This window comes from Accipiter gentilis, chromosome 4 (assembly GCF_929443795.1).
Source record: "Accipiter gentilis chromosome 4, bAccGen1.1, whole genome shotgun sequence".
Lineage (NCBI taxonomy): Eukaryota > Metazoa > Chordata > Aves > Accipitriformes > Accipitridae > Astur > Astur gentilis.
Window position 1 is genome coordinate 47,807,584 of NC_064883.1, and position 242,092 is coordinate 48,049,675.

The 242,092-nt window shown below is 53.2% G+C and overlaps 6 protein-coding genes across 12 annotated transcripts; 2 read left to right on the top strand and 4 right to left on the bottom strand.

The window, feature by feature from the left end:
* The first annotated feature begins 6,732 nt into the window (after window positions 1-6,732).
* On the top strand, window positions 6,733-158,811 carry AGAP3 (ArfGAP with GTPase domain, ankyrin repeat and PH domain 3). 3 transcript variants are annotated; one of them, XM_049798296.1, is made up of 18 exons: window positions 6,733-7,124; window positions 63,488-63,546; window positions 70,743-70,830; window positions 70,980-71,065; window positions 71,414-71,555; window positions 73,576-73,710; window positions 80,740-80,867; window positions 90,374-90,529; window positions 94,621-94,713; window positions 103,918-104,022; window positions 109,312-109,480; window positions 136,217-136,390; window positions 141,054-141,215; window positions 154,351-154,505; window positions 155,044-155,134; window positions 155,492-155,714; window positions 156,790-157,045; window positions 157,331-158,806. In XM_049798296.1, the coding sequence occupies exons 1-18, from the start codon at window positions 6,848-6,850 to the stop codon at window positions 157,556-157,558; spliced, it is 2,727 nt and encodes a 908-aa protein (XP_049654253.1). In that variant the 5' UTR covers window positions 6,733-6,847; the 3' UTR covers window positions 157,559-158,806. The 3 variants fall into 3 exon arrangements, with proteins under 3 accessions (XP_049654253.1, XP_049654254.1, XP_049654252.1); XM_049798295.1 differs by lacking the exon at window positions 6,733-7,124 and adding an exon at window positions 50,641-51,487 and having other exon boundaries at window positions 157,331-158,811; XM_049798297.1 differs by lacking the exons at window positions 94,621-94,713; window positions 103,918-104,022; window positions 109,312-109,480; ... (5 more) ...; window positions 156,790-157,045; window positions 157,331-158,806 and adding an exon at window positions 93,180-93,300.
* An 8,182-nt stretch (window positions 158,812-166,993) lies between these two features.
* GBX1 (gastrulation brain homeobox 1) lies at window positions 166,994-174,369 on the bottom strand. The gene is made up of 2 exons (XM_049798319.1): window positions 173,589-174,369; window positions 166,994-167,514 (listed from the first exon to the last, which is right to left on the bottom strand). The coding sequence occupies exons 1-2, from the start codon at window positions 174,367-174,369 to the stop codon at window positions 166,994-166,996; spliced, it is 1,302 nt and encodes a 433-aa protein (XP_049654276.1).
* A 4,047-nt stretch (window positions 174,370-178,416) lies between these two features.
* Window positions 178,417-208,383, bottom strand: ASB10 (ankyrin repeat and SOCS box containing 10). 4 transcript variants are annotated; one of them, XM_049798317.1, is made up of 5 exons: window positions 198,552-199,006; window positions 193,526-193,793; window positions 192,465-192,969; window positions 191,000-191,113; window positions 178,417-179,647 (listed from the first exon to the last, which is right to left on the bottom strand). In XM_049798317.1, exons 1-5 carry the CDS (start codon window positions 198,862-198,864, stop codon window positions 179,510-179,512), a joined length of 1,338 nt encoding a protein of 445 aa, XP_049654274.1. In that variant the 5' UTR covers window positions 198,865-199,006; the 3' UTR covers window positions 178,417-179,509. The 4 variants fall into 4 exon arrangements, with proteins under 4 accessions (XP_049654274.1, XP_049654273.1, XP_049654275.1 ...); XM_049798316.1 differs by lacking the exon at window positions 178,417-179,647 and adding an exon at window positions 183,894-184,318; XM_049798318.1 differs by lacking the exons at window positions 178,417-179,647; window positions 198,552-199,006 and adding exons at window positions 190,323-190,740; window positions 208,297-208,383.
* A 6,439-nt stretch (window positions 208,384-214,822) lies between these two features.
* Window positions 214,823-215,914, bottom strand: LOC126037701 (late histone H2B.L4). Its single transcript, XM_049798324.1, has 2 exons — window positions 215,789-215,914; window positions 214,823-215,095 (listed from the first exon to the last, which is right to left on the bottom strand). Exons 1-2 carry the CDS (start codon window positions 215,906-215,908, stop codon window positions 214,859-214,861), a joined length of 357 nt encoding a protein of 118 aa, XP_049654281.1. The 5' UTR covers window positions 215,909-215,914; the 3' UTR covers window positions 214,823-214,858.
* A 4,008-nt stretch (window positions 215,915-219,922) lies between these two features.
* ABCF2 (ATP binding cassette subfamily F member 2) lies at window positions 219,923-230,963 on the bottom strand. Of its 2 annotated transcripts, XM_049798304.1 has the most exons (15): window positions 230,856-230,963; window positions 230,397-230,565; window positions 227,780-227,992; window positions 226,664-226,846; window positions 226,160-226,331; window positions 225,910-226,005; window positions 224,675-224,777; window positions 224,488-224,583; window positions 224,261-224,380; window positions 223,615-223,704; window positions 223,269-223,379; window positions 222,946-223,008; window positions 222,347-222,475; window positions 221,301-221,504; window positions 219,923-220,534 (listed from the first exon to the last, which is right to left on the bottom strand). In XM_049798304.1, the coding sequence occupies exons 2-15, from the start codon at window positions 230,548-230,550 to the stop codon at window positions 220,397-220,399; spliced, it is 1,872 nt and encodes a 623-aa protein (XP_049654261.1). In that variant the 5' UTR covers window positions 230,551-230,565; window positions 230,856-230,963; the 3' UTR covers window positions 219,923-220,396. The 2 variants fall into 2 exon arrangements, with proteins under 2 accessions (XP_049654261.1, XP_049654262.1); XM_049798305.1 differs by lacking the exons at window positions 219,923-220,534; window positions 221,301-221,504 and adding an exon at window positions 221,524-221,601.
* Window positions 230,964-231,514: 551 nt separating this feature from the next.
* CHPF2 (chondroitin polymerizing factor 2) lies at window positions 231,515-235,523 on the top strand. Its single transcript, XM_049798301.1, has 4 exons — window positions 231,515-231,941; window positions 232,576-233,140; window positions 233,586-233,768; window positions 234,041-235,523. The coding sequence occupies exons 1-4, from the start codon at window positions 231,667-231,669 to the stop codon at window positions 235,301-235,303; spliced, it is 2,286 nt and encodes a 761-aa protein (XP_049654258.1). The 5' UTR covers window positions 231,515-231,666; the 3' UTR covers window positions 235,304-235,523.
* Window positions 235,524-242,092: the final 6,569 nt, after the last annotated feature.

The following is a 242,092-nucleotide window of genomic DNA, read 5'->3' on the forward strand; positions in this document are numbered from 1 at the left end:
TGTTCTTCGGTGGAGCCTAAATTTGGCATGAACAGATCCAACGGAGCCATCTTTGAGGCACTGCCTTCCCCACTGCCACAGGAAGCAGCCTTTGGGGTGCAGCCAGCACTGTGGGGAGAGCAGGAGGATTCGGGCCCCCACGGAGGAGCTGCAGAGGTGAAGTCTCTGTGTGAACTCCCCCAAATGCGCGTTGGACGCTCATTAGAGCTTCATTAGAGGCAGACGCTTGGATAATCCCCACTGCAGTATCTGTAACTTGTTTCCTTAGGAACTCAGGACACAAGGCAATGTATAATGAATGGAGCTAATAGGAAACAGAAATCGTGGTAAATGAGAATTTCTGGTAAGTGGAAAAAGATAAGGGAAGTGAGAGGCATCAAGAAGAAACCAAGGTCAGGTCCCGCCAAGGACAGCGGGGAGATGTAATAACGCGTTAGGAACAGGAGAGCTGTCAATAGTAGTGTGCCTGCCCGGCTCCGCACCGATGCTGTAAATGGGCTGTGAAACGGGAGAAGAGTTTTATGTTTCTCCTCTGCGCTGGAAGGCAGCAGAGTGATGGACTCATTTTCCACACAGCGGATGACGTGCCTGCTGACGCTGCAGTTCCTCAGGGAAGCGGCAACGGCCACGCAGGAGCTGCCCGGGAGCCGTGGGATAACGGCGCCGATCCACGCCGTTTCTGCCAGAGTGGCTGCCGTGCTGGCAGATGGGTGCTGCGGGGCACGTTAGCACCTGAGGGGCTGGCTGCTTCCCCCCAGCCCAGGACAGACCCCCAGCCCACTTGTGGGGCTGACAACAGTGACAAGGTGTCAGGAATGGCCGAAGCTGTCGAGCGGCAGAGAAGAGGGGCAGCCAGATGAAGCACTGTAAATGCTGGGGCCGTTTTCTGTGTTATTCATCATATGCAGTTTCCAAGAAGAGCTGGGGCCGGTTCAAGTGACAGAGCTGTGCCATCGGCATCATTGCTGATTTACAGAATATTGCAGCAGGCTGGAAAACAGGGTTGTTAGTGGGAAAGTGGCCTAAGCTGGAGGGAGAGTGTGGGTCCAGTAGCCACCAGCAGCCTGTGTTGGGAGCCCTGAGGCTGGCAGGGGAAGGGGCAGGGGCAGGGGCAGGGGAAGGGGCTGGGGAAGGGGCTGGGGAAGAGGCTGGGGAAGAGGCTGGGGCAGGGGCAGGGTCCCGCTTGTTCCTCTGCATTGAGCACCTGTGTGAACTCAAGGACAAAGGCAAAGCTGGGGGGACACGTCCTGCTCCAGCAGGATGAGGGTCCCATTAAGTCACAAGCAGCCCCAGCAGCATGGGGCCGGGACCCCCAGCTGGGCTTTCCCTTGCACTTACCGTGGGGCACGTGGCAGCAGCCTTGGCCATGGCCGGGTCGCTTCCCATGGCACAACAGTGCCCCCAGTACCGAGCACTGGGACAGGGAGAGGGCTTTGGTGCCCAGGACCCACGATGACTGCACTGGGGTGACTCATTTCCTCTTTCAGTAATTCTATCTCCAGTTTGTAATCAAGAACGCACGATTTTGCTTTGCAGGAACAACCCTCTCTGCTTTCTTCTGAGAGCTCACCTTCTGGGAATGGTCCTCTCAAACAACCCCATCTTCAGTTTTTGAAGACTGTGATGAAAAGGTAAGTGCAGATGTAACACGCTCTGCTTTGGTAAGAAAATTGACTTAGTGCCATGGGACATTTTGGTTTAAAAGCTTAGCAGTGTACAGTGCTAATAAAGAACTATTAAATGACTCTAAAAGCCTCACTAGTGAATTTAAAATCTGTTTGTCAACAGGAATTTCTTTTTTGGCTCTGTGTGTTTCTAGAAAAGTCCCTAAAAGGCTTCTGCTGGTGCTGGTGGCATTCAGCATCTTACTCAGTGGTCTAAAAGCAGCAAGAAAACACGGTTGTTGAAAATATGTGGATGACCTACAGCCATATCACAGATGGGGGATCACAGATAGGCAAGGAACCCACCCAGATGCGTGTGCAAGGCAGTGGTGTAGGTGACCCCCCCCAGACGCACGTGCAAGGTGGAGGCGAAGGCGTCGCGGGGGCAGCACTGAGACTGCATTGCGGCATTCGGCAGAGGTGAGAACAGTGCTGGAAAAGGGCATCCAAAGTTTTGTATTTTGAAAAGTTATCAAGACATCTGAGATGATTCAGAAAATAATCATGAAAATTAACTGAGATTTGGAGAAAACACCTTACTTTGATCTTTCTAACCCTTACAATTGTGTCGGAGCAGAGGTTGAGTGGTGACTTGATTACAGTGCCCAAACACCTTTCTAGGGAGAGAAGGTGGCTTGGGTGTCAGCACTGGGAAGGAGGTGCAAAGCTGCTGGTAAGCTGGTCTCAGAGATACCTTATTGATGATATCTCACCAGCAAAGAGCAGTGAGGTTCTCCCTCACCTGACATCTCAGAAGAGTTGGGAAATTAGTTCTACCTGGTATTTTGACTGGTGACAAGTGCAATATCCACAGGCAAGAAATTCCCAAATAGAAGAGAAGGAAGAGCAATGGGGGATTATGGATAACATCACTACAGCAAAGGATCCGGGTGGGCAGCAGCAGGACAGGGACACATGCTAATTAAGTCACTTGCAAAAAGAACAAACCTCAATTCTGGGATATATTCACAGGGACTGAAGAATTCAAAATCAGTTCAAAATGTTTATTAGAATTAGCTTACATTCACTTGATCACCTGAGCTCCCCAGCAGATGTACCAAGGTCAGTTTCTAATGCCAAACCGTACGATTCTGTGACAAGAGCCGGTGCGGTATCAGCGCTGCAGGGGTTTGGGCAGAGCGTGGGGCAGGCAGGGTCTGGGGAGGGAGCGTTGCCCTTCCTGGGCCGGCTGCTATGGCTGCGAGAAGGCTGACAAGACTTCAGCCCCCCCCCCCCCCCCCTTTCCTGTGCTTTACTAAAGACACGTCTGAGAGCATCACACATACCAGCGCGGCACGCTTCTGTGGTGGGGTGCTGGTCCGTTCTCTGCCTCCTGATGCCTGCAGGTCTTGGTCAGACACCTCCAGGGAATTCCTGCTTTAGCCAAACATTGTCTATGCTTCAATCAAAAAAAGTTACCAGTCTCACCACAGAGGTCACTGGTGAGATTTCGCAGCCGGTGAAGTGCAGAGCGGGATCCCACAGTGCCCTCGAGTCGGTGTGTCCCATAACTCCGTGGAGAAGGGGACGCAGTGCCAGGTACGGGGCAGCTGTTTTTCGGGAAGAGTGGCACTGGACTGATGCTGTACTCAGAAAAAGAGCCTGTGGGTGTTATCCTTGACATTTAAATTTAGTTGGGGAAATGATGGAGCAAAGCTGGAAGAAAATAAATTTGATGTGACACCGTGTCTTGGGCAGGAGACGTTCTGCTGACCTCAGCGATCTGGCTATCACAGAACAGCCCCCATCTCCATCTCTGTGATGAGCAGAGGGAAACACTGCCTGAAACAAGCCCATCACACAGACATCCCAAAATTAGACTTCTGACGCCAGTCCTTTCAAGATGGATTTTCAAATCTGTCCCTTTTTCTTGGTCATCCAAGAAATTCTGCTTGGGATTTGCATTTAAATTCATATTTTTTAGTCTAATCTTTCCTTTTCAGTGATTTTACTTGACTTCCCTCTGTTCAAGGAAATTAAGCTTTTTGAAGCACTGCATAAACATGTTATTGGCTGGGATTATCACCTATTTGTCTGGATGGATTGCAATCCCATTATGATCACTAACTGTAGGACGACCGGTCACGGATTACACCAGCACCCGTCCAGTTCAGACCATCAATCACAGGTTTCACTCAGGATCCTGACCTCAAAGGCAAACGCAAACTGAGGGGTAGCGTGAGATCTACAGCCGCGATATTGATTGGTGCTTTGACCCCGCTCTGAAGGCAGCTGTTTCAGGCTGAGCAGCTCCCCGTAGGTTTGAGGAGGCGCCTGCTTCTTAAACAGACCCACTGGTGTCTGTGGGTTGCAGAATGAATGTGGCTGCTTAGGTTCATCTTTTCAGGTTTCATTTTTCATCCAGCTTGGGATAGCGTTCACTTTCACTGCTCCGCTGGTGCACAAAGATAAGGAGAAAAGCAGAAAGCATGGAGTTTTTTCTTTTTTTCCTCTTGTTCCTTTCCCAAGAAAGGGAAAATACTGGAACATATACACGTGTATGTATGTATGTACGTATATTTATTAAATAAAGACTAATCCTGTTGCCTGGGCTCCACAGACCTTTCAGAAATATAGGAATCTCCCCATGGACCTCTGGAAATTCCTGAGGCTGCAATAGCTCATGCTTTCCAGGTGCTAACTTAATGAAAATGCGGCCGTTTGCCCAGGAGCCTTCATGGGGTGGTGGTGCAGGACCTCACAGGCGTTTCAGAAACATCCAGGACCTGCAGCCTTTCACTGGCTCTCCCCTCTGAGGAAACAGGAGACCGAGGAAAAGGCCCCAAGACAGTTGTTTTGGACAGACAAACCATCAAAGTGGTTGTCTCATTCAGAGATGATGAAATAAATGTTCTTAATGCTAGAGGAACTGGGAGATACCTGCGAGGCAACCTCGCCAGATTGCTCTGTCTCCTCATGCCATTTTATATGGTCAATACACCCAAGGAAACGTCTCAGACCGAAGCGTCCGTGGGAGAGGACACAGAAAACAGTCATTGCTCTGGGACAGGCTAGCGGGGGCAGAGGCCCCCACCCAGCACCTCCGGAGGGATTTGGACTGGGGACCCTCGAACTGCTGGGTGGCGTCTGCAGCCAGCCATTCCAGTTAGCTGCCGTGAACAAGAAGAGAAAGACAAAAATAAAAAAAACAGTCCTCAAAAAACGGGTCCGGGCACGGCCGAGGCACTGCGGACCAGGGTGCGCAGCTTGCGTGCCCGCTGCATCGGCAGAGCCTGCAGTACCCAGCAGACAGAGACCCGGTTCCATCTGACATACGAGGGAAGAGCCAGCCTGGCTTCTGTAGCACGAACCTATGACTCACAAATCCATTAAGAGGTCTTTGAAAGCGTCAGTGAGCATACAGGGGAAGTTGATGCAGGCACTGGAACAGACGTGGATTTTCTAAAAGCTCTCAACCCTCACAGAAGTTTTTTTTCTAACAAACCTCTTCTCATGTTCCGGGCTGCAGGGAGACGTGCTCCTGAGGAATCCTGGCAGGCCAAGGGAGGGACACAGGGAGGGCAGGGGTGTGCTTCTTCCCACCCCCCCACCCCCAGCATCCGGCTGCCTGCATCCTGGAGGATTCCTGAGCCCGGGGAGGCCTTTCTGGTTAGAAACCCCGCAGAGCCCTCTCCTCCTCCTCCTCCTTCTCCTCCTCCTCCTCCAGCCCTTCCTGCCATCACCTCTAAGAAGGGTGGTGGGTGGGAGCCAGCCCCCAGCTGCCCACAGCAGGGCCCTGGCCTGGCTGTGCACCCCCCCCCCCCAAGACCCCCTGGGCTTTGGTCCCAGTGGGACCAAGGGAGAAATTCATCAGGATCTTGATCCTCTCAGCTGGCCGTTTGTCAGTTCTTTCTTCATCTCCCTAATTAGACTTTCTCATTTAATCTGCCAGGGCTTACGATCCCGTTTTCTTCGTTTCCCAGCTTCTTGGAAGATGCTCTCTCGTTTCCTTCAACCTCCCCGGCAGCCCAGCTGCCTGCAGGCCGGGATGCACGTGCCCAGGGTGCTGCCAGCGCGGTGCCCTGCCAGAGACTCTCCGTTCTCCCGGTCACCCCTCGCAGGCTGTTTTTAGGGTGAGCGCAGCCAAGGTGGGCTTCATCGGGCCCTGCCCAACAGGAGCCGACGGAGCTGGCAGCCTGACGGTCGCCGCTGCGGAGAGCCTGACCAGCGCGACCGCCTACAGCTTCGTTAGAGGGACCCCCCAACCCCTCTCGTGTCCTGCCCGCGGCAGCCCCACAGTCTCTGACCCTTGTCCCAGGCGGTGCCGTCACCGTGCCGGCCTTCGCCCGAGCAGCCTGTACCGGGCGTGTGAGTGAGGCGATGGCAGCGGGGCCCTGTGGGTAGGGGGTGACCGGAGAGGGGACCCTCACCACGGCGGGGCAGGGGTCGGTGATCAGCCAGGGATCTCTTGGGACCAGCTGTGTTTCACAGCTTCATTAACGACCTCGGCGTGGCATGTGTAAGGACAAAATTACCTCCGACATATTGGGGGGGGGGGGTGCGCTGGCAACGGGGCCGGCGAACGGAGGGGTCCCCAGGCCGGGCTGGGGGGCACCGGCCCGGCGCCCCGTGGGCTGCCGAGGGGTCTGCCCGGGGGGCACGGGGGCAGGGGAGGCAGCTCCACGCCGGCGCGGCCGTGGGGGCAGCCCTGCCGGGGCGGGGGGGGGGGGGCCGGCGGGACGGCCAGGGGTGCCGGGGTGTGTGTGGGTGTGGGGAGCCGCGTCCCCCCGCCCCGTGGGGCGGCGGGTGTCCGCCGGCGCCTGTGGGGGGGGGGGGGGGGGGCCGGGGAACGGCTGGGGGCCGAGCCGCGCTGCCCGGCGGGCAGAGCCGTAGGCGGGGGCTACGTGGGGCCGCGGGCACGGGGCCACGCGTGGGGCCGGGCGGGCAGGGGCCGTGCCGGGGCGCAGCGGGGTCGTGCCCCCCCCCCCCCCCCCCGCCGGCGGCGCGGCCCCCCCCTCCGCCCCGCCCCGGGGCCGGTCCCGCGCCCGCCGGCGTGACGCGGGCGCGGGCGGGGCGGGGGCGGTGCGTGACGCGGGGCGCGCTGCCGGCGGCGCGGCGCGGAGCGGAGCGGGCGGCGGGGCGGGGGCGGCAGAGCCCGCAGAGCGGCGGAGCCCGCAGAGCGCGGCCATGCAGCGGCTGCCGGCGGCTCCGCGCCGCTGACCGCCGGCCCCGCCGCCGCCGCCATGAACTTCCAGGGCGGGCCCGGGCAGAGCCCGCAGCAGCAGAGCCTGGCGGCGCCGGGCGGGCCGGTGCCGGTGCCGGTGCCCGGCCCCTCGGGCCCGCAGCCCGGCGGGCCGCCGCCGCCCCAGTTCGGGCTCTCCAACTCGGCGGCGATCCGGGCCGAGATCGGGCGCTTCGAGTCGGTGCACCCCAACATCTACGCCATCTACGACCTCATCGAGCGCGTGGAGGACCTGGCGCTGCAGAGCCAGATCCGCGAGCACGTCATCTCCATCGAGGGTGAGGCGGACGGGCCGAACCGGGGCGAACCGAACCGGGACGGGGCGAACCGAACCGAACCGGGACGGGCCGCGCCGGCCCCGACCGCGCCGCGCCGAACCCGGCCGGGCCGGGCCGGGCCGTCGCCGCTGCCCATTGTCCCCCGCCGGCCGCTGCACCTGCTCCCGGTGCCCGCCGGGGGCGGCGGCCTCGCCCGCTGCCTGCCCGCGGGGCCCGGCTGGAGCCCTGCCCGCCCCGCCGCTCGCCGGGCCGGGCCCGGCCGCGCTGCCCGGCGGGCCCCCAGCAGCAGCGGCGGGAAGCGGCAGCGCCGGCCCGCGGGGGTGGCCGGAGCCGGCGGGGCCGGGCCGCGGCCTGCGCCGAGGCGGGCCGGGGCCTGCGGGGCGCGGCGTGTCCCCCCGCCCCCGCTGCCGGGAGCCGTTCGGGGCCTGGCTGGGCTCGGGCCCGGGGGGGCTGCAGGCGCCGGGCGGGAGGTGGTTGTGGTGGTTGGGGGGGGGGGTGTGCACTCCGCAGCCGCCCCTCTCTGCCCCCGGCCCCGGGGGTCCCGGCCCGACGCCGCGGCCTGCAGCGGCGGTGGTCGCGGCCCGGCAGCCCGCACAGGGCGGGAGGACGGTCGCCTTTGCTCTTCGCACAGGGGAGCTGCGGGCTGGGGAGCCGAGCTTTGCGTGCGAGGGGACCTGCCCTTGGCATCGGCGGGCAATGAAATCCGGCGGGGTGCGTGACACGCCGAAGCCTTCTGAAATTCAAAAGGCAGAAAATTGCAGTCCTGGCCCAAGGAACTCGGAGCTGAAAGGCTGAGCTGGAGCCGAGCAAGGGGGGATGGAGGAGGGAAGGGGGAAGGAGTCACGGCTCTGCCCTGAGGCCGGTGCTAGGCGGCCCACGGGCTGGCCAAACTGTCCCTCTGGCTGGCTTTGGTGATCCTAAACCTTCAGGCTTTTGCAGCCGGGCTTTGCCCCTTAGCAGAGAAAGCCTTGGGGCCACAGGTGCCATTTGGTCTGTGCGAGGTATCCCGATTTGGCTCGGTGGCTTGTTGAGTGTTGCCGTTTCCCCGCCGTGGTTTTTGTTGTCTCGTCTCGATTTTGGCAGTGTGCTCGGGTCCGCTCCCGCTAACTCATGCCAGGAACGTCGCTGCGGGTGGCACGCGGGACTGGTTTTGGAGAGCGGGCGCAGGCAGGGAGCACGCGGTACCGGCCTCAGCGGCAGGTGACGCTGCACGGGGGTGGCAGTCTGGGCCGGACGGCTTCCCTGGAGCTCTTCTTGAAGCACCTGTGTCCCACTTCAGTCTTTGGGGGTGGTTTCTTTGGAAAGAAGTAAGAGGGACTGTGACAAAAGTCTAAAAGATTGCATGGTCAGGGAATGTAAGTTCCAGAATTTGGTTCATTGGTCTTGCGGTGCAAGGACAAAGGGTGCTCGGTGGGATCGTGAACCGGGCAAATGTAAAACCAATAAAAGGAGGAGGCTTTTTTCCACTTCTCTGACTGCTCTGTGAGGTCTCCTGCCACAGAATGCCATTGAATTAATGGAATTTAATGAAGTGAAGAGGGAAGGGATTTGTCGTGGAGATCAGTGGGAGTGCCCAGGGCTGGCACAGGCCACGGCAGTGCCTCAGCCCTGCGCACCGGGGCTCCAGCCAGCCTCTGGCTGGGGAGGTCGGGGTGGTCCTGGTGGGGGAAGACCATCGCGCATCTGTTCCCATGGGGCTCCTGCAGCTCTTCCTTGTTCGTGCCTCTGATGCCGGCTGCAGTGGAAGACCCGAGGGACTGGTAATTGTGATGACGTGGTCTGATCCTGCTTGTGATTCCCGTGTTGTGGGACAGAGAAGCTACCAACTGAAATACTGCTGTAGGAAACCTGGCTGTTACTCCTGAGTCGCTCATAGGGCCACCTCCGCAGGCAGAGCATGGCTGGCCAACCCTCCCAGGCTCCCCGCGTCCCTGCCCCTCATCTCCCTCCCTCTACGGCGGGGACGTAGAGCCGCTCCCCTGGGTGTCGGGTGTGTGTGTCCCTCCCCAGCCACTGTCTGTCCTTGCCTGCCGCTGCCCACCCGCGTCCCGTCCTGCACCACTTGAGCATGGGTAAGCTGATGGGGAGCACGTTGGCGTTTAGGTGCGTCTCTTAGCAACGTCACTCGTGGTGCGTGTTTTCTCCTGCTGCTCAAAGGCAGGCGTGAAAACAAAATTCTTTCACACGCAGCTGCAAGCGGTCAGGGCTTCCCAAAGCTGGATGGCAGCTGTCTCATTTAACCTGAAGATGAGGCGTGAAGAGTGACCAGCACGCTAGTGGGTGGCCATGGCGGACCTTGCTTGGCATCATGCAGGGCTGTGTGACGGGGCTGGAGGGGACGTCTCCTTGGGGGCTTTGCCTGCTCCAGTCACAGACCCGTCCTCTCTCTTCTAGCCCTTCCCTGCCTCCTCCCTCCTTTCTTTCCAGCTGTGGATTTGGCGGAGCAGGAATCCCACAGATTTCCTTATCTTGGCTGCATTCCCCGCTTACTTGCTAGGCACAGGGTTAAATCGTGATCCTGGTGAAAAGTGCACTGTGATTGTGCAGTTACAGGCAATATGTTACCAGGTGTGTGTGAGAGACTGGATTAATGGTGGGGGTAATTAACCACTGGAAGAGTTTTGCTGGAGATGTTATTGTTTCTTGAAGCACCTGAGTCTGGAAGGGAATATCCTTCTAAACTGTGTGTTTTGGGCTTGATACAGAAATTGCTGGAAGAGGGTTTTAATTTGTTGATTTGTTTATGTTCTGGATCCAAAGATCAGACTGTGTGACTGTAACGACTGCTTCTGGTCCTAAAATCTGTTATGGAAGTTGTCAGTGAAATCCCAAATTCAACTTCCTAACACTGAGTGCAGGATATTGCAAGACTTGCTCACGTCCTCTTACCAGATTCTTTTTCTGCAGGCAATTCCTTTATTTTTAAAAGGGAAAAAGGCAGGGGCCAGTTGCTTTCCGCAGCGGTAGTGGTGTGCCCGAGCCATCCACCCTCCAGCCAGAGCTGGGGTTGCCATTGCTTCCGTGCAGGTTTTCACCTTTGGAGCAGTGTTGGCGGGTAGGAGAGGGAGGCGTTAGCAGAAGGTGTGTTGTACAGAAACCTTGTGGTTTTGTGGCTCGTGCTGCAGACAGCATTGCCAAGGAGGGAGATAGAGCGGGTGTTGGGTAGGCTGCTGCAGCTGAGAGCCCTGGTAGCCCTGCTGGGTTGAGGAGAAGGAGCCTTTTCCCAAGGAGGAACGAAAAGAGCTTGGAGTCAAACACCGGGCAAAAGGGGTGTGCGGACGGAGCCTGCGGCTGCTCGCCAGTCAGCCTCTCCCGGGCCCGGACAGAGGTGTTGTTGAGTGTCGCTGTGGGAGGAAAGGGAAATCTGCTTTATTTTGGTCTCCTCCTTGTAGCTGGAGCTTTGCTTAGAGGCTGTGGCAGAAGAGAAGGCTGTTGGGCACCCAGGGCTGGGGAAGGCGGTGGGTTTGGCTGGTGGCCAGTGTCAGCTGAATCATAGGCAGGACCCGGTGGTTTTCAGTAGTTTCTAACCGCCAAATTTGGACAGATTTTCAGGGGGCTAGCAAAAAGCGTTTCCCTCATCCCAGGCTTGTTTCTCTGCCAAATTTCAGAGACTGCTGCAAGCTGCTGAGCTCTGTAAAAGATTTTATATGTGCATAAAGCAAAATGATATGCAACTTTAGTTCTGAGGTTGGTACAACCCCTGCTTGTAATAAATGTGACCTCTAACTATGTTAGTCTGGAACAGACTATATACAGAATTATATTAATAGAATTTGTAATTAGAACAGTAATTGCACAGCACTTAATTTCTTTCATAGAAGTGACCAAAACACGGGTTCTAGGCAGGGAGAATGATGCCGATGGTGTAGAGAATTACCTGAGGGATGCGCAGGAGGGGGACTGCGAGTTACATGGGACAGCAGGAGCCAGCGTGGATCCATGGACACACAGGAGAGAGTGAGCCGGGAAGGTGGAGATGCGGGAGGATGATCACAGTGCGGGGCTGAGAAGATGGTTACACTGAGGTCTTCTGTGTGCGTAAAGTAACAAAGGCCAGGAGAGAGGAGGTGGAAGATAGGTGAGATCCCTCAACAGAGCTTTTGTCAGATCATAGGAATTTTTTCTTGACTTTAGCTGTCGTGCACGTCTTGCAGCCCACCTAAAGGCTCAGTGTTCAGGAAAAGCTTGGAGAAAGTTGTCAGCCATGGCGAGAGGAGTTGGTGGCCAGATAGCAGGAGCAAGAATCTCTCTGTTTGAATGAGGGTAGTCAGAGATTTACCCGGAGTGTGTGTTTTTTCCATTTATTGTCCTTTCACACCCCTCCAACACACTTCTAAACTCGATTTGGTTCCTTTCTGCATTTTAAGAACTGAGATTAGTTTGGAAAAGCTTTCCTCTACATTTTTCAGCTGTTGCTTCTCTGGCAGAAGCACAGGATGAAAAAAGCCCCGGAGAATGATCTGCTGATAGCAGACTGGCAGTTAACTGTGGCTCTGCATCTGGCTTTTGCTGGGCAGGAGTTGCCTTTGAATGTTGGCTTTGCTCCAGGTCCCAGCTGTTTTGGTGGGTTTAAGACCAGAATGGACTGTTGGGTCACTTGGTAGGAACACTTTCACCCCAGAATTTTAGCCTTTTCCCAATCAGCTAGATCTAAGGCATCTGGTTAAGGCAGATATTTGAGATACAGTTACAGTCTAGGGCCTTGCAACCTTAGGAGTTTTTCTCCGTTATTAGCCATCTTGCTGTTAATAATTAGCGTAATTTTTTTCAACATGCATCTCCAATGTTCTGGATTTTTTTTTTGCATTTCTTTCTAAGAGTAAGTAGTCCTTTGATACTGGGCATTTTTGTTTTTAAAGCTGCTTGTACCAATTAATGAGGTTACTTTGATTCACAAAGCAAAATCGGAGGCAGGAGTTGCTATTGATGCACTACCTTCTTGAGGAAGACAAGAATGAAGCTCACTGGAGTCCTCCCAGTGTCCTGCCTTGGTTCTGGGGAGCCCAGTGCTGCCAGGCCCCGCATAGGGTTTGCCAGCATGTCCTTGCTCAGCTGAATCAGCCTCAAGTAAATTACACCCTTTGGGAAGGAGACTGTTCTGCTTAGCTAGCTTTTTCCTGCTAATTCCATGACCTCTGCAGAATTGCCCTGTTTATGTGTGCCTGTAAGTTCCCGAAGGCTTGGAAACCACAGGGAACAGTGGCGGGGTGTGGTGTGAGGAGCTGTGCTCCGTCTCCTCCAAGAGCAGAAAACCTCAGAGCCATCAGTGCTTCTCTACTCCCGGAGCTGGAGCCGGGCATCCCGGAGGGCTGCGTGTCTTCTGCCGTGCTGCCCCTTCTGCGTGCCGGATCGGGGCAGGACTCCTCTGCCACTGTAGCCTCGAGCTTTGCTGGAAATTAAGTGCAAAGGTGGTTAAAAGAACACAAAAATGAGAGATTGGGCAAATGTTCTGATCACAGGCTTTGTTTTGTTTGGATGAGGGGTGCTGGGGTCTCAGGGCAAAGACTCCTAGGAGAGACTCCTGAGGGTACTTGGAAGCGCTTTTTGAGCTGCCTGCCTTACGTGCTGGCAAGGAAAAGCCTTGGGTCCCCTAACACAGCGTGAGTCCTTGCCTGGCGAGGGCTTGGTAGGGCTGATGCTGCTCAGCATCTCCCAGAGCTGATGCCTGGTGTGAGTGGCACAAGCAGAAATATGTGCATGGGGAGAGTCCCGGAGCAGGTCCTGGTGTGAGGGGAGACCTTGGCCCTGAGAGAGCGATGGGCAGAGCAGAAACACGGCTGGAGGAGGCCCATAGCATGCTTGGACAAATACATCCACTGTTTTTTACAAAGTTTTATATTGTGGCCCCAATCATCTGGAGCCACCTTTGTCAGATGAGAGCTTACAACTCAAGAACAAAGTCTTGTGGAAGAGTCGGAAAATCAAAAAAAGAAGCTGCTTGATGCTGTGATTGACAGGAGTTAGTTGGGGGAGATGATGAAGCTGGAGCAGGAAGACTGGCGGATGGTCTTGACAGCTGAAGACCGAGAAGGATGAAGTTGCAGGTGCCATGGTGAGGGAAGGGAAGGTTTCTGGTGCTGCAGGGGCAAGAACTCTGACATTGTGGCTAAAGAGGAAGAGTTGAGGACATGGAGGTACGCCGCAGGGCAAGAATGGGATTTGGATGTGGTCTCAGTGAGAGCATTGGAGAATTCTGTGGCTGCAGTTTCACAATTACCTCAATCTGACACAAGGGCGGTTGCTGCTAGAAGGGGCAATGCAACTCTTCCCACCTGGCAGCTCCTTGCCTGCCCTCCCTTTTGCCAGCATGGGTTGCTCATGGTGAGCTGGATCAGGGAACTGCTCTGGTAGAAACTGAGGTTTGCACTGGGGTTTGGTTGGACCAGTTTTCAGTTGTTCACCAGGCGCATGGTGCGACTGTATGAATGCGAGTGTGGGCACAGGCGAGGAGGCAGTAATGCATAGTCAGGGCTGGGGGGGGAAGGCAAAATGGACCTATATTTTGCTGATTCTGAGCTTGTGTGAGACAGCTTACAGCAAAGGTCTGTTTGCTAAATATCCTGACCATGACAGCAGCACAAGTCAAACGCCTGGGGAGGAGTGTGGGAACCAGTGCCTGTTTAAGGGATGCTTTCTCCAAGTGTTTTGCCAGACGTTGGCAGGTCTTCCTGAGCTCGGTGTGGTTTCTGTGTGTTGTTTAGTCCTTGGTGGCTCTCTTCCCTTGGCTTGTTCAGTCTTCCTTGACCCAACATAAACTCATAGCTCTCATGAGTTCTCCCAGCAGGCAGTTTTGCAGTTTGCTTGCACAGAGTCTTTTGCTTGTTCAGGGACAGTCCTGCAACCGACCGGCGCTCCAAGCAGCGACGTCCTGCTGATGGGCAGCTGCCCGGTCCTCTGTCAGAATAGGGATGGCTGCGGGGACCCTGTCCCCGGGAGCTGCCTCTGCATTTGGTGCAGGGCAAGACCTCCGTTTGTGGCCAGGATTGTTGCTTGCTCTTTCCTTCTGTGCTTGGGCTGGAGTGGCCGTGGCTTGCTTTGGTGAGGACCCAGTAGGAGAAACTTGAGTGTGGTTAGTTTTTGGCAATTGCTCTGTGAATACCTAACTGATGGAGCGCGTCTGCTTTCTGCTCAGAGACCTTCAAGTCTTGGGCAGCGCTGGGCTCTTGCCTCCTCTGGAGTTTCAACAAGATGAGGATTAAAGGCGTTTGTGCATCCAGGCTGGCTGTTCAAAGCTGGTGACAGGACTTTTGGTTAATTTGGATGGCCAAACTAGGTTTAGATTATGTCTGATCTGGACCTTAAGCTGTGTTTCCAGATGGGCTGGCTGATGTGAAATGGGTCCCACCTTTTCTCCTCATCAGAAGACGTCCCTGGGGAAGACTGGGTGTTTCTGGTGCCCCTGGGCGATGGGGTGGCAGCCCTTGAGCTGAAATCCCAGTCACTCTCTTAGCTGGCGGTGAATGGGAGAGGGGTGTGGGCAATAGCTGTGAGTTCAAAGAAGCAGCAATGGGCTGAAACAAAAGCCTAACTGCTAGAAATTGAGGGATACAAGAGCTGCCCCAGCAATGTGCCTATGATCAGAGCTTTTAATCTTGATGAGCACCTCAGTAATACCATCATGCTTCTATTGCATCCCTCCCTGGGCAGAAGGAGTCCTTTTCTCTTCATGATCCCACCTTCCTACTTTTGTGTCTGATTTTTTTAAACCCTCCTCCAGGACCTTCTGCAAGCCAGAGTCTCCTGTATAGCAGCTGCATGGAGTGAACAAATCACATCAGTTTTATTTCTGCCTACAGTGTCCTGCATGAAAAAGGCAACTGTGGTCTTAATTTCCTTCTACCTCCTCCTGCAATGCTCGGAGCATCACTACTAGCAGCACTGAAGCTGGGGTGTGCCTATTCAGATGGATTTTCTGGAGTGTTGTAGTGAGAGCAAGGAGTCTTCTGAGGCAGGAAGGCTAAAAATCAAGATAATTTTAGCCTGCTTCCCTACTGAAAGGAGGTTTGTATGATTAAGGCGTGTCCTTCTGAGTCTGCTTGCCTCTTCTGCCCCAGTAACTTTCAGACCTGCTGTCCAGTTTCAACCAAACCTGGTAAACCCTTCTGCTTCGGAATTCCTACAAATCCCAAGGAAATAGATATCTAGACAGAGCAGAGCGACTCAGCTTGTGCCACATGGATGGAAAAGGACATTTACATCTGTCCTCAGTGGCTCGCTGCCGTGGGGCTGCATCTCAGCACTGGAACCTCTGGCTTGCGTGAGTCACTCTGGAAGTTCTTGCCCGGGGTTATGTGTGAGATCTTGTTCCTTCCATGTGATCTGTGTGGTGATGAAATCCACTCAGTCATCAAGGGCACTGTGCCTCAGTTACAGCTAACTGGTTGCTGGCTGCTGCGTCCGAAATCCCGGTCCTGTTGTGCTGATGCTGTAGTCCTGGAGGGTTGGGAGCCACCGGCTTTGGATTCATCATCTCGTGTCTCAACTTGCTGCAATGGATAACAGGGGCTGTCAGCCCCTGACACTTGCTCACTATAGCATGTTTGTCGCTCACTTGCCTCCTGCTGTTGTTTTTTCGACAGCTTTTGATATTTAGCCCAGCAGTGACTCCTGTGCTTAATGGAAAGGGTTTTGACCTTCAGATCAGCCTCTAGCAAGTGCATGTCCCTTCCCCAGTCTCCAGATGAGTGAATGGGGGCAAATGGAGTGCAAATCCATGAACGAAGCAGCGCTGCTGGCTGGCGGGCGGGTGGCCAGGGCTGGTGCTGTCTCCGGCGGGTGATGGGTGCTGCAGGGTTGAAAGCACTATGGCTCTTCTGTGTGGGAACGGTTAGGTGTGAGTCTGCTGCTTCTGTTACTGTTTTTTTCATTACAGTCACACCCTGGAGCCTTATCTGATCAGGTTCCTCCTGCAGAAGATGCTGTGAGAACACAGGACAAAGAGAACCCTGCCGCAGAGGTCTTGTAGTTTATTTAAAAATGAGGGGCAGATGCGGATGACCAAGTAGGGAGCGCACAGAGACAGTGGGACAGCATGGCCTGTATTGTGGGCATGGTCTTAATATGGCAGTCATCTAACCTGTGTTGGTTTTGATGTTTCTGGTGAGTACAGAGGCACAGGAGAGCTTTAAGGAGCAATTTGAAAGAGGGTAATAAAGTGGATTTCAGGTTGTTTACAGAGAGCTCTTTTTCAAACATGAAGTACAAATGGGAGAAAATAGAGAGGTGTTTGCTTGAAATTTAGCAGCTGGGAAGTGGAGATTGCTGTCATAGTTTGGGAGGGAGAACAGTCAGCTCTTCAGCAGCAAAGGAAGGATAGTTGTTAACGTATGAGTAGTTTGGGAGGGTGAAGACAAGCATCTTGCAGTTGACATGACAGAAGAGGAGGACCCAGAGGGGGGATTCAAAGGGAGGGTTGGCCTGCTTAAGAAAGAGAGGTTAAGAAAATAATTTTAGCAGCAGCATTCTGACTGAATATGGATGAGGCACGATTTTACATGTTGTAGACAATTTTTGGGGGAAGGGTGCAATAGTGATTGATGCAGAGTGGAAGCCTGGGGTCTTTGACTGTGCGGCCAGGTGATAAAGGCTGTATTTCAGGGACTATAATTTGTGTAGCTCTGTAGGGCTTTAGGGGCAAGAAGGATATGGAGAGAAGAGGAGAGTTAGGTCCATGAACTCTGTTCCCTGTCTGAATTGTGTCCTCAACTCTCAGACAGGATCTAAGTGATGTCCCCAGGCATCGAGCAGCAAGGGCTTGGGGTAAGGGGGGACAAAGCTGGGATTAGTAACAGCTCTCTTTAATCATGTTGAGCTTGGGCTTGTGGGTACACACTTGAAATGCTGGAGGGGAAAATAAGCTGAGACTTCATTTTGGACAGTAGACAGTCCAGGAATAGAAAGGCAGAACTATGAATCATCAACATAGAGCTGAGAGATGGTATTAAATTAAAACATAAGGCTAGCTAGAAGAAGCATGAAGAGAGAAAAGAAAGTGCTATGGGCAGAGCCATGTGAGACACATGAAAAACGTAGGACAACTGAAGGTGAGGGGTAAGGACGATCTTTTTGAGGCTGGTGAAAGAACCAGTAGAGAACTACCAGGAGAACCAAGAGAGTAAAAGAATTGCTGGGACCAACAGGGACAAGGTGTCGTGGCCAGTTAGGTTCCTGAAGAGTAGCTGGCAGTATCCAGAAGAGCCCAGAATCTGCATGTGAGGCAGGAACAACCTTGTGCAATCGCCCGGTGAGATGGGAAAGGGCAATGGGACATCATTTACCGACCTTCCTGCCTAGGGTCAAGATGTCTGTCCTTCCTGAGAAATGTTTGTCTAACCAGCTTTTAAAAGACTGTCAGTGACAGTACATCTGAAGCCTTCCCAGAAGACTGGAGAGAGATGGATTTGACGAATGGACTATTAGGTAGGTAAGCAATTGGCTGGATGGCTGCGTCCAAAGAGTTACAGTCAACGGCTCAATGTCCAAATAGGAACCAGTAACGAGTGGTGTCCCACTGGGACCAATACTATTTAATATCTTTATTAATGACACACATAGTGGGATTGAGTGCACCCTCAACAAGTTTGCAGATGACATCAAGCTGAGTGGTGCAGCTGATGGGCTAGAGGGAAGGGATGCCATCCAGATGGACCCTGACAGGCTTGAGAGGTGGGCCCCCTGTGAACCTCATGGAGTTCAACAAGGCCAAGTGCAAGGTCCTGCACATGGGTCAAGGCAATCACCAGTACCAGTGCAGAGTGGGGGATGAATGGATTGAGAGCAGCTCTGCGGAGGACTTGGGGATACTGGTAGATGAAAAATGAGACATGAGCTGGTAATGGGTGCTTGCAGCCCAGAAAGCCGATTGTATCCTGGGCTGCATCCAAAGCAGTGTGGCCAGCAGGTCGAAGGAGGGGATTGTGCCCTTCTACTCTGCTCTCCTGAGACCCCACCTGGAGCACTGTGTCCAGCTGTGGGGTCCACAGTGCAAGACAGACATGGACCTGTTGGAGTGGGTCCAGAGGAGGCCACAAAGATGAACAGAGGACTGGAACGACTTTCCTATGAAGAAAATATGAGAGAGTTGGGGTTGTTCAGCCTGGAGAAGAGAAGGCTCCAGGGAGACCTTATTGTGGCCTTTCAGTACTTAAAGGGGGCCTACAGGAAAGATGGGGAGAAACTTTTTTACCAGGGCCTGTAGTGACAGGACAAGGGACAACAGTTTTAAACGGAAAGACAGTAGGTTTAGATTGGACATAAGGAAGAAATGTTGTACAATGAGGGTGGTGAGGCACTGGAACAGGTTGTCCAGAGAGGCTGTGGATGTCCCATCCCTGTAAGTGTTGAAGGCCAGGCTGGATGGGGCTTTGAGCAGCCTGTTATAGTGAAAGATGTCCCTGCCTACGGCTGGAGGGTTGGACTGGATGATCTTTGAAGGTCCCTTCCAACCCAAACTATTCTAGGATTCTGTGAAATCTCTTCCAGTGTTTAACCATCTTTTTCCTTAGAAAGTTTAACCTGAATCTTTTTTGCTCCCAATTTCAGCCACTTATTGAGGACAAAGGGAACAGATCGTTCCCTTCCTTTTTGCAGCAGCCTCTTTCCATACTTGAAAACTGTGGCAGAATCCTCTTCTTCAGGCTTAATAACTTCAGCTCTTTGTCCATGACATTTTCTGGTCCTCTGTTCATCTTCATGCTCCTCTGGACTCTCTCCCCTTGATCACGTCCCCCTTGAAAAGTGGTGCCCAAGGCTGGATGCAGCACTGAGCCAGTGCTGGAAGAAAAGCACAAAGCAGGACTTCTGCAGGCTTGTTTCTGTTCATATGATTCAACACAGTGGTTGCCTTTTCTTAGAAATACAGTATTGCTGACTGCTGTTGGTTTTGTGATCTGCTTTGACTCCCAGATCCTTTTCTGAAGAGTTGCTAACTATTCTACAGCTCTCTGCCATGTTCTTGGGCAAAGAATTAATGCTGCGTAAGTGCAGACCCTCACAACTGCCCCTCTGGAATTTAATCCCTTTTAGACAAATTTGACAAAGCCATTTAGGATTCTAATCCTTGCAGTTACTCTTAGTTTCATGCCACCTGCAATTTTAATAAGCATACTTTCTTCCATCATCTGGTTGGTTAATAAGCATATTGAACAGAGCTGAACCTAGGAGAAACCTTGCCCAATCCAAGTTGATATTCATTTCAATTTGTATGGTTATCTTTGATAAATATTCTCAGAACAGTTATCAAATCAGTATTGTTCTGAGCCTGTACTAGGTTTATCCTTCCTTAAATTAATTTTGAAAATACTGTGTGAAACAGAGTCAGGAACATTACTTAATGTATGATGCTTAACATCTGCTTCTCTGCTGTGCTGAAGGTCTGTTACCCTATTGCAGAAGGAACTGACGTTGGTTAGACACCATTTGTTCCTTATAAGTCCATATGTACCAATGCTTGCCTTGTCTTGCAGGGACTTACAGGTTGTTGCTGCTGTTGCTTTTTTTTAATGTTTTGAATCAGAGTGATCTGTGAGTTCTTAGCTTCTCTGTTTGTTTTTAGAGGTGGGCACTACTCTTCCCTTTTTCAGTGCAGTTGCCTTCCATCAGCTGAGAGCTCTCAGGGCTTGAGCTCTTTCATGGTTGCTCCAGACAATTAAATATTCCAGAGCCAGTTTAATCAAAATCTGACATTGCATTTTTTATTGAAAGCTTAGGTATACTCTTTGGCCACTACTTTTTGTGCTAGACACCTCTTTGCTGTTTATAGTGAAGACTTATGCAAAAAGGCATAAAACACTTTGTCCTCAGTATAATTTCCTCAATTGCCTTTTCTGTCCCCTGAGTAACAGACCAATATGTTGTTACATTGATTACTAATGTACATGAGAATTGCTTCTTGTCTTTGCTGTTTTTTGCTAGTTGCCTCTTACTCTTTGTGTAGCTGTTTGGAGTTCAGTCTGTTGTGCTGATGCCACTCTTTTGTATTTATCCTTATTAATCTGACCTAATTTCCACTTTCCACATGCGTGCCTTCCTGTGCCTGAGACCAATGAGGAGCTCATGTGAGTTAGCCAAGTTGGTGTCCTACCATCCTACCACACTTGTTACTGCTTTGCACTGGTATAATTTCTGTTTGTGCCATTAGTACCATTGCTTTGAGGACTTGCCAGCTTTCTGTAATTTTTTTTTTTTTTTTTTTTTTTCCCCCCTTGTGGATTTGCCTCCAGTAAGATCTTGCCTATGGACTTTAGTAATGTCTGCCTTGGTGGAGTCTTTTGTTTATAGTTTGCTGTCCTTCCTCCGATACCTCATGAGAACTTGTGGACAGTCTTTTTTCTGCTCTGCCTCCTCCTGACAGATTTCTTTGGTGAAGGATACTTTGGTAGACTGTAAGACATGGAAATTAAGTTGGAGAGAGTCTAAGATAAAATTGGAGGACAAGATGGCATGTGGCCTGGTGCAAGTAAGAAATGGGTGTGGGACAATCTGTCCAACCCCTTCTGCTCAGGAGCCCAGGCTTGAAAGTGGGTTGTTGGAGAGAGGATTGTGCAACGTGGCTGCGGTGAGATGTTCAGTGAGCTTGCGATGGAAGAGCATGAGGAAATTGTGATGGTGAGAGGTGAGGGCTGAGAGCATGAGAGGGGTGAGACTAAAGTATATTCCTCTTGCGAGGAGAAAATGCCTAAAAGTATGTTGAGCTCAGTCAACTGGGTTTTGTGGGTTTTCTTTTTTAAACACAGAATTCAATACTGGAGTGTCTGTTCAATTATTTTGCCGTGTATTGTGAGCTAATAAAACTCGCATTATTACCCCGCTATTTAGCTTAATAAATTGTTTGGCTGAAGCGTTTCCTGGACAAACATGTAGGTTGGAATGAAAAACATCAAGAGGTGGAGAATGTCAGACCTGTCCCTGTTGGAAGGGGCCTTGGGAGGTCACTAGTGCAACAAGCAGTCCTGCTCAACATGAGGTCGGCATTGCCAGCCAAGCAGGTTGCAAAGGGCTTTGTCCAGCTGAGAAGGTGTTGAAAACCTCCAGGGATGGGGGTTTCACACCCTCCCTGGGCAACATGTTGCAATGGTGCCCAATCCACTGTTTCCTTCAGTTGGTTGTTTCAGTTGTTAATTCCTCTAGCTACTAGTAGTTAGCATTTAATTTCTAATTTGCATTCATCTGGTTTAAAGTTCCATTTTTTTTACTCTAGATCGGACTAAATAAAACTTTGTTACCTGAATGTTATTCCCTGAAAAGTTTACTTTTACTTTATAATCAATTATCTCTTGATGTTCTTTTTGGAAAGTTAATTGCATAATGCTCGTTAAATGTCTCTTTGTGAGTTCATTTATTGTGGCCTTCAAAGAATTTTTATGGCTCTTCATTACCCAATGTTCTTAAAATAAGAAAAGTCAGACTATAGGCAACATGCTGTTATTTGACTCAGCCACAGCTACATTTACTGTAAATCCATCTCCTTTCTGTATTGATTGTTCTTTTTAAGTATCTGAGGATCATTTAGCTCTTGTGTTTCAGCAATGCATTGAGGACTAATGATGAACTGCTCATCTTCTCAAACCTTTCAACCTTTCCCAGGATTTGAGCCCCCATCCTATGGGGATGGCTGGTAACCCTTGGTCAAAACACCTTGCGCTGGGCAGTACATAAAGATGCTTTAGCTGAATGGGCTCAGCTTGCAAAGTGATTTGGATCACTCGATCACATCCTATTCCAATTCTCCAAGTTACAGCATCAACCAGATGTTTTTCAACCATGATCTTACTTTTACTTGAATTATTGCGTCACATAGAGAAGGCATTGAATAGCATCAGGTCTGGTACCGATTCATTCATACCATCTGAGAAGTGTTGTTTGGATCTCTGGAAATCTCTGGTCCAGCCTGCTCAAAGTCAGACTCTCACCAACACTAGATCGGTCAGCTGTGACTTTCTCTGGCTGAGTCTAGAAGGCTCTTCAGAATGGAAATCATACCATGTCTCTGCAGGTGCTGCTCCCTTAGTGGAGAAGTTTTTCTAATATTTAGCCTTTGTGGTCCAAAGCCATGACATGTGGCTTGTATCCCTTGTTGCACTGTCTGCTGTTGCTGTTCTAGAAAGGTTCAGCTATATCTTTCGTGTAGCTGAAGGCCACTATTACATTGCGCCTTTGACTCCCCTTTGCTAGGTTGAGGAAGCCCATCTCCTCAGTGTCACCGTGTCTACCAAGCAGTGAGGGGCTTGATTTACGTCTGTTGGACCCTCACCATTTTTTCAACATCCCTCTTGAACTGGGGAGCCCCAAACTGTTGTAGCTTCACCAGTGTTGAGTAGAGAGACAAGATGGACTCCCTCAGTCTGCTGACCGTGCTTTTCCTGATGTGACCGGGATGTAGTCTGCCTTCCTCGCTGTGGGCACGTGCTGTTGGCTCGTACTCAACCTGGCATGCGCCTTGACCCCAGGCTCTTCTCTGGCAGCAGCTTCCCAGCCGGCACTGCTGCACGGCAGTCCTTCTGCCCCAAACACAGACATCTGCATGTCTGCATGCTGAGCTTCATGAGGTTTCCCATCACCCAGTCCAAGTTTATCATGGAACTTGTGCATTAAAGCTCTTGTTCAGCATATCCACCTGCCCCCTCCTGGGTTAGCGTTATTTGCAGATTGCTGGGGGTGCACTCTGCCATTACATGGGTGTTCGATGAAGGTATGGCCTGGTATCAGCCCAGTATTGACCCGTGGCCTGCTCTGCCCATTACTGGCTGACAGCTGGTTATTGAGCCGTTGATTGCTGCCCTCAGTGCAGGCAGCTTCTGCCCATCCTTACTCTGGTTGTCCAGCATGCGTTTCCTCAGCCCACCCGTTTCGTGAGGCAGTCGGATTGATCGTAAATGATCTGCCGTGGTAAATCCATACCGATGGTTTCTGGTTACCTGCTTGTTCCTCATGTGTTTGGAAATGGCCTTCAAGAGGATGTGCTCCGTGGTCCTTGGTGGGGGGGTGCTGGGGTGGAGCTGGCTGTCCAGACGTTTCTGGCATTTGCCACCTTGGGTATCCTAGAGATGGGCATAGCAAGAGCATTTTCCCAGTTGTCTGGAGCTTCCCCTCATCACTAGGATGGCTCCAGAGTGTCACTAGATATCCTCTTATCCATTAACATGAAGTCTTCCTGGCTGTTTTTTGAGACTAGTCATTCAGCCAGTTCTTACTGCATTTATCATTAATGACTTTGCAAAGGGTTAATTTATAATGGGAATATTGTATGGTAATAAGTCACATTTTCAAGAAAATATAGACAGAATTATCTTTATCAGCAACGCTTTAAACACCTGGAAGATGAAATCGGATCTGTAAGTTGAATTTCTGTTTTAAAAAAAATCAGATCCATTTAATCCTTCTCCTTACTTTGTGGGGGATTGATGTCAAGCCAGATAGCTGATGGTTACTTGGGGGAGTCTGTGTGCTCTTTTCTGGATACTGAGGTAACTTCATTCTGTTTCAGTTGCTCTTGAATATCGCCATTATTTCAATATTTATTGAAAATTATCATAAGCAGGAAGGTGACCCTTTCTGTGAACTTGCTTTTTCTAACACCATTACATTCAAGTTGTTTGGCCCTTTTAATTTAAAATTATATTGTTTTAATGGCTTTTTTGTTGTTGTTTTTGCTAATGGTTTTGAAATTATGCATTTGTCTTTATATTTTGCGTTTACTCTTTACAAGTATTTCAGTCTGCTCCTTTAATGGCATTGGTGTGAGGACTGACAGACCACTTCTGCTCTCTGGTATCTGCTGCAGAGATTTTCTGCTGTGTCTGTCCCGCAGGAGCTGCGTGGAGGTACCGTATTTTGCAAAGCTGCTTCCTGTTGTACTTAGCATTGTTGAAAAACTTTTTTTCCTGAAGTCTTCAACTTCCTATACCAATTTTTGATACTTCCTGTGTTCAAGATCTTATTGACATCTGCTTCCTCTTCTTTCTTCCCACTTCTTACCCTTTTTTGGGTATTTTGGTTGTTACTAGCCTCTAAGCTAGTTCAGGTCTTTTAGCTGAATTGTCGTCTTTTTTTTTTTTTTTATAGAGTATTGGCTTTTTGGCTCTCCGATAAATTGTCATGAAAATGTAAAAAACCTGAACAACAACAAAAAACCCAAACAAATGAAAAACCAAATAAAGCCATGCACCCCTTCAGACAAAGCATGCCAAACCCCATTTTCTCTGTAAAATTTTCCCACGAGTGCTTTCATTATCCAAGATGACGGGAAAAGAGCAGCCGGTTGCTTGCTGCAGGAGGTGCGCACGCTGCTGCCGAGCTGTTGCCGGTGGAGGTTGCTGGAGGTTGCTGCCGGGTGGGCAGGGACCCCTGAGCACCCATGGGCTCCCTGTCTGGTGAAGGTGTCTCTCCGTGAAGAGAGCTCACTGGAAGGCAGCCTTGGTTGGAGTCCCACTGTCGGGCACGTTGCCCAGACAGAGGTGCCTGCAGAGCTGAGGACCAGCTCCTGCCTGTCCTGGTCGGTGGGGTGGTCTGGAAGAGACCCTGGCCGGGCTCTGGCTTTGGCAGCCCCTGTGAAGGTCCAGCAGGCTCAGAGTTTGCAGCCATGAGCTGCGCTGCAACTGAAACTGCAAGCTGTGTGGGCTCTGCTTCCGACAGCCCCTCAGTCCTGGGCAGTGCCTGGCAGCCTTCAGAAAGCTGGCTGCATCCGCTGCTGCCGTCTGTTCTCTGGGAAGAAGCTGTTCTTGCGCCCGCAGCCTCGGTCCCACCACTGGTGCTGGGGTGTAGGAAGGGGTCGTCGCTATCCCCCTTCCTCCTTCATGCTGTTTGACTGGGGCCGTGTCGGTGAGTGAAGCCCCTGCCGCTGCACCCTGGTGCCCACTTCTCTTTTTGAGAGGTGCATTGTGCCGCCGCTCTCCCTGTTGTCTCAGGCTATCTGTGTGCCTGGGGCTGTCCCGTTGCCAGCAGCGCCGGGTCCGCCGGGCTCCTCGGCAGCGCTGACCCCAGCCCCATGTCCCCTCCTCTCCTTGAGCTAATTGTGTCGGTCCCAAACCGCAGCGGCAGGTGCTGGATTTAGGTGGCACACTAAAATAAATGCACAGTTAATGAGATTTTGGGTTCCTGTATTGCTGAAGAGGTTGGTGGACAGTTTCCTCTAGCCAAAGAGAGTGCGGCGGTGGTCAGAGGGACCAGGCAGGTGAGGTCCCCCCAGTCACCCCGCCTCAAGGGGCACATTCCCATGCCCTGGCACTGCCAGCCGCCCGGGCCGGGGAAGATGCCGTGGACAGGCCGCGCTGCTGGCACAGCCTGGCCATCAGGATGCCCCATGGAGGCCGAGGAGCGGGTGGGTGGCGGGGAGGCGCATGGGGCACAGGGTAGGCGGCATGCCCTGGACTGTGGGGATGCTGGCGCGTGTCTGGGAACAGGCAGGGCCCCCTGGTCAGCGGTCCCTGGAGCACCGCTGGTGGCCCAGGAGACCTCCTGCCCACGCCGCTGCCGGTTCGACGTTCTGCCCGGTGCCGCGGCCCTCGGGGAACCTCTGGCAGCAGAAGGACACAGCTTGGCGAGGAGGAAACCTGCACCTGGAGCTGCAGTGACAGCATCTGCCGGCCGGCCGGCCGGCCAGCATCCATCCGTCCCGCAGCGCTGTGTCTGAGGGTGAGTCAGCCCGTCTCTGCGCTGGGTGACTCAGCCAGCAGACTCCCACGTGCAGTGCTGCCTGCGCCTGACTCACTGCCGCTGCCAGGCAGAGGCACCCGCCGCAGCACCCGCCGCCTGCTCCCCTCTGCCAACCGAGGGGGTGTCAGCCCTGGCCGTCCAGACGAGGGGGAGAGAGGAGGACGGGCAGGCTGCAGGCGGGAGAGCAAAGCGGCACAAAGGGAGCGAGGAACCGTACACCGAGGCAGCCCGGCAGCTTGGCTGCTGAAGCCTCGGGGTGGGGAGGAGAGGGCGTACGCGCAGGGGGACCCCTGGGGGTAGATGCGATCTTGCCGAGTGTCCTGACAGCATGTCTCCTCTGCATCAGCACCCCAGTCCCATGTGTGATGGCTTTGCGGAGAAGCAGGCTGGGCCTCCCGTACGACACAAGGAGCTCGGGTGACTGCAGGGTGCAGGATGCTCAAGGGCTGCATGTGGGGAGCAGCAGGCATGGACTGGAGGTCAGAGAGGCTCTTCCCATTGCCGTATTTTTCCTTACAGGTAGTCTTAGGCTGGCAGGCATCTGTAACTGTACCCCAGGGAGTTGTCTCCGGAGGCTGAAGGAGAGCCCGGTCTAAAGCACACCCAGCTTTCGTGGTAGATCAGCTGTAGACATATTTTTCAGCCATGCTTGTGTGTCTTGATATGGAGCTTTCCCAGCACGAGGGTGGAGATGGCTCCATGTGAGGTCTCACTGGAACAGGTTGGGCTTGCCATGTCCCACAGACTCTGCCGTAGAAGATGACTTCCCTCCGTCTTCTCCAATTCTGAGCTCTCTGTCTTGGAGCAGGGTTAGGATTTCTGTGGGTGAGAAGTTGCTTTCCTAGAGGTTGGGACATTGCTGTCCTGACCCAGTAGGAAGGGCTTAAGGAGCATGGTTATAATCATGGCAGGAATTTGGCTCATGGCCAGGTTTCCAGTGCCTTCCAGGCATTGGCAAGGCAGCAGATAGCATGTGCTATGGAAAGTTACTCTCCATTAGCATCTGTTACCCACTGTTTGCCTGTTTGTGTGTGGCGGCACGTGGTCAGGGCTGAACTGAGCAATTTTGATCCTTGGACTTGGATGTAATGGCCAGGAGGAGAGAGGCTCGTGCAAGACTCCCTGGACCTGTTTGCTAATGGTCATGCTGACCAGAGCGATGCCAAGGCATCAGAGCACTAAGAGGGGATTTTGCAGCAGTGACCCCTTGAAGTGGACCCCTGGCTGGGCAGAAGACAGAGGGGCAGCTCTGCTCTTCTCATGGGAGATGCCTTCATGTTACCTGAGTGCTTCCTGGGTGCAGGTAGCTCTCCTGATCTAGCTCAACAGCCTTAATAATGCTACCAGTATCGTAGCTTGCATTGTTGTGTTTTGCAAACCCGAGATACTTGTTTCAGAAGGCTTGTGATGCTGTCTGGGTCCTTCTCAGCTTTGGTTTCAAGAAAGGCTTGTGGCTGCAAGGTGGAGTGACGACAGTAGGGTTGAACAGGGTAACCCTCTGCTAGCGATAGTAATTAGCACCTTGGCTCCACACCGCTCTTTCTTCAGGTTGACCATAACAATTGTAGTGCTTTGCTGTGTCAGGCGAAAGAGGAGGCATTAGCCTCTTCTTGTGCTGGCTGATACTCATGTCAGTGCCTGAAGCCATCCAGTAACTCGCTGAATGACTCACAAGTACAGAAAGCTGAAGCATCGGGGAAGCCTTGGTCAGCAGGGTTGCTGTATGTTGTCCAAGATCAGTTGCCGACGTACAAGCAAGCACTGGATTCAACCACCATCAGTCAGGAACTTCCATCTCCTAATGTACTGTAAGCTCTCTGGAAGCCTAATTGACTGGTAAGTGAAGCAAGAGTAAATACTGATGGGACGGTCCTGCTCTTGCTGGAGCTGCCTGAGCATGGCCAGACACGGTGATGGGGCCGGAGAGTGGCTTGGCCACGTTGCCACCGCACAGCCTTTGGCAGGGCTGCAGCGGGGCGGTGGTGCGGAGAAGCAGTGTCTCCTTTCCTGGTGTTGGAGATGGGAGAGCTGACAGGTTTAATAGTTAAATACCTGATGTTGGTAATTGTCTTTAAACTGAAGTCTCTAATTCTGCTGTTTCCATGGAAATAGAACGATCTTGTGATTAAGACGTAAGGCTGAGGTGGTGAGCGCTCTGGTCCTTTGGAGCTGCAGGCCCTTGCTTCGTTCCCATGATTGCTGCTCCGAAGTACGGTGTGCGTGTTTGTCTGCCTGGACTGCAAGGGGAGACGCAAACCTGCCCTTACGCAGAAATATGGATACCTGCTTTCAGAAAGGTGGTCCAGAAAACCCTGCCTACTCCCTGAGGATCCTGACAGAAACATCTTCAGGTGCCTCAAGGGATGGCGTTGCTCATGCCATGTTGGCTAAGCAGGCTGGAATCGAAGGGAGGTGTGGGATCCAGAAGCTGGGGGAGTCGTCTAACTCAGCGATAGGTGGCTGTGATGGAGGTGACACCAACTGAGTCAGTTCCCCCAGGCTCCTCTGTAGTCAGTCTCGGGCTGAAGTAGGAGTGCGAAGTAGGTTGGATGACTTGTGCACTAAAAGTGCTTATTTTTCTCCATTGGCTGTAGGAGAGCTGAGGGTGACTAGATCAGATGTAGATATCTAAAACACAGATGGCTCTGAGTTCAACTTGAAAAGAAGAGGAGGAAAAGATGTGATGGGACCCACTTTTTTTTATGATGGCTTCCTGAGCGGGGTGTTAGTGCCGAAGGGGCACTCAGGCTGGTGGGCTTCAGCAGAGCATCTCCCTGCAGAGCTGCCCCATGGAAACCAGCGTCTCCAGAGCAGATCCATTCTCAGGTGGCTTGGAGAGCTGCTACCTTCAGCCCATCTCTCCCTGGTCCCCTGGCTGCCTTGCCTTGCCAAGTGCCCTGGCCTTGGCGTTTCTCCTGTTTCCGTGTCTAAGGTAATGCTGTGGGCTGACATGGAGTGAAATCTCACAGCCACCATGGTCTCCTGTGGGTGGAGGGGGATTCAGTCCCATGAAACATGAATCACAGAGTCTACTGGTCTGTTTGCTGTCTTGAGAGACCTTTACTGCTCAGCTTGCAGATTAAGCCATAGCATCTTGCTGACTTTGGAAGACCATGTTGTGGTGGAAGGTCAGAAGGGAAGAGGAGTCCATTCCTTCCTGGGACTTGCTCCATTGTCTTTTGGGCACCGAGACATCACACAAATGTAAGAAGTGTAACTCTTCCCTGTAAACTCTCAGTTCCTTAATTAGTTTGTCTGTATTTCTACCTTTCCTGGCTTTCCTGTAAGGCACAGCAGTTTTAAAGCTGGCACAATGTTTTATGCATCATACAATGTAAGGAAGTTATTAAACACATACCTCGTTATCTTCCAACTCATCCCACGTGTTACATAAAATGATAGATCATTTATAGTCCAGTAGAAGATGCAATTGAGTTTGGCCGTGTTTCGATTGTACAACATCCCAATCGTGTTAGTTTGGGAGAAGCCCTCTGTGGGATGCTGCTACGCAGGCTTTTGACATGAGTTGGAACTTGTCTCACAGACATGGAAGGGAGGGCTAACGTTTATGTGGTTTTGACAAGACCATCACTAGGTACTATATGTAGTTTTGATACCTATAATTTTTTTATTGTTTAAAAAATGTGAATAGTTACAAAAAGAGCCATAAAATCATTTAAAGCCTGGGGAAAATGGCTAATAGTATATGCAGTAAGGGGCTTAAAAACAATCAGGTCAATTTAGAAGCTGAAGACAGAACGTGACCCACTGGGCAGAGCCCAAAGCTACACAGATTCAGTTTTAAAGTACTCATTTTTGTCAGAGAGTGTCTAACCATTGCAGTAACTTTGGTAGAAATGCAGTAAATACTTGCAAGGCCTCAAATCAAAGCCTGGTGTTTCTTTGCAGGTAAAAGTCTGTGCTAGCTCAGGTATAAGAGATGGTTTTGATGCTGAATTTATTGAGGGTTTTTTTTTTTAACCTGTGCTGTGCAGCAAGTGCAACTGAATGGCACAGGGATGATCTCTGCTGTCTTTGTAATCTGTTATCAGTGACAAAATACACAGGATTCAGTAGGAGTTGTCCTCGACCTCAGCTGAAAAGCCTGACTGTGTATGTAATACAACTGATTGCATTCAAATAAACTTAAGCAATGGCGATAAAATTATAAATCAAGCACTCAAAAATTGAGGTGCTGAAAATCAAAAGTGCCTTTGTATTTCTTTGTATTTTTAATTTTTTTTTTTTTTAGGCTGTCAGCAAGAAGGCCATCTAGCAGATTGAGATAGAAACTGTTCTTCTGCAGCCTGTGTCTTGGTGTAGCCCAACCTAACGTTTAGGCTGTTGTGCATCTTCCGCTTGAGTCGTTGACGTGTGGAAGCCAAAGGCTGAGTTGCCTCCCTGGTGTGCCGGTTCCTTCTGTATTAGTTTGAATTAAGAGCAAGGGGTCTCTTTTGCATCCAGCAACATAAACTGAGAAGTGTGAACAGCAACTCTCAGAGGGGTTGTTTCCCCCCCAGGTTCGGATGTGCATTTACAGACAGCAAAAATCATCTCCGTGAACGAAGGATGACCCCAAGCCAGCCCCTTGGTTCCAGCTGTGAACTGTGGAGGTTGATTAGCTCTTCAAGTAACTCAAAGCTGGAAAAATGTACAACTTTGGCAAAGCTACCTTATTTTTCCCTAACCTCATTTTTGGAAATGTCTGAGTTGCTTTTGCTGAAACTTCTAAAAATACCAGCCTAACGCAGAGAGCAAGCATGGAAAAATTTCAGCTTGAATAGTTAGTTTGGCAAAGTTTGAAGGCCCTGATTCTCAGCTGCTGCAGTGACTATTTGACAACCTAAACCACAGATACTGCCAGCAGCTTTGCCTGCACACGCAGAGGCCCTCAGGGGAGAGGAGAGGCGAGTCCGCCCTCCATGCCATCGCAAAAGGGGCTCCGTGGGCTCTTCAGCCCATCGCCCTGGCCTCCGCTGTCACCCAGCCTGTGCCTGGGGGCTGGGACACGAGCCGGACTGTGGGCTGTTTGTTCTCCCAGCATGGAGCCATTAGTCGGTCACTGATTTCCTGAGCCCAAAGCAGCATCTCTGTGTTTCCATAGTTCTACATGGAGCATTCCTCCTTGAATTTGCTTAATCATCATCTGAGTGTGTGTGTTAGCTTGGCATCCACCACGTCTCTTGACAAGGCATTGTACAGCTTAGCCATGTTTTATATGAAGAGATCTCTTTCTGTTTTGAACCTGCCTCCTGATTAATTGGATTTGATGTCCCCTCATTTGTGTTTTGGAAGAAACAGTGAACAAATTGTTCCCTGGTGGCCTTCTCCTTTCTTCTCCTGACATGGAAGACTTCATTTCCCCTCTGTCATCTTCATTTTCAGGTTTCTTGTATAGAAGCTGTTCTGTCCTTTTGATCATTGCCTGCCCTTTTCACTACCTTTTCTAGTTCCCTTCTATCTGTTTTTGAGATCTGGGTCAGAAGCACTGGGGAGGGTGAGGAACGGCACTCGAGCGGTGCACAGCCTTCAAACCATGGATCGGTGCGACAGCATCGTGATGTTCCCAGTTTTGTGCTTCATCCTTTTCCTAGTAATTGCTAGTACTGTGTTTCCTCTTTGATTGCTGCTGAGCAGTGAACTGATGTTTTCATAGAGTTGTTTAGAATAACCTCAAGATTTCATTTGAGTGGCAAGAAGTTGGAACTCATTATTGTTTATGTGAAATAATTTTTTTCTGAGCATGCTACTTTACATCGATCAACTACTGTTCTGTCACCTGGTTACTCAGGATTTTAAGGTCCTTTCATAAAGCTTTGTCTTTGTTTCTGCTATCCTGACTAATGCTTTGGAGCTGATCTGATTTTTTTTTTTACTGGTTCTTTTTGTGCTTGCCTGCAAACACTGCGCTTGTTCTAGCACCTTCCTCCTCCTGAAGCTCTGGGGCTGCCACAGCTTGAGCTGCAGCAGAATGAGGACGTGCTGCCTGCCGAGAGACTCGCTCTGTCCATCCGGCTGGGCAAAGGTTTCTCTGTGAACCAGAGTCTTTTGTCTGAGCCTGATTTAATTTGTTCTTTCTCTGAAGTTCCTTTCAACCAGCTGGCCGTTCCTCTGTGTGTCCGAGGCCTGGGCAGGTTTCCTGTTTGCTGGCCTTCCGGTGGCGCGGCGTGCCGTGCCATGGGACCTGCAGCTGGCTCCTGCTGCGGGCTGGATCCCGGTCCTGGGAGATGCCGCTGCCACTGCGGTTCCTTTCCAGCGGCTTTTATGTTCCCTCTCCAAGAGCTGTGCAGCCGCCTCCTTTCAGTGCAGATTTCTCCCAAGGACGGAAGCCTTGGTCCTGGGGAGCACGCCGTGGTCTCTGCTGCTGCTGTTCCCTGGCGCAAGTGGCACAGTCAGGTTTCGGTGGCAGAGGCGTGCTGGCATACGGCTCCATGTGGAAAATCTCTCCTGCTTTAAGGACTTCCCAGCCTGCATCAGAGCCTGCGGTGCCTCTCACCGGCTCAGGGAGGATTTGTGGTTTGGCCAGAGATGCCTTGGATGTCAAAGATGTTTAAAGATGGAGTGAATGTTGTACTTGTGTGTGTGTTTGCTCTGACGACTTCAGTGTAGGGATCCAGACCTGCCTTCCTAAGTGCTTCAGTACCTGGAGCCTCCTGAGTTTTGCGGTAAGCTCTCCAGGCAGCAGAGAGCTGGTGTGCTTGCTCACTCGTCACCCGTAGCACTGGAAAGATGGAAGGTAGCTGTGGGCAGGTGGAGATGGTGGAGGGCACTCAGCTCTTGAAGCACAGCTCACTGTGGCCTTTGAGCAGCCCAGCAGTATTTAATGCGATGCCAGCTCTTCCTCGATGCCTCCGTTAGTCTGACTGCCTGTGCAAATCAGGGCTCAGTCCACCTCGAGGACCCCAGTAGGTGATGGCGAGCTGAAAGCAGCTCTCCTCTGGGCTGAGCAAGCCCCATTCCCTCAGCCTTTCCTCCAGGGCGAGCACTCCAGCCCTGGGTATCCTCATTCCCCCCACAAAACCTCCCCATGTGCTGTCCAGAAGCGTTTTGTTCGTGGGGCGGTAGTTGCACTCGCTCCCCGGTAGCGGTCTCCCCCCAGCCCTGATGGCTCAGTGCTGTTCATTCCCACCTTGTCCCCAGCACAGCACAGATCCAGCCACATCAAAAGAGATAAAGAGGTCAGGTGGAGGTGTGAACCGCCACTGCATGTGCTTGGTGCTTGTGCAAGACTATATTCTGGTGCTCTGGTCATACGCTGATTTTAGAAGTGAGCAGCATCGCACAGTGAATGCTGGAGTTATTGGGTCTGGTCTTGTGGCGTTACCCGTGGTACCACTATGGTGCCAGCCTTGGGCATCCCTGGGGGAGGTTCCCAGTAGTGTTTCTGGCTATACCTCCACTAAAAGGATCTCTTGGGAGCCATCCCAGCCCCTTCCTCAGTACCAGATCATCTGTGGATGGGGAAAGGAGGGCAGGATGTTCCCCTTCACCTTACAGCCCTCCGTAACTCCGCGACTCTTTGTCCCTGAAAGGCTGAGTAGTGATGCAGTGCTCTTTTTGGTGATGGTGTTTGTGCGACACTTGCCTGTTACTATTTATTTTAGAAGGGTTGATGTCACAAAGCCGAAAAAAAAATAATTATGAGTCGAAGCACTTAACAGAAAGAAGATAAATAGATAATGCAAGCAATAATTACACATTTCTAAAGAATGTCTTGTTTGTGCCCAAAACACCCAAATCCCACAATTAATGAAGAAGGCTGCACTATTTCAAAATTCAGCCTGGCATACAAAAGAGGTGGCACATCTATTAATTGTTAACAGAGAAAAGGTTGGTATTACAGAACATAAACCAAGACTGAAAGTGAGCAAACTGAACGAGTAAGACTCAAGTAGCAGTCTGTATCCGGCTTGGGTGGTGGCAATCAGGAATTGCAAGGTTTATTAGGAACAGGGATGTTTCTTAACTACAGTGTTGATCCATGGCTGACTAAAATGCACAGGTTCTCGGTAACCATGCAGAATAAGCATTTCCATCCCGTGCTTGGGGAGATGAAATACTTGCCCTCGAATGGTTGTTCAGTGTTGAACAGCAGCTACCAAAATCAGGTATTTTAAGATTCCCAGCTTTGGGTAGCTTGCAACCCAGCAGCCCATGGGGAGCTGGCGGTGGAGCTCTCTGATCACTGGCCTCTTGGTGGCTCCCGAATGAGAGGATGACTGAGACTGGAGCAGGCTAACGCTGTGCCAGCCTTTAATAGGATAAATGGGATGACTCAGGTATTTATGATACAGTTAGCCTGATATCGATCCCTGGGAAAGCAGTGGAGTGGCTGACGTAATCTGAATTACTGAAGAATTAAAGGAGGGGAAATTAGTGCCAAGTAACATGGTTTGATGGGATCTGTTTTCCATAATGCTGATCACAACTCCTGAGCAGAGTGCTTAGGTACAGGTGTTAATGATTAAATAACAAGTTTAGACTTCTTTATGATATTTGGTTTAGGACAGAGTGGCCTTCTGATGAAGGAACTAGGAAGAGTCTATGGCCAACGTGAAACGTCAAATGGAGTAAGAATTAGGACCTCAGTATGTAGTTGTAAATAAAAATTGTATTTGAGCAGCTAGGTTTGCGGTGGGTTTTGTGGGATCTGTTCTTCACCTTGTAGCATTTAGCATTTGTATCGATTGCTGGGAAAAAAGTAATCAAGAATGGTGATTGAATTAATAAAGATTATGTGAAGTGACAGAAGTGGGAGGAGTCCAGGCAGTGAGGTGGGAGAGTAGGGGGCAGTGTCTGGAGAGCCAGCGACTGGGAAGACTTGAGGAACTATGCTCTTTTATCAGTGGAAAATGAGTTTCCAGTGCAGTGCTGAGGACAGAAGGGGTAGTGTGGATTCTCTCTGTGTGGTTATCTGCAGGGAACATGGCGGGAGAGAAGGAGGTGTGGCACCGGGATGATCCCTGCTGGGACAGTGCCCAGTTCTGCTGTGTCTATAGCAGAAGAAAAGCACTGGGAAACTAGGGAGGATTCAGAAAGACTGGTGAATTAATGGCCAGACTGCAGGATGTACCCATAGAAGGGGAATTGAGTAGCCCTGTTGTATCATAGAGACGGTTGAGAAGTTATTTGATCAGACTTACAAATATCTTTAAGGAAGCAGGATTTTGATAGCTGTCCCTTTGTTTGGCAGACAGAAGGGTGATTAAAGGCTGAAGCTGAAAGATGCCGTCTGTAAATAAGGCCGGTGTCTTGAAGAGGTGAGGGCAGTAATTCAGGGGAGAGGGGGGCATATGAAGGTCACCTCTTTCCTCCAGTCCCTGGAGCGGGATGGTGGGAGGTGAGCAGGCAGAAGATGTCCCGTGTGCCACTTGTGGCAGGGGTGCCAGGGGTGTTTTGGGTGGCCGGCGTGGGACTCATCAGGCACCAGCAGCATGGGGTGCATGGACAAAGAGGGATCTCAAATGGGTTTTTCTAAAGATAAGTCAGCTGGATTTGGCTGGGATGGCTGGGAGGCCCTGTGGTCTTGGGGCAGGCGCTGGTCGAGAGAAGGGTATTTGGGCACAGGGGTCTCTCAGAAGATGTGTGTATTAGTGGGAGCTTGAGAGACTGGCTCTGGGGAGAGCATAAATGAATGCTCCTTCCAGTGTGGTTCACAGGATGGCGGTCCATGATGGAGCCACCATTCCCGCTCCTTCGCCAAGCCATGAGGCGACGCTGCCCTGCACTCAGCCCAGCCGAGGGAGCGGGAGCTGTTTGCAGCCAGAGCTGCTCGCCTGGCATGGCTGGAGGGAGATGCCAGGGAGTATCTGGTGCTGCCGGGCTGCATGAGGGGCTGTGCGGGGTGGCAGAGCTGGCCAGGGCAGATGCTCATGGGGGTTCAATCTTTCCTGAATGGCCTTGTGCCACTCTGGGAGCAGCACCTGTCTGCTGCCTGCCCCAGCTCCAGGTCACAAGGGCGCTCGGAAGGAGATAATGCCGATCCCCCTCTGCCGCTGCCCCTTGGCTGGGCTGCAGGCGGGATCTTCGCTGTGCCCAGGCAGCAATTATATTGCATTTACAGCTCTGGGTTTGCCCAGCCCGTCGCTGCTGGGAAGTGAGGAGGGGATATGTCCTCCTCCTCCCTTGTAGGTGGGCACCCTCTCTGCCTGCCCGTGCTGGTGGAGCACCACAGTTCTGGGCCGAGGAGAAGCAGCCCTTGAACTTTGGTGTAAAGGAGGGATGGATGGATGCCTTTCTGTCCTGCACCAGCACACAGCCTGTCAGTCACCAGCCGCTCTGCAGCAAACAGGAAACCTCCTCAAGCGCATCTGTGTGCTGGGGGACAGCTGGTGACAGCTCTTCTGACAAAGGTCTTCTTCTGGCCCGAAGAATGGTTCGGTGCGGCTGGTGATCCCGGCACCCCCCTGGCTCCCTCTGGCAGCTCAGCTCTGAAGACGTCTGCCTTGTCCTTCCTGCTAAAGAGCAGCCGGTTTCAGGGTGGTGAGCGGTGACTGAAGCTGTCACCTCCTGCCCTGACCGCACGGGAAGTTCATATCAGTGCCGGTGTGGTTGAAATCTTCCTCTGCACGTCTCTGTGGTCAGGCAGCGGGGACTCGTCAGGCTCCGCTGGGACTTTGCGTTGGCGGGGAGACACTGAGAGCGGCGAGGGTCAGCACGGCAGAGCGGTGTGGGACGGGGCAGAGCAGCACAGAGGCTGGTCCCTCCCGGGACCATCGGGTGGGATGCGGCGCACGTTTCCTTAGGGGAGGATGAGCCATCCACAGGCTGAGGCATCTGTGGTTGCTGCAGGAGCCTCTGGGGGACTGTGAGAACATGAGAATGCAGGTGGGAGGCCAGTACCTTCTGCTGTGTGTGGCTTGGTTTTTTTTCGTTTTCTTTTTCTATTTTTTTTTTTTTCCCATCTGGTTGATGGTTTGGTCTTTGTGCAGAGGCCTCGGGGAGAAACCCAAAATGCCTGTGTTTGACAGAGCTCTTCTTGCCCAGGTGCTGGTGTGTGTGATGGTGTACATGGATGGAGACAAGCCGCATGGTGAGGCTGCTCGAGGGGTCTGCCTTCCCTCATCTTCCCTTTCCCTCCTGCCGAGCACCCTGCCTGGTCCCCCATGCTGCAGAGCCTCTCCTGCCCTGGGAGCCCATGCTGGACACCCTGTGTCGTGCAGGACCACTGCTGCTGCAGAGCAGGGATGCAGGCAGTGGAGTAAAGGTGCTTGGGTGGAATTCCTCCAGGAGAGCCTTGCGCACTGGGGCTGATGGGGCTGGTGTGTGTAGGGGGGAATTAAGGAAGAGCGCACTAGCCTGGGGGCTCTGGCAGTATGGCCATTTTTCCTGGGTCGCAATCCCCATCTGATGACAGCATCCAAATCTGCAGCTCAGCTGGCAGCAGCTGTACCACAGTAGCACAGTTTTGTAGTTCAAGCTCTCTGGTTTATGAGAAATGGGTTGGCAGAGTTAGATAAAACTTTTTGAGGTTTTACATAAAGAGAGAAGTCATAAGAAGAAAACTGCACTAAAACGAAACAAACATTATTTTGGTTCCAAAAGCTAACCTTGTGAAAATTTACATTTGCCTTTACGTCCTCATTTGGGCTCTTTTGCATATGAGTTTTGATGCAGCCTTTAATTAAGTGCTTGTATATTTTCCACAAAGCATTGCCTTACTTGGGATGAAATCGGATGCACGCAGGCCTGAGGTAATGTCATACGGGCAACGGGAGGGCTGGCACTGCTGGCTCGCGAGTGCTTCCCATTGAATCTGAATTATCTTCCAACGCACCTGCCTTAGCTGTACCAGAAATGAGCTGGTGTGAAGGGAGCTGACCTTTGAGAAGTGGAGGGCCTTTGGTAACCCCTTTTGGTCTTTGAGGAAGGAATTTTTTCAGGGTGTTTCTCTTCACTGCTTTTTGACTCCTGGGAACTGGGGCTTGACCACCCAAATAAGCCCCTTCTTCCCTCTCCAGAGGGCTGCCTGTGGTAGCCCCTTGCTCGTCTGCTGGCAATGGTGTCTGGCTCCCGAGCGCCCCGTCAGCATAAAGGATACAGAGCTCCTCTCTTGCTGCTGTGTTACAGCCTGCGGGTGATTAAGGATTATCATAAGCTCAGAATAAAACTGTGGACGGCCCCACTCAGCCCATCTGCAGCAACATCTGCAGGGTCCCCTCCGGCCAGCCCTGCAGCGGTTATCGGCAGGTCAGTGCGGTGCCGTGCCGGGGTGGGAAGGGGCTCTGGAGCTGGCAGGGAGGGCTGGCCCCCTTCCCTCGCCTCCCAGCTGTCTGCTTTCGGGTGGTTAGGTCATCTGCTGTAGTGCTGGATGCATTTTGTTTGGGTGACACAGCAGTCCCTTAGGACAAGGGTGGGTTTGCAGATCGGCTGGTGAGCAGGCAGGTGAGGGTTGAATGACATTCCTGGTGTCCCAGCTCCCTTCTCAGTCTCTGGTGATTTCTATCCTCACCAGCCCTGTCGGCGGGTGGGGGTCCCAGCAGCTGGTGGCACCGTTCTGCGTGGGTAGGTCAGGTTTCTCGTGGGGCTGGCCTTGGCTGGGGCAGCTCTGCCTGGACCTGGCGAGCCCACCTCTCTCCCTGCCCCTCGTGGTGCGTGCTGCCAGGGTCCCCGCAGGAGATCCTTCCCACCGAGGCGTGGGGCAGCTTCTTGCTCCCTCTCTCTGACAGCAGGGCCAGTTTTCGGGGCTCTGCAGGAGGTTGGCAGCCAGGGCAGGGTTAAGGGAAAGCTGTCTGTTACGTGAGGCTTGCCCCGTCTTGCCTCGGCTCCTGATGGTTGCTGGCGGTCAGCCGGGTCTCACACCCCTTGGTCTGCAGTGCTGCAGGGTGTCAAGGGGTGAGCACATCTGCTCAAAGCTGGTTTCGAGGCATTCGTGTTCGCAGCTCTCCCAGCCGTCATGGGAGCTTTTTGGCTGCCAGGCCAGAGCAGAGCAGAGAGCCTGGGAGGCTGCTCATCCTCCTGAGCTGCTTGCTGTTTGTTACAGAGCTGTGCCATGCCGCTCCTCAGCAGCCTCTGCCCCATCTGCACGTCCCCTCCGTCCCCGCTGATGTCCCACGGAAATAAAGGCATGAAGGCCCTTGGCAGTGTCCTGGCACTCGATGGGTCTCTGAAGCATGGCTTGTGGCTTTGGGGTGAGACTCACGCTGGATGCTTTCTTGCTTTGGGCACACTGGTGGTGTTTTTGCTGTATTTGTTTAGTTGGCTGGGAAGAGAGCTGCTTCGGGGCTGGAAACCGTCAAGCAGTGAGGAAAGTGTGTGAAAGGCTGGGCTAGTTGCCCCTGCAGAAGAAGGCTTAATTAACAAGCTAGAATTTGGCCAGAAAGCAGGGTTATTCTTCCTATTCTTGGAGCAACGGCGCAGGGTCTGGAACAGTTTGAGTTGTTACTGGTCATTCCTGAGACCCCAGGAGTTGATCTGCAAAACAATTGTTAGCTCTTGAGTGCTGTCAGTGTCCGCTCACAAGCTGACATCATAAACATTTTAATTAAAAACTCTGATCGTGATTACAGTAAAAGCAGGATTAAAAAATAAAGCATAGCTAAATAAGTGTTTAGTCCCATGTTTTATCGCCTCCTCTCACTGCCGGCCACAAACAGCAGCAGGGTGCCGGGTGCCCTCTGATGTCCTTCAAAAAGCTGCCGTGGTCTCGCTGTTACAAGGCTCGCAGGGTGCTGCCGTTGGGGTCTGAGTCTCGCTGGGCTCTGCTGGCACAGGGTGCCCGACGCGCGTCCGTGGGAAAGCCCAGCTGCCGCGGAGCCGGGGCTTCCCCAGCCCTTCCCTGGGGGTCGCAGGATTGCGGCAGCCCAGCCTCACTCAGGCGCAGGGGAGGGCCCTGCACAGAAACCACCGCTCGGCTTCTGGATTTCGGGTCTCCCCACCTTCCCCATCCTGGGTGACAGCTGGGAGTGACGCTGGGAGATGCTTGTGGATGGGGTGATCTGAGGGTGGCTGGGGACCCCATCTGCCGGAGGGGGCCCTGGCTGAGCAGCAGCAGATGGGGAGCTGCTCGGCTGGCTGGGCTGTGGGGACAGGTCTGTGCTGGTGTGGTGCTGGAGCACATCGTCCTTGTCCAATGGACACCACTCTCCCGCAGCCTCTGGTTCTGCAGCCCTGCTCGGGTGAGGATCGATGGGCTTTCTGGCCTTCTCCTCTCCTCTGCTCTGGACAGTCCATGGCCCTGGTCAGCCGGTGGTCTCCATTTTCCTGGGCACATTCCTGCTGGGCCCCTCTCTGGTCTGTCTCTCCTGGAAAGCCCAGATCCGACTTATGCTGCTGTGAGGGCAGGGTGATCCCCAGGGCCGAAGGGATCTGAGGAACTCATTACCTGGTAGCTGCTGGGTCTGAGACTCCCAGGACTGCGGAGAAGTTCACTTAGAGCTCCAGGCTAATAAACTGCAATGGGAGTTTGGCTTACTTGGTATTATTTTCCGTTGAAGTCATGCTGCACTCTTCACTCTGAAGTCATAGCCTGGGTTGGTTTAGGCTGTGGCATTTCTTAGAGCAAGAGACTGGGTGGCGTATCCATCAAAATGGCAAGTGCAGCCCTGCGCTACATAGGGAGAATATGTGAGATGAAAACAGCAGTGTCCTTGTATAAGGCATGACTGAGATTTCTTCCAGGAGGCTTTGGATGATGCCTGCTGTGGGGAAGAGGACTTTGACGGAAACAGGAGCAGAAATGGGTTATGAGGGTGGTCAGAGGGTCCGTTTGAGGAAGGTTGTGCTGATTCAGACCAAAGTTTGGTTTAGCCCAGTATCTTCTTAGAAGATGTCTGAAAGCAAATGCCTCAGGAGTCGGATGAAACCAAGAGGAGCTTATAGTAATATTTCCCTGGTTGACCCAGCATCTAGTGGTGTATGGCTGAGGGACTCCTGTGCCAGTGGTAGTGTCTGCAGATTTAATAATGCTGGTTAGATTTTCTTCTGTGATTTCATTTAGTTGCTTGGGAACTGGGTCAGCTTTGGGTATCCACAACCTCCTGTGGCAGGGCGTCTGCAGCCTGATGGCACGGCATGTCAAGAAGTGCCTCACTTTGTTTTGAAACTCACCAGTTTTATCTGACTTTCCCCAGCTCTTCTCTTGGAAGACACTGTTTCTTACTCACGTGTGCAGTGCTCTGGAGATCCAGCTGTAGACTGGGAGTCTCACCCCCCTCGGCTGCCTCCTTAGGCTGACAGATCCGTCTCTTTTTGTTTCATTGAAGCTCTTCATGTCTGTACTGAGTTGGGGACCAGAACACGGCATTCAGGGTGGGTGTAAAGCATGGATTTTATACAGTGCTGTAATGGTGCTCTCTGTCTCATTCCCTTTTCTTCCTCCTCTGTGCCATTGCACGTCTGACTGTGGCCGAGCTGCCCGTCGCAGCTGAGGGCTCCATGCCTGGGCAGTAATAGCTGGCTCAGCACCCACATTTTGCTTGTGAAGTCAAGGTCCTCGTCTCAATGGGCATGGCCGTCCTTGAATCCCAGCGCTCCTCCTTGGCCCAGCTGCTTTTCCCAGGAGGCTGGGCAGCTCTGCCCCGCAGGTGTGTAGTGATCCCTGCCGAAGCCATCGCCCCACCGCTTGCCCCTGGCCCAGACCAGGCATGGGTGTCCGGGGGAGCACAGCTCCTATCACCAGTTTCTTGGCACTGCCTTGGTCACATCCTTCACTGAGACAGTGGCCTTCTGGCGGTCCTCTTCCCCTTTTGACCAGCTGTTTATCCACCTGAGGGCTCCCCTTCTCCTTCCAGAGAAACTTGAGAGCATTTTGTAGAGGGACCTGGCCAGGCTGTCGCTGGATGTCCATAGTGCAGCTGGACCAGCTGCATCTCCTGAGTTCAGATGGTTTTGTTCACTTTCAAAAGGAGGTGCTATCTTTCTGCAAAGTGCGACTGCCGCTGGCAAAATCCATACTGATTCTTTTCCAGGACGCTACATCTATTTACTTTTCTGCTTGCTCTGTTCTTCATCGTTGTTTTCACCGATTTTCCCATTATGGATGTTAGCTGGCTGGTCCAGGGTTCCTGGGATTCCCCCTGACCTGCTCCGCAACACTGGTGTTGCGTTTGCCACCTCCCTTGTCCTGGACATGGAGGCAGTTTTGGGTCACAGCCTGCACACTGCAGTGAAGAGTTCAGCTATTTTCTCAAATACAAGCAACCAGAGGTACTGGAAGTTCAGTGGTGGTGGGCCCATGTCCTGAAAGCGCTTGGTCTATTTAACCTGTAGATGAAAACTTCACAGTTGTTACACTAATATCCACCTTTCTCACGTTAACTTTTTTTTTCCCTTTTCACTGTATGAAATGTTTTGTTGAAGTTCACATTCTGCAAATGCCTTATAGTTTTCTGTCAGCTGAGGATGACGACCACATGGCTTGGTGGGTGTTTGGAAGGCCACCTAAAGTTAAGTTAGGTAATGGGCAATCAGGTAATGAAAATAAAACTGAACTCAACTGTAAGCGTGGATGGATTGTCAAAGGGAGCTGCCCTGTGCCCCTGTGAATGAGCTGTGTGTCCGTGGGAAGGGCAGTGGGAGGAGATGCCGACCTGCCTGCCAAAACCTGTGCAGGAATTCCCTCTCTGGGCTCCCCGTGTCAAAGCCTGGGACCCTTGTACCTAGGTGGTAGCAGGAGCCAGGAGGAGACATCTAACCCTTGTCCAGCCTGCAGCGGGGATTCTGGCTCGGCACCTGCTGCAGGATGCTGCTGCGTTGTGGGCTCAAGGCTGGCTCTGGCTTGCTCTGAGGTCCTTGTTGCACCACCTGAAGATGTGAGTAGGTTTAGTGAAATGCATATTCTCACCAATACCATTTTGTTGTAAGTGTTAGCTTCATATGTCAGATGACATCTACGTTTTTTAACATTGTAAGAGTTATATTTCCTTTTCTAAAACAATTGCTAATGAGAGTTTAAGCTAAAATATAGGGTCTGTGGCCTGTTTTGCAAGGAGGAAGCTGGTTTGGCTTTTCTAGAGAACTTTGTTGCTGGCTAGAGTGCTGTAATTACCCTGCACCAGGTGTGATGCAGAAGAGTTTAGTAATGCTGCTCTCACCACTGACTCTCTTGTTGTTTGTGGCAAAACAATCTCTGCCTTTGTGTGCTGATGTTATTAGTCACTGAGCAGTTCCTTGGGAGGCTGATGAGGTAGAAGCACTAGGTAAAATGGTATTTGAAGGCATTTGTTGGGGTGCTTAGTTCCATGTGAGCATCTCGTTACCAGTCTCTGTGGCTTTTTAGCTTGTTTTTTGAAAATACTTCCTCTACCTCCTCTCTTGTTCTTGAGCAGGTGCCTGGAGGGAACAGGGAAGAAGGGCAGCACCTTTTCATGGCTTCTTACAGTGTATTTGTTTTGTATGTTTTCCAGGGAGGACGGGTCTCAGATAGCTTTGGGAAGCTCTGTTGGGAACATCCCGTTTGGGGTTCTGGGCTTCTCTCCTTTTTGTAGAACTGAATGCCTTTCCAGTCTTACCTTCTGCTGGCGTCCGCTATTCCTGTAATTCCTGTGCACTTTGTTGGTGGTGTCTGAGCGATGCTGCGTGCAACAGAATGAGAAGGGCCTGAGGACGGGTGGTCTGTCCGGTCAGTGCAGATCTGGCTTGGGGGATCCAGGCTCCATCCTCTGCCAGGGTGGGAGCTTTTCATACGGGTGTGGGAATGTCCCTTATCCGCTGAGCGTGTGAACGTGACAATGCTGCGGTCACATGTAAAAGACAGCTCAGGTAGAATGAGAAGTGGGGCAGAGAGGCCGTACTTGTGCATTGCTGCACAGTGCTGCGCTGCATCGTGGCCGTGTGGCCTTTGAGCCTCAGCCCCTAATCTGTCCTGGTGGGACAAGCGCTGCCTGGCCTCACAGGTGCAGGGCAAGGGTGGCAGGGTGTTTCAAGCGCAGTGGCAGGGTCCGCACACGTTGCACAGACTTTCTTCAGCATCAGTGTTCAGCACAGCTGGTTTCCCCCAGTTGTGGGGCAGGACTGTTTCATTTTTGAGGTTTTCTGTACCCGGGAAGGGTTTAGTTTCCTTCCTGCTGCAGGCAGCGCTTTGCATGGGTGTCCTGATGCCCCAGCGAGGCCAGGGAGCGCTGCCCCAAACCAGCTCCTTGATGGGGAAGCGGCAAGAGGGGCTTCTCCCCTGTGCAGCTCCCTCCTTGGGAGACTTCTTGGCTTTAATCCTCGCAGCAAACTCTCTAGCCTTTCTGTGAGGGCTGGCCTTCAGCTGGTAAGGTCTGGAGGTCTCTTCTGCCCTTCTGATCCACCGAGTAGCTGGCTCTGCAGCTGTCCTTTGTAGGCTGCTGCAGGATCTCTGCCATTCTGTCAAGGCAGGGGGGGATTTTTCAGCCTCTTCCATCTCCTGGCCAGGAGGCTGCGTTCTCCTCCTGACCTCCAGATTTATTTACCTGTCCTCTGAGTCTTATTTCTGCACTGTCCATCTCTTAATTTCACCCCTTTGGTGTTGTTCTTTTCACTTATTTCCTGTGCTGCTTTTGGAATAAGCTAGAGGATTTTCAGTGTCGTAAATGATGGTTATGGGAGGGATTTTAAAGCCAGGGCAAGGGCTGGGCTTGAGGACCTGAAGAGGTCTCCTTTAGTTCTCTTCCCAGATTTTTACATGGGCTTCTGTCTTCTGATTTCAAAATACCAAGGAGATTTCACAATGTCTAGCCTAATCACCTTGAGTCTGCTCGTACCTGCAGCCATTGCTCCAGCGTCTCCTGCAAGGCCGGTGAGGAGCACGGAAGGACTGCGTAAATACAGCCTGGGAACAGCCTGGTGCCTGTGCTGGCATTACGGCGAGTCTGCCCCGTGGCTTGGAGCGGAGGTACCAGACTAACTGCAGCTAAGCAGAGGCTGAGATTTAGTCAGAACACTGGTATTAACTTCCCTGCTTGCAGAAGTGCCCAGGGGGGTGGTTTAATGAGCAGAAGTGATCGCTGCCTTGATCTTCTGTTACGCCCGGGAGATAACATCTCAAAGCCTTATCTTCCAGGGCTTCCCTGTGGCATCGGGGTCTGGACCGGCTTAGGAAGCTCCGTCTCTGCATCTGTCTTGCAGCGTGCGGGTGCGGGCTCTGCAGCACGGCCGCCCTTACGGGGTCCGCAGCACAGCCGCCCTCGCCAGTGGGCTGGCGACCGTTTGGTGCTCAACTTCTTCGTGGGCGAGAGGGTGCCTGTGCCCTGCGTGTGTGGTCCTGCGGGGATGGGGTGGTGCGGGGTGGTTTGGGTGACATGGGCATGACCTCACGGCGGGTAGGAAGGAGGTGGTTTGCTTCAGCGCTGTGGATCCCAGCGGGGAGAAAGTGGTAATTTCCTCGTCATCAATGGCGAGGTTTGCAGGCAGGACCCGAGCTGGGGGTGTGCGGAGTGTGTGGGAGGAGGGAGAGAGCTGATGCTGAAGTCAGGCTCTTGTGTGCCTTTTCTGTTTACTTCCTGGCTTTTGTTAACTGTTTGCTGGCTGGGCCCGTTCCTCCTCTCTCCATGGAAACTGTAGGTAACAGCCTGCTCTGAGGGATCTCTCGCTTCAAAAGGCCATCGAAAGTCAGGCCTGCAGGTGTCAAACCCTTGGCTCCAGGGCTGCGAAGGGGGCAAGGGCAGAGGGAGGGGGCACGGGCGGGCGCAGGGGCTCCAGCTGGCAGGCAGGGTAGCGAGGGGCTCTGATGGAGCTTGGACCTGAAGCAACGCCTCATTTCTCCAGTCTGAGACCCTGGGGATTTGCAGGGGGCTGCTGGGCTGGCAGACATTTTGTTGGTGCAGAGAGTGAGGATATCGTCTCTTGCAAACGGATCGGTTGGGGTGACCAGAAAGGGTTATCACGGTGGAGCTGGTGTGATTTGCAGTCTCCAGAGCCCCACCACTGTACCCTGGCTGTGGCTGAACTCAGCTGCGAACAGCAGCGTCCCTCCACTCAGGGTCCAGAGAAATGCCTCCGTCTCCTTTGCTTTCCTCCTGTCAGGGCAGAGGACGGTTCTGTCCCTGCCCTGTGGGGCCAGCAGGCAGGGCTTTGCCCCCACCACCGCCTCCCCGAGTGACGGCTGCGACACGCTGCCTGCTGCTGACGCGCTGGCAGCTGGGCTGGGCGCTGCGTACAGCAGCGCGGGCTGTGACGTGGGGCTGCGGGCGCTGCAGGGGCTGTGGCGCTGCACACCCCATGGCTGGGCAGCGGAGCCTGCGCCCCCCCGGACGCTCCCTGTTTGGGCAGAGCCTCATCAGTATTCCTGGTGTGTGGTCCAGCCGGCTGGAGCTGGTCTGCAGAGCCTGGCAGCTCCAGCATGGTCCTGGCATGGCTCTCGGGGGTCCTCCTGCAGCTGTGGATGGGCTCGGCCGCCGGCCGGTGGCCCTGCATGGAGCCCTCCTTCTCTGCTGCTCCAGCCTCTCACTGGTTTCATGGGTCAGGCTGGAGAGCGTGTGCTGAGGGTCCTGGGCATCCCCCAGCCTGGCCCAAGTGCGGTGTTGTCACTGCGCCCTGTCCGTTCTTTGTCTCCTGGCAGTGCTGCCTGGGCAGCGGCACTAAACCTGGTCTCCTGCCCGCGGTCCCACCGCCGGCACGGTCTGCATGGGGCTGCTGGCCTCAGGTACTCTGCAGCCCTGCTAGCACATAGGTCCCAGGGCTGGCTAATGTCTGTCCTGTCCTCCTGGTCTGCTGCTGGCATCTGCCTGCTGCCAGGGTGCTGAAAACTTACAGCTCGCTCTGTGCCGGGAACCTCATTCCTCCATTCCCAGCTGCCGAGGCGCTCTTAGATGCTGCAGTGCCGGTCCCTCATCCATGCTGGACGTGTGGGTTGCTGCAGTGGGTCTCCCAGGCTTGGGCACCTCTGCAGAGTGACAGCATCTTCAAACCCAGGTGGGATGGTGCATGCGGCTGTCCCATTCTCCAGGCTGAACGTCCCTTTGCAACAAAACCTTTGCCTCGGCAGACAGCTGGAGCAGAAATACCAGTGCCAGTTGGGTCTGGAGGAACGCAGCGGAGCATTTGACCAGTCACAGTTCAGACTTCTTTTCCGTTTCAGGGCTCCACCCTGAACTTCGCACTGGGGACCAGCCAGCAGTGGAAAGTTCCCTGACTTTCGGACTGTCTTCCAGTGCAGCTGTTGTTTAGCTTCTCATGGCTTTTTGTTAATTTAAGCCAGATGTTCATTGCCATAATGTTTGTAACACGAGTGTGACTCATAAAAAGTACTGGTAAGAGACTGACTTGCTTCTGTCCCCAGGCACCTGCCCCAGGTCAGGATTGCAAAAGCACGATGTCCCTGTTACATCCCAGCTCTTGGGGCTCGTCTGCTTCCGGAGACGCGTGTGGCACAGGGGACTCCAGCAACAGCCACCTTCCCACCGGGCAGGTGAATTGTAATCTTTCATTTGCGTTAGATATGCACACAGCACCAGTCAAAGCTGGTATAATCATGGAGTAGACTGCCTAAGAAGAGACACTTAGAGGTGTGTGGGGCATATTTCAGTGATGGCTGTCTTGAAACACCAGTGGCTTCTGGTTTCCTGGTCTCATTCTCAGAACAGTTCCTCCCTCGGTCGGTGTTTCAGCTGTGGTGGCTGAAGAGCCAGCCGGCACGCACGTGCTGTTGAGGTCTGGCAGGGTTTGAGCCCTTCCTTGGGTGCAAGCGCCCTGCCTGCAGCCCTCTGCGACTAGAAGTTGTATCTGAGGCTCTGTTTTGTTCTATTTTATTTTAAATGTCTCTTGTTCTTTCTGTAGGAATAATGCCAAGGGGATCATATCAATGTATATAGCATATGGAAACCTTTGCCTCTTAACAGGCTAATTAGGTAAAAATATCGTTATGTTGTTACATAAGCAAAGACCAATATCTTCCTGGGATGTAGCAATATGGATGTTGTATGTATATTTCTTCTCAGTGCTGATGGAGGCCCCAGCTGAGTATTGTGCCCAGGTTCTGGCACTGCATTTAGAAAAAGGTAGCAGACAAACAGTAGAGAATTGAAGGGAATGCATTAAAAACAATAATAGCTTCAAAAATACGATCCTCGGTGGGACAGTGAAGATGATGCCAGCTGAGGGGAACGCTCTGTGTTTCTCAGTACGTTTAAGGTTGTAGGGAAGAATGCAGCCTGTTACTCTTCACGGCCAATAAGGGTATGGCAGAAGTAATTGGCTTTATCTGCAGGCAAGGGGATTTGGATAAGATCGTGGGAGGAGGAAGGATGGGAGCAGCGAGGACAGTGCAGTACTGCAGTGGGCTTAGGGAGGTCGTTAAGGATGGGTCAGACAGATGCCTGTCGGGGTGATCCACGCGCGTCTGGTCCCACCTCGGCAGGGGAGTGTGTGGTACCTCATCTCTTCCAGCAGATATTTCTGTGATTCACTGATACCTTAAAGCCCAGAACTTGCCAGAATATTTTAAAAAGATGAGATCTGTATAGAAGGTGTACCATCTGGCATTGTTACAGTAGAAGTTAAAACCAGGATTCTGGGAAGGGATGAATATAGATGGTCCCGCTTCATTACAGGAACAACTTCCAGTCCCTTGGAGCAAAGAGCTGTGCGAAGCGCAGTTGGGAAGGAGCTTGCGAGGTTACTGGTCTGGTTCCCTGCCCAAAGGCTGGTTACCTGTGCCTGAATTACTCCTGACAGACGTCTGTGTGATCGGTTCTGACATCTCCAGTGATGGAGATGCCACGGTCTCTGCAGCCAGCCTTGTCTGGTGTTCCGCACTCTTTGGAAGATGTGCCCTCGTAATTGCTTTCTGCAGAATTCCTCGCTCCTCGCTGCAGTGCGGCTGCTCCTGGGAGACAGGACACCAGATGATGAGGATGAGGGTCGGATCCAGTCTGGCAGCTCGTGTGTTCCTGTGACCTTGGCACAGATGGCAGAGCTGTAGCTTTGGCGGGTTGTCAGGCGCCTTCTGCTCGGTTTCAGACGTCGGTGCCCATTGGCTTGGGAGGGAGGGGAGCTGGATGCGTCCCGTCCTGTGCCCAAGAAGCACTGACATGGTGTGGGGAGGAGCATCTTTGAGCTGATCCCTGGTCTGGCTAGCTGCTCCACGTGTTCAGCACCACGTAGCTGGGAGGTGTACTGCTGAACTAGAGATTTTACTGTCTGAAAGGTGCAAAAAGTCAAGGGAAGAGAAGGATCTCCAGCTAAGGGAGGAGGCTGCAGGTTGATAGCTCTGCTTATGGAGTGTGGTGGTGGTGGTGGTCTATGTTATTAAAAGGGGTGGTAGTGGAAGGGGAGGCAGATGGTGGAACCTGTGGGCTTAGGAGAGGGTGGAGAAGGGAGAGGAAGGGTCTTGGCTGAGATGTTGGCTGTGCCGTGGGGAGGGGAAAGGCTGAGCCTGGTGGTGCCTCAGGGCAAGGTGGGATTGTGCTGTGTCCCGAGGCTGTGGGCAATGACCGGGGCTGGGTGCATCCACAGAGAACTGGAGAGGTGGTGGGGTGTTGCTCAAGAAAATCGTGAGGGCATCCTGTGAAGGAGGATGAGGGATCGAAAAGAGGGCAAAGTCCAAAAGGGTGGTGGGATTTCAGGAGAGTCGAGGCAGTGGAGTCAAAGACTCCTGGATAAGGAGGGGCAGAAGGAGGTGCTGATATTAAGATGTTCCCTGGATATTAAGATGTTCCCTGTTCTCCTGGCAGGAGACCTCAGCTGGTTTAGCAAACAGAGCTTTCAGAAAGGTAAAAATAATCTAAGGGGGAGTCGAGCACTTTTTTTTTTTTTTTTTTTTTTTTTTCTCCCCAGAGGGAGTGGAGATCACTCTTGCACTGAGGAGGAGGAAAGCGAGGGAGAGGGAAAAGGCATTAGGAAAGGAGGAGGAGTGTCCTGGGGCAATGCTGGAGACAGGGACTGCGCTGCAGGCAGCAAAGGTGGGGAGGGCTGGGGAAGAGCTGGAGGAGGTACTGCAGTGGGGGACTCTGGAAGAAACGGCCCGGAAGGAGGGCCAGAGCTTAACGACGGTGTGTCTGATCAAGGGAGACCGCTTCGCTCTGGAGGAAGATGGGAGCGAAGCTCTGGCTGGGAGGGGTTCACTCCTCCCGCTGCCCTGGGCCCCTCGCCGCTCTCCGCAGCCAGCTGCGGGGCGGGAGGGCTCCGGGAGCGGGCGCTGAGGCTTTGCAAGGGATGCCGAGCGTAGTGCTGCTCCTGACGGGGGAGGGGATCTCCCGGTACCGGCCCGGCCGGGCCTCGCGGGGCGGGTGGGGGGGTCTGCCGGGACCGGGACCCGGAGCCACGCGACGGCGGCAGCGGCGAGCGGGACCGCCGCGCCTCCTGGCGGACACTGCCGGCACCACGCCGCGACCAGGGGGCACCGGCCCCGGCCCCGGCCCCGGCCCCGACCCCGACCCCTGCGGGCGGCCCTGCCCGGCGCCCGGTGCTGCCCTGGCCGAAGCCCGGCCCCGGGCCGGGCGGTGAAGCGAAGCACCGGCGTGGCGTCCGCGGGTCGGCCGGGCAGCGCCGGAGCTGCCCGGGTGCAGGCTGCCGCTGCGGGCACCGAGGGCGGCCGGGCGGAGACGGGGCCCTGCCCCGACCCGGCGCTGCCCCCGGGGGCAGCCGAGCGCCGCCCCGGGCCGGCTCCGCCGCCTCTGCCCGCGGCGGCTGCGCGGGGCCGGGCGAAGGGCAGCGCCTGCCCGCCCGGTGCCCGGGGCGGCGGCGGGGGCGGCCGGCGGCCCGGGGAGGGCGCGGCCGCGCGGGGCCGCCCCTGCCCCGGCCCCGTCCTCGGCCCCGGCCCCGGCCCCGTTCCGGGGCGGGCCCAGCCCCGCGCTGGCGGCGCGCCGGAGCGCGGCCCGGGCATGCCGGCGCGGCGTGGGAGCCGGCAGGCAGCGGGCGGCGTGCGGGGTCCCGCTGCGCCGCCTCCCCGGGACCGGCCGCCCGCGCCGGCAGCGGCCCAGAGCGGCGGGCGGCCCGGGGCCATGGGGCAGCCCCGCAGCTGACGATGGCGGAGGGCTGGCGCTGGATCGAGGCGGGCCGGGGCCCCCCGCGGCCGAGCCCCCGCCGCGCCGTCAGCGTCTGCGAGTCCCTGGACCTGCAGGGCGTCCCCGCCGTCCAGGCCGCCCTCAAGGCCGCCCAGCAGCAGCGGCGGCGGCCCAAGAGCTTCTGCGCGGCGGGGAACGGGCTGGCGGCCGCGGGCCTGCTGCCCCCGCCGCCCCCCGCCAGGGCCCGCGGCAGCCTGCTGGACTTCTTCAGGCTGCGCTCGCCCCGCAAGCAGGGGCCGGCGGGCGAGGGCCAGGGCGAAGGCGAGGGCGCGGGGTCCCCGCTCGCCGGGGCCGACGGGGCACAGCGTCCGCGCCCCAGCAGCATGACTTTCCTGCCCTCGGCCCGGCAGCCGCACCCCGCCGAGGGCCCCGGCTTCCTCCGGGGGGGCTCGCTGTGGGGCAGCCGCCGCTGGAACCTCTTCGGGGGCAGCGGCCGGAGCAGCCCCGGCCCCAGGAAGAACTTCAGCTCCCTGCGCAAAAGCTTCAGCTTCCGCCTGCGCCGGGGCCACGAGCTGCGGCGCTCGGAGTCGGGGGGGCTCCTGCGCCCCGCGCGTCTCCGCACCAAGAGCGAGGGGGACGCCAGCTCCCTGCACACCTGCCCCAGCAAGCGGGACCTGCTCTACCCGGAACTGGCCAGGGTTGGGGGCAGGCTGCATGCCGACCCCGGGCAGGCGGGGGGACTCTGGAGACTTCTCACGAGCCGCTTCCGAAGGCGAGAGCGCGGCAGCGCCAGCAGCGCCTGCTCCAAGGACCCCCACAGCGGTGCGGAGCCCGTCTTCCTGGGCAGCGGTCCGCTGCGAGCGCTGGGTAAGTGAGTGCAGGAGCAGTGCTGGCCCGGCGAGAGCTCCCTTGTGCGTATGGGGTCTGCAGGGACGGGTGGCCGCTGCTTGTCCCGGTCGAGGACCTGGGCTGGGCACCAGTACCCGATTGCGGCCCGGTCGGTGCTCCGTGGGGTTTGCGTTCAGGAAAGCTCGGCCGTAGCGAGGAAGCGTGAGCGTTCGTGGGGCCATTTCGCATTCCAGCACCCGGTGGCTGTGGGCACTGCCATCGTCGTCGGTGCTGAAGGAGCTGCAGTGTGGCTAGCTGGGAGGTACTGCTGTGGGGATCCAGGTTTCCTTGCTGGCTAGACCTCTGGGAGCTGAGTGCGTGTGCCCTATGTCCTTCTTGCCCTGGTGGTGTCCTGGCAAGGGCGGGGAGAGCTGAGCCTCGTGCGGCAGCATCAGGGGAGCGGAGGGAACCGAAACTCTGTGGGAGGGGAAGAAGGGTCCTGTTAGTGGGCTCCTGAGCAAGTGCTGAACTGTTTGGGAGATTGCCAGAGCAGAGGTGCAGACCAGCACAAGGGGGTTGGGGAGCACTGAAACATGCCTGCGCCTCCCTCCCATAAGCAGCTTTCTGGTGCCGGGCTCTGTCTGGGTGATGCTTTGCTGGGGTCTTCCCCGTGTGTTTGGGAGCATGGCAGTGCTCACTGGGTGTGGGACAGCTTGCAGAGAGCGGTGGTGGCATCCTGAGTGACGTGACAGAGGACGGGACCGGCTGGGGAGGGCAGACAGGACCCCTGCGAGGATTGAGCATGTGATGAGGGAACTGGCAGCTGAAGCAGCCATCGCATGCTCCCACTGTCTGGTGTTTGGCCTCACTGCCGTGGGCTGTTCTCCCGTGTTGGGGCTGCCCAGGTGTGCGGGGGCTGCGCCGCCTGTGCCCCTGTGCTCCGTCCCGCTCCCTGGCTGTGCAGCATGCCCGGCCCTGCAGAAGTGAACGTGCGAGTGAGCCCTGCTGCCTGGCAGGGGCTGGGGGGTGAGAACAGCGTCCCCAGGCTTTTTAAGGCATTGAACGCTGGCCTGCACACACGGAGCTGGGGGTTGGGCTGGGCCAGGACCTGCTGCTCTCGGGGAGGCAGGGCAGCCGCTTTCTGGCGCCTGCGAGCCTCTCTGCGTTTCCATCGCTTTGCTCTGGAGTCCGGGGCATCGTGGAGGCAGTTCCCCAGCTTGGCTCATGTGCCAGAGGGATGGATTGGGCCTGGCAGGCTGGCGGGCTCCCGGAGGAATCTGCATGCTCCCAAGGCAGCAGCTGCCCAGAGCTTTGTGCCCAGGATGCTTTCCAGGAGTGCTGGGCTCCAGAGACCAGCACAAGAGCAGCGCTGCTGGCAGCCTGAGCTCTGCTGCCGCCCGGGTGCTGTGCGGGGAGCTCAGGGGGCTCGTTCCTGCCAGTTCTCCTTGTCTCTGGGGCTCGCTGCGCCTTCCCGGGAACGGTCCTGGAGGCTCTGAAGGCACCGGGCAGTGGCCGAGGCTGTTTTGTGTGCCACGGGGTGAAGGGATGGGATACTGCTGCTGCGTTCCCCTGCAGTGTGTTCCTCCCGGGGGGCCCTGCTGCTGGCAAGGGTGCCCGGGGCTGGGTGCTGGCTGGGTGGCAGGAGGTTCCCAGGCGAGGGGAGGCTGTGCTCATGGCTGGGGAATGTGGGTGTATCCAGGCAGGGAGGGCCGGGCCCTGCCCATGCAGCGGGGGGCCTGTTCCTGCTTGCCGGCGGCTTCCAGTGGGAGCTGCGCCAGCAGCAAGCCAGCCCTGGCGGCCGCATTCCCAGGGGAGCAGCTGAGGTTGAGCGCTTGTGTTGGTGTCCTCGCCCCTCACCTGGCTCCTCTGCTGGGACAGGTGGGTGGTCCCTTTGGGTCCATCTGCTGGAGAACCTTCTGAGGCTTCGCTGGGGCTTGGAGCCCTCTCTAGCAGTGACCAGCCAGCTAATGTGAGACCACTGCCTGTCGGGGTGGTTAGCATTTGCTGCCATGGCTTGTACTGAAGGCACAAGCTCAGGGATGACCTTTCCAGACTGCCTCTTGGGACTGTGGCTCATTGCAGCAGAGCGAGCCCTGTTTGCTGGAGCTGCAAAGGTCACACTTTGGCTTGGTTTTTGCTTGGAACACCATTTTTGCCATTATTTACCTGGTACCCAGTACAAGCGGTACAGGCCTCTGTACCCAGTCGAGCTATGTCCTCCTGGGGTCAACAAGATGTGAAGAAGCAGCGGTGAAGTATGCTGACCAAAGTCGCTGTTGCTTGTCCTGTCTCCCTGTTGTCTCTCCACTCAGCGTTTTTGGTCTGTGGGCTCTGGCTCGCTCCCATGGGAGCTGTGAGCCTCTAAGCCAGGACACCATAGGCTGGAGGTGCACAACCTTAGTACTGCTCCAACATGGACTTGCTGGATGCGGCAGCTCAGGAGGTCCCTGCCCCGTTCCTATTTCAGACTTGCAGGCCAATAGTGTTTCTAATACCCTCTCAAAATTTCAAAAACTTCAATGCTTTATGCTAGTGCTGCCCACCTTAGCCCTAGGAAAGCTGCTGAACAGTCCCAACACGCCCTCCCGAGGGGGTGCAGCTGCAGTTGCGGTTATCAGCTCTTTGGAAAAGCTGGATATATGAGTCCAGGCAGAGATCCAAGCCAACACTGCTACCTGGTTTCCAGTACTTGGAGTATTTTGTTTATAGCAAGCTGAGATATCCCTCCAGCGCTGCACTCTGCCGTGTAGACATAACCAAGGGCCGAAAAGCCTGGCCCACTGGAGAGTCAGGAGGATGGTCTCAGTGCTGCTCCCACAGCCCTGCTGAGACCTCCTTTGGACTACATGGGTAATGTTTGCTCCCTGCTGATGGAGGGGTTCAGCTGGGACCAAGCATAGGAAGGGGTGATCAGGGCAATGCAGAGTTTGTTACCCAAAAAAGACTTAAAGAGCTGGTCTTTGTGTAGCAGGATGAAGGCTGATGGGGGGTGTGATTTTTTTGTTAATGCACCAAGGGAGGGCAAGAGCCCTTGAAGCTAGAGAGCAAAGTCAACACAGTCTGGCCAGCTTGGACTGATCACAAATAATTGCGGACAGCGGTTCAGAGGAATGGTTCTAGGTGTCGAGGTATTGACTGGTGCAGTTCTGAAGAAGCCTTGTGATAGGCACAGGCTTGGAAAAACTGGACTAGTTTGGGGTTGGAGTTTTCCCTGAGCATGGAGGGATCATGTGATGGGTAGAGCATCTCCAACAGCTCAGGAAATGTTTCTCTCAACCATATTCCCCTCTCCCAGAAAGATGCCCTGCTTTTGAAAGTGCTTTAAGGTTTAAGGTAACTCCTTTTGCTCTCCTGTTTGGTGTTTGGCCATGCAGAGGACTAATGCGTAGGGCATGTGTGAGAGAAGGCTGCTGGGAGAAGAGGGGATGCTTTTACGTTAATAAGGTGAAGTTTGCATAGTGAATTGAGTAGGTAATGATATGTATCATCTCTTGTTGGTACCTGCCTCAACTTAGCAGAGAGCGTTGGTGAGAAGCAGAGAAGTCACAATGGGTTTAAAGACCATGCCTTGGATGCTGAATCCAGTCTGGTGTCCACGCTTCAGAAAAACTTAAGAAGTCTGGAAGATATGAAGGAAGGAGTTGTTGGGACACCGATCTGAGGCCTAATTCTCAGGACGAGATCGGAGGAGGTGTGTGAAGTAGGTGTGGAGGTGTTCTGATTACAGTCTACAGGCATCCATAGGAAGAGGGAACTTCAAGAAACAGTGCCTTTTTTAATCTTAACTTGCCTTTGCTTGTGGGGTTAAACATCTAGAGCTGAGGTCAGACAAAGTTGGAACAGGTTTTTACTGGTGAGGTAGGTCCCCACAGAGCACTTGTGTTGGGGAAGCAGTGAGTTATCTGTCTCTCCACGTCACTAGCTCTGCTAGGTTGTCCCTTTCAGCAGACTCTTTCCAGCTGTCAGAGCAGAGAGAATTTGGTACAGTTCTTTGGTCTGTGTATATTCAGATGCAGACTGGAGAGTAGTAGGTGCCAAGAGGCTTAAAATGTATGGTTCTTCTGAAGTCTGTGCACTGCACAGCATACATGGTGTGATGGCACCAGCTGCTGCTGTGTGCGCTATAGCTGAGGAGCAAGAGTAGCAGTTCGTAATCACGCCCTTTTCTCCCAGAGATATGCAAGATCCTCTCCTTTCACTGCTGCTGAGTATTTAAAGCTCTGGTGAGATAATCCTCCCTAAGATCATGTCCTGCACAGGGCATCTGCGTTGGCTAAGCTCTCTGACGGGAACACTGGCCTTGCCTGTGTTGGTCCTTGACCTGGAGAAATCTCTGTTCCTGCCAGTGTTGCCAGGGTTGAGTCTTTATCAAGCCTGGCCTGGAAAAGGTGGTTCTGCCCAGGCACGTTGCACACTGCTGCCCTTTTATCTGCGTGTGCGGGCAGATGGGTACTTCGAAATGTGGTTTGTGTGGGCACTGCTGTGTTTGCTCAGCCTCTGACCTGGTTTCAAGGCTGGGTTTAGTGTCCAGGGTTTCAGTGACCAAGTTAGTTCCACAGTGGCTTGGATAATGAGTCAGTTAATTATTAGTTGCTGTGTGTGGAGACCAAATGTGTCTGGCACTAGTGCTTCTGAAGCACAAGGTAGATGAACCTGCTACGCTTCATCTTGTGAAGGGAGCAGCCTGGATGAGGAGTCAGTTTTGCCAGCCAGCCCCTTCCTCCTCCCAGCTTTGCAGCAGCGAGTGGATGCAGGCAGCAGCAGGTCTGTACTGCTGTGGCTGAATTCCGACTGAGCTGTCTGTAAAGGCAGAGGGGGCTGTTGCATCCAGCCTCCGAGATGGAGCCTTCTGGTCTTGCCTCCTTAGTATGTGACACTGCCCGTCCCACAGCTGTGGTCTGGTCTGTAGGTCACTGAAGGCGTCCAGGATGACTGACTGACCGAGGGACATCAACTACGTAGAGTGCTTTATGTCTGTATCTGCTCTTCTTCACGCTAGGGACTGTCTGTCCACCGTAACTTCCAAACTTCCATATGGGTTTCCACCTTCTGCAGTAGAGCTGCCTCCACCTGGAAATCTCCATGAGCAGAAGCTTCTGGGCAGTAACAGAATTGGCCTGAATCTTCTTTTTCCAGGACAGGTCAGACTGATTGCCTCTCTTGTATGGTTGTGTCTTGCGTCTTGGATCCAAGGCCACCGTGTGGCTGTGCTAAGGCTCTTGGTGTGCAAGTGGTGCTATGAGTCCACTGCTTCTGCTTTTGAGGTCAGATGTGCCTGGGGAGGTTATTCAACTGCAGCACTGACGGTTTCATTAAATAACAAAGAGAAGAGGGAGGAAGAGTGATGGGGTGTGTTTTAATGCGAAATACCAAAGGATACAGCTAGTCCAGCAGTGAAGCTAATCAAGTAAATCGCTACTCCCTGATGCCTGCATGAACCCTAGTGATGAGGGAGATGACAGTTCATTAAGGTGTTACCCCAGCTGGAGGCAATCTCTGCTAAACAAGCTTGTACCAAGGCTCTGGCACTGCGTGGAAGGTGCTAATGCTGACCTGCTTGCCTGGATTTTGGTTAGTGCATTAGATCAGATCAGGTCAGGTCAGGTCACTGGTGGCTTGCTGTGTCCTTCCACATGGTCACTGTTTCTCCCTGGGACAAGATGGGGATCTCCTGCCTCTCTCAGTGGGGAACGGTGCCTGAGCAGCTGGAATCACCCCCTGCACCTCCAGAGGGTCTGGCAGCCCTGGAGGGGAACGGTGTCATCAGAGGGGGGACTCCCACAGGCAAATCAACCTCCTGCAGCTATGGACTTGGACCTTCCTCCTTATGCTGATTTGGGTGTGTAACAGCAGCACAGATACACAGAGTGTATAATATTGTACTAACAGAATTTATACCGATGAAGTGCAGGAAATTGCTGTATGCTGCATGTCGGTAGCAAACGATCAACGCTTGGGATGGACGAAGCTGACATCAGCAAGTTGTGTCAGCACATTTTGACAGTCAGGTACTTGGCCTATGGCTGTTCTGGGTGGTTGAGAAACTGCTCTTGACGTGCCTTTCTGACAGCTCCGTGGGTGTCATCTGTGCCGCCTGCACACGGCTGCTGCGCTTGCTTCTGTGAGAAGCTGCTGGTAGGGGAAGAAAGCAAGTACAAGAACATGGCAGGGGGAGGGAGGGCGGGCTCCATGCTGGGGGAATTATCTGAAAATGAAGTGATGGAGTCGTCCCTGCAGGTGCAGGCGGCTGCGGGACACAGGACCTTCAGGTGACGCGAGAGCTGACTGACGAGGCGTCTTTGGGCCTGCGAATGGGCGGAGCAGGACTGTGCGTGGGTCACCCAGATGTCAGCATGGCGTGCACAGGTTGTGTGCGTCCCCTTGCATGGTGAGAGAATGGCGATCGGTGTGCCCAGGGAGCAGAGCAGTGGGGGTGTAAAATGACCGACAGCCAGTTGCAGTGACAGATTTGAAAGACTTGATTGTGGCATGGACCACGGCCTGACACATGGAAGTGGGTTGTGCTCCAGATACTGAGGCCTTCCTGGACTAGCTGGTGGCCTTCATGGTCTTGAGTACCTTGTCTAGGCAGTGGGTGGGAGGAATGGTGTAAGTCAAGGCTTCGCGTTCAGTAGCGGCAACTCTTGGTGCTGCAGGAACTGCCACATCTTCTGGAGGCTGCTCTTCGGGATGCTTGGGGCAGGAGGAGATGCATGCTATGGGCTGCTCGTTGATGCAGCTGAAGGCATTCATTTTTCCTCCTTTTGACAACCAGAGCCAAGCTTCTCCCCATGGTCTGCAGGGAGTGCTAGAAGCGTACGTGTGGAAATGCTGCTTTATTAACCGAGTAACTCGGGGAAGCTGACAGTAACGCCTCTTTGTTTTGAGGAGTTTCAGCTTTCAGGCACGGTTAAAGAAAGCCCCCAAACTCTCTGCAGGAAGCTTGTCGGAAGCCAGAACTGAAGCCTGGCCGGTTGGTGCCAGCAGTCAGGCAGCCAGGGGAGCTTGGTCCAAGTGCTCTTCCTCAGTATCCGCCGTTCTTCTGCGCAAGACTGACTCATGGAGCAAGCTGGGTGTTTTGGGAATTGGCATTGGAGGGCGTGCTGCAGGACACTGTGAAGCTTCTTCTATGCTCTTGCAGAAGTTGGGAAGCTTCCCAGGTGTGCTGCACGGTGCAGGCAGAGGACACGTGCCCGCCCCGTTGTGCGGACACGTGCAGCCTCCTCACCTCACTTCTCTGCTTTGCCCAGGCACTGCCTTGCTTCATCCCTGATCTGGGCAGTAGAAAACACCTCCGGCAGCCCTACCCACTCAGCTAATGGGGAAGGACAAAAGGTGAGTGGGTCGGTGTGAGAGTGGTACTCCATACGGGCAGATCAAAGTTGGGGTGGGATGTCCTCCTGAACAAGAGGTACTTCTGTTCATGTAGGAGTTTGTTAGTGGAAGGGTTTCTGTGTATGGGTACAGCCTGGGATGGAAGGTGGACATGAGGGTCTTCTGATCCCGACACCTGTGACTTTGGCTCTGGAGGGGGCCACAGAGGGAACTGGCCCTTCCAACATCTGGGTCTCGGTAACTTTTCCAGGCGAATGTGAAGGAATCCCATGGCTGTCTTTGGTTCAAGGCCACTTCCACCTTAGTCTCTGTTCCTTTGGTCACATAGTCTGCAAGCTCTTGCTTTTACCCTCCTGGGTACTGGAATAAGAGTGGGTTCATCCATACTTCTATGAGCGCTTACACTGGGGGTATCTCGACCCTGAAACGCTGCAGGGAGGGTGCCTTGTTGTTACAGCTGGCTCTCCCACAGTGAAGCGGCTGGGCGGTCTGGGCACGGTCAGTCGCTGGAGCCCCATGGGACCTTCCACTACAGCCATCTGCCTTCCTCCTGTTGCGAGTGAGATGCTTTACACAGTGATGTGTGCAATGAGTGTGTCCTCTTGTGCTAAACAGGAGGTACTGGAGGAGGACAGCAGAGAGGGTGGAAGGTGCACAACAGCTTCTGCACGAGGAGTGATCCAACAGCCGGGACTCCACAGTGTGGAAAAGAGAGGTCGCAGTGAAAGATGGGGTGGGTGCTGATCAGGCTGGCTAGGGAAGTTAGCTCACTGCCTCTGGTGCAGGAGCTGGGGGCATCCAATGAAGTCAAGCCTAAACAAGAAGAAAGCGGGTTTTCAAGGAATGGGTATTTATACTGCTGAAACTCGTTGCTAAAGAGTGATGTGGAACTGAAGTTTTACATGGTTTTAAAAGGAGACAGAACTCAATTACTCAAAGGAGAGTTTTTGGGGGTTTACTAAATAGACAAACCACAGGAGATCCCTGAGCTGAAGAAGTCAGCAGCTGCAAACACGTGTGGGGTCTGTATCATGTACTCTCACTATGTTCCTACCCTTCCTGGGTTCCCACGTGCCCAGCTGATGGTGAAGGTGGTGTGCCAGGCTGGGCAGACCCTCAGTCCAAATCCAGATGGCTGTTCTCGGGTAATGATGTTGGGTGGCCTCCTACCTCTCCCTCCTGCTCTCAGCAGAAGCTGCTTCTGGGGCAAAGCAGCCCCCACTGCCCCCAGGGAGGGGAAGCAGCCCCTCAGCAGGGGCTGGAGGACGCCCTGCTCCTGGCGGTGGCAGAACAGAGATCTGGTGCCGAGCAGCCTCTCCGTCCAGCTGCAGTCGCGAATGGATTTCCCAGCAGCAGTGGTGCGAGCTGCAGGTGACTGCCTACCTGCCGGCGCCAGGCAGTGCCCACTGCGAGCCCTGTCTTGCACTCGGGCGAACCCTGCTCCCTGCCTCACAGGAGGGACAGCCCCGTCCCCTCCCTGCAACCGAAGAGCAGTCGCTGTCTGGGGACGGTGAGCTGCGCCGGACAGGAACGGCCTCACCCTGGTTAGCCCGGTGTTGAAGCCAGACTGCAGCGTGCGAGCTCCTGGGTGGTGATGGCTGCTGCAAGCTGGGGCGCAGCACAGCTTAGAGAGGTCCGCTGCGGGTGAGTCGATGGGTGCCGGGCACAGGACAGGCGTGAGCGGGGACAGTGAGAGCGTCGCTGCCGGTGTTGCCGTCCCTCTCCTTTGCGCCAGCGGGGCCGTCGCTTGGGCACGGGGATTTGTGGCAGCAGGAGCTCCGGCTGCAGCGGGCAGAGAGGTGCCAGTGCCCTGGCATGCACTGCTGAGCGGAGATGGCACACATGCAGCCGGTGTGCTGGGCTGCTCCAGGACCCGCGGGCCGACAATGCCGTTGCGCAGGCTGGGACGTGCTGTGCTGATCACCAGGGCTGGCTGGTGGCCTGGACTAAAATTCAGACTCGGCACGTGTTGAGAGCTGATTGACAAGCAGAAGTGCGCAGGTTGTTTGTTGGTGTTTTGGGTTAGCATGCTAATGATAGTTAATAATTTAATGTGTTGTATGGCTGAGTGTAGTTAAATTGGCATTGTGTTGCAGTTATTTGTGTTAAGATTTACTCAGAGGCCTTTGCAGCAAGTCAAAAATCAAACTGTTACTAATGAACTCCTGAACCTTGGTTAAAAAACAAAGATCTGCTAGAATAATTAGCAGAGGAGGCAACTAGCAAAAATATGGACAGTTTCTCTATCCAGAGCATCTGAGAACAGAAAAAAAGAAGAGTATAGTCTGCCCTCTCCAGGCCTCTCTCTGCCTCTCTTTCTTAAGGCCAAGTCAGTGAGTGCATTTGATTTGTGCTCCACTCAGAACCCCTCAAAAAACCTGCTCGCTCATTGCCAGTTTTTTGTAGTTTAAGAACAAGGTGTATATAGTGAAACAGTGCAAGTGTGCTGCCTCACCTAATCTGGAGGGAGGGAATGCCAGTAATGGAGAAAGTACCAACGATGGTGCTTTAACCATCACAGTTAGCTGACAAAGGGACTAAGCAGAGCAGGAGTTATAGGTGGAGGTGACAGCTTTTTTTAGACCAAGTAATGCAGTTGGAGGTACAGGTATCCTGTTACCTTTTTGAAAAGGCTCAAGAAATTACCGTTTTCCTCCTAACTTACTAGTTGTTTTAATAAAGATTTTACCTCTACCTAAAAAAAGAAAGGATAGGTGAAAGACAGAGACCAAGAAGAAACAATTCCTCTTAAGACCCTTCATGATGGTTATAAATAACCTTGTGTTACTGCATCAGGCTTGTGTTTTATTTGTCTGTAGGTTCTTAAAAGGAAGTGTTAATAAATTAGTATATGAATGGTAAACTCTAGGTATAAGCACCATATTCTTACCTTTTCTTGACACGATGGAAAAATGCGCTGTGGCCTGCAGGTGCTGGTGCGCGGTGGCTGCACAAGTGCCATGGTAAAGGCACAGCGGCGGATCATCTTTTTTTCCCTTGTGCACTCTGAGCAGCAGTGGACCAGCATGCGGACATGCAGGCACAGAGGGCAGGGCCCCCGCGAGCCCTCCAGCCGCGAGCAGCCGGTGCAGACTCTTGCCCACGCAGCTTTGGGCTGCGCATCTCCCACCAGTTGCCCAGGTGAGGTGGGGAGAGATGAGACAAGGCACTGGCCTGGGGTAGAGAGAGGGTTGCAGCCGTTGTGTGTCCAGCCTTCCCTTGGGAGTCACAAGGGCAGGGGCATAAACGGGATTGAAGGTAGTCATTGTCTGCCTTCTGGCAGGGCTGAAGAGGCTGGCGTTGCCCTCTGATCCTGCCTGGGTCTGGTGGCGTCTCCTGCACTGCCCTGGTTTCAGCCTGCGGTGCTTGGCACAGCCCCGGATGAAACACCTACTCGGCAGAGACCTGCAGCCGCCGGCTCGCCCGGCCGGTTTGGGCAGTGCCGGTGCAGACGCCGAGAGCTGGGACTCGGACCGCCAGCGCGGTGGTGGGGTCGGGGCTGCTGGGAGCAGGGGCGGGCAAGGAGCAGCCACTGGGACAGGTCTAGAGCCATCCTCCCCTTTGGCCTGGTGTCCTGCTGCGGCCTTGGGTGACGTCTGAGCAGCGGTAGCGCCCGGGGTGTCGTGTTTAATTGCTGCCCACGGTTGGGTCTCGCGGATTCGCCTCTTCCCTTTTTGAACCCATCTGAGATTTCCATTTCTGTAGTAGTCTGTGGCAGCGAGTTTGGCAAGTTTATTACAGGTTCTTGAAGAAGCAGTGCTCCCACAGGTTTCCGGTCTCAAAAAATCCTTTATTATTTTTACACTATTAACATACAGCAAATGCTGCTCTTTTGTTTCGGCCCCCTACCCTGTAGCCATCTGGCTTTGGGTGGAGGATGTACTTCCTTGTCCAAGGCAAATGAAGGACTCTGTTTTTTTTAGGAGTGGCTGCTAGCTACTTCAGATCTTCAAGGTGTTCTCCAGGCTCTTGCTCCTCCTCTGGCGAGTCTGGCTTTATTTGGGAAGTCTGTTGTTTGACCCAGCTCCTGGAGATTGTTTGGATGTAAATGAAGTGTTTGTGATTTCTGTGGCAGGAGAGAGGGTGTTTCCTGCGCCACTCAAAGCTGTGCCTGATTGTGACAACCTTCTTAAGCCTATTACAATGTTCTGCAAATTACATAACATACACATAATTAATTGTGTTCACTTCCTATCATGAGCATAGATTATAGCGTGCCTTCAGCTCTTTATCTGCACTGCCTACGACACGCTGGTGTTGTAGCCTGACTGCAGTGCTCAGGGCACTGCTTTCGCTGGTATGTTACCTCGGTTATGGGGTCCTTTACAGCATGTGCCTCCCAAAAAGAGTTTTAGTCTCTGGTGCTTCCCTCGTCCCACATGCCTCAAGGAAGGGGATGCTGTAGGGCTTTTTGTGCTCCCGCAGGGCAGGAGGGAGGGTCCCCAGCCCACAGTGTGTAGGCTTTGCACTGCCTGGCTGCCCTCGCCTCGGCTGCTCCTTCCCATCCGCAGCTCCAGTTGCAGAGCCTCCTGGGCATGGGCAGTGTCACGACCTCGTGCAGCTTTGTGTCTCTGGATGGGGCGGAAAGGAGGGAAGAGCCATAAATCTCCTGCCTGGAGGGAGCAGGGAGAGTGTGGCAGGATCCTTGTTGGGATCTCGAGGGAGGCCACGGTGACCTGATGATTTCTTCTCTCTGTTCTGCAGATTCATTTGTGAACAGCCAGGAATGGACCCTGAGTCGCTCGGTGCCTGAGCTGAAGGTGGTGAGTACTTGCGACTTGTGCCTCGGATACCCCTGGTCCTCTGATGCTTCTCCAAATCCCCAAGAAAAACCTGTGTTTTAATGTGGCCGAGTGGAAATGCATAGAGGCTTCAGCCTCGTGGAGGGGAGAGAGGAGCTGCGGTTGCTGCTGTGCTGTGGGAAGGCAAGAACTTCTTGGTGGCTCACACTTGTAAGGGAGATGGTGTTGGTCTGGGAGAGCACTTGGCTCTGAAGGTCAAAAGGTGATATTTGAGCACCTCGGCCTTCCTGCTGGCCATAGCAGAGCTCCAGTTCCCAACCGGGTACAGCTGCACAGGCTAGACCTTCTGATGTAGCAGAAGCAGGGGTAGATCCTGATCTGTGCATCCATGGTCATCACCCTCAGAGCAGCTGTCCAAGCGTGGAAGTTACCCACGTGGGAGCTGTCATCTCCCCGTTTGAGCCTTGCTGACTTCAGCTCTGCGCTGGTGTTTCCCTGGCCTCTACTGGCCACCTCCCAGGCACGACTGCCCCGTGGTGTCCCTGCCGTGGAGGGATGCTGGTGGGATGAAACCATCACCTCTGGTGCCTTGTTCTGCCATACAGAGGGGATGAAGCTCCTCCGGTTTGTCACCACGGGGCGGGTTCCCCAGGGCATGCCGTTACCAGGCTTCATCACCTACTTGTGGGATATGGTCTCTGGTCGGGGGGCTGCCTCTGCCCCTCTCTCGCCCCTGCCACAGCCCATTCATGTGGGACAAGGTCACGAGGGAGGGGGCCCGATCTCGGCGTGCGGCACCTCTGAGACGGGAGATGTTTCCCATGGCCATCAGCCATCGCTGATGGCTGCGTGCCGGCTTGCTGGGGCCATCTGCGAGCCGGCACAGGTCAGTGGTGCCGGAGGACACAGAGGGTGTTCTGCTCGAGCCGAGCTGGCTGGTGAGCACGAGGGGCAGAAGCCATGGCTATGGCGAGGGAGGAAGCGTGGCCTTGCTGGTGGCAGTGAGCTCGTGGGCTGATTCGGGCGTTCACAGAAAGGCACCCTCGGCAACCGTGCTGCAAGCACTGGAGCAGCTCTAGAAGGGACGTTGGGGCGGGCAGGGTGCCACAGGCACTTCTGAGTGTCTGTCTGGCAGTTCTCAGGGACCTCAGCAATCTGTTCCACACTCCGCTCTTCTCATGCTCTCCGTGGCAGCCCTTAACTCCCTTTGAAGACTGTTGGCATGTCTCCCTTCAGCCCTTTCAAGATTAATTTTTTTCCATCTTAATCCAAGAAACAAGAAGCCTTTTTGCCAAACATACCAGCACCATGCTGCCACAATTTTTCTTATCTGCAGCTAAGTAAAAATTAAAACAAACTTTGAATATTCATTTGTTAGTTTGGCTTGCAAAATGTGTGTCTGTTCACAAATATTCTTGTAGCTATTCTGTGTATTGCCTTCTGACATTTTAACATTGTGCAGGCTACCAAAGAGTGCTGCAAGCTAAACAAACCTAGAGCTTTTAGTTCTTCAATTAGCACAATCCTTGTCCCATGTTTTCCATCACCTCTGGGGTTTCATTCGGCCGATGCAGCTCTTCCTAAAAGCCTGGAGGCCTTTCAGAGTCCTTGTTCAGTCCCGTCCTTACTGGGCTGAAGCCGTTTCCATCGTGTCTCTGGGGTTAGGCTGCAGCAGCCAACTTTGGCGGGGAACCCTGTGCTTGAGTGGGCAGACCTCTGGGCGGTGGGCTGGTCATCCAGGATTTCTTCTTTCTGCGGCTGCGAAGGGAAGGACTTTGTGTAGTGGCAGAGCTGCTCCTGCCTGGGTCCGGGATGGTGGTCAGCCAGCGGGGACGAGGAAAGCCAGGCAGGTCCTGAACTTTCGGGTGGGTGCCTAAGGGGTCCGTTTCGCACCATGCTGCTCCAGCCCTGGCTGCACTGTGGGTGCACCAGTGCTATGATGCCTCTCTTCCTCAGCTCCCGTCTCACCCACCCCAGCAGTGTGGCCATCCCTGTCCATCACAGGGCCCAGTGTTTCTCCCCAGATCTCTGCAGACAGGTTGGTCTTTGAGCAAGCGTCCCGAGTTATCACCAGGTTACGGTGGTATGGAAGGGGTCCCTACACACCACCCATCCCAGAATCAGCATGGGAATCACTAAATAAATGGCTGAGACTTGGCAAGAAATGTTCCCAGGCTTTGCTCCCTTCCAGTTTTCAAGCAACTCTCCCATCAGCTCCTGCCTTGCCTCCCCAGCCCCATCCTCAGAGGCATGCTGGATGCAGGGAGGTGCTCTGGGTGGAGCAAGGTCCTGCCTGCACAGCTGGCACGAGGCTCAGCAGCGGTCTCAGCAGTGCTGCCGAAGTGGCTGCCGCCGCAAAGCCACCCAGTCCTCAGTCCTGCCTGAGTGAGGCTTCACTGAGAGCACCACATGGCCCCGTGAAAAATGGGTCTGAAACCAAAAGACATCCTAGTGCAGGGCAAACACAGGGTCTTTTGATAAATGGCAGAACACACTGTTTATGATGGGAGAGGCTTGCACAAAGCACCCACTCTGTCTCTGATCTGCCAGTCCCTGTCCCCAAGGGAGACCTACACTGAGCCTGTGAACCAAGATTCATAATTCTGTGAGTATGGAAAACCACGGACCCGTTGGGGTCTTCTGTTTCATGGCACAAAGTGTTGAACGCAGCCCACATCCCTCCTTCTGTGGGAATGAACTGTTTCCCTTACCTCTCCTGCAGCAGGTAAGGATTGTACCGCTTTCTTCCCATTTGCACCACAAGTGGTCAGTGGACTTTCTCTTAAGTTTTTTTTTAATAGCTTGATGTATTTAAGTTATGGTCAGCAGTTTTTCCCACCTCAATTTTATCCTGAAGCTTCCTCCATCTCTGCTGCAGCCTGAGAGGAGTCTGTGTCTGAGAGAAGGCAGCAGTTTCTGCAAACCTTGCCTTCCCTGTGGGAAGGGCACAAATGATGCCTGTTGGCAGGGACTCGTTCCCCAGACCCAGTACTGGGCAGTATCAGCCCCTCACTGGCCAGCACAGAGGCAGGCTGCATTCCCTTGTTCTACCAACATGTCTTGATACAGAGTTTTCCATGGTGCCTACAGGCCACATTTTACTTTGGTTTGCTGCCTCTAAGGGGTTATGTTCCTGAAGGCTGTCAGTTCTGTTTGAGCTTGTTTATGACACCAGATAAGGATAAGATAAAGCAGAAGTGTATTTCGGCAAGACGCAGGTCAGGATTTTGATTATAAGCAAACAAAGTGTAAATGCAGCCTTCGTCCAAGTTTGAGAGAGCAAAAAATGTTGCTGGGAGTGTTTAATCTCTGATGTTGCATGGAGTCCCAGCTGCCAGGCGGCCTCGGGGAGCCACTTTGTTTTGCAAAGGTTTCCCCAGGGACCGGAGCTGTGGCTAGCCTCCCCACAGAGCTGAGCCCCGAGCTTCCCGCTCCGTGCCGTGGTCCCTACTCTCTACATCCCAGACTGCTCACGCTGCCATCGGAGTGTGGCAGCAGCAGGGTGTGCTCAGCCGGAGGAAGGGGTGTTGCCTTCGTTAATAACTCGGGCTACAGCGTTCGTGTAGCCCTTACATCTCCGCACATCACTTGGCTCCAGAAGCACATGTGTGTTACCTGTGAGGTTTGCAGTCTGGTACGTGTTCTCATCTGTCTAAACGTGCTGCTTATGATCTGTAATTACTGTTGCGGGTGACAGACCTAGCAGCGATGCGTTCAGCCCGGGCATGCCCATGGGAGTGCGTCAATCCACACTTCCTAGTCCCAGGCTCCTGGTGCTCCGGTCCCGCTGCTCGCTGGCTCCGTGCGGCGTGGGTGCGAGAGGCGCCAGCAGACCGGACGGGTTTCCTGCGCTCCTGTAGCGTGGTCTGCCGCCGGCTGAGCACCCGCCACGGCGGGGCTGGTGTGTCTTCGTCTCTCGCCAGGAGCCTGTGGGTAGCCTGGGGCAGGACCCGGTGCAGCAGGAGCTTCTGAGCATCTGGGTGAAAGCTGGAGAACCTGCTTGGTGGTGACTCACTCACGGAGCTCATCCCTTTGCCTGGAAATGGTTGGCCATAAATTTCTGTTTGGTGGCAGAGGCAGCTTTAATGTTCCCAGCCACTCCTCTCTCCTCACCCCCTGCTTCTTTCGGTGCTGGTGGGGCTGTGCGCGGCTGTACTGCAGACCTGCTCCGGCAACCAAGCAGCTTCCAAAATAACACTGCCAACGATTGCCGGGCCGGACCACTGGTTCTTGATTCCTTTTGCTCCACAGTCGTGCAGACCGTGTTGGTGGCACAGCCAGGGGTGTAAAGCAAGGTGGGTGCAGGGGCAGGTGTGGCGTGCGACGGGACGGTCCCTGCAGGCAGCATGGAGCAGAGTGCTCTGCTACTGCAGTTAGTCCGCTTCTGGCAGCGCCGTCTGTCCGCCCTGTGCTGCAGCCTGCCGCCTGGCTGTCACCACAGGTTGTGTCTGCAAGACCTGCCGATGGTCCCCCAGGATGGAGATGGGGAGTGGGTGTTGGCAAGCGGGGAAGAGCCAGTGGCTGGAGCTGAAATCGTCGTGGCCCAGGCTTGGACATCATGAGGAAGTGTTACCCGAGCGTGTTGTCGGGCTCTGGAGGCCCTGCTCCGACAGCGCAGCTCGGTCCTGTCCACTGGTGCTGGCGGGCTGTGCTGGGGACGCCTTCCCCAGCCCTGGGAGCGCAGGATTGGGCACAGCCAAAGGCAGCGGGCCAGGTGGGGAGAGCAGCCCCCAGCCCCAGAGGACGGGACTCGGGTCTCTTGGGGCGACGTGTCCCTTGCCAGGCTGGGTCTGGGCTGAGCGCGCAGCAGGTTTCGTTCCTGGTGCTCGGAGGGGCTGGGTGGAGGCGGGCTGTGGACGGGGTGAGGGTACGGCACGTGGCACCTGCTCGGGAAGGAGCTGGTCCTTGCTTAGCTGTGCGGGCTCTTCCCTGAGTCGGCCGGCAGTGCCACATCCACGATTCCAGGAGTTGGACTCGCTGGAGGGTTCTCCTGTGACAGCAGACAGATGGAGAGCTCTGACACTGCCGTGCCTTGTGCCGGTTTCTGATACCGAGGCGATGCTTAGCGACAAGTGACTAGACTTGGGATTTTGATTTTGTCTCTCGTATTGGTAAGTGTATGTGCTATTTTCATGAATGCTATTACCTTTTCAGTGCTGTATGCCTGCTTGGAATTTTCATCATAAAGATACTGTACTCTGCTTGGGACTTCCTGCGCAGAAAGGCACCCACCGTGTCTGGTCAGCACCTCTGTGGAGACTCTGATATTTCTAGCAAATGCGGGCACTCCACACGTGCTGTGAATCTTGTGGTCTGGTCTTGTGGTGTGCTCAGGAAGGGTGCGTGGTCAGCGGTGTGCTGCCAGACACTTTGGTGTCACTGCGCATTTGCTGTGAAGCAGCTGTGGACACGCAGGGGATATTGGATTTTCCAGAAACACAGCAGCCCCATTGGGAGGTCTGCATGGGGGTGTCTCTGGTGGCTTCTGTCTGGTAGATGTACCAGACCTCTTAAACCCCAGTGAAACAGCAAGTCCCCACAACCCATGCTATCTAATCTTGGGGACAGAGAAGGACGATGCGTACAAAGGCCGATATGCTGGGCAACAACAACAAGTCTGTTTCAGCCATGTATTCAGTGGGGCAGAGTGAACCTTCAGTAGTGGAGAAACCCTCAGGCTCCGGATCGCGTGGGGCAGTATGGGCAGGTGCTCCGAATGGCCGTGTTGGTGTGTTGGACACCCACCCCCAGGATGTCTTCATGGGAGCGCTGGGAGTGTGGTTTAGGCACAGGAGGAGGTGTTGGGTGCTCTAAAACAGGAGTAGGTTGCATACCAGAAGCTTCATGGTAAGGTCAGACTATCCAAAGCCAAAGGTAGGTTAGATGTTTTTTGGGAAGCCGTGTGGAAAAGGAGCAGGAGCTTGCTTTGCCCAGATACAGTGAGCTGTGGTCCCAGCTCAGCCAGGACGGCTTCCTGGGCTCTGCATGTTGATCAGCTGGTAGCAGCTTGCTTGCCTTCTTCACTAGCCAGGGTTTTGAGGTGCCCAGGCCTGCGTAAAAAGTGAGTTGGGAACGGCTCTTCTGGCTCCTGGCTGAGAGCACCTCTCCACAGGCCTGGGGCATCGGTAGGAGGTAGAAGAGCACGCTGTGGGCGAAGGGTACCACCGCATCACCCTGGCGTTTCTATTCCAGCTCCATCAGAGGGATGCTGCAACTGAGGCTAGAGGAGCACAAGGTGGGCTGCTCAGTAACGCAAGAACCTGCTCCAGAAGCTGCATTGTCCTTGTGGATGTGGGAAATAGCTGTGGGATATAAGCTGACCAGTCAGAACTAGAGTTTTTGCAAGGATGGCAGAAGAAGCCCCTCTACCCCAGTACTGCTCTCCCATCAGCAGGCAAGGCCACTTGCAAGCCCTTAGGCACCAGAGGTGTTTTAAACCATGGGGAAAATGCTGACATTAGGGCTGACCCATCCTGGGATAGCTGTGTTCGTTTTGTAGCAAATTTGTAGGGTGATCCAGACTGACAGACCCTTAGCCTTGCGAGTTTCAACCCAGTTAAAAATTAGTGCTAGGTATCTTTATTTTTCAACTTGGTTAAAAATGGGTGCTAGGTGTCTTTCTGTGTAGGCAGCACAGCCAGCTCCACTGGGAAGCATGCACTCTGCTACAGCAGCGTCACTGCTGCAGTGAGGAGCAAGCGCTGTGCCTTGCTGCTGCTATCGGAAGCAGGAGCTGTACCAAATGCGTGGCCTGTCTCCACTCTCGTTCTCCATGTGGCAGGTGCTGCCAAGAGCTGCAACGCCCCAAAATTTGGGATGTGTGGGCTGGGCTGAAGAAAAGGTTTTTTTCTTCTGAGTTGGCTGTGGCTTGGGATGGCACGTGTCCCCCTGAGGAGCAGGAGCACTGTGGGAAGAGCTAACGTGGTGCTGATGGGGCTGTGCCTGTTTGGGGGAGGACAAGGGTCCTCACCACCCTCCATCTGGGCGGCTGCACCCCGGTACCTGCTGCTCTCTGCCTGACTGAGACCAGTTAATGCGTCCAGGCTTCTCACTGAGTACCAGCTGGGTTGTGCCATCCCCTGTGCCCTCTCATGACTGTCTCTGCCCATCACCGGCATGCGCCTGGTTAGTGGTGGTCTTGCCTTGCAGGGGTAGCCTCGTGTCGAGGGAGGTGTGCTGGGCACGCAGGCGGTGGGTGACGCGTGCCTCTGTTTTAGGGCATCGTGGGGAACCTGTCCAGCGGCAAGTCGGCCCTCGTGCACCGCTATCTGACTGGCACCTATGTGCAGGAGGAGTCTCCGGAGGGTAAGGTCTGGTTCCCAGGGTGCCTGGGGGGTGGTCTGGGTCCTCGCTCCTCTCCCTGGCTCTAAAGGTGACCCCCCTCAACCTTTACTAGGGGTTTCCCCTACTTGCTCCCCCCCACACTTGACCCGCTGCTTTGCTCATTTCCCCAGGTGGCCGATTTAAGAAGGAGATCGTAGTGGACGGTCAGAGTTACTTGCTGCTGATTCGAGATGAAGGGGGTCCCCCCGAACTCCAGGTAGGAGACGCATACCTCCTGCGGCCCCTTCTCACCCTGTCCTCCTGGAGGGATTGGAGGGCTCCTGGCAAGGGACCTGCCTGGCTGCCTTTTGGGAGCCCGGTTGTGGGATGTGGGAGAACATGAGGACTGCGAGGCCTGAGGAGGGGCTGCCCCTATGGTGACTGTTGACCCCAGGGCCTCTCTGCGGTGCCAGGGAGCTTGTGCCACAGGGCCTGGGGCATGTGCCCGGGTGAGCCTGGCCTCAGCACCCCACGTGCCTGCCGTGTGGCTGCCCTTGCTGGCGGCTCCGGGCACAGGGCTCCAGGACGCTTGTCTGGGCTGTAATGACTGGTGTGTCTCCCTCAGTTTGCTGCCTGGGTCGATGCTGTGGTGTTTGTCTTCAGCCTGGAGGACGAGATCAGCTTCCAGACAGTCTACAACTACTACCTGCGGCTCTGCAGCTACCGGAACACAGCGGAGGTGCCGATGGTGCTGGTGGGCACACAGGGTGAGAGCAGGGCGGCCGGGCTTCCTCCCCGTATCCTCCCTGCCTCGGTCAGGAGTACTGGTGACGCGTCCACACTGGCAAGAGAGTGCGGGGTGCTGGCCCTGTGACTGTGTCGAGGGATCCCAGTTTGTAAGCTGTACGTGGGACTGGGTGCTGCTGAGGGCACTAGTCTAGGGCCCTGGAGGAACTGAGTAATTCCTTCTCATACCATCTCAGCTTTCCTGCAGAGAGCTGCCTTACTTCATGGAGCCACTTTTCTCTTTGAAATGCCCAAACCTGCTGGCATGGCCTGCCTTCCTCGGTTCTGCCTGTAGCAGCTGGGTGCAGGCAGGGGCCTGGGTATGGGAGGGTTTTCTGCTGGCGCATTGCCCTGCCTCCTTTGGGGCTGAGCTGCAGCAGGCAGGGTTTTGGGGGGATGGCAACTGGCTCTCAGCACCCTGAGAAGAGGCCGGAGCTGTGGAGCACCGTCTCCCCTGAGGTGCTGCCAGCACACATGGATGTGGGGAAGAGCAGCAGCAACTCAGAACTGCCCTCCCCCTCCTCTCCCCTGCAGCGCTGGGGCCTGGAGCCAGCTGGGACTGGGACGGAGGCTGTAAGGGAATTGTGATGAAACTGCAGCTGAGGCTGCCAGGGGGTGTGAGCAGCAGAGGAGAAAGGAGACACAGTGCCTGGAGGCCCTGCTGGGCACCCCAGGTGTGCCTGGGCAAGGAGCTGCCGATGGAGAGGGGCTGCCCAGAGAGAGGGCAGTCCTTGAGTGGGATTCCTGCCTGGCACAGCATGCGTCAGAGGCAGCCTGGCCTCCAAAAGCTTTGCTGCGGGTTCCCAGGAGGCAAGGAGGGGCAGCAGTGAGGGCATTGCTTCAGGTGTCTGAGCTCTGCTCTTCCAACAAGAGTGTCCTTCCTGCCTGTAGATGGTAAAGCGCAGGCAGGAGGGAGCCTGGAGCTGCAAAAGTTGTCTGGATGTAAGGGTGACAGCAGAGAGTGGGAGCAGGGGATGGAGGATGCAGGGAAAAAATGTCTTGGCAGGACCCAGTTCCCGAGCAGTGCGACCTGTTCCTGGCGAAGAAGAGACTCTGAGGCTGGGAAGACAGGCAGGGACAGCAGGAGGGGAGTCGTAGGGGTGTCTGGTCTGGACCCCAGATTGTAGAACAAAGTTGTTAAACTTTGGATTTTTAAAGATTGTGGAATTAATTTTAGGACTGAGTGATCTTGGTTCAGGACTGGGCTGGGGTTGCAGGCACGTGCTGTGGAGGCTCAGGAGTGGGGAAGAGTGATATGGCGGAGGGGTCAGTGAGCGTCGTTGTGCCATACTTAGAGCCAGGTGAGGTCACAGCCTTGGTATGGTCACACTAAGCAACCCACTGGAGAGTTCGAGGAGAACTTCTTTACAGTGCAAGTTCCAGTACTCCTTCAACTCCTGAGAGGGTTCATTTACAGCCCCTGCCTGTCCCTGGCATGTCTTGAAGGAATCAGATTCCTCTTGGGAAAGTAGTTTTTCCAAAACATGGAAGCACTTAGCAGCCATCTGGGATACAAATTAAGCCTATTTTTCAGTGTTGTCCACCAAGGCCTCAACTGTGAGTACACCTTAGCAGAGCCATCTTTCCAAATTAAACTGAGGATGATTTCTCCCTTTTGATTCTTTAATATGTAGGGTATGGCCGTGAGACCTAAAATGGTTGAGACTGGCAAATCTATTTTACTGTGCAACTGAGGCTGCTTTGCCTTGCCAGCCACACCTCCTACTGGTTTCTGCCCTCTCTCTTCAGAAACATCCCTGACTGGATGGTTAGGAGAGTTGAATAAGATTCATTTTAAAAGGTTCATTTAACAAATCCATTTTTCTACAAACATGGGACTTTGTTATCCAAGGCATTTACAGGAGAGGGGGTGTACTGTGAAGGTGGGGATCTCAGTGTGTGAAGGGAGGGAGCGAGGGAGGCCAGGAGTGTGCCCTGGGACCTGTGGATAGATGAGACGTGGGTGCTTGCTTTTTAACCTCCTCTCCCTTTGGTTTCCAGATGCCATCAGTGCCACGAACCCCCGGGTCATTGATGATTCTCGGGCACGGAAACTTTCCAATGATTTGAAGCGCTGCACGTACTACGAGACCTGTGCCACCTACGGACTGAACGTGGAGAGAGTCTTCCAGGATGGTAACTGCAGCTGGTGGAGGGTGTCTGGGCGAGTCAGGGCAGCAGTGCTGTCCCACAGAGGGGGCTTACACTAGACCGCTGGCTCTCAGAACGGCGTGCTGTGGTGTCATGAGGCCAAGGGAGTTAGGCACACATTCATCTGCAGTGCCGTTGCTTTACACACGTAGACCTGGTCCAAGGAGTAGGATATGCTGTGTGTGTGGAAGGATTCCTGTGTGTATGGCACGTAGGTGAACTGCACGTGGATGTGCATGAGGGACTGCAGAGCTGGGCCAGGCAGCACCTTTCTCCTGCCTTTCTTGCAGGGGCTGGTCTCTGGGTAGCCACTTGTTCCAGAGAGCAGAAGGCTGCAGGGGACAGTTGCTTCCCCATAGTGGGCTTGTGCAGCACAGCAGTCTCTATTAGCCTGCAGAGGACTTGTGAGGCTGCAGAGAGTTTTTTGATTGCCTTTCATGGAGGAGAGGATGAAGCACAGCAGAATCTTTGAGTGTTGGAGGTAGGGGAGCAGCAGCTGAACAGCCAGATGAGGCAGCTGTTCCTCATGGGAACAGTGTGTGGGAGAGCATTTCTGCTCAGACTTGGAGAGGGGTCTGTGTGACAGGGATGCTGTAGGTGGAAGAGGAAACCTAAGCCATGTCCTAGGAGTTTGCAGTCTGCTTAAATAAACCGGGACCCTGCCCTGTAATGGGACTCTATATTCCCCTGTTCCCTTTCTCTACCTTGTCTTCTGGAGTGCAGCTGGAGATCTGTATTCAATGCGTGAGGAAGGGTCTGTGCGGAGCTGAGCGTCGGACAGGACAGAGCTGCTTTTGGAAAGGAGGAGAGTTGTGCTGTTAGTGTTTGCAAGTGGAACAGGCTCATGGAAGAAAGCTTGGAAATCATAGTGTAGCAGGACTACCTGAAGGCAAAAATCCAGCTCGGTTCATTGCAGGACAGCAAGATAGGCTGAGGGCAAGACACAGGTCTGAGCCTGCCATCGGCTTCAAGTGCCTCCATCCTCTGAGCTGGAGCTGGTGGTCCTCCTTCCCCTGCATAAGTCTGTGACCTTCCAGTAATCTCCTGTTTTGGCACGGAGGATCATAGTCACAGTGCTGCTTTTCTTAACACAGAAGCATGTAGAGATGTTCCCCTCCCGTGCTGCTGGTCCATCTCTGAGACAGTCTGAGAAGTCAGCCCAGAGAGCGACCTTGCAAACTGTCCCACCTGGCCCCTGGCAGGGAACCCCTTGGCACCCAGCAGCCTCTGCAGTGGTTTAGTATTCCTGGGGAAACTGGGGCGATTCTGTTGGGCAGGTTGCTTGTGAGTCTCCCCTTCTTCCCTCTCCTTGTGAGGAACGGTGGGAAGGAACAGCTAGGAGTAGTTGAGGATAGTGAATACCGCAGCAGACCTGGAAGGAGAGAATCTGCTGAATCAACTCAGTAGTTTGCAGAGCAAGTCTGTAGAGGGCAACAGGAGAGGGGCTGTGTCCACAGCTGGTCCTGGCTTCTGGAAAGCTTTGGCACTGCGTGTCACCAAATTTGTTCAGCTTATTCCTTCAGATTGGTTCTGTTGTGTCCCTTCTCTGAAAGGCAGCACAGTACAGTGAGGAGTAGCAGCCGATGGGTTTGGGAATGGGCTGGGGAAGGCACTGCAGGATTAGGTGCTGCTGGTTGTTAGACTGCTTCTCATGCTTTTTGATCTCAAGATGGAATGAATTGTGCTCTGGGGTTATTTTTTCTCTTTGTTGACTCAGAGCATAGACAACACAACTTTAAGCAGTGCGATGTGTGATGTGAAGGCTCTCACGTGAGACCAGGACTCAGCTTCTAGCACCAGCACTGCTTAGCAAGCTTGGTGGGAGACCTTGAGCTGCTGCTTGAAGGCCCAGGAGTGAGCGCCTGCAAAGTGCTGCACTTCATCTTTTGTCTGGGTCTATTCACAGCCCGTATGTGTGGTCAGGAAGGAGGCGAGGGAGCGGGAGCAGTGAGGCTGAGGAAGTCCAGAAAACCCCAAGAAGTGTGGTAATTGGACACTATTCAAACAAAACTGATGTCAGTCTGGGAAAATGGTGATGCTGTATGGAACAAGGAGCATGGGCCACCCTGCCTGGAGGGCTGATGCTGTCCCTGGGCAAGTAAGCAGGGGAGCACTGAGTGGAAGTCTGGACGGATTCTTGCCTTTGTACAGGGCAGCAGGAGGGCCTGGAGTGTTGTCAAACTCGGGTGTCAGCACTTCAAAAGGACACAGAGAAACTGAGAAGATTAAAAAAAAAAACACTACAAAAATTAATCAAAGGCTGGAAAAAATACCTGATAGTGAGACACTAAAAGAGCTTATCCATTCAATAAATCAAAAAGAAGATTGAGAGGTGACTTGATTACAATATAAGAGTATCTACATACCTATCTAAACAGGGGAAAAATCACAGATACTAAGACTCTGCAGGCTAGCAGAGAGTTAATGCTAGAAGCCAAAGCCAGTCAAATTAAAATTTTAAAGAATCCTTACTTTTTCTATTAATAGCCCTCTTTTTCATTAGTTGTTGAAAAAAATGCATAAGGAACTGCGGTATTCTGCATCTCTTGTACTTTCTCCAAATCCAGAGCAAGTCCCTTCATGGAAGAGACTCGCCGCATACCCAGATGACTGGTGCAGTATAGGCTGGGTGAGGTTTAATGGCTGGCAGTATACAAAGGTCAGCCTGGAAAACTGAGAGATCCTTCTGGCCTTTGAGTCTGTGTGTGCAGGATCTGTCCTGCTGTTCCCTGTGCCATGCTGTATTTCCTTCAGTAGGCTGCCTCTGCATGCAGCGCCACACACGTGCCAGTGCAGTTTTGCCAGTGTTGGTGCCCTTGCCAAGTGTGCTGCTCGGAGCTCTGGAGAAGGCAGTGTGAGAATTGGGAGTTGCAAATGGAGCAGAGGGACCCACCATCTTACAGGAGATCTGGAGTACATCCCAGGTACTCAGTGCTCTTACCTGCCTGCTCTACTGCAGGACCACACAGACGCTCCTGAGCACAGCTGTGGGAGTGAAAGAACGGGGCAGGAGGTGCTGGCAAGGAGCTGAGGAGAGCTGAGCCCAACACATTGGCCCCAGATGTCACTGGCATCTGTGAACTGTTCAGGGACTACCAGGATCCAGTTTCAGGTGACTTGACAGGATGAGGTATGATGAGTGGGTAAGTGGCTTTTCCTAATAAGCACTGGTGGGTCCTGATGCATCAGTTTTGGGATCTGATTGAGCGCTGGCAGTCGTGGATTGTGTGAGGAGCTTGCCCCGCGTGGCGATCCAGTTACCAGCGAGACCTCATCTTTATATGGTTTCTCCAACACAAGCTGATCAGCTCAGATTGTAGTAGACCTGCCCCATGCAGGCAGGGGAAGATGTTGCTTTTCCACAGCAGAAATGGGAAGACTTCACTAGCTGTTGTCCTTGCTTTCGTTGCACAGGCCTGTTTGCTTGTCCATGCTGTGCAGAGTGTATGCTGCACCTCTGTTCCCAGAGAGACCTATGCCACTGTCTTGTCTAAAACCAAGCAATCACTGACAGCAAGTTCATGTGGTGCTGGTCTAGCATGACAGCTTGAGGGAGCAACCATCCTACCTCTTGGTATTCAGTTGAAGGCTGAGGCTAGCACTCTTCCTTCCCAGGCTGCCGTCTCTGCAAATGCCCCACGGTCTGCATGTGGTGCTGTTGAGTGTGGGGGAAGCTCTGAGGAGGAGAACCTCAGATCTTCACATTCACCGACTGTTCAGAGGTTCTCCAAGAATTGGGTGGCTCCAGCTATTGTGGTGCCCTCCTTCCTGCTCAGGCAGGTGCAGCAGACCCTTCCTCCACACCTAGAGCAGTTCCTGCTTGTTTGGTCTGAAGTTTGTGGTTGTGTTGTGCAGGAATCTAGACCACATACATTACAGTGTGTGCCACTGTAATTGTGTTGAATCTCTTGGAGCAGTTAAGGCTTTGTCTGGGCAGTCAGGCTTCTGAAAGCCACTGTGAAAAGGATGCATGGCATGCAGGAAAGGGGTAACTTTCTCCTTGCTCGTTTCTCACACGTGGCCTCACAGAAGTCCCCCTGGAAACACTGTTCAGTGTGTGGGAACTGTACTTCTCTCACCCTTTCCAAGTTGCTTCCAGCACCAGATGTTGTCACAGTTACTGCTTCCGTGAAAAGATGGGACAGTCTGCCTGTGGCTTCAGATACCGCAAGGGGATGACCCTGGCACAAGCAGGAGGAGTGGCACAGGTTGGGCAGTGTGCTGCAGTGTCCAGTTCCCCACAGACAACAACTACAATCTCAGAACTCACCAAGGGTGAGCCCACCCTGAGGGGTGGCTCGGTGTGGTCCCCTCACTCGCAGTAGAGCTCCCAGTGTGGTGAGAGGCTGGTACTGAATGTGCCTTCTGACTTCTTGGCTCTGGAGAGGTACGGTTAAAGGGCTTTCTTCTCAACATTACTTTCAGAGAGCTCCTGTGTGCAGAAATCTCCTAGAGTTTAGAGGATGCCAGGACAATAGCAAGAAGCCATTGGTGTGGGGATGCCTCAGCTCTTGGGCTTCATTTTAAGAATATTTCTATACCAGCCAAAAGTTAGAGAGCAAATTGTTGAGAGCCACTTGGCAGTGATTATCTCAGCGTTGTTCCTGAAGAGGAAGAATGACCCAGGCCTCATCCTGGAAGGGCACAGGAGGGACAGCAGCCATGCTGCCTGGTGCTGTGGGTGGCTTCTCTGGCTTCACGTCTGCAGCAAGTCCAGGGTAAGCGCTCCTCTCCTCCCACTGGCATGGAGCATTGGAGAGGACAGCCAGCAGTGCGAGGTGGCCTTCTCTCATGGCCCACCAGAACCTGCTGCTGACGTGCTGGTGGCATTGCTGCTCTCCATTGTTCCCTCTCAGCTGTAGGGCTGCAGGCTTGGACTTCAGCTTGAAAGCCCACGGGTGGTTCTGGTTCTTCTGCCTGAGGGTTTATTTGGGTTTCTGCATCCTGAGTGGGACAGCTGAGCAGTGGGTGTCCCTCCTTCTGCTCGGGTGTGAGTTTGTTTCTTCCTGGCCGTCGGGGTGATGGACAGCATTGCCATGTCTTCCAGAACAGTGACTGATGCTTCTGAGGAAGGGTTTGGCAAGAAAATTTCAAAGGAGAGGCCAAGAGTTTATGCGCAGTGGGGTGTGCAAGGCCCTGTGACTCCATAAGGTGCCACTGCACCCCGAGGTGTTTCCTGTAGAGTCCTTGGTGCATCACTGGGGACCTTCATGTGCACCTTCTCTCTATCCAGATACTCCTCCCAGAGCTGACCATTCCTGGCAGTGTCTGTAAAGGGATTTCTCCAGAACGTCTAGGACAAGGTGCTGTGGTATGCTTTAAAATAATGTGTGATGCTCAAGTGGTAATACAGCAGCACTGCATGTGACATTTGGCAAACAAATGCCAGGCAATGTATCTGGGCAGAGGTTCTGTGGACAGGGCAGGGCTCATTGGTTGTACAACTCAGAGTTGCATGTAGCAACCAAAGAAATTGTGATAAGCAAATGATCCCAGAGACTGGCTTAAGGGATGACAGAAATTATCCTTGAAGGAGTCTGGCTGATGTTCAAGAAGTGGAAGAACCTCTGCCCGGCAAGCAGAAACCTGAAGGCCGCCTCAAGATGCCTCAGTTAAGGGTTTGTGAGATTTTATCACCACCAGTGTGGTCTTGCTGGCCTCATGGTTAATTCTGTTGTTACCACTAATGGTACAAGGTGAGTGAAAAGGCAGAGACTCTGTCAGGTTCTTTGCCCAGGACAGCAATTGCTGAGGAGTTTTTCTGAATCTTTTCTGGCCCCTGGGGTGCCTGAGCTCGCAGTGTGCCTGGCCAGTGTTTGACAGAGAGATGGTTCACACAGCGAACAGTGGATGAAGCTGGCCAGGGGAGAAGATGGAGGGGAGGAGAGCAGGAAGAAACAGCAGGTTAATGTGGTCTGTTTGGTGGGTGTAGGAGGGGTTCCTGCTATTTATGGGATTAATATTTAGTTTGGGAGTCTGGGCAGGCTCCCAACTTTATCAGATGAGCAGGTAGCAGCAGTGGCCCAATAGGCCTTCATCTGTCTTTGTATGGGACATGGCACTGCAGCTGTGAGGTGGCAGGATTTGGCAGTTGCTGTCAGCATCTGACTTTTCCAAATGGGTTCAGTCACACCACATGTGGTGCAACATCTTCTGTCTTTCTGGAAAGGGAATGTGGCAGCTCCTTTATTGCAAGGGTGCACGATATGAGGCATCCTGGGTTGGACAAGTGATGTTGCCAATGACTTTAGTCGTGTTCGTCTGCAAGGTTCCTCCTTCTGTGATGGTGGGTGTACCTGGCCAGTGCGCAAGAGAAAACGAGGAATGGTGGTGTGTTCTCCTGAATTCCCCAACAGCCCAGCTTGTTTGCTGTCATGCTCTTTGGTCAGGGTGTTTCTGTCCAGAAAAGGTAGGAGATTGTGGAGGTTGAAATGCAATTTTGGGCTGTTGGGCATCAGGCAGTGTGGTCCCAGGAACTGGGAGAGCTGTTCCTCATGTTAGTTTTTTGAACATCTAGAGACTGTGAGGGTCACAAGGGCCCAGATGGATGGAGGTGGCGTTGCCCAGGCCTATTCAGTTTGGTAACTGGCTCCTATAGCTGCTGTTAGGGGGTGACTGAGAAGTGACTCTGGCTGCCCAGGGATTCTTCTGCAGCAGCCCAGGGCTCTGGGTGGCTCCTTGGTGTCCACATGAAGTCACTGCTCAAGAGAGCAGGTGGCCTTTGGGGACTCAGCGTGACCAGCGTGGGAAACCCGCCCTGCTGCCTGCTGGAACAGCCATGGACAAACACTGTCCCTTACAGCTGGGTTCTGTGGCAGCAGCAGGCAATGGGGATTGTGGGGTTGGGTGTTCTGCAGAAATCCTCCCTGTTAATACAGGGTGGCACAGTCTGAGCCCCAGATGTTGGCATCAGTCAGAGGAAGGGTTTGGGTCTCACTAAAGCCCTCCAGATATCTGTGGGTGGAGAAAGTCGCTTTCTGGACTCTGACCCTGTCCCTTTCTCCCTTCTTACAGTGGCTCAGAAGGTGGTGGCTCTACGGAAGAAACAGCAGCTTTCCATCGGCCCCTGCAAGTCCCTGCCCAATTCACCCAGCCATTCGTCTGTCTCTGCGGCCTCCATTCCTTCGGTTCATATCAACCAGGTGGGAAACTGGAATGGGGAAACCCAGGGACGCCACATGCTTCTCCATACCCCCTTAGTTCACTCAATACCCAGCATGTTTAGCTTAGCCTTAGACTCGCACTACAGCCCTGGCGTAGCTTTTGGAAAAAGCAGATGGTTGTCACCTTGGTGCTTCTGCCCATAGCCCAGAATAGCGTGATGCTTGCCCTGAGGTCAAACTTTGTATCTAAACCATTGGGTCTGGCTCATGGTTTCCATAGATTGTGGTGTGCTTCCACAGACGCTGGCGGCAGAGCCGTGAGCAGTCTGCAGGGAAGCTCCTGGGCAGAGCAAAAGGAGGTCTCTGAAAGGGGCCTCGGTCTGGCTGCCCTGGCCAGGCAGGCAAGCCTGGCTGGACACAGCTGCCCACAGTCCTGCTCCCTCTGGAAGTGGGAAGCTGATGGTGTTCCATGCATATACAGGTGGGCTTCTTAGGGGATGTATTTGTGGAGGGGCAAGTTCGGTGGTGAATTGAAGGAGTAGCGCAGAGGAGGAGGTTCTCCTCCCCTCTGCCAGGCAAAGGGCTCTGTGCTGTTCTTCTGTCACAGCGTTAGCTAGTCAGGGACTACCAAGGTCTCCATGCCAGGAGGATGGTGAAGCCAGAGGTGTTTGTTTTGTGACTCTGGAGGACCAGAACTGATGCAGGAGGGGCAGGTCAGAAACCGAAGCAGGCTGCCATGGTGAGTGGCTGGTGGAGGAGATCCTTTGGGCAGCTGCCTAATTGCATTAGGGCTTTGCTGCAATTTCCAGCACCCACATAAATGCTAAGCTGGCTCTCTGATGAGGAAGGTGAGATACTGGGCTCTGCTGCTCCTCAGGGGCAGTCAAGCCAACAGGTTCCAGCTCTGAAGCAAGTGGCATATGAAATCACAGGATCTGTAGGAAGGACTTCAGGAAATCTGTCTGCCTGGCATGGTGCTGTCAGACTGAGAAACAGCAAGTGTAGCAGCTGGGTTTATGGAAGATGAGATATGCCATAGCTGGAGCAGCTGTGGGCCCCTTGGCTGCCTCAGCAGTGAGCAGCACTTGAAACAGTTTTTGAGGAAAAGAGTAGCTAAGGACTCAGAGGAACATGTAAAACTGAAGAAAATGCAAAGCAAGTTTAGCAAAACAAATTCTACCAGACTGACACTTTTTTTTTTCATAAGGGGATTGTTTTTGAACCTTAGGGTGTATCTGAGCCTCTTAAGCCCCAGGAGGACTTCTGGTACACCACCACAGGGGAGATTGTTCCTGTACAAACTTGAGTATTGTCTGCAGCCACTAGTTGGACCCTTACATAAAGAATTTTTAAATACCTACATGAAGTTTATACCTGACTGTATAGGCTTCTAAAGATGGACTGTGAGTAGGTGTGTACAGATTTTTGCAGAGACCTATGCAAGCTTCCTGGTGCTCTAGGTCCCCTGGACGCCAGCACGTTCAGATAAAGCCTGTGTGCAAGAGAATAGGCTAAGCCCTGCTGACAGCCAGAGCTGCCTGATGAAGCTACGTAGCTTTCTGATCAGATCTTGCTTGTGTCCAGCGGCCTTGGGATACAGGCAGAGTGAGCACAGACAGCTGCTTGCAAAACATACGCAGCCATACCATCCCCTGCAGTATGTCTGGATATGGGTGCTTTTTGAGAAGTTTACTAGGAGGCATCAAAGGTGGAGAGCAAAGTCCAGGGAAAATGCAGATTTGAGTGTACCTGGTAATTTGAGGATTTTATTAGCAGACAAATTGTAAATAGTCAGAGACTGGTTAGGAGGGAGAGGCAGTCTGCACTGAAAGGGGGAGCAGGGCAGAAGATGGCCAAGGGCAGCGTTCCTCAGGGAGGAGCTGAACACTTGTTTAATATTTTCTTCAGTGTCCAAAGTATGAGAAAAGGGTCCTAACAAATAGGTGCTAATGGCACTTGCTGTGCCAGGCAATGTGTTTGTAGTGAAGCTAAAAACGTGTTCCCTGTGTGAGCGGTGTGGGAATACCAGACTCCTCATTCTGATTCCAGTTGTAAGTATGCATTGTAACTGGTGTAGGAACAGCAAAAAGCAAGTGGAAGGCAAAAGAGACCCTAATGCAAGAGGAAGTTAAGGACTTGGCTTGTTTAGCTGAGGAAAGCAAAGGCCAAAATGGAACAAACCTAACCTCTAAAATACACAGCTGTGAAAGGAAAGGACTTCTTAAGAAAAGAAGGTGCTAGAACAAAAGGGCTGGATATAAGACTGGCCATGTGGAAGAAAAGTTTGGCCATCAGAAGAAGTTTCTAACTGCATGTCATGAGCTTTGTTAGAGGTTTTTGCTCAGAAACCTCCCTGCTTTCCTTTCCTTCCTGCAGAGTACCTTTCAGCCCGGTTTGCAGACGACGTCTGTGTAGAGGTGAAAGCTGGTTCGTTGGCTCTGAGGCAGGACCTTTACTCTCAGTACCTTGCTGTGCTCCTGAGGCTTTGCCGGAGGGACCTAGGTAGTTCTGGTGGAAAACCAGAGCTGTTAAAGGGAAGTAACGCAGCATGCAGCTAACAGAAAATTGCAGCTAACTGTGGGGCCTTTCTAAGCAAGAAATATTTATTGATTGCCTGGGTTGTAGCAGAGTCAGCAGTAACGATAGGCCATGTCCTTCTGGAGCTTCCTCCCTCTGTCCTCCCTCCGCCCGTATATGCTCTGTGCCTGTCTAGCACTGTGTCCCTTGTGCTCTCAGCAAACCTGGATGCCACAGTGAGGATCAAAGTTAATTTCTGTTCCCTGGGTCTTCTGTGGCTCAGCCACAAACCCTTTCAGTTCCCATTGACCTGCTGCAGTAATCTTTGCTGTGGTGTTTGCACATCTCTCTTCCATTACAAAAAGCACTTCTAAAAATAGAGTATGAAGTAATGGAACGGGTGAGTGATCGTAAAATGCTGTGAAGTATTTCCCTGTTCTTGCTTGGGCTCAGGAATGACGTTCTGGAACTGCTTTCTGCTGTCCTCGGAGAAAATCCAACTGGCTTTGAGAAACACAAGCTTACTGATTGCTGATGTTTCTAACATGGACCTGGGCAGAGCAACCCATCTGGTGCATATGGGCTTGCTGCCCATGCGGGAGGACACCCAGTGACCAGGCAGTAACTGCAGCAGGCATGCAAAAGAGCCCAGAATTGCTCTCGGGAGTGCGCCGTGATGGTGGTGACGCACCAAAGGGTATGGTTTCCAGCATGAGCTGGAGCAGCTGTCCCTGACACAGGAGAGAGCTGGGTGCAGACAGCTCTGGAGTCCTGCTGGGCACTGCGCTCCAGGTCTGGGCTGCAGAAGTGCCGGAGCCTCTGGGGGGCTGGGTGATGGTGGCCTCTGCTCCTGGCACTGAGATAACCAGTGGGGCAGCTCTGGGAGGAGATGGACAGACTGTACACTGTCAGGAAGGATGAACAAGAGAGTGACAAGGTCTTTGCAGAGTAGTGTTGTGTTCTGTCTTTTTCTACCTGAGGGTATGGGCCTCTCGCCAAGGTTTCCTACTTGCCTTCGCAAGTGAGAGGGTAGGAACTGGCGCAGGGAAAAGGATCTCAAGGAAGGGTTTGGGAACATGGGATTTAACATGGAGATGAGGTGGAAAGAAGCCAGACAAAGAATATAATTAGGAGCTTTTGTTTGCCTTGTACCACAGCTAGGTATTGGTGCACGCAGGCAAGACACACACACTGGGACAGAAGGATCTCTTTTTCTTCTCAGTACTGCTTGTGGGAACAGCAGGACTGGCATTTGCATCTTGAGTGCTTGGCCAGGAGGAGCCCTTGGGAGCCTGTGCACTGCTCTGTCCTCACAGGGCCTGATTTTGGATGTCGAGAGGTGCTGCCTGCAGCTGCTGGCTGTGTGTGGTGGCAGCATTGCTCTGTCCCTTCCAGGCAGTTATGGCATCTTGGGCAGCGTTTCATTCCCGTTAGCAGGCTGCCCTTCTGACGGCTGTTAGCAACAGCATTCCCTTCCCCCTGGATCGTCCCTCTTCCCTTCTGCTGGTAGCTACAGTTGAGGTCTGCGTCCCTTCATAGCTTTGTGCCCGGAGAGGTGATCGTGCCATCTGAGAGGAGAGGAATGTTCTGCTCGGTGCCTGGTCTCCTGGCCCGTGCAGGCAGGGACAACTCTGTCTTCTGGAGCTGTTAGTGAAGGCAGCACGTGTCTTCTGGAAACGGAAACAAGTGGTCCCTACGAAGCGTTGCTTATGGCAGGCAGGAGCTGGGAGCCAGCCCTGCCTCTCGTTATAGTCCTGGGGACATCTTTTCTGGAAGAAGTTTGATGCTACTAGTTGAGCCAAACTAACTTTTTTGGAAACGGCCACCGCTTGTCTGGTCTCCTGACAATCTGGCCAGTCCATTGCAATTACTGGGAGAGGAGACACCCTAGAGGACCCTGGTGATTTTGTCACCCATCTGTGCAGACAACTTCTGGTGTGAGGTGGTGGCTGGTTTCCAAACCTTTGTGATTGAGCCAGGTTCCCAAATCGGCGGGGCTCTGGAACAGCAGTGCTGTGCGAGGTGTTTTGGTGTCCTTGCACATTGGATGATCCTCTTTATGAAACAGTTCTTGAACCAGCCAAAGGCCCCAGTTTCATTTCTGTCTTTGGGAGTTTGGTGGGTTTTGCTTTTATTCCACTGCGGTGCCTGGTGCCTCGGAGGACACTACTTCCATCAAGGTGGAGAGGTACGGAGCTGTAGTAGCAGGTCAGCTGTGATCAGGGTTTTCCACCAGCACTCACGAGTGTGCCAGATGTGCTCATCAGGTCTGTGACCCTCAGTACCGTGTTCAGCATCTCCCTGGTCCTCGCATGGCAGGAGCCACGGCCAGCCCCAGGAGTCCTGCACGCTCCCTTGGGGTTGCCAGGTCTGTCCCTCAGGCCTTCCTAGTGCACTGCTCATGGGATGTGGATCTGCACCCGTTTGAACAGACACCTCAGATCCCCCAGGACCCCAGCTTTCCCCCAAGGAAAGCTCTTGCTTGCCTGCTGGTTTGGGCTCTCCTCTCTGGTGTCCTGCCCGCACCCATCACTGGGCAAGCAGGTTAGATGGGTTTGGGAATCCCATTTCTCAGCTTGGCCTTGACTTCTACCCTGCTCCCTTTTCTGGCAGCTGCCTGTCCCTTGCTTGCAGGGTATGGGTGGGAGTTTCTTGGGCCAGTGGATGCTTGCAGTACTTGCAGAGTTATTCCACCTGATTTCCTTACTGTTGCTACCCCTTTCTCCATCTTTCTTCAGGGACTCTGAGATGCGTTTAGGAGTACCCCAGGCTGTGGGATGAGTCACTGTTGCCCGTTTGCTGTGGGACAGAAGTTTGTCTTTCTGCCAGGGAACTCATTCCCAGCAGCTGGCAGGAGGTAACACAGGCACCCCACACCAATCCTTGCAGGCTGGTGGAATGAACTGCGTAGTCCCGTGGGCCCTGGGAGCCGCTGCCGGCCCCCGCCGTGCTGCGTGGGTGCCTGGGTGTCCCTGGCTCTGCTCAGCTGTCCTGGCACAGGATGGCCCAGTGTCACAGCTTCACTCTGCTGGCCTTGGCCTGCGGTCCTGCTCGGGTTCTTCAGTGACAGCATGAAGTGCATTTACCGAGACTTTAGTAAGAGACCAGATGAAAGAGGTGGAAAATTACAGTTTGCAAGTGAAATGAAACACAAATGGCAGCTCACCTGTGCTCAGTAGTGAGTGCTTCCTTGCCTGTCGCAGCACGTTTCAGGAGAGTTCGGTCAGCGCGTGTGTCTTGGCAGCTGAAGCAACGGGTGTTTGCATTTCCTCATGGAAGCCCGTGTCCCGTAGCCTGCTCAGCCTGCGATGCTCTCCATTTCATGGTCTGTACACTCCTGTGGCTTCGTCCCTGTTCCTGTGCAGACTCTGAGTCGGTGGCTGCTGTTCATTTGCACTCTTCCGTTCAGACCCCTTCCTAAATTTCACTCCTTGTTCCACCTCGTGCCTTTTTATGCCAAGAGTTACTACATCTTAACTTCAGCTGAGTTCTTCCCTGCTGAGGCACCCTATGGCACTATTGATATTCTTTGAAGTTCACAATATTCACCCATCACACACTAATGGGAAGGACTTGTCCCACATGCCTTTTACTACGTTTTCAGCTTCTGCTGCATTCTTAGATTTTGATAGCGACCACAGGTGGTTGTTCAAGTGGATCAGCAAAGTAGCTGCCAGGACCAAAAATAAGGTGTTTGCCCAGACCTGTCATCTTGTCAGGGTTCTCCCACATCCCTGTGGTTTGTTCTGGGTCCCTGGATCCCTAGTGAAGTCTTGGAGCGGTCTGCTTCAGTTGAGCAGTGCAGTGGTCAGGATTGCCTGTGTAGCCAGAGGCTGCACTGCTGCCTGCCTTTGGGGGAATTTCTCCTCTGCCCCCAAACTCACGGGGTGGTACCAGTCCTCACACTTACCTTTGTAGGTTGGTGCAAGACATCCTCCAGCCCCAGTACCTTTCCTGAGGTTTGGGGGTCTGTGGGACACCAGCAGGCTCAAATGCTTGTGTCCTTTGTCACTCAAGAACAACAGTAACCTTGACTTGTCTCCAACACTAGGCAAACCTATGGGCTAAGGAAAATTATTCCAGCCAGGCAAAAATTACGAACAAGGTTACAGGGAGTATGTAAAATACAAACCGCAATTTAGCAAGATTTCTTCCTAGGAGCTTTAGCATCCATCACCTAACATCCACAGGTTTGTCCCAGCTGCTATGGCAGGAGCTCAAACTCCTTCTTCTGAACTTCAGTTCAGCCTCTTCTGAACTGAATCCTTCCCACAGTCATAGCTTCATAAATGTGCTGACAAGGTTACTGAAATATGCAGAGCTTAGCCAGGAGACTACCTCAGAGTGGTTTCTGGACTCCTGGCAGCTTTGCCTGGCTTACCTTCCTGGGCAGCAGGTTTTCTGTGTTGCAGCATCGGCCATCTCTTCCCTCATACTTGGAATCTTTTTCTTTTTTTGGCATGGTTCACACATTATGCATCAGTTAAATACTGATTGTACACGCATTGTTATGCCTGATCCTAAACTTGAGCAGTCTCAGCAAATTCTCTTCAACTTGGTAGCCCGAGCTTTCTGCATCTGTTCCTTCATCACAGCATTTGCAGAACACTTCTTCACACAGTGTTGAATCCATGGTTTGCAGGAGGTCTCTGTTCACGGTTCAGAAGTCACTGGCAGGTTGGCACATTACTTTGCTTCTCCGTGTCCCTGGTGGTCCCCGCTTCCCTAGGACATGGCAGCAGAACTCCCTCGTTCAGTGCAGGGTTTGTCAGCTGGATGGCCTGCGGAGAAGCTCCCTGGTGACATTCACCTCTCTGAATGGAGTGCCTGGCCTTTTTTACGTGCGGAGAAGCACAAGCAGACCGGGTTCCCACTCCTTCTGTGTTTCAGGGCACCAGAAGCTTTCCTGTCTCCAGACAGGCTTGGGACAGTCTGAATCCTGTACTGGCAGGGAGGCCACCTACTCACAGCAAGGCTTTCCTGAAAGCCACAGAGCAGCCGCGTGGCCTCCAGCTCCTCGGTTTGAGCCACACGTGCTGCCAGGCTGGCGGCAGGTGGGAGCTCAGCCAGTGAGTCCCTTTTGGTACGAGGCTCCCTTTCCCCGCTGGGCAGGCTGCAGAGGAGCTGTCGCTTGGTGCTGCCCTGTCTCCAGCATGGTCTTAGGGTCTCCCAGACCCACCTGGAGACAGCGGCCTTCAAGGACGTTTTGTCAGCTCACAGGCTTCACCTCCCTGCTGTGGAAGGGTGTTTTGCTCTGGCTTCAGGTGCACCGTGCTGCAGGCAGGCTGTTGTGGAGCTGCTCCAGAGCCTGGGATAGCCCTGGCCAGTAGGGGCATTCTAACTTCCCAGAAGCAGCTCTCAGCTCCCTGAACATGGCCGCGAAGGAGGTCCATCTCAGAGTCCTTCCAAAGCAGGTTTTCCCTGTGGCACACTTGGCTGCCCTCAGTCAGAAGTCCCTTGCTGTGCCTCAGAGAGGAAGAAGTTGGGCTGATTCTTGGATGACTCTTTCCTCTCTTAAGAGAAGTTCTCTTTTGTGTGTCTTCTGCCATTTCTCTCATCAAAGATGAGACGATCCATAGCTTGTGTGAAAGTGCACCCTTTCTAGGAGACTGGGCTGTGGGTTGCTGTCGCTGCTCTGCCTGCACAGCTTCTTTCACGCTTCTAACATTTCTTAACTGCTTGTCTCAGAATAAGGCTCAGGTTCTTGGAGCACGGCATACACATGCGGGTGTTTTCTCACTGAGCACCTCTGGCAGATCCTCATCCTGCATGTGGTTGCACTTTCTGCTCTAAGCAGTAGGTGGGAGTGGAGGAAGCCCCGAGGCCGTCGGATGCTGCTGCTCTGTGAGCATATGAACTGGGAGGAGGTGGGCTGCTCCCTGCAAGGGGTGCCGGAGCTCTCCTAGCCTTCTAGGAGCAGCTTCTTCAATGTGTTTTTGAAATACTGTTCAAAGATCGGCAGAACTGCCAAAGAGAGCTCAGGCTGGCACGTGCCTTGTCGTAGTAAGACGTCCTGGGCTGCAGATCAGAAATGCTTTTGTGCAGGTGTTGCTCCTTGGGACCTCTTGTAAGCTCATTTCCAGGTTGTTGCCCGCAGAGGTTGCGTGAGCAGAATGCGAGTGAGCACCTACTTGTCTGAAAGAAATGTGTTGCTGAGATGGTTGCGCAAACTGCATGGTTAGATCTTCCCCTCTCCCTGAAGTCAAGCAAGTTGTTAACGAAGACGCAGTGCGTTGTCCCACATGTTCCCAGACATGGGTTACTGCAGCCAAGGCCACGGTGGTCCACAGGCTCAGGAGGTGTGTGCCACCCTTGGGGTCTGCTTGGATAAACCTCAAAACCAGCAGCAGAGATGCGTTTTACGTAGAGGGTGAGCTTGACTTGTGGCAGCCTGTGCTTTAGGACACCAGAAAGGCGAAGGCTTGAGTCCTAGTGACACAGATCCCTGTTGGTATCGTGGCTGTCATCGTAAGACAGGGAAGGGACCAAGCGGGACTTGGAGCCAGGCAGGCTGTGGGCTGCCTTGCAGCTTCATGTCCAATGGCCTCTGCGGAGAGGAGGGTTCCCACCAGCAGACTGTCGAGGGATAGCTACACCAGTCCTGTGTTTTGGAGAGGGAGCATGCTGAAGTATCCCCAGCCATGCCCCTCCGAGAAGAGCCAGCTGCTGCTCTTCAGAGCTGCGTGGTTCATTGCTGCCTCTGTGCCTTTGCTCCAGCCTGTGTGGAAGGGCTTCCATGGCTGCCGGCCGACAGCCAGCAGTCAGGTCTTTCTGTCCATTTGCTGCTCTTTGCTGTTGGTGTCAGAATTTGAACATTTTACCAGTGGAAGAAACTAGAACATAAAGAAGGGAATCGGCTTTCCCAAGATCCCCTGTTGGGCAGGAGCAAGTGCATGCCCCCGTCCCAGTCCTGTGCTGTACCTCCTTGCCCCCGGTGCATGAAGCTTACTAGGTGGAAGGTGTTTCCGCAGTTGTGCCCCGGGCAGCTGCTTGTCTCTGTCTGACTGTCCCATCTCGCTCTGCCCTAGGCCACCAATGGTGGAGGAGCCTTCAGTGACTACTCCTCCTCTGTGCCCTCCACACCCAGCATCAGCCAGCGGGAGCTGCGGATTGAGACCATTGCTGCCTCCAACACACCCACCCCCATCCGCAAGCAGTCGAAGCGACGCTCCAACATATTCACGGTAAGTGACACTGGGGTTGGAGGAGCTTTGGGGTGAGTTTTCTGAGGGTCAGGCAAGGACAGGGAAGGGAGTGGGTCTGCAGCAGTCTCACCCCACAGGCTTTCGTGCACTAGTCTCTAGGTGAACCTTGCTGTGCTGGCCAGGGAGGGATGGGTGGTAGGGGACACAGAGCGGGTGCATGGGGGGTATCCCCGCAGGAGTGTGCGTGTGCAGCAGGGAGGGAGGGAGCCTTCTGTGTGCACAGGGACTGTGGTGCCGAGAGCTGCTTCTGGTGGGGGGGTGTGTGCATGGGGGAGCACCTGAGAGCAAGCCGTTCCTTGCACACATAGGAGTGTGCAATGGGGTACGCTTGTGTGTGTGTGTATAGTGCGTGTGCGTGAGCAGCGCTCCCGATCTTTACTGGGGAGAGCTGCACTTTGTGCGTGCACAGCACCAGTGACCTCTGCCGTTCCTCTCCTTGGGGCCGTGTCCCCCGAGCGTGGCACGAAGCCCCTGGTGACTGGGCCTCCTGTTTGGTGCCAGCTGTGCTGTACCAGGTGGTGCTGTGCAGAGCTCAGCACATGGCACTGGGCCCCACTCGCTCCAGTACCCAAACCCCACATCTGTGTGACTTGAGCAGTGCGCCTGGGAACTGCTGTGGGGCATGGAGGGAGGGGAGGCATTAGGGAGCCAGCAAAGCCATGGGCCCCAGGTGATACAGGGTACGTTTGCAGCTATTATCTCTGCTGGTTGAATTGCAGCCTGCCTCTCAGCACGCTCTCACACCATGCACACACCTGTCCACGCAGCGTGCACACAGTCCTGCCCACACACTTACCCTCGCTGTTAGCACAGCCCGTGAGTTTCCCCTTGCTGTTAGCACACACATACTCCTAGTCCCCGTGTCTAGCGTAGATAGCCTGTGTTCCCCATGTAAATGTGCTCCTCTCCCCTTGGTGCCCCTGTAAACGTGCTGGGCTCAGGCCTCTCTCCTCCTCATCTAAATGTGCTTTCTAGCCACCATTGCTCAGCACACCCGTGTCTGCTGTCTGTGGAACTGGCCACCACAAAGTCCTTGTACGTTTTGCACCATGTTATCCTGTGTGAACAGCCGCCATTGCTCTAGACCCAGACCACATGAATTCACAATGTCCCGTGCCCCATCCCTCCCACTGCACTGTTGGCATCCCAGATTCCCCTGACTCCTTGTGCTGGGACCGTACCCATCTCCCCCAGCTTCTGACATCCTGGAAGCATCTGCTCTGATGTCCTGAATGCTCCATGCGCTCCCCACCATCTGCATCTCATACGCCTCCCGGTTCTCCGGTTCTCCGTGTGCACGTGTTCCCAGCCCCTCCGCAGCGCACGTGCTCGCCCCCGCTCCCTGTGCTGCCTGGCAGGTAGGCTGTCCTCCGCCAACCTCCTCCTCCCAGCACACACAGCCCCTTGGAGCAGATCCACTGCTCCTGACGCATGGTTGTCTCCTTACTAGCCCTCCCCTCCTCTGTGTGCTCACGCCTCCCTGAGGATGCCCTGTAGGTCTCCTGTTGTCGACGGTCATGCTTACTGTTGTACTTCAGTGCTGATGGATGCTTCTCCTCCCTCCCCGCCGTTTCTCTCGCTCATGCTTGCTGCTGTGCACCAGTGCACGCGGGCGCTCATGCACTGCCACCCATCCTTCTGCTCGCCTGCGCACTGACGGGTTCTGGACTCGCCGTCAGCTCATGTTCATGCTCTCTCACTCCTCCCGGAGCCCCATGCTCAGCTCACTTGGTGTGGGCACACGCTTATGGGGGGGAGGAGGGCGGCTTGCTGTGGGGCTTACGCTTATTTGCTGTGGACGTCATCATCCGTCTAGGACTCTCACTTGCTCGCTCATTCTGGGCTCAAGCTTGCTTACTCTCGTTTTGGGGCTCACCCGTGCTCATCTGGGCTCGCGCTCACTCGCCGTGGTGCTGGGGCTCACGCTCACTTGCTTGCTCTTGTGCCTGTGCACATACATGGCTCACGTTGAAGTCTTCACCCCATTGGGTCGTGGCAGCAGCAGCAGCTCCCGACACCTCCTCCCTCAGCGCGACAGGGCCAGGAAGAGTAGGGAAGGGAAAGGAAGGGAAGGGAAGGCTATTTTTCTGCCGCTAGCTTTTCCCAGGCAGGCAGCATAGTTGTAGCCAGCAGCCCCCGTCCTCAGGGGGTCCCCCAGGTGGGCACGGGCCTCTCCGAGGTCCGGCGCTGGGCAGGGCCGCGCTCCGCTCAGCACCAGGAGCAGCTGCAGCCCCAGTCCCGAGCTGTGCCTGGCTCCTTCGCGTCCAGTCCTCCTCCTCCTCCTCCTCCTCCTCCTCCTCCTCCTCCTCCTCTCCTCCTCCTCCTCCTCCTCCTCCTTTCCTGCTCTCACTCCCCTCCTGCTCCCCTCCTGCTCCCCACGCCGGATCGCGCCCCGCCGCCCCAGAGGCATGGGTCTGCGTGCCGGAGACCACCAGGTGGAGACAGACTCTGCCTGAGAGGCGCCCACCCCATCCCCGCTAGCTGGAGCCCAAACCCCGACTGCTGCTGCCGCCGGCGCCCTGCTCCGTGGCCTGTCTGTCTGCCTGTCCGCTGGCGCCCATCACTGACAGACTCGTGTCCGTGTTCTGAGTATAACTTGCCAAACTCTTTATTCTTTCGATATTTGCAGATATGTGCCACTGTTTCCAACTTTTCATCAACAAAAAGGCCTTTCCAACTCCTTCCAAATTAGAAGATCCAGGTGGTTACACACGGCACCTCTGTACAAATTCTCTCACTTTTCATTGCCTCTCCAGGGCCGGATAAGGGATGGGCACTGGGATTGATCTAAGATTAGAGGCTCGCCCGCCCTCCAGCCAGCATGGGTCCCCCCCTCGGAGACACGCAGGAGCCTTTTAAATCCCCCCAATGTAAAGTCTAGGAAGCGCTGAGACGGCCTGCGCCTGCACTTTAAGCTGGGACATTTCTGGGCCTGCTGGATGCTGTCTAGGCACTTTCCATGCTCGGGGATGCCAGGCGGACGACCCTCATGGGATGGGAAGACCTGCAGACCCGCCGGGACCGGGCGACAGCAGCGAGTGGAGCTGGATGGGCCAAAAGACGCTTTGCTGCTGCCTGCGGGAGCTGCTGTTAGCGCCTGCTGCTAGCACTCAGCTCCTTCCTCCCTACTGCACCTCCTGCAGCCTGCATGGACTCCTGCTCCTCCTCCTCTTCCTCCTCGCAGCAGAGCAGCCATCTATGTCTCTTTAGTTTTCTTCTCTTTCAATCTCTTTGTTTTGTTCTGGGCCCAAAAGCAAGTGAATCGGTGTCCCAGGCGCGTGGGGCTTGTGTCCCTTTCTGATCCAAAGCACATGGGGCGCTCCCGGACTGAGGGGGTGTGTAGGACGCTCCAGAGAGACGCTGCCGCTGCCCTTCTGCCATTGTTGTGATTCTGAATGTATTGATTGTGCTCCATGCCGTGTATGACTTGATATTTTCCTCTGTCCTAAGCACTTTGAATGAGTTCTGCTCAACAGACTGTATATTTCATATTGTATTTATTGGAGTTTGCTCTCACCGCAGCCGCCCTCGGGGGCTGGCAGGTTTTGCTCTCAACTCTCTAGACGTGTGATAGATATTTATTGTCCATGCTCTTTTGTAAGGGGCTGGTATCTCTGCCCGGTGACCTGTGCTACTTTGTATGGTGCAAGTGTGTTAACAGAATAAATCTGTTGGATTAGTACAGGTGTGAGTTCCTTCACTGCCTTAGCCTCTCCTGCTTCCATCCATGCTCCACCTGCATCCCATGCCATTTCTGTCTGTCACCATGTCCTGTGTGCCCCCGTGGGAGGGGGGGGTCAGAGGTAGCCCCGTTCTGCTAGGAGGACAGCTCTGCTTGCAGTTGTGGGGGGAGAGGACAGCTTGCCAGGGGCAGGTGGTGGGGAGGCTGGGGCTGGAGTGTCCCTAGAGGGGACGGGCGAGACGCTGGCTGCTCCATGCGCTGGGAGACCTGGCCTGGGGGAGAGTGGTCTGGTCTGGTCTGCTCTGGCAGCCCGCTGGGGATGGTGGGGCCGTGCGTTTCTGTATCCCGTGCTCCTGTCTCTAACGGACCTGTGTCTCTTCTCTTCCAGTCTCGAAAGGGCACGGATCCGGAGCGGGAGAAGAAGGTGCCAGAGTGTAAAGCGGACAGTATCGGCAGCGGGCGGGCCATTCCCATGAAGCAGGTTCGATCCTCCTCCCTTCACCCCCATGCAAGAACAGGCTCCCTGGGGAGGTGCCGCGAGGCTTTACGGTGTGGACTGGGGTGCCTTCGCTGGGCACGAGGCACGGGGGAGCACGGAGGAGCTGGGTGCCCCTCAGCCTACCGGCCCAGGTGCCTTGAGGGGCTGCACACCTGCCTGGACCTGAGGAGCACTGTGCTGGGGGTGCTGGTGTGGACCCTGCACCATGTGTGGGTGCTGGGTGCGGAGCGGGGGCTGCTCCGGCCAGCTGGCGGAGCTGTTCCAGCAGAGGGCAACCGTGCCCCACGCCTGCTCCCCGGCCCCCCAGCTGCAGCCCCCCACTGCAGTGCTCCTCTTCCTCTTCCTCTGCTCTCCCCTCTCCCTCTCCTCTCCGCTCCTGCTCTGCTCCTGCTGCTGCTCCACACCAGCCCAGCTGTCCTCCAACAGGACAGGGAGGCTCTCCTCATCAGGGCAATGGCAAAAAGCAACAAGCACAGTGCCCACACCGTGAGCTGCCATGAATCAGAGGACGGCAGCCACTTGCTCTGGCAGCAGTGTGTTCCACTCCTGCCTCCTGGCTTCCAGGGAAGCTCAAGCTGCCTGGAACCAAGCCTGACCATTGCCTGTCCCCCTGTCCATCAGCTGGAAAAGCAGTGACGGGCAATGTCGGAATGAGCCAAGTGGTATGGATTGGGTGGATAGTGTTTCCAGCAGGATGCCCTTGCACTACTGGCAAGACTCATCTGTTCACTGCTTTGCAGCACTTGGCTGTGCTTCTGCCTTGCACCCTGTACCCCCTGTTGTGAATCCATTTTTCTTCCCCAGCTGGCCTCTCTCTGCCCTGTCTGCCTACACACTGCCAGGGCTGAGCTGCTGTGCCCGTAAGGCCGGTTACATCTCTGCATCGCAGGAGCATTGGGTAGTGGGGCGGAAGGGCAGAATCTGCGTCCTGACCAGGTACTGTCTCCCTGGTACCGTTTCATGCTGAGTGTTCACTGGGGAAAGAGATCCCCAGGAAGGACTCAGTGAGGCCAGGCTGACTGAGGAATGGGATGGTGGGTCAAAAGAGAGAAATGCTGCTTGCTGCTGGAGCTCCCAAAGCTTTCTGTCCTTTCCAGTCCATGTAGTAATACTGTGAAAGGTTTGCGAAGGGTTGCTGTCAGTGCCGCTGACAGGGGAGTGCAGTGGAGCAGTGCTGGAAGGAGGGCTGCGTTTGGGAGGGCAGCGTGCTGAAGGTCGGCTCTGGGGCTGGAGCGGAGCACTGGCAGGAAAAGCAACGCTGGGTGCCAGGGCAGGGGCTGTGGGGTCTCACACATGGGGGCTCTGCTTCCAGAGTGCTAAAGGCTTGCACAGCCCCAGCGGGAAGGGGCATATCAGCTGCATGCCAGGTCATGCCCCTTCTCTCTGTGTCATAGGTCCTTTTTTTTAATCTCGGGGTTGGAGAAGGGATCAAGGCTCCTTTAACTGTTTCTTCCACTGCTTCTGCTGGTGGGGTGCTTGCCCCTCTGTCCACACTGCTCCTCTCATTTCCAGGTAGAGCTGGCTGCCTCTGCACACCCTCTGGTAGGGGCTGTGTGCTGGAGACAACGGGGCATGCCCGATCCAGCACCACCGAGCACTGACCTAGAGGGCTGTGAGGTGCACAGTCCAAGTCCTGGCTCTGTGCCATGTGTGCTCCCTTTCGGCTGCCCGTCAGCATGGTGGGTAGTTGGTTTGCGGTGGCAGCGCCTGTGCGCTCTGATTTCGTGTCAGCCCAGCACGGCAGGCAGGGGAAGCAGTGGGCAGTTGTTCCGTGGTGAGGAAGGGGAGGCTGAGAGCAGAGCAACTGCGGCCTTGAGCTAGACCTGACTTGGCTCCCCAAAACCGTGCTGCTGACTGCAGGAGGTCTGGTTGTGGGAGCATTTTAATGGCCTTTGGTTTCTGGAAGTTTGGGTTGCTTTTTCCAGGATTTCCCTTCACTCAGCATGGCAAGATGCTTTCTTTACCTGCTCCTGTGTCTCTCTGTGTTGCTAACTGGGCCTAGACTTGTCCAGTCTGCTGGAAATGGCAGTGTTTTAGTGTAATTATTAAGTCGTTCCTTGCTGTAGGCAGAGCAGTGCTGTTACTGAGTTGAGCAGGTGGAGAACTGAGACAGACGAACGCCTAGGTCTGCAAAACAAAGCTTGGACATCATTCCTGTGCTTTGTAAGAACAAATAGGTGCCAAACTACTTGCCTGGTTCAGGACTTAAGTGAAGTGACCAGTTTGCACGGCAGCAGCTCGCCAGGAGAGCCTGGAGCAAAACACTACCTTGTAAGATCTGGGTCTGTGCCCGGGCTCAGGACTGGCACCTCCTGTAGCCAAAACTGCAGGAGGTGATTTCACAGAGGAGATCCTGGCAGTCTTTTTACAGGAACATGTACTGACACTGGGGGAAGCAGTGTCTTGTCAGAAAGGTAGGCGCCAGTTTATGCGAATGGCTCTCCCTCCTGAGCTCTGACTGACTGTGTTACACCATACTGGAGCTGCTGGCCCTGGGGCAATGCTCAGGCCAAGAGCACTACTGTGACCTGTCTCTTGAGATACCATGGCACTCTGAAATTGCTGCCCTCCCACTGCTTGAATTAAACAGTTGTGCTACAGCATCTTAGGAAGACACAGAGCTTTGTTCCTAAAGGAGAAAACAAGCCAATATCCACAAGCAGTTTATGGGGGATGGGGTTGATATAAACATGCAGTGCGGTAGATCCAGAGTAACATCAGAGTGCTGCAGTTCTGCACCATCCCTGCTGTGGCCTTTCGCCAGGTCATCCCTCCAGGAGGAGCAATGACATGGCACCACCAATGTGAAAAGGAGCAAAGACTCTCAGGAGCTGTAGCTCCATATCACAAAGATTAGGGATAGGTGATGATTGCTTTGCTCTCTGATATGGAGCTGCCCTTTCTGGAAGATCATGGAGATCTCGTTGCTTGCCGTCTCTTTGAAGGGTAGCAAAAGAGCAGGGCCTTTAGCTAGTTTTACTCTTACATGGTCTGGTGGTCCTGCCCAGCCATAAAAAGAGCAGTGAGGTCTGTCATTTTGAAGGCTGTAGAGTGGCAAACATGCAGGATCTTCTGCCTGGGTGCTTGGCCAGTTTCAGACTGCTTTGCTTCCCTCAGCATGTGCGACTGCTGGGCCGATGGCAACAAATGCTGTGTTTGGGGTGCTGCAGCCACGGGTCAATAACCTTGGGAGCGATTTGATTCCTCTGTTTGGAAGAACAAGACTGGTGCGTGCTTAAATTACCTAAAAGTAGTTGAAGTCGGTGGGTGATGTGGAGCGGCAGTAGGGGCAGCTGCCCTGCAGATTCCTTCGGCGAGACCTGTGGCTGTGATCACTGTGACCGGTGCATGATCTCTTCCTTGGACTCTGTGGGAAGAGGACTAGCACTAGGGATTGCTGGCAGCTTTGTTTGACTCTCGGTGATTTGGGTTTCTGCACAGAGCCAAGTCTGATGTCTGGGAAGGCTGACCACGAAGTGGGAGACTGGTTGTGTGTTGCAGAAAGGAGAAATGTTGGGTGGACACTTTGCTTGGCTGAGAAGGGACATATGCTGCCACGGAGGTGTGGTGGCTGGCTGTCACTTGTCACTACCTTCTCCAGCACAGCTGAGAACAACGCCTCTGGGTGACCTGCTCTGTCTCCCTTACATCCCACGCACACCTAGAAGAGATGGAAATCCCCAATGGGACAGGTGAGACCATGGATGTTGGGGCCCCTCTATGCCTAGGACAGCACCTCCTCTCCCTCCAGGCTGCAGAGCCAGTGCCTCTGCTGGGGCTGCTCTGCACTGTGGGCTCAGGATCCCTTTGCTGCAATGTCCTTTGAGTGATACGTAGGTTCAGCTGGTCTTGCAAGGTCGGAAGAGCTTCTTCATAGCTGGACGCTTGTCTCCAAGAAGTGGGTTAATTAGGCCAGGAGACTAAGCTTCCCCAGCTGTTCGTTACTAGGAATGAACTCCTAATTGCACACGTACCAGATTCTTTCTGGGAAGGCTGAACTGAATGCACAGGCAGCCCAGGGGTCCCCAGGTCCCTGGCCCGGCTCAGTTTGGGCCATGCACTCCAGTAGGGCCCAAGGCGGGTGACTCCTCCTCCTTGGGAGCTGGGATCATGCTGGGAGCTTAGATTACATTTAAATTGCCATTTGCATTTTCCAATCAATACGCGACTTTACAATTAAGTTTGGTGTTAAAATTCTTAGCAAAAAGTGAGTGGAAGGGAGATTTGTGGAGTAAACGAGTCCTTTGGGGGCCATCGCTGCTCCCTGCTTCATTACGCTGCATATTGCTGCTGCTGCTTTTACTGTGCACCACCACAATCCAAACACAACACAGAGACACTCGTGCTGGCCGACAAAATGCCGGGAAAGAAAGGAAAAGTGGGGAGAGGAAGAGGGTTGGGCTCTCTTGCCTGTCGTCTCTGGCAGCTTCTTCCCTTCGTGCATGACTTCCACACTTGGGAAGAAACTTGTGGAAGAGTTATTTCTTGTAAATCTTTCCATGAGAAGCAGAGGGAGCTTGAGGTACAGAACCAATGCGTGCCAGTGCAGGGGTCTCAGCAGACCTGAGGAGCCCGGCCAGGAGTTGCGTTGGGGTGTGTGCGCAGGAGCACACCGAGGACATGCGTGGAGGGGATGAGTTCAGCTGTGGGGATGCGCCTGCCTCTGGTGTGTTCTCCCACGTTTCACCTGGCTTTGTCCTCCTTGCCATTCTCACTTCTCTCCGAGCTGCTGTGGGGGCTTTCCTCCAGGAAAACCAGGGTTCTCTGGATGCTGGTGGTCCAAATCTTCACATTCTACCATCAGAAAAGAAGTTGGGCTACAGAGTTGTAACCTTGATGCAGTCAGCACAGCAACACCATTAAAACCTGGAATCCTCTCGGCTTCTGTCCCTTGCCTCTTAATCTCCAATACAGCAGTGAACAAGTCTAACCGAGCTCTATCCCTCGATTCAGCTGTTTCTTGCAAATGTTTGGCCTTAAGGGCCCCTTCCCCTCCCCCCCATTTTATTAGATGTTTACTTAGACTGTGTTGTTGCTCCCAATTTTGGACTCTTGTGCCTTCTGGCTTGAAAAAATGGGCTGCCAGTGCTCGATTCTCTGTTTCCAGGTCTGGTTTTACTTGTGTTTCAATTTGCGAAGTTCCAGATTTGTAGCTGAACTAACTGCAGCTGAACTCTTCTCTGCAGACAACACATTTTTGGGGCTTGATAGAAGATGCAGCAGCCTGAAAGTGTTGAAGTAGGTATTTTGTAGCACCAAGGTGTATCAAGTCGAAGATGCATCAAGGAGAGGAGAGGCAGCCGGAGTTGTTGTTTGGCAGTATGTATTGGCAGGTCAGACTGTACAACTGAGCCAGGTTTAAGGCCAGAAGGGATCATTATGCCCAGAAGCCAGAGAATTTCACCCAGTGACTTTGAGCCAAATTCGTAACTTCAGCCTGGTCTGGGGCAGATTTGTTTGAAAGATATCAAACAAACATTCTCAAATACAGAGAATCCACCGTTTATCTAGATTAGCTGGTGTAATATTAAATTGTCTTTATATGTGAGGTGGAATAATCATTTTCATACACGTTGTGGGAGATGCATGGTCCAGCAGTGGTGCTAGAGATGATTTCATGTAGGTCAGAACCAGAGCAAAGCCAGCCGCAGCCTGGTGTTGAGAAAACACAGGTACTGCTGCTGTGTGTGAGGATGTCTTACAAGACCCGAGAAGCAGTCTTGCCTCTGGCACAGTAAGGCACTGAATGGGCTGCTGCGTCCCAGTCGGGACACTGCTCTTTGAGCTCTGGGACAGCCAGAGACTCTCCGGGTTAATGTTTTCAGAAGTGCGTTCTGCAACACAGGAGCGAGATGTGGGCCTGTGAATCCAGAGGAAAGAATAGAGCATCAGGTGTAATTGCAGTCCTCAGATAACGTTAAAGGCTGCTGCAGAGGACCCAGGACCACTACGAGCAGTCACTGCGACAGAACAAGTGCTGCACTGCCTTTTTGTCGTGGAGGTGCAGGAAACGTCAGGATCCGATATCTGGTGGGGAGGAGCACAGTCTCTGTCACTGGCAGTTTTTATGAAGAGGTTGGAGTGACGTGGGTACACCTGAGCCTGCCCTGGGCAGGGATGTGGCGAGGTGACCTCTGAATGCTCTTCAGCCCTGCTTTGCTATGATAATATCACACCTGGAGGTAATACTGTGTCCCCTGTCTGACCTGACAGTCCACTGCCAGGTTGAGTTATCTTCCTAATTGAACACCGGGAGCTCAGGAACCACTCGGCGATGGTGCTCTCCAGCCCAGTGAGCCCACCCTGCAGGGTGGTCTGGTAGTCTGTCCCCAGGAGCAGGACCTCGCATGAGCTGTGCTAAAATCCACGCTGTTCTCAGGAGCCCAGTTTGCCAAGTGATATGAGGCAATTTGCGTTAACGACCAGTCACTGCAGTGATTTATGCTGTGCTGTTTCTATGTTACCTTCAAGTTTTCTGCTTTTGTGTTTTCTTCAAGCTCATTTGGGGAAGACATTGATTAAACAGTGTGAATCAAATGCAGATTGGCTGGACCTCTATACAAGTACTTCTGTTGGACATGGATTTGCCATTTATGATTACGCTTGTCTCATTTATGATTATGTTTTGAGACCTTTCACTTGACCAGTTTTTACTCCGTACATTAATGGCTTTATGGATTTTGTACATTTGGTTTTTAATGGTGTGTATTGCTCGGTTAAAATCCTGACAGAAAACTAAAAATGCTGTGCCAACACAGTTACTGTTGTCATCAGATATTGACATCTTACCAAAAGTAGGATCAAACTTCTTTGATGACCTATTTCTGCATCGATTGGCATTAGTTACACTGCTGTCCTCTCATTCTTTGCTGATCACTTCTTGCGGTGGCTTTTCCACAGTTTTGCCCAGTGTAAGCGTCGGGCTACGTGGCCATAATTACAAGGGTCATTGCTTTTCCCCTTGCAGATCTTGGCAAAGCATGAGCTTTCGGACTGCTGCCATGTTCCAAGACATGTTAAAATCAGCACCTTTTAACCGCTGCTGAGTGAGCTCTTCAGCTAATTCTCTCAGAGCTCTTGAAGGCAAGGGATCAGATCCCGCCACCAACACAGCTTAGCTTTTGCTGCTCTGTTTTAACTTTCTCTCCCTTGCACGAGTAGGAGGCGTTTCCTCTTCACACTGTTTGTTTCCCAAGTACTGAACATAAGCGGTCATGGAGCACTTCTGCCTTTTCTGCATCATTTATTGCCGATTTCATGGTCACGTCTGGCAGCGTTGTTAGCCCAGCATGTGCCAAACCCTACAACTTTTTGTTGTGTTTTTCCATCATGCAGGCACAGCAGCCTCAGTCTCTAGGCAGTGGGACGGGGGCCCCAAATATGCTGAGGCTGGCAGGACAGAGACTTTCTGTCCAGGTTTTTGAGGAGGTGCTGGCCTGGGGCCCAGATTTTTGCCACGTTAGGAACAGCCAGTCTGGATGTCTGTCCAGACAGTGCTTTCGGAGGGCCCCGGCCTGACAGTTGGTGGATCCAGCTTTTTCCCAGACTCTGTTATTCATTCGTACTTTTGTCCCCCTGTGCTGTCCTTTTCTCCGTGCTGGCAGAATACTTGATGTTCTCTCCCCAGTCACTGCTCCAGAGCCCTTGTGCCTGGCTTCTTGCCCCATCTTCCTTCTCCCTCTCCACCTCTGGTCTTACCTGGTGCATGGTGAACTGCTGCTAGAAGCAGATTTCCTGGGGTGGCTGAACTGAATGGGGAGAGGGTTAGGAGGGTCCAAGCTGTGAGCGCTGGTTCAGATCAATGGAAGTTAGTTCTGGGTTGGGCTGGTGGGAAGAGGCAGCTTCAGGGCATGTAAGCTGTGCTGGTTTTGGCTGGGGTAGAGTTAATTGTCCTCATAGTAGTTAGTATGGGGCTGTGTTTTGGATTTGTGCTGAAAACAGTGTTGATAATACAGGGATATTCTGGTTATTGCTGAGCAGTGCTTGGCACAGAGCCAAGGGCTTTTCTGCTTCTCATCCCACCCCACCAGCAAGGAGCGTGGAGGGGCACAAGAAGTTGGGAGGGGACACAGCCAGGACAGCTGACCCCAACTAACCCAAGGGATATTCCAGACCATAGGACATCATGCTCAGCATATAAAGGTGGGGGAAGAAGGAAGCGGGGGGACGTTGGGAGTGATGGCGTTTGTCTTCCCAAGTCACCATTACAGGTGATGGAGCCCTGCTGTCCTGGAGATGGCTGAACACCTGCCTGCTGATGGGAAGTCGTGAATTAATTCCTTGTTTTGCTTTGCTTGTGCATGTCTTTTGCTTTACCTATTAAACTGTCTTTACCTCAACCCACGGGTTTTCTCACTTTTACTCTTCTGATTCTCTCCCCCATCCCAGTGGGGGGGAGTCAGTGAGCGGCTGTGTGGGGCTTAGTTGCTGGCTGGGGTTAAGCCATGGCAGAGTACAATTGTTTTCAGGCCCTAGGAGTGTTCTGTGCCTGAAGACAACAGGATGGGTCTCATGTAAAGTCCTGATGGTGAAAGGGGGTGATCCAATTCCGCAACTGCCCAGGACTTGCTTTACCTCCTGAAATGTGTCCCTAGCTCCATTTGTTTGACATGTCTAAGAAAGAATTGCAAGCAGGCAAGAGAATATGCATCCCTTGTGAGACCTGTATCTTGGAGTGTTGTTCCATTGATTGGCCCTTGCCTGTCCCAAATTGTCCTTGCCTTGACCATCCCTCTGGCTGTGCTTTTGCTGGTGGAAGAAGGTCTGGAAGCACTGTGGTAACAGAGCAAGCAATGTCGGTTGGTGGTGAGGTTGGCCTCTGCCTTCTGTTGGCACTGTCCTTCAGCAAAAGAATTGTTGCCCAGAGGGAGTGATTTGGGGCAGCAGAATATGTGATAGGTCCCTCAGAAGATCTGGGCATCAGTATTGGCATGTGGAGACGCTCATCTCTGAGAAGGGGGGGGCTGTCTGTGGAGTCATGCTGGGGGTGTTGAGGAAGGGGGCGCAGCCCTTTTCCTACCAGTCCCAGGGAAAATGCTTTTGGGAAGGCTGACCTAGAAGATGTTTTCTTGCATCGTGATCTTCGTGTCTCTTCAAAGACCAGTCTCCTACAAGGGGCAGTGCTGGAGCTGAGTGGTAGGTGCCTGGGCCAAACAAGGTCTGAGACTCTTGACACTTCTCTTTTAGGGCATTCTCCTCAAACGCAGCGGCAAGTCTCTCAACAAGGAGTGGAAGAAGAAGTACGTGACGCTGTGTGACAACGGAGTCCTCACCTACCACCCCAGCCTGCATGTAAGTACTGTGCTGGATTGGGTAGAGGAGCGGGGTGGGACAGAGCAGTGTCCTCCTTCATGCTGTGGCTTCTGCTGCAGGTCCTCTTGCAGATGCCACAGTCATAGAGAGTTGATTGGGAAGTGTTTGGCAGCAGATGAAAGCCCCAGGCTCCTCCTGCAGCAGGGCCCTGCGCAGGGCAGGCCTATTCAGCAGAGCTGTTTTTCACCAGGGTCTGGAGGAAACCTCTTTCCTCTCACGAAGGCTGTCTCTGCAGTGCCAGGCTGGGTGGGAAGAGCTGATAGGAACATGCTCCGCACAGAATTATGCTAAGTAAATGCATCTTTCTTTTCGCTGTTTCCCTTGCTCAGTCCCTTAAAGCAGGGGTTGCTGCCTCCCTGCATCTGGGGTGAGAAGCAGGCGGAGAACTCCTTGCAGCCACAGCTGATGGTGCCATTTGGGTGTGGAATAATTTTCCTGGCTGCTAGGTATTGGGTAATGGAGATGAGGTGCCTGTGCAGAGCCTGCCGAGCTGAGCTGTCACTCGATGCATCTCTGATCCCCTTCACTGCTTGGCTCAGGCGCACAGCTGCCTCCCCATCCATCTCTGTCGCCTCCCCACTGTGGGGCTAATGACTTCTTCCCCATTCCCTCTTGAGCACAGTTTGCTGCTGAGACAGTGAGCCACGGACAGACACACCTGTGACGCTGAGGCCACAGCACCCTCTGCAGCGAGGACGTGCTGCAGCGGGACAGCTGGGCAGCGGCTGGGGGGCACAGGGTGGAGCTTGGGCACAGGTTGGTTTAGGGGGTGCTGCAGCAGAAGAGCAAGGTGTTGCAGCTCCTGCGCTTTCTGAATGTTCCTGGGCCCTCGATTTGTCCCTGATCTCCTCGCCCCAAGCCTCAGAGTCTTTCTCATCATTTCTAACCCTGCGTCTCTAACTCTAACTTGAGCTTGCAATGCTCGGTCATCCAGCTCCTGAACCATCAAGCCTTTTAACCCTCCTATCCTTACACTGGAAAGCCAATCATTGCGTTTCCTTTCCTTAATTTGTGGGAGCTTTGAGAACAGTTGGGGTTTTTTTCTTTTAGTCTTTGATCCCTGTACCACACTGTGGTTCTGCAGTTCCCTAACTTTGTAACCCCTTTTTTTGGTCCTTATAGAACCAAACTGGGAGGGAATGGCTGCTGCTGCTGCCTGCTCTGCCTGTGTGCTCACACGCGTGTGTGGGTTTATCACATTTCCGTCAGAGACATCATAGGCCATTATTACAATCAGCTGTAGAGGCAGAGTAATTTCTGGGATGTTGTTTAACCGCTCTCAGATGATGCTGCTACACACTAGGTTTCTCTTCTTTTTACACCATTTCTTCCTCAGGGGGTGATCTAGATTGATGTCACTTGCTTTCCTTACTGCACTTCTTCAGCGTTTCATTTCATTACTACGTTGCCCCAAGCAAAAATCTGCTTTGCTTCCACCTGGTGCTACTGGTGATCCACAGCCCGTTGCTAAGAAAGGTACAAGATGGGCCTCTCCTCCGCTAGGTTTCACTGAAAGCTTTGAACCTTGCACCCAAGATAGGTGTTGTATTGCCCTAAATGTTTACCTAGAGCAAGGACTAATTACGTGTGGGCCACAGAACGCAGAGCTGCTTGCTGCCCAGCTCTGGCTTCTGCAAGGATGTGGGGGAGTCTGCATGCTCCCTCCATGGTACTGCCTCCCTGAAAATTGGGGAAAAGAGCCATGACACTACCATTGTGTTACATTTTCTACTGCAATGCTGACAAAGGCTTTGCTGAGCAGTGTGCTGTTCTGATTAGCAAAGGCCCCTCTGCCTTGCCTTGCCTTCCCTCTGGATATCTGGTTTATGACCTGCTTGGAGGGGACAGATGCAGGAAGGAAGCCTGGAGGAAGAGATGGTCCGGAAGAGGATGTCCCATTATGTCCTCTCCTCCCCATCTTCTAGAGTGAATCGGTAGGTGCTGCAGTACGTTTGTCACCAGGTTTGTCTCCCATGGTTTGAAGCAAATTCCCATGTCCTTTCACAGGATGACACAAGCAGAGCATGTTAGGGTTGAACAGTCTGGGTCACTAATGAAACCTGTGTTCCTGAGAAAGGGCACGTGCTTCTTTGTCACTTCCATTTGTGGCAGCAGCTCTCAGGCCAGCAGGCACGTGGTGAGGTAAGCTGCTGGCAAGAACAAGTATGCAGATCCTCAGTCAAGGAGGCACTCGGTGTCCTGAAGTTCCTTCCTTGATATGTGAAGTCCCAGCTACTCCCCTGCCTTGCTCAGGGTGAGCCTGTACTGCCACATGTCGGGGATGGCAGAATTCAGGGTGCAGCAGAGGGGTCCCTGAGGGCATTGCTGAGCACTGCGAGAAGAGGGTCTTTCCCAGCCCCTGTCTGGATGTTCAAGCCCCAGGGCGTTTTTGTGCTGCTCTTGTGTTCCCAGTGGCTTTTCCCTGCCATGATTCAGGGCAATTTGTGCCTAGACTTCTCTTTTCTTGCATCTCTGTTATGTTCTCTCCCTGCCCCTCTTGGGATGGGTGTAGGTACCGCAGGGATCAGCAGCCCTGCCTTTCTTCTTTTTCGTCCGGTAGACATATCTTCCCCAGATCTGCCTGTGACCCACTGGATGATTACTGCATGTCTCTGGCTGGGTCATACTTCTGATTTTGCCAACCAAAAGCTTCCCAGCAGGGCTATTCAGCTGCTTTTGGGTGTTTATCCCTTGACCTGTTTCTGGGTCTGTATCTTGGCACCTCCAGCCCCACTTTGAAGTTTCCTCACTGGGAGTCAGGCTTAAACTGTGGGTTTGCAGTTGCAGGTTGACAGAGAGTGCTCTAGTGAGCTGGGTCCAGCCCTGAAATCGAGTGTTCTGTGACTCCTTGATGGAAGCGTATCTGCCTTGACTACCAGCCTGGACCTATGCTTGGGTCCTAGGGAGCTGTGTGTTCCTGCTCTCAGGTGCCACCTCTGCCTCCTCTCTGGAGCAGTCAGCGGTTTCAGAGACTTTGCACACAGGATGCCTGGAGTTGAAGGAGTGGGCAGCAGCTCTTGCTGAAGGCAGGAGTGCCTTGGGGGCCTGATCCCTGGATTCAGCACAGCTTTCCTTGTTGCATCTGTATTTTCCTTACCTTTCTGTGAGTGTGTTCAGTGACGGGAAAAGAACAAGTTCTGTGAAGAGACCGGTGAGGTTTCCTATCACTTTCCCAAAGCCTTGGAGAGTAAATGCTTCTGCTCGTGAGGAAGGCGTATGTGGTTCAGCCCAGCTTCACTGGCCAGGCTGTGCTGTGCTGCGCAGAGCTAGAGAGAAAGCATCTCCCATTTTGCAGCCAGTGGAGCCATTCACACAATCACCTTCTGTTAATTCTATCTGCAACATCAATTAAATTGTTTGTAGAAACTAATTGAATGTGGCTTAATCACACATCTTAATAGCTTTCCACGCTTTGAACTCGTTGTTAATTCCAGTAATAAAATGAAATGAGAGAACTGGCTGGGTAATTAGCGAGGAGGCTTGGGAAGAAATTGCTGTTTTATAGCATGTAATAAAAGCAGTGCGCTGGTGACCGCTCTCTCCGGCAGGCAGCCGGCTACCGCAGCAATTGTGCTGAGTTAGGGAAAATCCTCCAGCCCCTCTGAGATTCCCTGCCCAGGGGTGCCACCAGGCTCCCACCCAACCAGGAACAGCTTGGAGTAATATTTGGTTGGGCTAGTTATCTGGGAATTGCCTGGGGCACCAAAGGGTGTGTGGGTGTCATTTGAGGTCAAGTCACCCAGAAGTTGGAACCACAGAAGGGAGTGCTGCCACGCCGCCCCATCTCTTGGGTTTGCTGTGAGGACTGGATGCCTGCACAGGGGTCTGTGGTAAGGCAAGAGTTCAAACCAACGTGTTGAGGTGCTGCTGAGAGGTTGTAACCCTCAGGTAGTCACCTGAGGCCACAGAGCATTGCCCATACAGCCCCCAGTCATCTGCTTCTTGGAGCCAAGGATTGGGAGAATAGTTGCTCTTAAACCGATGTTCATGTCTTTATCTTCTTGGATTTGGAAGCAGACGGGGACCAGCTCTGAGTTAATCTTTTTGATGACCTCCTTGTGAACTGGAGCAAGCCCAAGCCTCCCTGCAGCAGCTGCAGTCTCGCCCTGGACGGTTGCTGCCACTCCTCTCCCAGTTGCAGTGCACATCCCCAGCACAGAGAGCCGGGGAGGATGCACCCATGTCGCAATTCCTCCCAGAGCCTCTAGCTCAGCTTTAGGTCCCTGCACCCTTGAGGTCTGCCCAAGAGCAGGGCAGGGCAGTTCCCCTCTGTGCGTCTCTCTGGAGATCACATTGGTCAGGTCTTCCCCTTCTGGGGGCATGAGCCCAAGGAAGAGCCAGCCGCATTGGAGAGGGTTAGGGGAGAGCTGCAGCTCCCAGTGAAGCAGGGAAGTGGTGGAAGACACAGAAAAGGACACAGCTCTTTGGAGGGTCTGGAGGTCTGCAGCCCTATTTTGGCTGAAAAATGAGATGCTATTAGGAGACAGGGCAGAATGACACTAAGAGTCTGCACATGGAATTTTTGGTTGTATATAGTCTACCAGAAGAAATGGTGGAAGCACCAAGTTTTGAATAATGTAAAGCTATGCAGGTGAACGTACAAGGGAGCTACCCTGAGTTGTGTTGTCTGGGGCTTGAATTATCCTAGCTGTGACCCAAGCAGGAATTTCCAGGTATCCCATTACTTACACTGTACTATATTATATTATTAGCTGTTATAGCTGAGTGCTGTGATTAAAAAGACAACGGATGACAGGGAAGAAGAACTGCCTGCCACCTACGTGCTCTTTTGCTCCATCTAGTCTCTGATCCCCAGCCAGGCTTTCACAAATGGGCTTGTCATGGCATCTGACTGCCCATGGCAACATCCCGACATTATTCATATCAGAGCTGACTAGTTCTGGGCACTGAAAGTGAGACCTGGCGCTTCTCCGGAGCCAGTTCTAAGGCACCAGCTAGTCATGGGAAGAAGGCAGGTTGGAGTCAAGGCTTTGCATCCGTGTTGTCAGAAAATGGCTGGCCGTGGACACTGGGGAAGTTGTAGGGTCTTTCACTTCTAGCCCACCTGACTTGAGACTTAAGTATAGTGCAAAAGAAACCAGCATGTGATGAGCTTCCCGGTCACCTCCAGGTTCCTGGCTGACTGTTAACCAGTTACCTCATGGATGAATGGATCCAGGGTTTAGTTTTGATTATGGGGATGAGAGGGGAGCTGAGAGTGGTGGGCCAGGGCAGGGCTGATCTTGAACCATTCTGCCTCTGCTGTAGGATTACATGCAGAACGTCCACGGGAAGGAGATCGATCTGCTGAGAACTACAGTGAAGGTACCGGGCAAGCGGCTACCCAGGGCAACAACGGCAGCAGCACCCAGCGCTAGCCCCAAAGCCAATGGGCTCGCGAAGGAGAGGAGCAGCACGCAGCTGACGGGAGGCACAGGTAAGAGTTGGTGTGGGTGCCACAGAGCTGACAGCCATCCTTCCCTCCAGTGCATCAGCAGTGCCTTGCTTTGCTGAGCTGGAAACAAAAGCTGTTCTGGAGTTTCTTGCTTTCACCACTCTTCAGGAGTGTCTTCGGTGGGTGTTGGCATTTCTGTGCGGGTCTCAGGTAAGGTCTTGTTGGGATTTTATGCTGGTTAGTGTCCAGGACAGAAGGAAGAGTAGAAGGGCTTGAACTAGTGTCATGAGCATCCTGAGAGGAAACAGTCAAGTCTGATATCAGAGTTGCTGTGCGTGGGGGAAGCTGTTGCTCCCTAAACCAAAGGAAATTTCAACAAGGGATGTCTCCTGATCCCTGGCAAGTTCTCTTCTGTTTCTTTCCTTTCTCGTGGCCCCCTTTTTCCTCCTCACTTTCCCTTGGAGAAATAGTAATGCGAGGGGTTTGTTTTGTAATTATTATTCTTCTGTGTTCACATTCAAGAGGTGCAGCTGCCACAGAGAGTGGTGAGAGGAGGAGATGTGGTTGGGAGTCTCCCTGGTTTCTCACGGAGTACGTGCCATGCTGCTTACTGCTTCTCCTGCCGCAGGACATATCTTGCCCTGCCCGGGGGAGCTGTTGAACTTAGAGCTTTCCTGCCCAAGTTTCCCAGGGCATTGACATGCCTTTACTTTGTCCTCAGGGTTGGTATCCTTGGCCAGGATAGACAGCTTCCACACGCATTCTTCCCAGCCAACTGTTGGCAGCAGTCTAGTATAGCAGGGTATGGGTACCTCTCCACTCTCTGGGATAACAAGGGAGTGCTGATAATGCTGGTGATAACAAATCCTTCATAATCTGGTACTGCACGCTGTGCCACCGAGAGTGAACTTGGGTGTCCACATCCTCGTTTCTGTTCAGTCCTGCTCTGCACCCCAGTTGCATCCTGCAGTCAGGGTGTTGTCGGCACTGTGCTTCACAGCTTTCTGGAACTGAGGACTCGTGAGATGGGGTGCAGCTGGAGTGAATGCCAAGAGCTGGCTGGGGTCCTCAGCATCACACACAGCATAAGGAATGCAGAATGCTAACATTGCTGTGTTCATGTGGTGCCAAGTGTGAAATAATAAGCCCTTCTGAACCCAAACTGCTGTTTCTGTAGAGTCAGAATTAGTCTGCAGACCAGATAAACTGCCAGTGAATGATTGCAATTACTGTCTTTTTTGACCAAGGATGTGCAACTCCGCCTGTTTTCTGCCATGGCTCTCCACTGTACACTGTCATTTCTTCACCACCACTGTACACCCTCAGCATGTCCGAGTGTTGTAACAATTCCTACCTCCGTACACAGGCACTTCTCAGGCGTGCATTTCTAGGGTGCTTTGTTTGAGCTCCTACTTAGAGAAAGTTATCAGAGCTGTAGGAAGAATTGAAAGACAAACCACAGAAAAGCTTATGCTGATGTCAAACCAAATGCTCACGTAACCCTGTATCCTGCGTTCAACAGTCATCTCAGTCCTGTTGGGCTCACAAGAGCAGATTGAGATGTGACTTGATTACTGATTACTGCTGCTTGGAAAACCAGCACCTAGAAGTGAGCGCTGTGCAAGGCCTTTCAGTCTGGTTGACAAAGCTTGAGGAGACGCAGTGTGTAGAGGCTGAAGTTAGAGCAATTTAAACTTGAGAGGAGATGTAGTTTCCTAGCAGGGAGGGTAATTAAATGTTGGAATAGTTTATCTGGAGAGCTGGTGGACTTAGCACTGCTTGAAGCCTTTAAAATGAGATTAGTTATCTTTCTACAAGATATGCTTTAATCCAGCTCATGTGTGTGTCACTGCATGTATGTATGCAGGGGATCAAACTGGATGGATACAATGGTCTTTTCTCATATAGAAATCTGTGAGTTTGAGATCCCCTGTTCACTGTCTTCTCCCTGGGCCCCTGAGCAGAACAGCGCTACTGTGCCACCCAGAGCACATGCATCAGCACGGGGCTCAGCATTAAGACAGTAACCTTAATCAGATTTCTTGTATCTTGGCTTTGGGTGGTTGTCTGCTTTGGTCAGAAAGGTTTTTTCTCCTAGTACACAAACGGTAAGATGTTTTCTGAGGAATTTTTTCAACTCACTCTGATGCCTCCAAGACTGATTGCAGCTGACGATGCAGTCGCCACGGTAAGTGCGCTGACATGACAAAAATCCTCCGAGGTGACTTGCTCATATCCCTGTGTAATGCAGAGTTCTGGATTTGGGGTCAGTAAAGAATCTGCCCTACTTCAAATTAGCAGGGACTTTGCAGTTTTGCTGCCTTTGGGGCTAGGGATGGGACTGGGGTCCACTGGGCATCTCTCATCTAATACATGCTTTGGGCAGCTGGAGAGGGAGCACCTCAAAATTTGCAGTTCTCTGCCAGTGCACAAGTTAATCTTTAGAGGACATGAGCTTTGGAGACCTGAATGATTTGCTGTCTTACACCACGAGTGTCTGGGTAAAACCAAATGGCCTGTGTTTAGAGTTCAAAGCAGGTGGTCCATGGTTTCTTTGTGACCTGAGCTCCACCAAGGTAAGTGAGTGTGCTAATTAATGTCCAGTACATGCACAGTCCTTACCCAGGGGGAAGAAAAGAAGTAGTAGATAAAGGGGAGGAGGAGAAGAAAAAGATAAAATATCTCATGCTGCCCTGTATGCGGATAAAATACACATATGCAGCACTCTGGTGATGATTCAAAATAACCTCCAAAGTAGGTACTGACAGTACAACTTGGAGCTAAATAAAGTAAGAATGGGGAAGCTTATATTTGTGAAACCCACGGGACTCTGAGCTCAATGCGTGATTGTACCCCTGTATTTAAACCATTAAAGAAGGCAACTTTACTGTAGTCAGAGTTGGTTTTATTTTAGGTTGCATGTATTCCCATTGTAAACCCTGTTTTCAGAGGCACAGAACGTTGTCAGAATTTGCAGCTGCCTTATGTCCACTTAAGGCTTACTTTTTGTGGAACATATATGCAAATGTGATGTTGTACATGCCCAGAGAGTTTGTGCAGTCTCCCTCCTCAGAGATAATCAAAAAACATCCAGACACAGTCCAGGGCAGCTGGCTCTAGGTGTCCCTGCTTGAGCAGGGGGGTTGGACAGGATGACCTCCAGAGGTCCCTTCCAACTTCAGCCATGCTGGGATTCTGTATTCATTTTGTCAATATTAAAAATTTCTCTCCAAGAGCTTTAAATCTTCAGAGATTTGATGCAAAGATTACCTAGAAGCAGAAGTTTTGTCCTCAGTTAGAAACTTTTTTCTTCTTTATCCCTTGGAAAATATATTGGGATTTGATCAAAGTTTTGGAAGTTGGTTACTGAAAGCTCTGGAGCACCTAATCTCCTCCTGGGCTGTCAAGAGCTCCTGGCAGAATGGTCTCTGCTTTTCTGTGATATTTTTTCTTCACTTTCCAACTGTAATGTCCTCCTAACTTTCATTCTTGTATGAAATTTTACTGGTAAAGAGACTATCCAGAGACGGAAGAGTAGCTGAGGTCAAGCACAGCTTCTATTAACAGGTTTAGAGCTAACTAAATGCAAATAACCAGCATTAGTTCATTTACAGCTGAGCCCTAAATCAAGCCCTTCAACATCAGGAAATCCTAAAGCGCAGGCAACTGGCCCATGTCACCTCTGCCAGCTTGCACTCCTTGCCTGCTGTGCTAGTTGCAGGCAGTGCTGTGCGCAGAGTTAGGCTTGACCAAGCAGACCAGCCTGGGAAGCAAAGTCCCACACCTGGACCTCTGTGGGCTCAAGCGGCATGTTCTTCATCCGTGTCTCGACACAGGGTTTGCTGTTTGTGCATCGTGCTCACTGTCTCCCCGGATATGTCCTGGAAGACCAAGCAGATGCCTGGGAAGTGCCAGCCACGGGGAGCTTGTCCAAGAACATTTTGGATATGCCTTCCAGAAGCAGCTCTCATATACCCAGACATTTCCAGGGCACTTCCTTCTTGTCCCCTAGGTTTTTTTTGGAGACTGGTTGCAGACTGCCATTGAACCACTTGATCCTCTGACATGATGGTTCAGCCATGCTGAGCCATTGGGTGTTCCTGGCATGGTTCTGGCTTATGGCAAGGACTCTCATGGACAACACCCAAGGAAGCAGTGCAGGCTGTCACACAGATTTGGGCACAGGTTTTGGGGAGAGAGAGTTACCGTGTGTAGGCAAAAGCTTGGTTGTGCCACGGGGTCTCAGGCTGGAGGGATGGTGGTGTTAGCGTGCAGGTCTCCAGAGGGACCTCTCTCAGGGCTGGACGGGTGGCCAGGCTGAGCCTTCCATGGTGGAACAGCACCTCGGCTGCTTTGTGCATACCCATGGCTGGCACAGGTCAGGGTCCGGTGTGCACCAGGCAAGCCAGGAGAGGGGTCCACCCCAGTGCACACTGTTGTCTTGCTCAGTACCCCACACTGGCACAGGTTTTTAAGCAAGGGCCCTGATGGCTCTTGTGTTCTACTATAAAAAGAATCCCTTTAGCAGCACAGGTGTGGTCAGGGACAGCAATGAAATAATTTGTCTGTTTGAGCCATCCCTCCTTTGCCTAGGGCGGGAGGGTGTTGCGTGTATGTGCTCCACCTTCCAAAGTCATGATCACAAGACTTCTTTGGGCCAACCATCCTATGTCAGGAAAATGAGTGGCCTTATCCTGGGAAACAGGCGGGGAGGAAAGGGGATGTAACACTGGATTCCTGGAAGGCCACAAGCGAGGGGTGGTGTGTGGGGGGGGTGGACTCGCCTTCATGAGCGTGCCTGAACAAAACATCTCGTCACTTAGATGAGAATATATTGTGACTGATGTGCGTGAAGGCTAAGAATATGTTAAGGGTATAAGCGATACATGGATATAGATATAAAGAGAGTAAACGCTTCTTATGATTTGTAAAGTGTTACTCAATATAAAAACAGGCCAAGAAATGCTTTGAATAGCTAAGGCACCAATGCCTCACTAAGCCATCGGTACTGCATTGGCATGAAATGGGAGCACAGGCAGGCCTTGGCAGAAGGAGAGATACACCACGGACAGATTAAGGTTACACAGGGAAGCACGCCACGGCAGAGATAAGGCTGGTTGTCAGCTTCCGTGTCGGCTTTGGCATTTGGATCAGTTAGCTCTCTGATGGAGGGGGTGGTCACATGGATGTTTAACTCCAACTTTTGGAGCTAGATAAAGGTGCAGACATGAAGTGGTCTTGCTGATGGATGCTAAGACAGCATTACATGTTTTTACTCTTAATAACAGTTTCTTCCTGAACTTGGAGTGAAAAGTCAGATGTTTTAGCATCACTTAGTGAATCTTTATTTTACATTTAAGTCTTCCTTCTTGTTGAGGCAAGGTGAACTAGGTTGGAAAATTCAGGGTACACTGCACAGTGGTAACTGGTCAAAATAGAGTGGGAAGCACTGGCACTTCTGGCCAGCTGCACCCTGAGACGTGAGGAGGGAACCCCACAGCAGGCGGCCAGTTCCTGGCACACTCTAAAGGCCCTGTGCAAAATGGGCACTACCTGGTGTCCGTCTGGGGAGAAATCCTCTCAAGCGGGCGCCGGTTGGCACCTTCCAAACGCACCTGAAGCCAACAGACACCCACGCTTTCAGGTGCCGGTGGGCTTCAGTAGTACGAGCCCTGCCACGGCTCCATCCCACACAGCTCTGCCCGTGCTCCCGGCACAGCCAAGTTCCTCTGTCCCTCCCCTGTGTCCGTGCCACAGCCAGGGCTGTTCCTGCAGCGGGCCCGGCACCAGCACAGCCGTGGTGGGGGCAGCCGTGAGCTCTCCCGCTGCCCACGGCACCCTCCTCTGCTTCCCACTGGCAGGGTGAGGGCTCCCGCCTGCCCTCGCGGCAGGGTGGTGCGGGACGTGGTGGTGCTGCCAAGCCTGCGGCATCTCCCAGGAAGGATTGACACCATCGGCCATCACCAGGGCTCGGGTGGCGGTTCGCGGTCCCCCCGCCTCAGGTACGTGTCCAAACCTCTTGTGCCTCTCCGGTGACAGCTGGCGCTTTTAGGGGACAGTTTTGGTGTCAGCGCAGCCCTGGTGCCCCAGCTGGCTGTCGGGCACCCGCACCAGCGCTGCGGAGGCTGGAGGGGACCGCAGGTCACACCGGGCCACGGGCACTTGGGACGGTGCCATTGTGCAAGGGATGTGGGGCGCAGACCCGGCCTCCCATGGGCCGTGGAGGACTCGCCCGTGTCCCTGTCTCACTGGCCCCTTCTCCCTTCCTTCCCCCCAGCCGGGTGGGCTGTCCTGCCCCCACAGCGCTTTGCCCTGCCTGGCCGGTGCTGGGCATCCATGGAACGCACCACCCCCTTAGGCTCCGTTACAGTGTGTACGCGTGCAGCTCACGCTAGAATTGTCCCGACGGACTCCATCTTGGCGTTTTCCAACTTTCGGTATCTTAACTTTATAATAAAGATGGGGTTTTTTTCCCTTTGATGCATTTTTGTAATACAGCTAAAAGACCCATCCTTCTCTGAAGAGCAGACCACCTGCTCTTTGTCTGGTCAGCAGATTTATACCCTCAATCTGGTGAAGGACCGGGCCAGCTGAACACTATTACTCTCTAACCAAGCCTCCTGTGTCAGGAGGTAGGAGGGATCGTTGGCTGGGAAGACGCTCGGCTCTTTCCTGGGCACTTGGGGCACGTTGGGATGTAGGAACAAGGCACTTGTTCCCACAGCTGGTGGATGTGGCTCCTTTATTCCTGACCTCTCTTCCGCCTGTGCTCTCCTCCTCTGCTTGTTTCTTCCTGCCCTCGGCTGTTCCTGCCTCTTCCACCAGCGACTCCATCCCCTGCTCCCTTTTCCTCCTTACCAGCACTGCCGGACACCTGGTGATGGGCAGCGTGAGCACAGAAGAGGCGTTCTGGTTCTCTGATTCTCCACACCTAACACTACAGCAGCACCGGGTGCCAGGAGAAGGAATTGCTCATGCCGCAAATCAGGCTGCATAGAAATAGGCACATATACTTACCCTGTTCATGTCAAAGACTTCCAGAGACTTTGAAGGATCCATCTGTATTTGTCTGTTTGTCTGATTTTCCACAGCTAGAAATGAGACCACCAAAAGCACCTAGGTTAGTCAGAACATTCCTGCATCTCAGTTTCTGGGTCGAATGTGTCCTAAAAGGACAGTGATACTTGCTAAAGGACTTCATTGAAACCACTAGTAGAAGTTCTCCACGAGCGGTGGGAACTGTGGAGACTCCTGAAGTCTCGAAGAGCACAAGTGGGTACTGGCCTTTGGAGGAAGCTGGGAAAGAGTTCTTGGCAATTACTGCTCAGTCTTGTAAATCCCTGGTCAGGTGAGATAGTGCTGGCTGTGGTCCAATGATGGAAACACCTGTGTTATTCTGGGTTTCTGGACTGGAGCAATACTGGGCCAGACGCTGGGCACGCCGAGCATGGGCAGCTTCCATCGACCGCAGCTGGAGCAGACAGTGCCCAGCAGTGCCCAGGTGAGCTCTGGGCACGTAGCTTCACAAGGTGACGCGGGCACCTCGCCAGCCAGAGTGTGAGCAGCACCTCGCAGTGTCTCCTGTGCCAGGCAAACCCAAGTGGTGTTTGGGCTGGAGAGGGCAGGAAAGGGATGTGCAGATGTCACTGCCAGAGCTTAAGGATGCTGTTTTCTGGGTATGAATGGGCCGTGAGTTTGGAGCCTGGTGGCATGTATTCACTGCACGTGTGGCAGTGCTGTTTCAGGTGTCTTCTTCAGATCCCTGCAGGTCCTCTTCCCACTGGAATATAACCTCTTGCATGCTTCTTCAGAGATCCTCAGATGTATCTTTGCTGTAGTTCAGCAAGCTCACCCTTTCTGCTTCTTTGCCCCATCTGTATCTCATTCAGTGTGTGTTTCTGGCTTGAAGAATGAGAGCAGCTCTTATTCAAAGTGCAGACTGGATGAAAAGGGATTTTTTTGTGGGGAAGGACAGATGGTAGCACAAGAAAAATACAGAGACAATGTCAGTCAGCATGAGAGACTGGTCTCAGCACAGCTGCAGCCCTGAGTTCTTGCTTTGCAGAGGTTTGTAGGGACCTACTCTAAAGCAGTCAACACAGGGGAAAAGGGCATGGAGCATACTGCCTGAAAATGTGTTATGCGATGCCTGTACGCGTACTTACGTGCACACTTAACATGGGCACGCACAGAGCACACAAGCCGATTCCTTGACACTGTATTGCAGCTGAGCAATGTAAAAGGAAGCCAAGCAGCTGAACACTGGAAAACCTGCCTTCAAATGAGAAGTTGAAGTGTAAGGAAAAATCAGCAGAGATCGCTGAGATTGTTGTGGTTGCAAGCAGCTCATGAAGGCACAGTTTCCAACAGCAGAAGGCTGGCTGATCCAGCAGGCAGAAGCAGTGCAGATGCTCTACCTCAGCCAGAAATGCTGAGCTAATGCAGCAATCCCAAGTGCGAGTTTCTGGCCAGCATTGCACAGGCAGCCAGGCTAGGTGGCTTGGAGATGGGACTAAAGCAAACAAAGTGTGGGAGAGCCAGAGCATGGTATTAGGGGAGGAGGTCAAAGGAGAAAACTCTGCTTGTCTCTGCGGTGGCTCAGTTGGGCCTCTCCAGCTCACCGAGAACCATGAGCCTTCCATGGGATTTGCTGCCAAGCAGCACGGGAGAGCAAAGGCTGCACCAGTGTCTCTGGCGCAGAGGAGGCCGAGAAGAATAAGCCGAGTTGGTCTCAGTGCAGGGGTGTGAGCTTAAGCACTGGAGTCTTTTATGTGGGGGAAGAGCTGGAAGGGGCTGATGCTGCTTGGTTGCCTTCACCCTGAGGAACGGCCCGCATGGCCTGACACGTGTGTCGGGGCAGGCTGCGTGTGAGCCCTCCTCCTCCTCCTCCTCCTCCTCCTCCTCCTCCTCCTGCTGCAGGATTGCTTCTGTAGCCGAGGGAGAGCATTTCCTCAAGTGTGTCCATGGTGGTGAAGGCACTGCTTGGGCTGCAGTGTCTTGGCTGATGCTTGTGTTTGCTCTGAAGTGACAAGGGTCCAGCTGTCCCCTGGCCGAGTTCCGAGTGCTCGCATTGATTCACAGCTCCACTGGCTGCAGCCAGCCGGCCGGGCTCCTCAGGCACCTGCAGGAGAGCCCTCGGTGCGCTGTGCATGGGCAGCTTGCCTCTGCCCTCGGCTGTTGTGCCAGGTGGGGTGATGGGGAGCCTGTGCTGGACTCACTCAGCAAAGTGCCTGGGAGCCCAGCCTGGGCTGGAGATGGTGCTGGGTTCCCAAGCAGCTGCAGGATTTTTGCTGGGTTCATGTCGACGCCTAGCAGCACGCTTCGTTGTCGCTTCCAGAGCGGATAGCCTGGGGAGCGTGTTTGCCCAAGGCAGGCAGGAGGAAAGCACCTTGCCATTGCCGGCGCCTGCCAGGCCGCTGGTGCTGGGGGAGCGTGGCAGCGGTGGGGCCCCCCCTCTGCCAGGCCGGGTGCCTGTGCGCTGCCCCCCGATGCTCTGCCTCTGCAGAGTGAGGGATTGGCTCCCCCAGGCCGGGGTTGCTGAGCCTGCTGTGATCATGTCACGTCGGGCTCCGTCGATGTTAACATCTCATTATCTTTGTTACTGTAATTACATTATCCGCTGCTTTATGCAGAATTATTCTCCGAGGACTAATTGATGGATCCATGTTTAATTCATTAATCATTAGCATCAAATTCGACAATTACAGTGCACACTGATTGTGGAATTTCAAATGTAATGAGGGAAGAATTAACAAAGAAAAGGGAAAACCTGTTTCTCTGGCATACCGCTGCTCACCATGGGGGACAATGACATTGAGGGAAGAAGAGGCAGCAGAGAGCAGGGTGGTGCAGGTCATGGCAGATAGGAGGCTGGTGGGATCATCTTGTGCCTTTCTCCTAGTTGTGGCTGCACAACACATTCTTTCAGGTCAGAGCAGAGTCATTAATCTCCTGCGAAAGAACGAGTATTTGGGTACTGGGGAAGAAAAGCTCAGAACAAAGTTACCTGCCCTGCCCTGACAATAGCTCGTGGGTGCAGGAGCAGCGCATCCCGCCCTGCCATGGCAGGTTTCCAGGAACACCAAGAACATCCCCAGTGTTCTCACACTTTGCAGGGAAAGCCGGCTGGTCAGTGTGTGGTGTCTTCAGAACGAGCTTGCTGCCCCCATGATTCACCCATAATCCTGTGGCTGGTCTGTTCCCTGCACAGTGCATAGGACCTGCTCTTAAAATCCATGGCTACCTCTCGTCATTTCAGTATTTCCTACTCTGAGGCAGGAATCCTGTAACACTAGTCTCTTTATTTTGGTACCCATGAACTAGTTAGCAGAAAGAAAGCCAGAGCAGTCTTTCCAGTCCTGCCCCATCAGCCAGTGGATCTGCTCAGGACCAGGGTTGGTGCAGTATCCCTACACAGCTGTTTCAGTACCAGATGTGGATACGCTCCTTCCTTCCCTCCAGATGGGCTACTGCAGGGTCTCCTCGCTTATGGAAATGGGCAGCTTCTGCTTCATATTTCAGTGGTCCTTGCCAGTCTGAGGATGTAAACAGGACTTCCCTGGTACTTTGCGTTGAGTCAATTAAAGAGCAGGGGATGCTCGGTTTTCTGTTGTCACCCAAATGAGACATTGGAACTGGCTGCCAGCTCGTGCCCAGTCTGCTTCAGTGCGGTGCATTTTGATTTAAACGGAGGTTTCCAGCTTGGTTTGCCTAGCTGCCACAGCTGCAGTCGTGGCAAGCAGCTCCACGGACAGTGGCAGCAGCAGCTTCTGAAGCTACCGGGCTGTGTGCGCCCGGCCGAGAGACCCACTTCCAGCCAGGCTCCTTTCACCTCCTGCAGCGTGGGCACTTCCCCGCAGGCAAGCCCTGCCGCAGCAGCCCGGCCTGCCCGCGCTCCTCTCCAGGGCTCCCTGCAGCTGGCAGGCAGGCACTTCCAGAGGGACTGGCCGGGTCTGATGCTTCTTGCGGGAGTGAGGCGGGGGCACGCTCCTCTGAGCCGGGACGAGTGCTGCTGGCTGGGAGCCTGGTGTTAAACCACGGCTGGCCATGATTTTGGCTAGCTCACGTTGCTTTCTGTTGAGTCTGACTGGCAAAGTTCAACATTAGTTACTGTTGTTCAGCCAAGGGCCAACAACTTGGACGTGGTGACACCAAAGCTGAAAGGCAGAGGGCGAGGGTCTGTCTGTGGTGTTTGTTGGTGTGGGACCTTTATCCTTCCCAATAATATGTTAAAGGGTTGTTTGTAGTCTGAAGATGAAGCAGAGATCAGAGATTTAGTAAAACTTACCTGTAAGTAATATTTTGCATCATGAATCATGTATAAAATACTGCAAATTCATATGTATATTATAAATATTATAAATTCACTATAACATTCATATGGTAACATCTTATGAGTGTTTATCTGGCTGCCTGAAGTAGGAGCATGAATCCAAATGTGAGGTTGGAGCCATTGCATTAAAGGATTTGCATTGAGTAGAAGCTAGAAATTGTCAGGACTTCATGGGGGAGAGGAGTGCATCAGGAACTTGAAGGGATGACATGAGGCAGGACAGTTCCAGCAAACCTTGGTGCCCACTCCTTGTGGTGGACAGAAGCCTGAAGAACTGAGATATCTCTCAGCTATTATTATTTCTTTCTATAGAAGGAGAACTGAGGCAAAGAGAAGATAGAGCCAAAATTGTCAAAAGCATCTGCTATGTGCCCCCAGTTTAGAGCCTAAGAACTGCTTTTTCTTTCCCAAGAACTTAGCCTTTTTTTTAGCCCTTTAAAGTGTAGCTGTGAGCAGTGAGCTCCTGTTTATCAGTCCTCAGAGTCTCCACCTGGGAACGTGGAACAGGAGGAACACATTATTAGTGGCTGTTTTTGACAAATGTTAGTATAAATGACTTGAATAGTAGCTCTGGGAATTTTGCAGCGGTGCATGGATTAGATCCCTTTCCTCCGAAGGAAATACTTGGCTGCTTAGCCTTGAGCTGCCCCTGCTTTCCCTGCTGCCTTCTGTGTTGTTCTTTTGGGCACCTTGTTCCTGCAAGAAATCTTTCAGAGGTCTTGAAGATAGCAGACCACCTCACTTCTTGTCATCATCCCCATCATCCTCAGGTGCATGCTGGCCCAGTCTGCCAATTCACCTCCAGCCCACTGTCCTTCACGTGGACGGGACATGTGCAAGCACTGGCCTGTGCAATGATCACTTGTCTGTCTCAGTGAAGCAGCAGTTGTGTAGAGCTGTTGGTCGGCACCACCGAACTGTGCTGAACTATGTGTCCACTGTAGACCAAGGGGATGGGATTTTTCGAGCAGTGGGTGAAGGTGTGCTAGCTGCGCTGTACCCAGTGCCAGGGGTGCAGCGAGTGTACTGCAGTCCCTTTCCAGCCTGGTCTGGGGAACTGGATGTCCTGCAGTGGTTGGAGCATGTTAGGCGCAGTGCTGTAGCAGGTATTCTTGTTTAGTTTCACCTGAAAGGCATCCATTTTGTGTGCTCAGAGACTGCTCAGGCACATGAACCAAAGGCGCTGGCCTGGCCGGTGCAGACTCGACTCATGCTGTGCTGCCTGGCCATCGCTCCCTGGGCTGTGTGCCGAGGCAGAGCATGAACGGCACTGTCCACTTGATCCAAGTCCTTCCTGCCCCAAAAAAATCATTCATGTGGGCCTGTTCTGAGCACAGGACCTCTCCCAGTGACTCCCATGGCAGGGTGGTCAGTTGGCTGATGTAGGGTTAACCCCTTGGTTTGCAGAGGTTTACCCGTGGTTGTGGGTTAGTCGCCACTGGCTGTTCCTGCACAACCTCTGAGTGGGAAACTGGTGATTCTGGGTTGAGCGTCCTATCCCTGCTCAAGGGACTCAGTTACCTGTAACATCTTTGGTGGTTTGCAATATTCCATACACCATAAAAGTGTTAATTTTCTGTATGTTTTACAGAGTCCGTGAACTTCGGCTTATCCCCAGCTTTTGATAAATGCCACACGGTCTCTGCGGATGTGCTAGTAGACACCAGACCCAGGAGCGAGGTGCTTGCCAGCCGTGACTCCAAAGGCTGGCCATCCTACCCGCACCTCGCCGGCTGCCAGGCCCCAGGGTTATGCAGGGCCCTGGCAGGTGGGAGACTCAGGTTGTCTCTTTGGTTTTGTTAGGGACTCCAGGGGCTGACTGGCAAACTGCTCCTCGTGGTCTCTCAGTTTTTCCATCTGTACAACAGGAATGGCTATGCAGAGCATCCTGCTTCCCAGAGGGGGACTGCAGCCCTGGCACTGTGACGTGCTCCCGTATCCTCCCCGCAGGTCCCAGGGACAAAGTACAGTACCGTGTTGTGCTTCCTAAATTGCTGAGCAAGGCTGCGTCACAGGGTGTTAGAGGATGTGCCATGTCATGGTGGCAGTAAGTATTTATGATATTGCAACGTATTGCATCCTTAGGTTTTACCACACTTTTGTCTTCCTTTAGACGGCCAGCTGGGTCACTCTAGCCTGTAGGTAAGCAGTAGAATAATTTTTCCAGAATGAGTCTGCCCCTGTGGGAGGAAGGAGATGCTTTCTACTAGGGATGAGATCAGCTACACTAAGGTGTTTGAGATTTATCTGGCATGGCAAAGGTGTATACCAGTACTGCAGGTCTGAATTGGGGCATGCTGTGGCACATCAGCTGAAACTGCTGATCTGTTGGTTGTAAAGTGGAAAGGCACACTGAGCTGCTCAGCTGAGATATCCTGGACTCTGCGTGAATATGCAAAGTTGTTACCGAGTTGTGCAAATTGGATTGTGTTTGCACCAGCCAAGAGAGGAAAAATGTGGGAGTAACTGTGAGGCAGAGCAGCAAGGAGCAACTCACATGAAATCCCTTATGAAAACCCACAGTCTGTACACAGTCCATAGCAGCTCCTTGCCTGCCTGTCCACGTTCCTCCAGAGCCTGTCCTCATTACGTCTGAAGACCATTTTATCTGCACTGGAGCAATTATGTGAAAGCACTGGTAGCCTATTCAGTCATATAGAAAAACTATTACTGTTGTATCATTTTCCAGCTTTACTGGTGACTCTGCAGACGTTTGCAAAGATGCTACCATTCTCAGAGAGTTGATGACCCAACTATCTTTTGCGTATTAAGTAGCTTCATCTGTCACGTTTTCCAGAAGGGCCTCATGCTCCCCTTGTCAGAGCATGACTCCCCTATGGAGCTGGTGAGCCAGGAACCATGCCTGGGAGCAGAGCTGCCTGCTCCCACCATTCCTAGGAGCTGTAGAACTTGTCACCCAGCCGTGAAAATGAGGTTTCAGCTCCTGCCCAGTGGCTGAGGTTCTGTACAAACAGGGGGAGAAGGGCAGCACCTTCTTGCTTCAGACCTGCTCTTTTTCTTGCGGGCTTCCTTTGCCAGAAATCGGGCTGCCATTCTCTGTTTTGACCCACCAGTTGCCAGAGGTTTCTGTCCAGAACCTGTTCTATCTTTGCCCCTTTTAGAGAGGCGCTCACCCATCCCTCTGCTTTGTATGTCCACACCCAGAGCCTTCCTGCTTGGGAGGTGTGAGCACTCAACTCACTGGACCTGTAGGCTGGGCATCATGGACACACTTTATTGTGACTTTTCTCAAAAGGCAGCTTGTCTGGTGTGTGACAGACTGCTCTGGCTGTTCCTCTTCAGTTTTCACCATCATCCACAGCTGTCATGCAGCATATCCAATCCTTCTACCTTTTATCCTTTAGACCATGGCCATGGTGTGACTCGCACATGGTCAGCAGTCATGTTCTCTAAGAGTATGCAGGGTAAGCGTGCTGGGGTACAACTTGTACCTGTGACCTCAGGCTTCACTCAGACAGCAGAGCATCGCCCAGGTGGGCTGCCATCGCCTGACAAACCCTCTGCCCAGAGGAGATGCAGGACCTCCTCAGGTCTCTGCTCCGTGCTGCCCTTCCAGGGAGCCCAGCCTCTGCAGCTCCAGCACCCCACACTCCATCTTGCCTCTAGACACAGGGCACGAGCCCCAGTGTCGCCATGAGAAGGACCCGCAGTGCAGGCCTGTTCTGCGGAGGTGGCCACTGGTGTGAGAGCATCTGGCCACGCTGGGCCCAGTGATGCCATCACAGCCCTGGCTTTGCTCTGCATCCCTGGGGTGGGCTGCCCTCTCCCTTGTCCAGACCAGTGAAGGAGTGAGGCTGTGCCCCAGTTGCCGGTGCTCAGACCCATCTCCCCACATGGATCTCCTGGTCCTTGGGACGAGCAGCACCATTAGCAGTGCGGGCAGGGAGAAGCTCGCGGGAGGAATGGGAGCACGGGAGGGAGCTGCCAGTGCTTCCTCCCCTCCCCACCCTGACTCTCTCTGCCCTCCCTGATGGGAAACCAGAGATTGATTTTCTCCGACCCAACAGTATAATCACTAACCCTAATTAGAGATAATTACTGGGACTTGATACACTTATTACTTGCTAGAACACTAAAGGAGCTGTGCATTGCAGGGCTGAACAGGCAAAAAGGCCTCAGAGAAAGTGAGGAGGAGAAAAGAACAAGGCAGACAGAACACTCTGATGATCAGAGCCCTGCCCAGGGACGATGGAATTGCCGAGGGAAGCCAGATGGGCACGCAGCTTCGTCACACAGGGGCAGCAAGCCAGCCCCATCGACTGCAGTTGTGGTTATAAGCATCCTGGATTTCTGAACATCTGGCTCTGGGTGTCTTGCACAGGGCACCTGGAAAAATGAAGAGGGTATAATTAGTAGCCACCTGTGAAAAATCCCAGTATAAATAACTTGCCCCATGTTGCCAAGGAATACTGGGGCAGCAGAGTAGCTGGTATTCTGCTGAGGTGGACTGAGGACCTTTTCCAGAAAACCGTGCTTTCTCTTCCACACAGACCACGCTTGTGCTGCAACAGGGAAAGGGGCAGGGGAGCAACTTGTTCTGGGTAACAAACTCGTGCCCTTTCTGCCGTTACCCAGTCTTCCTGCCAGCTCATCCCTTCTTGAGTGCAGGCTGCCACTCCTGGTTGGAGTCCCCCTCCCAGATCTCTCCTCTGCTGCTCTGCACTACAGGCACATGGGGTCGGTGGCTAGGGTCTTCATTCTGTTGCTGGACAGCGAGGTGCCCAGGAGGAAGGTGCAAAAACCTATTGCTAGCAGACAAGGGGTAGAGTCATCCCGTTACGGGCTTGCCCCAAATAGAGCAGTGCTTGCTTTGTCCCCTCCTAGGGACCTGTGCAGAACTTCAAGCTGATCCATGGTCTCTCTTGGTATTGTGCACACCGGGTGGTTGTGTTGCTGTGTGCGAGGCAGCCTCTGTGGGCGAAGCAAGCAGGAGTGTATAAAACATGTTATGAGTGAATAGCTTTAGAAACAGAAGTTATGTAAGAAAAAATAATACAATTCTAGCATAAGCTGAATGGCCTTTTCAGTTGCTAGCATTTGTGAGCTGTGTGCAAATGCTGGGGTTTCATCATTCACTGCAATACTTGTCCAGGTCCACACTTCTGCAGCAAACCCAAAAAGTTCTGGGTCTGCTTTCTTCCTTCCTGCAATTTTATATCAGACTCGGCTTCCTGCTTCTGACTGTAAATGCAAATGGTGATTCGTATCGTTGCAACCTGTCATGATTATCTGTCTCCCACCGCTGTCTTGGTGATCTCTTTTGGACTTTTCAGCTGCACAGTATCTTTTCTGGTTTGTATTTTAAACAGTATTACTTGTACATTTTCTGCAGCTTATGCTTTCAGGTTTCTACCAAGGCTGTAAGTGACACCTCTGGTCATATTAACAGGCCAGGAGAGAGATCCGAAACAAGGACCATTTTTCCTTCCTCCACTCCCCACTGCTCATTCCCAGCACTTCGGTTTGCATGCCTCAGAAACAGTTGCTGAAGTATTTCATTATAGCACGTTGGAGAGTAAATTACATTATTGTGGTGATAGTCACTGAAGGACTTAGCCAAGTGACACTAAAGCTTCCTCAGACTTTCTGAATCCTACTGGTTCAAAGAAGCCCCCATAGCGAATGCAGTAGTTACCCTCATCTAAGCAGATGAGGAGAATGAATCACAAAACTAAAATTCAGTAGTGGCTTAGGTAGAAGTAACCTTGACTTTGTTGTACTGGTGTTCAGGCAGAGTAAAATTCACATCAGAAATAGAGAGTATTAAACACAGACATACACAGACACACGCACACAAAAATATATATCTGAGCCAATTTCACAAAGCTGAAAGCAATTATGAGCCAGATCATTTGGGAGAAAGAACTTAAACAGGAAAAAAAAAAAGTGAAGCATAATTAGGAGTTTTTCAAGAACATTTTACTGGATACCAGAAAGTTAAAATCAAAAGGAACGTTGCACTGCTGAAAAATGTATTAATCTGGGTTAAGAGGAGACATAAACTACTCTCTCTCTGTCCAGATAGTGAAGAATGCACAGGAACAAAGGAAAGTGGAGGGGAGCAAGCTGCATTGTGCTAACATACTTTGTACATCTGTGTATTCGTATGTATATAAAAAGCAATAAAAATAATGGCAACATAATAAAGTAATCGATAAGTATTGAGCAGCAGTTGAAAGCTCCAGTAGGTCGGTAGCTGATAACACCAGTGTGGTCCTGCATGGCCAGCTGGAACCACGGGTGGAGGCTTTCTCTGCCATTTAGCCACTTGCCAGAGCTCTGCAGACTAACATCCGCCGTGAGTGATTAATTATGAGCAGCCCTCAAAGTGACCCTTTTGGCTTTGTGGGAAGCATTCCAGCTCCTGACGTTCCCAGACTTGCTCTGGTTACGGCTGCACAAAGGTTTTGTTTCACCATTTTATCTGGGTTCATTGCTTGTGAAGAAGTCGTGCACCTTGTGCCTGCCCAGCTTCCCCAGACCACACATAGTACCAATCAAATTTAGAGAAGAAGTTAAATACATATAGCAAATTATGCTGTTGATTAAGAACTTAGAAACCAAAGTCAGCACACCACAGTGGCTGGGTAGAGCGACCCACCACCTTTCTCCATAGTGGCATCAGTGCCTCAGCTGATGGGAAGACCGACACTGCCTCCCACATCTGAGAACTGCTTAGTTTGCAGACTTCTGCCCCAGTCTGTCATCTCTGCTGCCTTTCTCCTAGAGGGAAACTTCTGTCTCCTTCTCTCTCATAGCTGCTTTACTTGAAAAAAAGACAAATCTTGCATGTCGGTTACTCCTCTAACGCAGATCCAGGATGTTGAGCTCAAAGCAGCTCCTGTGTCCTCCCAGGTGCTTTTTCCTGTTCTGGTCTCGGTGGTGCAGTGTGGAAGTGCAGCTTCCTTCACCTTCTCTCCTTCACCACCATGCGATGTGTCTTGACTTTACACTTGTCTTGTGCCCTGTACTTGGTGAGCTTCTGCTGAAGTGGCTCCCTTCTCCGCAGCATCTTGATCACTGTATGACAGTATTTTTAGCCTATGAATCATGAGAATAGTCACTGTTCATATATCTTACAAAGTTCCTAATCTTCAACTTTTACATGTTCCATGGAGACTCTACATAACACACAAAAAAGTGATGGATTTAGTATCTGAAGCTCATTTCCCAGCTCACCTTCCCCCTCTTGGCTAGTTCCAGGAGCCTACATTACTATGGTTGCGAAAGGGGATACAGAAAAGGTAACCAGCAGAGTTAAAGATGGTGAAAAGTTTTTTTTCAAGTTTATTAGGAACTAATGAATCCTAAAACCAGCATTCGTTCATTACTGTATGGAAATAGTAGAATGGTTGATAAAGAAAAACAAAGAAGTGTTCTGTGAACACTTCTGTTTGCTGTCTGGGAAGAGGCAAGATGATGTATCTTATCACAGAATGATGAATTCTTCATATTCCAACTGTAATTAAGAAGCATATTAAACAGCAGGTAGGAGATTTAGACATGTTTGAATCAGCAAGTCTGAATTATTTAATTCAGGAATTCTAGAAGATGTGGTCAAGGTCTTTCTGAAGTGCTGATGGTGACTGTTGGTTTTGGGATGGAGAGGACTTCTAGAGGGCTGAAGTTCATGGATTTCATGTGTCCACAGTATGAGAATGAAACCGATAGATTGGAAAGGGCTCAGAGAATATCTGTAAAAACAATGAATGCTGCCAAATGCACCTCGTGGTGAAAGATTCAAGGAGCTCAATTTGTTTAGTTTATCGGAGAAAAGGTTAAGAGATTATTTCAACACCATCTGTAAGTACCTATATAGGAACAAAAATTTGGTAATAGAGAGCTCTTTATCAGATAAAAATATACCAAGATCCAATAACAGGTAGCAGAAGCAAGACAATTGAGACTAGAAATAAGGTGCAAATTTCAACAGTGAGGGTAATTAACCACTGGAACTACTTATCAAGAGTTGCTGTGATTTCTCTGTCACTGACAATATTCTAATCAAGATTAGAAGATTTTCTAAAAGATACGTTGTAGTTCAGACAGGAGTAAATTAGTGGAAGACCTATGGTGTAATTTTATGCTATGCGGAAAAGATCAGACAATCAGAGGGCTCCTTCTGGCTGATTCTGACTCCCTGTCCAGATGTGCTGTCACTAGCTCTCCCGGCAGATTCGCCTCTTCCCCACACAACTCTGGCCACCCTTCCTCGGCCAGTGGAGCTGCACTCTGAGCGGACAAGGTCTGCTCCCGTGGGCTCTGCGTGGGTGCTTGGGTTGGGCAGAGCTCAGGCTGGAGAAGGACCGAGTAGTTGCAGCTGCCTGTGCTTTCTGGGCTGTTGGCGTGCTCTTGGTGCCTGAGGATTTTGGGGAGCCACCGTCACTGCAGTACCTGTTCACAGGCTTCTCCGGTTTGCTGGCGTCCTGCTGTACATGGAGTTGGCCACCATCTGAACCAGAGATGAGTCTGGTGTGTTGGCTTGGGACACCTTGGCTTATCTCCTGTGTCCCTGAGTTTTGGTTGGGAGATAGAAGTATAAAATGGTAACCGTGTCACGGTCAGCCCTTCCCGTCCTGCTGCAGGCAGCTTGGGTTTTTGGTCCTCCCAAAGATGTCTGGACTACACAGAGCTGTTTCTCCTGGTGGTTTGTACTCACTACGGATTAGCTTTGGTAGGAGCTAGGGTATTATATAGTCATTTACCATGTGCATATGTCCAAAAATGTGCTCTCCAAATGCAGTGCTAAGACAGGAGGGAGATTCCCCCATGTCAGAGCATCTGTGAGGCCCAGTGAAAGGCAATGGCTCCCACCGTGTGCAAGCTGGCAGATCCTGATAGCCTTGCTAAGAAGCAGGGCTGGGAAACCTCGGCCGCCTGCGGTTTGGATCAGTGATTTCACACAGACATTTGCTGTTGGCAGAGCTGGGAAGGACATCTGTCGTCTCGGAACATGCCCCACCATGTTTGTGGGGCTGCATAGGTGCTCAGTATTGTTGCTGTCTCCCAAGGAGAACTTTGAAGTTGATGTCTTTCAAATAACATGTCTCCATCCGTACGCTTCTTGTTGATAAGAGCTAACCTACGGGTTTTGGCCTCGTTACTGGTAGGAATTGTTCGAGAGGAAGGAACGGACTATGTCCAGCAAAACAGCATGCAGCGCTTCCTTCAGAAAACCAACCTGACAGAGACTCTTCTGGCTCCGGACCTGCTCCAGGGGTGGGGGCAGCTCTGGGAAAGGCAGCCGCAGGGTGGTCCCAGGACAGCTGCATTCCTGCATACATGGCAGCTGACCGCCCATTGATGGAGAGTGGTGAATTATGTCTTTACCAGCAGGGATTTCGCAGGCAGTCAGCTTAACCAGGCTCATTGGCTCTCGCCTCCCCTCAAGAACCAGTTGGTTTCTCGGAACTGAGGAGTTTCCCACCAGCTGGAGGTGGGTACCCGTCCAGCCTGCTCCACACAGCCCAGGAGCAGCATGTTGGGGTCCAGAGCAGCTGCGGCTGCCCCACACGCACAGCTTTTGGGGAGGCTTTGAGACGTGCTCTGGCTGCGGACACCAACAAAGTACTTGAGAGTCAGTACACTAAGGTGACTTGCAGTAATTCAGATGTTTATTTGGAATAAATGATGAGCAGTTGGCAACAAGTACCTTAAAGTGTTGGTTAATGGATAGTGGTAACTGATGACTCTCTGTGACATGGTTTGGCAGGTAGTGAATAGCATTAATCTGCAGTGTGCTATTGGCCTACTGCAGTACCAGAGAAAATAGGGTTTGCTTCATGCCAGGGTGTCCTCACGCCATCCTGGGGTGACCTCCATCGCCGCCTCATGCCTTACAGCTGGCAGTCTCTGCTGCAACGCAGCGTGGCAGTGGCAGCCCTCTTCCTGTGCCAGAGCAAGACCTGGCACTTCAGAGAAAAGACCTGTGCTGTCCTTGGCCATAAAACAAGGGGGAATTCCCAAACTGCTGTCCAGCTTGTGCCTCTTTAAAATTCAGCATACCCCTTTTCCCCCGAACGAACCCGGTTTCTTCCATGTTGTAAGGGGCCGGCAGCGGCCAGTCTGCCCCAGGAGAGCAGTGCTGAGGTGGGGATGGGGTCGGTGGCTCCTTGCAGAAACATAACTGCAGGCAATTGTCTGTCCATGCCCTTAGCTCTGCAGGGCCTCGGGGAAGTCATGGGGTGCAGATGGTCGGGGATCTACCCTTCATGTTTCTGGGAGGCAGAAGAACATACAAGCAGCCTTAGCTGAGATGAGGTGTCCAGCCAGCCTCCTGCCTTCTCTGAAAACACCTGCCACCACTGCCTCAGCCTGTGCTCGTGGTGGCTTCATGCAGAGATAAAGAGCGCGTTGGGATAGTCCAGCTGAGAAACGATGGACGCCTGAAGAACTGAGGCCAAGCTGTATCCACAGGGTGATGCTCAGTCTTCTGCTCAAGAAAAAACAATGACCTCATCCATGAGTAATTACACTGTACCAGAACATAGCTCCAGCGAAGGAACTGAGAGCGAAGCTCACTCCAGACAGCAGCAACTGGTTCAGAAGTCTGCACTTCCAGTTTTCATGGGAGCTGCAAACTTTGCTGTGCACGACTTCTGATAATCACATCCGACCAAACCATCCTGACCACAGTAGGGTAGTTGGTGTTGAGAAGCACAGGCAGAGCAGGATTTAGCTGCCATGTGGCTATTCTCCCGTTGATCACATTTTAATGTTGAATTAATCCAGCAAGACACAGCTCTTCCTTTGAGTTATCACCAGGCAGGACTCTGAGAGTGTGAAGACATTTTTGTGTTGCAGTCTGCTGGGTGCATTCGCCAAAGGAGGATGAGCCTTTGGGACCCTGCCCCCTTTCTCAGGTTGAAACGGCTTTATTCCTGGGTTGACAGCATCAAACACAGCAAAGAGATTAGCCCAGGACCATAATCACTGGTATCTGTCCTTTGTCTGTTGGTGCGCAGAGCATATCCATCTGTACCGCTGAAGCAGTCTCTTTTCCGTGTCCTGGCCAGACTGCAGACACTCAGCACCCAGGACGTGCATCAAGGAGACATCTGGCTTCACCGGGAGCTTCCTCAGAAGTGGATGCTGGATGCTAGTGGTAGGAGGCAGAGCTGATGGGTCACAGCTTGGTTTGTTCAGTGCTGGTCACATTATTGTATGTTCAAGGAAGAGAAGGAAGTAGTCCTTTCCTCAGTGAAGTTGTCAAGAATGTAGGTATTTCTGTAGGTATTTATACTCCTATAAAAAAACACATGTGACTTAGCATGTCCATACACTTCGTGTTGCTATTACTGGCATTCTGCAGTAGTTCAGGACTGCAGGTCGTAGGATGTGGGCAGGTGGGCTAATAGGATTAGTAGAAATGGAAAGTCACCTTTGTTTCTATACCCATTCCACCTTGAATTAGTTTTTTTCAGGGTGGTAGGTTGTGCATGAGGATCTAGGTGAGGCATCATACCAGCTTTGTGCAGAAAGTGTGCGTTTCCCACTTATGCAAGACATACCTCATCTTGCACAGGAGAGATCACATTCGTCTTAACCTCATCTTGCACACGTGGGATCACATTCGACTTTCCAGCCTCAGTGGTGGTGTAGTTTGGTAATGCTGTGAAGAGGCAATACTTGCAGAATTCCTCCTCCTGTGGTGTGCCCAGTTAAGAGCCCCAGCCTAGTGCAAACATTCATGTCATTGCAGTGCAATCCAAATCCCATGGCAAACAGTATGTACTTTCCCATTTTTTTCTGAATCAGGCCCATTAGTTCCAGAGTACATGTCTTTGCATTGTGTACTAAATAAATTTTGTTGTGGTTTTGTTAGCTCACTTTTCAAAATCATCTAGTCCTGTATGCCGTCTTCATCTCCAGAATACTGGCAGTGCTTCCAACTTAACGTTACCAGGAAATTTCACCAGAACCCCTGTATTATTTTGCTGAATCACTGCTGAAAATACTGGATTTGTCCAAAGATTTGTCCAGAGATCCTCAAGTGACTCTGCAAATTATCTCCTTCCCAATTGGCAGCACCCCTTTTTGCTAACTCATTTTTGTCCAGTTCCCTGTGTGTCCATACCTTAATGAAGAATTTCCAGTTTGCTTTGATTCAGGTGTTTTACTGAAGTGGCCAGGCTGCCACACTCCACGCTGAGAAAAATGACATTCTGTTTTTAGGTCATTTTCTATTTACTGCCGTGTCATCGGTTAGGCTTTACTTAAAAAGGCATCATGAAGCCTTGCCTGCTGGTGAGGTCACACTAACATGGCTACATGAATCTCTTTTTTCTGGGTTTTTGAGGAAATAGTGATTGGGAGAGCTTTGCTTGGGGGACTGTAGGCAGGGTCAGGGAGAGTTCAGTTCCTGGAGGCTTTGGCTCAGAGAGGCAGTTAGTATTTTACATGTAGCCTTTTATTCACCTTTCACTTTGCTTGCCTAATTTAAAGGGAACATATCCAGCGACTGCCAGTGGTGTCACTTCCAAAGGGACGCAATTCCTTAGAGCTCTAGCCTTGTTGGGACCACCTTGCAGATCCCTGGGACAAGCCAGAGTTGCATGGCCAAGAGGTCCGCAGCTGCGGCCGCCTGCCCTGGCAGTGCGGTGTGCTCCCAGGGTGGCTGCTGGCAAAGCCAAGCGGGGCTGCGGGGCAGGTGCTTGAGGTGCCTGGGGCTGCTGCGAGTCTGACCACAGTATATTCCCTTCCTGCTGCCAGCACTCGTTCCTGCTGCCCAGCCTCACCCACCGCACAGTGCCACAAAACCAAGGAGGTCCATCGCTGGGCGCAGGTTTGGAGGGTGCCTTGGCCACGGCAGAATCGCATGTCCCTGGCTCTGGTCAGGGCTGGGGCACTTGGGCGTCTGTGGCAGCCCGCGCTGCCCTTCAGAGGAGACGATGGAAGGGCACGTGCCTGCGGGCTTGGGCTCCCAGTATGGCTGGGGTGGAGGTACAAGGGGCAAATCTGCGCTCCCTGGGGCCCTGCAGGACTTTCTCCTTTGCCAGAGGAGCTTCTCCCAGGCACTCTGCACTCCTGCTGTTTGCATCCCTCTCCTCTATGGCTGTGGCAATAGACACGTGCTGTGTGCGCAGCCTGGCTTGGGGCTGGCGGGCACTGCCTGAGCTCTGGGGCAGCTCATCCTGTCCCATCCCATCCTGTCCCAGCCCAGCAGCAAAGTCCCCAGGACCCAGCTCTTCCCAGTCCCAGGAGAGCAGCGTTGTCCCTGCTCCAGTGGCAGCAGGCTCCCTCCCACGAGGAGGCGAGAGGAGATGGATGCGGCAGTCAGGAGCAGAGCGCCAGCTAATTACCCTTCCGAGTGTGTCTTGTAAATTAAGGGCTAATTAGAGGCAAAGTCAGTGTCATGGTTTTACACGTGTTTCTGTGGCGCTGAACAAGGGGAGGGAGGGGGAGCGTGCGGCAGCCGGGCTGGAGGCAGACGAGCCGGCGGCTCTGCTGCTCCTGCCCCACGGGCAAGGGCCCTGGCAGTTCGGGGCTGCGGGGCACTGCGGCCATGCGAGCTCTGCATTGCCGCTGCCGGGGCAGGCAGGATCTGCAGGCAAGGCTTACAGGTAGTCCCTACACAGTGCAGCAGAGAAAGGGGATTTTTGGTCCGGGGTGGGCACATGGAAGAGAAGGGTGGGAGGCACCCGCCATGCTGGCGATGAATGAAAGGTGGTTGTGGATGGCAGGCATGCCTGATGCAGGGCTGATGGCCCACATCACCTCTCCGTTCAGCACACACCTTGGATCCACCTTTTGTAGGGGAGGATTTGGGCTTCTTGAGCTGTTGTTTCAGGCACTCTGCAGCTTCAGGCAGCACTCGGGCACCAGTGACATTCGGATCACATTTGTTAGGTTTTTCATGGAAACAGCAGGGACAGAAACGTAACTTCATGTACAGAATCCAGGGCTCCACGGGGGATTTTACAGGGCTCTGCTCTTTGTGGAGGGTGGCTAAGCACTGGAATAGTTGCCCAGCAAGGTTGTGCAGTCTCCCTCCTTAGAGATACGCAAAAACCATCCAGATACAGTCTGGGGCAACTGGCTCTGGGTGGCCCTGCTTGACCAGGATGACAGGATGACCTCCAGAGGTCCCTTTCAACCTCAGCTGTGCTGTGAGAGCAAAATGAGGCTGGTTTTACACAGCAAAGACATGGTCAGGTGAGCTGTCCTGGCTGCAGCAGATCCAGCTGGGGACCTGCTCCTGCAGGTGTCCATCTGCTCTCCAGCCTGATTCTGTGAAAGGATCCCACTTACATCCCAGTCCCGTGAAACAAGTTGCTCGGTTTCTCTTAGCCTGGCTCCTTGCATGGCCACGGGGTGGTCACCTCTGGCGAGGCTGGAGCAAGCAGATGGGTCAGGCTGTGGTTGTGCATCCCATCAGCCAGGCACACTGCAGCTGGAGCCAGTCAACGGGCCTTGCACTCATCCATGGACAGAAGGGCTGGTGTGGGAGTCCCAGCTCAGCATCTGCGCCTCCGGGTGTGGAAGGAAGAAACATAGCTTCAGAGTAGGGAAAGGGACCCTTTGCTTGCCCCCGAGCTCCCAGAGCACTTGCTCTACGGTGGCTGGAGCTGAATGCCCTAAGGGCAGGCATAGGAAAGTGCTTGTAGTGGGCAGGTGTAGGGTAATCTCTCTAGGGCAGCGTCATCTTCCTTAACAGATTGCCTGCATCCTTGAATAGCAAGATTTTTGCTCCCTGTCAGAACTGCTCTGTATACTATTCTGGAAATTGTATATATTCTTGTAATCCAGAAACACTTGACCCATTTTGAGTCACTGAGTGATCTTGTCTTCTGTGATGGCCTCTAGTCCCAAAACCACTCCTTTCTTGGGGGTTCAAGCTCCTGGGCTCAGCCGCAGGGATTTTCAGCTAGTGGGAAGAGGCATTCCCACCCACAATCCCCACCTTACAGACATCTGTTCCCCTGCTTGTCCCTTTGACATCCTCTGTGTGATTTTCCATTCACTCCTAGTGCCTCCAACATGGTTATGTTTCTTGCTCAGGACACACAAGAGGTGAAGTTAAGGAGTGAGGATGGACACGCTGGCTATGGAGTGGGTTTGTGTTTGTCCAGGTACCTAAAGGCTATAGTGAAAATTATGAGCAGACCATGAACTCCAGCTGCAAAATCTATCTGGAGAAGGAGGCTGTGAGCCAAGATGCGTAGCTGTGCATCTCAGGGTGCTGGGTTGAAATCCATCAAGCTGGGTGTCCCTCTGAGAAGTGGTGTGTGCTGAGCGGTGCTCTTTTCTCAGCACCTTTGGGGGCTGATGCACTTGCACCCCTTGGGAGAGGAGAGCCAGACAGAGCCTGTCCTCAGGCAGGGCCACCCGGGGGCTTGTCACATCAGGTACAGGACAGCTTTTCCTTCTTCCACTGTGCTTCAGGGCAGCAGCTGGTCCATGCTAAACTCATGTCTCTCTTGCAGGTGCTCCCCACTCAACCAGCAGTACCTCGCTGCACTCAGAGCGCTCCATCAGCGGCATCAACCTGGTGGGCTTCAGCTCAAAGCCAGACGGCATGCACCAGCGCTCCTACTCCGTCTCCAGCGCAGACCAGTGGAACGAGGCTGTGGCTATCCCTGGCAGCTGCCCCAACCCCTGTAAGTAGCACTTCTGACCCTGCTCCCCTCAGCTGCAGCAGGTGGGGAGGCTTATTTTGGTGATGGGGCAATCCTGAGCTATGCCCTGTGGCTGCGAGCCCAGACTTTGCTCATGGGTGTCAGACACAGCCCTTGGGGCCTTGTTGGGACTGTCCAGCTTCGTGAGGGTCAGCTGGCAGTGTCCAAACTGGGGGGAGAAGCTCTCTTGCCAGGCACAGTAAAGCAGTCTCCCTCCAGTCAAGGGATGCTGCTCTGAGGACTGCTTTGACCTCTCTCCTCCACCTGCCCCACTCTCAGCTCACCGTGCAAGGGATAACCATTGCTTTCCCCCATCTCTGCTCCTCATCAGCACCCCCAGCTCCCAGATTTTGGGGCAGTTGAACGAATAGGAGTAATTCCTGTCTCTGGAGCGCACACTGAGCGCCGCCCGCCCCCTCCCCCCACGCTCACTCGCTCTCTGTGATGTTTCAGGACAGTTGAGTGAATTAAAATAATTCATACATTTCCCAACGTAGCCACTTTGCCGAATTGGAAAATAAATGCTTTTGTGCTGCATTCATCACTCCTTCGTTCCTGGCTCTGCCGCCGCACTAAAAAAGCAGTTAAATGCACATCAAGAGTGGAGGAGCCATTTCCATGCCTGCTCGCCCCTTGTAGTTCTCATTAGCGCGGCAGCCGCCCCCCCGCTCGGTCCCAGGGGCTTTCGCAGTTTAAAGAGAGCCTCTTTATGATCATTACCGGAGTCCGACTGTGCGGGCGCCATTTGCAGCTGAGGAGGCTCCTCATTTGTAACTGTGAAAAACTATCAATTTCAGCGCGCCTGATGCAGCGGCTCCATCATTGGCCCCATCAGCTCCCTGCTGGAAGCGAATTAATCAGACTGTTACTGCTGATGGGGCAGCGCAGGCGACGGGAGCGGAAGGGCGCAGCTCTGAGCATTAATGTGCCGGCAGCCCCCCCCTCCCCTCGCCTCGGACACAGGGTGCAGCAGGGCAGCCTCCACTCCTCCAGCACCGGAGGAAGCGGGGTGCGAGGGGGGACCGCCGCTCCGCGCGCTGCTTCGGACACAGGCGCATCTGCTGGGATGCTGCAGGACCGGTCCTCGGGCCGGGAGAGGGGTGCCCCACCACGGGCAGCACCTTGCCTTGACCCACTGGAGTCGTGCAGGCAGGCAGCAGAGCCTCCCATGCTAACTGCCGAGCATGCCCTTGTATGCGCAGCAGCGGGGTCTGCGCTCCCTGGTGCAGGCGAGCAGACGGGCAGCGCTGCGGTCCGCACGCACCTTGCCTTTGCACAGGTGAATTTTGTGGCACAGCCCTTCCGGACAGCAGCTGTCTGCCTGGATAGCCTCCTGCCCCAGGAACCGTCCAAGCAGGTCTCGTCTTCCTCCCAGCAGTCCCCCTGAGGAGCCCAAGGGCCTGGCGTGGCCATGCTGTGCATTTTGCCTGGCTTGTCTCTGGCCTGAGTGTCACAGGAGACCAAGCCAGCCTCTGCTCCCTGTCCACGGGAGGAGCTTGCAGCCACCCAAAGCAATCTACCTCTTTCATGCAAAGTAACCAGGAGACTGACGCAAACGGGAGCTGAGAAGCTGCTGCTTCTCCCGGTGACGTGGAGGGGTGAGATGTCAGCTCAGTGCTAATTGTGTGTCTTGAGCATTGAAGGCTGCGCGTCCACTCTCAGGTCCCACTGCACTGTGCTGAACCCTGAGCCCTGTGGGTCGGTCCTGCCTTGCCCTGCCCTGGCGTTAGTGGTCCACAGGCACGTCACCGGGCCGGTCGTGCTGAAGGGCCCGCAGGATACGAGGGGCAACTGGCCCGGCTGTCCTGGGAGCCTCCTGGAGCAGCCTCACAGTCCGTCGCCCAGCTCACAGCTCGCAGCACCATCACCGCTGCGCTGGTGGGAAAAGCAGCAATTTCATACCTCCCAGCATCCGTCTCCTGTCTGCAGAACCGCTCAGGGCTGTCGAGGAGGGACTGGGGCAGGTGGAGCCCCTGGAGCAAAGCCCTGGCCCCAGGGAGGTGGCGAGCCGCTCCCCGGGCTCCTGTCCCGGTCAGCTGGAGCAGCCCTGGACTGTGCATACACCAGGCTGGCGGCTCTCCAGGCTGCGTACCTGCACAGGCAGCAGCCAGCAGAGAAAGTGGGTTCTCAGTGTCACGAGGGAGAGGGCTTTTGGGGGGACAGGCAGTGCGTCCTGCATGGCACGGCCTGCCAAGCGGAGCAGCATGTCCACCCCTCTGCTGCAGGGCTGGGCTAAGCCGAAGCAGGCATGCCTCGCACCTGCGCCTGAACCTGGCTGTGCCACCGTGTCCGTGCAGCCTGGGTCTGAGTTCTCTGCTGTTATTTCCAGCTCTAAATGGCGGGGCAGGATGAGGAATATTTCTCTGCTCAGAGCAGACTTGCAGGCGCATGCAGAGGGTGCAGACTGCATTCACGGCTCCCAGGGACGGGCTGCCTCCTCCCGTTGTGACCTGGAGAGCACATGGGAGAGGGGTGGGACGAGCTGTACAGGCCATGTAAATACACTCCAGCATGTTTTGCGTTTGTCCTGTACGGGAGGACCTCTGCGCCCACCCGTGGAGACCCAGGGGCTGCCTGTAAGGCCAGCTGGTTCAGAGGGAGGAACCAGGAGGTCCCACGCCTGCCTGTGGAAGGCTTCCCATGGTGAGATGGGGACCTGGAAGTCCTCGGGTGCGTCAGAGGAGCTCACTTCTGTCCTGCTGGGAAAAGAGGGAGAGCAAGCAATACCTGATCTTGTAGAGAGAGCGTGTTTCACGTTCTGCCCCTGCCCCATTGTAGTCCCATCCCTACCCCACTGGGGGCCCTGGAAGCCCCCAGCTCTGTGTCTTTAGCTGCTAGGTGGTAAGAAGAGCAGGGATGTGGATGATCTCTGCTCTGCGGAGCGTGAGATGTCAGGCTCACCGCAGCCTGCAAGCACATTGGCAGGAGCTGCAGAAATGCATGAACCCTCTACAATGAGCGGAGGGGGGCAGGATGCTGGTGGTGCATGGTTTGGCCCGGAGGGCATCCTGGTGAGCAGGTGGGCAGCAGAGGTAGGCTGGATGCACCATGTGTAGCCTCAGGCGAGAAAGTTCAGGTCCCCTGTGGCATCCAGACTGGGAGATGAAGGTGCCTCACACCTGTTCCAAGCGTAGTCCTGTTGAACAGTATCAGTAATTTATATTTATAAAACTGAAGTCTGATTCTATTAGGTTTATCTCTCTTAATTGTCAAGGGTGAACTATTTCCCTGTGGATAAATAGCAACAGAAACACCCTACTAGTGTGTGTCAAATGTAGTAGAAACCAGAGATAGAAGAGCTGTGATGCCGCATCCATTCCCAGCCTTGAGGACACCAGCTGCATGCCAGACCTCTGCATGGGGCAGCTCCTGGCCACTGCCTGTAGCCCTCTCTGCCCCACGGTTGGATGTTTGTGTTGCCACACAGAGACAGACCAAGCCCCAGAGACCGAGCCAGGCTGAAACGGGAGAGCAGAGGCTAGGCTGGAGTGGGAGAAGGGCTTACCAAGTCACAGGCAGTCCCCACTGCTGGAGGGTGCTGCCCTTGTTAGATGCTGTGATTGCTTTCTTAATTTCAGGTGCCACAAAACACGGAAATTGGAGGTTAGGACTTAGCGGGAGACACTGGCTTGTTGCAAAGAGGACAGCAAGCTGCCCAGGGCAGAAGCAAGCTGGGAGCGGAGCTGCCATATGTGCCCTGTGGGCGGGTGGACACTGGAGAGGCAGGAGTGTATTTCAGAGAGGGTTAACAGTGCAGTGAGGGCTCCTGCGCCTCGTTGCCTTCCCCGGAGTCTGCATTTTTATGCTGATTGGAAGCCTGCGCTGTGTGTGCTGCTGAAATTGAATGTCAGGCTTTTGATTTTGTTGCTGGTCTCTAATGAAATTTGACATTTAATGGTGAGTGCAGCGGCAGCGTGTGTGTGTGTGATCGGAGCTTGATTAGCGCGCTCTAATTGACAGTAATTAGGCAGCTCCCTGATTGTTTCTAATTCTGCTATTAATTGTAAGGAACAGTATGATTGAGGATAAATTTGGTGCGTTGCTGCTGGGGATGCAGCTTCTTCAGCTCCGTATCGGAAGCCTATTGAGACCATCATGCTTAGGTTCCTAAGTGTGGCAACCCCAGTCACCTCGTCTGGCAGAGCAGTGCTGTGGGGGATCGATGCTTCTGCAGCAGTACTGCAGATCCCGGGACCTGGATCTGCACCTGGGGAGCTGAAAACACCTCCTGGGACTGTCCCTTCCCAAAACACACGCATTGCCCTGTGAGGACACTGCCATTGAGCAGTATGCACAGGGACGTGCGCCGAGAGGCTGGCATGTCAGGCTGCCCCCAGTGATGCCGCTGCGCTTGTGCCGGCTACGTAGGTGCCAGCACTGTCTCGGTGTGATCATCCCAGATGAATCCCAGTGCAGAGCGTGTCCAGCCTGACCCTGCCCAAGGAGCCTGCCAGCCCTGAGCTGGAGCGGGTGTCGGAGCTGCCCCATGCAGCGGGGCTGAGTGCGGGTGCTGTCCTGTCTCATGGGGCTGTGCATTTTGAGCCAGGCAGAGCATTGGGGCTGTCTCCAGGACACTTGGTTGTCTCTAGAAAGAATAGACTGTCACTGTCTTGCTGTACATTACTTTCTTTATCTTTGTTCCCAGCTAACGGTACTGCCGATTCTCTCAGCTCCAGCCCAAACATTTCCAGTGCTGCCAGCCCCAAGCTGGAGCCACCTCCATCACCACATGCGAACAGGAAGAAGCATCGCAGGAAAAAGAGCACAGGGACGACCCGGCCTGATGGCCCCAGCACAGCAGCAGAAGGTAGGAAAGGTCTTCTGCCTGGGGGGCAGCTCTGCGCGCCGGGCACCCAGGAGTCCTGCTGGGGCTTGTCAGGTCCCGGGGCTTGGAGCGCTCCTCATCCAAGCCAGCTTGTGCTTAGGCAGAAAGGAGCAACCAGCCCCTCTTGATCTGCCCTTGATTTCTCACCTGCAGTGGAAGCAGGACTGCCATCATGCCCATGACTGCATATACTATTAGTGCTAATAATAATTACTAACTGTGTTAGCAGAGCAGAGCACACCACATAGTTAAGGCGTACTCGACTATGCTTAAGGTGCGCAGACACTTTCTACCACAAGAAAGAATCTGTTTCTGTTGGCCTGTAAATTTGCCAAACTCTCATCTTTTAAAAGTCCTATGCTGGCCATCTGCCTCAAGCTGAGGGTCTTTAGGAAAAGTTTATCTACTTCAGGAAACCAATTGAAGACATATACATTGCTTTGCCTATGCTAAAAGTACTGATGTTTTTTCTGTTGAGATATTTTGGTGTCTCTGGTTTTTGAAGAGGGACCCAAGCTTGGCAGGGAGCCTGCAAGGCATAGGGAAGTGCATTTTGCTATGAAAAGACATCCAAATTTGTCCAGGTAGAGAGATCAGCTTGGCAAACACGTTCTCCAAAGCCTGTATCTACGATTAGCCTCTGTGGAAAAAGTGATCCTCAGTCTTTAAGATTTGACTTTATCCTAGGTCATCCTGTCCCACAGCACTCAGTAAGCTTTTGTAGTAAACCGAAGTAAAGATTTAATTCAGATGGCTAAAGGCAGGGGGAGAGGGGTTAAGTACAAGTGTTTGAAACTAATAGCTACTGTAAACCAAACCAGAACATTTTAGCCTGTACATTTGTTAGGCTGTACCTAACAAGGCGTGCTGTGGCTGTCCTGGCATCTTGCTCCAAATCACAGGTCAGCCTGTAGTCCAGCAGCCCAGGTTTCCCATGGCAGAACAACTCTTCTGAGGTTCTCTGTCTTAGAAATGTTGTGGTGATGATCTGCAAAGGAGTTTGGCAGTTCTGTTGTAGTTATCTTCATCTGAAAACCACTGAGTTTAGGTGTCGTGGTTTAACCCCATCCAGCAACTAAGACTTCGCCTTTGCGTTTGTTGATTCAGGCATCTTGAGCATCATTTGAGTCTATAATAGACACTGGATGTCTCACAGAAAGCAAGAAGTATTATCTGTATTTACGTTTTGTTAAACAACTGATGCGTTCTTAGCTATGGGTATATGTTGTCTCTTCAGACACATTATGGCCCTTCCAGACACCAGCTCTCAGTTTGCAGTTCTCAGTCCAGTGCTTTGGCAAAAAGAAAGAGAGACATGTATTCTTTATATGTCTGAAAAGTGGGATACCAAAAAGTAGAATGACTTTGCACCGACACGTGAGACTAAGAAAGCGCGTGCTAAAGTACTGTGTCTCATCCTGGAAATAATACTCCAAGAGAGCATGGAAATACTGGGCAGAGTTGTAAAGAAGGTCCCAAAACAGTCTTGGGTCTGATGAATGTATTTATGATGTGGACATTAAGGTATTCAGCTTACCAGAATGAAGACTGAGAAGCGAAGGACTGATGTTTTCAGTACTTACAGAGAAAGAAGTCTGGTCCTGCAAGGCTGTTCAGCATAGCTGACAGGTGCATGAGAAGGTGCAGAGGCTGGGATCTCAAGTTACACAAAAGTGAATACAATTTCTTAGTAGAAAAGGTAATTAAATGTGGGCACACTTTTATGGAGCAGTAATATGGACTAACCACTGCTCAAAGTATCAAAATTAAATTAGTTGCTTTTCTACAAGACGTGTGTGATTCTGCATCGAGGTGGGCAGACCAGCTGATTGTCACCCTCCTCCTTGGATGCCAAATCCATGAATCTTGGAGCCATCCCAGTTTTTTTGTCATTTCATAGGGAATTTTTCTGGGGGGACACATGCTCACTCTTGCTGTCCTTCCCTGTTTGGCAGTATCCTTGGAAGGTGGAGTGACCAAGGCTGCAGATAGTGGGGATGTGGTGCCACGTGATGTGTATGAGGGCATCAGAATACTTTCTGTTATTCCCTGCCCTGGTCCTTGACCATGTTGGTGTGCTGGGAAGAGGTCTGGTGCTATCTGCAGTGATATCCAGGCCTTGTCTTGTGTTGATACAGTTAATTTAGAGCCCTGTCAGGTGTTGGAGTAATGTAATTTTTTCCTACAATGTGCATTACTTCGCATTTATCAACATGGAACTTCATTTGCCACTGAAGTGTCAGTTACCAAACTTCATTTGTCACTGCACAGACCTTGCACGCGGTTGCTCCTCCTGCTGCCAGAAGCCTCTGGCACCAGAACCGAGAGCAGGAAAAATACCTCCCCAGTGATCTACGGTACTGCTGCTGCTGGGACACGTGGCAGCAGGCTGCTTAGCCTGCTCCAGTGCAGCAGTGGAAAGGGAGCAGTGAGGACGCCATGCGAGGAGTTAGGAGAGCACAGCAGAGGCAGGAGGGGCACAGCAGAGCGGAGCAAGCATCTGTGATCTGCGATCACATAAGCAATCCAACCTCTCTGTCTCCAGCTTGAATCCAGTCCTTCCAAGTCCCTGTGTCCTCCTTCAGTCAGTCAATAGGTGCAGTATCCACTGGCTCAGCACTGTTGTTGCGCAGAGATGACAAGAGCCTGCTGCTCCCAGGCTCACGCCAGGTCAGAGTAGTCCCATGCAGCGTCTTCCACGTGGGGTATTGTGCGGTGGGTTTTCTGGCTTTTTGGCTGGCTTTTCAAAAACTTGCCTTCTGTTTATTTTTTATGTAATCTGCTGTATTAGAAAACTGATCTGATTGCAAAATTGGGCTTCCAAAGTCTGGGTCAGTTCTGCCATCCTCACGGGTCGCCCTGCATCATCAGCACCTCCTTGGGAGGCCAGGCTGTGCATGCTGCGGGTCCGGAGGGGCTGCAGGCAGCACCCGTGCCAGCGGTGCCATGCTCCACGTCTGCGGGAGCCAGCCGCTGCTGCTGTGTGGAGGCAGCACGCACTTAGAGGTTCACAGCTTGGTCCTACTGTAGCCAGGCCAGCGTTTCAGTAGCAAACAGCCGTATACCCCGTTTTGAGGAGGGGGGGACATGTCTGTCTGAAAGGGCCCTCGTACATCCCTGTGCTCAGCACAAATCGCGGAGCTGAATCACGCGCACCTTTTCAGGCAGATGATCCCCTGCCTGCCATACGTCTGATTTGCACTGGGTCTCCCTGCCTGTGGTACCCCCCTTGGGAGACTCGTTTTGTCTGTCTCCTGCTCCAAGCACTGAGCCTGCTCCCGAGAGCTGGTGCAGCTCAGGGCATCGTGGCAGCTCATCACCAGGACCAGGCAGCCCAGGGCAGATGCAGAGGAGTGACTGTGGGACTGATGCTTTGGTTGTCTGCTTTCTAGCCACTCATGGTGAGCACTAGACTGGAGTCACAGCCAGGTCACTGTCCTGCATGGCAGCCTGCATTAGAAGTGGAAACTGGCAGCAAGCAAATAAGAGATAATGAGCCTCTCTGTGAGGTCCCATCCTGACATCTTAATGGTCAGTGATTGGTTCCAGCTGTGAAACTGGGGCCGAGCATTGCCCCACATCATGGGCATGACTGATGACTTATGTCATGGACTGCTGTCCATAAGTATGTCTGATTCTTTCTTGAATCTCTTTTAGCTGCTTTTGAACAGTTACAGCAGGTTTTTTCACAGCAGGATAATCTGAGCTTTTTGCTTTCGCATAGTCAATGTGGTGAAAGTGTAAAAATCGCTGTTCATAGAGCAGGGCTGCCGTGCCGTGTGGTAGAGCTACCATCCCTTGTGGTGCTCATCCCGCTGTGCAGGGTAGACTGTCTTGGGAGGAGCGTGGGGGACAGCCCAGCGACCGGCTGTGCTTTCCATGAGCTCACACCAGCGTGACCGCGCCAGTGTGGGGAGCACCGCTGCTGGAACCCCCCAAAGCCTCCTGCCAGGAGACCTCAGCAGCTGCATCGGGCCAGGCACGGTGTTAGGCTCAGCCCTCCATCGCAGCATCTCTCCCAGGCACAAGGAGCAACAGCAGGGGAGAGCGGAGGAGCAGGCGGCTTGGGCCGCGGCCAGGCTGCCTTCGGATGCACCCAGCCCGACGCCTGCGTGTGCAGGGCACGAGCGTCTCAGGTTAGCATCCTGGGAAAGTTGGTGAGGTCTGGGGATAAATTGCCATCAGTTTATCTCATTTAGGAGGTAATCAGAGCCAGGGACGTGCGGAGCAATTGAATCTTAGTTGTTCTGAAGTATCATAAATCAAACGAGCTGTTGCTTTTTTACATGGTCGCATGTTAAAGAGAGCGCAGTGTCAGGTTGCTAGGGAGCATCAGCAAACTATGGCAAGCGTGGTATTGGGCTGCCGGGGATGTCACCAAACCGGAGAGTGCGGCTCAGGCTGTCAGGGAGCACCCACAGGCTGGCAAACGTGGTGTCAGGCTGTCAGGGGACGTCGTCGCAGCAGCCCCGGGAAGAGCTCGTCACCATGGTGGGGTTGCAGCATCAGCCTGCAGGGATGATCAGGAAACTCTGCTCAGCAAAGCGCTGCGGCCAGGAGTGCCCCGTCCTGCCACAGACAAGCCCAGAGCCCCTGCTGCTGCCGCACCTCCTCTGTGCCGGGACCTCTGGCTCCCGGTTCGGGCAGCCGGGAGGGCCCGGGGAGCCACCAGGCACATCTGATGGCAGCAGCACCTTTGCGACGCTCCCTACGCCAGCATCCCCATGGCTGCCAGAGCTCCGGGGATAATGAACTTCTCATGTGCTTAAAGAGTGATGCAGGGTGCATGGCGAGAAGCTGACAGCCCCTTAATGTGCTTCTCAGTGGCGGCCAAACGACGCGGTTTTGTCTTTGTTTTTTAGTTTTAAAACCCACGGGAAATTGATGGCCAGTAAAGAGTTGTGTTGGGGCGATGTGCGTGATTAATACCAACTGTCAGGGGCTGTCGGAGGCCGATCTCCGCGAGCTGGGAGTGCAGGGCTGAGCTGCGCTTACCAGATTGCTGGGGATTCCAGCTGCTATTGCTCAGCTCCTGCTGCCCCACGCAGCTTGTGTCACCCGTGCGCTCCCTTCCACCAAGGCTCTTAATTCAGTGCTAACAAGTCACTCCTGCTCATTACAGACCCCGCAAGCTCCCTGCTCCATCCTGGCAGGAGGAAAGCAGCCTGTGCCTGGGCATCGCCACGCCACAGCTGGTCCCCCATCTCCATCGGCTCCACACCCTCCTCGTTCTGTGGTTCCTTGGGGGACCTTGTACAGCTCCGTGTTGCCCCTCATGTGCAGACCCATAACCCCGCTGGTGCATCTTGCAGCAAGCCTCCACATGCACCAGGAAGCCCACGCCGTCCATGCGGTCCCTCCTGCGCCCACAGTGTGACCCCCTCCGCCCCCAGGGCATGCATGCACCCCGCATGGCCCTTCTGCTGCCTCCCAGCCCCACTGCGCTGTGTGCAGACGCTGCACCCCATATGGCATCCGCCCCCCCCCCCATACATAGAAACAACACTCCTGGTCCCTTGTGGTGACACCCTCTGCACGTCACAGCGTGCCCTGCAGTGTCCCTCAGGAGCACCTTCTCTTCCTGACACGCAGGCTCAACTGCCTTTGCTGTCCTTCCCCACACATGCCCACACACGTTTGGTACCCCACAGCGTGTCCTCTGTTGTACAGCTGAGTTTGCCCATCTCTGCCGGTGTCGCTGCTCAGAGCCCTCCCCGGCCCAGCGTGCCCCTTGGGGACAGAGCAGGCAGTGGGGTGGTGGGAACGTGCCGGCTCAGCTTGGGGGTCTGGGGGCACTGGGACAGAAGGCGCTGTGGGGTCTCCATAGCAATGTTGCTGCGGCTCTCCTGGCGGCTTGTTGCTGTGGAGGGGGCCTGTCCCCGTTGCACTAATACAGGTTAGGAATATTGGGTTTAATGATCTGCAAAATGAGGAGGCAGCGAGCTGACATTTACGAATGGTGCTGCATCCTTCTCTTCCCAGACGCCTGCTAATTTGTTGATATCCCAAACACCTCATAATGATGTGGTACAGTGGCAGCTTGCAAACAAGCATCCCGAGGCTGGGGGGCCTGCAGACGGCCCTGCTCCTGGACACTCTTCACAGACTTGGCAGCAAGAGAGCAGAGCTGTGGGCCAGGGACTCCCTGCACCAAAGGCAGGACCAGCCCTTGGTTCCCTGCCATGTGCCCCCACATGCTGGAATTACACACCCCCCCCCGCCTCTTCCCTGTGTGACCACCCACTCGCGAGGGCATCCAGAGGCACCTCTGCTACACCAGCTCAAAGTGGGAGAATGGACGGGAGGAGAAGTGCGAAGGGAGAGACTGGATGTGACTGGGAGTCGAGGGGGGGGGAAGCGGAGGTGAAAAAGGAGACTTATGCTTCAAGAGCGCAGCGTGGCTCAGTGTGAGCTCTGCTTCTCGTTTTGCTGATGTTGAGTGGGATCCCGCTCCTCCTTCCTGGACCTGCTGGGGTGCAGGGGGAGGCATCCTACACCATCCTCCATGCAGGGCAGGGGCTGCATCCCATCGGCTCAGGGAAGGAGCCAGCTGGGGAGCCGGCTGGCATGGAGGGCTCTCCCTGCCTGGTGTGCTGGTGTGGAAGTGCTCCCGCCCATCCCCTATGTTGAGCTCCATCCTGTCCAGCCCACTGGGGTGGGAAGTTCTGCCCTGTGTCCTGTGGGCTGGCGTGGGGGAGCTCTGTCCGGTGCCCTGTGTGGGGAGGGAATTGCAGCCCTGTGTCTTGAGTGCTGGGAGAAGCACAATCCCGCCGTGCTGGGTGAGGAGCATCGCACCGCATGATGCACAGCTGGTTTGTGTCCTGGTGCTTGAGGGATAGGGGAGCATCCCGCCCCATATTGCTGCTAGTGCTCTGAGAGTGCTGCCCCAGCCCTGTGGGGGGGGCACCTTGCGTACGTGTGAGGGATGTGGCCAACCTGTCCCACTGCAGCTCCCCGGGGAGGCACACTGGCCTGGGGTTTCACGCCGCACCCCAGGGAGAAGCAGGGTGTCCGTGGGAAGGAGGTGGGAAGTGCCATTCCCTTGACTCCATGTTGAGATCCTTGCAGTGGGGTCTCTGGGCTGGCCTCTTCTGCACTGATGCAGTGTGTAGTCTGAGCTCTTCATAGAGCAGGACGGATCCCTGCGCCCAGCCGTGTGCTGAAGCTATGGTGGTTTTAGCCGCCCCGATGTACCACCTCTGCTCAAAGCTGTGCTTCCCCCCACTGAGAGCAGAGAGAAGGGCCTTGGCACGAGCCGTAAGGGCAACACTCCCGGGATGCCACTGCTTCCCTTCCTCTCTGTGCTGCTTCTACTCTCCAACATCCCCTGCTGCTTCTGCAGGTGACAGTGACAGATTCACTGGTCTGCTGGGCGTCTCAGCTCTTGGGCCCCTTTGGGCAGCAGAGCTCTGTCCCACCCTGGCGTCTTGGTGGGTCTCTTCCCTTTTACCTTCTTCCTATCACTTTGTGCTGGTTCCTGGCAGTGCATAGAGGATGTCTCCGTTCCCCCATTTCTTCCCAGTCCTGTGGTGCTCATCTGCTGGCCCTGAGGAGATGCTTCGTCGCAAGGCTGGCCTGCTGGCAGTGGGGGCTGCTGGCTTCCCCCCTCTCTAGCACAGCAGGCTGGTGAAGGGTAACTCTGCAAGGGCTGATCACCTCGCTGCAGTTGCTGCAGAAGTCTTCAAGCCCACTCAGCTTGGTGACTCAGTTGCTAGTCAGGTCTGAGTGCCACACAGCCCTGGCCCGTCCTGGCCACTGTGCAGTGCCCTCGCTAATTTTGCTCTCATTTGGAGCACTCATTGCTGGGCGGCATTGGAGCTGGGTCATGGGGTTAACGCCCATTAGCAGAGCCGGCTCGCACCGAACTCTGCTCAGCAACTCTTCACGGAGCTCAGTCTTTAAAACATCATCAAAAAATCATCAAGAGAGAGAGAGACAAGCGCGTTCATTTCCACTGCCCACTAATTCTAATGGAGCTGGCGTAATGGACTCCCACCAGCACGCCTGCAGGCAGCCGTAGGGCCAGGGAGACGAGCTCTGCCTTCTGGCCCTGGGATAGCCCCTCTACCCCGAGGCGGCTGGAAAGGGCTTCCCGCTCCTGTAGGAGTGGCTTCCTCCAGGACCTTAGCCCTGATAAGTCTGAGCTGGTGAGCTCTGGGGCTCTTCTGGCCACCCGAAAGGAGCCTGTCCCCTGCACGTGGTGCAGGGAAGGGTGTTCTGCCAACTCTGCTTCAACAGAGGTAGTTCAAATCCTTCTGCCTGTGTCCTCTACTTTGTGCTACTCTTTCATCTGGCCAGAAATGCCCCTGCCACATCAGAAACCTGTGCCTCTCCCCAGAAAAATCTGAGAAAGCCCCTTTCCCTGAAGCTATTGCTTAAGTCTGATTCAACTTGTACAGGCCCCCCCAGGAGCTCAAGAACTCATCCCAGACCGTCCAAGAAGCTGGGCCTGCACACTGTTCAAAGCTGCTCTGAGTCCTCGATTCCCTTCCCAGCTCTGCCAAACCCTGCGTGCGAATCCAAGTGAGCAATCCCGCAGCTGCCCGCTTTCCGGCCATAGCCATGCCATGCTCAAGCCTCCAAGGAGGTCTGACCCGGCAGTGCTGTCCTGTGTTGCTGCAGGGAGAGAGGTGGTGATTTTGCTTGCAAAAGAAGCCTTGGTGTGGAAGAAAAGCTGTCGTCCTTTGTTAGCGCTTCCTGGGCTCTGCTGAGAGCAACAGGCCCTTTGTTCAGAGTAAAGCTGGAATCCATGAGGCACAAAGGAGGAAGGGGAATGGAGGTCCTGTGGCTTGCAAAGCCGGCGCTAGGGCTTTGGTCTGACTGGGACCGCTGCCAGGGCTGGGATCGGGCAGCCCCATGCTCCAGGATGCCCCTGAGCTGTGATGCTGGGAAAGTCCGTCTGAGGGGGGTTGGAGCCCCAGAAACCTTGCTGTTTGCCCGTGGTCAGGTGTGGGCAGCCCAGCAGGGACCCCAGCAGGCAGAGCTGCCTGCGCCTCCTCTGTGAGCATCCTGAGCAGAGGACTGGGAGATATACAGTTCCCCCCGCCCCAGCACAGCACCTGAGGCAGAGACACCTCAGAGGAGCACCAGCGAGCCCTGTGTGGGAGCCTTGGGGCAGGCAGGCACTGCAGGGCTGGCGTTCGCTGCCTTGTCTCTGCTGGGAAGCACACTGGCTCAGGAACGCTTGGGCTGGGATTCCTGCCTGCGTGTTTGGTGGGGAGGTACTGAGCAAGCGAGAGAAAGGAACAAGGAGGGTGGAGTCATGTGAGCCCATGGCAGAAATCCCATGTCCCAGGGGCTGTGCCGACCTGCTTGCTGCTGTTTCAGTGGCAGCAGAAGCAGCTCAGCAGCAGGGAGCACTTGAAGTGCATCCAGTACTTGCCAGGTCCAAGCGGGCTTTGCAACACACTGACAGCTGCCACAGGTGGCTCAGACCGAGGGTGGGAGAGATTTAAGGAGAATAGGGCCCATTCTGATATATTGGGGTGCCCCAGGAGTGGCTTTGTTGGTCGCTCCTCCAACGGCGTGGCCTGATCCAAGATCTGGGAACTGCAAATGCTCCCTCAAGCACCTGGGCAGTCACTGCCCCCCAGGAAAAAAAGCCACTCTTTCCTTCCTGTCTATTAATGCTTCGCCTTGGGCAGCAATCGGTTCTGCAGCTCTCAGGGCTTGATCCCTGCTCTCTTGCAGCCTCCTGCAGAGGGAGAAGGAACTGTCTCAGAACAGCTGGAGCACTCGAGTCCCTGGACTGCAGATCCCAGTCACAGGTTGGGATGGTGGAAGAGGTGGCAGCAGCTGCTTGCTCACGGGTGGGCTGGAGCTGAGCAGGGGCTGGGCAGGTCCCGCTGAGTGCGGTGGTAGTAGGTTCCTGCGTCGCCTGACTGCTGGCTCCCATCAGTGGTTGGGTGCTCCCTGCCCATGTCCAGGGTCTGGCAGTGCTCACAAAGAGGATGGTGCCAGCTAGGCGAGGGGACAGTGGCTTTAGCCTGGCTGTTGTCTGGTTACCAATTTCTTCTCCCAGAAGCTACCAGCTGTATATTTTCCAAGAATCTTCTTTTTGAGCTGGGATTTGGTGTCCTTGGAGCCTCCACAGCAAATATCCTTAGGGTAGGAGGCATGTTGCCTGCAGGGAGCTCCCCAGAGCAGGGACTGTGGGGTCTCTTCTGTGGCTGAGAGCTGGAGGAAAGGGCGAAGTGCTGGGCAACCTTGATGTCCTGGTTAGGCAAGTGCATCGCAGAGAGGAGGGGAGTCCAGCAGCGTGACTGGCTGCCAGCACCTTGCAGTCTTGTCCTCCTCCTGATGCCCCAGAGTTTCTCCTTCCCAGCAGGAGAAAGGCAGTTGCAGACATCTTTCCTCAGAGGAAGAGTCCCAAGCTGATTCTGTGGTGAAATGAGTGAAACAGCCTCCCCTTCCCATCTGGGAAAGGCAAGCCAGTTGGCACTTCACCTGGAGAGCCTTTTTCCCTGGAATTATTTGATCCTCCCAGGGGTCTGCTGGTGTGGAGACCAAGCCTTGCATTCCTGCACCAGTCCATTTCATCAGCGCTAATTATCTCCAAGCCCCCATCGCTGCTGCTGGGATCTGTGCAGGACACACCGTGGAGTGGTCTCAGCCATGGCAAACGGCAGGCTTCTTTCCAACTAAATGTCACTCATGCTTTTAGCCCCCATGAAATACAAGATCCTGAGCCCGCTGCATGAGTATCATGACACTCTCCACCGTGGCACAGTAGCAGAAGCAGCATTTTACCCTCAGGTTGTTCTGGGGTAAGCAGCTGTGCATGATGGAAAGAGATAAGAGTTGGGTGCTGTGCCCAGTACTTGTTAATGCAGGTGGCGGTGCCTGCGAAGGAAACGAGAGCCTGGAGAGAGCACTTACAAGAAAGGAAGGGCTGTGCTCTCCCGCCACCCCCGTCGAAGCTGTCTTTCCTCAAGGAGACTTCCCATGGCTGCACCCATTTTCTGAGAGTGTTTTTTGACACGGTCTTGCTCAGCCAGTGCCAGGCAGCCCAGCAGCAGCTGAGGTTGACCATGCCCTTGGTGGGACCTGGCTGGTGGTCTCTGCACCCATTCATTAGCTCTGCTGGGGTGCTGCGGGCTGCAGCAAGTTCCTCAGTCATTGCCCTCTTGCTGCTTCCTTCTACAGTAAGAGACTCTTCTGGCCGCAGCTTGCAGGGGAAGTTGGGCAGAAGAAAGAACCCCCACCAGACCCCCTCCGCTCGCCTCCCCGTGTCTGCCCCAGCGGGCACAGACCCCGCCAGGCTGGAGGCCAGCACAGCTCTGCCTTGCTGTGGAACCAGGCTGGTCCCCTTGGCCTCCTTGCTGTCTCTGGAGCTGTGCAGTTGACTCCCTGCTTTTAATAGAGAGCTGGGAAGGCACATTATGGAGATGAGGGTGTTATTTGCATAACGCTAATTAGGTAATTACAAATCATTTTGCTATGAGCTGAAGCGTGTGCTGTGACATAACGTTTATTAGTCATTCCATTCAGGCCCCGCTTAGTTAAGTCATTTACTGCACTAACTACTGAAGTTGGCAATAAAAGGTAAATGCTGGTGGTGCTCGGGTGCAAAGATGAGACATGTAGGGCACCCCATGTAAAGCTGAGGCCCATGCACCCGCTCGGTGCAGCCCGTGGCAAGGGCTGGCAGGGCAGAGCCCAGATCTGGCAGCCCAGACTCAGGGGGGCATTACAGCAATCGGAGCAGTAGCCAGCAGGGGAGACCACATTTTAAGCCTTGGTTTTCAGCAGTCTCTTGGTTGTTTTGGGGCTGTTTCCTTAGGCCCAGGGGGCCTGAGGTGCTTTCACACATTTTCACTGTCCCCCATCTCTCTGCTCCTGGCTCTGCCACCCAGCGCAGAGGTGCCCGTGCTCTGACACCCTCCCTGGAAACCTACCAGGCAGCCTGCATTTGTAGGGATGCTAACACTTACATTTGTACCCAGCCTGTAAGTGCCTGGTGGTCTGAGCAACCCTTGGGGCTCACAAAAACTGTCTTCCCTGAAGATGGAAAGTCAGGAATTTTTCCCCACGTGTTTCACGGCCAGAGAAGTGCTTTAATATTGAGGCTGTATCTTCTGGAGTTGCTTGCGGGGCGCAGATGCCGGTGCTGCACAGAGGAGAGGCTGAGGAGCAGGTTGCCTGGCTGTGCCCTCCCGGGCACTTTGCCCTGCACGTGCCCCTGCTGCCCACTGCCGTCCACACACCTCATGGAAGCAGCTCTGCTTGGCCGACTTCCAGGGACCCCCGTGGCCACCAGCTTCCCCAGTTTGGGAGCCAGAGGCCATCTGCCCAGCAGGGCACTGAGAGGTGCCAGAGCTGAGAATGGCATCACTCTTGCCTCTCCATGGCTCCCGCCTGGGTCTCTCTGACTTAATGCCTCTTTATGGGAAAACAGCGGCTGTGCCCTGTTGTGTGGGTCCGTGGAGCACCCAGGCACTGAGGGCTTCCCGAGCAGGATCCCTGCCCTGCTGCGCTCCTCAGCTGGCGATGATGCCCCTTCTCAATGCACAGGTCTGTGAAGAGCTGCCTTTGAGCCCACTGCATGGACCCTCCTTGCATCTCCTGATTCAGTGTGCAGGGCCCTGTCCCGCTAAAGCCGCTCATCAGCAGGCACCAAGCACTCCGTGGGCTCTTGGGGGTGATGGGGCTGTTTGGGGGGGCAGCACCTCTGCGGAGGAGCTGATTTCACTGCTCAAGAGGTCAGCAGCTTTTTCCAAGGTGGGACATAGAGGGCATGGAGAGCAGGGCACAGACAGCTTCCAGGAGTCCAATGCTACACCCTCCTGGGTTTCCTGGCCCGGGATGATGGGGGAACGAGGCTGCAGGTGTTCGTGTGCAGCAGGAAAAGCAAGCCCACGCTAGTAGAGCTGGCACGCAGGGAGCTGTGCAAGCAGCAGGAGTGATGGCCTGGCGCAGAGCTCTGGTTCCTCCCTGCAGGCACTCTCCGCCTGCACTTCCCTGTCCCAGTCCCCCCGGGGGCCACTGCTGCAGGCGATCCTGCCCGTGCACGGGCACAGCAGTGGCCCGGAGGGATCTGTCTGTCTGCTCACGCCCTGCGAGGCTGGCAGACCCCCTCATTCCCTGACCCATGTCATGGCACACCTTTCTTTTCCAGAACCAGATGAGCCATTTGAGTTCATTATCGTGTCCCTGACGGGCCAGACGTGGCTCTTTGAGGCCTCAACGTCAGAAGAGCGAGAGCTTTGGGTCCAGGCCATTGAAAGCCAGATCCTGGCCAGCCTGCAGGGCTGTGAGAGCAGCAAAAATAAGGTAAGAGGCCTTGGCCGAGTTCTGCTTTGTTCCCTCCTCTCTGCCACCTGCTTTGCTGTATCCATCCCTGTCCAGGCTTCCCTGTCTGTCCGGGCTGGATCCTGTCCTGATCTCTCTGCTCCCAGTCAGGTTTGAATCCCATCTCTGGGACTGTGCTCCACCTCAGGTGTCCTGTCACTTCTCTGAGCTCCCTGTCATCTCCCGAGCCTGGCTCCGGCCCCACGGAGCTCTCTGCATCCCGCCAGGGCTGGATCCTCCGCTGTCCGCTCCCTCCTTGGACAGCTCTGCCTTTTCGCTCCCCCTTCCAGCCCACCATCCCCTGCTCCTCTGACACACAGCGGGCTAGGAATCGATGTTCCCTCCAGACCCCGTCCTCTGAGCCCCCGCGCTGGACACCACTCCTGCAGCAGCGCCTGCGGGGTGCCTGCTGAAGCGAGGTGCTGGCAGCTACCCGACAGGCTCTTGGGCTGGTGATGAGAGGACACGTGGCAGGGCGGTTGGCCTTGAGTAAATGGGGTTCCCGTGCATTTTGTTTCAGGCTCGGCTGGGCAGCCAGAGCGATGCGCAGGCCATGCAGGCCGTCCGCACCGCACGTGGGAACAGCTTCTGTGTGGACTGCGACGCACCAAGTAAGAAACAGTGGGGAGAAACTGGGAGGTGGGGCTGCTCACCCAGGGAGGGGAGAGGGACTCCATCCCAGCCACCTCCTCTCTTACCCCAGAGAGACGTACACCGTGGGGCTGTCTCGTCCTCTCCTGCAGTGGGCCCATTCTTCAGGCATGGGCTACTGACCCACCTGCCACGCTGGTCTGTGGCCCCTTACTCACCAGCCTGGGGGCCTTGCCTCTCTGTGCTGCTGGGGCACTGGGCTCAGAAGGGATCCGCTGGGCAGGTGGCTGCAAATACGTGTCTCCTGGATCATAGGAGACAGGCTGGTGAGTGCATGCTGGTATTTAACTCTCCCCCACTGATGTTGCTGCCCTCAGACCCGGACTGGGCAAGTCTGAACCTGGGCTCCCTCATGTGCATTGAGTGCTCTGGGATCCATCGCAACCTGGGCACCCACCTGTCCCGCGTGCGCTCCTTGGACCTGGACGACTGGCCTAGCGAGCTTCTCATGGTCATGACAGCCATCGGCAATGCCCTGGCCAACGCTGTCTGGGAAGGAGCAGTGGAAGGCTACCCCAAGCCCACCCCTGACAGCAGCCGGTAAGGGAGATTGGGAACTGCAGATATGCTGCTCAAACGACCACACCAGGAGGCTTAAGGGCACCGCAGGAGGTTGGGAGCAGCCATCCAGTCAAACAGAGAGGTGGGCAGGAATCCTCGAGGTACTCCAGTGTTCGGGGTCCTGCCTGCTCTCTGGGCCGTGGAGGCCCTCTCCCACCGTCCTGGTGGGCTAGCAGGGCTTCATAGCCAGCCATGGCCATGCGGTGACTGCTGGAGCTGTGGCTGGCTGCAAAGCAGAAGGGGTTAACAGAGATGGCTTGGCAGCGTTGTGCTGGTCTCAAGGGTGCGTCCCTTTCAGGCCCTTGTCTGTCCCTATCGGAGCGACTCTCCTGTCACTCATCCCAACAAGAGCCCATTCTGCAGCTTATCAACGGATAAGAGCGGGTCAGGGGGCGGCAGGAGTGAGCATGCTCCGCGCAGGGCATTGATGGCCGCCCGCCAGATGCAGATGGATAGAATGGCAGCAGATAGCAGCGGCACGGCACACATCGATCTGCCCAGCCCCGCAGCCCCAGGCGGGACGGACGCTGCCGCAGCCTTTGTTTGCACCAGGCGAGACGGCAGCAGTGATAACGTGCCTCCCGTGGCACTGGGCTGTCATGTGCAGCAGCTAACCTTTTCTTGCCGCTGGCCATGGCCCACACACAAGCACGGGACAGAGTCGGTCCCCACACAGTGGGCGCACAGGAGAGCGTGTAGGGGCACTAGCATAGAGGTGTGGGTGTTCCTTTGCACAGTGACAGGTGTGGGGTCTGGGTGTGGGATGCTGCTGCTGTACATGCATGGACATAAGTGCACAGTGTACGTAGGGAGCTATAAGGAGGTGCAGTGGGACAAGTGTGTCTCAGTCATCTGTCCAGAGCGGTGTGACAGAGCCCCAGTGACAGCCACGTGCAGGGGGGGCACAGCAGGGAAGGTGCCTGCAGCGGGGCTATGCGAGGCATGCCTGTGTGTGACAAACGCTCACTGCTAACACGGGGTGCTGGTGTGCCTGTCCCTTTGCACGTGGAGCCCAGGCAGGTTGACCCACCTGTGACAGTGTCCCATCTGGCAGGGAGGAGAAGGAGCGCTGGATCCGGGCCAAGTACGAGCAGAAGCTCTTCCTGGCTCCGCTGCCCCAGTCGGACATCCCGCTGGGCCAGCAGCTGCTGCGGGCTGTGGTAGAGGATGACCTGCGCCTCGTGGTGACGCTCCTGGCCCATGGCACCAAGGAAGAAGTGAATGAGACCTACGGTGATGGAGATGGGCGCACGGCACTGCATCTCTCCTGCGCCATGGCCAACGTAGTCTTCACGCAGCTGCTCATCTGGGTAAGACAGGACCTCGCAGCCTCCACCACAGCGTTTCTGGCCCTATCCCCGTGCTTCCCCACTGCCGTGCCTCTCGGGACACCCCTCGTCCATCCTCCTCCCATGGATTCCCTCACATGCCCACTGGCACTGCCCTGCCCACCCTGCCATCTCCCTCTCCCTGCCCACCCCAGTGCCATAGAGCCCCTCTGCCTCTGCCGGTGCTCTTGCTGCGCTGCCACCCCCATGCCCATGGGTTATTTGGCATCTGGGTGCCACTGACTGGCTGCTTTCTCTCCTGCACAGTACGGGGTGGATGTGAAGAGCCGGGACGCTCGGGGCCTGACCCCCCTGGCCTACGCCCGGCGAGCCGGCAGCCAGGAGTGCATCGACATCCTGCTGCAGCACGGATGCCCCAGCGACAGTGCCGTCACCACACTGACCCCCAGCCTGTCCCGCCGCAACACCAACGCCAACAACAATGCCTGCACCGTGGTGCCAGCTGAGCTCAGCTCCAGCCCCAGTGCTGTCTAGCTCCTCACGGGCCCTCCGCTCACCCCACAGCCGCCTTCCAGCTCTGCCAGGGGACCAGGACCACAGGAGCAGGTCCGAGAGCAGTGCAGCCGGGCTGCCCACCGCGATCGCTCCCCCATTGGGACCCCCGTTGCGGCCGGGAGGAGGCTGGGGAGCCAGCAGCCTGCTCCTCTGCACCAGTTCCTGTGGACTCTGCCCATGCTGCTGGGGCGGGGGACTGTGCAGACCTGGCACTGTCAGCTTGCAGAGGGGCTCCAGCACACCCCGTTCTCACGACCGGTACAGGGGGAGGAGAGGCAGTTTCTCTGTGCCCCCCATCACACACACATGTAGATAATACAGGGGCTGGAGGCAGTTCAGGTGTGTGGCCCTCCCCTGCACAGCTGGTACTGGGGAGGGTGATTGCTGCACCCGCTCTCCCAAACAGTAGGACAGTTTGGGCACCTCCCTCCTGCCTTCCCTCCCATGTCAGCCTTGCTGTGCACCCCTGGTGCAGTGGGGGGGCAGCAGGAGGTGCATGTTTCTCCACTGCACCCCTGTGCTCCTCTCTGCTTCTCGCTGGTGCAGGAAGGGATGCGCTCGCTGGTACCACTCCCCACGTGCTGAAGCAAAGGGAGCAACTCTCCCATGCAGCCCCTTGATGGCCTCTCCAGCCTCCCTGGTGACCTAGAGGGGGAAGAGGATGGTCACCCTGGGATCCCCAGCTGTGTCTGTCTGTCTGTAGAGTCACTGTCCTTCCAGGTTCAAGCCCCAAAGCCATACACAGTGTCTCCATCAGAGCATCCCCGCTGGCTCCCACTGATGCCCAGGCGGGGCTGGTCTCTGGCTGAGCAAGAGGAGAGAGGAGATGAGTGTCTCCCATTGGTTTTGGGCCAAGCCTGCAGCTGAGCGCTGGAACCCCAAGGCTTTGGACGCTGCTGTGGAACGTCTCTGTCTCTTGTGTATAAAATGTACATTGGAAATATTTATATGGACACTCTGTATATACTGTTTCTTTGCCATGAGTTGCCCTGTGTGTGTTATCTGCAGCCAAGGAGATAAAAGGCCAATAAAGCAACCCACCTCCTGCCAGGCCGTTTTCTGTCTGCTGCCTTTTGGGCCTCCAGTGCACCCTCCGGTCTGCTGCTTGCCTGCTCCGTGAGGTCTGGTGCATTTCCATCCCAGACTGACAAATGTTCAGCTCGTTCTCCTCCAGCTCGGGAGTTGGTAACAGCAGTCCTGTGCTGAACTGGGCCCCTTGGTGGACATGGCAGAGTGCCGGGATGGGAAGGGGAGATGTGTCAGCCCTGGGCTCTGTGGGACAATGCAGGGACGTGGCCCCAGAGGGTTGCATGGCTCTGGCAAGATCAGAGATGGGCACAGCAGAGGTGTGTGCTGGGCAGGGGACATACCAGGTCAGAAGTGCTGGGGGAGATGCACAGCTGGTCCCTGTACACAATACAGTGACTTTGAAGCTGGGGGGGAAGGCAGAGATGGGCAGGGAATGGTGGGGCTGTCTCTGCAAGCAAGGAGCCTGCGTGGTTTGCTATGGCAAGAAGATGACTGCAGAAGCCTGGAGGTCATCTAGTCCCAAAGCGCAGACAGCCCCCCAAGCAGTGAAGGAAGCCGTGGGTCTCAGGCTTATCATCCCTGACCCCGCATGCTTCTCCCAGCTTTTGGCAGAGCAAGGCCCCAGCACTGCCGCTTCTCTGGCTGCACCCAAAGCCATACCACAAGCGACAGTTCAGGGCTCCAGTGCCTGGGACTGGGCACAGGTCTGGTTCCCCAAGCCTGCATGGCAGTGCTGTACGGAAAGGCGGCATTAAAACACCCCACTCCCCCCCTGCCCGGGCACCCCACCTGCCACAGGTCACCCTCAGCAGTCCCCTCCAGACCCCCATTGCCTCCTCCCTGTGCCCTTCCCATGGCAGAGGGCTGCCTCACTGGTGGTGGCCCCTCCGCCAGCCCCTTAACTCTCTGTGTGTGCCGGCTGTGTGTGACAGTGCCGTGGTCACCATCCCGGTCCCAGTCCTGGTCCCAGCCATCCCTGCCTGTGCCTGTGCCTGTTCCCAGTGCCCGCTCTCCCTCGCAGCGCACATCGGTGCCCCTGCACCGGCCCCGGCCCCAGCCCGGTGCTGGGTTTGGTTAATTTCCTGGCGACTGCATTAGTGGGAATGGAAGCCGAGGGACGGCAGCTCCTCTGGGGCCCATTAATCATCCCCCTCAGACAAGCTGCCTTGATTACAAGTGGCAAGAAATTCATTAGGGCTGCGGCTCTGACAACTTTTATCTGCGCGGCTGGATCTGACTCATTAGGCAGCCAAATTAAAGCCATGATGGGCCCTGATGAAATTCACTGCTTGTTTATCTTGTGCGATCTGATACATCTGCCCATACATCATCTCCCGCACGGGATCCCGCCCGGCCCAGCCCCGGCGCCTCCCTTCCCATCCCAGCCCTGCCCTGACCCGCCGGGGTGCCCCTGGCCAGCGGCACAGCCTGCACCCCGCGCCAGAGCCAGCCCCAGGCCAGGGGCTCCAGGCAAACCCCTCACCCACGCCGCACTCTGCCTTCAGGGTCGGGGCTGGGAGCGGTGGCCGTGCCAATAGGAGCCGCAGGAGGACAGCCCTGGGGCCACACGGCCCTGAGCAGCCCCTCCTGGGCCACTTGGTGCCCGTGGGGGTCTGCAGCCCCCCTCGGGGCACCCACAGCCCTGGCCAGGTCCTGCTGGTGGTGGCACCACTGCCAGCGCACAGCCCTTTGGAGACAGACCCAGTGCCCGGCTGTGCCCGCATCTTGCAAATGGGTGCTCAGGGAGGGTCCGGGGGCTGCTGCCCCTGTGCTTGCACCCAGGGGAAGAGAGTGCCAGCAGCTTCCCCGCGGGCTCTGACATGGTCCCGAAGAGCCAAGACAAAAGCCCTTTTCTCCAGCTCATGAGCGGGCAGGCAAGGCCGTCGTGGGCTGCTGGCACAACAACAGTGGCCCTGGTTTCCTTAAGGGAGGATGCACTGCCAGCCACCCCATACCAGTGTGCTGCCCCAGTGCAAGGGCCTGTGCTGGGCACGGGCAGCCTCCGGGCTGTGGCACACCGTTCCCATCCCCAGCAGGAAGGGGTCCACGCTGAACAGCAGTGTCCCTGTTAAGAAAAATAGCATGTCCTCATCTGGCAGTGGGGCCAGGCCTCAGCAGCAGCACTCCGGCCCTGCCCTGCCTTGCCCCAGCCCAGCTTTATCCCACCGTTGGAGCACAGCTCAGCACCAAGGTGGCCCGCATGGCTTCACACGGTCCCAGACCAGGACAGGCTGAGGCAGAAGCTGCTGTGTCCATGTTTAGGGGCAGGAGTTGCTGTGTCCATGTTCAGGCTGGTGTCAGGGAGGGCACAGGCGGACCCTCCACTCTGCTCTGCACGCCACAAGAGTGTGCCAAGGCAGCAGCACAGGGGGGGCTGTCCCTGCATGATGCAGCCCCTAGCAGCAGCAATGACCACACCAGCTCCTTGGCAGCACCATAAGGACCCTGCCACAGCCAGCCAGCACCACTCAGCTGAAGCAGTGGGTGCTGCAGGGCAGGAGTAAGGGATGCAGACTCATGCCATAAGCACATCCAGGGTGTGCAACCCCCAGGCCATGGAAACTGGCCATGCCACAGGTCTACAACACTTCCCAGAGAGCCTGGGCACAGCAGACCAGGCCAGGACAAGCCCCACGGGGCACAACTTGCAAAGCCCCATGGGCCCTCTCACAGCCCTAGCTGAGCTGGCACAGCCTCCTGGCAGGGGGGGACATAGGTGGGCAGCAGCTATGGCATGGGGCAGTACTACCCAGCACTGAGGCAGCTGGGACCACGCAGAGGTGCTTTTAAAAGAGATGGCCAGAGCAGAGATCATGCTATCAGTCTGCACTTTTCCATTCCCAATCAGCCCTGCCTCTTTGAAAGAGTGGGCAGAGGTGTGACACAATGTCCCAGCTCCCTTGGCCTGTGCTTACCAAGATACAGCACCAATATGCTCCCACTACAGCACCTGCACCCTATGCCCATTCATGTCTCGGTATCATCTGGCCTGCCTGTAGGTGCAGAAGTCCACAGCACAGATCCTCGCAAAGCCCTCTGCAGGATGCGTCAGCCTGGCACCTGAGGACACTGGCACAAGCTGGTAGGCTGTGAAAGGGCCAGCATAGGCAGGTGAGTGGGAGCCCCTGTTTGGGAAGGGTTTCAGCAGTCCTGGCTAGCAAGGGATCATCAAGGACTGCGGTCTTGTGAAGTGCTTCATAGCTTGCCCAGCACCTGAGTGAGCAGCAGCACAGCAGAGTGTGGATACAGTCTCTCTCTCCTCCTAAACCCCAATTCCAGCATGCCCTTGATAACTTCTTTCAGGTCTTGGCTCATTTTCCTTTGACACTGAAGATAAATACACCCACCGGGAGTTTGCATGCCGCTGTTGAGGTCATCATGACCAGACTAGCTGCTGAATCCCCTCTGCAGCTGCACCCTAAACTCTGTGTGCTGCTGTGGAGCTGGCTGTAAAGGAATTGGAGGTGGTTGGGGGGACCTCATGACCCTTCCCAGGTGCCAGGCCAGTGGGAAGGGAGATTATTTGTCTCCTGCCCATGTGCAGTTAGAACCAATTTATCCCCACCAGGATATAGGTTCATTGCATTGCAGGATTCCTGCAGTGATGACTTCTGGTCATCACGTGGTACTTCTGACCAAGGCCAGGAGTACAGTGAGCTGCTCCCTAAAGGCAACCCCCAGCAGCACAGACTCCCCCACAGCACAGCATTCCTCTGCCCTGCCTCAAGTCTGCTTGTACTGGAACCAGAGGGCCCGTCGCAGCCACTGCTGCACACTAGCTTTGGAAAAAAAAAGCCCAGCATGACCTCCTGGGGAACTCCTCTGTGAGCCCCTAGTATCCATGTGAGCAGCTAAGCATCCGAGCAAGTCCTGGAGAGGTTGAATGAACAACAGTGGCACCAGCACCATGTTGTGGCCATCAAATCTTCATACAAGCCCATTGTTAGAGAATGCTATGAACTAGCTTTGTTGCACTGAAAACCTTTTCCTGAGAGGGGACCACTGAGTGAATAAACACCCCATGGGATGCAATCACTACTCCTTTCCTAGTTCTTTAAGAACCGTTGTCCAGGTAAATGCGTGGGCAGGTCTGGGTAGAGAGAATTCCCTTGTAAATGATGAAACTGTCTTCAAGAGGGCAAAATAAGTTTTGTTTGTACACGTGTGTATATATATGTATAAACATATGTATAAATAAATGCATGTCCATGTATATACATATGTCTGTATCTACCTTTTACTCTGTGTATGCATGTGCAAGCATACACATGCACATACACCATACACGTTTGGATATCCACATAAGAGTGCCTCCCCCCACCAGTTCCTACTCCAGGACACAAGACAACAGGCAGAAGGTGGTACATGGGAAATTCCATATAGCTGTAAGGGAAAAAAAATAATAGGAAGGTGGTCAGACACTGGAACAGGGGCCTGAAGACGTGGGATCGCAATCCTTGGAGATTCGTGAAGTCAGCTGGACAAGTTCCTCAGCGTATTGATCTAACGGGACCAGATTTGAGCAGGTGTTGGACCAGAGACCTCTCAAGGTCCCTTCCCTGCATGGCTCTGTCATGCCAGGGTCTCTTTAATGCCCAGTTTTTTATTGTTGCTCTCCTCCCACCCACCCGAGTCTAAATGATGCAGCACCTATAGCCCAGCTTGTGGGCATGCTGCACCCTCTGCCCCAGCAGCTTTTCTATTTGGGGAGGTGCTGCAGCCACTTTGTGCAGTGTGGGCAGTGCCATTCCGCACATTCACTGGTGTGTTGCAGTGCTTTGCTCAGTGCTGTGCAGGAGGCATCAGGCTCATTGCAATGCATGAGGTTCACAGGGGAGCTCTGTTCTGCACAGCGCAAGGAGCACTGTGCTATTCTGCAGCTCTCTCCAACACCCCCGGTGACAGCAGCGAGTCTCTCACCTCCATCAGCACCAGCCTGAGCTGCACCTCTCTGCAGCACTTGCAGGTACATTAATGCGACAGTTTGCAGGCTGCGTTGTGTACTGGCTCTGGGACTGATCTAACTCAACAACAAAAAAAAGCCAAAACCCAAATAACTTCTAAGAAGCTGAAAGCTCCAGTTCTCCAATCCAGTCTACAGGCAGTCGATGAACAAGTGTGCAGAGTGGAGGTTGCTTTGCACACAGAGTTCAGGTTGGCAATGGTGTGCACGGGGGGGGGGGGGGGGGGGGGGGGAGATGGGTTAAGAGCACAATAAACAGATGCTGTCACTGGTGCAGGACATATCAAACCACAGCGTCAGCTAGAAATGCCAAGTGAGAATAAGGGGGTTCTGGGACCCTAAAATAAAATTTAACTCCTTTCAATGTCACAGCCCCAAGCCTGGATCTGTGGACATTTTTCCGAGTGCTGTGCTTAATCTTGGACTGCTGTGCCGTGCTAGGTAGCAGTGGCACAGACCCCTCATGTGGACACATTTATAGTGACAGACCACTGCTTATAGGTGCACAATTGCTTTATCCCGCCTCCCTCTGCCCTCCCCGTCCCCCCCCAGCTGGCCTATGTACGTGCATCAGTTCATGTGCAGGAGCTATTGCAATTCCTGCAAATGGCATCTTATCACCTTCTGCAGCCAAGCAGCATAGATAAGTTAACAGTTTCTGCCTCAGACCAGCCCAGACCCAAAGAGGGAGAAGCAGGGACTACCTGAGCTGTGGCTCTCAGGTGCAGGCAGCTCTACCACTGCATGAAGGGAACCGCCAGCTCCCCTGAGGACAAGGCAGCCGGGGTCAGCTGCCAGAGGACATTTACCTCCCCTGATCCAGAGTGAATGCCAGCAGATGTTGCTACCTGAGCAGGCCAAGCCCACACTGGGGATGCGGTGAGCAACACCTCGCCAGGCAGTTCCTGAGGACACTTTCTCCTTTCCAGGTCGGTGGTGCAGGGGACAGAGGCAGAAGCCGTCCTGCTGTGGCTGCAGGAAGCCAGCTGTGCTCCGCTGCCCCAGCAAGGCGGTCAGAAATCCAGGTCATGAAAGGATCCTGCAGAACTCTCTCAGGACCTGCAACAAACATCGCCGTGCAAAGAAGCACCCACCTAAAACAGGCAGGAGCACAGCTTTGTCCTAATGTTGCTGTTCTCCGAGCTGTGGCTGTCCCCACACAGGCCAGCCAGAGCCAGCAGCCGATGGGCAGGGAGAGCCACCCACCAGTGCTCTGAGTCTACAGGGCTCTGCAGGAGGACTCAGCTGTGCAGGCTGAGCATGGGATCCGCACTCCAGACTATCAGAACGCACCTGGCAAAGAGGGAAGGGCCATGGGGAGGGAGCACTCCCTGCTGGGCAGCATGGAGATGGGCCAGCCCTTGCTGTGGCATCAGGGAGGGCACCCCAGAAGCCGAAGTCAGCTCTGGCTGTCAGGGATGTTGCCCACTCTTACAAGCGCTGTCTCCCAGGGAAGGGTGCTAGCGACTAACTGGACCCTGTGTGACCCAAACTCCATCTCAAACCTCGGAGCAATTAGCATCCCAGCAGCACCATGTCCCACACCCTCGGAGAGAGCCTTCTCCCTGTCGAGGAACCTCTGGTGGGATTGCCGCGAATGTTGCTACTACAGCACAGAGCTCCCTTGCCCCACGGGCTGGCTGATGTTCATCAAACCAGCGACAGAGGCTTTCATGGCTGGACACCCAGTTAGTGGTGGAATCACACAGTCCTCTGCACTGTTGACTCAGGATTGTGCGTGCAGCTGCGCCCATGTGCAAAAACTGGATTTTCATGAGGTTCTGGGTTTGGGCTCAGTCATTTGTGATACCCCCTGACTTCAGAAGCAGCTTCTCCTGCAATAGCGCTCAAGAGCAGGCTGTTCTACTCTGGCTGGCCTAGATGTGAAAGCCCCTTCTCAAGAAGTCTGAAATCCCCCTCCTGCACCAGTGCAGTGAGACCCAGCAGCTGCTCCAGGCTGGGGCAAGGAGACACAGTGTCAGTGCCAGCAGTGCCCGGTCGGCCCTGGCCCTGCCCACTGCTGCAGAGCCTTAGCAGTGTGGTAAGAGAAGCAGCAGCTGGTACTGGTGGGAGACGCTGAGCCTTCCAAGGAAGGGCAAGACCCTTAGCTTCCCCTCAGCCCAGCCATGGGAGCAGGCAGCCCTGGCAGCCAGCACTGCCCCAGGATTCAGTGGCAATAAGGCGCCTGAGCTGCCAGAGGATTTCTCCGTTCATTCCCCATGGGCTGGGGTGCGCTCCTCGGGGCTGAGGGAGGAGGAAAGGCTTCAAGGCAGGGCTCTTCTAGCAGGCGGTGCAGCCCTGAAGAGCGGGAGGGCATTGCATCCCTGGGCCTCAGAGGTGTTGCTGGCATGTGGGGGCTGAGCGTGTGTAGAGCTGGCACAGGGTGCTGGGGCAGCCCTGGGGACAGCAGGCAGGCATCCTGCCCGCACCAGGCAGGGGCCAAGGGGCTGTGGGCACGGGACCTCTCCTCAGCCCACGGCCAGCAAAGGCCAGGTCCTAGCAGGCCAGGGACGAGCAGGGCTTTGCCTTCAGGGAGGCTGGCAATCTGCCACCGTGGGGAGCGGCTCCTGCCCCAGGGCCTGACGCACCGGGGATGCCGGCTGTCCCGGGGCGGGGCAGGGCAGGGCAGGCGGCCGTGCCGGGAGCCCGAGGGGCAGCGCACACGTTCCTCCCAGCCGGGGGTGGGCTGCTGGCCTCGGCTGCCGCAGGCTGTGGCGGCAGGGGCTGCGGGAGGCGGCGACGGGCGGCCCCGGCCCCGGCCCCGGCCCCGGCCCCTCCCCGCCCCGCGGATGCTCCCGGGCCCTTCCCAGCCCCTCCCTTCCCTGCCCCCTCCCGTGCCTCAGCGCCGGCACCGGATCGGGGCCGATGGAGCCCGCAAGGCCACCGCTGCTCCACGCACAGCCGCCGGGTCCGCGGGCCCCGGCACCGGCCGAGGGGGCGGGCGACCCCCGGAGCCTCCCGCCCTCCCCGGCCTCCGCTGCCGCCTCTCGGGGTCGGCGCCGCCGCCCGCTGCCCCCGCCCCCGTCTCCGTCTCTTCCCCCGTCCCTGCCCCTTCCCCGGCCCCTGCCCAGCCCCTGTCCCGCGGCCGGGCGGGCAGCACCGCGGAAGAACGTCGCCTCGCTCCATAGAAAATAATTTATTGAAATCACAGCTATACATGGGCGGGCGCCCGCGGGCAGCGCGGCCCCGGCCCCGGCCCTGGCCCGGCGCGGCTGGCGGCCGGGGCCCGCGGGGGCCAGGCGGCCCGCGCTCCCCGCGGCACGGACAGACGGACACGCTGCCGTATGTACAGAGTTTACACGGAATAAATAAGGGACATGTACAGAGGAGTGCGAGCGGGCGCCCGGGCCGCGCCCCCGCCGCGCCGGCCCCCCCGCTGCCGGCGGCCCGCCCGCCCCAGGGTCCGAGAGCCCCGACGGCGCTCAGGGCCGGGCGCCCTGCTCGATCTGCTGGTGCTGGCTGCGCACGGCGAAGCGGTTGACGTGCACCGGGATGGGCACCACGATCTTGGGGTTACGGACGGGCTCACCCGAGCGGTTGCTCACGTTGCCCGCCTTGATGCGTTTCCACTTGGCGCGGCGGTTCTGGAACCAGATCTTCACCTGCACCTCGCTCAGCTTCAGGGCGTGCGCGATCTGCGAGCGCTCCGTCAGGCTCAGGTACTTCTTGCAGTGGAACTCCTTCTCCAGCTCCAGCAGCTGCTCGCTGGTGAAGGCCGTGCGCCGCCGGCGGCTCTTGCCGGCCCCGGAGCCCGGCGGGGCCTGCTCGGCCGCGGGGCCGCCCTTGCCCTTGCCCTTGGTGCCCAGCGCGGCGGCGGCCGCCCCGTCCAGGAAGGGTTCCTCCTCGCTGTCGCCCGCCGAGCTCTCCTCCTCCCGCTCGCTGCACGGCGTCGCCGCCGACTTCACCTCCAGCTTCTCCTCGTCCGAGCTGTACGCCTTCCCGTCTGCGGGGCACACAGCGTCAGCGCCCGCCGGCGCGGCCCGCCGCCCCCCCGCCCCCTCCCGCGGGTCCCCCGCGCCCGCGGAGCCCCCCCTCTCTCCCCCGAGGCCGCGGCCCCGGCGCCCCCCCGGGGCTCCTCCCGTCCCCCCCCCCAGCCCCGGGGCGCTCGGGAGGCTGCAGCTCCGCCCGCGGCCGCCGGGGCCCCGCCACCGCCGCGGGGCCGCCCGCCGGAGAAGCGGCTTCCCCGGCCCCAGCTGCGCGCTCGGCCCCGCTGCCGGCAGCCGTCGTCCCCGGCCCCGCGCTGCCCGCAGCCTTGGGGCCGCGCCCGCAAGAGCCGGAGCAGCCGCCGGCACCGCGGGGGCCGAGCCGCCGCCGCCGCCCCCGTCCCAGAACCCGGCCGCAGCGGCCTCACTGCCTCCCTCCCGCAGAGCACACCGCAACCCTTCCAGCGGACCTCCGCGGCTGGAGGGAAGGTCTGTACCTCGCCCCTCGGCTCAGCCCTCCCTCTGCCCCGTCCCGCTGCTGTTCGCCCAGAAAGCAGCCAGCCAAGAGGCGCTGAAGGACCGTCCTGCAAACAGCAGCCAGAGCCGGTGCCAGCCCTGCAAACCTCTCTGCAGGGCTCTACGGGACGCGGGGTGTCCTGCTGCCAGCTCTCCCTCCCTAGCGCCAGGATGCACTACAGCCGGGGAACAAGGTGCTTAGGCAGGTTGATGCTCAGGGCTTAGCTCCCACCACCAGTCCCTGCGGAGGGGCACGCTGGAGCCTGCCAACATCACTGAACAGACAGGACCTCATCCCAGGCCTCCTGGCCTGGAGGCAGCACTTGGACCGCCACAGGGACCGCTGTTACGCTGCCTGCAAGGGTATTGATAGGGTGTAGGGGTACGAATCTCCTTCTTGCAAGCTTCTTGTGTCCCAATCTGCTGCCTGAATGATTAAACAGCCATGGAGCAAGGGAGGACATGGGTGGGAGACAGCGGGGAGAAAAGAGGCCTGGAAACCAGTCACTTGCCTGGTAGAAAGGCTCAAACAAAGGCCCCACAGGAGACTGAGCGAAGAGATACTCCCGGCCATAGCTGGGGGTCATGGAGGGGGAGGACCCACAGCTATGCACAAGCAGATGAAGTTTTTCTGTCATGCTGAGACTGGAAGAGACCAGCAAAGTCTCCAAGTCCAACCCAACAGCAGGAATCGCTGCTGGAAGGAGCTGGTTCTGAAGCACAGCCACTCTCAATACAGACCTACATGCAGAAGGAGAAGCAGCAGCTCTCCAAGCTTCTAAGCAGTGTCCAGGTACTGGCACATGCACCCTGGGCCACTGGATCTCCAGGCACCTCACCTCACCTCAGTGGGAAAGGCAGAGCAGCCCTCAGATGCCTGAAGGTGAAAGCTTGCAATTACACAAGCAGCAACGGCAAGAAACTGCTTGAGCTCAGGAAACGGACTTAGGAGCCTGGTTGCTGTGGCGCTGCCACATCCTTTGCCGGTCCTGCAGCAAGTCTGTGGCTTCCTGAGAGTGGGTGCCTTTGGAGATCTGGAATCACCTCCCTGCTCCTCCCGCTTCATACAGTGGGAAAGAAACACCTTCGCCTCTATTCTGCTGCAGAATAGACAGCAAGCTCTGTCTTCTTGAGAGGTGGGGCGAGAAATCTCCCATATGCACAGGGCGTATAGTAAAGACCCAGAGAACTGATGCTCATAGGGCTGAGGATTAGCAGCAGGTGGCATGGAGCACTGTGGCTGCCAATGCAGTCTCATGCAAGCACTTTGTCAAAGAAAAGGAGAGCTTTCATTTCTGTGTACCATCTCCATCCGTTGGAGCACAAGGCCTGACAAGGTAAGAGAGCGCTTATGAGGACGTCAGTGTCTTCACCAAGAGTACTCATAGGTCCTGCCCTGACTCTGCCCTTCCCCAGTGACAGAAGACAGCATCCCAGCAGCCACACTAGCAAACAGTACTGATTAAGCAGTTTGCTCTTGTAGGCCCAGACTCTGTCCCAAGAGACTGGAAGAAGGCTGAGCTACTAACAGCAACATGTCACTTTGTAAAACAGGTACCATCCCTGGATACACTCTTCTTAATCAGACCCCAAATTTTAAATGGTCTCTAGCAGACTTAACACATCTCACATTTGTGCCTTATAAAAGGGCTGGTTTTGCAGTAAGGAACTCAGAGTCTAAACCAGAGGTGTTCACAAAGAAAATTGGTGTATGGGTCATCTAGTATGTGCCCATCGAGGAAGTAACGCGAGGCAGGGGAACCCACCCGTTTGGTGGGAGGGTGTACTGAGACTTTCAAGGCCTTTGAACAGGAAGTGAAGCTGTCATGAAGCAAAGCATTGTGACTTTGAAAAATCAACAAGGCGGCCGCAGATGAAGAATAGAATTGACCATTTGCTTTGCTCTTCACAAAGTCCCAGCTGTTCATTGATCTTAGGAAAGACATGGGCCTGCTGGAGCAGGTCCAGAGGAGGCCACAAAAATGATCTGAGGGCTGGAACACCTCTCCTGTGAGGACAGGCTGAGACAGTTGGGGTTGTTCAGCCTGGAGAAGAGAAGGCTCCGGGGAGACCTTAGAGCAGCCTGCCAGTACATAAAGGGGGCCTATAAGAAAGATGGGGACAAACTTTTTAGCAGAGCCTGTAGTGATAAGACAAGAGGTAAGAGTTTTAAACTGAAAGAGGGCAGATTCAGACTAGATAGAAGGAAGAAATGTTTTATGATGAGGGTGGTGAGACACTGGAAGAGGTTGCCCAGAGAGATGGTAGATGCCCCATCCCTGGGAACATTCCAGGTCAGGTTGGACAGGGCTCTGAGCAACCTGATCTAGTTGAAAATGTCCCTGGTCATTGCAGGGGGGGTGGACTAGATGACCTTTAAAGGTCCCTTCCAACCCAAATGGAAACCTATGATTATGGATGCGGTAAGCATGGTGAGGAGAGTTGGGTGTCACAGGCGACCAAGTTATTCAAGCAGGATCAGGGGGACCCAGATCAAGAATGGGTGCTGTGACAGCCAGAAGAGTCCTGTGTTGGTAGAGCACACAAGAGCTCTCAGTCATATTCATAGGAAACAACCCACAACTTCACCCTGTCCCTGACTGAATGTGCAGTTACTACATCAACCCAAGAGAGGGTCGCAGACCACTGCCTGGATCTCGGTGGAGACCTCTACAGCTCAGGAATAAACGTGCTCTCAGGAGAGGTGTGGAGATCTGGGGGTGTTGAGTACCTTTATCCTGGGAGTCATACACTTTGTCACAGCTGTAGAAACAAACCAGACTCTGAGCTTTGCTGCTTCATACCACCAGTTTTGCTATACGCCTCTCACCTCTCAAGAAGTGTGACAACAGCTGGAAGCAAGTTTGAAACATAGTAGATACAGAGAGAGGGCCTGAAATAGAGCATTAACTCCTTTGGCTGATTCAGCAAACAACTGATCTTGTGTCTGTAGACACCTGCACGATGGAGATACTATTGGAGCCCAGGGACAGAAGTCACTTTAGGGTATAATTCACTTGACGGCAGCAAAAGAAATAAAAGGAGGCATTTCTTCTTCACATGGTTCTTCTACAGGTAAGAGATCTGTGGAACACCTTGCCCCAGGATGTGGCTAAGTCCTTGCTGGTGGACTCCAGGGTAGACTAGATAAAGTCACAGAGAGGAATTGGTCAAAGGTTACTAAATATCCAGAAACAACACCTGGCTCAGGATGCCCCTGGGGTGCAGGTGGTTGGATGCTAGGGAAGCGTCATTTTAGAAAGTATTGCACAGGTTGTGCTCTCTTACTCTCCCCTGGACAATTGCTTTTGGCCCGGGCCACAGATAGGATGCTAACACAAACTGCATTATTATAGATAGTTTTTGATGCCTCCTTTTGATATGAATCATCTTTCTCTTCTTTAATTGTAGAAAAAGCCCACAGCAACCATCCTGGCTTTCATCCGAGAAGGTTGGTAACACAAATCCTATTGTCCCTTTCCAAGGGCCTTGGCTGGTACAGTCAGGAGAAACATTAGGTAAAGCAGAAGGTGGGGTACATTTGGCCTGACAAATCCCCTTGGACCTGGGCAGAGCAGCCCACAGAGTCAGGTCGACATGGGCAAATGCTTGTGCAGAAGGACAAGCATCCTTCATGGCTCCAGAGCAAGCACAGTGCTAAGAGACAGCTGATAGGCAGCAGAACAGCGGTAGCAAGACATATTTCCTTCCATCATATGAGCCAGTCACAACAGGGCAAGTCTTAGAGATATGATTTCTCGATAGCAGAAATGGCCACTGTCTGGGACAGTTCATCTGAGTCCCTCGGGAGGAGAGAATATGTTGGGCTCAGCTACAGAGGAGCCATGGAGGGAGATCAAGCACAATGCAGCTCATTTCCCCATAGAGTGGGAAGATGTGGTCATATGGACAGCTGGTTTTGGCCAGGGCAATTCTGTCCCCGAGGAGACTTTCACAACAGACGTGAGATCGCACTGGGCTTTTGACTCGGCACAGAGGCCTGGGAGCGCCGGAGGAGCACCAAAGCCCCGGTAACCCATGAAGGCAATGGGGAGGCAAATGCCCCAGTTGTCCTGCTGAGGGATGAGGTTCAAGGGGTACCTGAGTGACGGAAACAGTCTTCTGAGGGAAGAACAAGGCAGGGCAAGGAAAAGACCCGGGCTGACCCAGGAGAGACTAAAGGGAGGATGGAGAACAAACAGCCAAGCACTGCAAGAAGCAGCAGAGACTTCTCAGCACGCACCCACGCCGGGAAGCCTGTGAGACAAAGGTAGATCTCGAGGGTGATGAGGGGAGACAGCTTGCAGGACGGGCCATGTCAGAGAAAGCCAGCAGTTGGTTTGTGTCAGTCTCGCCGCAGAAGGGGCACCTCGAGCCCCATGCCGCAGGAGCTGAGGTGGAAGAGAGCAGGAGCTGGAGCTGGCTGAGAAACACAGAGCAACAAGTCACCGAGGCCGATGCCTGCGCACACTGGGGAGCGGCCGCAGCTCACAACGGCGAGGACCCCACGGCCCCACCACGGCAGCGGGAGCCGCCCCCGGCCAGCCCCGAGCGGGGACGCGGGAGTGGAGCCGCCGCCCGCCCGCGCCGTCGGGCAAAGCCAGTGCCGAGGCCGCGGGTGCAGCGGGCACGACAGCGTGGGGCAGTGGACCGAGACGAAGCGGAGCGGGGCTCCGGGCGGCGCCGGGAGCGAGGCGGCCGCCCGGGCACGGGACCCCCCCGGCGCGGCGCGGCCTCGGGAGGGGGCTCGGGGCGCCGGTAGCCGCAGCACGACGGGGACGAGAGGGCGGCGGAGCCCGGCACGGCGCGGGCTGCGGGCGAGCCAGGGAGCCCCCAGCCCCGCGGCATCGTGCCGGAGACGAGGCGCAGCCCCGCGCCGCACCGCGGCTGCACCCAGCGGGACCGGCGCCGGCACCGGCACCGGGACGGGCGGGGAGGGCCGCGCGCAGTCCCGCGGCCCGGGGCGGGGCGGCGCCCCGCTGCCCTCCGCCTCGCCCGCCCCGGGCCGGCTGCCAGGACCTCGGAGAGCTCCGCGCCGCCGGGCCGGCCTCGGCTCCGGGGGCCCGCGCCGCTCCGGTCCCGCCGGGCGGTCCGTGCCCCGCCGGGGCGGCCGCCCCGACCGGCGGCTCTCGCGGCTCTCCCGCCCCGCGGCCCGGGCGCGGCGGACGGAGTTTGTCTCCCGCCCGCGAAAGTTGCGGGCGCTTGCGGAGCCGGCCCGGAACGGAACGGAGGGGAAGCGGCCCGGTCCTCCCGGCTCGGCCCGCCGGGACGGGCCGGGAGCGCAGCCGCGGGCAGGTCCCGCCGTCCACGGCCCATCGCGGCCCCTGCCGTCCTGCCCGCCGCGCCCCGGTCCCCGGCGCCGCCGGCTCCGCGGCTGCCGCCCTGGCGAGCTCGGGGGCCCGCGGTGCCGCCCGCAGCCGCCGCTGGCGCGGCGGGGAGGGCCCGGACAGGGGCCGGGCGGGCGGCGCTGCCCGCCGCGGGGCCCCTCGGGTCTGCGGGGGTCCCGGGCGAGGCGGGCTGGCGCTCGCCGCAGACGAGTCGCTCTCCGCCGGGCGGGGCTGGCCCGCGCCGCTCTTACCTGCCAGGCCGGGGAAGGGGTCCGGGAAGTGCAGCGGCGGTTCGGGCGGCCCCTTGTCGCGCCCCGGGGGCAGCTCCTCCGCCTCCAGGCCCTCGGCGCCCCGCCGGCAGCCGGCGTCGGGGGTGGCGCGCGGCGGGGGCAGCTCCTGCGGCGGGTAGAAGCCGTCGGGGGGCTCGGAGAAGCTGGGCAGGGCCGTGGTGAGCGCCACCATGGAGGGCACGGCCTGGCCCAGGCTGGCGCAGAAGGTGTTGGTGAGGCGGCCGGCGAAGGAGGCCAGCGGCGCCAGCGGCGGCAGCCCCGACTGCAGGGGCGCGTGGGACAGCGCCTGCGGCAGCACCAGCGGCCGGTACGGCATGAACATGGGGTACCCGGTGTAGAGCAGGTGCCCGGAGCGCGGCGGCGGCGTCCCGATGAGCGAGTCGATGGAGAAGGCGGTCCCCTGGCCGCTGGGTCTCTGCATGGCGAGCGGGCGCCGCCGGCTCAGCCGGCACCAACTTTCCGGCGAGCTCGGGCCGCCGCCAACTCGCCGCGCCGCCGCCGCCGCCGGGCCCCGCCGCGGCCCCGGCCCCGGCCCCGGCCCACGCCCGCCGCCTCCCGTGGGCTCCGGCGCCCGGCGAGAGCTGCCGCCCGCCCGCCCGCTCGCTGGCTCGGCGCGGCGGAGTGGAGGCGCGCTCGGAGCCGCCCGCCCGCCCGCCCCGCCGCGGGGGGGCCGGGCCGGGCCGCGGAGGGGAGGGGAGGGGAGGGGAGGCGGGCGGGGGTGTCGCCCTCTGCTCTCATCCATCTTCCGCACATCACGGTCGAGTTCCTCCTTCAGCGCCCGCTCCGGCGGGGCAAGGCTCCCCGCTCCCCCCCGGCGCGGCCGGCCCCTGGGAAGGCGCCTCCCCCTCCCGCCTCATCAGCTGTTATTAATGGTGATTGATGATTAGCAATTACGGGGCCAGCACAAGGGCGCTTTTGTGGGGACGGGACGGGGCCGCGCCGCTCGGCACAGCCTTCCTCGGGCTGCCCCCGGGCCCGGGACAACGGACGGGGCGAGCCGGGCCCGCTCCGCCCCGCCCGGGCCCCACCGTCTCCCGGAGCCGGCCCGGGCCGACGCTCCTGACGGCCGAGCCTGCGAGGGGAGCGGCCCGGGGACACCGGCGCCGGGCGGGCTCGAGCGCCCCGACGGACCGGCCCTCGCCGGGCACCGGCCGCGGCCCCGCCGCTCCGGGGCGACCGTGCTGCGCCGGAAGGCCGCCCGCCTCCCTCCCGGGCGCGGGGGGGCCGCCGGGCTGAGTCCGGCCTGCCCCCTTTCAGGCCCCGGAGCCTCGGCGGCCGGCTCGGAGCGGGGCCGCCGGGGGAGCGGCGGGCGCGGGCGGCGCGGGGCCGGGGGAGGCCGCGGGGCCGCCCGGAGGCGGGCGAGGGCCAGAGTGGGAACGGGGAGGGGGGTCTGGAGCCCGAGCGGGGAATGAGGCGCTGGGCACCGCGGGGGGGGGGTGGGGGGCCGCCGGTGCCCGGCTCCGTCGGGGCAGGACCAGGCGGGCAGTGCGGAGCCCCGGCTGAGCGCGGCCGCAGCCCGGGGCGCCGAGAGTCCGGTGGGCGGCCGGGGCGCCGGGGAGCGCCTGGCAGGGCGGCGGCAGCCCGCCCGGACCTGTCCGCCACTGCGGCAGCCCGGGGGCGGCCGTGGCTGGGCTGCGTGCAGCCGCCGGGCTCTGCCCCTCCCGCCCGCGCTCTCGTCGGGTGCCAGAGGCGTACCCGGCCTGGCTGCCGAGGGGCCTCTGCACATCGCTCCATCTACGGAGCAGGCGAGAGCAGCGTGAGCCTTAGCGCTCCTGAACTACTGTGGCGAGAGGTCCACGGCTCTGCCTCGCCCTGCTGCGTATCGTGGCGAGCGTGGCCCGACCCTGCTTGGGGAGTCCCCACGCTAAAATGGAGTACTTATCCCCTCCCCTGGCTCGGCACTTACGTTGCGCTCCTTTCTACGGGGAGATGCTCACCGGGCCTGTAATATCCTGAACGTGGGACAAACTAACACCCTGCTTCAGAAGAGCATCAGCATCAGGATTATCACATAAAGCACTCGGAAGCTGAGAAATGCCAGAGCTGAAGTCATGCCTAAACTCATGCCAACTGCCCTTTTAGTGGTGCAGCTACGCGCCAGACCTCCAGCTCTCACCTAGGGGTAGTCCTCTTCTTGGGACCCCTGTGTGTTCCTGCCTGCACTCACCCTTTGACCAGGACTGCCGTACATCTGGCTGCTTAGCTCCCCAGGCTCCCTGGTGGCATTGGTATCTAAGCGAATACATGGAGTTCTCCACCACTGGCCTCTGCTACTCTGTCCCCACTGTGGTCTGGGGCACCACTTTACTGCAGCGTTGAATCATGTGTTTTTTGTGGGACATGACAGTCCAGCCACGGAGCTGGACACTTGAATCCTGTGTGGAGCATGTAAATGAGGCCAAATGGGTCCACCAGGCTGACGGTATGGTACTCAGCCTTCCTCCACTAAACAGGCACGATCTGAATCCCCAGGGTCCAGCTGAGACATAAGTACCAAGGGCCTGCACAGAGCCTCCTCTTTCATGTCTTTTATGCCTTTCTCTGTGGTATATCCTTGCAGTCTCAATGGTACATCCTTGCAGTCTCAAGGAAATATCCCTCTGTGGCGAGAGCTGCCCTACCCCCAGCCAGGGAAACAGAGATGTGGAGAAGTCAATGTTAAAATAATCATCCAGGTTCAAACACTGAATGATAAAACTGAGGCCTGGCAAGAGGGATCCCTCTCACCACTCTGATGCAGATACCTCTGTTGTGGTTTAACCCCAGCCAGCAACTAAGCACCACGCAGCCTCTCACTCCCTGCCCCCCCCCAGTGGGATGGAGGAATTGGGAAAAAAACCAAACCTGGTGGGTTGAGATAAGAACAGTTTAATAGAACAGAAAGGAAGAAACTAATAATGATAATAATAACAATAATAAAATGAAAATAATAATAAAAGAATTGGAGTATACAAAACAAGTGACGCACAATGCAGTTGCTCACCACTCGCCAGCTCGTGCCCAGTTTGTTCCTGAGCAGCGATCCCCCTCCCCTCTGGCCAACTCCCCCCCAGTTTATATACTGGACATGACATCACATGGTATGGACTACCCCTTTGGCCAGTTGGGGTCAGCTGCCCTGGCTGTGTCCCCTCCCAACTTCTTGTGCCCCTCCAGCCTTCTCGCTGGCTGGGCATGAGAAACTGAAAAATCCTTGACTTAGTCTAAACATTACTTAGCAACAACTGAAAACATCACTGTGTTATCAACATTCTTCTCATACTGAACCCAAAACAGCACTATACCAGCTACTAGGAAGAAAGTTAACTCTATCCCAGCTGAAACCAGGACAACCTCCCACTAACAGATGGCCCTGGAATCACTGAGGAAGAGATGCTCGTGTTCGTGTGGCATAGGCCTTTCAGCCCCTTGTCTAGGATGAGGGCCCAGATTTCAGGCTGGGAAGGAGGCTGGCAGTGACTAGCATTTGGATGAATCCCACCTTAGGAATCAGTTGTGACACGATAAGGGACACACTCAAAGTCTGCAGGTCAGCATCTGTGTTCTCTCTGTCCTTGGGCCAGCCCTCCTGCCTCATCCACCATACGTCTCTGTGGGAAAGGAACCTTTAGGTTGGAGTTATCTTCATGCACACAGCTTGTGTTCATTCCACTACTATCAAAGCACTTTAGACCACGGAGAAAATGAAAGCATTGCCACCCGTAAGTTACTGGATCTCAAGACCTGTAGTCAAAAGGGTCCAAATCAAGACCATGCAAGCAACTTCCTGAGTCCTGAGCAACTGCAATTTGATCACTTGTTCAATGAACCTTTCGTATGTAAAATTCAACCCACACCTCACACCCTCATATAAATTAGCAAGCTACTTGAGAGCAACAGGGAACTGCTATCTTCAGTCACCTTGCTGGGGAAACCGAGAAAGCTGGGGATTGAACTACAGCTCCCACAAGGCAGGATGGCTGCCTGTGCCTGAAGCAGCAGGTCCCTCCTGAAGCCAATAACACAAGCGCCCACACTGACCTCTGCAAATCAATAGCTTGCACCCTGCAAGTCCCCACATATGTCTCCAAGATTAAGGTCCTGCTTACTTGACCATACACTTGCATTACCTGCAGCCCCTGCCTCTCCAGACACTGAATCTCATTTCAATGCCAGGAGCAGAAAGGGCAGGCTGCCTGGATAGGGAAGGGAAGCCAGGAAGCAAGAGTTGCAGTAAGGCAGCGGCTTCGCTGACAAGGGTGCAGTCCTACAGGACTCAAGGAAGGTGGGCAGAGCAGATCTGGTGACAGTAACCAGGCTGTCCAATAGTCCAGTGATCACCCAGCAAGTCCCACTCTCCAAGTGGTGAGGCAGGTCGAAGGCCAAGCCAGAAAGTCAAATAAGTGTGTCGGGGTCATTGTCAGCATCAGAGAGGTACAAGATCAGGTGTACCTGCGGCTTAGGTCAGGCAGAGACTAAGGGTGAAAGCCTGAGCTTAAAAGCAGCTCCTCAGCCAAAGAGGAGCAGGCTCTTGCTGAGGTTCCCCAAGGACAGACAGCTGCATCATCTAAGTTGGCCCTGACCCCAGAGAGCCAAACCCCCGGGAGGAGGGGAATGTACTCAGGGCCCTGACAACTTACTCCACTCTGGTTTACTTTGTCTCCTGAGACTTTGCAGTAAAGTAAGGTAGAAATTCATTTGCCAAATTGTAAAGCAAAGATTCAGAGAACAAAAGGTCGAAGGACTGGGAAATAAAAGGGTTGCAAGCAAAATAAAGCAAATACTGTACTATTGTATTCTAGTGCGTACATTGAACAAGACACAGATTGAGAGCTCCCACATCCACCATCCTTGCAGGGCGAGCCAAACTGGAAGGGTGAGGGGCCTGGTTGGACATGGTAACTCTACCACCACTCTACCTCCAGGGGCTTTCCCAATTTCTGTATCCTCTATCTGATCTTCCACGGTTTCTCACTGTCTAGTGGAAATGCAGTTTCCATGGCTTCCACTTGAGGCTCAGACCTCCGCTGTTCACTGTTCAGTATGCTCCCTGGGCGTTTCTCCTTCCCCACATGCCTTCTCTGCAGGGAGCCACTCTATTCCATTTTATCGGGCTCCATCCCCCACTCGCATGTAGCTGGTATGTTCCCTTAACGTGCCTGGAGATACACCATCCAACACACCGGGTACATGAGAAATATTAATTGCACATGCAATCTGTAAAGGTGCTGGTCTCATTGCACTCTCAGCTGTTGACAGAGACCTCTGAGGACCTTGCTGGATACATGATCAGACACTGAGCTAAAAAAGAGTCTCAGGAGGAGACCTGCTCTCTCCCTTCTGTTTTGGGGGTGCTGGGTCATAGCTCTGTGTTTATCAGCCTCAGCACTTGGTCCTGAGTCTCACCAGTCTGGGCCCCGAGTACTGAATTCAAGTCCAGTCTCTGCAAGCAGGGCCCTTACACAATTACAAAGCAGCCTGTCCCATCTCCTCCATCATGTCACCTCCCGAGTTGGCCCTCCTTCCTCAGTCTGCCTTTGCTTCCCACCCCTCCTCTTGTCTGTTTTCCACATTAGTACTGCTGAAGCTTCTTCCTCCTCTTCTTCTCTGTTCTTCGCTGCACTTATGTGAGCATGGAAAAGTCAGTTTGCTTGCATTTCTGGAGTCAGTAGGCAAGACTGGAAAGTGTCCTGATCAACACTTGACACTTTGGACACAGTGTCGATGCTGAAGATGGTACATGACCTGTCTGGTCAGCACAGAGGACCTGGCATAACTTCAAACTGCTCAGCATAGGCAGAGGCTTCCTGGGAGAAAACTGTTGGCTGCTAAAAACTTCCTTGCTTGGTACATGCAAAATGGGATCCTCAGAGGCTGGTCATTTAGGAAAAGTTGATCCCGCGCTACTGGGCAGAAGAAGAAACATCTGGGTCAGCTCTCCTTCCTGCACTGTAAGCTGCTCCTCCAAGGTGGGGAGTCTGGAGCGTATTCCTGATACACAGGCTGTTGGCTAAGTAGAGGCCAATTAATTTTTGCTGTAGCTGTAACGGGAAAAGTTCAGTGTGAGACAGGCACACAGCATGGCAAACCACAACTGCATCAGTTAAAGTTTAATAACTGACTGGCAAATGAAAGCAGGTCTTTCTAATGGAAACTGCTATGCAACCTTAACTTTATGCCTCTACCTGCTCCACTTACGATCTCTACACAGAATCTAGCACAACAGGACTAAATCTAGTCACGGCCCCTAGGCAATCCTGCAATATAGCTGCTAAACATATTAAAGCAAGGGTAATGTTGCAAAATTATTTACTCAGTTTGGCAAGTCTAGAGAACGGGCTGGCCGCGGCTGTGATGTCGTGTCGACAGAAGGTAGGCTCCTATCAGGCACAGGCTCTGCTATTGGGCTATACCCGTGAAGTGGTCTAGATGAAACAAACCTGGCTTGAGCCATCAGGCTCTGTAGGCACACTCAGCCTGGTGGGTAACAGCTAATGTGCAAGTCCTGCCCCAGCAGGCAACCTGGATGCAAGGAGCACCCGGGCGGTTCCCACCGGCCTCTGCAAATACAGCCTCACAGGCTTTCACCCCACTGCCGAGTTGCCCCATGTGATTCTGTCCCCAGCTTCCTACAGCAAAACCTGTCTGCAGCAGCTGAGGAGACACCCTCTCATGCCTGGGGAACATACTTTAGAACTAGTCCTGTCAGAGCCATAGCTGGAGCAATAAGGATCCAGGATCCTCACTAATAGTAGAAAGAGCATTCCCAGGTGCATAGTTTTGCTGCTGACAAGATCTCAGAGCAGAAAAAGGCTACTTCCAAGGACCTGTCCCAAGCCAGGGTTTCTGAAATAGGCAAAGACTGTAACTTAAAGAGAGGAAAACTCAGAGTGGTCCATCTTAGGACTTAAGGGCAGAGCAAGACCACATACCTGTCTTTTTGATAAGCCTTGCACAAGGCCAGCAGTAACAGTGGCCTGTCTTGTGTACCAACCTCTGTGGTTCAGCAGAGTGCCTAGAAGCAGCCCCCAAGCTGGGTCTTCCTGATCTGAAAACCACTTCTTTTCCCAGACTGACAAGCGAAGGCTTTCTTCCAGCCACAAAGGCCTCCCGGCAGGACCTACAGTGGCTCAGCTCCCGGCTGCCCACTGGGCATACGCATAGCACAGGAGCACAGCTCCTGCATGGTGTTAGCAAAGGAATACTTTCTGAGAGCAGGTGATTGAAGGCTGTTGGGTTTGCTAAGGGCACACAGGCCATCTAAGACACCAACCAGCTGTTTCAGCATGCCAGCAGCTGAGGCAGGCGCCTCTGTACCACCTCCCCTTGCCCTTTAGCCCCAGGCCCAACAGGTGAGGCAGAAACCACAGGCAATGCACAGGTGAAGCACCCTCAACCTCACCAGCCAGCAGGTCTATCAAGCAAAAAGCACGCCATACCCCAGGCCTTGTCACAGGGTAGAGTGCATCTGCACCTGGAGGAGCTCAACTCTTCCCGGCACCTTGCCTGACTCCTGCACCCAATGCTGCACTCACACCTTGGGCAGACAGATTTCCTGCAAGGAGCACTTTAGAATGGTCTTATGGCTCATTAGCAACAGCTCTGACTTGACAGAGCTAGCTCAGCCGCCTGTGACTATCAGTTCCCTGGGATCCTTTGCATGCCACCTTGCCTCCCTGGCTGCCTTTCCACGTAAGCTTAGAGTGAGCCTCAATGGACCACAGCTTATCCAGCCACACTGGCCTTTGCCAGGCAAGCAGCTCAAGCTGAGGCAGGACCCAGAATGAATTTGTGCATGCTCTGTGGGCAGTGCGGCCGTCTGCTACTTGGTTCCCCTGGGACGGGGTGAAGACACAGTGCTGGGAGCTTCACCACCTAAAGCTGGTACTAGACATGGCCCCAGCAGCAAATGTTGCTGGTCCCCCAGCCCCACTGGCAGATCCCTGAGACCCCATGCCCTGCAGGAACAGGCTGCTCAGCAGACACAGAGCCGTGAGCATGGGGACGGCAAATTGCCAAGGTAGCAGGCTCTGCAGGCAAGCTGCTGGCAGTGATTATAGCGATTACACGTCTCAGGTAACATGTTGAACTTATCCTGCTCCAGCCTGCTTGAGGAGCAGCAACACACAAACAGAGTAAGGATACAGAGGCCAGCCTGATGGGACCGGTCACAGGTACCATTTCAGTTGGAAGCTGGGTTAAGACCTTCAACCCACTCGCCCCACAGATGACAGTTCAGCTTGGAAGATGGCACTGCTAACCAACTTGTCTGCACCTGGCAAGTGTCTCTCATTTTCGTTTCTTTACTCCTGGACAAGATAGGAGCCTTTCACACATCACTTCGAGGATTGTTCTGTTTAGGAGAGCTAACACCTTCTTCGCTCCTGGGTTTGGATCCTGCTCTGGGAGAGTGATATTAGCCAAACACCAGATAATTTGCTGGGCTCCTAGGGCACAGGGCTGGCTTCTCTTGGCAGCATCGTGCTACTCTGGGCAACATGTGCCAGTGCTCAGTCTCCCTCACAGTGAAAACGTGTTTCCTGATGTTCTGACAGAGCCTTCTGTGTGTTTCAGTTTGTGCCCATTACCTCTGGTCCTGTCACTGGGCACCACCGAAAACAGCCTGGCTCCATCTTCTTTGCACCCTCCCTTCAGGTATTTACCTAAACTGATGATATCCCCTGAGCCAGCTCTCTCAGCCTTTCCTCATAGGACAAATGCTCAGGTAATTTTTCCATGTTTAGATACTGTTATTTTGTCTCCACTCAGTTTTCTCTTCTTCAGAATATACAGCTCCAGGTCCTTGAGGCGCTTTCTATTGGTCATTTCCTTGTCTTCCTACCATTCTTGATGTCCTCTGCTCCCACCACAGCCCACCCACTATGCTGTGGTCACCGCACCTCAGGAAGAGAAGACTCATGTAGCACTTCTTTACAGACCGGACCCTGATCTGTGCATGCCATGACAGCTATGCCTTTTCTGTGCAGCACGTGGCTGGTCATGGGCAGTATGTGGCATGTTTGCTCCTGCACTTCTCAGCTTGCACCATCTCTGGCAGGTCAGGCCTTACTAAGACTTTTGCAGCTGAGTTCTGCAGGCTCGAGGGGAGAACCTGGCATTCGTCCTGCTTGCCTGAGCTGCAGCTGGGGCCACAACCCCAACCAGCACAGTGTCTTCTGCAGATTAAATAAGCCTAGTGTCTATTCCTTCATGAAAGTCTTTAACAACTCTAGAAGAGTGCCAGATGCAAGACAGACCTCCAGGTAACACCCCGTATGTATCACTGCAGTTTGACTAGTGATAACTAACTCTGAATAGGGTTTTTTGACTAGTTATGCTCTCACCTAATAGTATAATTCACACTATATTGTCTTTTCACAATTTCATCCTGAGACTCTTATGTGAGAGAGCATGAAATTAAGACATTTAAGACCCATAACATCTGCTCCTTCTGTCCCTTTACCACGGGTCTTTTGGCCAGATACAGAAGGAAGCAGGATTGGTCTGACCAACTTTGCATGTGTCCAGGCACTTACAAATTTTCAGTTACTTGCTGTAGTGTTTTCCAGGAATCAAAGTAAGGCTGGCCAGGCAGCCTTATTGGCCAGAAGGCACAGGCCTATGAAGACAGGCTGAGAGGGTTGGGGTTGTTCAGCCTGGAGAAGAGAAGACTCTGGGGAAACCTTATAGCAGCCTTCCAGTACCTAAAGGGGACCTACAGGAAGGCTGAGGGACTTTGTAGAAAGGCATGTAGTGATAGGACAAGGGCTAATGGCTTTAAACTGAAAGAGGGTAGATTTAGAGTAGATGTAAGGAAGAAGTTCTTTATGGTGAGGGTGGTGAAACAGTGGAAGAGGTTGCCCGGAGAGGTTGTGGATGCCCCATCCCTGGCAGTGTTCAAGGCCAGGTTGGACGGGGCTTTGAGCAACCTGGTCTAGTGGAAGATGTCCCTGCCCATGGCAGGGGAGCTGGAACTAGACAATCCTTAAGGTGCCTTCCAACCCAAACCATTCAAGGATTCTATGATTCTACTATCAAACATGTGCTTGCATTTGGCCCAAGCCCATGTGGCCCAGAAGCCCAAGGGACAGCCTTGCAGCTAGAAGCATGAAGGTGGGTTGGACGGCGCAGATGTGAGCAGCATTGCTGGCATCTGGTGATGAGCTGGAGGAATGGAGCAGGGGTTGACAGGCCCCAGAGAGCACCTTTGTACAAAAGGGGTGTGCTCCCCCAGGTTTCACCTGCGGAGCGTGGTACCTCAGGAGCATCAGCATCTGCTGCAGAGCATCTGGATGGAAACAGAAGTGTGGGAAGCATTTGGAGTCATGCTCCTAACGGTGAAGTACCAGAAGCACTCAGCACCGGGAGAGCTGCTGTAGGGCCAAACCAGCTACTGGAGTGAGTCCAGCAGAGCTCTGCATGGGGCTGCTCAAAGAAGAGCTGTGTTGCTGCGTGGGGTTGCAGCTTGGGGCAAACACAGAGGCTCCTACTGCCGTCAGTCAGAAATCCTTGGAGTGCCTCCTCAGGCGGGATCACTGCAAGTGCCATGGGGCAGCCCCATGTGGTCCTCATGTGCTGGCAGACTGGTGAGAGGAGGGAGTTTGCCTTTGTGTATGACATCCAGCCCCGAGGTCCTTTGGCAATCCACAAACACTGCCCAGTCCCACAGGGTGAAACATGCTCAGTGCTTCCAAATGGCTGAAGTCTCCAAGCTAAAGTTCATAAGGGAAATTGAGTAGGAGCAAATATTTAAATAAAAGTATAAAGTAGCATCACCATTTATTTCAGAATGTCTTTTTCAGAAACCAACGCAGGCAGCAAATTCAGAGCAAGGAAGCTGATAGAGCCAATACAAACCAGCAGTTACAAAATGAAGGGAACTAAGGGGAAGTCAGAGACATCAATGAAGTATCAATGAAGTGAGCAGCGCTGTTAAGGGAAACATGAAACTGTTTCATTACCCTGGGGCCAAACACAGTCCCAGTGGTGACAGAGACTAGTGGTAGACCAGTGTGGAAGAGGGGCAAGACTATGGATCATAGATCTGTAATTAAGCAGTCCGATCTCTTTGGGACTTGGCCTGAGCACCACGCAGGATTAATTCTGGTCTGGGCTAGGGCAGCTCTTCTGGTGATTTTTAAAAAAGCCAGAGATGAGAATTCTACATGCAACATGATAAGCTATTCTAAGATGCAATTAACTAGTAGATTAATTGCCCTTGCTATTAAAAATGTGTCTCATTTCTAATATGTGTTTGCCCAGCTTCAATTTCCAGCCACTGGATCCAGTTTTAACTCTAAGTGCCACTCAGAAGAACTGGCAATGCTGAATAAACTCTGCAGTCTGCCCCTCAGAAAGCTTGGTAAGGCACAGTTGAGGACCAGCAATAGATGTCAGCATGGCGATGGAGGGTGAGTTTAGCCTGCGTGCCCGCAGTGCTTCGCAGAAGAGTGCTATCAACCCTTCCTGCCCTGTAAATCTGGAACTGAAGAACTGGCAACTACAACTGCACATGAGGCTCCCAGGATCAACCATGGTGTGTCCAACCGCCGCCCCTCCGAAGTTCCCACTGGCAGGAATCACTGGCAATCCATAACTCACTTATGGCTCTTCTCTGAACCCTCTTCAATTTCTCAATTTTTTTGAAATGTTGACCCCAGAGCAGGATGCCCCAGCAGCAGAGAATCCAAAGAATTGCAGTCACTGGGCACCTGCTCCAGGTTTCTGTGTGTAAATGTATGTTCTGCATAATGAAAACCAAGAACTCAATAAATATTTCTGCTCTGTATTTGAAACAACAATTGATAATATTTGGATTTTACAGTGGTAATGAAATACTTTCTATTCCATCAGTAATTAAGGAAGATGCTAGAGAGAAACTGTTGAAGTAACAAATTTTATAATCTGCAGGATGATAAATTACATCCAAGAGTATTTATTTGGCTAATGAGTTCACTGAACCATTGATTTTTTTCTTTATAACAAATCATGGCACATTGGGGAACTTAAGATAACTGGGGGGGGGGGGGAGGGTGGAATTCCAATGTCTTGCCAGTATTTAAATGTGCTCACATGGTTATCCAAGAAACTACCAAGCAGTTAGTTCAACATACATCCCAAGCAATCACTGACAAGCAGCCAAAGGATGTCCTGAGTAAATTAGTAAAAGCTAGAACCCAAATTAATGTCATTCAAATTAATGTCATTTGAAAGAGGGACTTTCAAATAATTTTATGTAATTTTTTTTGTAAGCCTACAAGTTTTATAGAGCTAACTAGATAGATATGGCATGCTTAGACTCCTGTAAGTCATTTGACTTAGTTCTGCATGACATTATAATAAGAAAAATTAGCTGTATGCTACAGTCAGTATGATCAGTATTAACAGATTTGAAAGAATTGGGTAACCGAGAAGACTTATTCTATATAGCCATTTGACAGATGCATTTCTAGTTGTATTCTATTCACATATCAATGCTATATGTTATTAGCAATCAAGGAGAAAATAAAACAATTGCTGGTAAAATTACTGGGGTGGATAAAAATGAATTGTTGGGATGGTAAATGTAACAGGTGGCACTCGCCCAAGACAACCTAATCTGGATTGCTTGAAACACCAGACTCATGAAAAACCTGGTTTGTTACATCTAACTATAAGGTGCAACATATAGGAAAGAAGAATTTGGGCTTCATTTTAAAAAAGGTACAGCATCCTGGATAGTAATGAGTCTGAAAAAGTTTAGAGGTTGCAACATATGCCATCTGAACACAAAACACACTGAATGGGAGGGCATTGCTGCCAAGGCCATCCTCCTCCTGGACTGTGTAAATAATCAAGTAATGTCAAATATGAATCTAAGGTTCCTGAGGCATTTGTGTAGATCTCACATGCACATGGCTAACAATAACTCTTACACAATCATAGCACAACCATATTTTGAATGTTGTGCACAGTTGTACTCCCTTCATCTCAAAGTGGTGCACTAGGATCAGTAAAGGGACAGGGAAAGCCAGTGCTCGTGGTTAAGGGTTGGGTGACAGCTTCCACAGAGGGAATGACACAGCTGAATAGAATTCCAGCCTGTGTAAGGAGAGAAATGACAGGGATCTATATAGTTCTGAATAACGGAGAGGAACAGACTATGGTTACCCACATATTCTTAGAATACAAGAGTTAGAGGGCATCAAATGAACCAAGAAGGTGGCAGCATAAAGACAAATAAAAGCAGGTGATCAACACAATGTGCAATTAAGTTGTCCTTGCCACAAGGATATCAGAATGCTCAAACATACCTGGATCCAAAAACTGAGTGGTCAAATTTATGGAAAAGGAAAAAAGAAAATCTCAATACAACTGCTAAATACAAAGATGCCCTTTTGACTCAAAAGTATCTGAAATGCAGTTTACAGAACTTGGGGGTGGGGATGGACATCCAAGGGAAGAGCTTTTCTATACTTGTTTTGTTCTTGTACCCTTCTATAAGTACTAATGTGATTTACTAGTCCACCCATTATGGCATGTCATGCTTTTTACTGAGGAACAGGAAAGATCAAGTAAGGGTTGGGCAGATATTTGAGGCTGGGAAGCCTACAGGGAGATACTGATGCAGTTGATCTTTCAGTTAAAGGAAGAGTATACTAGGAATAGGCAATGCTTTGACTGCACAGAGAGGGTCAGAGTAAGACCCAGTGGTTGCAGCTAGGATGGAAACTTCTGTCTAGGTATGGGATGAATTTTTTTTCCCCTGAGCGCATCACTTGGGCAGCTGCACTAAGAACATGGCAGTGAACTCGCATTACTTCAGCTAGTCATGCGGGTGTCTCTTGCTGACTGCTTTGCCAAAAAACCCAGGTGGATGCTGAAGCAGGAACAACAGCATGTGCCCAAGAGACATTCCCAGTGAACCTGGGACACAGTAGCAATCAGCAGCTGCCTGTGCCTGTGGCAGTTGGTAAAAACACATCAGAACCACATGCCCCTGTGCTAATAATGTCACATGCTTGCTGTCCTCGGTTGAGACCATAGACCTCACACTCAGGACAGCTAAATTTCCCCAGCATAACTCCTGTCCCAGAAAGTACATTCAATGCTGCATTAGAAATTTCCCCTTTAGAAATCTGAGAAAAAGTAGCACAGCTTGTTATATTGCCAAAATGTGCTCTGGAACATCAAACCTTTTTAATTCTGTTCTGTTCTTGTAAATGTTTTTAAAAATCAGTTGCTAATCAATTAGCATAACTAAGTTAAACTCAGAGCATTTGTTCTCAGCCTGCACTTAGCTTGAACTTTTCTGATTGTTTCAGTTCTGAAAAAAGGCTTGAGTGGCCAAAAGCTTTTCTGGTGGGTTTGGTTTGGTTTGGTTTGGTTTTTCCCCCCAGTTAAATCAGTCAATCTGTAAAAGATACTCCCCTTTTCCTACTAGCCTCACATTCCTTGAAAATGGTTACTCAGTGGTTTCCTTACACGCAATGAAATCATGCCCTTTCAATTTCAGTGGGAACATAGATGAAGATTTGTGCCCAGGGCTGGCTTGCCCCTCTCAGCCACCTGCCTGACCTCTGCGCTCCCACTTATGCTGGGATCCCCTGCCTGAAAACCTGGCAGCTCTGAAAGGAACCCTGGAAATTCACCTGCAGTCCTAGCACGGGTCCTTCATTGCAACAGGTGCCTGTCTACACCAGGACACTTTCGTCCAAAGAGGAATTGGCAGTGCCAGGAGTTGGCCTGCCCGTGTGCGCAGCAGCACTGCACGCTCCTGCGTTTGCAGAAAGAAAACACTGCAGGTTTACCTCTTTCAAGCCAAGCTGCCCTCATCACCCAAATGATGCAGGGCAGACTTCAGAACTAGCAAAAGTAATCAGCAAGATCTGAGGCGTGGCTTTAAGTCTAACAGCTGCAAGAAACAATTCCAAAATAAAGCAAAGCATTAAATTCAATCCTTCCCTGTCCTTCGGGTGATATTATCTTAGTAACTGAGCACACATTACTGAACATACATTATTACAGGTATATGGACAGTGCTGGAAAGAAGGACTAATAAATCAGCTCCACATGTGCTGCTCTGCAGACTGCCTTCATACCAGAGATACCCATTCAGGCTAAGGCAATCCTGGACTGCACTGCCACCAAAAGGGACAGACTCTCCTTTTTCTGCTACTCCTCCAGTCACATACATGATCTGGCTAAAAGTGAGCACTCTAACGTGGTGATTAGAATTGGGGAATAAGACTACAGGACCTGATCCCATAAACAGATCACCCTAAACAGACATGAGAGCTCAGCTAGAAGGAAGGTGGTGACTTCAGGCTGGGTTCCTGCACGGGTTCAGGGGAAATGCACTACTGATCCATGGTAAGAGTGCAGGCCATTATCCAGGTATTTTAAAAGCTTTGACTCCCCTGCTCCCTTCATCCCTGTTTTGCAGATAGGCTCGATACGTCACATCGAGCCAACACCTCACCTTTCTGCCCATGGATGTCATAAAGCACACTGTGAAACCTTTTTGAGATATACCATCTCTATACCGCAACAGTAGTACCTCCACACACAGGCTGCCAGAACTGGTTTCCTGACACCTTTTGTAAGCCTGTAACATGTAAACACATTCCTGTTGTATCCTATTAGCATTCATGCTGTGGTGCATCACTGGTGTGAGTATATTAGGAATAGCACGCTGAACCTCACATAGTTATTCCAAGCTTGCTACCTCAGAGCAGCATGCTGTGGCTGTGTAAGGTGGTGATAATTACGGTAGCAGAGCTACGCCCTGTATCCCAACAGAGGCAGAAAAAGACAGAAGCATTGGGTCTCTCAAACTGCTTAGCCTTCAGATCTGTGCATTCCAGTGTCCTGGTGCTGATATTGACGTTAACAGAGGCCTTGAAACACCAGTCCACCAAGAGGAGCAACCTGCAGTGCTGCCCTAGTGTACCTTCTGCCAGCCAGCAGCAGTTCAGGCACTCCTTGAGTCAGAACAGGAATGGACTTAGCTTATTGCAAATCTTTAAAGGGTGGTTAATGCTCTGATTTCTTTACAACTGTGTCTTTAAATCGCAGGAACAAACGTTACCCTTTACCTTGTCTAGAGTGCAGCGCAGCCCCGGCAGCAGTGCGTGGACCTGTCTACCAGACTGTGCTCTGGTAGATGCTGGCTCGGCTGTCATAGGGGCTGGCTGCTCTGTGCCCAGGGGACCGGCATTCTCATGGCATGCTTCCTCTTCACCCCATCGAAGCCCTCAGTGCTGGCACAAGCACTGCTGTCCTGCCCCAAGCTACAAAGCCAGGCAACCCCAGACATTGTACCTGCATGGGAAGTGTTTGTTTGGGAGGCCTCAGCACCACACCTGCCACACATTTCCCTATGCCTTCTGAGAGGCAGACGGATGTGTAGGTCTGAGAGTGTACATGCCACTACACATGGCATGTCACATGGATGAGCTCTGTCAGGATAGTCTTCAAGGCAAGGCAGAAGTTGTACTCTGGTAGGTATAGAGAAAGACTAGGGTTTATTCCAAACACCTTTGAGTACAAACTGTAAACTACACGACTAAAGACAGGATCCCAACAAATGCCCAGGGCCCCAGAGCTGCCTGGTTCAGGTTAGACTTTGTAGATTTGGGATAGGGAGAGTGATACCGTACAACTAAAACTACGATTAATGCAGTGTATTTGCTCTTTGTCACACAAAATGCCCTAATGCCCATATCTTGCTTTTCTTAGTGAGTCTAGAGTTTGTCCCAATTAGTACGGGTAAACAGAATGCTCCAAAATACATGCATGAGGCAGAGCACAAGGCCGGGACAAGGACACAGCGACAGGTTTGGCACAGAGGCTGACATGGCTGGCAGGAGGTGTGCGAGGGGAAGGGGTTAGCTGGGAAGGCAGAGGCTGCACTGGCAGGGATGGAACATCTGCACAGAAAGGCACAGTAGGACTGGAACCACAGCCCTTAGTAGAGAACGTCCTCGAAGCTGAGCAGCAGGAAACGGTGCAAGGCACTTGGCAGGTGCAGCTGAGACAGGACCAGAAGCAACCGGCCCTCCAGGAAGGTCCTGAGTGCGCAGCGAGCCAGGTGCTGCAAGGAGCGAGGTCTTTGCTCCAGGGAGAAAAGTGACTGGTAGAAACGTGGGTATTTCTACAGAGAGAAAAGAGAGGACCAGAGGCAGATAAAGCTGAAGATATCACGCTGGGAGCAGAGGTAGAACCAGAGATCCCTTTACCTTAGTCACTATGGTGCATCCTCCCTATCCCCCAACAGCACCACCCCTGTGCCCTGCAAATCTCCTCGCAGCCCTGTCCTGCCCCAAACCCCCCCTCAGCCCCAAGCCTCCTCTGGTACCCTGCCGCTGTAGCCCGGCTGCATGTTCTCCAGCCGGCAGTATGCATTCCCTCACCTGTACAACCTCCGCGGGAACTGCTTCCACCCAGTCCTCAGAGATGCGGACGTGATCATAGCTGTTCATCAGCGCCTCAATGACACGCGGGCAGACGTGGCAGTACCGCAGCACCTGCGCCAGGGAAAAAGCAGATGAACACTGCCTTTGGGCAAGGTCCTGCAAGCCCCACCCTCACCTCCTAAAAAGCTGCTCAAAACCAGCCTTGGTAAATCTAGGGAACTAATGTCCTTCCCTCATGCTGTCCCAGAAGATCAAACCCACTACATGGTGGGAAATGCCAGAGCACCACTCCTGCAAAAGAGGGTGACTGAGACAATACCCAGCACGCACAGCGCAGTTGCATTCAGCACAACTGGGTCCCCACAGCCGCTGCTCAGATGCAGGGACTAACATACTTGGCTGGGATGCAGATCTCCTTCATCTGCCTCACTGCTGCAAGTAGCTTGTATGCAACCAACACTCTGCTTTATGCAAGGCTCCTTTCCCCGCATTTTTCAAGTTAGAGCATGAGCCATTCTGGGGCAAGGACTGACACCCATTTTGTGTGCAGCAAGCCGAAGGCACACCATGCCTCTGTTGAGGGCGACACAGGGGTCTCAGGGACGTACTGTGCCTGTTTGGCATGGGGCTGCAGAGACATCCCGCATCTGTGCTGTGTGCAATGGGTGTCCTAAGTACTGTGCCTGTGTTAGCTGCTACACAGAGCCCCAGGAAGACATCGTACCTATTTTGTGCAACACACCTCTGCTGTGTACCATGTCCACGTAGGTGCAAATGACACACTGGTGCTGTGTATCTTACACCACCAGTGTGGCCTTTGGAGCGCACCCCACCCACGCATAGCTGCACAGAGGCAGATCCCCCCCGGCTCTTGGCTCCCACTCCCTACGGCCCAGGCCAGCAGTAGCTGTCAGAGTCTATTCCGGCTGTAGGAGTGATCCTCATTATCTGGCGTTAATAGGAGATTAATTAGTGTTAATTGTTGATTTTCCTGTATTTTCCCAAAGGGGAGAGCAATCTGCTGATCTCCGGGCTGGGTAATTATTGCACTGCTCAGGAATTAAGACAGGAAATTAACCCTTTGTTTGCTGGTGTCTTGCAGAGAGAGCATGAGCTGGAGGGTATGTCCCAAAGAGGAAACACATCCCCTGAGAGGAAAAGGGCCAACGCTTTCCAGGGCAAGTGATTATGGAAACTGGGTAAGTACTGTCCACACAGCTTAACAGACAGAAGCAGGAGAGGCCTACAGGCAAACATACCCCAGGAGAAAACTTCAGGGAATCCCCTACCAGTAACACCAATTCCCCCTCCCCCAGCCCCTGGGAAGAGAGAGGCAGGACAGCAAGCAGGCTGGCACAGAACAAGCCCTGCTGCGACAGAAACATCCCTGCTCTCACTGGGGCCCTGATGGTCGCAGCCTTCCCTTCCCACCATGCTCCCAGCACAGCTGTGAGCCCCACACCTTGAGGAGCGAGCCAGGCCAGATGCGGATGGCACCATAGTTGAGCAGGGCTCGCACCACAAGCTCTGGGTGGTGCTCCAGCTTGTAGGCAGTTGCTTGCAGGATATTGTGCAGTGCCGTGTTGCCGCTGTAGTTCATGACGTTGACATTTGCACCCCGGGCCAGCAGTAACTCTGCTACTTGAGCATTGGCGTTCTTGCAGGCCAGGTGGAGTGGGTGCTGACGGTCCCTATCTGCAGCATTGATGCTAGCACCACTTTCCACCAGCAGCTGGCAGACCCGGTAGTAACGGTCCATGTCCTGGGGTTGGTGGGGCTGAGCACAGGCAGCATTCAGTGGCGTCTGCCCCTCCTCATTCTTTGCCTCCAGCTCTGCACCATAGCGCAGAAGCAGCTGCACGTGGTCTGTTAGGCCATGTCGCGCTGCTATATGCAGTGCTGTGTCATCTTCCTCCTCAGTCCGACTGTTCACGCTGGCGCCATGCTGCAGCAGCTGCTGGACGCACCTATGTGGGCCAAGATGATTCAGTGACAGGCTCTCCTCTCTGGCTCCTACCCTTCCTCCCACCTCACATGTCTGTACCATCCCATGGCTTTCACTTTTCCCAAGAGTCCAAAAATCTCTGCTCCTCATGCCCTGGAGCAGTGATTTTAAGCCAGGATGACTGGTGAGCAGAGATACTGCCATCCTAATTCTAGCTAACTCACCGCAGATCTTTAACAATGTGTCGTCACACCCAGAGTCTGCTCCCACACCCCACAGAGGCCTGTTTGCACAGCTCGTGCCCTGAGCTTCGCAGTGTGAACCATCCGCTCTGCATTGCTGGTGGGTAGCAAGACAGCCAGCACCAAGTTCAGCTGCATCAGCTGAGGACTAGAGCTTGCAGTCATCTGTTGGACTTCAGAGGTAATCCTGGTCCAGGAACAGGCGGTAAGGCCACCCCATTCAGCAGCCATTGCTGCGACCACCAGCCCACCTGCAGGGATGAGTAGGGATCCCTTCTACATAGGATGAGGCTCGAGGGGGAGGGAGGCCTACTGTGTCCCCTGGTCAGAACTCACTCGATGGAGTCTGGGCTCTTGCAGAGGTGCAGGGGCTTGTAGCCATCCTCAGAGACAGCCTCAGGGTCAGCACCAAAGCTGAGCAGCAGGCGCACACACTCTGTGCTGGGTGCTGCACAAGCCTCATGCAGGGCAGTCTTACCCCCTGGTGCAAAGTCGACGGCAGCTCCCCTGAGCAGCAGGAGCCGCAGGCAGTCTGCGTAGCCTCGGCTGGCTGTGATGTGCAGAGGCGTGGTGAGCTCCTGCTCATAGCTCAGAGACCACAGTCCTGCAGGGAAAGAGAGGTCAGGGAGCTGCATCCAGCCGCAGTGCACAAAAGCACTGGGCCCTTTCCCCTGGGGTACCTGATGTACATCCCCCCTTGAGAGACTCGAGTTTCCCTTCAAGGGACTGCCTCTTCCCTTCTCTGCAAGGTCTCTGCCTTTGGACTGGCCTGCCAAAGGCAAAGATCTGGGGCTGACAAGAAGCTCGAAGGAGCAGGAGCCTTGGGGTAGAGGCTGTTCCCAGAAAGTGTGCTTTTCACCTGCAGCTCAGTCATGCAGCACAGGGTTTCCGTTGACAGGACTACAGCAGATGAAGGGCCTGGGGCACAGGCAGGGCTGAAAGCAGCAAGGTGGCTGGGAAGGGCACCATGCACGAAGCACCACAAAGACAAGGAGCCAGGCAGTAAAAGAAAGAGGTGCTGGAGCAGGCTGCCACGCACACAGGAGATTCAGACAAGCCCTGAGCATGGTGCAGACAAGCAAGCTTCAGCAGAGATGGACATCTAGGGCCTAGGAGAGGGCAAGGGGCTGAAACCTGCCAACTCTCAAAGACGCTGACCCAGCTGGAACCATTGTTGAACTGGTGCAGTCTGCTGGCAAACAGCCTGCAGCTGTTACAGGAAAAGAGCTCCTTAAATCACGCTTCTTGCTGCCCATCCAGGCTGGGCTGGAGGACCACGTCCCAGTCTGCGTGACACGTTCAACACTACATCCCTCTCACCTCTTTCTCGCAGAAGCAGCACGCAGTCAACCGTGTTTCCCAGGGCCAGGTTCAAACCGAACCATCCTGAGGACCTAACGTAGGGCTGTGACAATTCGTTGCCCAGCACAACCCACAGAGGGAACCAGCAGCACAGCACAGGCTGCACGCAGACAGAGCAGGCATGCAGAGTCAGGCTACCCGGCCAGTCGCAGAAGGAATACGACCTGGAGCTTGAATCTCCTTTGCCCATTGTGGGAACTCAAGCAGTTTCCAAGCATTTGCACAACCCCTGCTAGAAGGGCCGGGTACCCCAGATGCACCACACACTCCCAGACATACGCACACCCTCCCACAAGCGGCACAGGGGAACCCAGCCCCATCCCAGAGCTCTCACTGCCATCCCGACTCCTCTGCAACCCAAACAGCACCCGTAACACACGGTCCCAGAAATAGTAATGCCCTGCAGCGTAAGCAAAAGGCTCCAAGCCCCCGTCCAGCTGGGCCACGCTGCCTGCCCGCTGCCCCCCTGCGTACTCAGCCGGCGGAGGTTGAAGCGGTAGTTTTTCCACTCTTCCAGGTCACTGGTGTCAAACACGGCATTGGGACTCAGGTTGTTCTGAGGGTCACTGAGGATCTCAGCCACAGTCCCCCGATCCCCAGTCAGCAGGGCCTGCCAGTAGGCCTGGGCAGGGCCAACTGCCTTCCGCGTGCAAATGGGCTCCTGACTCTTGCCTCCTCTGCCGGTGACGCTACCCATGAGGCAGCACCCAGACCCTCCACAGAAATGATGGCAGGACCTGCTGCTGCCTTCCCGGCCAGGCTCTGAGCCTGCGGGCACAGCCCCACCGGTACCCGGTGCTCTGGCTGACAGGCTGCCTGTCAGCCCCGGGCCTCTCCCCAGGGAGGGAGGACATGTCACATCACCATTTGGCCCAGGCTGGGCACGGCTCGGGTCTCAGCTGTTCTATTCTGGGAAACCTTGTGACCAAATATTTGGGCCAAGAGGCTGATAAGGACACTCCTCTTGGGCAGCAGTATCTCTGCAGTCGCTGGCTGTGAAGGGGAAGTCCCTAGGCAGCGCAGGGTAGCAGAGTAGCCTGAAGGATAGAAACAGAGACGGGACATCACTACGAAAACAGGGAGGGAAGTAGTCTCATGCCCAACTAGCCTGCTGTCAGACAGTTGCTGCCCAGACTGCAACAGCGCAACCCAGCTGCCTCCATACACCAGCAGCACGCCTTTGTCCAGCCCTTGGCTCCGCGCACACTTCCAGCACTGCACACCCATTTGCTAGTTCCACCCAAGCCCTTGGCACTAGACAGGTTTTTAAACAAGCTACAGGAAAGTTCTTTTTAATCGAAGCTTAAAGCCAAAGGACAGGTAGAAATAAGTACAGGGATGGGAAACAGCGCATTACAAGTGAAGTAAAACCATAGAAGGTAATTTTCCGTTAGACCCCTTCCTGCTTTTCCTTGAAATTCAGCCTTGCAGAGAGCTCCTGCGTGGTTTTAGTACTCCCTTTCCCATCCTCTGACAGTCCCCTCACTCAGGGTTCCTCACTGCTGTCCTTTCACCTGAGACGGCATTTTCCCCTGTCCCCACATAGTGTATAAACTCACCCTGCCCCTACTTCGGTTACAGAACAGCGCACTTTGCTCACAGTTCATCAGCATTGCATGCATTTTGTTCAGACCATATGTTCTAAAGAACACATCAAACTGCACGGAAGACTAACAGTGTTTAGCTTAGTTTTGTGTCGTGGAACTATTCAAATCATGCAGCTGAAAACAAGTTAAGTGACCCCAATAAACCACCAAGCAACAAATACCTGGGGGACCAGAGAAGAGTGTAAAATAGGGAACTTTACCCTTCTCAGTAATGAAAATAAATGACCAAGTTCTATACTGACAGTCTCCAGCACGCTCTGTCTGTGCAGACTTCACCACCTTATCTAGCTAAAGTGTAGTACATGAAAGGGTAAAGAGAGGGAAGCACCTAGCAGGCTTTCTCACCTGATGGGATCCTCTATTTCCCCAAAGATATAAGCAGGCATCCCACGAGAGCCTCAGGTTCCCAATCACAAAAGCATCACCAGGGAGGCAAAGGGCTGTGTGAGTTAGTGTCGGTAACGCCAAACAATTTACACTTCCTCTGGGCTTCTTAAAATGTCAATAGGGATGACTTGGGGAAAAAACAGGTCACTAGAATCTACTTTTAAGGTCACTGGCTAGGTAAACTTTAAGAAACTGTCCCTACAGGCCAGTGAGATACATAACCAAAGCCTTAGGTAGCATGAAGTTTTGCTTTGGTTTCTGTTCTATACCTTTATCTGATAAATTTGGCAGTACAATTTTGGTCTGTGCTTGATGAATGATCTTGTTTGGTTGGGTTTTTCACATCTTGAGACTCTGGTGAGAAGAGCAATTTCTGTGTGAAGTTGTTGCTTTTACATCAGCTGTTCTGTTTTCTTTGGGTCACAAATCTTTACAAGCAGACTGACTTGCTGTTCAAGTGTCAGTCAGCTCAGCATAAGACAGAAGTTAAAATGTACAATTAATATTTTACTGACAAGTGGTCCCAGTTACACAAAGGGTAATACCTTTTGTATTTTTATTCCCAAGTAGACTAAAAATTCAAAACCTGGGTTGCACAAATCTTGGAACTCAGTAAATATTCACTACCCACAAGTAGTAGCACTTGCATTTGCAAGCCCACCCTAGCTGTTTGTCTCTTGCTAGTGTGGATCGCTACAAAACAGTCACGGTCAAGCTTTATCAGTATGCTCCACAGCTTTGCATCAGCACACTTGAAAAGAACCCACACCTCTGGGAAAGTGGCCTTCAGCAGCAGCTCTTCCGTTCTGGCACAGGGGGGCTTTTGCCATCAACCTTCTGTGGAAAAGAGTGGTGCAGTTATGGCCCCTCCACACCTGACACTCCCTGTCTTAAATTCTGGGAGCCTGCCTGCACCACACTACTAACAGACAGCAGCAAGGACAAGCGCACTTCCAGATTGCTAAGCACATCTCGCCCTTTAACACATCAGCTACGCTGCTTACTGAAACGTTTATAGATGACACTGATGAGAAGGTAAGCAAAAGGGACCAAAGAGTGTGGAAGAATGTGTGCAAGATGCATCTGGGCAAGGTACAGTGAGGTATACAGATGGGAGGAAACCCAAGGATGACTATCTTCTACTTCCTGTCACTCAGGACAAGCTTAATTCCACCATCTCTCTGGCAGACTGGATTTCTGCTCGCCTTGCCCAATCCATCTCACAGAATAGAACAGTTTGCTGGGTGCAATCCCCACACATGCAAGAAAGCAAAACACCAAATGCTTTTGTTCTGGAGCAAAGACTTCCTCCAGCTGATCACTGTTAACCCTCCCACATCAACCAACCTCCCTGCAGCTTGTCAAAGTCGGTGTTTGGAGCAGGGATCGTAATGGATCTGCTTCACATCTGGATTTCACTACAGCACCAGGCAGATACGGAGCAACTGTGGCTTTGTCCCCAGACAGCTGCCTACAAGGCTGATGCACAGCCATGCCTTCCTTGGGATATGGGCTAAGGTCTGCCTGAAGGGCACTGCTAAGATCTCTCTGCTGTTCCCAAAGCATGTCACAGCCTCCGGTTTCTGACGAACTGGAGTATCAGATGCAACTTAAGACATAAGGCAGGAAAAGCATCCTTACGCCACCTGATGCCTTCTCACCCAAGCACTCTCTCCACCTCAGACATATTTCACATCTATCCCAGCAATCTCTAACAGGGCAGTCCTGATGTTGTTCCTCTCCAGCAGCCCCTCCAAGGGCCCTATTCTCACCATTTCCCGGTAGATCTGCCTCAGGCCACCTTCAGCAAGCCTGCTACCATTTGTTCTACAGCCCTGGAATCCTCCTTCCTCATCCAAAAGTCTTTCTTCCTAAGTCCCTCTTCTACCACCCTGTCTCCACCACTGGGGATTCCTCTCAAGGCTTTTCTAAAGAGTCTGTGCTATTTCTCTGGTCCCCATACTGGGCACTTTCCATCCCCCCATGTCCCAGCCCTGCACACCCACCAAATTTCCTGCTAGTCCAGCGCAGCTCATCACCCTTGCTCTCGATGACAAGATTGATGGCTGCGCTCTTGGTGAAGTACTTCCGCACCATCTCCAGGTTCCCAGTGAAGAGCGCATTCTGGACCAGCAGATCCCGGCACTCCAGTGGCTCCAAGCGGCTGTTTTGGCATCCCTGGCTAACTGGGCTCAGGCTGCGCTCACTGTGGTGGTACCGAGACCTTATATGCCGAGAGTATTTCTGCTCATCCAGCTGCTCCTCATCCAGCTGCAGCAAGCGCTGTGTGGCAGAGCTGAAGGGAAAGGTGCAGTCCATCACAGGGAACAACAGGACAAGTCCGAACCTTACAGCAAACAAGCTGCTGCAGGCAAGAGCCTCTTATCCAAGGCTATGTCCTTTGCAGGTTCCTCTTGGGTTCCAGCTCCCCAGTGTCTGGCTGGATTCAGGCACAGGCCTGACTCACCCAGTATAAATAGTCCTGCTTGGCAGCTCACCTTCACCACCTCCCCTCCTTCCAAGAGCTTATTTTCAGCTGCTGGATGCAATCATCAGCACAGATTAGGCACGGGAGAGAGGTAGCAGGCAGCTTTGAGACACTCTCTATTGTGCTTGCTTGTGCGTGCTGCAAAGTCTCTCTGCTCTGCACCATGCTCCCACTTGGAAAGAAACAGAGCGAGGCAGGGGCAATCACACTGGGGGGTAATTAGGGAAAGGCCTGCAGCAGAAGTGGTGTCAGAAGTCATAAGGGACTGAGTACAGAGGCCTTCCCCACAGGCAACGCTACAGGGACCAAAAAAACTCTCACAAGCCCCACACATTGCTCTCGAGAACCCAGCATCTTCACTAGAGCAGCAAGATTGGCTGCCTAGACACAGCTGAGCAGAATAAAGGAGGGCACGTGGGCAAGCCCTTGGAAAAACAGCTTGTATAACATGAACAAAGTTTCCTGGCAATAAGGAAGACAGTCTCCCCCGCAAACCTCAAGAGGTTGGCAAGCATCTTCGGGCTTCTGAGGGGGGTAGGCTCAGCTATGCTATCCACCTCTCCAGCCACAGCGAGTCACATCTGGAGGGGTGAAAGATGCTGAAGCCCCCTGCCCTGCCCCAGTTATCACCGCTCACTCTGCAGGATGTAGAGTGGATCTCACCAGCTAGGACATTGTGGTAGCTTGACATAGGTTTGGGACCTGTTAAACTTTGTTTACTCTCAAATTACTCTCCTGTAACTAACCTGTTAATTGCTGTGTCCCTGCCAACATGAGAACCTTCCAGCTGGGCAGGCTGTGAGTGCCAGCAATGGCAACAGGGACTCATCAGCTGCTGTGGGAATTTCAGCTGGTATTCTCTACCCAATCTGTAACTGAGAGTGTTTGGGGTCACTGGGGTGACATAGTAGAGACCTGCAAGAGTGCCTGAGGGCTAACAGGGGTAGCTGTGCACCCAAGACCACATGCCTCTACCTGGAACTGCTGCACTGACCCACTGACTTTCTCCTGGACCATGCTGTCCCACTGGACAACAAGGTTTTGTCAGAAGCCATCACATTGGCCCACCTGACTTATCTCCCGGACTGCACCATCTATTCTGCAAAACAGGCAAGTTGTATCACTTGTTAAGATTAAATATAAATGTGACTAGAAGGATTTTTGAGGTTTGGGTGGGTTTTGTTGGTTGTGGTTTTTTTGTTTTTTTTTTTTTTTTTTTTTTTTTTTAGGGCGGGGGGTTCTTTTGCGGGGGGGTGGGGGTGGTGGTGTTTGTTGTTGAGTTTCTTTGTTGGGGGGGGGGGGGGGGCGCGCAGGAGGGGGAGTTGTTTAGGTTTTGTTTTGGTGGTTGGTTGGTTGTTTTTAAATCTGAGCCCATTTAGTCTTTATTCTGTCAACTTGGTTCCAAACTGTGACAAGAGTTCTTTCTAGTGTGGCTGCAGGTGCTGATCAGACAGGGAGCTAGGCTTTGCTTGTATTCTTTTTGGTGGCTGTTTCCAGTGCAGAGAAAAGGACTATGTAAGAACTGGGAAGCCACAAAGGGTCCATGAACAAGTCCCAGGTCTGCTGGCTGCCTTCAAGAGCTGCCAGACATGTTCCCCATTGCCCCTGCACAGATACTCTATGCCCATGACCAGTTTGTAGCATCTCACTGGTGGTGCAGCACTGGGGTCACAGGCACACTTGTTCTCCAGAAGGATGCAGTAGCCGTATTCTAGCCCCACTTTGGAATCAGTGTTGAAGCTTAACAAAGTGACTGCCCAGGCACAGGTGTAAGAGGAGGGCACATCTAGATAGAACACACTGACCAGAAGGATCTGATGATCCTCAGAAGGGGCTCAGGGCCTGCCTTGCCCCCCTCATTTGTTGCAGGGTCTGCTTAGGAGTCAGGCAGAAGAGGCACTCAGTGGTTCCTCCCTGTGCTCCTCTTCCCTGTCCCATTTCTACAGCAAGACCAGCAAAGAGCTGACAGCTCCAAGAGCTCCCAGACTGATGTAAACACTATGGCAGTAGATGCCACTACTGTAAGGATTTTAATATAAGCTCTGGCTCTCCCTCCAGACACAACCACAGTCCAAACACACACATATAGAGACCTCTCCAGCCTCACTCACGTGGCAAGCTTCACCATGCTCACACACCACAGAACCCCATCACAAGTACATCTGTACACACATGCCCAGTGGCCTTGTTTTTCTTCTGTACACACACCCCTCCCAAACCCTCTTCCCACTCAGTGGTTTGTCCCCGTTCTGCACACAGACAGTGGCCAAAACTGACAAACAGCTGTCCTCACCCAAGACAGCAAGTACAGAGCTCATCAGAACTATTTATTATCTTTATTTCCTTCCCCCCCATGCCCCCTCCGCCCTTCTTGTCTTTCCCTTGTGCCTCCTTCACTTCTGCAGTCTCTTGCACTGCCTGGAGCCATCATCTTTTACCCAGCACTCTCTTCACTTACCAGTCCTGCGGAGAGAGCAACTATGCAGGGGGTAAAAAAGGCTGCAAAGGAGGGTCACAGCAAAGAAGATAGAAACGGGTTTGGGGCAGGAGGAAGGGCTAGCCGTTTGTGCGAAGCACAAAGGAAATGGGACAAATCAGGCTGAAAACAACTGGAGAAGAGTCAAGCAGGAGAAGGCAGAGGGGAGAGGCTGAATTACCTGCAGACTACACCAGTCTCCCCTCCCTGTAGATGAGACGCACCTTGATCAGCAGCTGCAGGAGCTCACATACTTCCACTACATGCTCCTTGGACAGCTGCAGGATGTGACACTATCAGCACCAATGCACGCAGCTTGCACTATGTGGCCTTGGCTATAGCCATCTGACACCTTGACCAGGGTCCTAATGCCCAAGCTGCCAGTAAGAACATCCCACTTGCTTTTGCATCAGTCACTGCCAGGTCTCTGAACAAAGCAGAGAGCCCATGAGAAGACACCATGGCAGGAAGGGTGGAGAGAGCATGACAAATAGCCAGTCTCCTCTGGCCAGATGAGGGGCTCAGCACAACAGGCCCAACTTGGGGAACCTGGATACAGAGAAGGCTGGATTCTTTTAGGGATGAGGAAAAGGAGAAACTAAGGAGAACTCTTAGTTTCTTTCCAACCTGTCTCTTTCCACCTCCTACTGCTCCTGTCACTGTAACCAAGGCCATCATCTTTCCCCCAACCATGGGCTTGGGCACAGAATCCAAAACTTCACGCACAGAACTGTTCATGCACCCTATAACCATCCAGGAAAGGCATCTAGGAGAAACACCCTGACTGCTGGGCTGAGGCCAGGCCCCTAGTCATCACACCCAGAATGCTGGCAGAGGACAAGCAGTGTTTTCACACTCAGGCAGTTTCACAGACCTTGGGCTGAGCGGGTGTGCGTTTCTGCCTTTGCACCAGCTACCCTGGAGATTTCCTCCTATTCCCAAGGCTAACAACAAAAATACTAAAACCACCCCAACACACAAAAAAACAAACCAAAACACCCCCCCCCCCCCCAAAAAAAAACCCACCACCAAAACCACCACCACAACCAAACAACATAGCACAAACCCACCAAAACACAAAACCCGCAAAGCACAACTAACCACACACACATACACACACCCCCTCCTCCCAGCAGAGCCTTTCTTTCATGTTTGATAGAGCTCTGGCATCTGCTCTGGCCCCACAGCAAAAGAGGTCCTTTACTTGCTCTGCCTGACAGGTCACAGGAGGGAAGTCAGGACCATCTGTCCCCTCAGCACTGTCATCTGGCAGGAGTTGTCCAGCTACTGGCACAAAGCTTTACCTTCAAATCCAGTTTTACTGAACCCACTCACTGCACACTCCATAGTGGGCTGCATAGTCTGGGTGAGGAAAAAAGCAGGCTCCTCCTCACTGGTGTTGTATAATACCTTCAGATCAGGGGCACAAGGGCCTGTCTGATGCACAGATCAGCAGCACCCAATCCTCTTGCCCCAGTGATTTCAGGGCATTTAGCAAGTCCTTCCTCAGATCCTTTGGATCTGTCTGTGAGGAAGAAGATGGTCCTCAAAGGTCAGAGTGAAGGGGATCAGGTGCAATCGCATGACCCAAGGCTGACCAGAGGGAAGATGATGCACATCCTAAAATTTTTTTTCAGCTGTCTGCTTCTAAACATTGTTGCTCTTACGGCAGAAGATTTGTTTTATCTCTTGCTAAATCATCGATTTGTTTTATGATTACACCTGCCTTGTGTCTGGAGACAAGATGAACGGAGTGAAATCAGAAATGTTACAGTGTATTTCTTGTATGATATAACAGAGCATGAGAGATGTTGGAACATCTCAGAGACATTAGAGGAGTTCAGAGGATCAAGTCCTGTCTGCAGGTTTGCATGGGGTCAGAGGCTGACAGTCATTGGCTTTTGGAAAAGCACTCCCTAGAGCACACACAAGCAACCACCCCCAACCCACCCACCCCCTCTAAATGTGGGGACCACCCACTGTTGGTACATCTCCAGACATCACACCTTCCCCACAAGAAGCAGTAATTAAGGACAGAGCAAGGAGAACAAGGTTGAGTGGATAACTATCTCCCCATGAGAGAGATGTTAAAACAAAACTGAGGTAACCAGCCCCACAGCAGCTACCCAAATTGGTATAATGACACAAGGTGGAAATGTGTCCACGATGTGGGACAGAACAAGGGTGTTGGAACTGGAATCTCTAGCCCAACAGTAATGCAAGTGTGTCCATTTACACATGCTCATGTGCATGACAAAGCATGTCTGACCCCAGAAGACGGACTTAGGGAGAGTACCTTGTTACTCACAAAGTCATCTGTGTAAACTACAAGCCTAAAGATGTAGCATATGGCCCTATCAGGTCAAAGGCTACCCAGGAAACCATGATTTTATGCAGATATTAGCTGCTGATATACATTAACATGATGTATTAAATGCTGCCACCTTCAAAAGGTCCTGATGACACAGAGGAACACTGGAGCCCATACTGTGCACGTTGTTTTCAAGTCTTGAACTATTAGCTCTTCATTTTCTACCTTAAGCATTAATAAATGCTGGTTTTGTTTTACTGTTAAACCTGCTGGGTATACAGGAGCTGCTGCACTGGATTGAAGCCAAAAGCAAAGTACACACCTCTACAATACAGTAGATGAAAGGAAAGAGGGATCTAAAAGAACTTGTACCCTGAGCATAAGAAGGGGGACCAGCAGCTAGATCCTGCTAGTCTGCAAAAGGTTAATGCAATAACTGTGGTAGCCAGCTGCTGCTGTTTTGGGAAAGCCTTTACTCCAGCAAGCACAAAGAGTCCCTTCTGTAGGAAGAGGTAGCAGAGAGAGACCTCACAGAGCTTCAGACCAGGCTCTAAGGAAAGAATAAGTAGAACGTGTCTGATCCAACACTACTGAGCTGAAGCCTTCATTCAGAAGTAGGGCCATGAGATGTGGGAACCGAGTTAAAAGACCCTCTTGTGGGTAGAGGAGGTTGTCCTTCAAACATATCTCGGGACTGTTCTTGCACAGCAGGACATGGGTTGGAGCAGTAGCTGCCCTCACAAATACCTTCTCTGCTGCTCAGGAGCAACTTGCTATGGCAAAAAGTCATTCAGAAGAGCTTTCCAGGCTGACTCACTTCTGACACAAGCAAGCCAGCTTCTCATGGCAAAGGCCCTGACAAGGATAGCACATGGCAGGGATTGTGAATTGCATTATTAGAAATTGATGGGTTTCTAACCCAGCTGGAAGGGAAGTTTGAATATACATACTGACAGCCCACCTATCTCTCTCTAGGTTTTACCTCCTTCTCCCCAGAAGATTTCTTACAAAATTAATTTTCTTCATTCCCAACCCAGATTACTGACAGCTGCAGCAACTTTGCTAGCTGCAGTGTCAGAAGCAGGTGACAGAGGCCTTAACCACAGCTAGAGTACGGGGGTCTGAGTAGGAATACCAGCAGAGACTTAGCCCAAACAGTCAATTCCAAGTGATCCAGTCCCAACTCTACCCACAGCCTTGCTCAATTACTAGTTCACTAGCTATGCATGCCTACCCATGAAACACAGGGCTCTTTTCCTGACCTTACTGCCTTCTTTGCTTCGTGTGGCTTCTCATCTTCTTGGTCCACTGCCACATTCAGTACCTGTGACTCGTCTCTCAACAGCTCATCATTAATCTGGAGAAAAGACAACCTCAACATAGCACCTGGTAGACTCCTTGTTCGCCTCTAACACCCCACTGTTCTTCAGCTCTAACCAGGAACACTGTCCCTAGAGGCCACAGCACATTAGTCTTTCCCAGCCTAACTCTGTCCAACACATGGACACAGGTTGCACAGAGCAGTGGTAAGTTGTGCTTTCTCTGGGAAGAAACAGCCATGAACACCTTCCTAAGCCTGCAGGCTCTGCTTTCGAACCTCATGAATCACAAAAGCCTTTCCATTCCCCTTCAGCATCTCCAAGCAAAACACCTACAGTTGCCAAATAAGAAGGTCCACAGGGCACATTCAAGACAATGAGGGCCCACACCCCTCACCTGCAGGCAAATCTCTTTTTACACCTCTTTTCTCTTCTGTGTCTTGATCAGCTTCAGGTCATAGTGCTGGACTCGTCTGCAAAGATGGGGCAGCTGAACTTCACCAGACTCCTTCTATCAGCTCCATTTTGCCCTGCCTCCCAAAGGCACTGTGGCTGTTACCTTAGGTCTCCCTATCTCCATACCACATGTATCAGAAGAACATCTCATCACATCTGATCCCCTCATTCATTGTCATGTCATGCCCTCCCTGCTTGCATTTCAGCCCACTGCCACCACCAGGGAAGAACTGCTGCCTTCCCCACAGCAGAGCCCACCCCATTTCCCACAGCACCTCTGAGCCATCCCCTTGGGAGGGCAGCTGCACAGGCAGCTCACAGACACGCAACAGAGCCTGGCTTGGATGAGCTGAACCACAATACACATGAAAAATAAAGCTTGGCAGACAGAGCAGCCAGGTTCCCCCCACCCCCAACACACCAGACAAGACTCTGGGTCTCAGCAAGGAAAGCCAAGGATCCCAGGCATGTGCAAATCCAAATGCCTGTATTTGGCATTGCCCACCATCCACACCAAGATGTGCTAATAAGCAAGCACCTGGAAACCCAAGATGGGCTCATGCCTCTTGCACCACAGCTGTGGCCACAAGAAGCGGCAAGCAGAGAGCAGATACACAAAGCCCTACGCGTAGAAGACAAAGTCTAGTGTCCTGAAGAATAAACCCACCACAGACAATCCTATTCTTTGAAAGCAAGGCTAAGGTTTCAGATGAAGCCTTACTACTCATAGGCACATGCAGAGGGAGGGAACAATCAGGGCAATACACCACACAAAACCATGTACAAACCCATGCACAAACCCATGCATATAAACCCTGCAAAGTTCCAGCCATTAAGTATCAGCTTCTGGTTTCGTGATCTGTGTTGCATTTACAGCAGCCCCAGTCCCCTCCCAACCACAGCATGCAGCCCCCTTACTTGGACAGTACATTGTGAATGCTCCATTGATTGCTGGCAGGAACATGGATGAAGGCAGCACCTCCAGGCTCAGTGCAAAGCACTTCCTTGCCCCAGATTATATCAGTTACCACCCCTTCAGCATACGGCTGTGGGACTCAACCCCTCCATCCTTAGACCATTCTGCCACATATGTTTCCCAAATGCACTGGAAATTCAGACCCACCAGTCCTGGGGTGGGATGGGACAACTCCACCTTCTGAGAACATCTGCTGCCTCAACCACAGATAGGCCCCATGTTTTATACCCAGCCCTTACTCCTCCAATTTGACAACCTTTGCCCCTACTCCAGCTTTGCTTCTGCCCTGATATCTGCTCAGAGGTCTTTTCTGAGAAAAGGATGCTAGAGCCATCCATTTCCTATTCAGGAAAGCAGCCAGCAAAGTTGCTGTGCAAGGGACATAGATGTCAGGACCCAACATGCCCGTAAGTATACATGGGGGCTTGATCCTCACCCCACTAACGTTTGGTCGCAAGGTGGCACCAAGCAAAACCACAGCTGGGACCCTGGCTAGAAGGGGCTGAACATGATCAGGAGGGAGAGGACAAAGGGAGAACACTGAATACTGCTCATGCCACCAAGGCCAAAAGGACAAGGATAAAGTGGTACCAGGAGCCTTGTACTACCACATAGTATTTCTATTTTGCACAGATGGGGAGGACAGTGGAGGGTGCCCATGCAGCAGCTGGAGAGGAATGGGGTGGAGGAATAGCAGCAAGACTACCCTCCCACTCAGCCACTAGCCAGCATTCAAGGAACCACTGCTGAAGCTGCTGCTCCATCTGCTCCCTCATGCCTAGTCCCTCCAGCTCACACCGCTTCCTGTGGACATTCAAGAGCACATGCAAGAGCTTCATAGTCAGCCTGGCACGAGAGCTGCAACTCTTCTTCCAGCTGTGCCCAGAGCACAGCAGCTGAAAGCCTTGGGGCTGCAGGGTCTGGAGCCTGCAATAACACAATTGCAAGGGCTTGTCAGAAAGTAAACACGGTTCTACATTGAGCACAGCTGAAGGACAGGACACCTGAGCAGCAGTCCCACCACCAAGCATGCCCCACACATCCCCATTCCAAAGGCCAGCACCCAACTGCTCTGACCATGCCCCTTGCTCCTCTTGCAGCAGATGACACCAGGCCTGCCTTATCAAGTAAATTTCTCCCTAGTGCCAAGCAGAAGCAGCCATGGTGGGGAAGAAACATTAGGAGCATCAGAAAGAGGTTGTGTGGGGAGTGAGCAGCGTGCGTGTAAACGAGCCTGTAACGAGTTTGTAATATGCATGTGTGGCGCGGCCTGCGCAGCGTCATCACAATGGCACAGGCACTTTCCCGCCTCATTGCCTCCCAAATGGATTTTAAATATCATTCCGAGGACACAATTATTTAAAACGCTGAACTAAACACTCGCTAATGGGAAAACGGCGTGTGGCCTGCAGCAGCCATTCCTCATGGGGCCACTCTGCCCATGTCATCCTCTTCTCCAGCCCCATACCCTGCATGGGGCCACATGGAAGCATCCTCCTCCCACTTGGAGATCGTGCTGGGTACTGCTAGGTAACTGTCCTGAGCCCGGCCCAATACACATTGCTTATGTGAGAACACACTTTTTGTCCCCATCCCATTTCTGTCCTCAGGCCCCAGAGGAGCACTCTGCCCTGTCCCAAGCTTCTCGGCACCAGAGGCACCACGAGTCAGTCACTGGGGCTCTAACAGTCCCTGGCTGCAGCTCCATATCAGGAAGCACCTTACCAGACAGCAGGTCTTTCAGTCCCCCCATGTTCAGCAGCAGGTAATACAGGGCTATACAAGGAGAGGACATTAGAACAAGGATGCGTTCTGACCCCTGTTGTTATATGGCCCTGGAAATTATAGATATCAAATAAGACTTACTTTTTCACATAATTAACTTCTGAATACCTCCCCCACCCCCACTGCACAATCCCGAGGAGGGGAGATGAAGGAAGCAGCATTATTGCTGGCTGCATCCAGGACTCCAGAGTGAACAGAGTATGAAGAGAGAGAACAAACAAGGAAACAAACTATTTGCAACAATTCTTGCTGGGGACAACATGGATAGAGACACAGCTTCAAGGATGCCATGGATCCTCAGCCCCATTACAGTGCTGGCAGGATCAGGGATAACAGCAATGTGTGTGCTCGTGGGGGAGTGTCTGCCTGACCTCTGGTCATCACTCATCTCCCATTCTCCAGGCAGGGATTCTGGGCCACCATGAGTTACAGACTCAGAGTTACCATTACTCAGAGACAACAGCCTACCTCAGACCAAACCAGAAAAGGGAAGGGACATAGACCAGCACTGTCCCCACACACCAGCAGCTGAGCACAGAGAGGATGAGAGTACCTTGCTGGAACCCTGGCTGCACTTCAGAGGTTCATATTTTAACAGCCTTGGCATCACCAGAGCTATCCATCACCAGCTCATTTTCCTCCGAGTACTGAACCATTCCTGCCTATGCTATTTGGAACAGTGTCTAATGATGCACCAGAGCAGCCACCTGGCAGCACTGCTGCCAAGGGACACAACAACATGGGAAGAGAAACGCACAGAGGTCTGCACATTGGTGCCAGCCTCCATCGCCCAAAAAGCTCCCTCCCCTCATACCTGCACCACTCATCATAGACCAGAGAAGATGCTCTGCCTCATGGTCCCCCACCCCATGAGAGAAAAGAGCACATACTCTTAAGCTATTGTGCTCTTACAAAAAGGAAAATAGAGAACACAGGCATTACTGATATTATGAACACTTTGATTCACTTTGTCACACTATAGTGTTCTTTTTGAGGGCTTCAAGAGTGGACCAAGGCCAAAAAAAAAAAGGATGCTTGTAGCTCATGGGATTGTATAGGTTGACAAGAACAAATCAGACGGACATAGACATGGGGCCAGGGACATGCAACATGACAATGCTGCAGTGTTGCAGCACTAAGAACTCACTGGGAGACTTGCAAGGACACAGGAAGACCTGGAAAAAGACAGACTCATACGAACCAAGGCAGTCCCAAGACACTTCGGAAGAGTGCCTGCATGGGATCTGAGTTAAGGTTTGCTTTTTACTGTGACATCAGTGCATCTGGGTCATTCTCACAGTGACCAATTTCTTGTGAATCCCTGCTGGTTGGCAGAGTCTACCCCCTCCTCCCAAAACAACTTCATTCAGATGTCACCTGATCCACTAGAGCATCATGGCACAAACAGGGCATGGAGCCACAAGGCCAGTCTGGAAGAAGCTGAGCTGTGGAGCAGTCCTTACAAAAGCTAATCTGTGGTAAGCATGCAGAGTGATCCCTCAGGAAGGGAAGATAGCGTACAACATCCTGTGCAGGTATATCAGGGCAGCTCCATGGGGACATACTGTGGGGAAACAAGCAGCATGACCCCTGCACAGCAAAAGATGAACCTACCCCCATATGCGAAATGAAAAAAAAAAAAAACAAAAAAAAAACCACGACAATCTGGGCAGGTTCAGTGCAAAACTCATCATTCCAAGAGCAACCATCTCCTTCTGCCTCTCAAGGCTGGTGCATCTACACTGCAGGCTGCCCTTCCACATCTGTGGGGAAACGCAGGGATGTAGTAGGAGGGTCACGAGGCCAATCACCAACCCCATTCTTCCAACCTTTGGGGCAACTGGGGAGGGGGTGGGGAGGAGAAGACATGAAGCAGGATGCACAGATTGCAGCATTGGAGAATCAGGCACCTGCGCCACTAAAGCCTCACTCCTCTTGGGCTCACCCAGTGCTAGATGCTCTACCAGACACTTCCAGAAGACAGCCGCTCACCCACACAGATGGGCTGTTATCTGCTAAGAAAGCCAGGATATTACAGAGGGAAGTTGCATGGTCCACATGCACACTTAAGAGCTGGGCAGCACCAGCCTCCTGCCCATGCAGTGCCATATATTTGACATCAGGTAGTCAGAGAGAACCACCTCCAGGGCAGAAGCAGAACTGCAGTTCCAAGCTGTTCATGAGCACTCTCCATCCCACAAAAACCACGACTGCACATCCTAAGCTAAGGAAATGGGAGTGCTGCTGGAATGGGAAGCAAACACAGACGCTGTGGCCTGGGGAGCAATAGAACAGACTGGGCCAGGAGATGGACCGCTCACCTCCTAGATGCAAACGGCAGCCTGCTCACAATCCCGCTCTTTGGCCAGACCCTCCCAGGCCTGCCTCTGACGTGCCGGATCCATCCGAGTCTCCCCCATGAACCTGGCTCGCAGGCAGGTCTGACACAGGCGCTCTGCCACCTGCACCAGCTGCACAGCCTCTCCCCACAGCACAACCGGCCGCAAGGGCTGGAGGAAAGAAAAGCAGTACAGCCCTGTTGGGCGAGATGCTGCTGCAACACCTGCGCTCAGGACCAGTTCCGGCTTGCAGGCAGGGCGCTGAAGAAAAGAGCCCTCTTCAATTCCATCCTACAGTCAAAGGGAAACAGAGCACCCAGTACAACCCCTTTCCTCCCTCCCCCAGCCAGCCCCACACCATAGCAACAGGGCTGGGACTGAAGGCAATGTGCTCAGTCCAGTTCTGCTGCCTCCTGGACTCTCTCCAGGAGCATCACGTACATCTTGTCTGGCCCACGCTACTGAGCCAGACTGACCCCAGTCAGACACAGACAAGCACCTGTCAGAGCTCCACAGCTCAGGAGACTCAGCATCACCTCACAAACCTTGTGAAGTCCAGGATTGCCCCACATACTGTCACCTGGAACCTACCAGGGCTCTGGCTCCTCCCGACACTCCTACCCTGATTTTTGCTGCCACCAGAAGACCTTAGAACCAGGCATCCAGTCCCAGCGTGAAGCTGGCAAAGGGCCTCCTCCACATCTCCACTCAGAATATAGCCCACATCTTCCCTTTGCTTCACCACAGACTCTGAGGTAGCACCTCCACGCAGGAACCCAGGGACAGCCCTGCACACCCTGAGAAGGTGCTGCACTCCTGGGGCAGTCAGGCTGTCCCACCACAGCCCAGGAGGTCCCACGCTCCACCACTACTCTGGACACAGCACTCAGCCCTGTGGGCTGCTCAGCATCCACATGGACAGACAGAATCTTCTAATGGGCCCTTCAGGGCCTGGGCTTGCTCCCATAGGAAGCACCTGGGGATATGGACTCCCCAGTCAGCCCAAGGAAAAACCGACAGGGTCCATCGTTAACATGATGGTCCAAGGCAGAACACAGGACACTCAGTCCTAGCCCAGTTTATAGCCCTGCAGGACAAAGTTGTCTCTTCAAAGCTACTGGAAACAAGAAGAGATATGTCCACAAGTCCTAGAAGGAAAATACCCTTTGTTTCTCCTGCCAGGCCATCTCCTTTTGCACTGTTTCTTCCTCCCCTGCCTGAAAGGGAGAAATTTTTCACCAGGAGGAAAAAACAAACAAACAAAAAAGCCAAAACCCAACAACCCACCAGAAAAGCCAAAACGCCTTTGAAAACAGTTTATAAATATAAGAAAAACCTTCTACCCACTGCTAACTGCACCCCACTGACACAGAATTATTTAGTCTCTGCTCTGACTAGTTCAAACTGATAAACAGCATGCTGATAAACCTGAGCTGGTGCAAAGAGGCCCAGCACAGTAAGGAAGCACTTGAGGAAGAACAGCAGGAAACTCAGACAACACAAGCTTTTAGCACTCAGGAACCTGAAAACTGAAGTAAGAAGTTTGGAGAACTGTGGAAGAGCCTGCTCTGCTTCCCAGAATGACCCTAGCTTTCCACAAGTATACCCTGCAGTCTCTGCTCCTAGTTGTATTTGGTTGTTTTCAAAGGCAGCTGTTCATCCAGTCCTACCAATCAACCCAGATGGCCACAGTTCAAGCTGCCTCACAAGTTGTGATGCAAAGATTAAAGACATTATCTGTGTTTTTATACATTTGTTTGCAGGCAGCCAACAGGAGGTTTTGCTTTTTTAGTTGCATAAGACTGAATAGCAACTCCTGCAGGACTGCACAGGAAGGAAAGTCTCCATTTATGATCCCTGTTAACAACTTGCTGAGAACTGGGTAGCTCAGAGAAATCAACCTGTTATTGGGTGCTCCATAGTTGACAAATAGAGCTAATTAAAGCCAAAGCGAATCTTTCTAAAAATTATAAGTGACAAGTCTGTGACGTTATCAATCAAGCCTGTGATTTGGTAAAATAAGATATACTCTACATAAACCACTTCAATTACTTATGTTCCAACCCCTTAATTTATTATCAAGCAAGTCTTAGAGCAGGTTTCTTTTATTTTGCCTGGAACCAATTCTAGGCTAACTGACCCAGACCTAATGATGCTATCCTCCTTTTCCAGTGCAACACGTTTCCTCTGATCTGGTTTCAGCTGGGATAGAGTTAATTGTCTTTCCAGTAGCTGGTACAGTGCTATGTTTTTGATCCTTTACTTACAATTTCCTGCTACTCCAGTTTGGTTTTGGGTTTTTTTTTGGGGGGTTTCTGTTTGTTTGTTTTTTAATAAATGCCAGCAGACCAGAGAACTGCAGCCCATTTTTTCAAAACCCAGGTAAAAGTTAAGGACATACTGACCTTGAAGCAGTTGCCCCATATAGCTGCTATTTAACAACTTTTTGGTTTTTTTTTGTTTTTGTTTGGTTTTTTTTGTTTTTTTTTTTTTTTTTTTTTTTACCTAAAAATGAACAAGGAAGTAGCTTTTTTTGTTTTAATAACAACTTTTTTTTAATCAAATAGAAAAAAGTTTATTAGAAACAGATGGTATTTCTGTATGTACTGTGTACTTTGCCATTCCAAGATTTTTTTGTTGCTCTTTACATGTAGAATCTTGCATTCATTTCTCCACTACCTGCACATCCTTTTAACTACCTTGATGCCTACAGTTGCCAAGTATTTTCCACTTACCATCTATCCTACACTTTCATTATGCCACCCTCCAACATCCCAGCTGCAGCGTTCTCTGAACCAGGTTTGATTTTTCAGTTCAACTTTGAGCTCCCTTCATCAACAGGTCCCAACTCTACAAACATCTGAAAAGGCTTCAGAAAACATTTTATCTTGCCCCCCGCCTTCTCGAAGCCAATTTGAGAGAAAACTTTACTTAACAGTTTTCCTCCTTTGAAGTGTGACATCATTAACACAAAAGTTTTCCATCTGCTCATCGAGCTTATGATGAGGACAAGACCTTAATAGCAACCAGCTTCAAAGTCCAGTGGCTGTTTCATCTTTATTCGATGTAAAGGGGCAAGACTACAGGTAACTCGTCGGAGCTGCAAAAGGTTGTACTGGAAGACTGCAGATTATTTAGGCACCACAACCACCTCATCAGTTTGTATCAGGCTTCCAGCTTGCGCTCCCCACGCTGAGGTTCCCCCGTAACTTCCTTAAAGGAGCACGCGGAAGGCAATTCAGCCAGTACTCCGTGACAAGCGGACAGGTTTGGGCTCAAGCCTCCTCCTGGATCGCTAGTTAAAACCCAGCCCGCGCACCCCTGGGTGGCTGAAAGCTCCCCCAGCGCCAAGAGCACGCTTCGCCTTCGTGGACACCCGCACCCTTCCCGCTCAAGGTCGGGCTGGCAATTCGCACGCGTCCCCCTCAGGAAACACCCAACCGCCTCCCGCAGGACCCCCGCGCTAAGCCTCCTCTCACCGACGGCAGCTCCCAGCTCCTCTCCCGGGCTGGAGATGCCGCCACCGCCCGCGAGCAGACCCGTCCTTCCCGTTCTCCTCTCCGCGCCCGCACCGGCAGCCGCAGCCCGGGCACCCCCTCCCGCCGCAGCCGCACCCAGCGGCCGCTCCGCACCGAGTCAGCAGCAGGAGAGGGTGACGGGCAGGACGGGGAGCAGAAGCCTCCCCCCCGGCTGGAAGCTTCGGCCCAGCTCCGCGGGACAACCTCCCCAACCCCCGCGGAGCCCAGCGCCCGCCCGCGGCGGAGACGACCCGCCACCTCGCCCCGGGCCGCGCCGGAGGCGGCCGCCCCCGGCGGAGAGGTCCCAGCGCGCCGGGCCGGGCCCCGCGGCAGTCCGCGCCGACAGGCGGGCGCTCGGCCCAGCAGCGCTCCCCGGGACGCGGCGTAGCTCCGCGGGGCCGGCGCCTGCAGGGCGCCCAGGGACAGGGCGCCCGGCCGCCGGCTCGGCCCAGGCCCGCAGACCGCCCGTCTGCCCCGGGCGGGCAGCACGGCCTGAGGAGGCGCCGCCGGCCTGCCGCGGCTTCCGCGCACACCAAGGCGCGCCCGTCGCCAGGGCAACCGCGCCGTCCCTCCCCCCCCCCCCGGCGGCGCCATGACAGACGGAGCGCGGCCACTGCAGCGGGACTTTATTGGGGCCCGGGCCGGTCACTTGCTGCTGGTGTACTTGGTGACGGCCTTGGTGCCCTCGGAGACGGCGTGCTTGGCCAGCTCGCCGGGCAACAGGAGCCTCACGGCCGTCTGCACCTCACGGCTGGTGATGGTGGAGCGGTGGTTGTACTGGGCCAGGCGCGAGGCCTCCGAGGCCAGCCGCTCGAAGATGTCGTTGACGAAGGAGTTCATGATGCTCATGGCTTTCGAGGAAATGCCGGTGTCTGGGTGTACCTGCCGGATGGTTACGAAGCACTGTCTCACGCGTCCGTCGCCTCAGAGGGAACAGGACCCCCCTGCCCGCCCCAGACAGGGCGCTCCAACCCCAGAGGGACCCACGGTGTCCACCCTGAGGGTCTCGAGTTGCGTGCAAGCTGCATTAGACTGAAGAGCGACCCCCATGACACTACTATGGCTTTGGAATTGGGCTGGCAGGAGCCTCTGCACAATCCCCTATGGAAAACAAGCCTGCAAGGGGTGGAAATGCCCACACACTCCAAGTCCCGCCTACAGGTTCGTGCAGACAACTGAGGCCTAGACAACTCACGGCCACCTCTCACAATTCCTTTGCTCATCTCCCCAGCAGAAGTTACCAGAAAGATTTTAGTAGTTACTCATAGGGCCAACAGCAGCTGTTCTTTCCCTGTTGACTTCTGCTCAATTATTTCTTTAAGCAGAGCCATACACTGGAGCTTAATCTCTCTAGAAAACCCTTTCCCATCTAGATCTGACTCTTGCCTCCTACCCCATGAGCACCCACCCACCCACTTTTGAGACTCAGCTGGGGTCACTCTTTTTTTTTTTTTCTTCTTTTCACTAAAAGGCAGATTTTCCTTCCTTCCTTCCTCTTTACAAGGTTAACATGCAATGAGCAAAAGTAACTTTACATATGAAGCAGTTTCTAGCAGTAAAGAAACATTTACTCACCTGCTTCAGTACTTTGTAGATATAGACTGAATAGGTTTCCTTTCTCTTAGGCTTCCTCCTAGACTTCCTGTCCCCAGAGGCAGGAGCATGACTACGCTTCTTCCCAGTTTCTGCACTCATTTCAAGCTCCAACAGAGCAACCAGTAGATGCCCTGGGGCTGGTTATATAGCAAGGGCAGCAGTACTTCACCTGCCTCAGGTGCAGCCCCCAAGGAGCAGGATGAATACACACCTGTGACTGATGATTCCACCTTCCACTAAGTGAAGGGCAGCTGGCCTGAGAGGATCTTGGAAGTCACTGATTCAGTTAGACTTTCAGACCTGAGAAAAAGTTTGAGGGTGACATAGGCAAAGAGGTGGGCAAGAGCAGTAGCACCTCATTCACATGGGGCAGAAGTGTCCCAGGTCCATCCAGGGTTTTAGTGAAAGGAGGGTTCCTGCTTTGGTGGAAGGGTGTAAACTGGAGTACTCAAGGCATTGCTTCTAGAATCAAATGGGTGGAACCACTTGTGTGCTATGGAACAGGTTAATGCAGTCAGTGGAGATTCAGTAACTGGAGGGAACATCAGCCTAGTGACTGAATGATAGCATTATTATAAACATCCCAACAGCCAGTATTCATCCCACTATCTCAGCTAGCCTGCTCTTGGGAGTCCTGCCTGCTACACACAACAGGGCCTCAAAGGACAGAAGGGAGGTAGCAAGAGGGGAGGGCTGACACCCCACCGCAAGTATGTATTTGATCTCTCTTGGAAATTAGTGGTCACACTAGTGATGGTAGTTGCGATGCAGGAATTAAGCTAAGCCAGGAAAAAAAAAAGTGCAACAACACGCTCGAGAAGTGAACAAAATAGAAAAAGTTTTCTGTCCTTTAGATAGAAAAGGAAGCCTTTCTCTCAGCAGGCACCACAGCAGATATTTCATAGAAGAGTAATACTAGTATGTACCTTTGGAGGAGGGAACACTGGTATCACTGTGCTGCCATGCACACTGTCTGCTGCTCAGGGGCACACGTTATACTGGTGTAACCTTAGCAAATCATATCTTCCAAGGACTGAGTTTGGGAGACCTGCTCATCAGTCACTCTGCCAGTGCTTGTACAGCCAATAGCATTTCACTGAATTTAGTTTTATTCTAGGCCTGTCCTCACGGGGAGGCACCTGATCACCCACACCTAGTGCAAATAAACGCCACAGTGACAAACCCAGAAGGGCTTCTTGTACCCAAGAACTGAAACATTAGTGGTCAGGTGGGACATGCTGGAATGGTCACGTCAGTGCATTTGTGAAGGGGAATGGGCTTGGGCATTAACGATATGGGGTAGTGGAATCCTTCTGGGAACAGGAGTGGCATATTCTGTGATACCTAACATCAAGGGATGTCAGTGGATGACTCATACTGGGAGTAAGTAGCAGGCAATATCACTTCTGTTTTGTAAGAGGCCACACATTGACAAGCAACAGCACGGGGCCTCCCCTCTGATGTACATTTCACCCACCCACTGATGTACAGAGCTGTAAAGAGCTGAGACCTTTGTGTTCAGGGAGACAGTTCACTGGAACTGGAACCGTTTACCTTTTCCACGAGTCATAGCACACAAAGGTGCTTTCACACTAAAGGAGCTGTTAGCCGTTGTCTCTCTCCACAGCTGCAGCTGTGTCTGGCACCAGCAGTTATACACATGCAGCTTGTTTTTCTGACAAAATGTTTAGTTAGAAGTAAGCCCTTTGGTGGACAAGGAGCAGTGACTGGTCACTCAGCATAAAGCACAGGGAGCCATTATATATGGCAAAGGCAGAGGCTCATCCACTGAGCAGTATAGTCAAATTTGAACTCCCAGCTCTGGGCAATTACCATCTGCTTCCCTAGATTGCATATGCTAGAGGCCGTCCATTGCGGAAGCTGTATGCTGGACTTGACTCATACTTGTGCTATTTTTGTGGTGTATGGATCAATGCACAACAAAGACAAGGGAACCCCACAACTCTGCACTTGATGTAGTATCTACCACTTCTGGCTGTAGCAGTGTTAGAGCCAACCTCACTTTTATACTATGAGCAAGAGTAACAGCGTAGAGGCTCTAGGCCACTTCTTTCACAGAAATGACCATCCTAGCAACTAACAAGCATTTCTCACAATTTATCTAGATACAGTTTTGCTTTTGTGCATGACTAGAAAAGCCCTAGCTGAAATAGTTCAAAATGCCACTGCCCCAGCTAGTGGCTGTTTCTCTCTCAGAAATCGGTACTCCAGGACGTAAGCCTGCCACAGCTGCTTCAGTGCAGTCTAACAAACTGTGACCACAGAACAGGTTTAAATCAAAGCTGAAATACCAGACTGATAAAGCATGTATTTATATTCCATTTTACAAGTCCTGGCCTACTAACTGTGATCTCCAGTGCAGTTAGAGATACTTTTGCTTTGAACATGTACCTGTGGTCCTTGTTTGCTAAATCGGAGACCTGTCTGCAACTGAGGAGTTCCTCTCATTTTGCAGCAGCAGACGGCTAACACAGCTCTCCGTGACATCAGCTACAAGAATTCTCCAATACTGTTCATCATGCTGGCTGTCATCCCAATGTTCCCATGCCCTTCTTGGGATTTACCATTCTCAAAGAACTCAGTGTAAGATTATATCCTGCATTTATTATTGCCACCATGGCTCTCAACTACACAGATCTGAAACGTAGTGATAAGAGTTGTTGCCAAATCTTTGCTAAGGGTAAGAAAGAGAAGAATGAACAGCTCTAGCCTCAAGAAGGACTTCCTGACCTCACCATTCTCGTAGCTACTTTGCAACCCTTTCCAACTCACCAACATCTTTTTAAAACCTAGAGAGCAGAATGAACAGACATGCATTCATCTGTTCTTGTTCCAACTTCTGTGACACCAGCCTTTACAGTAATTACTTATCTGTGGGTTGCTTTTACTCTGTCACTGCCTGTTAACTTCTAAGTACTACACTGTGAGATATTAAGTGACTTTTCAATGCAATCTAGACTTTTCTGCAGAACTAACTTGAACAGCATTTATACTCATCTGCATTATTTTTGCAGAAAATACTTCCTCCCCCCCCCCCCCGATCACTGCTAAAAACACTGAAAAACCTGAATGTTCTGAACTATCTACTGGAAGCAGCTCCCATTGTGACATTTGTCCTATTGATGATACGCAGTGCTTCTATAGCAGCAGTCACAACTTGGATGGTCCCTTTGGAAAAAAAAAACAAACAAGGAAATAGTCTACTCAAAAAGTCAGACCCACAGAAAGTCAGCACCTGAGAAAGTACTGCAAGACAGTATGAGTATTACATATTTGTCCTATTTTTCAATTTGCCTGTGAACATGTACTGTTGGAACAGGTTACTGGGCTACAAGAACCTTTCACATGACCAGTGCAGCCATTCTCATGTGTCAGAAGTAATTAAAATGATAACTCACGATCACAAGAAGCTATTTAGTTTGATTTGCTACCTTTCCTTTAGTACCTTTTGTTTTAAAAATACATGAAAAATGTATTTTGTTCAAGTTTGTGGCACAGGGTGAGGTTTAAACACCAGCTTTTCTAAAAATTTGTTATTAAGAACAAAAAAAAAGTTAAACTAACTTCAGTTGATTAGTCTTGTTTAGTTAAACCTCAAGGAACAAATAATTAATTCAGAGTCCAAAAATCCTAAATTATTGAGTCTCATTATTAGACCCATACAATTCAAGGTGAAGGAAAAAGCATACACCTAAGCCACTCTGTTGTAGAGAACACACACTGGTATTTTACAGATCTACACTCTGTCTCTAACTTCCAGTCTTCAGAACCCTTTCAAGTTGTATCGGTCAAAAACGAGTAAGGCACGTGTGGCTTGCTCCCCCTTCTGTCACTAACTGGAAAACCCAGTGTTCACTCTCGATTGGCAGGTTTCCCAGGAGTGAGGATCCTCCTCACTGCTCTGTACCTCCAGAGCTCAGTACTCACCACTTCATGCACCTCACAAGTTCTGGTCATAACTTTGGTGCTACTGAAGAAATGAACCTTCACCCCAGAAGAAAGGGCTCTGCATCCTTACTCAAAGCTCAGCGCTAGGCTGATTTGCCCCAGCATGCCCTAATGACCACTATGGCTCACAAAACGAGACAAGACTGTTCTTCCCTCTTTATTGACTGATGGATTCTCAGGCAGATCTGTTAATTACACTGTTAAATAATAGTTAAAAACAAACCAAGGCCAGAGGAGTTTGAAGTGAAGTATCTAAACTGAAGCAGAAATTGGGAAGGAAGAGGCAGGAGAAGCTGGGCTGGGGTCTCCACTTCTGTATCACTGCAGCTCAGACACCCTAACTGCCACTGCCATGACCCCAGACCATTAGATTTCAAGGCCTGGCTCAGATGGGACATCATCTAAATATGGAAATGGTTGCCCAAACGTAGCCAGATCAGGAGAGAAGAGATCTGTCCAGATACAGAGGTGCAAGGCAAGTCAAGGGGAAGCAGTATTGCAGCAATCCTAGAACACAGCCAGAGATAGCAGCAGAGTCCCATTCCAGTCGGCAGATGGGTGAGTCACATTGGCCACTGTCAGTCTCCACAGGGAGCACCTGACCGACTGCTCTAGAGCTCACACATTGTGGGTCTTTTTGGTGAGCTGTGGATCCTCATCCACCAGCTTTGACTTGAGATGTTCCTTGTAGGCGAGGATGTCGCCTTGCCACTTTGTGATTGTCTGCTTCTCACAGACCCAGATCTCCTGTGCAACCTGAAAGTGAGCAGACAAGAAGGAAAGGTTTACAGTACGGCATTTTATAATTTTACCAAAATTATAAAATTAACCAAAATCTGCTCTCTGAAGTCTGGTAAGAAAAGAGTTTAATAATTTTCACACTTCAACTACCTAAGAAAAATATCTGCAGTGAAATACCTCACCTGGTGTTTTCTGCATAATTTATAGAAGATTTTAGAACTAAAAATCCTTGCCCCCTCAACATTTCTTTTTTTGTTCATGAACTAAGAAGGAAAGCCTTTCCTGCTAAATTGGGAATTGAATAAAAAAGTAGTTCTTGACATGAACTACTTGGATATAACACACTGAAAAATAAAATTATACCTGAACTTGCAGACAAAGCTATAGCAGATAAAGCAACACTTGTGTGCACGTGGTGCAATTTCCTTCACCTGTGCAGACTGAGTGATAAAAAAACTGTGCTAGGACTACTCCAGTATTGTTTAAAAAAAAAAAAAAAAATCTAGTTAAGGCCTCTGGAATGTCTCATGATTTCCTTTTAACTTATTCTTCACTTCTATGTTTTGGGTTGTTTTATTTTTTTTTTCTTTCAAGTATCTAATGTTTTCCTCGGCTAGCTCAGTAATTCTTTCACATGAACATGGCAAGAGAATCATGTCCAGTGATTTTTTTCCACTCACACATCTTTTTGGGACAAGTAAGAGTCAGTCAGTTGAAAACACCTTGTTTTAATTACTTAAAGTGTTAGAAAGGTGCTGACAACATTCACTACTTTTCTTACCTGTTGGATGAGTCTGAAGTCATGGCTGACAAGCATCATTCCTCCTTCAAATTCATTGATAGCATCTGCCAGAGCATCTATTGTTTCTATGTCCAAGTGGTTGGTAGGCTCATCCAGGAAAAGCATGTGAGGATTCTGCCAGGCCAGCCACGCAAAGCACACACGGCACTTCTGCCCATCAGAGAGGTTCCTAATGGGGCTCACCTGACAAACACAGACACTGTTTGCAGCTCTGCAGGGAAACTTGCAGACTGCCACCCTGATCACAAAATATTCAGATCTCACGCTGTGATTCCAGTAGCTACATGACACAAGAGGACAAAGTTTAGTCAGTCTTAAAGCTAGACTAAGCTTCTATCACCAGCAGAACAAGGGAATTCCGGGGGCTTCTGAAGGAGTGTCCATGGCAAGACCCAGCTTGTGTTAAAGGTTCCAAGGGACAGTTAATTGAGATCTGACTAGTGTTCGTTGCATCCTGACACAGCTATAAAACTAGTCTCAACTTCTGAAGTGACAAATGGGGAAGAACAATGTAAAAATTAACACTGAACTGCAGTGATGAGGATAACTCCTGTCATTAGTGTGATGTATGACATACAGGAGCATGTCATGTTTGGACTTAGAGCACCACTAGTGTGATCCTATCCTCTTGTTTGAACCTAGTGGTCCCTACTCCCAGCTGAGAATGTGTTCTAGCATTTCTGCCTGGTATTCATCTCAGAAATAAGAGATAAGGAAACCAGTTCAAGTTACAATTAAAATATGCTCGAGTCTAGCACTATGCCACAACTTGTCTTCTCTTCACCCAGGTTCTGAGGAGGTAACCCATCCCAACCCACATATTGATGCAATGCAAAGAAAGTTCCTATGAGCCCTAAGTTATTTTTTCTCCAATTTCAAAGGCAGAGATAGAAAAAGCATTTTGATGCTGTGGTGTGCCATGCTGCATACTGCATCACACTGTCAGATATCAGTAGAGCAACAGAAAATGCAGCAGCTCTACTTCCCTAAAGAGCAAAAAGCAAATCTCAACAGCTCATACTCACCTGCTGCTTCCCTGTCAGACCATATCTGCCGATGATTTTCCTCATCTCCTCCTTCTCCTTGATCTCTGGGTAGCATTTCAGCATGTACTCCAGGGGTGAGAGGTCTAAGTCCAACTGCTCTTGCAAGTGCTGACAGAGAAGAAAACTCACCTTCAGGCTGTGCCAGCCATCCACTCCATGGCCAAAAGTACTTCCCCCCTTATACCCCTCTGGTGCCAGCTGAGCAGCAGAACACAAGAGCCAATAACCCCACTCACAGTACAGCCACTGTGCTCAACTGTTATGGAAGGAGTCTCCATTTCAGGAGCAGGAGTGCTGCTTCAGAATAGCAGACTTGTCCACCACCAAGCACAAGGCAACCATCTCTCCCATAAAAGGTGAGAGGGTAAACAGAAAGGACGACAGCAAGCCTCTTTTCAGGGTAAGAACATTTGCTAGAGCCTGTTCAGCCAACAGAACAGTTCCTTCCCCCATCTCCAGGCACAGAAGGGCAGCAGTGGGAGGGGCCTTAGAAGCAGAAATAAGAGGGGCAAGATTCCTCATTCCTGACAGCAATTTCCTCAGTATTTCATGTCCCAGGTGGCTGTTGTAGGGAGTACCTGGTGGTATCTACCGATCTTCACATGCGAGTGCTTGCGAATCATCCCATCTGTGGGCAGAAGCTAGAAAGGGAAGATAAAAACATTTCACCAGGAAAATTCCTCCTTTTGCCCTATGCCAGAAATAGAGAATCCAGCCATCTCCACTCTGGCACAGAGGAAGCAGCCTGAACAAATAATATGAGAGAAAAAGCCCTATATTGCAGCAAGACCTTAGGATTTCCAAGGCCTGACTGGGGTGCTCTGGCAAATAAGTGCAGCTTTGTTGAAGACTACCCCAAGGATAAAGGTCCAGAACAGGGTAGACAATGTAGGGAGCATACCTCTCCTGTGAGCAGTTTCAGCAGTGTTGACTTTCCAGCTCCATTGGGTCCAACAAGAGCTACACGGGTATCCAGGTCAATCCCAAACTCCAGGTTATTATAGATCCATGGCTGCAAACCACAAAAAACATGACTCATTATGCCTTTCCACTACGACCCAGAACCTCCGTGCTGCACCTGTAATGCTCTGTTCTCAACAGACTCAGCATTAACACTGCCAAGGAGTTTGATCCACTAGTCATATGCTGCAGACTGATCAGAAAGCTTAGCCAAAAGGCTCACATTCCCAAACAAGGCAGGGATACAAGTAATCTCCATACAACCCATGCACATTCCCCATACTCACCCCATCCTTGGTGTATTTGAAGCTGACATTCTGCACCATGATGACAGGAGGGGGAATTTTCCCACAGGGTGGGAAATAGAATGACAAAGTCTGTTAACACAGAATATCCACTTGTTAGACACCCTGGAGCACAAGACAGCCCAGTTATTCTGGTATAACCATGCCTCACTACAAACATCATCTGTAGACCAAGGCACCAGACTGCAACTTTTTATGAGCCCCTCTAGCAACTCACTCACAGATTTATTCTGATTAGTTGCTTGCAAGCTCATCTGCTGGCTAATGAGTCCCTATTTCTTTCCCCTTGAAGCAAATGTGGGCTTATACTCTTCAAACAAGTAGGAGTTGCTCTAAGTATCCTCCCCCATCTTCTCCAACCCTTAAACATTCATTTCTGATTTCTGTGTCTGCAAAATAGCCTTATTGATATGACAAATCCCCTTCTCTCCCCTAGAAATTTACTCCTCCTCTTTCCACTCTTCGGCATTACACTATCTTCAGTACAGTCATCCTTAGCACCAGGAAGGGTATACATTCCTGCTCCCAGCTGCGTCAGCGATTCCTGCTGTCAGCTAAAGATCATTCTACTTATCTAGCCCATGTTTCCAATACTGATCTCTAGATGCAATCTCGTGTCTAATCCTACCTTATCATTCACAACTCTCTCTGTCAAGCCAGAAGCCATCATTTTTTGAAGGGTCTTCTCCTTGCTCTGAGCTTGCCTGGCCAACTTCGCACTACCATGACCAAATCGTGCAATGTAATTCTGCAACAAAACACAGAGTTAGCCAAAAGCCATGATAACAAGGTTGAGGAGGTGCAGGGATGCCCACCTGCATGGGTAGAAAGACGTTCATGCAGCTAGGCAGATACCTTCATATGGGCAATCTGATCTTGCTCCCAGTGGAATCGCTTCATTTGATTTTCTTCTAGTTCCAAGCGAGTCTTTACATACTGATCATAATTTCCCTAGAAAGAGACCATAGAATATCAGACATGCCCCAGGGAACAGCTCCTGGTTTTGACAATTGCAATTTTTGACAGGGCACCACTTACTCACCGTGTAGTACTTCAGTTTGCGGTTGTGCATGTGGATTATGTTAGTGCAGACACCATTCAAGAAGTCCTGGGAGTGGGATATCAGCACAAGGATCCGCTTGAACCTGTGGCACCACATAAGTTATTAGAGACTAAGCTTGGAAAAGAATTCTTGCTCGTTGGCCCTGATGATGACAAAGGATTTACATGCACCAGGTCTCTCTTGCCTATAATCAGATTAAGAAAGACAACAGCCTTGGAGATGCTTTGGGAAATTTGGAGTAAAGCAGCTACAATCAGCTGCAGTAAGCAAATACTGCAAACACCTTTCATTGTGTTAAAACACTCTTCACCATAAGACAGTCTTCACCCATCTTCACAAAGAGTCAAGAGCTGGCTACCCATTTGGTAGATGACTAGTGCTACCGATGCAACTGACTCCACTGACATCGCACTTCTAAGAAGTTTCAACCTTTGCTGCTTTCACCTTGGTACAGACCACCATCTGTTAGGTACACACCACCATCTGTTAGGTACACTATGCCTGGCTCTGGTCCTAATCTGTAAGATGACTAGTTAAAGCCTCCCCAAAAGGGGGAGGTTCACATTACTCTCCTACAACATCTGACTTCTAAAGCAAGCGTGCAGAAGGTTCAGCTGACAAAGCTGATGGAAAAAACCTCTGCAAATGAAAAGCCATGCTCACAATACAGTCCTTTTAATGCACAACCCAGATAACATAAGATTCCTAACTATTCCTAAACTTTTTGCATTAAGCCTTAACATTTTACCTTTGTTTATGAAAAAGTCACCCAACCTACTAGAACAAGATGAAACTGACTCACTCAGATACTACAGTTCTGTGAAAACAGAGGAACAATATGCAGAAAGATGACCTGGAAGCCAGGTCTGGAAAGCTCACACTACTGGTACAGCACACAGTGCCGGTACACAGGCTGCCAGGGCTGCTCCTGGCTTTCAAGGAAGTAGCTTTAACCAGGGAGTACAAACTAGCACTTCTGATTTCTTCAGTGAGGGAGAGACAGGAGCTTGTCTTGAATTCACTACCCTTGCATCAAGAACCCTTCTGTAGACACGTGTAGCAGCAAGCACAAGAAGGTGTCACTGGTACTGCAATATAGTTATGTAGCCACAAGAACTATAGACAGTTATTCCTGTAGCACTTGTTCATGGGCTGACAAGATGTTCCAGCAGAAAAGCACAACCCATAGAAGCAGCAAACTCGTTCATGCTTACGTTTTAAGCTCTTCCTCCAACCACACACAGGCATCCAGGTCAAGGTGGTTTGTGGGCTCATCTAGCAGCAGCATGAAAGGCCGAATGAAGAGGGCTCTGAAAGGAGAGGGGAGATGACAGTGTAGGGTAAATGAAGGTAACCCAAAGCCTCTCAGCTCTGCTCTGAGTTCTTAGAACTGTGTACACGGCGCTGCAGAGTCAGGAGCAGGCAGGCATTCTCCCAGGAGGCACCAGGCAGTATACCACTCACCTAGCAAGAGCCACCCTCATTCGCCAGCCACCACTAAAGTCCTTCAGCTTCTTCCTCTGCATGGCTGGCGTGAAGCCCAAGCCGTGAAGGATACGTGAGGCCCGTGCTTCTGCCTTGTCAGCATCCAGCTCCTCCAGACGTTCATATAACTCCAAGAGTTTCTCACACTCCGCTGAAAGAGAGCCTGCCTGTCAGCACTTCTACCAATAAAGGGCTCTCAGCTGCACCTCTATACAGCTGGGAAAGCTCATAGTCCATCTGCTTTACCACTATTCAGCCCCCTCCATTCCCAAGCCTGAGACACTTCTTAAGAAGCTGCATGGAATAATTTCATCCAAAGAAGTGTAATCCCACAGGACTTTTCAACTAGTACAGGGCAGCTGGGGGAAAGAGGTACCGTAACATGTAAAAACTCTGCCAAGGAACCCAAGTAACACCTTTTCTTCGTTGGGGAGGGAAATGGAGGAAATGTCCCTTGTCCACAGGGACTCCAAGAAGCTTTACCATCTTCATGAGCCAGACGTTCCGCCTCTCGTTCTAACATGGCCCTCTCTGTATCCACTTCCATCACACACTGTAAAGGGGTCTTGTCACTGGGAGGCATCTCTCGGGTCAGGTGATAGATGTCAATATGCTCTGGGATGGGCACTTCTCGTTTCCCAATAGCTGACAAAAGCATGGATTTCCCTGTGTGCAGACAGACATTCCACAATTACTTGTTGGATTCAGTGAGATACAATTGCAAAGAGAAATGGATGAGATGCAGTCAGATCCTATTGATTCCCTCCCTTTCCCACCCCAGAAAATCCTTGGGAATTTCTTGCCCAAGAGGCCAGAATAATTAGAGACACAGCAGAGCCTACTGCCTCACTGTGCCAGGCTCCCTCCCAGCTAAGGCTCACCACAGCAAGGACAGGATTGAGACACAAAGAAGCTCTTTGGAAACCACTGCAGTTCAGCCCTTGCCTGGATTTAGGGAACTTTATCCCTGCTGTATACTTCCTGCTGTCTAACCAGGTCTGACATCTGTTACCAGGACCCCTGACTCTTTAGACTTCTAACATAGAGGAAAGTAATGCACTCGTCACTAGAGAACCTAAGTGTTTTCCAGAAAGTTAAACCAGCTGGTCACTCTTACTAGCTCTTCTTCAATTACATCCGCATCCTGCATCTCTCCATGTAGAGCGTCGCCTTCTCCAGTGACTGTGCAGTTGTTTTCCCATTCAGGCCAAACCACACACTCCCTACTCCTCCATGCTGTGCAAGCTCTTTGACCAATAGCATCAGAATTGGGTTTATTGACACTGCTAAACAAATGCTGCAAACAGGTATCAGACAGATTCACAGATCCTAGACATCTCATGCAGCTCTCCACAGGAACAAGTTCCAATGCACGGTCTAAAGCCACAATGCAACCTCATACTTCTACCAGCAATACTAGCAATTTCTCTTCCTGGGTGGGGAGTTGGGAGAACAGAAACTGCTGTGTCCCAGCCACATCTGTCTAATGGCCTTCTTTCTGGTTTCCAGCATTTACCACCTGCATCTGTCCAGCTGCTCAGCAGCATGGAATCTTCACCGAGCTCCAAGAAGCCCACATCACGGTGCCCCACAGCTTACCAATCCCATTGAGTCCAATCAAGCCGTAGCGCCTCCCGGAGTTCAGCTCGAGTTTTGTATCACTCAGCAGCTCCTGGCCGTGGAAGGTCAGCGAAAGGTTAATGATGTGCACATCAGTGCTGTTGGGATGGGAGGCCAGCACTCCTGTCACAGCGCGGGCAGCAGCTTTCTTTAATTCAAAGTCCTCCAGCTCCTTTGTAAGAGCATCCACCTCTATATGCAGAGACAGACCAGAAGTGTTACTGATTTACAAATACAAGGGAAGCCATAAACCCCTGTACCAATAGGCTGAGGACCACAAAAACAACTCCCATGTCCCCATTTCTACAGAAACATTGTGGAGGCCCAGATGCAACGACACTCAGCTTTTCAGCTTAGCAGATGGATATATCTGGTCTAACAGGAACTTCCACCTGCTCTCTAAATAAAATATGGCCATTAGAACTAAGTGAGCAGCAAGAACAGCCAACCTGTTATCTGAGTATGATGGGACTAACCCTCACTACAGGAAGGACAGGGGTGGGAAGAGAACTTACAAAGTATTGCTTGCAAGCTTAAGCAAAGGCCTGGCCAGAAGAAAACTTGGCTAGAAAAGAAATGAAAGGAAAGCTGAGAGGATGAAAGAAGCAGCAGCACTGGAACAGGCCCTACCATTTTTCTGAGAAGCTAATATGTCCATATGCCTGCCCCCATCTTCCTTTCCTCCTACAGCACAAGCAAATCTTTTCTGTCATGCCGATCTTCTGCTGCAGCCCTGAGTTTGAGTCCAATTTTCACCCCTTGGTGAGACACTGCCATTTGAAGAAGAAAATGGCATTCAGGATCTCAGCAATACTCCAGCTGCTCGGCGCAGAGACCTGGTGTTCAGATTGTTCAGGCCAACGAGGGATACCACCCCGGCTATCAACGTCTAGCACTCCTGGCAAAATCACTATTGCCACCAAGGCAAACGTGCCTTAGCCAAGAAGGAGCAAAAAACGTCAGCTGCGCTGACGCAGGACCCCCTTTGAAAAGCACGGGCAGTGCAAGCAGACCAGTTACATACACAATCAAACCAGATGAGTGAAAAGTGGGGTGAGGCAGTTTTGTCATGGACGTGTAATTATTTCACAGGGAACTGCCAGCAAGGAACAGGCAGGGACCAACCCGCATCACCCCTGCCCTGATGTCGGCACCGGTTTAACAGCCTCCCCTGCACTCCCAACGCCAGCTCAGCACCTCGCTCGTCAGCGGACCGAGCCAGCGGCGCCTGCCCGGCCCGCGCTTCCCCCTGCGAGGCGGCCGGCGGAGCGCCCTGTCCGCCGCGGCCCGGTCCCGGAGGCGGGGCGCCGCCAGCCCGAGGCCCGGCCCCGCCGCGGCTTCCCCAGGCCTCGCCAATGGGGAGACGGCATGCCAAGGAGCCACGGGAGCGGGCGGCGATTGGCCGCCGCCGGCTCCGGGCGGGCGCCGAGTCCCCGCCCGGAGCCGGCGGCGCCGGTGCGGGCCGGGGCCCTGGGTCGCCCCGCCGCGGCGGACGGCCGAGCCGCCTGCGCCAGCCTGCGGTGACCCGGCCAGCGTCGCGTTCGGGCAGCGGCTGGGTCCCGCCTGTGGCCCGGGCCCAGCCGCCAGGCGCAGGTGCCGCCAGCAACTCGGAGCGTGCCTGGGGACCACGGGGGGCGCTGGCAAAGAGGGGGGTCCTGGGGAGACCGGCCCCTTCGCCTCGCCCTCCCGACCGCTGTGCCTTCGGGGTCCTGGGGAGACCGGCCCCTTCGCCTCGCGCTCCCGACCACCGTGCCTCTAGCCGCCCGGCGTCTCTGTGTCACTCACCAAGTGCCTCTTAAAACGACACGCTGGGGGCTGAGCCTGAAAAAACTTGTGTGCCCAACAGCCTGCTGGTTACCAGGTGGGCTAAAGTAAGGACAAAAAATAACCTCTCTCTCTGTAAGCTTCACCTTGCCTATTTCCTTTAGGGAGGTCAACAGCTCTTTGTTGACAAAGTCTCTTTTGTTAAGATAGCCAGGCTCTTCATTTCTGCAAACCAGCTCTGTCCCCAAAAAACAGATGAAAAGAGGGCTGTAGCAGTATCAGTAAGAACAGTCACTAGGGTGACTATTCAGCCACTAGAGTGGTCCCTGCAGCAGGAAAAAAACCCAACCAAAAGAAAAAAACCCAAACGGGTCTGGGCATCAAGTACCAGAAGATCGGGACAGTATCTGCCTGAGAAGGAAAAGACACCCTCAGCGCCCTTCGCCTTTGCCCCACTAGCCTCAAGTGGGAGCCTGGGGAGTCCTTCGCCTGCCCAGTTTAAGGGGAGCTGCCACACACTTCTGTCAGTGTTCTGCTGGCTCCAAGGGGAGAGCGTGGCCCTCGTGGCAGACGCAGCCGGCCCAGCTCAGCGCAAGCCCGTGCCCATGGGCTCTTTCAGCTGAAGAGGAACAGGCGTCCCAGTTTACTGGGCCGTGGGCGCCACCGAATGCGTACAGCCCTGCCCACGAACAGCCCTGCCTGGATGCTCCCAGCATCGGCACACACGGGGCCGCCGGGCCGACCCCCACCGAGGGCAAGCAGGGGCACAGGGACACAAGCCAGGCACCCGCCGGCGCAGCGGGACCGGCGTTCCAGTGGGGCCGCCTCTCACCTGGCAGCGACGTTCCGTTGGCCTCCGGGGGCCGGACCTCCTGCGGCTCCGTCCCGGCATCGCCGTTCTCCTCCGGGGCCCGGCGCGGCCGCTGCCGGGCCTTGGCCGCCTCCTTCTTCTTGGCCGCCTTCTTCTTGGCCAAGTCCGAAGGCATGGCGCGGCGTAGGGGCTGCGGCGGGGGTGCGACAGGCGCCGTTAGGCCGCGCCGCGCCGATCCGGCCCGCCCCGCCCCCGTTCCCCGCCTCGGCGGCCCCGCGAACCGCCCGCCCCGGGCCGGAGCACGCGGCGCCGACGGGCCCGGCCGAGGGCTGCCCGCCCGCCCGCGCCGCGCCGCCCGCGCCGCCCGCCCCGACCCGACCCGACCCAGCCCGGCCTCCTCCTCCTCCTCCTCCTCTTCCTCCTACCCCCCCACCCCGCCGCGCCGCCAGGCCCAGCCTACGCCGCGCGCCCGGCCCGCACCGGCTGGTCCGCGCTTTCCTTCTGTCGCAACAGGACAGCTGCTACCGCGTGCGCACGCCCCACCCCTCCCGGAACACCGACCAATCGGAGCGCGAAGCGTCACCGGCCGCCGGGCGGCCGCGCTGCTCTGGGAAGGGGAGTCCGCGGGCCCCGCCGCCGGCCGGGCCGGAGCGCGCCGCCGGCTCCCGAGCACTGCGTGTCCCGGCGTGCACCGCGCCGAGCCGCTCCCGCCAGCACCGGCCCCAGGCCCCACCCCCGGCGCACCCCGCGGCCGCCGCCGGCAGGGGGCGGTGGCTGGCGGTACCATAGAGGCGGCGGCGCCACCGGGGTAGAGCGGCCGCCGGGGCGCCATAGAGGGGGAAGGGGAAGCGGAAGCGGAAGCGCGCGAGGGTGGCGATGAGGCGGCTGAGGTGGCAGCGGCGGCAGCGCGGCCGGGCGGGAGCCGCTGCCTCCCCCCGCGCCCCCGGCCCGGAGCTCCGCGCCGCCCCCGGCCCTGCCGCCGGCCTGCAAGTGAGAGAGCCGCGGGGCCGCTGACCCGCGCGGGCCGGCGCCGGGGGCCGGTGCGCGGCCCCGCGGGGGCTGCCACGCTCCCACCCGCCCGCTGCCCCCGCAGGGCCCGCCGCCGCCCGCCCCGTGCCGCCCGAGCGCCCCGCGCCGGCGATGCCCCGCGGCCGCCGGCTCCCCGAGCGCTGGAGCGGCCCCGTGAGCCCGCCCCGCACGTAGCGGGCCCGCCGCCGCCCGCCCGGACCGGACCGGACCGCCCCGCGGCTGGACGTCGCCCCGGCGGGGCCCCGCTGGACCCAGCGCCGCCATGCGCCTGGCTGCGCTGCTGGCTGCGCTGCGGCCCGTGCTGCCGCTCGTCCTGGGCCTCTCCCTTGGCTGCAGCCTGAGCCTGCTGCGCGCCTCCTGGAGCCAGAGCGGAGGCGAGGACCGGTGCCTGGGGGCGGCCGGCCGGCCCGGGCCCCTAGCTGGCGGAGCGCGTCCGGAGGCAGCAGATGGAAGGCCGGGCCCCGGCCACGAAGACTTCAGGCCTAGGATTGTTCCATACTACAGAGACCCCAACAAGCCTTACAAAAAAGTGCTCAGGTAAAACCTGTTCTTTTGGCCAGGTCTTCCTTTGAGGAAGGCAGTTGCATGCGGCTGGTATTTGGGGTTCTAAATCTTCCTGCGTGTTAACAGGTTCAAGGCAGAGAATGCTCTTTGAAATGCCTTGTGTAGCAGGCAATGGTGAAGATTGTTACCTTAAAGGGATGCAAGAGACGTATCCAAGAAGTTAATTTAAAGAAAAAAAAAAAGGCAACAGAAATGCCCAAGAAGATTGAGAATGTTTTTTCTTTTATTACTGGTGTCTAATAGAACATGTTAAATTATTCTTCAATACTTTTTTGACCAGTCTATTCATTATGAAAATTTTGAGCAGTTAATAATGTATGTAACTTGCAAATGGTTAGTTCTGTTTTTTGTTTGGGGTTTTTTTTACTTACACTACCACAGTTTCCTAGCTTGGAGAAATGATGTGAGATTGTGGTTTCCTTGAAGGAAGCAAAGATTTTGCAAAATGGGTTTTTTACTAGTGAGTCTTCTCTTAAAGCTCTACTTTTAGGCTTAACTGTTTCACCATTGGTAGACTCCAGCAGATAAAGACATATCCCAAGTTACCTTAATCGTTTGATTTTTGTCACTTAGCTGTTTGTCACATAGGTATGTCCTTCCTTTACAGAACTCGCTATATCCAGACAGAATTGGGATTCCATGAGAGACTGTTTGTGGCTGTGCTGACCTCCAAGGCTACCCTGAATACATTGGCAGTGGCAGTGAACAAGACAGTAGCCCATCACTTCCCACGCCTGCTGTACTTTACGGGGTTGCGCAGTGCCAAGGTGCCTCATGGCATGGTGCTGGTGGCCCATGGCGATGAGCGTCCCATTTGGCTCATGTACGAGACCATGCACTATATCCATCAGCATTTTGGTTCTGACTATGACTGGTTCTACATCATGCAAGATGACACCTATACCCAGGCTGAACAGGTCAAGGCTCTGGTGACGCACCTAAGTATTAACCAAGATGTCTACCTGGGACGAGCGGAGGAGTTTATCGGGGGAGATGAGCAGGCCCGCTACTGTCATGGTGGCTTTGGCTACCTGATCTCCCGCAGCCTGCTGCTTAAGCTCCATCCACACCTGGACAGCTGTCGCAATGAGATCCTCAGCGTGCGGCCAGATGAGTGGCTGGGACGTTGCATCATCGATTTCCTTGGCATCACTTGTGTTTCCCAGCTCCAGGTACTACCTCCCATCTCAGAGTTTTGTGTCAGCTAAGCCCGAATGAACCCATGCTCTTACTAGTTCCCTGCAGCATAGCAGAGGGGCTTTTCTGTGAGCCTCTGCTGTGAGTTACAGAGGAGAAAAGGGCTGTGTGGTGTGGCAGCATTGGGGAGAGGCCCATAATCAAAGCTGAGACATTGGGCGAGAGAGCACATACAGCATTTAATTTTCAGCCTACGAGCAGATGCTGATCCACAGGTTTTTGGAGGTCAGGTAAAGGGCACATCGGTACCAATAAGCAAGTGGGCATGTAGTGTTGGGGAGAACGACACAACTCTTATATTTTTGTCTCTGGGCACTGCAGTCAGCATGGAAAGAGGGACAAATGCATGTCTGGGGTAAGGGAGGGCTTCTTGGTGAACTCAGGTTTCGTGCCAGCCTTTCTGGCTCTTGTCCACTTCAGGGCCAGCATTATCACACCTATGAATTGGCCAAAAATACTGAGCCGGAGAAGGAGGAAGAAGAGGAGTTCCAAGCAGCTCTTGCTGTGCACCCTGTTTCTGACGTGACTCTGATGTACCGGCTGCATAAGCACTTCAGCAGGATCCAGCTGGACAGAGCCTACCAGGAGATCCAGGACCTCCAGGTATGTGGTGAGGGATATCTGCAAAAACTCCTCGACCAAACAGGTTTCCTCTTCTTTTAACACGGTGAAGGAAGATTATTGCTTCTGTTTGTAGGTGGCGATCAGCCAGACACAGGCTGTAGTCCTGCATCTCAGAAGTAGCACTTCTGACACCATGTTATCCAAAACTGCTGGTGTGATACTACTAAGATACAGTTCTAGGTTGTGAGGCAGGCCTGGGTGGGAGATGGACTGGACCTCTTTGAGAAAGTGTGTGTTCTGTCTTTGCACAGATGCAGATCAGGAACCTGACGTCACTGACCCCTGCAGGTGAGGCAGGCTTGACATGGCCTGTGGGCATTAATGCCCCATTTCTTCCAAAGTCGCGTTTTGAGGTAATCAGCTGGGACTACTTCACTGAGCAGCACCTCTTCTCCTGTCCTGATGGCTCCCCCAAGTGTGAGCTCTCTGGAGCTGGCAAAGCAGATGTCAGTGAAATCATTGAGTCCGCGCTTGAGCAACTTAACAGCCGCTACCAGCCTCTGCTCCGCTTCAGCAAGCGGCAGTTGCTGAATGGCTATCGGCGTTTTGACCCCACACGGGGCATGGAATATACGTTGGACCTACTGCTGGAGGCGGTGACCCAAAAGGGCCACAGTCACATTCTGGCCAAACGAGTAAGCTTGGTGCGGCCCTTAAGTAAGGTGGAAATTATTCCTATGCCATACGTGACAGAGGCCACACGGGTGCAGCTGGTGCTTCCCTTGACAGTACAGGACCTGGATTTTGTGGCAAACTTCCTGGATATGTTTGCTATGAACACACTGGACACGCATGATAATGCCTTGCTGACTTTGCTTTTCATCTACCATCCCTATGATGCCCAGCGAGTCAGTCAAGTGGATGTTTTTGCTGGAGTCAAAGCCATGGTAGGAGAGCTGGAGAAGCGCTATGCAGAAGTTAAAATCCCCTGGATTAGTGTTAAAACTGAGGTGCCATCGCAAGTGAAACTCATGGATATAGTCTCAAAGAAGCACCCTGTGGATACACTATTCTTTTTGGCCAGTGTCTGGACAGAAATCAACATGGAATTCCTGAACCGCTGCCGCATGAATACCATCAGCAATTGGCAGGTCTTTTTCCCAGTGCATTTCCAAGAGTTCAACCCTGCACTTGTGTACCGTGGTGAGCAGACTGCATCCTCCAGCACTGACTTCCTGAGGGATGGGCATTTTGACAGATACTCCTTTGCTGAGGCCTGCTTTTATAACTCTGACTATATGACGGCACGTACCAAGCTAGCAGCTGATATCCTAGACCGAGATGAGGTGCTGGAGAGCATGGAGGTATTTGATGTCTTCCTCCACTATTCTGGTCTGCACCTATTTAGGGCTGTGGAGCCAGGGTTAGTGCAGAAGTACGCACTGAGGAGCTGCAATCCCCGGCTTAGCGAGGAGTTATACCACCGCTGTGTGCTTAGTAACTTGGAAGGACTCGCATCCCGCTCACATTTAGCCATGGCCCTCTTTGAGCAGGAACAGGCCAACAGCACTTGAGAGTCTATAAACATCAAAAGCTTCTCAGCACCTTAACACTTGGCACTTTCCATCCCCTTCCCAGCCTTGCCATGGGTGAAGGGCATGTGAGGTCAAGGGAGCAGGAAGACTTTCCCAGCCCTGCTCTGAGGCACAGGCATGGGCTACAGAGAGAGGCTGTTTCTGTGGGGTTTTTTGTTTGTTTGTTTTTTAAATAAATAAAAGTTTCTTTCCAGGCAGACTCATGTGGTTCCTTGTAAACTTTATAGCGTCTGGGATGAGAGATTTAAAACAAGCTGTAGAGTTGACCTTACTTTAAGCCACGCAATTCTGCTGAGCAGTGCAGAGAGAGGGTGAATAATGAGCTACGTACTGGAACAAAGTTACCTCAACTATGCTCTCTCAGTGCTTTTGTTGCACCCTCATGTGTGTTTGTGTCTTTGTGTCTTCATGCATTCATTTTGCAAGGAGGCATAAACGCAGCTTGTCTAGTTTGCTGTTAGACAAAGCTATTCAGTGCACTTTCATTTCACTGCATTTGGCTCCTCCGCAACTGCAGAATGTTGATTTTTGTTGTATAATCTGGGAAGGTGAAGGAGCAGGAAATTCCCTTTGACATGCACCAAGCTTGCTTTGGTTGGGCTGAGCACCGTGGTATGACGCAGGGTTGCTGTATGCCCTAGAGAGCAACCAGGAACTGTCTGAAGGTCCCCAACAACTACCTTTCAGTTCCGCAGATTGAGCAAAGTATTTTCAGGGATAATAACAGATATGTCACTTCCTATCACAGATGTGCAGATGGCATGGCTAGCAGATTTAACAGGTCAGTTTCAATTTCATTACCAGGTAAGTCCTGCACCTGTTAAAGTGGTGAGCCTGTGCACCTGTTCTAAGGGAAAGAAAATTCCTCAGTTACACCATACTTTTTGACTGCGCTCCTGGCTCTACACAACTTCAGTACACACAGTTTTGGGACCTGGTGTCCGTCAGGTATATCCACCTGCTTGCCACATGCATCTTGGGTGGAAGCAGGCAACTGTTTGCTTATTCTCAAGGGCTGTTATTCCCAATTGATGTCATGTTTTCATTAATGTAATTATTAAATGGATGAAAAGCTGTCCTTTAATGACCAGGTATAGGTTTTCAGTGTGCTTCTGCGGGAATAGGTTTTTGGCCAAATGTCAGTCATTACATTAGGTTATTTGAAGGGAAGAATGTTGGTAAAAGTTTGCAGCTAACAAAGGTTAACCAGGTGGGAGCAAATGAGGACAGGTCTGTTATACAGAATAATTCAGTTATAAGATGTACTTATGTGTATGAGACAGGTAACAGCAAAATCATTTATCTAGGAATGAAGCAAGCAGGTCATGTTTTAGATTTCTCTGTTCTGTATCCCAGAGAAGGGACCTCTGGAGTTCAACCCCAACCCTGCACAAAGGGTCAGCTAGAGCAGGTTGCTCAGGACTGTGTCCGGTTGCATTTTAAAGATGGAGACTCCACCATCTCTCCTGGCAATCTGTTCCAGTGTGTAGTAACTTTTACAGTTAAAAAGTTCTTTCTCGTATTTAAATGGAATTTCTTGCATTTCAGTTTGTGGCCACTGCCTCTTGTCATGTCACTGGACACCACTGAGACTCATCTGTTCTGCTCTTCCTTATGCTCTCCCATCAGTGACTTACATGGGTAAGAGCCAGGCTGAGCCTGTTCTTTTCCAGGCTAAACAATCCCAGCTCTCACAGCCTCCCCTGTTATGACAGACACTCCAATTAACCATCTTCACAGCCCTTTGCTGGACTCACTCCAGTATGTCCATGTCTGTCTTGTACTGGGGTGCCCAGAACTGGACCCAGTACTCCAAGTGTGTCTCACCAGTGCTCAGCAGAGGAGATGGATCACTGCCCTTGACCTGCTGGCAACAGTCCTCCTGATGGAGCCCAGGATGCTGTTGCCTGCCTTTGCTGCAGGGGAACACTGCTGGCTTATGTTTAACTTGTTATCCGTCAGGACATCACCAATCTTTTTACTGCAAAGTTTTCAGCTTTCCAGCTTCTTTCCAGCCAGTATGCTAGAAATCAAAGGCCAAAGCCCTGATGCGAACTTGTGAATTTCAGTGCAATGAGCCAGTGAGTGTGACTAGCCCCATTCATGGCTGCATAAGCACTGTTTAAGGAAAGAGGTTGTATTTGCTATACTCGTGAGGACTATGACATGGAGATCTGGTGTCAGCATCAAAAGAGATGCTGAAAGATTAGAAAAGCTTCAAAAGAAGTATTCGAAGTCTGGGACGTTGCTTCAAATTGGATAGAAATCTCAGTTTTGTTTATTTAAAATGTGAGAGATGTCTTGATCACATTTACATGGGAAGAAGTCAGATTTCTGCTGAATGTCTTACTGGGATGCATGTTTGTGGCTAAGCAATCCTTCAAAGAGTGAGAACAAGAGAAGCTAACTGGGAAACTTATTTCTTGTTATGAGTGGTTGTTTTGCATGGGGAGGTGCTGATCTGTTATGATCTCAGTAGGAAAGGCACTCAGACTGTGTAAGGTATCATTTAAAATATGGTGTATTAGAGCTAACACTATAAAGAAAATAGTATAGATAATCTTACATCCTTGAGATGCGGGGAACCCCAAGTGGTGTAGCATGGAATGGGCCTCTGATCCACACACAGCACACCATGCAGACTCCATCTGTGGAGTAGATTCTCCCATTTTGGCCATTACAGCTATTACAGGATTACAGGAAAACAACTCTATTCATCATTTCTACTGTCAGACAGAAAGGATGTTTGCATGAGAATTTATTGCCTCAATTTTAGACAAAGGCGAGGCCATACAGGTGGCATAATCTCCGGTGTGGACAGAGAGCTACCTGCGGTCTCTTCTGTTACAACAAGCTGGCTGAGGTTGTCCTGCGAGCAAGGATTTGTGCAGCAAACAGGCCTGAATGTCCCACAGTGTGGGCAGCACAGCACAGGCCCGTGCACACTAAGGTTAACTGTTATGTGGGGCATCAACTCGATGTACAGTGACTGTCTTCCAATCAGGATTACTACAATAGCAAAGATGGACAGTGTAAGAACCCCTGCTGCTGCTTGCCTTGGTGATGGTGTGTTGTCTTGAATATAAAAGAGATTCTGATGCATGAAATACAACCTCATGGAGCCAGAGAGGATGCATAGCTTGTAAATGTAAGTTTCAGTATGGTGTAATATCTAAGAAGAATTCCCTGAATCATTGTTCTAGACCACATGTTTGGAATGACTGGCAATGGGCAGTGGATGCTGTAGAAAACTACGTAAGCAAAGCAGGCAGCCTGATATGATGTATGGGGGTAAAACAGGTGTCATGCAACCAAGTTGAAAGAATAAACATTGAAAAAGATGCAGGAAAAATCTCTTTCTGTGGTAGTGAAACTGAAAGCTGTAGGGGATGTAGCAATTAGGGATATCTGTGATGTAAAACAAGCTGCCACAGAGATGGTTTTAAAATGACATAGGGCAAGCTAGAATTATTAGTCCTCATTAGAGAAGAAGGAGGATCATGGGAAACAGGATAGTGAGATTTCATGGACTTTCATTTAAACAAAACAAAGATGTTAACCAAAAATTTGGAGTGGATCATTGGCAAGTCACTGCCCAGGTCAGTGCATACAAGACAACGATGCAATACCACACAGAACTTGAAACTCTTAAAAGCATCTAGTATCTTGGGAGAAAACTGAGGGAAGCTGGAAGGTGATTTTTTTTTTTTTTTTAAATCCAGCTCTGTGGGAAAGGAAAGGCAGGAAATACTGCCAGCAAACTGCTGAGTCCATAAGCTGAAGATTCTGGTTTACTGACCAAAACTCTGCATTCCCAGGTGAGATTAGGCTGTATGAAAGGAACAACTTGCGTCTTACAGGCAGACAGGTTAACTTTCACAGTTTTGCTCTAGCTGGAATAGCCTGGGGATAGTAAACTAAAAATGCAATAAGGCAAATGCTGTAATGAGGAAAGAAAACAAAAATAAAATTAAATGTTGAATTAATTGATCCAGTGTTAGACCAAACAGGAAAGATGTTAATCGCTCTTTACGGATACCTAATATGAGACAATAAGCAACTGAAACCAGAAATGCTAACTGATAAGAAATTTGGTGTAGTTGGCATTACTCTGTAACTCATACTAGTCAGGGTTATTGTACAGCAAGTAAGGCTTGGCAAACAACTTGACTTAAGCCTTTGAGGTTACACCTTGAGTTAAAGATGATCAGACAGCCATTACAGATGTGAAAACCCGTTTGATTTAATGCAATGCTTTAACTATTAAACAGAAAGTTATACAGCAGCAAATAAATCACGTGAATTAAGAACTGATTGGCATATCAAGTAAGAGCCAATTGTTGGATTTGGGCACTTCTACTTAGGTCCTAGGGGGACAGTTCTCCAGCCAGTGTTGTGTGACACTTCATTGATGGTTTGGAAGCAAATGTAAGATCCCTGCTGATAAAATCTGCAGATGGTGTAAAAAATGAGTACTGCAAAAAACAGTCATAAAGATAGGAAAACAATGGAGAAGAGTGTGTAGCAGAGTAAGGTTATTCAAATAGATTTTGTCTTAAAGCAGTCAAGTGCAAACTTACATGCTTGGGGAAAATGAAGGCCTGTCACTCCTCCAAAGAGGACTGTATAAAAAAAATTTTAAAAAGGTAAGTGTGGAAAGAAAATGACTGTATTAATGCTCAAGGAGCTTAATTTGACCAGGACCCGCTATTTTAGACACTAAAATACAGATCTATCCCAGCCCTGTAAAGTTTACAGTTTTAAGATTAAGACATGATAATGACAGATCTATACAGGTAGACAATCTGGGGGAAACATGCTGTTGATATGTGAGACAGCAACAAGGCCCCTGCTGACATAGCCCTTTTTTAAAAGGCTTGAAGGCAACAGAGATTAAAAAAAAAAATAATGTACAAGAAGTTCACAAAATTTACCTGAAGATTGGAAGAAATACTTTACAATGAGAACTGCAGAACTCCTGTAGTGATAAAATAAGGGGTAATGTGTTTGAACTCGTTTTAATGTTTTAAACTAAAAGAGGGCAGATTCATTCTAGATATAAGAAAAAATTTTGATGATGAGGGGGGGTGAAACACTGGCACAAGATGCCCCATCCCTGGGAACATTCCAGGTCAGGTTGGACGGGGCTCTGACCAACCTGATCTAGTGGAAGATGTCCCTGCTCATGGCAGGAGGGTTGGACTAGATGACCTTTGAAGGTCCCTTCCAACCCAAACATCCTGTAGTTCTATGAACTCTAATTACTTAGAAAAGTGTGAGGTAATCCGATTAGAGTGTACAAGTACATTTACTGAGTAAAAATGCTGGATACTGAAGAGGTTTTTAATTGTCTAGGGGTAAGGCACAAGAACAGCAACACCAAAACTAACAGCTTTAAACCGCAACAGATAATTCCAACTGAAAACAGATATAAGCTTTTAGTGATTAAAGTGATTAGCTAGTGAAATTACAGAGTGGTAGCTTTTCCAGTATGTAACAATTTACTTGGTTTGTGTAACAGAGATCGTTGGAGGCCCCTGTGAAATTACTTGTCATCCGTAAGTGGGTAGAATTAATGGTCCTTCATGGCCTTAAATTTCATGACTGTGAATATATAGTGGATGAAAGTTGCAAAAGAGAAATCCATCAAAGGCTATTAAGCACAAAGCCAACACCTCTGTCACAGTAGGTCTCTGAATCACAAATCATTATGAGCTAGGAGAGCATTCAGGGAGGTATCAACCGTATGTCTACCCTATTTTTATGATCATTTCTAGGCATTCAGTGTTGGCCGCTGTCAGGAACAGGGTAAATGAGTCAGGTGTACTTATGATTTGACTGTACCACCAATTTTTTGTCATTAGCTGCAAAAAAGGACTAGAACTTTCTCAAGGACACACTTTAGTTCAGCTAGAAATTATAAACGGTGTGAGGATCACGATACAGAATTCATGGACTACAATGGGGTCATGGATTGGCCAGGAAGACAAATGACCATGATTGTAATCTTTCACCTTGTAAAACTGGGAAAATGCATATTCTTGTTAGGCGTCTGCTGTGCCTTCAACTGTGCTCACCCTGTCATGCGCCAGGTGTGTGTACTTTTGCGTGTACTTCACTTCCTTTGGGTTCCATGTCCTTGGATATTTTTCTTCCTTGTCTTCAGCTGTGGTATGAGTAACTTGCTCCGTTGGATGTCCTAGACAGGCTTGCTTGCCCTCTTGGAATAGTATTTGCTGATCCCAGAGAAAAATGTACAGTATATGTTACAAACACGGGAAGCTTTTGTCCCAGCTGTGTTGCTAATGTCCAGAAACAGGTGAAATAGATTCACCATCTTCTCACCTATGAAGGAGCTGCCACTCTATCCTTAACTAAAAGGTATATTTTTTTCAAACAATAAAAATACAGATGTTGTGAACTCAGATACTCTATCTGATCATGGTGTCCGTCAATCTTCTCCAAGGCTGGAATATCAATGATGTGACTCTCCCATGTGAGGGGCGTGTGCAGCCTATCTCACCTGGGCAACCGGCATGGGGTGGCTTCCCCCTCTCCTCCCCTGGCAGTCCTCGCAGCTCAGTTGTGTCTGTGCAGTCCCTAGGATGGCTGTGCTCCTCTCAGTCACAGCTGACAGGATGCTGAATTTTCTCACTCCAAAGTGGTTCACAGCCAATTGCTTGCACTCTGGAGAGTGCAAGCCATCACTTGCAGATGGTCCTGGCTGTTCCACAGAGGAGTTTTGGAGTTGCTGTTGGTCAGATCAGA

Coding starts and splice junctions, on each gene's coding strand:
- AGAP3 (XM_049798295.1), top strand. CDS start 50,641: ATGGCGGAGGGCTGGCGCTGGATCGAGGCGGGCCGGGGCCCCCCGCGG. Junction 63,547..70,742: donor CGGTGCCTGAGCTGAAGGTG/GTGAGTACTTGC, acceptor CCTCTGTTTTAG/GGCATCGTGGGGAACCTGTC. Junction 155,135..155,491: donor TGTGGACTGCGACGCACCAA/GTAAGAAACAGT, acceptor TGCTGCCCTCAG/ACCCGGACTGGGCAAGTCTG.
- GBX1 (XM_049798319.1), bottom strand. CDS start 174,369: ATGGATGAGAGCAGAGGGCGACACCCCCGCCCGCCTCCCCTCCCCTCC. Junction 167,515..173,588: donor CCCCTTCCCCGGCCTGGCAG/GTAAGAGCGGCG, acceptor TGTGCCCCGCAG/ACGGGAAGGCGTACAGCTCG.
- ASB10 (XM_049798315.1), bottom strand. CDS start 198,864: ATGGACTGCACCTTTCCCTTCAGCTCTGCCACACAGCGCTTGCTGCAG. Junction 192,970..193,525: donor AAGAGCCCAGACTCCATCGA/GTGAGTTCTGAC, acceptor TGGCCCACATAG/GTGCGTCCAGCAGCTGCTGC. Junction 190,741..190,999: donor TTCCCGCGGAGGTTGTACAG/GTGAGGGAATGC, acceptor TTCTCTCTGTAG/AAATACCCACGTTTCTACCA.
- LOC126037701 (XM_049798324.1), bottom strand. CDS start 215,908: ATGAGTGCAGAAACTGGGAAGAAGCGTAGTCATGCTCCTGCCTCTGGG. Junction 215,096..215,788: donor TCTACAAAGTACTGAAGCAG/GTGAGTAAATGT, acceptor ACCATCCGGCAG/GTACACCCAGACACCGGCAT.
- ABCF2 (XM_049798304.1), bottom strand. CDS start 230,550: ATGCCTTCGGACTTGGCCAAGAAGAAGGCGGCCAAGAAGAAGGAGGCG. Junction 224,381..224,487: donor ATCAGATTGCCCATATGAAG/GTATCTGCCTAG, acceptor GTTTTGTTGCAG/AATTACATTGCACGATTTGG. Junction 223,009..223,268: donor TGAAACTGCTCACAGGAGAG/GTATGCTCCCTA, acceptor TTCCCTTTCTAG/CTTCTGCCCACAGATGGGAT.
- CHPF2 (XM_049798301.1), top strand. CDS start 231,667: ATGCGCCTGGCTGCGCTGCTGGCTGCGCTGCGGCCCGTGCTGCCGCTC. Junction 233,141..233,585: donor CTTGTGTTTCCCAGCTCCAG/GTACTACCTCCC, acceptor TGTCCACTTCAG/GGCCAGCATTATCACACCTA. Junction 233,769..234,040: donor AGGAGATCCAGGACCTCCAG/GTATGTGGTGAG, acceptor GTCTTTGCACAG/ATGCAGATCAGGAACCTGAC.